General features: G+C 41.0%; 1 protein-coding gene and 3 long non-coding RNA genes across 4 annotated transcripts; 3 read left to right on the plus strand and 1 right to left on the minus strand.

The window, feature by feature from the left end:
• The first annotated feature begins 8,886 nt into the window (after positions 1-8,886).
• On the plus strand, positions 8,887-129,568 carry cenpe (centromere protein E). Its single transcript, XM_072589169.1, has 47 exons — positions 8,887-9,335; positions 14,525-14,628; positions 16,357-16,446; positions 16,840-16,958; positions 23,925-24,041; positions 24,831-24,912; positions 25,746-25,813; positions 29,240-29,290; positions 33,165-33,216; positions 35,227-35,314; positions 35,495-35,624; positions 38,029-38,148; positions 44,063-44,209; positions 46,320-46,428; positions 48,456-48,630; positions 49,832-49,943; positions 53,458-53,529; positions 53,611-53,847; positions 56,146-56,220; positions 58,012-58,119; positions 59,342-59,519; positions 63,742-63,896; positions 64,392-64,595; positions 65,342-65,519; positions 72,597-72,730; positions 75,589-75,831; positions 76,360-76,563; positions 77,907-78,008; positions 81,462-81,719; positions 81,947-82,204; positions 82,411-82,668; positions 82,853-83,113; positions 84,958-85,218; positions 85,394-85,654; positions 86,708-86,968; positions 92,116-92,337; positions 92,652-92,834; positions 96,033-96,254; positions 97,576-97,806; positions 101,330-101,545; positions 105,816-106,034; positions 106,536-106,733; positions 108,174-108,286; positions 108,702-108,799; positions 113,615-113,783; positions 118,975-119,333; positions 127,982-129,568. Exons 1-47 carry the CDS (start codon positions 9,280-9,282, stop codon positions 128,077-128,079), a joined length of 7,656 nt encoding a protein of 2,551 aa, XP_072445270.1. The 5' UTR covers positions 8,887-9,279; the 3' UTR covers positions 128,080-129,568.
• Positions 129,569-131,806: 2,238 nt separating this feature from the next.
• Positions 131,807-151,557, plus strand: LOC140491190 (uncharacterized). The gene is made up of 3 exons (XR_011963233.1): positions 131,807-131,884; positions 142,799-142,914; positions 151,395-151,557. It is a non-coding gene; the product is annotated as an uncharacterized lncRNA (long non-coding RNA).
• Positions 151,558-228,245: 76,688 nt separating this feature from the next.
• LOC140493562 (uncharacterized) lies at positions 228,246-233,978 on the plus strand. The gene is made up of 4 exons (XR_011963712.1): positions 228,246-228,305; positions 230,515-230,739; positions 231,996-232,021; positions 232,673-233,978. It is a non-coding gene; the product is annotated as an uncharacterized lncRNA (long non-coding RNA).
• Positions 233,979-238,352: 4,374 nt separating this feature from the next.
• On the minus strand, positions 238,353-249,718 carry LOC140493565 (uncharacterized). The gene is made up of 3 exons (XR_011963714.1): positions 249,622-249,718; positions 246,748-246,773; positions 238,353-238,442 (listed from the first exon to the last, which is right to left on the minus strand). It is a non-coding gene; the product is annotated as an uncharacterized lncRNA (long non-coding RNA).
• Between the last annotated feature and the right edge of the window lie 38,640 nt (positions 249,719-288,358).

The following is a 288,358-nucleotide window of genomic DNA, read 5'->3' on the forward strand; positions in this document are numbered from 1 at the left end:
TGCACACTCGCTTCTCCAGGAACGGGCCATAACTCGCATTAACAGGATAGTGCAACTCTACACACTCGCATCAACAGAATGGTGCAACTCTACACACTTGCTTCAACAGGATGGTGCAACTCTGCAAACTCGCTTAAACAGGATGCTGCAACTCTACACACTCGCTTAAAAGGACAGTGCCAATCTGCACACCAGCTTGGCAGGCTGATGCTACTCTGCACACTGGCTTGAATAGGGAGGGTGCAACTGAATACTTGTTTAAACAGGGCAGTGCAACTCACTGTGTGGAGTTTGCACGTTCTCCCCGTGTCTGCGTGGGTTTCCTCCGGGTGCTCCGGTTTCCTCCCACAGTCCAAAGATGTGCAAGCCAGGTGAATTGGCCATGCTAAATTGCCCATAGTGTTAGGTAAGGGGTAAATGTAGATGTAGGGGTATGGGTGGGTTACGCTTCGGCGGGGCGGTGTGGACTTGTTGGGCCGAAGGGCCTGTTTCCACACTGTAAGTAATCTAATCTAATCTATACTCTCACAGTGCCACTCTGCATACTCGCTTAAACAGAACGGTGCAAGTCTGCACACCCACTGAAACAGGATGGTGCAAATCTACACTTACTTAAACGGGACTGTGCAACTCTACAGATATGCACTCACTTAAACGAGACGGTCCAACGGTACAGACACACACTTACTGAAACAGGACGGTACAACTCTACACTCACTTAAACAGGATGGTGTAACTATGCAGACATACACACACTTAAACAAGACAGTGCAACTCCTGATATAGAGACAAACACTGAATTAAAGTAATTTAAAGTATCTGAATAAAATAGATAAACTGACAGCACAAATCAAGATATATTAATATGATCCCATACCATTATCGAAATGTGCTTACAAGGAGATCAAAACATTCAGATATATTTGATCTTTTTAGAGTATGGAAAAGGTGGTGGGATAGCACTGTTGATAAAAAACGAAATGAGGACAGTTGTGAGATAAGGTCTGATCTCGGATGATGCAGCAGAGTTCATTTGGGTGGAGGTTAAAAAAAAGTAAGGGAAAGAAAACATTGGAAGGAGTAATGCAGAGACCAGTAAACAACAGCCACCCCGTGGGAAAAGTCATAAATTAACAAATAATAGGAGTATTTTTTCAAAAATAGAGCAATAATTATGGGAATCTTTATGTTGATTGGTTTAATCAAATTGGAAAGGGTAGCTTTGACAACAAATCCTTAGAGTGCATTAGGGATACCTTCCCAGAGCAATATGTCATGGATCCAACTAGGGGGCAGATGATCTTGCATGTGTTAATGGGTAACAAGACAGCTTTAATAAATGACTTTGAGTAAATGATCCCCAAAGAAGCAGTGAAAATTACTTGATAGAATTCAGAAACTTGGATCAGAAATGACTGTGCTTTACTTAAAAATTGCAAATTATAATGAAGTGAGGAGAGAGTTAGCTAAAATGAACTGGGTGGACAGATTCACAGGAATGACAGTAACCATTTAAGGAGGTAGTTCATGACTCTCGGTAAAACTAAATCCCAGTACAGAAGAAAGATCCCAAGGGTAGGATACAAATATGAATAACCAAGGAAGTTGAGAGTATACAAGGATGCTAAAATTACTGATAGCCCCAAAGACTGGGATAAATTCAGAATCTGGAAGAGAAAGTCAGACTAAAAACTGAGAAAATAAATTACAAGAGCAAACAAGTGAGGAATATAAAACTGACAATAAGAGCGTCATTAAATATATTAAAAGGAAGAGAGAGGTGAAAATGAACTTCGGCCCATTTAAAAATGAATCTTGGGAGACAGTTTTGAGGACCAAGGAAATAGCAGAAGAGTATACAGATATTTTGCATTAGTCTATACAGTGAAAGATTCATCAGAGGAAGTGGTGGAGGATGGTACAATTGCAACATTTAAAAGGCATCTGGATGGGTATATGAATGATGGCGGCACAGTGGCTCAGTGGTCAGCACTGCTGCCTCACAGCACCAGGGTCCCAGGTTTGATTCTAGCCTCGGGCGATTGTCTGTGTGGAGTTTGCACATTCTCCCCGCATCTGCATGGGTTTCCTCCGGGTACTCCGGTTTCCTCCCACAATCCGAAGATGTGTAGATCAGGTGAATTGGCCATGCTAAATTGCCCATAGTGTTAGGTGCATTAGACAGAGGGAAATGGGTCTGGGTGGTTTCTCTTCGGAGGGTCGGTGTGGACTAGTTGGGCCGAAGGGCCTGTTTTCACACTGTAGGGAATCTAATCTAATAAAAAAAAGGAAGGGTTTGGAGGGATATGGGCCGGGTGCTGGCAGGTGAGATAGATTGGATATCTGGTCAGCATGAACAAGTTGGACCGAAGGGTCTGTTTTCATGCTGTACATCTCTATGATTCTATGACTCTATTAATACTAAATATGGGGGAGGAATTAAGTACCATCATCATAGATAAGATAATGGGGCTAAAGGCAAATAAGTCCTTTGGAGCTGATGTGTTGCATCCTATGATCCTAATACAGGTAGCTCCAGAGATAGTGAATGCATTAATTATAATTATCCAAAACTGTTGGCTTCTGGAGAAGTACCAGAGCATCGGAAAACTGCTAATGTGACACCCCTTTCAAAAAGGGATGGTGGTAAAAAGCAGGTAATGATAGGTCAATTAACCTAATACATTTTGTTGGACAAGTATTGAAATCAGTTATTAAGGAAGTATTAGAACATTTGGAAAAATCGTAACAAAGTAGTCAGCATAGTTTCATGACAGGGAAATCGCGTCTGACTAATTTATTAAAGCTTTTTGAGGATGTCTCAATCAGTGTGGATAGAGGGGACCCAGTAGATATGTAGTATTTGAATTTCCAAAGTGTTCAACAAGGAACCTCGTAAAAGGTTAAGTCATAATCCTCTTTCAACATCTATCCTGTCAAACCCCTTAAATCTTACATGTTTCAATAAGATCACCTCTCACTCTTCTGAACTGCAGTGAGTATAGGCCTACACAAAAATAGAAATTACTGGTGAAATTCAGCAGTCCTAGCATCACTTGTGAAAAGAAAAGAGAGTTAATGTTTTGAGTACAATGATCTTTCTTCATAAGTATATAGACTTAGCCAACTCAACCTTTTGCCATAAGCCATTCAACACAGGAATCAACAACTGATTGTTTTCATTATACTCTTCATGTGATCTCACCAACGTTTTGCAATGTTATTACAAGGCTTCCCTACTTTTATAATCCAATCCCCTTGCAGTAAAGGCCAATAGTCAATTTATCTTCATCATGTCTTCTTGTCACTGCATGTTAAACTTTTGTGATTCTTGCTTTCCTCAAGATTCCATGTCATTATTTACCAATTCTGTCCTCCTGGTAAATATGAAGGAAAATAATAGTTTAACATTTCTACTATCTCTCCTATGTTACCTGTAGTATTATCCAGTCTCGTGCTTAATAATCCTATTCTTATTCCGGCCTCCCATTTTTTAAAAAATTGAGGTGCCTGCAAAGTATTTCACTATTTTTGTTTTATCCTTCTTGATAATTTAATTGCATAGTTTCCTTTACCTTTGTAATAAATTCTTGCCTTCTGTCTTAATCTCTTCATATTGTCTCTGTTGCACTCTTCTGTAGTCTTTGTACTTAATGTATGTTTCTTTTCTAGACCTCAATTGGTGCCTTGTGTCTTTATTCATTCACAGAATCTCACAATTGTTTTTTTTTGTTCCTTATTTTTAGCAGAATATATTTTTCCTGTACTCTATTGACCATTGATTAAATATTTCCCATTGTTTTCCTACATTGTTTGTCAATATTGTTGCCCAATTCATTTTCTCAGTTCTATTCTCAGTCTTTCAAAATCAACCTTTCCCCAATCTATCAATTTCTTTATAATACAATTATGTCCTTCATTTCTGTGATCCTAAATTGTATTATGTTGCAGTCATTATCGACAAAACCTTCTCTCATTGGCTTTGGTTCATTCCCTAGTCTCTCGACTAATAATGAATCCTCCTTTGTTGGATTTCTTAAATGTCGAAGTAGAAAAGGCTCAACTGTTTTCCTTACCTCTTCATTTCACTTAATATAGTGGTTAGAATTATCATGTTTATTTTTCTTTTATTTATTCAGTTCCCTGTTTGTAAATTTCTTCCTCTACCTCCCTTCACTTTCATGTGATCTGTAGACTACATCAGTTATTGCAATTGAATCTTTACTATCTTTTATCGCTATTATTTGGCATCGACTTTTGTTTTGCTGAAATAACAGTTTTATTTCTACTACCATTATGTTATGCCTCATATGCACAGCTACTTATTCTTTTCTATCTTTCCTCATGTTATATACTGTGCAATTTTCAGTTCACAGTTCTAATTTTTCTAGAGCCACATTTCTAGTGCCCATGATATCTTGTCAATGCATGATTGCCTTCATCTCCCATGTTTAATCATGGATAATGGGTGGAGTCATCTGCATTTGCCGATGATAAATGTGGTGGCAGGAAGGGCATTTAATAAGATGGTATGATGAAACCCATTCGCACTTGAATTAGGTTCTGATCAGGAATGCCCATGGTCGATCTTTCCATCTGACCAACTGAGGTCTTTGCATGGTTAGCTAATTCTTAGAAATAAGACAAATATCACCTGTTTAGGATACCTTCCACAGACTCTGAGGTAGAAAATTCCAAAACTTAGGAATTTTCTAAGTCCTCCCCATATCAATGCTAAGAGGCATATCCCTTATTCTGAAACTCTGTTCCCTGGTTCCAACTCACCCCCACCCCACATCCTCTTTAAACATCCTTTCCGAACCACATGGTCTATCCTTTTAAGGGATTTTAAAGTTCAGTCTTCGGGTTCTTTTAAACTCTTGAGAATACAGGTTCAGTCACCACAAAGGGCGGCACGGTGGCTCAGTGGTTAGCACTGCTGCCTCACTGCACCAGGGTCCCAGGTTCAATTCCAGCCTCGGGCGTCTGTCTGTGTGGAGTTTGCTCATTCTCCCCATGTCTGCGTGGATTTCCTCCAGTTTCCTCCCACAGTCCAAAGATGTGCAGATTAGGTGAATTGGCCATGCTAAAGTGACCATAGTGCTAGGTGCATTAGACAGAGGGAAATGGGTCTGGGTGGGTTCTCTCCGGAGGGTCAGTGTGGACTGGTTGGGCCACTGGTTCTCCACTGTAGGTAATCTAAACATTCCCCACACAAGACACCCCCACTAGTCCAAGAATTAATCTGGTAAACATCCACTTCATTCCCTGTATGGCAATCTTTCTTTAGGTACATGGACCAAAATACTGTATTCCAAGTGCAGTCTCACCAAGATTCTATACAATTAAAGCAAGACATCTTCACTTGCATACACAAATCCTCTTATAATAAAGGCCAACAAAACATTTGCCTTCCTAATTACTTGCTACCTGTGCATATTAGCTGACTAATGTGCAAGGACATCAAGTTTCTTTTGGATGTCAACACTTTCCAATCTCTGACCACTTAAGTTAATGTCTGCATCTTTATTTTTCCTATCAGTGGATCACCTCACACTTATCCACCTTATATTCCATCTGTTATTTTCTTTAGATTTACCTATCTAAATTTTGAAACCTCTTCACATTTCTTCACAACTCACATTCCCACTAGATTTGTGTCATCTACAAATGTGGAAATATTACATTTGGTGCCTCACATCTAAATTATTGATAGGGATTGTGAACAGTTTGAGCCCCCAAGTACTGAGCTTGGCAGTACTCCATTATTCACTGCTTGCCAAGCTGAGAATGACCTACTTATTCATACTCACTGTGCTTTTTTCCATTAACTAATTCCTGTAACTTGGTGTACTGTGATTTTTAACTTTGTCCACCCCAGTCCAACACCGGCACCTCCAAATCAATTTATACCAATATATTACCCCCATCACGTGATCTATTTGTTTACAAATGTGTGGGATCTTATCAAAAGTTTAATGATAATTTAATTGCACCAAATCCACTGGTCACTTCTTACTGACTCTGCTATTGACATCCATAAAAATATCCAACAAGTCTGTGAAACATAACTTCCCTGTTTTGTTGATGCAGCCTAATCATATCACTAGTTTTTAATTGTTCAGTGATTACATCCTTTATAATTGATTTCCCTCCAACTGACATCAGGCAAACAGATCTGTAATGCTTCATTTTCTCTCTGCCTCTTTAAATAGTTTGGTTACACCTGCAACCTTCCGATTTACTGGAAGTATTGCAGAGTGTATAGACTTTTGAAGGATGATTACCAATGCCCCCTTTATCCCTATGGCCATCTTCTTCAGTACTTCAAAATGTATATCATGAGGTTGTGGGGACCTGTCAACTTTCAGACCTATTAATTTGTCCAGCATTACCGTTTTATAACTACATTTTCACTAGTCCCTTGATACTATATTCCAACTGGGAGATTTCTTGAGTCATTGTCAATGAACACTAACTCAAAATAATGATTCAGCTTCTCTATCATTTCCTATTACAAATTCTATAATGCGGTTGATATGGCCTCCTCTCCTGCACAGAATCACAGTACTGACATGGTGCAGAAGGAGGCCATTCAACCCATGATGCCTGCACCTATGTCAATTCCTGATTGTCAATCTTCTGCCTTTTCCCCGTACCCTGCACATCATTTCTCTCCAAATAATCATCCAACAACCTCCTAAATGCCCCAGTTGAATTTGCCTTCACCACTTTGTCAAGCAACGTCTTCCATACCCTTACTACCCGCTGTGTGGAAAATATTTTTTCTCATATCACCCTAGTTCTGTTTGCGCAACACTTTAAACCTGTGCGCACTTGTTCTTTATTTTCTGCGTGGAATTTGTATGGGTTTGAGACTTCTGATAAAGTGCCTCTTAACAGGTCTGCCAGGAAACTTGAAAGCTGTGGAACATGGATACATGATTGACTGAGTGACAGGAAACAAACAGGAAGGATATGAAGGTTTTATGGAAATAGTTACACAAATGGACTTTGATTATGTGACTAGATTAAAGAATCTGGAGTTGTTTTCTTTGAGAAGGGAAGCCTACAACAAAGTAAAAGGCCCTTTAGCCAATTGAATCTGTGCTGGTCAAAAACAACCATCCAACTATTCTAAACCCCTTTTACAACACTTAGCTCATAGCCTTGTGTCATTGACATCATAAGTGTATATTTAAACACTTTTTGAATGTTATGTGGGTTTCTGTCTCTATCACAAGCAGTGAGTTCCAGATTGCTATAATCTTTAGGTGAAAAAAATTTTCTTTACATCCCCTCTAACTCTCTTTCCCCATACCTTAAATCTAAATCCTCGGCTATTGATTCCCACCGCCAAGGGGAACGTTTGTTCCAAATATCCTATCAATATCCCTCATAATTTTATGCATCTCATTCATGTCCACCCTCAGTTTCCTGTGTTCCAAGGAAAGCAATCCCAGTCTATTCAAATCCCTCTTCAGTCTCCAGCTCAGACAATATCCTGGAAAATCTCATTTGCACCCCTTCCAGTGCAATCACATCCTGTTCATAATGAAATTGCAGAGCTATCCACAATACTTCAGATATGGCCTAACCAATGTTTTATACTGTTACAGCATCACTTGCCTGCTCTTAAACTCTACATTTCAGCTATTAAAGGCCAGTTATCTGGGTGAACTTAGTGAGAGCATTGTTACTAAGTTTGCAGATAACACAAAGGTAAGTGGAAGGACAGCTAGTGTTGGGGAAGCAGGGTGAATGCAGAGAGATTTGTCAAGCCAGGAGAGCAGGCAAAAATGTGGCAGATGGAATATAACATGGGACATGGCCTTTTTCAAAACTGAAAGAGGTTGGAAAATTGTATTTTTATGCAACTAAGAACCACAATTTTCCAACACCTTCTAGTTCTGACGAAATTCATATCGGATTAACTGTTTCTCTCCACAAATACTGCCAAACCTGCTGAATTTCTCCAGCAATTTCTATTCTTATTTCAGTTTTCCAGCATCCTAGTAAAAATAAGGAACTGAAATAAATCAGTATTCATAAAATGGTAATGCTGGACAAATTAATGGGTCTGAAAGTTGTCAGGTCCCCACAATCTCACGATGTACATTTGAAGAAGATGGCCATAAGGATAAAGGGGGCATTGGTGAGCATCTTTCAAAAGTCTATGATTCTGCAATACTTCCAGTAGATTTGAAGTTTGCAGATGTAACCCAACTATTTAAAGAGGGAGAGAGAAAATGACGCATTACAGATCTGTTTGCCTGATGTCAATTGGAGGGAAATCAATTATAAAGGATGTAATCACTGAACAACTAAAAACTATGTAAAAACAATGACTGCAGATGCTGAAAATCAAATACTGGATTAGTGGTGCTGGAAGAGCACAGCAGTTCAGGCAGCATCCTGCTGCCTGAACTGCTGTGCTCTTCCAGCACCACTAATCCAGTAACTAAAAACTATGATTAGGCTGCATCAACAAAAAAAAGGAAATTATGTTTGACAGGCCTGCTGGACATTTTTATGGATGTTAATAGTAGAGTCAGTAAGAGGTGACCAGTGGATTTGGTGTAAGTAAATTGTTTTTGTTTTGAGGTGACAACATTGGTGCTGCTTACATCCGAAAGGTCGACTTCTCCATCTCCTGATACTGCCTGGCTTGCTGTGTTCTTCCAGCCTCCTGCCTGTCTACTTTGGATTCCAACATCTGCAGGATTTGGTTTTGCCTCCTCCCCCCCCATCCACCAGCTGTGGATGAGTCTAAATTATTCATACCTCCCTCCCCCCCACACGAGTGGAAGAGTCCAGGCTAACCGAAAATCTGGAGTGTCAACCAATCAGATTGGGGCCGCGAAATTTGAACCGTGAGGGGAGGGGAGAGAGAGGAGAGGAGTTAGAACGAGAGACTGCAGCACCAGCCCCGGGAGGGAGAGGGGAAAAAAGCGGCTCCGACGCCAGCCCCGGGAGGGAGAGGGAGAAAGCGGCCCTGACGCCAACACAAGCCCCGGAGAGGGAGAAAGCGAAAGCGGCCCTGACGCCAACACAAGCCCCGGGGAGGGAGAGGGAGAAAGCGGCCCTGACGCCAACACAAGCCCCGGGAGGGAGAGGGAGAAAGCGGCCCTGACGCTAACACAAGCCCCCGGGAGGGAGAGGGAGAAAGCGGCCCTGACGCTAACACAAGCCCCGGGGAGGGAACGCGGCTCCGGGTGGAAGGGGGAGGGCGGGCGGCGATCTGAGTTGCGTTTGGCTTGAATCGGGGTCGGGCCCAGGATGTCGGAGGAGGGCGCGGTACAAGTGTGTGTCCGGATGAGACCACCCAACGACAGGTCAGTGGACCGTCCGTATTGATCGGAACTGACTCTGATTAATTCCTGTGAAGCTCGAGAGCGAGGTTCTCTTTAAGGACACTGCAGCAAATTGGATCCTTGGGTTTTGCTATTCGAGGCATTGAGTATAAAAAGTGAAGAGGTTTACACTAGTATTCTTTGTATTATAAGCCTCTCTTAATTGAATATAATTTTTAATCTCCCTAGAAAGCCATGGATGGATCTTTCTTGCTTGCCTTTTTCATTTTTGGAAGAATGTATTTTTGTTAAACCTGTTTGAATTGTTTCTTTAAATGTTTCTCACTTTATTTACTGTCGTCTTGTTATTTATTAATTAGTCTAGTCAGTTGTCTCCTCATACCTAGGTGATTTGCTTTGTTTACATTTAAAATTCTTGTTTATGATTGCAGTTGGTCATTTTCATACTTTAATGTGCATTTAGAGTCAGAGATGTACAGCACGAAAAGAGACCCTCCAACCCGTTTGTGCCGATCAGATATCCCAACCCAATCTAGTCCCACTTGGCCCATATCCCTCCAAACCCTTCGTTTTCATATATCCATCCAAATGCCTTTTAAAGGTTGCAATTGTATCAGCATCCTGCCCTTCCTCTGGCAGCTCATTCCATACATGTACCACCCTGTGCGTGAAAAAGTTGCCCCTCAGGTGTCTTTTATATCTTTCCCCACCCCCCCCCTCGCCCTAAACTTAAGCCCTGTGGTTCTGGACACCCCCACCCCAGGGAAAAGACTTTGCCTATTTACGCCATCTATTCCCATTATGATTTTGTAAACCTCTGCAACGTCACCCCTCAGCGACTCTCCAGGGAAAGCAGCCCCAGGCTGTTCAGCCTCTCCCTATAGCTCAAATCCTCCAACCCTGGCAACATCCTTGTAAATCTTTTCTGAACCCTTTCAAGTTTTACAATTCCTTTCTGACAGGAAGGAGACCAGAATTGCACGCAATATTTTGACAGTGGTGTAACCAATATCCTGTACAGCCGCAAGATGACCTTCCAACTCCTGTACTTAATACTCTGACCGATAAAGGAAAGCATTCCAAAGGCAGCCATCACTATCCTATTGAACTTTTTTTTTCTAAATTCTTTCATGGGATGTGGGCATGGCTGACAATAGATGTGGGAGTAGGCCATTCTGCCCTTCAAGCCTGCACCTCCATTCAATATGATCATGGCTGATCATCCTTAATCAGTATCCTGTTCCTGCCTTATCTCCATAACCCTTGATTCCACTATCCTTGAGAGCTCTATCCAACTCTTTCTTAAATGAATCCAGAGACTGGGCCTCCACTGCCTTCTGGGGCAGAGCATTCCACACAGCCACCACACTCTGGGTGAAGAAGTTTCTCCTCATCTCTGTCCTAAATGGTCTACCCCGTATTTTTAAGCTGTGTCCTCTGGTTCGGCACTCACCCATCAGCGGAAACATGTTTACTGCCTCCAGAGTGTCCAATCCTTTAATAACCTTATATGTCTCAATCAGATCCCCTCTGTCTTCTAAACTCAAGGGTATACAAGCCCAGTCGCTCCAGTCTTTCAGCGTAAGGTCGTCCCGCCATTCCAGGAATTGACCTTGTGAATCTACGCTGCACTCCCTCAATAGCCAGAATGTCTTTCCTCAAATTTGGGGACCAGAACTGCACACAGTACTCCAGGTGTGGTCTCACCAGGGCCCTGTACAGCTGCAGAAAAACCTCTTTGCTTCTATACTCAATCCCTCTTGTTATGAAGGCCAGCATGCTATGAGCCTTCTTCACTACCTGCTGTACCTGCATGCTTACCTTCATTGACTTGGTGTGCAAGAACACCCAGATCTATTTGTACTGCCCCTTTACCTAAATTGATTCCATTTAGGTAGTAATCTGCCTTCCTGTTCTTGCCACCAAAGTGGATAACCATACATTTATCCACATTAAACTGCATCTGCCATGCATCTGACCACTCGCCTAACTTGTCCAGGTCACCCTGTAATCTCCGAACATCCTCCTCACATTTCACCCTGTTACCTGGCTTAGTATCGTCAGCAAATTTGCTAATGTTATTACTAATACCATCTTCTATATCATTAATATATATTGTAAAAAGCAGCGGTCCCAGCACTGATCCCTGCGGTTCCCCACTGGTCACTGCCTGCCATTCTGAAATGGAGCCGTTAATCACTACCCTTTGTTTCCTGTCAGCCAACCAATTTTCAATCCAAGTTAGTACTTTGCCCCCAATACCGTGCGCCCTAATTTTGCTCACTAACCTCCGATGTGGGACTTTATCAAAAGCTTTCTGAAAGTCCAGGTACATTACATCTGGATCTCCCTCATCCATCTTCAAAAAAATTCCAGAAGATTAGTCAAGCATAATTTCCCCTTCATAAATCCATGCTGACTCTGACCTATCCTGTTACTACTATCCAGATGTGTCGTAATTTCATTCTTTATAATGGACTCCAGGATCTTTCCCACCACTGAGGTCTATAATTTCCTGCTTTCTCTCTCCCACCTTTCTTAAAAAGTGGTACAACACTAGCCACCCTCCAATCTGCAGGAACTGATCCTGAATCTAACAAACTCATCCACGATTTCTCAAGCCACCTCCTTCAGTACCCTGGGATGTAGACAAGGCCAGCATCTATTGCTTGTCCCTAATTGCATTTGAACTGAGTGGTTTGCTAGGCCATTTCAGAGGGGATTTAAGAGTCAATCACGTTGCTGTGTATCCGAAGTTGCATGTAGGTCAAACCAGGTAGGATTGTAGTTATCCTTTACTAAGGGTCATTTGTAAACTAGGTGGATTTTGGCAACAATTAAATGATTTTGTCAACAATTAAATGATTTTGTCATCATTAGCTTCAAGTTTCATATGTTTATAGAATCATAGAGTTGAACAGATCATTCAGTCCAACTCATCCACACCAATCAGATATCCCAAATTAATCTCGTCCCATTCGCTAGCATATCCCTCTAAACGCTTCCTTTTCATGTACTTCATTCAGATGGCCTTTTAAATTGTATCTGTACCCACCTCTATATTTCCTCTGGTAACTCATTCTATATACCCACACCACCTTGTGTGTGAAAAAGCTTCCCCTTTGGTCCATTTTTAAATCTTTTCCCCCCTCCCGTTAAAATTTTTGGATTATATAGAATCTAATCTAATCGAAAGAACTTTTTCAGAAGGAGATTCAACCTCTCAACTTTTACCCTGTGAAGTCCCATGTGAATCCTGTGTTTCAATAAGGTCTCCTCTTGTTTTTCTAAATTCCAATGAGTACAAATCCAACCGATTCAACTTTTCCTCATGCAAAACTTAATCTTTACCTAGAAGCAAAGTAGTGAACCTTCTCTGGATATCGTTCAAGGCATATATACCTTTCCTTCAATGTGGTGACCAAAACTCTTCACTGTATTCCAGGAGTACTGCGACTTGTACAATTTTAGCAATGCTTCCCTAATTTTATACTGCATTCACTTTTGAATTAAAACCAATTATTTCCCTTCCCCTTTCCAGACTGACCTTTTGATACAAGCTTTTTGTGGTTTATTTGCTAGGATCCCAAAGTTCCTTTCTGCTTCAGCTTTCTGCCATCTGAGCAATTAAATGATATTCAGCTCCTCTTCTTCCTGGCAAAGAGTATAACCTGAAAAATGTGTTGCTGGAAAAGTGCAGCAGGTCAGGCAGCATCCAAGGAGCAGGAGTATCGATGTTTCGGGGCATAAGCCCTTCAGGACTTTGTATTATAAGCCTCTCTTAATTGAATATAATTTTTAATCTCCTGAGAAAGCCATGGATGGATCTTTCTTGCTTCTCTTTTCATTTTTAAAATAATGTATTTTTGTTAAACCTGTTTGAATTGTTTCTTTAAATGTTTCTCACTTTATTTACTGTTGTCTTGGGTGCAGGGATAAAATGTACGGTAACCAAATTTGCAGATGATACCAATAAGTGATAAATTTCTCGACTGCAACTTAATTTAGAAATGGCTACGAATAGGTTAGGTGAATGGACCAGTTTGATTTGGAAGAATCAAAGGGCAACCTACTATCTAAATGGAGAAAAACTTCAAAATGTTTCAGTGCAGAAGGATCTAGTTATCCTTGTGCATGAGTACCAAAAAGCTAACATGTCTTAGAGCAGGTAATAAGGAGTGCAAATGGAGTTTTGGCATTTTTTGGCTGAAGGAATAGTATAAAAGTGGGCAACTTTACAAAGCATTGGTAAAACTGCATCTGGAGTATTACATACCATCTTTACTTGAGGGATGTAATTGCATCAGAGACGGTTCAAAGAAGGTTCACTAGATTTAATTCCAGAAGTGAAAACTTGTTTTACAAAGAGAAACTGAACAGTTTAGGTTGACAGTTTAGAAACATGAGAGGACATCTAATTGAGATTTATAAAATGCGAAAGGGATTAGACCAAATAGACACCGAGCACATGTTTCCCTTGACAGGGCAACCTAGAAGGAGAGGTTGTGTTTTTGGCTAAAGGGTGTCAGATTTGAAACAAGAGAGGAGTAATTGCTTTTCTCAGGATTGTCAATCTGTGAAATTCATTTCTGTAGAGCATTATGGATGTCAGGGCATTTAAATAAATTTGAGGAGGTGGACAGATTTTTAATTGGTAATAGCTTAAAGGGAGGAGTGAGAGGGAAAGTGGACCTGAAGCCAAGATATGATCAGTTGTAATTATATTAAATAATGCCGCAGACTTGAGGGACTGAATTGACTCCTCCTAGTTGTCGCATTCTAAAGATATTCAATACAACAAGGAGTTGGCTACCTGTGCTGGTGCTACTGCGAACATCAGGAGAGGCATCAATTTCCTCTTTCTGGTTTTTCTTCGGCTTCCTGTAAATATTGAAGTTTAGCATTGTAGTGACTGTTGGAAGGTGTTTTAACCGGTCTTGCATAGAGTTTTTCTTCCCGGTCTCTATCAGACTTGATGATAGAATCAAATTTGATTGTTGGATGGTGTAGAATGCAAGTGATAGAACTCAAAAATGGAAAAGAGATAGATAAACAGGGTGAAATGAAAACAGCAATAGAGTGAGATGGGAAATCTTAAGAATGGAATTGAAAATCTGTTATGAAGGAGTTATAAATATTTTCACTTGGTTAGTACAGCAGATCAGGTCTTTAAAAATTTGAAAATGAGTAAAAGCTGTTGTTTTTACCAGAGAGAAATCTTTACAAGGCGGGTCAGCTGAAGCTCTTCAGATTCATTGGAAAGCCGACAAACAAACTGTTTCCCAGATATCTGGATCAAGGTCTTTCAGTTTTGGTGAGTTTCTGAAGAGTTTGTGTTGCAGATTACTTTTAGTAAACTTATTAGATTACAGTCATACAACACAGAAACAGGCCCTTTGCTCCAGTCAGTCTGCACTGAACATAAGGCCAAATTAAACTAGTCCCACCTACCTGCTCCTGGCCAAAATCTGTCCAGTCCTTTTGTATTCATTTCATTTATCGAAATGTGTTTTAAATGTTGTAATTTTACTCGAATCCACCATTATCCAGAGAAAAAGGTTGCACAAAAATGTAATAAAAAGGCAAAAGGGAGCAAGTAACCAGTAGTAGCAGGTACTAGGGAAATAACTTATAATTTTAGACAGTACTGCCCATTAAAATGTTAAATAACAGGTCAACTGACTCACTATATTAGCAGATTGTATTACATAACAACTTTCAAGTAACAGTTAATCTGACTACACACCCAAAATAAAATTGGACAATTGCTCTATCTAAATTCATTCAGAAAATTATAGTAGTAAGCTAAAACTAAGAATTGCAAGTGCTAGAAATCTGAAACCAAATCAGAATTTTCTGGAGAAACTCAACAGATCTGGCAGCATATGTGGAAAGAAAACAAAGTTAAAGATCCAGGTCCAGTGATTCTTCAAAACTGACAAGTAACCTGTCCGAAGGCTTTAAAGGAACTGCTTTCAATATTTTGTCAATTGATTCCTGCAATACAGTGTAATTCAGTTATCATATATGCCGCATTCATATTAAAACAGATCATTTCCAGGAATTAATATAGTCTTGCTCACTTTGAGATCAACTGAAAATGATCCTTTGACAACTTGTAGTCCTAGTCTAAGATAAAGAGCAGTACTGACAACAAACAACCAGTTGGCCCAAAGACACTCCTTTTACAAAAATGTATAATGTACTTTAAGTTATGACTGCTGATGACATAATTGTGGTAATTGACGAGAATGGTTCAGAAGACCAAAGATACGACAAACATTCTCAGGGTTTCCAACTAAGGTGGCTATTTAGTGATTTGTTGACCATCAGTCAATACTGAAGTAATAGAATAAAGACTGTTGACATGTTTTTCAGAATAGCACATGTCATTACCAGAACCAACCTCAATTATCCATGTTTGGGAATTGTGATAATAAGACAACTTGGGCTAATAGATAGACCAGGCACTCTATCGCTGAACCAAAGAATTGCATTCTCTCAAAATTTGGAGATGCTGGTGTTGGACTGGGGTGGTCAAAGTTAAATCACACAACACCAGGTTGTAGTCCAACAGGTTTAGTTGGAAGCACACTAGCTTTTGGAGCGTCACTCCTTCATCAGGTGATAGTGGAGGGCTCAATCCTAACACACAGAATTTATAGCAAAAATTTAGTGTGATGTAACTGAAATTATACATTGAAATTATACATCAATTTTTCAACCTATAATTTCAGTTACATCACATTGTGAGAATTTATACCAAAAATTTACTGGGCACATTTGCTTATAGCATTACCACTTGCATTCCTAAATAATTACTCATCGTTACAAGGTTCAGGGCTATTGTCAATAAGGTCTGACTAAACTAATACCATTGTATTGAATCTTTGTAATTCCATTTCGAGAATGACACTTCAAAACATGTAAACCAGCAGCTGTATCTTGTGTTTGAGTTCCTTTATTGGTTGTTTTCATTCAACTTGCGTTATAGAAGAAGCAAGTGTTGGTTGACTATCTTCTCTACTGAATTTTATTTTAGACCGTGTATTCCATCCTGAAGAGTCAACAGCCACAGTTTACAATGAGGTTGCACACTCCATTGTGCACTCTATTACCAAGGGCTACAATGGTGAGTATACTTGACAACGCATCGATGGTACGATGAAATTACATAGTTTTTCCTTCGTTATCTGGCTCTTGATTTTATTTTTTAAGGTTTTAAATCCGATATGAATTTCATTTGCTTTAAGTTCTGGATAATATACCATCTATTGTTACTTCAAGCTTGGTTGTAGCCATATGCTTGTTGGAGTTCTCTTAAAGGGATTTTTAATAATCATTTATAGTCTATATGTTGTACACCACTGTTTTTGTCTTTGTCCTGCAATAGGTGGGACAAAAAAGTAAGACTTTTTTTATTTTAGAGATTCAGGCATATAAGATTCAAAACAGTAATTTAGCATGAAGAGAGTGGTTTTGATGTTGTTTAGTGTTGATGTTAAATTGACATTTTGTTTAACAGGGACCATATTTGCATATGGGCAGACTTCTTCAGGAAAGACTTACACAATGATGGGAAATGCAGTTTCTTCTGGTCTTATTCCTCTGGCAATCTGCAATTTGTTCAATGTTATTAATAATGTAAGTAAAATTTCATTGCATTGAATATTCTGGTTTGAAATTCTGCATGAACGTTATAACCTGGAATTATTGTTTGTACTTGGACTTGTGGCAACAATTTATACAATGGAGAAAGCCTTGAATGAAAAGGGCTTCCCACTTCCTGCCTTGGTACAATCATCATGATTCTCCAGAACCATTTTGTATTATTTCCTTCAGTATTCTTCTGTGGTGCATTGTAACATTAACCTGTGATATTGGAAGTTGTTGGAATTGCCTGAACTTGTTATTTGCTTCTAATTCTCGCATGCTTGAGTCTAGTTTTTATTTCAACTGTTCTGTCTGATCAATTTTTGATCAACATTATCAATCCCCTTCCATTAAGTTACCTTGAAATCGCTCCATGGTTAGTGGAAGTATTCACTGAATGTAAGGTTATCAGCAAATGGTTGAGCTCTTCTGCTGGTCATTGATAGAATCAGCTTTAGGCTGTTATGGACAATTCTCCTTCAAAGCAAGCTGTTGTAAAGGTCATCAGAATAAAACAGTAAGAATAATTTGAATCTAGTATGAGGAAATGCTAACAACTTGACATCCTGAAAAAAAGTAGGGTGAGGATTGACATTTGCATGGACAATGCAGATACAAGTAGACTGTAATGTATTAATTGCAGTTCCTGGGTACTTGGTATAGCATTCCCAAGTTTAATCTCAAAATAAACTTTCTCTTTGATATTTGATAATTATGTGGCGATATTTGTCAAAAGTAGGTATTTGAAATGTATGAAACACTACTTAATGCTATGTGAAACTAGCTGTTATATCTTTTACAATAGTGATTTTATAGATCAAAAGGTAGACAAGCAGATATTGACTTGTGCTTGGTACACAGGACACAATTTCAAAGTTTGCAGATTAGTCAGCAATTAATATAATAAACTGAGAGGAGGATGGCAGTAGATTACAGGAGACTGATGGAAAGGGTGAACAATATTAACTAAGGATTACATTTCTGTTCCTGCAGCCCTTATAGAAATGAGGGAGTATATGTAAACAAATTGTTGATGTTAAGGCAGTATGCAAAAGTGGATTTTTTTTCTTTTTAAATGACACTGATCTGCTCTCAAATGGAGAGTTGTGTCCAATTCTGAGCACCACACGTGGGGAGCGGTTAGAAAACATTAGAGAATGCAGGGAATAGTTGCAGTGATGAGCGACTTCAATTTTGTGGGTGGCTGAAGGGCTACCATTAATTTGCTTTGAGAAGGGAAAGGTGAGAGGAGGTTTGATAAAGGTATTTGAAGTCTTGAGTCCAGACAGTAGATAAACCATTTCCATTGGCTAAAGGTTCGAGAACCACAGGACGCAATTTCAAGTGGTTGCAAAAATATTTCATGCAGCCAGTGTTTATGACCTGGAGTGCACTGCATGAATTGTACTGCAGAAGGTGGTTACTTGGCCAACTGGGTCTGGACATGAACTGTGCTGGGTTTGGTGATACTTTTTGCAAGAACACTAGAAAAGAGGCTTGAAACTAAACAATAGGAGTAGAGGGGGGACGAGTAGTGAAGGATCAAGCTTTGATAGATGAGTCAGGAATTGTAGGAAGGGACAGAGGACAAAGAAACCTAAAAATACACAAGCAGTCAAGACTAACTCTTATAAAGGTAACAAAATAATACTGATACTATAGGCTACCAATCTGAATGCTCATAACATTCATTACAAATGAATTGAATTGATGCTGCTCACTAAAGTAAATAAGTGATCTGACAACCATTATGGAAATGTAGCTTAATGAACAATATTATGAGTTATGTGACATTCAATATTTGGAAACTGGGTGGACAGATAACCAGGAAGCCATGAATGTGAGAGTTAGAAATGACATTGGTTGAAGTGATTAGGATGTAGAATTGATTTGCGTAGAAATAAGGAGTAATAGGGAAATAAATCGCATTTGGGAATGGTCTATAGGCCCCAGCCACCCCAACAATAAACGTACATGAGCACTAAGTATGCAAAAAAAATTGAATGCTTGTAATACACAGATGGAAATAATAGTTGATTTTTCCACTTGTGTACTTGACAATCAGATTGCCAATGGTAGCCTAGATGCTTTTCAGAGATTCCTTTGGAGCCACATGTTCTGGAATCAACTAGACAGTAGGTGCCTATATACTAGACTTAATATTGTATTGTGGCGGGATGAATTAATGATCTCTGAACAAGGAAATAGCTAGATAGCAGTGACCACAAAATAATTGAACTTTTATATTCAGTTTGAAAGTTTCAGATTGGATTTAAGATTAATGTTTTCAACTTAAATGAAAGCAACTTTGCGGGCATGAAAGCTGAGTCTGCTGAAGTGAGTTAGGATTCTAGAATAGGGGACAGATCATCGGAGAAGGAGCAGCAATCATTTCAGTGGCTATTCCCATGATAAAGAAAAATTCTAAGAGGACCACCCAACACCTATGGCTTTTTTTAAAAGAAAAGTGAAGGAAGCATCAAACTTAGGGGGGAAAGGTATATAATTGCACAAAGATGTGTGGAAGATCAGATGATATTCGGCACTGCAGATGCTGGAGATCAGAGTCAAGATTAGAGTGGTGCTGGAAAAGCACAACAGGTCAAGCAGGAAAATCAACATTTCAGGCAAAAGCCTTTCATCAGGAATGAGGCAGGGAGCCTTGGGTGGAGAGATAAATGAGAGGGGGGTGGGGCTGGGGAGAAGGTAGCCAAGAGTTGAGTCTGTTTCAGGACATGGTTGAAGAGCTTAAGGGCAGAGGAGATGACCTGGGGGTTGCAGTGAGATAGAGACTTACTGAAATCCTTGGAGAGGAGGAGAACTTCTTCAAGGTAGGCAAATGTGAAGTACGGCAGAATGACTAAAAGATGAGTTTGAGAAGTTAACTAGAAATGTAAACAGGGATTGCAAGAGTTTCTCTGGCCATTTTAAAAAGGAAGTAAAGGAAGTGCCTATTGATCCTCCACAGAATGAGCATGAGGAGTTAATGGATAAAGAGGTTGATACAGTTTTTTAAAAAAATTAAGAATAAAAAGTAGATTTTTTTTCCTTTCAAACAAAAAGCTTATTTTTGCATTCTCTGTAGAGTACATGAAAAACATCCAGTAATAGCTGTAAAGCAGGAGACAGAAAGAAAGGAACTTGGGGAAATTATCATTAGAGAAAGAGCTATTGGCTGACAAGTGGAACCTGATGAACTTTTTTTTTTCACTGGGTTTTAAATGAGTTGTTTAATAAGATGTGTTATTAATTTTTCAAAGTTGTCTTGATTCTGCAATGATTTCATCAGACTCGAAGATAGCAAATAGAAGTAGGGAGGGAGGCAGAAACCAAACTATAGGCCAGTTAGCTTGACGTCTGTCATGAGGAAGATTATTAGGGAGGTTATAGCTGTGCACTTTAAAAGCTTCAAGTTAATCAGGAAGCGTCAGCATTGAAATGTTTTGGAGGAGGAACAAGCTTTGTAGATGAAGGGGATAGACATCCTGCACTTGGATTTCCAGACAGCATTTGACAAGATGCCACATAAAACTTTGTTGCACAAAATAGGAGCTCATGGTGCATGGGTAGATATTTGGCTGGCTTGTAGGCAGAAAACAGTAGGCATGAATGGCTCTTTTTGTGGTCTCACATCTGAAATACGTGCAGTTATGGTATCCTTATTTAAGGAAGGAAGGAAATAGGTTGGAGGAGGTTCAATTGGAGGTTCATTCAATTGATAGCTTCAATGCGTGGGTTGTCTTGCAAGAATTAAGAGTAATAGTGATCATGAATCTGCTGATTTTTAGAAAAAACCATCTGGTTCACTAGCGTCTTTTAGGGGCGGAAACTATCATCCTTGCCTAGCCTGGCCTACATTTGACTCTAAACCTATGGCAGTGTTGTTGACTCTTATTTCCCTCTGGGCAATAAGGAATGGGCAATAAATGATTGAAAAGGCTATACAGGCTAGGCTTGTTTTCACTGAAGTTTAGAAGAACGAAGGGTGATTTGATTCAAGGATGCAAGATTCTGAAAGGTCTTGGCAAGGTGGACATGGAGAGAACATTTTCTCTTGAGTGGGAGTTCAGAACTTGAGCTGTTTTAAAATTTAGATGTCACCTTTTTAGAACAGAGATGAGGAGAAATGTTGTGTTGTGCGACTTAGGAACATGACCTCAGAAGCAATGGAGGTGTGACTATTGCATATTTCTAAGGTGAAAGTGGATAGATATTGTTAGACAAGGTAATCAAAAATTGAGGTAGACAGGAATGTGAAATTGATTGATCTGTTCGCATTTTCAATCATGATCATCTTGAATGTTAGGCTGGAGGTGCCACATGGCCCACTCATGTCTCTAATTCATGTTTGTATGTATGTTCATTTTTACACTGGGTTGAACATTGGCTTCTTGAAACCCTATATGTTCTTCCTTTTCAAATAAACATCAAATTTCCTTTGAATGTCTCTGTTGAACATGCCTCCACCACACACTCAAGATTTGCATTCCAAACTGTAACTATTTGCTGCGTGAAAAAGGTTTTCTTCCTGTCACATTTGCAGCTTTTGCAAAACACTTGAGCTGTGCCCAGTCATTTTCGATCCTATCATAATTGGGAACATTTTCTCCCAGTTTGCTCTGTCCAGGCCTCATGATTTGAATACTTCAATCCAATCTCTTCTCCGCCATCTCCATGGAAAGTAGTTCTCATCAACCTCTTCTGTACTCTGTCCAATGTCTTCGATTCTTTCTGAAAGAACTCCAGCTGAAGCAGTGCTCATGACTATGAAAGTGCAACAAACCTCCTCGTTGAGTGTGTGGTGCTGGAAAAGCACAGCAGGTCAGGCAGCATCCGAAGAGCAGGAAAATCAATAAGGGCTCCTTCCTGATGAAGGGCTTTTGCCTGAAATGTCAATTTTTCTGCTCCTCGGATGCTGCCTGACCTGCTGTGCTTTTCCAGCACCACACTCTCGACTCTGATCTCCAGCATCTGCAGTCCTAGCTTTCTCTAACAAACCTCCTTGCTCTTGTAATCTATGTCTCTATTAATAAAGTCTAGATTACTTTATGCTTGATTCACTTCTGTTAATGCCCAGCCACCTTTGAATGATTTACACATATGTAAACTGTTATGATACTGAGGTGAAGCGCTCTGCTAATTAAACCAATCATCCAGAAAACCTCGCCTTGCAATCTGTTAAAATGAGTGACAGACAACTCCCAGATTCCACTATTTAAAGAAAATAACATATTTTTTTTAACTCTAAAAGTGAACATTAAATAAGAACTATTCACAACTTTAAACCCCCATTTCTCTTAACTGCTTATCTGCCTCCACCTCTATAACAATATACTGTTCCAATAAGATACTTATTAAGTTGCATCAACTTAATTTCAAAACCACACCAAGCTGTCGTCTTCTGTGTCTTTCTTTTTCCAGCTGATCATCTCTCTGGGCCATCGTCTGTCATTTTACTGCAAGTATATTTCATATGAAAAGATACCTTTTTGATAGAGGATATTTTCTAATTTTTTGAAGAGCAAGATGTTAGCTCCCCATGCTTTTCTGTCTCAACAGTAGTTGCTCTCTCTCCAATTTTCAAAATGTCCACATTTTTATACCTCTAACATCAGATCGTCTCATTGGGTTTGATGTTGGCAAAATAATAAATTCAAACTTGATTGGGTTTTAGTATCCTGGGGCATAATTTAAACTGGTTAAATTGGAATTGTTGTCAAAACGACAACCAAAACTCGTGTATCCATTTCACAGCCGAATGTTTTATATTTTCAATTTTCCACTACACTCTGGGACTGCCGTTTAGTCATATACACAGATGTTGGTAAATCGCTCAGTTCTGAACAGCATTCACTCACTCTTAAAGGTACAGTACACTCCTTCAACTTCATAACAACACCTACATCTTTATGCTCCTTAGAACCCCTTTCAGGATTGTACCTTTTATCTTGTATTGTCCCTCAGTGATGTTCTTACTAAAATATATCACCTTGTGTGCCTCTACATTGAAATTGGTTTGCCAATTGTTTGCCCACTGCATCTTGTCAGTACCTTTTTTAGATTAGATTAGATTACTTAGTGAGGAAGCAGGCCCTACGGCCCAACATGTCCACACCAACCCACCGAAGCGCAATTCACCTAACCTGCACATTTTTGGACTGTGGGAGGAAACCAGAGCACCCGGAGGAAACCCATGCAGACACTGGGAGAATGTGCAAACTCCACACAGTCACCCGAGGCTGGAATCGAACCTGGGACCTTGGTGCTGTGAGGCAGCAGTGCTTGCCACCGTGCTGCCCCTCTGAAGTTCCACATTGTTTACAATGGTTTCAACTTAGATACCATTAGCACGTGTTGAAATTACATACAAACTTTTGAATTATATGCAGAAGTGGGCCATTTGGCACCTCAAGCCTGCCATTCAGTTGATCATGAGTGATGTTTGTGTTTACAATTTCACATTCCTGTCAATCTGTAATTTTTTGATTCCCTTCTCAATGACCAAGTTCTAGGTTATTATTAAATATCAGGTGAAGTGAGTGTCCCAATATTGGAGTCTGGGGAATTCCACTACACTCCTTGCTGCAGTCTGAAAAGTGTTTGCTGATCATTATTCTGTTTCTACTCGCTGAGCCAACTCTGCATCCACGTTGCTCCTGTTGCTTTGATTCCATAAGCCAACTTGAATCTGTCTTCACCATTGTGACCAATTGTGACATACAAATTGACAAAGTACTTGAAGGGAAAATGTTTGCTTTGAGTATTGGAATAGGCTGAACTGCTTGATGATGATTTGAGTGTATTACTTCTAAAGAATGAAAGATCATTAATTGGGTTTGGTGCTCTTTGGGATACCCTGAAAGCTTGGTGAATTTGGATTGGCTATTTGAATCCTCCTGTAATTGAACGACTGGAATGTTCTTTGTCCTACTTACATTTGGTTTTTGTTCTACGCAGACGCCAAACAGAGAATTTTTATTGCGGGTTTCTTACATGGAAATTTACAATGAGTCAGTATCTGATTTGCTTGTTGGTCCAAAAAGAAGACCCCTAGAAGTTAGAGAAGATATGGAAGTAAGTGCTTCTAACCATGCAGACAAACGTCTGTACTTTATTTTGAATGTAGCTGATTTTATTCTTCTGGCGCTCTTGCATGTTAATAAGTGAAGATTTATATCTCAAATATTTTCTTTATAAGTTAGGTTTGTTGATTGGATCTGATTATAAGAACTGTTGGCTATTCATTGGTTGCAATCCAAGTTGATCATAAGTATTATGGATGATGGAGAAACTCAGCAGGTCTGGTAGCATCTATGGAGAGAACAGTTAATATTTTGAGTGCACTATGACGATTCTTCAGAATATAAAGAAAATTCATACTGGACTCCATATTCCCTTTCTCAGTCCAAAGATGTCACCAATGTTTCTCCAGAGTTCTGTTTCAGATTTATTTCAGGGTTCCATAGTAATTTGCTTCTGTTTGAGGTTAAGAGTAAAATTTCTTTTGCAGTCCTCATTTTCTCCAGATGCTGGAGATCAGAGTTGAGTGGTGCTGGAAAAACGCAGCAGGTCAGGCAGCATTCAAAGAGCAGGACAATTGATGTTTTGGGCATAAGCCCTTCATCAGGATTTCCTGATGAAGGGTTTATGCCCGAAACGTCAATTCACCTACACCTTGGATGCTGCCTGATCTGTTGTGCTTTTCCAGCACCGCATTGTCGAATAAAATTCCTTTATCCAGTTTAACACTGAGAACATTCGACTGTTTTGCTGTCCTGAATTTAATTTGAGGATTGTATTCTAAAGATGAATGCAAGTAATATTTTAAATGACTTCTAATAACGTTATCTACTTTTTTTCCAGCGGACAGTTTATGTTGCCAATCTGACAGAAGAGTTGGCTGTAACCTATGAGGATGTCATGAAATTGGTCCATAAAGGAGAAAGTAAGATGAAAGCCCTGTTGACTGCAAAATTTGCTATTAGTATTGGGGTTCCATGTGAAGTAAAAATAAAATTCTTTGCTTGTCTTTTCTTTGTCCCACATACACCCATTTCCTATTCACCAAGTTTTGAATAATTGTGAATTTAATTAGGGCTCCGATTCTGAGCATTCCCTGAATATTTCTAATATTTGGTTCTGTTTATTTGATGTGTCTCAAGTCTACTTGTCATTTCCATTAAGTATGTTTGGAGCATTTCTGAAATTAAAACTAACAAGAATCCCTAGAAAATGCAATGCACCAGCTTAACACTTTTCACCTCATGAATTGTGGTTTCAAATGCAGCTTAGATGAAAGATTTTCACAAGTAATTGGCTTAGTACTTTAGAAAAGTACTTTAGTCCATATTGAACTCAAAGTGGGTCTAGGTTCACAACACGGAATTGATCTTATTTAATTAATGAATTGTAAGTCACTGATTGTGATTTTTAATTGCATTTTCATCATCAAATAAGGCTTTATGTCTGGCTTTTACTTCTTTAAAATAATTTAGCCTTTGGCGGTTGTGTGAATAACTTCTCTGATCAAATTTCCCTCATTTGGGAGAGATGAGAATGTTCAAGTAAGTGCTTTTGTTTCCCAGTACAAATATCCGTAACTGAGAGGAACATAAAGCAAAAGCTAAAGTAATTTGTGCAAGATCAGGAAGCTAATGTCCCAAAACACGTGGGAAAAGCAACAATAACTTCCATGTGCTTTGTATTCCCTTGTTATTTCCTATGAAAACCTAATGCTTTATTCTAAAATGAAGCTACTCTGACTTTTTTCCTCTTCAGAAAACCGGCATTATGGAGAAACCAAGATGAATGAGCACAGTAGTCGGTCGCATACAATTTTTAGAGTGGTAAGGATATGGTTGTCCATGAATTAATTCTCTTTGAGCAATCAATTGCATGTATTTGCATAGCTACGTTTAATAATCTAAGGATGTCTCAACTGTTTGCAGCCACATATTTTTGAAATTTGGTTTTCTAAAAGGCACCTAGTTTCTGCACAGCAAGTCTTTGTGAATAGCAATTGAGATAATTGGAGTAATGCTTTTTAAAAAGTGGTGCTGGTTGATAGGAAACTATTGGGGAGGGAACTTTGAAAATTCTCCTACTATTATTCATATTGTACTGTAGAATCTTATGTTCACCTGAGAAGAACATAAGATTCTAGGTGTCATCCATATTTTTCAAATGTCATCTGACAGTCTTATCCTAAGCTTTTTTTGTACAGGTGATGGAGGTCACATGGGGAGGGCTTGACATAAAACCTCTGCCACATTCAAGTACTACACCATCTTGTTTGATATTAGTAGTCTTTCATAGTTGATAAGTAAAATTTTGGAACCATCCACTAAATGCCACAGTAAGTGTAGCTTGACCACATAGATTACAGCAGTTTGAGAAGCCTTGCCGTTCTTTGAGGAAAGCTGGGGTTAGATAAATAAAAGCTGCAAGTTTATTAAATCATCAATGCTGGTAATGATTTAAATTCAAAGTTTGTGAGAAGATTTGTAGCTCGGGTGCTCGTTGTTGTGGTTCTGTTCGCCGAGCTGGGAATTTGTGTTGCAGACATTTTGTCCCCTGTCTAGGTGACATCCTCAGTGCTTGGGAGCCTCCTGTGAAGCACTTCTGTGATGTTTCCTCCAGTATTTATAGTGGTTTGTCTCTGCCGCTTCCGGTTGTCAGTTCCAGCTGTCCGTTGCAGTAGCCGGTATGTTGGGCCCAGATCAATGTGTTTGTTGATAGAATCTGTGGATGAGTGCCATGCCTTTAGGAATTCCCTGGTTGTTCTCTGTTTGGCTTGTCCTATAATAGTAGTGTTGTCTCAGTCAAATTAATGTTGCTTGTCATCTGCGTGTGTAACTACTAAGAATAGCTGGTCATGTCGTTTCGTGGCTAGTTGGTGTTCATGGATACGGATCGTTAGCTGTCTTCCTGTTTGTCCTATGTATTGTTTTGTGCAGTCCTTGCATGGGATTTTGCACCCAAAGGACTAACCATGTTACCATACATTAAGAACATTCTGAACTGACAGCCAGACTACTACAACCACTAGGACTCATAACAGCACACAAACCAGCTGCCACTCTCCGACAACAACTCACCAGAATGAAGGACCCAATACCGAGCATGAGCAAAACCAATGTAGTGTACAAAATCCCATGCAAGGACTGCACAAAACACTACATAGGACAAACAGGAAGACAGCAAACGATCCGCATCCATGAACACCAACTAGCCACGAAATGACACAACCAGCTATCCTCAGTAGCCACACACGCAGATGACAAGCAACATGAGTTTGACTGGGACAACACTACTATTATAGGACAAGCCAAACAGAGAACAGCCAGGGAATTCCTAGAGGCATGGCACTCATCCACAGATTCAATCAACAAACACATTGATCTGGGCCCAATATACCGGCCACTGCAGCGGACAGCTGGAACTGACAACCGGAAGCGGCAGAGACAAACCACTATAAATGCCGGAGGAAACATCACGAAGCGCTTCACAGGAGGCTCCCAAGCACTGAGGATGTCACCTAGACAGGGGACGAAATGTCTGCAACACAAATTCCCAGCTCAGCGAACAGAACCACAACAATGTTCGCATATTGTAGAATTTAAATCAATGTATTTGATAGGCTTATCCACACTGTTTAGCAAGAGTGAAAACATTTTATTAAGGGAAAGCAAATATTAGTCAATGCTATTTAATACTTGCTGTTTGAAGATCCTGTCCTGTCCAATGTAATAATGTGAATTTGGTGTGCCTTCCCCATTCCTTCATCCTCCCGAGGATAGGCCTTTCTAAATGATTGAAGGTTTGACGGACTGCAGTCTTAATGATGAAAATATTTTTACAAAGGGGTGTTTGAAGAAAACCAAATTTAGTTTCTGAATTTCTCGCAATAGTAGTTTTCACAAGTCAGTGAAAGCATGAAGTAAAATCAGGAGTGATTTAAATTGATATGACTTAGTTCTTTATTAAAGTAATTCATTGGGAGAGTAAAAGTTTCACCCTGTGACATTGCAATGTGCCCATGTTTCCTGTGCTATGCTGCAACATTAAAACATCATTAGTTTAACTACAAGCTATGGAGTAAGTTGCTTACCATAGTTAGAATTGTTCCTCCACACAGACTGAACTTTTTTCCCCCTCATTGCCCTTCATATAATCTCTTTCTCTGGTGGGCTTGCTGGTGGTATTCCAATCCCATAGGCTTTCTGCTGGATCATTTTTACTGAATGTTTTTCTTCTCTGAATAAAATTTAGGATACTGTGGTAAAACCCGTATATTGTATGACTGTTGTCGGTTAGACAGCTTGATCCATAATTGATTCATGAAAGGAGTAGTAGAGATTAGTATGTTCTAAAACTTTTATTTTCATAATTATTCCTTTGAGGAAAAGTGAAGGGCCCCGTCGTGACAATAACAGCAAATGTTTTATTAACTGGTGCCTGTGGGGCCAGGAGTGTACTAGTTGATCAAGAAATCCACAAAGTCAATATAAAAACATACACTATGTAATAGAAACATAATGGAGGGGGTATATGCATCACTGTTATACTTACAATAGAAATGCTTAATAACAAATAAAAAATAAAACTTACTGGCAGAGAACCTTCTCACTTGTACCCTCAACTGAATACGTGAATATCATGGAGATTGCAATAATACAGTAAACATCTGGTATTTTAGATACGTAACTTTTTTGCCAGTTTATCAAGAGTGCCAGTTCATTAGGTGCAGTTCAAATAAAGGTTAAAAAAACTTTCATTTCTATTAATATATATTTAAATATCCAATACTGAATGAGGAGGTATAAATTACAGTACTGTGAAAAGATTTTCATAGCCTCTGATCTATCGTAGGATGTACCTCATGGTTTTTCACTTTGTGAATCGAGGTGCTAATATGACAGAGCAAGATTTTGACATTAATGTGAATGTTCATTTATAAAAGTACAAATGTACTCTATCAACTGACTTGTGCAAATGATAGCAGGTCCTGAGTTGTCTCTGGCTTGTTTTGTGTTTTAAGTACTTCATAATGAATGTGGTGACAAATGATCATTTCTAGTTTAAAGAAGAAGCTATTGAAATGAATATTTGTTTCCGGTGATTGAAATCTCTCTAATTCAAACACTTTGCTATGCTTTAAGATGTCTTATAATATTTGACTTGATTGGTGCACTCCTGTGGTTCAAGTTTCAAAATAGGATTGATATTTTTTTAAAAATTGTGTTCTGATTTGAGTTACCTTTCTATTTCAGATTGTGGAAAGCAGGGATAAAAATAATGAAGCGGTTATTGTTGCACACCTGGTAAGTTGTATTCTGTGGAAGAATACAAATCGATGGAAGGTCTGCATCTTGCTGTTTTTAATCCTAGTGTCCTGGCTTAACCAGGAATGAGAATTCCTTTGGCTGCCCAGGGTGATTAGTTCCCCCTTAACTACGTACAACATTTGAATGACTAATTTACTTACATCAGGCTGTTTTTGGTATCAAATGCTGATGTTTGAGTTGTGCACCAATGATAATACTGCAAGGGAAGTAAATGCAAATACATCTGAAATGCTGAGGCTGAGAATACACACTGGTAATCTAGTTGCAGTATCTGGCAAGGCTCTTGATCACAACCCAGTAGTCATGGTGTATCATTTTCTGAAGGCCTTGAATTTATTTTGTCATTATCTATCTTCGATAATTCTTTCACTTTAACAAATGCATTCAAACAACATATATGTATGATGCAAATTTATTTCTTTTAGTGTAATTTTGTATTGTCAATTTATGAATTGGCAGAGCAAGAATGAACTATGTTATCATATTTTGATGCAAGATCTGTGCTTGCTTTGTTTCAGTCACTGAAAGTTCCATTTGCTAACAGTCCTGTCTTATTAAAATAAAATTATTTATAATTACTGGGACTGTCTTCATTGCACATTAGCAAGACTGAGATAGTTATTTACTGAAGCTAGGTGGAGGTTGAACTTTTCAAGTTTGTGCCTCTAGTATTAAAAATTCTAGCAAACTTTTTTTTTAATTTGATTACCCTGTTGAACAAGAGTAAGCATTTTGCCTCCTGACTCAGGAGTTAGTAATTGAGACGTGGGATCGTACTTGTGCTAGACAATTTTTTTGCTCCTTGTGCTGGATTCAAAATCCACTTCAAAAACATCCCTCCTTGCTATTAGAATCTGTGACCTTTATTTCAGCAGCCAGTAGGTTATTTTTCTTTGAATTATTTTACAATGTGCTGATTTTTAAAACTCTTTCTCTCCACTCGCCTGAGCATAACGTTTTAAAGAAAAGAGCAAGTGTTGACTGTAGATGTCTTTTATTGTGTGAAAGCAGTCAGTGATCCTGCTCAAGCTCCACTTTCCTAGTTACCCATGTTTCTTTTTTAAATCCTTCATGGAGTATGAATGTTGTTGGCTGACCAGCATTTAATATCCTTCCTAGTTACACTTGAATGTGGTGGTGAGTTGCTGTTTTAAGCAGCTCCATCCATGTGCTGTAGGTAGACCCCTGATACCATTACGAAGGAATTCCAGTTTGGCTCTGTGAAAATGAAGGAACAGCCTATATGTTCCCAAATCAGGATGGTGAGTGGCTTGAGCGTGTGAAATTTCCAGGTGGTGGTGTTCCCATGTCTCTGCTGCCTTTATCCTTCTGGATGGAAGTGGTTGCGGGTTTATCTCCACCTGATGTCGATGACGGTGGTGTAAGGCTACTGAGCTGGGTCTCACTTGCTCCGATCACTTTTCTTTTCCTTCTGGTTTTTCTTTCTTCTTTCGTTTACTTTACCTCTTGTCACCCATCAGTGGTGGGAAGTGGGCCCAGTACAGACCTTGCAGCAACGAGTGAGCCCCTACTTGCTTTTCCAGGGCGTGCATGGGAATTGGCAGAGGTGATTTTAGTGAGATAGATCCAGTGGTGAAATAGAGCACCTAAAGGATTGGTGACTTTGGTATTGGTTGGGCCCGGTGCTGGTGGCAGCGGAAAAGCATCACAGCGACATCGAGGTGTGCCCAGGATGCGATTCTGATGGGGGGCAGTGGAGAATTGGCCCAGCAGCAGAAGATGGTGCCTGGAGAGTGACACCTTCCAACTTTGTAGGCGGCAATGAGGCTGTGGAGGCGGGATGGTGTCATTGAGCTGGCTCTGGACTTATCAAACTCCTTTTTTTTAAGCTATATCTTTCTTTTTCTTTCTTCTTCTTGGCTATTCAAAATGGTGCTGGATTGTGGTGACAGTGGAAAAGCGTCTCACTGTATTTCACTGTTTCTGTCCAAAATATGTGATAGTAAAATCATTTGTTACCTGAAGATGGATCATCCAAAGCCCTTTGGGATAGAGAATACAAAAAAATTCATCCATTGAGTGAAAAGGTTATTTCTCATAGTCTTCAGTAATCATTCTGTTATCCTGTGTCTGTGCCCATGTTTGAGATTTGCCAAAAGGGTAAATAGTTTTTGTGTCTATCCTATTAAGCCCATTCAGAATCTTGTGATATCACACCTCATTGCTCTTAACTCCAGTTTTGATAAGTGTCTAATCATAAGACAGCCCTCTCACCCCAGGGACCAGCCTAACAAATCTTTATGGTACTGCCACCAGTGCAAATTTGTACTTTTTAAATATGGAGGTCAAAACTGAATGTAGTGCTCTGGGTGTGATCTCACCGTATCGCTGCACAAAATTTCCTTGGTTTTGCCACCGAGTGCAAAAAAAATTGCACATTGGGTTTTGTAAAGTGGTTCAGAAAGCAGATGTGGTGTTGGTTACTACTTTAACCATACAAAAATGTTGTCTTTATCTGGAAACTGTAGTCAATTAAGCCCATAGAACATGATAACAATCATTGTATTTGGTGCCCTAGTATTAAGTAGAGAGTGGTAAATAGATAAAATGGTAAAGTGATACATTTAGAAGATTTATTGATTATTTTTTTGATCTTGCGTATGATGTTTAGCAATGCATGGTAAAGGCCGCATTCCTGATTTTTGTTAGTTCATGGTTAAATTGAATGTCTGAATTAGAAAATGTTGTATCTGTCACAACTGAGTGCATCACCCTGCTTGACCCAACTGCAGGTTTTGTTGGATTTTGTGGAAATAATTCTGATTTACTCTTGTCAATTGCTAATGTGTAATCCACCAGCAAGCTTCTGGTAAATTGTGAACAGGTGGACGCAGCAGTGATTCATGTGGGAGCTCACTTTTCACCTTCTACATTCTGACTGCAGTTGCTGCATTTTACCTCTTGCCCTTTTTTATTTTGTGGGTCAAATTTCATTTTAAGTCTATGAACTATTAATCTGGACTTTCACTTGGAATTAAATGTAATTCATGTTTATACACTTTACAAGAGAATGGGGCGGGGGGGGTATTCTTTAAACATAATGTCAGAACAAATCACTCGAATCTAAAAGTGAATCCAAGCCAATGCATGTTCTTCTGTGTTGATAAACGTGGGTCCTATTAATATGTGGGCCTAATCTGTTAGCAGATGACTTGCAAGTTTTGATTTGCAAATTGTTTGAAGACGCAAGTCAACTGAGCGTACTTAGAAAGTGACTTCAGGTGTAATCTTTTCCCAAACTTTTTATTTTGGGCTTATGGCTATGAGTAGCTAGTTGTCAGCACCATGCATTTATGTCTTGGATGGTTTGTGGCAAGTTCCTCCTTGAAACCAAAGCACTCTTTGCACTTCAAATAGTGGGGTATTGTTGACAGCTGATTTTCTGTAGTTGAATGAAGCAGGGTCATAATTTTGGGAGAGCTGTTTTGTAATTTATTTGGAGCAGTGCTTTCCAATTTTTTTTTTTTTTTTGCTGACTGTGCCCCATTTTGAGACTTAACTGATATAACCCTTCAATGAGATCTGATTGTGGGTTGCAGTTGACCTGAGACCAGGAAAGGATAGGCAGGAGCTGGGGCTGAATGCTGGTTTCTGTCACCGCATGACTGCAACTTTATAACTTAGAGTTCCACAGCATCCATTTGGCAACAGGATTTGTGTCCTGGTACCCATTTGAGGACCCCTGACTTGGGGGATATGTTGAATGATTGTGAAATAATATACCCAATTTTGAGTGTGGTAGAGTAACTGTTTTTCCTTTCTGAAGTGCTAATAAGCTTGCTATTTTTCTCCGTACAGACTTTAACCTGTACTTGCTATTCTTTTACAGAATTTGGTTGATCTGGCAGGCAGTGAACGAGCCAGCCAAACAGGAACTGAAGGTGAGTTGTTTTTTTTGTTTGACCAGTGTCTAATGGTTGTAACTGATTTATGCATATGCTTTAAGCTCTTCCAATTTAACTATATAACAACCTAATTACATGCAATTATTTCATTTTTCTCTGGAAAGTACAGTCTGTTGAAAACTGTCAAATCTGAACTCTCCTTGAAAAGGAATAAGCCCAAAAGTATTCCGATCTTCACTGTGGCTGATCAGTGTTGATTGTACCATATATATCATAAAAATGTCTCTTATATTGTGCTTTTATGACCACCTGTGTTTCAAGGCATTTTGCAAACATATAAGTGATTTTTTTTTAGGTTAATCAATATCGTAACTTGGGAAAAGCCTAACCTGATTTGTGCTCAGCAAAGTCTCAGAAACAGCATTGTGATCATGATGAGATTGTCTGTGATGTTGACTGAGGAGTAAATATTGGTCAGGATACCAAAGATAACTGCCCTCCTTTTAAAGTATCACATTAGGATATGTTTAGATCCATTCAAGCAGGGAGGTGGGCCTTGGTTTAAAGTTTCATTCAGCACCTCAAAAATTACAATGTTCCTCAAGACTGCATTAGGGTGTCAGCCTTGATATTTTGGCTTAAGCCTGGAGAGTGTTTTGATTATGGTAGCACACATGGCTCTGAATTCCAGCTGAGCAATGGCTGACATGTTGCACCTTCTGCCCATGTCATATACCATACTAGTCTTGGTTTGGGCACCCTGAGGAAGGAAACTCCTCTGGTTTGTATTTATAAGTATTCTGTCATATGCTCAGCAAGTCCTGCAAATTTTGCTTTCCGCTTCCATCCTAGGATATGTTACTAGAGCAACCTCACCCATTTTATTTTCTCAGTCTAATGGCTCTGTAACCTTAGTTTTAAACTCCGCCTGAGAGATTAATGGTGTAAAATTTAACAATTAACTTCTTATTGTGCTCAAAACCCATGCAATTCAATGATTTATAATTGTGCTTCTAAGATTATCCTAGAGTATAAATCTCTGGAGCATAGAATGACTGTGATAACATTTTGAAATATGTTTTGCTATGCAAGTGCAGATTCAAAGTTGGTTTCAGGTGGAGCAATGATGGTGAACAATGAAAACCTTTGTCACCTCTTTGATATGAGCATGTGATGCTGACATTTGGTTGCGTAGTTAGCTGTCACAATCCTCCGCATCAAAGTTTGTAGGACCTACTTGGCCTAAAGTGGTTCAGGAAAGCCACTGGGTGGTATAAAGAGGCCTTAAACTGATTGGTTTACTGCACGATAAAAATCATGTACAGGTTGTATCAGCAGGATGAGCACTTAGGCTGCTGGAAGGCTAAGAAGGATTTATACCCTTCAAGATGTAAAGATGTTTTTCTTTTACCTGATCAAGTTTTCATGATCTCATAAAGTGGAATTTAATGCTGTCTGCAGCGTACTAACCTTTCCAGAACTATTACCAAATACAACAATGGTTGCTGCCAAATTCCAACTGTGTGTCTCAGTGCTTTGCTTTTAAACTCCTTGTTGCTATTGGGCAATTCTTCAATGTCACATTGCCCTACTTGACAAAACTTTTGAGATGTCTAGGTTTCACTGCTTTAGTGCTACATTCAAATTAATATTTGCAAAAGAAATTGTGATCACAATTAACATCTATATTTTGGTGTAACTTTTTTCAAAGTTGGCAGTGAATAATCATTTTGTCATTAAAGCAAAATCCATAATATTTTAGCCAATGCTCCAATGAATCACTCAGCAGTGGTTACTAACCTCCTTTAACAGTTAAATATCTACAATGGTAAAGGTTTTTGGATTCATCCTAAAGAATAATCAAACCCCTGGCACCATGTGTTGAAGTATCTTTTTTCAAAAGCTTTAAAGTTGAAAGCTTACCTACTATTAGTATTTTACCTTACTTAGCATCTTAAAAATAAAATTCTACATCAGAAATGCTTTCAACTGTCATGCCTTTCTGTGTAAAAGGATATTGATTTTTTTTTTCTCTAATGATTTCAGGTGTCCGCCTAAAAGAAGGATGTTTTATCAACCGTAGTTTGTTTGTACTCGGTCAAGTTATAAAAAAGCTCAGTGATGGGCAAGCAGGGTAGGAAACTATTCTGTTTACAATTCCTGATTAGTGATTTCTTTTTTTTTTGTTTTAATTTTGGAATGTAAAGTAGTTAATGCTAATCTACAACTGGAAGCTATTTTTTAAATTTATAGGAATAGATAAGGATGTTGATGCTTTTGCATTTCTGATAGTTATTTTTTTTCTTCTGTGTAGTGGTTTTTTAAATTATAGGGACAGTAAGCTGACACGGATTCTGCAGAATTCACTTGGGGGCAATGCAAAAACTTTGATCATTTGCACAATCACTCCAGTTAGTTTTGAGGAAACCCTCAGTACTTTACAGGTAAGATAATCTTTTTGTTGTATTCTTCATTCTTCATTCCCCGACCCAACATTTCCCTTCTGACCCCCTTCCCATAAGTCCCTCCCTATAAATTTCAAGTGTTGTCAGCTAATATTCTGCTGAAAACCGGCTCAAACATAGAGCATTTAGCGCTAGAGAAAAAAGTATTTGCAGACGTAGATTTCCCAAGTCAATGCTTTTCAACCCTGTCCTGAAACTTCCAAATCCTAAATATCCTTTTTAAACGGGAATACTTGATTGCATGTAATTCTAATGACTTGAAGTGAAATAAGGTTTAGTGATAAAAGAGAGCCTGAATGTTCCTCCTTCATGGTGATCTAACTGAAACCTTTTTTTAAGAAAAGACTAGAATGCGATAAAACCTTGGTCCTTCAAGATGAACCATGACCCCTCAAATAGAAACTAGAGCAATAGATGGATGGAAACCTGCAAATTCTCCAAGTCGCAAACCATCCGAAATTTAAAATATTTGGCTAACACTTGGTCAAAATCCTAAAATTTACTTTTATCATGTGGATGTACCTAAACCACATGAACTGCAGTGGTTCATGTGCTGGTATTGCACATGATGCCTAAGAGCATGAACAATAGAATGGGCCTCTTTTGATCAGTTTGTTGACAGTCAGAGTTTTGTGCATTGCCATTTTAATATGCAGTGAGATTTTTTTGGAAGGGTTATATGATGGATTCAGTTTAAAGTTTCACATGTTTGTTGTTCCCTACTTTCAGTTGATATAATGAACTGCAGGCAACAAACTTGCAAGCAATCATGACATGAACACCACGGTTGTGCCCTCTAGCCGTGGAGGCAGGGATGACTTTGCAAGAAGAAGCACTTTATTTTTATCAAATAATATATGCCTGTTCAGTTAGGAGGCATTCCCTTAATGCTGTTGGTTGTTGTAAGTTGACTGATGTTTCAGTTTTGGTACATGACGCCAAAGCTTAAACAACTGGATGTCTTATTTTGTAATGCACTTTGCAGTTCATGCGCACTAACCATACATATAACTTTAATAATTGTAAAGAAGTATATTAAGGAGTCTTCAAATAAGGATGTTTTATAGGAGTTGCGTCAATAACCGAAATTGGAGAAAAGCATGTAATAGAGATACTCATTCATTTTATGCTCACCTTTCCTTGATAAATAATTTTGATACCCTAAGCATTATTGAAGACAAACATTCTGCTGATCCAGGTGTGGTCTCCTCTATATTGAAGAGATCAAATTCTGGAATAATGAATACAGAATAAGTAGTTGAAAGAAGTCCAAGTGAATTGCTGCTTCACTTTGAAGGTCTATTTTAGGGCCTTGCATTTGGAGAAGAAGGGAGCTTAAAAAAAAAGTTAGCTCTTTGGTGTTTGCATGGACGAAAGGAGGGGTCAGAGAGTAAAGGACGAGTGAAAAACTGTGTTGAGTGAGGGAACATTCCCTTCACGTTCGTCTCTAGTTGTAAGGCAATGCTTTTAACTCTAACACCAGATAGACAATGCAAGCTTCAAATCTCCAAGTCATAACTGCAGATGGTAGTGTGTATTCCTTTGGCCGTGGAATGTTCTATACTTGTATTGCTGTCTCTTTTTCTCTCCCTCTTGCTGCATGCTAACAGTTCTCTTCAGAGGTGATAACTAGTCCATGTTTGCCTAATTTTCTAGGAGGTGCTGGGATGTAAACAGTGATGGTGTCGCAGGTTTAAGGAGCCATGTAAAAATATGTGTAAAACATTGAAACAAAAATGGAAATTTTGTCCACTAGGCCTCCTGTGAAGTCCAGTTTCTGAAACACCTTAGCATTAGATTTTTGTGATTGAATTAGATTATGTGGATTGTTGATGATTTCTAACTATATGGTATCATATTAACAATTTATGCATATTTAAAGTTTTTTTAAATTCCTTCTGGGAATAAGGTCCTATGAATCACAAATAATTCAACTATCTGATTTGTGTTGATTTTTGGAGAGAATCTTTTTTGAAACGGGAGTGCTTTTGGTGATTGCAGTCCTGCTTCTGAGGTGGAAAGCCTTGGTTTGGTTTAGACTTAGATGTTATTGTCATGATGAAGTCCCATTCCAGACCTGTTGGCTAAGAATGAACCCAGTGACTGGCACTGGTAAGCCGAATGCTTTGGTCCTGCTCCCCAACCTGGATAAATGGGTGAGGTTAGCAACAGCAAGAGATGTTTCTAAAAGTAAAAGATGGTTAATATGAAAGTGTGATTAGCTGGCATTGTGGTGATCTCATTTAATATGGGAAAAGCTAAAAGAAAGTACTGGATAGAGTAAGTTCTGTCATAGAAGAAGGTTAATGTGCACACCTGGCACCCCACCACCGTAACACACACACTAACCAAATCCTAGCACGTGATATATTTTTCTTATTAGTTTGCAAGTACTGCCAAATTCATGAAGAATACACCTCATGTGAATGAAGTGATGGATGAGCAAGCAATGTTAAAACGATGTCGGAAGGAAATAATGGATTTGAAAAACCAACTGGAAGAAGTAAGTTAATACTAATTGCGAAATGTTGTCCATGTTTGCTTTTTTCAACTTGGTATCGGAAGTAACAAAGATTTTCAATGTTCGTGGAGTTCTGTTGGAAGTGAAGTTTTCCAAAGATTTGGATGAACAAAGAATCATTGATAAGAAAGCAAAATTGCTCATAAGTGGTTTACCCAACCCAGTAAATCTAGCTGTCATTGTTGCACATGATTATATTTTTAGTTGCCATTCAGTTGCATCTTTGAATTCTTTGATAGATGTTTACAGTTGTTAAATAATATTATTTAAATTTATCTTGCCACAGACTTCCATTTGTTAAATTTGTTAGCTGAGTTTAGTTGCTGTGTTCTCAGCTGACTTTGAAGGTCAAGGGTTCAAGAACCATACCTGAGGTTTTCTGCGATCAAGACTAATGTTCTGAGACAGTAAAGAGGGAATGTTAGCTTGAAAGGTTTTTTGGCTAAGATATCAATCTGTGGCCAAATCTGACCTCACACCCAATGTTAATAGTCCTTTTGGTTTCCTAGCCACTGGTTATCCTTCTGGAAATATTAAAACGTCGGGTAATCTACTTGATTGCTATTTCCGATCTTGCTGTGAGTAAATTTAACTGCACCACGTTCCAAACATAACATTACTCGGCATGTCAGCTCAGAGCGTAGTATCTGTTCTCATCTGTTTACGTTCTGATATGCCCTTTACCTGGGGACCATCTATTAAGTTGATTTTAGGGCTCTTATGATGTTCTGAGAGCATCCCTGCCTCTGTTATGTGGCCTATGTTCAAATATCATCTGCTCCTCAGCTGTACCATAATGCTTCTGAGCAGGTTGCTGAAAACAGTTGATTCCAGTAAGGCTGTTTGATGGTCGTGGATTACTGTTAATTTAATTGCTTATAAACTCAGTTGCAGATTTCCTTGTTCTCTGTTCTCCTTTTCTGTCTCCACCATCTCAATCTAGTTCACCATCCATCATCCTGGTAGTCCACTGAACAAAAATAGTGGACCTATCAACTTCTGATTTGTTAGTCTACAGTAGACCAGGTGAGGGAACAAAACCCTGTTTTGAGGGAAGTATAGATCTATCAAGGCTATGCTTGCCACATGTCAGTTATCATCCATTATGATCCAAATTTGTATCTTTTTGAAAGAAGTTGCTCTTGAATGAACCTTCCTGATTGCACTGTGTCCACATGAGCCTTGTTTCTTTGATTTATCTCATTGTGAATTTACTTCACCTTAGTCACTTTTATACAAGCATTTTAACTCGAAGGAGCACTGAACCTGTCTTTTAAATGGCTTAATGTTATCAGAATATCCCAAAATGCTGTCAAAATGGAGTCATTGTTGTAGATCAGGTACATTCAAGGATACTGACTGATGTTAGGGTGGCAGAATTTTATATGATAACTAATATTCAGATGATAAGTTACCCAACACTGCAATGGGATGTATGACTGCTAGTTTTGGTGTGAAAGTTAAGGGGTTAGGATATGTGGGACTTTAGTTTAATATCTGTCCTCCTCCACTCAAACGAAGAATGTGGGACTTGCTATCAGAGTGATTTGAAGTAAACCATATAAGATGCATTTTAAGGTGAAATTAGTTAAAAATGCATGAAGGAAACAATATATTTAGATGAAAAAGACAGCAAGAGGCTCAATTTGATAGGTCCATAGATTATAAAGAAGAAACTAGAGTAGGCCATCTGGCCCCTTGAGACTGCTCCATCATTGAATAATATTATGGTTGATCTGATTGTAAGCTCAAATCCACATAGCTATCTATGCCTGATAATCTTTCACCTACTTAGCAAGAATCTATCCAACTCTGAATATCCTCTTTGGATGTTGTTAATGTTGAAATTCACTGCTTCCAGTACCTTTTTCAAGAAAAGTTTAGAAAGAGAATTGCATTGTCTGTTTTTAAATTGATAAAAACTCATTTTTAAACAGTGACTTCTAGCTCTAGATTCTCCCATAAGAAGTAGTATCCTCTCCACATTCGTGTCAAGACTCCCTCAGGATCTTGGTTTTGCAAGACAGCAACCAATTGCTCTTGTAAACTCTAGAAGATGTACAGACACTGAATTGCAATCTTTCCTGTGAAGGCACCTCATTCATTTCATGTATTGTGTTAACCTTCTCTGTACTGCTTCCAACACACAGATCCTTCCTATTTAAAAAAAAGACCATTACTATACGGTCATCTTTAGATGTATTCTCACCAAGGTCCTGTATAACTGAAGCAAAACTTCTAACTTTTTAGTGTATTGTTCCCTACATGAGTGAAAACATTCCATTTGCACTTTGAATTACTTGTATACTAATATTCCACGTATTGTGCAGTAGGTCCTTCTGTATTGCATAGTGTGAAATCACACTCCATTTGGATATTTCTTTTTTTTCTTTTTCTGTTAGAATGGACAAATCATATTTTCCTATAGGTTAAGTAAATGAGCAAATGAAATATAGTATCAACATCTTTGTACCTTCCTTATGCCCTTCTCAGAAATTATTTTCCTACCTATCTTCATATTACAGAGGAACCTCTATTATCTGAACAAGGTGGGCGGCACTATTTCATTCAGATAATTGATTATTCGGTTAATCGATTCAATGCCTTTCTTTTGGGGCAAGGAGTTTTCAATTCAATCTGCTCCCCATTCAGGAGACAAGCAGCAGCACAGCCCCAAACATCAAACAACGCCCCCCCAAACCCCATCCAACACCGCTGCCCCGTCCAACACCAGCCCGCCCACAACACCAACCACTGCCCAGCCCCAAACCCTGTCCAACACTGCCCCTCACCGCCCCCACCCTCCCGGCCCCAAACCCTGTCCAACCCCATTTCTCCCACTCCTCCTTCCCCTTCCCCACCCCCCCAACCCAATGCTGTCAACCACCCGCCCCATCCAACACCGTACCCCCGCCTGTCCCCAAACCCCATCCAATGCTGCCCCCAACGCCGTCCACCGCCCACCCACAAACCCTATCCAACACTGCCCCGCCTGCCCCCAACACCATCCACCACCCATTTCCCCCCCCCCCCCCCCACCTCATCCAACACCGCCCCCCCCACCCACCCCCCAAATCCCATCTAACTACACCCCCCAGGGCGACCCCTGTCAACCCCCTCGCTGGGCAGCCGGACTGGACACCAGCGACAAGGTGGCCGCTGCTGCTGCTACTACTGTTTTTTAGGGGGTGAGTCTACAAATAACACGCGCACACACACGTTTTACTGCAACCTTTTGACAGGTTCCACTCTACTCTGTGCAGGACAATATGGGAGGGATTATCTGGAGAAGTGGGGTTTAGGGTACATGCCTGTGTAGAACTTCAGGGAAAGTGTGGGAAGAGAGAGAGAGAGGGTGTGGGAGGTCAGTCATTTGGAGACAGTGCCTGTGCTCCCATCAGTCCAGGATTGTTCATGGCAGCAATTTTAATCACTGTAAACAAAAAATGCGATCAGTGTTGGACGCACGTATTTGTAAAGTTTCTGTCTATCCAAAGATCTCCTTTGGAAAATCCAATATTCGGATAATCGAGGCTCCTCTATAAGCAAATTCAGCAACCATATCGTTGGAACTCTACATTGAAATCACTTGCATAAATCATCAACGTGGGGGCCCTTTCACTGGTTCCTGTGGAACACGAGTCATAACATCTCGACTTGAAAGAGACCCATTCATACTTACGGTATTGTTTCTTGTTAGCCAGCAAATATTCAATCTATGCTAATACGTTGGCCTTTATACCAAACGTTCATTTTCCTTGTGGCATCTTATGTCTTTTAGAAATCTAAGTACAATACATCCACAAGCTCCTTTGGTCCATGGTGCATTTTACATCCTTAAATAAGTGAGCTTGGATATAATCCCGTATCTAAGAATCATCAAAAGTGTTCACAATATTCCAAATGCCATCTGACCAGAGCCTTATACAGCTTCAGCAGTGCATATCTGTTCTTGTATTCTAGCCCTCTTGATAATGCCTTCCTAACTGCCAACTGAAACTGCATGTTAACTTTTAAGACAATTGTGAACTAGGACTCTCAAGCCCCCTTGTGCTTCAGATTTCCAAAGCCTTTCACCATTATAAAATAGTTTTACTTTTATTCTTCCTACTAAAATGCATAAGCTCTCGCTTTCCCACATGTTTTTCTTTCCTATCACTTCTTCGCCCACTCTCCTAGTCTGTCAAATTAATCCAGTAATTCAGATCAGTCATGACATAACTCTGAAGCAGATAGGACTTGAGCCCAAGCCTTCTGGCCCAGATTTCAGGACACTACCTCTGAAGCATAAGAACCCACCTTGTACTTGTATCTTGGTAGTCATCATTTCCACATTGATTGTAACAATGTTCTGAGCTCCCTAGGTTGACTGCTTCTTTGGTGTATATGTTCAGTCGCTCTCCATTCATAACACACTGAGGAGGTACAAAAGTTCAGTTATCTGCATCTTGTGGCAATTTCCTATTTAAAGTCACTTTATCTCGCTGTGATTTCTTCAAATTTATCGAAAGATAAAGGACTCCATTTACTGGGTGGTTTAGTGTTTTGAATCACAGTTGTTTGAGTGACATGAGAATAGAAGTCTGTAAAAGTGAATAGCTTTCACCTAGAGAAGCTGGTAAGACATTGGAAAGGCCAGTGTGTTTGCATAACCTCTGAGGTAATAGCCAAAATAAATTTTGATTGGGGTTTGATATTGTAGCATGCTCAAAATATCATCAATCCTATTTTATTGAGCATTAAATGTGGACCTTTACATGACATGTTATGATGGCATAATTCCCCTAAAGTTATTGATTTCAAGTTAAATACTCATCTTGACCTTTTTTAATATTTTTGATGCTTTTATCATTTTCGGGGCAGTGTCTAACTTGCAGAAGAAGATGACACCTGCTACCAACTGCATTATTGCCAAATTTGATACTGAATGAGTGAAACAGCAAGGTATGGGGAAGATACAAAGAGACTATAAAGGGATATTGATAGATTAAGTGAGTGGGCAAAAAAACTAGCCGAATATAACATGATAAAATGTGTACTTTGGCAGGAATAATAACTGAAGAGATACCAAAATGCTGTAGCACTTAGATGAGAGCATACTTAAAATACTGTTGCAATTTTGTCTTAAAATGGGTTGCACTTACTGTGGAAGCAGGTCAAAGAAGGTCCGTTAGACTGTTTCCTTGGTTGAAGTAGCTGAAGAAGGAAAGTTGAGTTTGTTGGACTTATTAGACTTTAGGCAATAATAGATTTTTAGGGGAATTGACAGTGTTGATGCAAGAATTTTCACCGTTAGAGGGAACCATTTTCAAAATAAGGCCTCTCTCCAATCCTGAGATTTAGAAGGAGGAATTTCTCCTCTCTGATCTGGGTCTGGAATTCTCTTCCCTGAGAGCAGTGTGAGCTGTGTCATATCCTAAAATGTTGATTTGGGGGGTGGGGGGAGGAGAGAGGAGAGGGGAGGGGGAGAGGAGAGAGAGGGAAGAGGTGGGGAGAAAGTGAAGACTGTAGATGCTAGAGATCAGAGTTGAAAAGTGTGGTGCTGGAAAAGCACAGCTGGTCAAGCAGCATCCAAGGAGCAGTACAGTCAATGTTTCGAGCATCAGGAACCAACATCGTTCCTGATGAACAGCTCATGCTCAACATCGACTGTCCTGCACCTCGGGTGCTGCTTGACCAGCTGTGCTTTTCCAGCACCACACTTTTTTCCACTTTCTAACTCCATCTTATCTGTCAAAAATCTGAACAGAGACAAGAGAAGGGAGGCTCCAAACAGGAAGGTGGAGTTAAGGTGGTGATATTTTTGAATGGGAGAGAAGGTTTAATGAGCTCAATAGCTTATTGGTCTTATGATCATTTGTGTAAAGTCCTGAATACTTTTTTTTTTGTTGTGCAGCTCACCTCAGAGACTCGTGTTCAAGCAATGGAGAAAGCTCAACTATTGTCAGAAAAGCATATCCTTCAAATGGATCATGAACAGAAAATAAAGAACTTGACAAGAATGCTTGTCAGAGTTTCAACTGATGATGACCAAGAAACAAAGGTAAGTATCTTTTTTGAACCACTGTCTTGCTTAGTCGATTGTCTAAATGATTTCTGGGGATTAAACTTCAAAAGTCAAATTCAAGAGCAAATTGTTATTTGAGGAAATGGTGCAAGTTCTGTCTGTAGCATTAACATTGAAGAAACCCAAGCACTTAGTAATAGAGATCCCATGAGCACTGAAATTCCACATCCCTATTCAAGTTCAGAGATATCCTCCCATGATGTGCTAGTCCAGCTTGTATGATACTTACATGTAAATTATGATGGTGTGATGAGGTAGTTGTTCAAACTCCAATAGGTCTTGGCTGGAGAGCAATGTTCAAAATGTTTTAAGTATAAATAACGAAAGGTGCTAAGGTACATTTTGAGCATGTGTTTTAAGAATGCCAAAAAAAAACTTGAGGCTGATGGATAAGAAAAATGGGTGAAATAAATTAAGGGAATAATGTATTTCTAACAATAACTAACTATCTGTAGAAATTAGATTCCACAATTTAATTATTCCCTTCTGGGCCAGGAAGGTTAAGTAATATGGTGGAAATACCAAACTTGCCAACAGAAAGATGATGAGCTCCTGCACAAAAGTCCCAACTTTGCTGTACAAAACTCTAGTGTGGCCACGCTTGGAGTATTGTGTACAGTTCTGGTCACCACATTATAAGAAAGATGTGGAAGCTTTGGAAAGGGTGCAGAGGAGATTTACTAGGATGTTGCCTGGTATGGAGGGAAGGTCTTACGAGGAAAGGCTGAGGGACTTGAGGCTGTTTTTGTTGGAGAGAAGAAGGTTGAGAGGTGACTTAATAGAGACATACAAGATAATCAGAGGGTTAGATAGGGTGGACAGGAAGAGCCTTTTTCCAAGTATGGTGACAACGAGCATGAGGGGGCATAGCTTTAAGTTGAGGGGTGGTAGATATAGGACAGATGTCAGATATGGTTTCTTTACTCAGAGTATTAAGGGTATGGAATGCTTTGCCTGCAACGGTAGTAGATTTGCCAACTTTAAATACATTTAACTCGTCATTGGACAAGCATATGGACGTACATGGAATAAGTGTAGGTTAGATGGACTTCAGGTTGGCGCAACATCGAGGGCCAAAGGGCCTATACTGCACTACACTGTAATGTTCTATGTTAGTTCAGTAAGCTGAATTGGCAATTATGTGCAAAACGTGAAGGTTTTTCAAACTCAAGGAAGAGTGAATTATCATTTTTTTTGGCTAATAGTGAAGTATTATAAATTGTACTGTAACCTGCAGTTGAATCTCTGCATAAGATATCACAAGTTGCTGAATAATTTATATTGGTGAAACTGGGTGGCTAAAAATGATGTATTTGATTTTGCTGACTCAGTTTTGACTCCAGCTTATAAAAAATCGATAATGTAGGCACAAACTTAGAAACAGTGCTGGTGGAGAAGCAAAAGTGCATTGAGCAACTTGTTTTTGCTTACGAAGGCCACAGAGCAGGAATGCAAAAGTGATGAGCATCGAGGAGTGTGTGGAGTCACAAATCACAAATATGAACAATGTTTAGAGTAATTGTGTGTAGTTGAGCTAAGGGCAAAGAATACAATCGTATCCAGAGCTGGACAATTCAGGAATGAAGTCCGGAAAGGATACTGAAGTTCGGAATACTGGATTAGTCTCAAAATTTGTGAATGCAGGATAACTTAAAATTTTCAAACCTTTACCTTTTGTTAATTATGACATGAGACTGAACGAGCAATCAGTATCTCTGCTTACACCTTTCAAATGACTTGGTGATCCATCTGACTCCTAAAACGTCAACCTATTGGTGCCATTGTCTGAACTTGCTGAGTCATTTCTGTTTGACTTGGAGCCACTTCTTAAAATCTCGTATGTATGCAACAGAATTATGTCAATGTTATGGTATAAGGTGAACTAGCATTTATTTTGTCATGTTGACTTTATGGAGTCATGAGGTCAGTGTTGTGTGAAGTAATATCCAAAATGCTCTATTGGAAGTTAATTAGGGAGGACTGATGGGAGCGTAAGAAATGAGTTATATATGCTGCCAGGCCTGGATAGGAAGAAAGTATGTATGTTTTAACACTTCCTATGATAGCTCTCCATATTTCTTTTTAGGCCAGAAGAAAGAGGAGGGTTACCTGGGCTCCTGGAAAATTGCGAGCTAGTTTTGACTCCTCTGCCAAAATGATCAAGTTGGATAAAGTCAATCAAGAGTTTGATGAAGGCAAGTTTGATAACCAGTAATGAGATACGAACTTTGTCAACCAATTTGATTTTGAAAGAATAAATTCTAGACCGGCATGTTTTCATAAGACAAAACTTATCGCTCATTGATATTTATTGCTTAAATCTGATATAGTGTGTAAGCTTAGATGGAAGGAGGAATCGTGGTTGCTGGATCTTGCAAGATTCTCTTGAATTATTGGACCAAGAGCAGTTTCTGTTCAAAAGTTATTGTTGAAAGTAATCCTTCAGTGTCATACTCTGAGTAGTACGCATTTGCATATTTCTTGGCGCTCAATGTTGAAGTTTTCTGACGAAACTTGACAATGAGGACAGTGGATAAAAGGAAAAACTGACTGACTGACTGGGTTAAAATGAGAAAATAACTTTTATGAAAGCAGGGAACCAGTACTTACCCAAATGTTTTGTTTCAATTCCTGTGAAACCAAGAAACACAAGACATGGGTGTAAGAGTAGGCTATTTGGCCATTTGAATTTAGTCCACAATTCAGTAAGGTTATAGTTCATCCTGTTTTGAATTCAGCTCCACTTTCTTGTTTGTTTACATCCTTGATTCCCTTGTTTATCAAAAATCTATCTGACTGAGCCTCAATAAGTTTAAAGATCCAGTCTTCGCTACCTTTTGGAAAAGTGAATTGTACGTACTTGTAGCCCTTGCAAAAAAAAAACTTCCTCCACTGTCTTAACGTGGAATTCTCTTATTGAAACATCTTCATGGTATCATATATCTCTCACTACCATATCACCTCCATCCCCCAAGTACAAACCTTTCATCCTTAAAATGTGTTGTGCAAATCTTTTCTAAATTGCTTCTAAAGAACGCTTAACATTTTTTCCAATGGGATGATCAAACCCGTACACAGTTTTCCAATGCGATCTCTCAAATTTCCCACAGAGTTTCAGAAAAATCTGCCTATTTGTATATTTAATTCTTGTTGTGTTAAATATCAACATCTCATTTGTCTCCCCCAATACCAACTCTCTTGCTGATTCACATGCCAATGCACCCAAATCTCTCTGCTTAACCAAGATTGTTTATAAAATCTGCCTCATTGCACATTACCAGACGCAATAGCTTGATCCTCGATCTAGGTAACTTCTGAATAAACATCATGAATTGTTCCACCTTCTTCATACCTTTTTGCCAATTTGACCTTTTAAAGGTATTTTCTAATCAAATCATCCAGATATAACTACAAATCTCTGGAGCAGGTGGACCTTGATCCCAGGCCTCCGTATCCAAAGCAGCAAGATCTATACTGAGCTAAAGCAAAGACCCTGGCAATGAATCGTTTGGGAGGCACCTACTGCATGTCTTTCCTCAAAAAGCATCCATTTATTACGCACACTTTCTCTAATTCCGATCTTTTAGTTAATCACAGAATGACATACTGTCTCTTGTTTAAATCTTTTTTATGTGGTACTTTATCAAATGTCTTTAGCATCCCCATATATGCAGGGATTATTCTCTCAGCTACTGCTGTCTCCACCTTACCTTCTACAGCATCCTAAAGTGGATCCTATCCAAACTGGGTAATTATTTATCCCTGATCATTTTGTTGCCATAATTGTTTGAATTTGATTCCCTCATGCTTCCATTGTTTAAGTATTAAGTTCCAATCTAATCATTATATTTGGTGATTCCTAAACTGTTATGTTTTCTCCACCTTTATTTTGCTTCTCAGTGCTTTTGGCTTAGTTTTGTGTTTACCACTTCTGCGTGCAACATAATCTCATAAGGAAAGCTTCAGGTTATTCATTGTGTTCCCTATTTAACAACATATATCCATGTAAATCAATCCACTCAAACTATTTAATATGCCACAATGCTCCCCTCGTTCCTTCTTACTGTCTTTATCCTTTGCCCCATCCTGCATTAATCTAGCTTATAGCTCTGAGAGCAATTCTGTAGAATTATTTCTGTTAGGAAGTCTGAATTTACCCAGATGTTCCAATGAACACTAAAAAAAATTTGTTTCTGAGATGTATTTTTTTGTTTGGAACCAGATGACGATGAAGATGACCCTTTTGATGTGGACAGTACTTGGACATCTAAAATTATCTCAGAGTGTAATAGTTCAATCACAACAAAAAGAGGTGGAAGTTGTGGTTTCCAGATACCTCCATTTGAAGATTCTCTTTACTTTAATGAACAAAGCAGAGTAAACACGAACTGTAGTAGGTAAGGCATGTTTGTGTTGTGGACAGTAAGGCGGTTGTTTTCTAGATTGGTGATCATTATGTTGACAAATGTGCTTTTTATGTTCTTCATGGTTTTCAGCATTTCAGTAGGGACTCGAAATTTATAGGCCAAAATTTGCAAGAACTGCATTACTTCCATGTTGATGCCAGGTTTTATACATACATGTCAAACTTTCAGTCTGATCTACTGCTGAGCTGCCCATTAGCAATGTGGTTTAGGCCAGTGTTTCTCAAATTTATTTTTCTTTGAATGGACTTTTTAAAAATAGATTATTATCACCAATTCCTACGACACAAAGTAAAATATAATAAGCCACTTGCCTATTTATATTTGAATGCACAGTTCATTGGCTGAAAGTTTGCAAGGACTGTCCAATTATAGTGATTGCTTGTATGACTGGAGGCATGAACAATTTAATCTTCCCTTCAGCAGATGGTAAGATGGAAACAGTTCACTCCATAATATTGTCTGCTTGTGGAGTGATGCTCAGGTGTGCAGCTCCTATTAGGAACAGTGGCATCTTTTCAAGCATGACCTTGCCTAACTGCAGCATGTTTCAGAGCTCTTTCTTCCATTATTATTTATTGATTTGAGTACTTGAATTTTGTTGACAAACTATTCAGTGTTCTGACATGGGGATGCCACCAGGAAAAGCTCTGGTTTATCATCAGTACGAACCACTTGACAAGATTGAGATGGGCTCATTCCTTCCTTTTTTTTTTAATGAACCTACCCCAGTGAATCTATTCCTATACCTTTTTTGAGGCTTTTTTTGTCTTCATGTTCCCAATCAGACAGATGCCTTGCTTGTTCCTGAACTATTTTTGCCACAGGACCAGTTCAACAATGGCTTCCCATTATCTTGCTGTGGACCTGAAAATATCTATGATTCTTTTAGAATGGCAGAAGACGTCTGAGTTTCATTACTAGTTATCTTTTTATTTTTGAGAAAAAAAGTTACTTTGGTTGAATTAACCTTTAAATTCCAAAATTTGGAGACACATAATGTAAATGAAATGAATCTTCAAAATGTAATGAAAAAAATGCATTTGGGTTTTTAACTTGGAATTAACTTGCAAGTTAAGTGTGGTAAACTATGGTTTCACTAATTCTCCATCAGCTTTCATTGATACCTGACATAAAGTGCCATTATTTCAGAGATATTCAATTTATTACGCAGTTTGCTGTATGATGTATCTTCAAAGGATGAATTGGAACAAAGGATTTCTGAACTGGAAAAAGAACTTGAAACCCTAACAGAAGAGAGAGAAAAAGAAATAAAAAAGGAAAAGGTTAGTGACTGTAAAGCCTATTGAGACCTTCAGTAAATTCCCCATTGATTCTGTGAAAACAGGGATTTTTTTAATCCCATGCATCTTCTATCAAGTGAGGAAAGCTATTTGATGCTGATTTGAGGAAAGATGTTAACCATCTGTTTTGATTACTAGACCACCATGAACAAAATTTTACATATTATACAGGCAAACTGTGCAAAATGAGTTCTACATACACCATACAAATTCTTACAGTTATAAGCAGTTTTTTTGCGTTGTCTGCCCATTGAAATGAAACTGAAGCTGTAAGGATAGATTTATGTGGGAAAAAGAATTAAGGGTGCAACCACAGTTACGACTTCATGGCTGGAGTTAATGGCATGCTTTTGGGATAGCATAGAAGGATTGAAAATTGTTGGTTACATTATCCACAATCTGAAAATGACCATTCCTCTCACTTGATGCCTGCAGCCAAGATGTGTTATGCTCTTCAAAACTAATATTGTCTCTACTGACAAATATAAAAAAAGGCACTTTTTTTATATTCTAAAAGTTAGCACAGTGTTTGTTCATTTGCATTCATTGTGCCTAAGGGTTGTACTCAGTACTATATTTCCTCCTCCACTTCTACTATCTCCTGCAATCCCTTCAGCTGCATTCACAGTTCTGTTTGTACCTCTGTTACTTTTTGTATCACTTCTGTGGTGTTTGGTGCCTGTTCAAGATAGCTAAGAATACTGCAAGTCATTGGTGCTCGGTGTAAATACTGTTCCATTCTCTGATCTCTCCAGTTCAATAAGACTCTGCACCATTGGCATCTTGCTGTTCAGGCGAAGTGTATATTTTTGATAAAGCTAGAATAAAATTAAAATTGAAGAAAAAGCTTAAGTGTACTTTGCAAAGGAGATGAGGTTAAAGAGAACATGAGTTAAAGTTTTTAGAAAATGTAGTTAGGAAGGCAAGAACTAGAAAACTAATTTATCTGTTAATAAAATGCAAGTATTGTATAGGCAAATAGCAAAATAAAGATCAAGGTAGTGTCACAAATAGGTATATTGGCTCAGACGAGCAGGAAATGACATTTAATTTGCCATGGTGTTCAACAGGTTTGTTCCCAGTATGAATGTGATGTTACAAGATTAGATAAAAAGACATTTAAGAGAGAAAAGGGGGAGGTGTTTGATTAACGTCAAACCTGGGGCCAAATGTTATATCTGTATGGATTGTATCCACACTCTGAAAATAATGCTAAAGATTTGAAAGCTACTGTTTCCACAATTAATGAGTGAAGTGGGGCAAGTTGAGGGAACCAGAATTGGCTTTATGTCAGTATTAGAAATAAATAGCGGAATTTCATTCAGAGATGTATAGAGAAATATAGAAACCTGAAACAGAACAATTGTTGAGTTGAATCTTCAAAGGCAAAGCTATGGTTTCCTAACTTGGTGAACTTTTTAAGAAATAGTATCTACAATTAATTCTGTGAATGTAACATAACTGGATTTTTAAAAGGCATTTCATAGGTGACATGTAGTAAAATCAAGTGAAATTTGGAGAAGTAGCAAAATGGATATATAAGTTGGCCACAAAACAAAACAGAGGTTAAGTGTCTTTAATTTATTTGGTAGAAGAGTGAAAAACGGTGCACAGAGATTGCAAACAGTGACCTACAGTGGTCATTGTGTCAATGTGGAGGTGCTGGTGTTGGATTGAGGTGGACAAAATTTAAAAATCTCTCAATACCAGGTTATAGTCCAACAGTTTTAAGTGGAAGTACCAGCTTTCAGAGCTCTGCTCCTTTGTCAGGTAGCTAGTGGAGCAGGATCATAGGACATAATTTATAGCTATAAATTCTGTGTGCTATGATCCTGTTCCACTAGCTATCTGATGAAGGAGCAACACCCCAAAAGCTTGTACTTCCAAATAAACCTGTTGGACTATAACCTGGTGTTGTGATTTTTAACATTGTACCAAAAATAAGTTAGACAGGAGTCCCAAGTACAAGCAATGCACTTTGGAAGAAGTAACAAGACAAGGGAATACTCTATGGTTGGACATGAAGAGGCTCAGAGGGACAATGAATCGTGGGGTGCTTGTCCACAGATCTCTGAAGGTGACAGGACAGGCTAATAGAGAGAATGTGTGCAGAATGCTTGCCTTTAAAAATTGTGGTATAGATTATGAGAGCAGGGAGGTTATTTTGAAACTCTACAGATTTTGGTTAGGCCACAGCTGTAGTACAGTATGCCGTTCTGGTCACTGCACTAGAGAGGACCCAGAAGAGATTCACTATAATGTTGCCTAGGATGGCAACTTTCTTAATATAGAGATACTAGGTAAACTGTGATTGTTTTCTTTGGAGACTGGAAGGCTAAAAGATGGAACGTGATTAAGGTGTATAACTATTTTTCTAATCAACCGAGATGTTCCTACCCACCTCTGGAACAGGTGGGATTTGAACCTGGGTCTCCTGGTCCAACACCTCTGCACCACAGAACACCCTGATTTCAGATGTATAATATCGACAGCGTGAAAAGGAAGCAGCTGTACACTTCAGCTGAAGGGTCACTAACAAATGGGCATAATTTTAAGGTGAATAGCAGGGGTTTGAGGAATGTTTGTTTCGCACAGAAATCTGGATTGCATTACCTGGAGGTTGGTTGAAGGAGGGAACCTTGCAACCTTTCAAGTATTCATCCAAGTCATTTTTGAACTGTTATAAAATTCAAGACTATGGGCTAAGTGGTGGAGAGTGATTTCTTGATGGGGAAAAGGGGCCCTTCTCTACTGTATGATTCTAAGTTAACAAATTTAGAAACTCAACAGTTCTGGCAGCATCTCTGGAGAGAGGAAAAACCATAAATGTTTTGAGTCTTGTGTGGTGTTGAACTTCTTGTGTTATGGAGTTCCATTCGTCCAAGCAACCGGAGAGAATTTCATCATGCTGTTACTGGAATTTGCTGAATCATGATTTGCTGAATCCTGATTTGTTTCTGTCAGAATGAGACATAGCTGAAATGTGTGAAGTGTTACATGTAATAGAATTTAAGACTGTCCCTCCTGGTTAATGTTTGGTCTTTTACTAGCTAAAGGTTAGGAAGAAAATGAGAAGTATTCTTCTCAGGTGGTTAAGCATTTAAGTGTTTTTGTCAGTAGTATAGTTTAGTTTGTAAGCTGCCTTCAAGCTTTGAAGATCCATTTTCTTAGTTTTTGTTGAGTTTTAAAAACTTACATTTTTTGAAAAAAAAAGAATTTCTCCTACTCAGATGGTGAAAAGTTCTCCATCTTTTCCAATGTCTCCTATTTTCCTGACCTTGGAACCCCTCTATTTCCACCTCATGCTATGATGAAGGGATGACGTTTTGTTCCATACCCTCAGTCTATAATCTGATTAGCTGCTTGAAATGGGCAAGGACACTTGAAGCTCGAGGATTCTATCTCTTTTTTTTAAAAGCCTTTCTGGTTTCAGTTGTGAAAGTGCATACTTTTCTTTTACTGTTAATCATTTTAATTGTTTACCCTGATGTTTCAGGAATATGCAAGCCACATTGAGAAACAACTACAGGATAGTATTGAGATTTGTGAGCTACTTTATTCAAAACAGGTATGTAAGATTTATTCTGTCAACTCATTGCAAAACTGTCATTTTTTTTTTCCTAAAAGAATGTTTATGTCTGCTTTCCAGTTTGATGCAGAAAGCTTAAAAATGGAGAATGATAAACAGAAAGAAGAAATTGAAGAATTGAAAGAACTCCTAAAAGAAAGACTGGAGAAAGCAAAGTTCTTCCAAATGGAGAATGAGAAACAAAAAAAGGAAATCAAAGAACTAGAAAAACTGAGAGAAGGCATTGAAGAATTGAAAGAGAGACGAGAAATTGAGGAATTTGAGTTTTTGGAAAAAGAAGCAGAAAAAGAAGGAAAGGTACATTAAATAGCTGAAATGAATTTTAGAAATATTTAGCTTGCATTAGCATATGAGTTCTTGTAAGAGGTAATTAGCAAACCCCAGTCAAGAAGGCTAGCTTAATTATCCATTTTTTAAAAAAATTGCAACAGTTCAATTTCAGTTTTGGTTAAACTTTCCTTTAGCTTTGAATTTTTTAGCCAGGGTCGAATGTACATTGCTGCATCGCATACTGAATACTCCACCCAATACCTAAAATGGTGGAACAGTTGAAAATCTCCAGAGTGTGAAAGTGCCATCCTTTTAACTCTGTGCTTCACCTGGGTGGTGATTTTCATCTGATTAATGTTTTGATTTGTTTATTTTCCTCCTTCATTTTTAAAACATTCCTGCAAAGTTCACATGCATATTTGGAAACAAAATATGATACTAAACCACAGCATGTGATATTAGGGCAGGTGACCAATGGCTTCATTTAAGTTTTAAGGAGTGATTTCATAAAGGAGCGGTTTTGACTCTGAGTGCAGCTTCTCTGAATGAAGGAGAGAGGCCATGAAAGAACTTTGAAAGCAAAGATGAGAATATTAAGTTGGCAAACACTGGTGTTGTGTGAATTGGACTTGGTGTAATGTAGAATGTTGGCAGCAAGGATCTGATATTTTCAAGCTTATGCAGCGCAAAAGATGAGCTTTTGGCCAGGAGAGCATAGGAATAGTCAAGACTAGAATTATCAGTGCTGGGAATAATGGTTTCTGAAAAAGATTGTCCAGTCGGTTTCTGTTTTAGCTAATGTTAGACCAGAAGTGACTCACCTTGGCATCTCCAGATGAATATCATGCCAATATTGTAAATGACCAGTTTGTAATTCATCTGTTGAAGATGGAATGATGTTTGTGATTTTGGAGAAGATTTGTATCTCAGGTTATAAGGTTGTTTGCTCATGTTTCATCACCATGCTAGGTAACATCATCAGATCGGCAAACAAATCAATGGGATGTCTATGGGATCACCAATATCAGGACCCTTAGCAGAAGCAGTTATGCAAAGATTAAAATGAACAGCCCTTCCCCTAACCCAACCCAAACTTCAGGTCCGTAATGTGGATGACAGCTTTCTCATCGTGAAACGCAACAAATTAGAAGAAACCCACAACACTTAAATATTGTCCTTACTAGTATAAAATCCCCTTCCCAGACATCACAGTAGAATGAAAAGCCAATGGAGAGCTGCAGACTAGCGTCTACTGGAAAGCCACACACAGACCAGATACTCAACTACAGGAGCAATCATCCCAATATCCACAAACCGAGCTGCATCCAGGCATTATTCAAACAAGCCACAACACGCTGCAGCACCCAGGAACTACGAGAAGCCAGGAAAACAGCTATACAACATATTTAGGAACAGCAGGTACTCAATAAATGCAGACCTAAACCAGAAGACACAGCACGCTCAGACTCTAGCCACCCTGCCATACGTTAAAGACATCTCAGAAATGATAACCAGACTACTCTAGCCCTAGGCATCATGGTAGCCCACAAACGACCAGTGAACTGAAACAACAACTGATGAATTTAAAGGACCCTGTGCCAACAACCATTAGAATGAATGTCATATACAAAATACCCTGCGAGGGCTGCAACAAGCATTGTGTTGGACAGACTGAAAGGAATGTAGCCACCAGGATACTTAAGCACCAACTAGCCACCAAAAGACATGACCAACTATCGCTAGTATCCATATACATAGATGAGGAGGGACACCAGTTCAACTAGGACAATACATCCATCCTGGGGCAGGATAAACAAAGACCTGCAAGGGAATTCCTAGAGGCCTGGCATTCAAACCAGAGCTTCATTAACAAACACGTCAATTTGGACCCCATTTACCAACCTCTGAGAAAAAGAACTTGAAGTGATACCACCGACCAGAACAGACCAAGCACGTAAGTAGCAAGCGGGACAGAACACCACCGCTTCATCGGAGGCTCACTCATGATGTTACCTAGCATGGTGATGAACAAATCTACCAGCTCAGTGAGCAACCTTACAACCTGAGAGAATTATGTTAGGGAACAAAGTTTATGGTGAGGATTGAAAGCAATGACTTTGATCTTGCCAATATTTAATTGGAGCATACATCTAGCGTCCACACAGTGGAGGATTTGAGAGAGTGGTGGTGATGTAGATCTAGATACCATCAGGGTGCATATCGATGCTGCCATGTTTTCAGATTTCATGTCCATGCCAAGTGCCAGTTCAATAAAGGCTAGGTACAGCAACCATTTTTAATATAATCTGTCTTGGCCATTTGCAGGAACAGGAACAGCATGAAAATGAGATGTTCAAGATGCTGGTTCGCAATTCTGAAAGTATTGACCAGGAGCTTGAGGTAAGTGAGTTTGTATTTAAATGTTCTACTTTAAATGGGCATTAGAGTCAAGTGTGTTTGATTAATACCAGAACATTCTTTTTTAGAAATTTCAATGACATAATCTGAGCAAAGCAGGCATGGGTATTCAGGAAAAAAAACCCAAAAGAACTTGTCAGATGGAGTTTAATTCAGATAAATGCGAGGTGCTGCATTTTGGGAAAGCAAATCTTAGCAGGTCTTATACACTTAATGGTAAGGCCCTAGGGAGTGTTGCTGAACAAAGAGACCTTGGAGTGCAGGTTCATAGCTCCTTGAAAGTGGAGTCGCAGGTAGATAGGATAGTGAAGGCGGTGTTTGGTATGCTTTCCTTTATTGGTCAGAGTATTGAGTACAGGAGTTGGGAGGTCATGTTGCGGCTGTACAGGACATTGGTTAGGCCACTGTTGGAATATTGCGTGCAATTCTGGTCTCCTTCCTATCGGAAAGATGTTGTGAAACTTGAAAGGGTTCAGAAAAGATTTACAAGGATGTTGCCAGGGATGAAGGATCTGAGCTACAGGGAGGGGCTGAACAGGCTGGGGTTTGTTTCGCTGGAGCATTGGAAGCTGAGGGATGACCTTAGAGGTTTACAAAATTGAGGGGCATAGATAGGTAAAGTCTTTTCCCTGGGGTCGGGGAGTCCAGAACTAGAGGGCATAGGTTTAAGGTGAGGGGAAAGATATAAAAGAGACCCAAGGGGCAAATCTTTCATGCAGAGGGTGGTATGTGTATGGAATGAGCTGCCAGAGGATGTGATGGAGGCTGGTACAATTGCAATATTTAAGAGACACTTGGATTGGTATATGAATAGGAAGGGTTTGGAGAGATATGGGCCGGATGCTGGCAGGTGGGGCGAGATTGGGTTGGGATATCGAGTCGGCATGGACGGGTTGGACCGAAGGGTCTGTTTCCATGCTGTACATCTCTATGACCCTATAACTGCAGATGCTGGAAATCAGAAATAAAAACAAACTGCTGGAAAATCTCAGTTGGTCTGTAGAGAAATCAGAGTTATCGTTTCGGGTTGAGTGACCCTCCTTCAGAGTTCCGAGTTCTGACGCATTACTGAAGAACAGGAGCAGAATGTCCTTGTTTCACAGTTGAAACAAGTTAAACAACTAGTGCGAGTCCTGAGATGTTCGGGTTGGAGTTTATTGACTTGTAATATAAATTTAACATGATTTTTCTGTGATTTTATTAACATTTTTGTTAGGCAAGGAAAGCATAAAAAATTTGTTTCACATTTGGCCTCTGCCTTTATAAAATCATACAGTGGACATGTCTGTTTTTTTAAATGTAGTTTTTTTAATTCACTGGATGAGGGCATCTCTGGCAAAACCAGCATTCGTTGCCCAGAGGGCTGTAAGAGTCAACCACATTGCTGTGGGACTGGAGTTACATGTAAGCCAGACCAGATGGCAGTTTCCTTCCATAAAAGTCCTAAATAAACCAGATGGGTTTTTCCAACAATTAACAATGGATTCATGGTTGTCATCAGATGATAATGAAGAGTCCTCACTCGGCTCTTAATTCTAGATTTGTATTCTTATTGAATTCAAATTCCATCATCTGCTGTAGTCGGATTAAAACCCGAATCCCCAGAACATTTCTTGGCTCTCTGGAATAACAGTCCAGTGATAATACCACTAGGCCATTGCTGCCTCCATTTGAATGTGTAAAGGTAACCATTTGCATGTGTTTTATAGGGTTAAATAGGAAATGGATGATTTCTTTTTTCTTCCATTGTGTTTTCTAATTTTTACATTCCAGGTCAAGCAGTTGCAACAATCACTGAAAGATGCAGAGGTTGTAACTCGTGATGCAAAGAAAGAGTCTTCCCTTCTCAGAAGTGAAAATCTGGAGCTTAAGGAAGAAATGGTAATGATAGTTTTGAATACAGAATCTTAACTTCGTTAATTGCTGGTATAGGAATTGATGCTATTCATTTCCATTGCACATGTTCCACAACATACCTCTCTGGGACAGTTCCAAAATTTTACAGTAGCCAAGGGAGAAAGTAGACAGACTACGTCGGAGAGATATTGTTTGGGTGTTATTTTATCCTAGTTGCCTCATGCACTCTGAACTCCATCACAATTTAAATATCTGAGGAAAGTGAAAGGACAAAGGGAGTTGGAAAAGGATGGTTATGATGATGTAGGCTAATGGTTTTTAACCTTTTTAGTAACATGGCATGTTTCAAGAAGACAGGCATGCCCCTTTCTTATCTTAATTGATTGCTCATAAATATTGCATTTACTATAATCGTACAAGAGAGGCACACAAGAAGTTTAAAAAATGATCAAATGCATTAATGTTTTACATTTCATAATGGCGCAATTTTAAAATCTACTCCGCTCAGTTATTTCTAACTATTCTTGGCCCTCAATCTGTTCCACGCACTGCATTGAACTGAAACATAATTGAAATTCAATGGATCAGACTAAAACACAATTTACCTAGTTAGTGGGAAACCTGGGCCCATTGGCATTCATTACCTAGAAAGGAACTGAACAAGTTGGTGGCAGTAGAGCCAGAACTCTGCTTTACTGACTTTTTAGTTACTTTCCCCAGTGTGGCACATTCCTGCAGAGTCTTGTTTATCTTTGCATAAAGGTCAATAATTTAAATTGCTGATTTTAAACTATTTGAGGTTTTTAATGGCTACCATTTTTGTTGAATTTGTGGAGTGCCCAATGTAGAGGTTCACACATCACCAACATATCCTCAGACCTGTTCCAGATATAATGTGAGCAGAATACATCCATTAAAATTATGCTCCCGTGTTACTTTAGTTTATAGCTATGCATCAAGAGAAAAGACCATGCAGCAATTTTATCAATACTTGTATTGGCGACTAATGATGGGCTTGATGCAAAACCTTTTCTACTAACACACAAAAAATACATTTAGAAAGGATTCAGTAATGTTTTGTTGAGTAAAATACACAATGGTAATTAATCTTTACATTTTGCAGTTGGTTGCTAAAGGACTAAAATTTGAATTTTTTGACATTTTGATACTTTGAAACTGTAATATTGATCTAATAGAAGTACAGTATTATAGTGATCTTTTTTTAACTTTCCTGTATGAACTGGAGAATAAAATGAGAGTGGACTATCAAAGAATGGAAAACGATGTCCAATCATACAGCAGCCAGCTAGATGCTGAACGGTCACGCTACAAAGAAATGCAATCTGATTTACAGAAAGAATTAAATTTTGCTTTCAATGAAAATACCAAGCTAATGTCGCTTCTGGATGGAAAAGTCCCAAAAGGTACATTCCTATAATATTATAGTTCACACTTAAGGGATCGTATTATGTCCTCACATTAAGCATTTCATCTTTTAAACTGGATGAGAATCAAGGTCTGATTTCCTGGATACAATATTTTTGTTTTTTTAAAAAGCAGAATGTAATTTTCTATATTTTTGTTCCCTAGTTCCCACCTCTTGCCTTTATTGGTCAGTGCATTGAATATAGGAGTTAGCAAATCATACTGTAGCTGTACAGGATATTTGTGAGGCCACTTGCAGAATATAGTGTTCAGTTTCGGTCTCCCTGCTATCGGAAAGATGTTGTTAAACTTGAAAGCATTCAGAAAAGATTTAAAAGGATGTTGCTAGGATTGGAGTATTGAGCTAGGAGGACACGCTGAATAGACTGGAGCTATTCTCCCTGGAGGGTCGGAGGCTGAGAGAATTTTCTTTTAGAGATTTATAAAATCATAAGGGGCACGGATAGGGTGAATAGCCAAGATCTTTTTCCCAGGTTAGGGGGTTCAAAACTGGAGGGCATAGGTTTACAGTGAGAGGGGAAAGATTTAAGAAGGACCTGAGGGTCAATTTTTTTCATGCAGTGGGTGATGCGTGTATGGCACAAGCAGCATGAGGTGGTGGTAGAGGTTGGTACAATTACAACATTTAAAAGGCATCTGGATGGATGGATGAATAGGAAGGGCTTAGTGATTTGGCCGAATGCTGGCAAATGGGACTAGATCACTTTAGGATATCTGGTCGGCACGGATGGGTTGGACCAAGGGGTTTGTTTCTGTGCTGCATAACTCTATGACACTGAGAACATTGCATGACTTTAGCACTCATAGTTATTTTTCCCTTCTTTAATTATTGTCCCAAAGCTAAATGTAATGAGGATATTTTAGTATCTGGTTCTTCCACTTTGTATTGCAACTTTTTTCTTGATGACAAAAAGGTTTGTTTACTTGTATTTTTCTGAATAAGACAAAGTAAAATTGCTTTCTTGTATATAATAAGACTTTTTAAATGATTGACTAATACTGTTAATCTTAATATGTCTGGCATAGAAAATGAAGGATGCTTTGCACCTCCAAGACTTCAGCTGTGTGAGATTCCGTAGTAACTTGAGTTTTCTTGGGCCATCATTCCTGCTTGAAGCAAGCCTGAGCCTTGTTTCAATATTTAAATCAAAGTTCTATGCCAATCGTAAGACCCTAACTCAATTTTTATGGTCTAGTAAACAAGTGCTCCCACACTTGACTCCTTTTGATTACTAACATGATGGATAGTTTTTGAAGCCTTTTTATTGTAATAAAAATCTGATTGTTCTTTTGCATGTCTACCTACACCATACTCTTGGCCTATCTCTTCTGTGGAGTGCCTTGACAATGCACATGTGTTGCATGGTATTTGATAGGTGTCTTTGGCTATAAACTAGAGTATACTCTTCTGTTGCTATTTTGCTGAGGGAGTAGCAATTTGACAGCTAATGCAGCAGGAATGCTTTCCTTTTAGCTCTTCACACTTGTTCTCTTCATTGAAAACTGATGGAGCGCTTTTGGTGATCGGTATCAATAAGGCAATCTCATTTACTTGGGGAAATGTTGTCAAACCTTTTCAGGGTAGTGCTGGACAAATGGCAAAAGTAATAAGTCACAAAAGCTGTAATGAATGCGTTAAGAAAATACTTTGCAATGAAAGAATGAAGCCTATATTATTTTGTACTGAAACTACTAATTTCATAGCAAATTTATTTTTAGAATTTAGCATCCTCATGTTTGAGCCCCTTTTTATGGAGTTACATTTTACCTCCACTTAACACAAAAATTGTGTGTTCATATCCTGGATTATTTTTAAAGTTTCCAAATATTCATTTAGGATATCAGGTCTTAATGCAAGAGTGTATGCCATGTCCTGTAGAATCTGCAGACTTTCAGAGTGTAGATAGAGGAAGCCTGCATCCAGTGGAAAATAGAAGAATTGTGCTTGTCGTGCTGAACCAATCCTATCTGAATATGTAGATTTTTGTCAGTAAAGGTGAGAATTCCCAAAAAAAACCCTGAAACCAGATAATTTCAAATATATTATGGCCTATCAGGCAAGGAGAAAGTAATATTTATAGGCTAATCTTCCTGCATTTGAATAACTGGAGGGGATGGGCGCAATTTAAATGTGGACCTTTATGCAAGGAACAGCTTCTGCATGTCCTTGATAAGTGTGTATCTGTCAGGCAGGGCAGAAGTGGTCAAGCGAGGGAGCCGTGGTTTACGAAAGAAGTTGAATCTCTTGTCGAGAGGAAGAGGAAGACTGATGTTAGGATAAGACATGAAGGCTCAGTTAGGGCGCTTGAGAGTTACAAGTTAACCAGGAAAGACCTAAAGAAAGAACTAAGAAGAGTCAGGCGGGGACACAAGAAGTCGTTGGCAGGTAGAATCAAGGACAACCCTAAAGCGCTTTATAGGTATATCGAATTAAAGAATGGCCCTAATCTTGCTCTGGTCAATCAAGGATAGTAGTGGAAAGTTGTGCGTGGAGCCCGAGGAGATAAGGGGAGTACTAATTGAGTATTTTTCATCAGTATTTACACTGGAAAAACACAATGTTGTCAAGACGAATACTGAGATACAGGCTACTAAACTAGATGGGATTGATGTTCACCAGGAGAAGGTGTTAGCAATTCTGGAAAGTGTGAAAATAGATAGGTCCACCCTGGGCCAGATGGAATTTATCCTTAGATTCTCTGGGAAGCCAGCAAGGAGATTGCAGAGCCTCTGACTTTGATCTTTATGTCATCATTGTCTACAGGAATAGTGCCAGAAGACTGGAGAATAGCAAATGTTGTCCCCTTTTTCAAGAAGGGGAGTAGGGACAACCCTGGGAATTATAGACCTGGTGAGCTTTACTTCAGTTGTGGGTAAAATGTTGGAAAAGAGAGAGGATTTATAATCATCTAGAGAGAAATAAGTTGATTAAGGATAGTCAACACAACTTTGTGATGGGAAGGTCGTGCCTCACAAACCTTTTATTGAGTTCTTTTGAGATGGTGACCAAATAGGTGGAAGAGGATAAAGCAGTTGATTTGGTGTATGTCAATTTCAGTAAGGTGTTCCCTATGGTAGGCTTTTGCACAAAATACAGAGGCATGGAATTGAGGGTGATTTAGCAGTTTGGATCAGAAATTAGCTAGCTGAAAGAAGACAGAGGGTGGTGGTTGATGGGAAATATTCATCCTGGAGTTCAGTTACTAGCGGTGTATTGCAGGATTTGTTTTGGGGCCACTGTATATCATTTTTATAAATGACCTAGATGAGGGTGTAGAAGCATGGGTTAGTAAATTTGCGGATGACACTAAGGTTGGTGGAGTTGTGGATAGTGCTGAAGGATGTTGCAGGTTACAGAGGGACATAAATAAGCTGCAGTGCTGAGAGGTGGCAAATGCACTTTAATGCTGAAAATTGAGAGGTGATTCAGTTTGGAGTAAGCAATTGGAATGCAGAGTACTGGGCAAATGATAAGATTCTTGGTAGTGTAGATGAGCAAAGAAATCTGTGCCCATATACGTAGATCCCTGAAATTTGCTACCCAAGTTGATAGGGTTGTTAAGAAGGCATAAGGTGTGTTAGCTTTTATTGGTAAAGGGATTGAGTTTCGGAGCCGTGAGGTCATGCTGCAGCTGTGCAAAATTCCTGAGGCTCCATTTGGAGTATTGCATACAGTTCTGGTCACCGCATTATAGGAAAGATGTGGAAGCTGTGGAAAGGTTTCAGAGGAGATTTACTAGGATGTTGCCTGGTATAGTGGGAAGGTCTTACAAGGAAAGGCTGAGGGACTTTAGGCTGTTTTTCTTTGAGAGAGGTGGTTGAGAGGTGACTTGAGATATAGAAGACAGAGGGTTAGGTAGGGTGGACAGTGAAAGCCTTTTTCCTCTGGCCAGCACAAGAGGACATAGCTTTAAATTTGAGGGGTGATAGATATAAGGTAGATATTTAGTGGTTCTTTTTTCACTCCGTAGTAGGGGCGTAGAATGCTCTGTCTGAACAATAGTAGACTCTACTAGTGGAGGAGGGATGGGTATCAGATTGGTTCCACAGGTCAGCGCAACATCGGGGGTCGAAGGGCCTGTAATGTTGTTGTAATGTTCTCCATGATTAATGTTGATGTTCATGTATATAAGGTTTTGACTATTTTTACTACTGTACTTTTGAAACTGACAATCATTTTACCACCACTCTTAAACCTAGATTTATTGGATCGTTTTCATTTGGAAAAGAGCATGGCTGATCTTAAACAACGGTTGGATAAATCAGAAAAAGAAAAGAATAGTCTTCAGGAAGAAGTATCTCTATTATCCCAATATAAATCATTGCCTGAAAAAGTAGATGAATTAGCAAAACAGGTAATGAAGGTGCAATAACTATATAAAAGAATACATGGAATTTATGCCATTATTTGCATTATGAACATCTAATGCTTGTTTATCACCTGTCACATCATCAGAACATCCAAGAGACCACTGAAGTGTAATTAGTGTTGATTAGGCAAATTTTAAATAGCTTTCAATTGTGCCATTTCCATTGTTTTCTTGCCAATATACTGTGTTAACAGGAACTGGGAGAAACTTCTTTGAACAAATATCTTGTATCTGTTTTCACATTGGAAAGCACTAAATTGTCCAAATAATTTTAGAAACTCTAGAGTAAAAGGAAGAGAAATACAAAAAACAATCACAAATACTCAAAAGATGCTGATGAAAACAATGGAACTAAAGGTTGACTAGCCTCTTGGTATGGTAGTCTACACTGTAGAGTTTTTGTGGAACTGAAGTTAGTGAAGTGTTGGTGAATTATTGTACAGTAAAAGCTAATAGTTATTTCTTCAAAATTAAATCTAGGTTCAACAGCTGACCGAAGAACTTAATGGTGTTACTTCCGAAAGGGATACTTTGTCGGAGTGCAGAGAAGATGATGTTAAACAACTTGAGAACTTGCGTGAAGAGTTGTCATCCATTGTCCAGGATAGGAACAAACTCCAGGAAGTTCTTGCTAGTGTCCAGTCAGAACAGGATCATCGGGCGAAGATCAAAACTTTACAACAGGTAGAAAAAATGATTATTAGTTTGCTTATTAATGGTCAACGTTTAATCCGGAGGTATTTTAATGTTTGCTCATTGGCAGGAAATCTACAGTTTTTCTAGAGTCCTTTTAGTTGTTTGAACAAGCATATTCTGATGCTGAGGAAATGGCCTTAAATGAAGACATACCCATTACAGAGGAACCTCTATTATCCAGCATTCGATTATCTGAATTTTGGATAATCTGGGTAAGATCGCAACTGTTATCTGGCATTCGATTATCCGAACAAAACACTCTCCACCCATGTTGTTTGGATAATTACCTAACTTGTTATCCCCTCTTTTTGTGAACTCCATTGTTAAATGGTATAGCTCCATTTTTGGCTATTGTTTTTGAGCTTTCTTAAGTTGAGTTGATGCTTCAATTTTCTTCCTTCTGCTGGTCATGCAAGCCAAGGTATTAAAATTTCTTCTAGTTAGCAGCATTTTGACCATAGGACTCCAGGAATGAGATTCAAGGTTCCAGTATACGGTAAATATTATTCAAATTCACTTATATGGCCAATCATTCATAAATCAAAGGTCAGTCAACACTGATTATAAAAGATCAGTGCTAAATTCATATTGATAGGGTAATATAAATGCCATTCGTGTCACATTACAAACTGTCAGTGTAAGAGAACCATCACAAACAGCTATTCATTCCACAGCATTTTCTTCAGAAGTGAATTTCTTAAATCATTAGTTGTTGGTTTCTGTGTTTTCCACAGGATGAAATGAAGTGTAGTTTGGAGAATCTCAAAAACGAATTAGATCTGTACTCCGTAAGGCTTGAAGAAGAGAAGGCTAAATGTGCACAGTTTCAGCAAGGTATTGAAGACAAAGAAAGACAAATTAAAGAGCAGGAACAACAATTGAAGCAGGAGCTTATAAAACAGAAGGAAATTGGTGAGATGGGGACATTTTTCTTGAACTCTAGGCTGTTATGAATGCTACTTTTTAAAATTGTGTTTTCTTTTAAACTAAGTCATGATCAGAATTATTTTCGTTAAAACTAATAGCTTAATTCTTTTTAGTTAACACATTGAAGTTTATGAACTTAATAAATCAGGAATTGGCTGAATCCAGGAAGGTCACTCGTTTTGAGTGGCTAGTGAAAGACATTGAGTTTGTTGCTGAGTGATTGATTGACTTTTCTGATCTGCACAGTACTTGGTTCTGAGTCAGTGTTGTCAGGTCAATGTTTCTGCTTCTTTTGACACAGGTCCACACTGCAAATAGCAGATAGTTACAGTTTAAGTGCCTTCACTTGAGTGTATACTTGATTGTGAGCCTTCAGGGAACAGGTGTTATAAACCTACAGCAATACTAACTGACTCAATCTTAAATTAGATTTGTTAGATAGAGCCTGATGGGAATGGTTATGACTACACCATGGTTATCATAATTTATTTTAAGCAACTTGAGTTACAATTTACACTGCAAATTAGATCAAAATAAACAGGGAAATGATTAATAGGATGTTAAGCAAACAATGTTGAATTAAAATTAGACTTCAGTTCTCCATTCCTGCATTACAGGTGCATCTAAGTTTCATCATTTTGGTATTTCCTAGAGGATTGGAACCATTTGAATAGGCCTAGATCAATACACTTCCGTTGTTTAATGCAGAGTTAAATTTAAGTCTCAGAATCTCAAATGTCACATTCCAGAGGGGGAACCATTTACAGTCAGATGTACAGCATGGAAACAGACCCTTTGGTCCAACCCGTCCATGCCAACCAGATATCCCAACCCAATCTAGTCCCACCTGCCAGCATCTGGCCCATATCCCTCCAAACCCTTCCTATTCATATACCCATCCAAATGCCTCTTAAATGTTGCAATTGTACCAGCCTCCTCCACTTCCTCTGGCAGCTCATTCCATACTCGTACCACATTCTGCATGAAAAGGTTGCCCCTTAGGTCTCTTTCATATCTTTCGCCTCTCATCCTAAACCTATGCCCCCTAATTCTGGACTCCCCGACCCCTGGGAAAAGACTTTTGCCTATTCACCCTATCCATGCCCCTCATAATTTTGTAAACCTCTATAAGATCACCCGTTAGCCTCCGACGCTCCAGAGAAAACGGCCCCAACCTGTTCAGCCTCTCCCTAGAGCTCAAATCCTCCAACCCTGGCAACATGTTTGTAAATCTTTTCTGAACCCTTTCAAGTTTTACAACATCTTTCCAACAGGAAGGAGACCAGAATTGCACGCAATATTCCAACAGCGGTCGAATCAATGTCTGGTACAGCCGCAACATGACCTCCCAACTCCTGCACTCAATACTCTGACTAATAAAGGAAAGCATACCAAATACCTCCTTCATTATCCTATCTACCTGCGACTCCACTTTCAAGGAGCTATGAACCTGCACTCCAAGGTCTTTGTTTAGCAATACTCCCTAGGACCTTACCATTAAGTGTATAAGTCCTGCTAAGATTTGGTTTACCAAAATGCAGCACCTCTCATTTATCTGAATTAAACTCCATCTGCCACTTCTCAGCCCATTGGCCCATCTGGTCCAGATCTATTGTAATCTGAGGTAACCCTCTTCACTGTCCACTACACCTCCAATTTTGGTGTCATCTGCACTTACTAACTGTACCTCTTATGCTTGCATCCAAATCATTTATGTAAATGACAAAAAGTAGGGGGCCCAGCACCGATCCTTGTGGCACTCCACTGGTCACAGGCCTCCAGTCTGAAAAACAACCTTCCACCCCCACCCTCTGTCTTCTACCTTTTGAGCCAGTTCTGTATCCAAATGGCTAGTTCTCCCTGTATTCCATGAGATCTAAGCTTACTAATCAGTCTCCCATGGGGAACCTTTTCAAATGCCTTACTGAAGTCCATATAGATCACACCTACCACTCTGCCCTCATCAATCCTCTTTGTTGCTTCTTCAAAAAACTCAATCAAGTTTGTGAGACGTGGTTTCCCACGCACAAAGCCATGTTGACCAACCCAAATCAGTCCTTGCCATTCCAGATACACGTACATCCTGTTCCTCAGGATTCCCTCCAATAATTTGCCCACCACAGAGGTCAGGCTCACTGGTCTCTAGTTCACTGGCTTGTCCTTACCACCCTTCTTAAACAGTGGCACAATGTTTGCCAACCTCCAGTCTTCCAACACCTCACCTGTGACTAGCAATGATACAAATATCTCAGCAAGAGGCCTAGCAATCATTTCTCTAGCTTCCCACAGAGTTCTCAGGTACTCCTGATCAGGTCCTGGGAATTTATCCACTTTTATGCGTTTCAAGACATCCAGCACTTCCTCCTCTGTAATCTGGACATTTTGCAAGATGTCACCATCTATTTCCCTACAGTCTATATCTTCCATATCCTTTTCCACAGTAAATACTGATGCAAAATACTCCTTTAGTATCTCCCCCATTTTCTGCGGCTCCACATAAAGGCTGCCTTGCTGATCTTTGAGTGGCCCTATTCTCTCCCTAGTTACCCTTTTGTCCTTAATATATTTGTAAAACCCCTTAGAATTAAGGAGAATCCAATTTGCCAAAGCTATCTCCTGTCCCCTTTTTTGCCCTCCTGATTTCCCTCTTAAGTGTATACTCCTACTTCCTTTTATATATACTCTAAGGATTCACTGGATCTATCCTGTCTATACCTTACATATGCTTCCTTTTTCTTCACCAAACCCTCAATTTCTTTCGTCATCCAGCATTCCCTATACCTACCAGCCTTTCCTTTATTCCTAACTGGGATATACTTTCTCTGGATACTCATCATCTCATTTCTGAAGGCTTCCCATTTTCCAGCCGTCCCTTTTTACCTGCGAACATCTGCCCCCAATCAGATTTTCAAAGTTCGTGCCTAATACCGTCAAAACTGGCCTTTCTCCAATTTAGAACTTCAACTTTTAGATCTGGTTTATCCTTTTCCATCACTATTTTAAAACAAATAGAATTATGGTCGCTGGCTCCAAAGTGCTCCCCCACTGACACCTCAGTCACCTGCCTTGCCTTATTTCCCAAGAGTAGGTCAAGTTTTGCACTTTCTCTAGTAGGTACATTCACATACTGAATCAGAAAATTTTCTTGTACACACACTATCTAAACCCTTAACACTATGGCAGTCCCAGTCGATGTTTGGAAAGTTAACATAACCATCTTATTAATCTTACAGATAGCTGAGATGTCCTTACAAGTTTGTTTCTCAATTTCCCTCTGACTATTAGGGGGTCTATAATACAATCCCAATAAGATTGTCATCCCTTTCTTATTTCTCAATTCCACCCAAATAACTTCCCTGGATGTATTTCTGGGAATATCCTTCCTCAGCTCAGCTGTAATGTTGTCCCTGATCAAAAATGTCACCCCCCCCCACCCTCCTATCTTGCCTCCCTTTCTATCCTTCCTGTAGCATTTGTGTCCTGGAACATTAAGCTGCCAGTCCTGCCCATCGCTGAGCCATGTTTCTGTAATTGCTATGATATCCCAGTCCCATGTTCCGAACCATGTCCTGAGTTCATCTGTCTTTCCTTTTAGGCCCCTTGCATTGCAATAAATGCAGTTTAATTTATTAGTCCTACCTTGTTCCTGCCTCGTCTGTCTGTCTGTCGTTCTCAACTGTGTACCAGTCTCCGATTGATCTCTTTCATCACTATCTCTCTGGGTCCCACCCACCTTACCAGTTTAAATCCTCCCGAGCAGCTCTAGCAAATATCCCTGCCAGTATATTCGACCCCTTCCAATCTAAGTGCAATCCATCCTTCTTATACAGGTCACTTCTATCCCAAAGGAAATTCCAATGATCCAGAAATGTGAATCCATCCCCCATACACCAGCTCCTCAGCCATGCATTCATCTGCTCTATCCTCCTATTCCTGCCCTCACTAGCTCGTAGCACTGGGAGTAATCCAGATATTACTACTCTCGAGGACCTCCTTTTTAAATTTCTGCCTAACTCTCTAATCCCCCTTCAGAATCTCAACCTTTTCCCTTCCTATGTCATTGGTTCCAATGTGGACAATGACCTCTTGCTCGCCCCTCTTTCCCCCATGAGAACATTCTGCACGCTCTCTGAGACATCCTTGATCCTGACACCAGGGAAGCAATACACCATTCTGCTTTTTCGCTGCTGGCCACAGAAACGTCTGTCTGTAACTCGAACTAAGAATCCCCTAACACAATTGATCTCTTGGAACCCGACGTACCCCTCGTTGCATTAGAGCCAGTCACCATATCAGAAACTTGACTGTTCATGCTACGTTCCCCTGAGAATCCATCACCCCCTACGTTTTCCAAAACAGCATACCTGTTTGAAATGGGTATATCCACAAAAGACTCCTGCACTAGCTGCCACCTCTTACCTTTCCTGGAATTAACCCATCTATGTGACTGTATCTGAGACTTTCCCTCCTTCCTTTAGCTGCCATACATAGCACATTGTTGCTGTTGCAAATTCTTCATCGCTTCTAACTGTCTCTCCAACCAATCCATTCGATCTGATAAGATTCGCAGCTAGCAGCATTTATGGCAGATATAATCCGCAGTAACCCTTAAACTCTCTTTAAGCTCCCATATCTGATAAGTACATATCACACTATTAAAGGCCATTTTTGCTCCTTCACAATTTATCCCATCTTGTTTGCAGTAGTTCTCTAAATGAGTGTTATGACTAACATTTTCTTTTCCTTGTGACCCTGCACACTCTTTCTTTTCAAGCAATCATATGCTGCCTTCTTGAATATCTTGATTGAAACTATTGTTAACGCACTTCCAAGCAGTATATTCCTTTTCTTAGAAACATGTTCTCCATATAAGCATTGTACAGTTCAAAAATATTAGGACTGTGAAAAACTTTTGACTAAGGATTGTTCAAATCAAAATTAACACTCTGGACCCATTCCAGTTTCTGTTTTCCTTTTTTCTACCTGACAACAAAAACACAAATTCAACTCATTGCACGTTAAATTCTGTTATTTACATAACAGCTGCGTGCACTGTTTTTTTTAATGTTCTTTCATTCACGTTTAAGTGGAAGTAGGCTTCCTGTGGATGAAATGAGAGCCATGGAAACATTAATTAGGTGCAGATATAGCCCATTCTGCCCCTCCAGTCACCTTCACCATTCAATAGGGTCATTGATCTGAATAACCAGTGTTCCCACTTAAAGCAAGGGGATGAAAAGTTATCAGGGTTAAGTATTTACCTATCTGTGCATTAAAAATATTCCAGGACTCTGTTTCCCCTAGAGAAAGAGTTCCAAAGATTCATGACCTGCTGAGAGGAGATTTCTTCTCCCAAGTTTTAGATCCTCTGAAGAGGGAGCATTTATTTCTGCATCCACCCTGTAAAGATGTCTCAGGATCTTGTATGTTTCAGTCAAGTCACTTCTTGTAAATGCTAGCAGATATGTGGAATGTTTGGACAGGCTAAGAATGTAAGTCAACCTGCTTAATCCAGGTATTAGGAGAAAGTGAGGACTGCAGATGCTGGAGATCAGAGTCAAAAAGTGTGGCACTGGAAAAGCACATCCGGTCAGGCAGCATCCGAAAAGCAGGAGAGTTGACATTTTGCGCATAAGCTCTTGAAGAGATTATGTTCAAAATTTTGACTGTCCTGCTCCTCAGACGCTGCCTGACCGGATGTGCTTTTCCACTGCCACACTTTTCAATCCAGGTATTAGTCTATAGTATTCACAGTTTGAACTGTTTATTTGACATTGATATCAGGCCTTTAAATAAAGTGACCAATACTCAATATTCCAGATGTCTCACCAATGTTCTGTATAACTGAAGCAGAGCCTTCAACTTGTGCATTCAGTTTCCCTTGCAAGAAGTGTTAACATTCTATTAGTCTTCCTAACTGCCTGCTGTAGCTACTTGCTAACCTGTTGGGATTAATGTACTAGAAAACCCAGATCCATTTGCAATCTCTCTGACCACTTTTTCTACAATATGCTTTTTCTTTTATTCTTCCTGTCAAAGTGGACAGTTTCACGTTCTCCCACTGACAATACCTTTACCCAATTGTTTAACCTATCCATATCCCTTTGTAACCTCCCTACGTTGTCATCACAGCTCCCAGTGATCTTTTTGTCATTGGGAAATTCAGCAACCATATGTTTGGTCCTTTTTGTTCAAGTCCTTTTTATATATATTGCAATCAGCATTGATAGCTATGGTATTTCACTCATTAAATGGGAGGCAGTGGCATGGTGGTATTGTTCTGGAATGTCGATTGTAATGCAGAAACCCAGACTAATATCCTTCTATGATAGCTGGTGAAATTTGAATTCCATTAATTAATCTGGAGTTTAAAGTGTAATCAAGACCATGAAACCATTTGTCAACTCATCAGGTTCACTAATATACTTCATGGAAGAAACATCTATAATCTTCACTTGATCTGGCATGTGTAATAGTTGACACTTAACTGGCTTCTGAAATGAAATGGCTCATCTTTTACAAGTAATTGGTGATGGACAAAAAATACTGGCCTTGCCAGTGATGTCCACATCACATGAGACAATAGTAGAAAAAATTTTGCCACCATGAAAATGAATCATCCATTGCTTATTCTATTTCCTGCTTGCCAGCCAATATTCCATGCTTGTCAATATATTAGCACCATACAGTGACCTTTTATTTTCCACAATACTCTTTGATGCAGCACCATGTCAAATGTCTTCTGGAAAACAAAATCTAAATCCAACTTCTAGTTCCCCTTTTATCCACAGCAAGCACTACTTCATCCAGGAATGTTGTCATAGATTTGTGAATTGGTATAACTTAGCTTCCAAGGACCAACCTGAACTCCTAATTCTGTTGTCTTCAGATTAATATTGTCACTTTTGTTTTGCAACATGACCTTGCCTCTGTTCAAAACCAGGTTAACTGTTCTTTGCTTAACTTTGTGCAATTGTTATAATTGAGTGTGTGTGTGCATGGTATAGGTATTTATGTTTTATTTGGTCATGTAGTTTGCTATAACCTTTCTCCTTTCTATAGATGATAAATATTCTAAATCTTCAGAAGAGATTAAACTACTTAAAGAGGAAAAAGAAGAGCTAACGATTAAATTGGAGGGTTTAATGAAAACCAATGAAGAACTGACAGTGTCACAATCCAACTCTCATCAAAAGGTTAGTTTATTTGAACAACTTCACTATAAATTTTCCTAATGTGTTTCACAATACAAATACTCAAAGGTTGAGGTGTGGCTATTTAGTCTTCTGTTTGGATGGCCAGGATGCATAAAGGTCATGTTGATATCACTTTTGGGAAGTGTTTAAAGCTTTAGATCAGTTAATGAAGTATTTGATTTTTTTAACAAAATCAAAAATGTGCATTTGGTGTTTTTTTTTAGCAGAATTAAAATGCATAGACATTTTGAGCAAAGAGGATTTTCAGATTATTGAATCTGTGGTACTGGTTTGACATCCAGATATTCTTCAGGGAGTGTCCTTGACCCAATCATCAGCTGCTTTATTAATGTCCTTCCCTCCAACATCAAATCAGGCATGGGGATGTTCTCTACGCAATGTTCAGCATTAGTCATGACTCCTCCGATACAGCGCATGCACAAAGGCAGCAAGACCTGGACAATATCAGGTTTGGGTTGGCAAATTCCATGTAACACCTGTGCCAGGCAACGACTACCTTCAAAGAGAGAATGTAACCACCAGTGCTTAACATCAATGGCATTGCCATCACTGAACCCCTTACTGTCAACAGCCTCGAGGTTACCATTGACCAGAAATTTAACTGAGCTGGCCATGTAACTGCAGTGGTTACAAGAGCAGGTCAGAGGCCTGGAATCCTGCTATGAGTAACTCACTTCCTGCCTCCCGAAAAGTCTGTCCACTGTCCACCAGGCACAAATCAGGAATGCGATTTAACTACTCCCACTTGCCTGGATGTGTGCAGCTTCAACAACAGTCAAGAAATGTGACACCATCCAGAAGAAGCAGCCCACTTAATTGGCATCGCAACCACAAACACACTGCCTTCACGACTGACTGACAGTAGCAGCAGTGTATTGTATTTGAGATGTACTGCAGAAATTCAACAAGGACCTTTCTGCAGTCCTTTCCAAACCTGTGATCCTTCCACCTAGAAGGGCAAGGGCAGCAGATAACGGAAACACTACCACCTGAAAGATCCCCCTCCAATCCACTCACCATCCAGAAATATACTGTTGGTCCTTTAGGGTCGCTAAGACAAAATCCTGGAATACCCCTTCTAAAGGAATTCTGAGTCTACCTACAGCAAATGGATTCAGTTCATGAAAGCATCTCACCACCTAAAGGACAGTTAGAGATGGGCAACAAGTACTTGCCCATCCAGCAATGTCCACATTCCATGAATGAATAGAAACGAATGCTAGACTGCAATAATGGATGAGCAAATTAAAGCAACACAAAGCACTTCACAGAAGCATTATATAACAAAATAAGACGCCAACCCATGAGATGTTGGGTCATTTTAAGGATTGACTTAAAGGATACAAGGTGGGGAGAGGGAGGGAATTCTTAACCATAGAGCCAAGGCAACTGGAAACACAGCCACCAGTGGTAGAAGGATCAAAATTGGGGTAGGAGGTGCACCAAATGTCAGCATTGAAGTGTTTAGACTGGAGGGAAATAGAAATGGAGAAGGACCACCGGGAATTTTAGGACGAATAAGAAATTTTATGTCTTGAATTTTGCTGGACTGGAATCCAATGTAAGTCATTTGGCACAAAACTGATAAGTGAACAAGACTCAGTGCAAGACAAATTGTGGGAGGCAAAGTTTTGACTGACCTCCGGTTTAGAGTGTAGTTGGGGAAGACTAACCAGGACTCCATTGAATCGGTAGATTGGGACTTAGTGATTTTTATATTTAAGTGTAGGGGCAGATGTTTTAAGGGGTGGTGAACTCCCCACATCCACCATCTAAAACCTTTTCAAATCAGTAATGAATTAGGTGCTTAAGTGCTCTCTAGCACACTTCACTGGTGAGGCCCTTGATTAGATGAGAAGCTCCACTTCACCTGGAACTGCTGGCCAGTTTTTGGGGTGAGATGAGGTAACCACAGGGCAAAGATGAGGTGAGGGGAAGGGAAGGGCATGAAAGTAACTATCCATCTGAGCGGGTCAAGTGGAGGCCTTGCCAAAACTTGGCAGACACATAGCCTTGGTTTCCCCTCCTCAGGCCATCTTGCCTACCAGGAAAGCAGATAATCGAGCCAGCAGCAGGTTGAGGCCCTTAAATGGCTGACAGTTTTATTTTTTCAAGGGCTTTAGCAAATTAAGATTTTCATCCTTGGGCATTTGTGCCTAGAATTTGATAGCTGAGGTGGCAAGAAGGAGGCAAGTTTTTCAGCTGTGCCCGACTATTTATCCTTCCTGCCACTGCCAAAGAGGGAATAATTGGTTGCCTTTGAACTTTATGGGCTCAATGCTTGAAAGAGTTCCAGCTACAGGTTAGCCAAGACTGGCAAAGTCGGGTATTGTTCTGAGGGTGGCCATGGAGAAGGTATAAATATGTCTGGAAGTACAAACCTGGATATATTCCACAGAAGCTATTGGTAATTATTGCGTTTTGAATTTTGTATAAAGAGAATAGTTGATAGAGAAACAGTTACCTCTACAGATCCTATTAATTGGTTCAACTTATTATGAAAAACGCACAGTTCAATCTTCTGTGTTGCAGGTTGATACCCAAATGCTGTTTTCAACTGCAGCTTAGATTACATAAGTAATTGAATTAGTGTGTGCAGAAAAGATTTATACTGTAATTTTAAGTCATACAGTTTGACCTTAAAATCAAGGTCTTTAAGCAATTTAGAAGTTGTATAAGTCGCTGCATAGGCATGTTTCCTGAATTTTAAACACAGGAGCTGTGCGATGCAAATTAAGATGTATAGTATTACCATTGAGGTGGGCTGTTACATAAACAAGTGATAACTTCATGAAAAAGAGTACCTATCCCAGATTAAATTTACATGCTTTCAACAGGTACAAGCACTAACTGAAGAACTCCAAATGATAGCCTCTCAACATGATATTAAGAGTGAGAACCAAGAACTTGGGGTTCAAGACACAGAATTGCAAGAACAATTATTCAGCCAGCGTCTCCAACAGCTCGAGGATGAGAAATCTGCCTTAATGAAGGAGAATGAAGATCTCCAGGCCATTCTGGAAACTGTCAAAATAGAAAAGGATGCAGTGAAGAGCACCCTGCAAGGAAAAACTGAAATGGTGAGTTAATGTTTTTGAGTGCGCTGTATCACTCCCATTAGGGGGAGGCAATGGCCTAGTGGTATTATCACTGGACTGTTTGTCCAGAGACCCAGATAATCTGGGATCCAGGTTCAAATTCCACCACAGCAGATGGTGAATTTCAATTCAGTAAAACATATGGAAGTAAGAGTCTAATGATGACCATTGTCGTTTATTGTAAAAATTCATCTGGTTCACTAATGTCCTTTAGGGGAGGAAACTGCTATTCTTACCTAGTCTGGCCTACATGTGACCCTAGACCAACACTCAACTGCCCTCTGGGCAATTAGGGGCGGGCAATAAATGCTGGCCTATATAGCAACGACCTCCTTCTGAATGAATTTTTTTTTAAAAAAAGGTGCAGTTTATTTTCTGGTTACAAATTGGTTTGTATCAAGCTAATGCTCCCGAGTGAATCTATAAATGCCTAACACCAGTACTAAATTATTTCTGTTGTCAAATGTTTTGAAAATGGAGTGTGAATTTGGATATGCCTTTTGTGACCAGGAAGAAGAACCTTTGAATGCGACAATTATGCCTGAAACAGATAGCCAAGGTTTTGAGAAAGAGGATTTAACTGAACAGTTGCTCCTACTTCAGAAGAATTGTGGGTCCCTCAACAGTGAAAAGGAGGCACTGTATCAAGAACTGACAGCTCTTAAAGCTGAGAGAGAGCAGTTGAAGTGTGATCTTCAAGATAATATTGAAATGGTAACTTAAAAGGTTTCTTTTGTACCATTCAGTTAATTACCATAGGCTTTTGCTTGGGATTTAATATGTGTTATCACAATTAGCTGCTGAACTTAATTTTGTATCTTCCACATATTTTCTATCATTTGAAGTAAGTAAATGACCCATCCAGGGTACTTGGTAGAAAAGGTTTTTAAAAAATTACACTATTAAAATTCTTTATTGCATTTCCAACATTATAATGTCTCAATCTTCTGATAAGTTACATAATGTAGCTCTGTCAAAACTGAGGACCAAATCTGATTTGCTGGGTGGTTTTCTAGAGTTTACCTGACAACTGAGAATTGATGTCGACTGAGAAATTGTATTTCTTGGGATATGCATTAGGTAATGGTCAAAATGACACTCTTTTAATGAGATGTGAATTATTTAGTCTCCATTTCATATGAAAGAGTTAACACCAAGAGAACAGTTTTGAAAAAATGATGTTTTGTTAAAATACAAGGAATGAGAAACGACATAACTTTACTGTTCTGAAAAAGCCCTGTCTTGTCAGTCTTCTACTTCTGTGGCTGCTCATGTTAAATGGAACTCGAATTATGACACAGCTGCTTTCTGTTAATGCAGCTGCGGGAGGGACACTTGCTGAAAAAGCAAGCTCAGCCATTAAAAGCAATGTTTTTAAATCAAAACATGCTTTGTCCCAATTTTGATTAATCTCTAGGATTAAGATAAAAAAGCATTATATAGTAATTCAAATGCATGGGAACTCCATCGCATGAAGGGAGTGGAGAATGGAGATGTCAGGGAGAAGTAGCCACAAGGGCCCACTATTCCTCCTCGTTCCCATGTAACGTGGGTTCACAATGGTAAAATCAGTAGTTTTGATTTTCTGTTCAAGTGCATTGACAGGAGAGCCGTGGTTATTAACTTCCACTGTGCGTCCTTTTTGAAACAAGCTGTTGTCACGATACTATGGCTTTAAAAGTATTTTGTCCGTTTTATTTATGAAGAAAAGTTGAGACAAAGATGAACAGTAGTCTCCTCTAAGTCATTAAACAGCTTATAAGGCCATGGGGATTTTTTTCAAGTTGGAACAATGGAAGCATCTTGAATGGGTGGGGTCCAGCTCCCACAAAACCAGGAGTTTTAGTTGTCACTCTCTGCAGTTGTTGGGGTTTTGAAGCTTATTCCTCTCTGTTACAGCTAAAACCTCTGTTACAGCTAGAATTGCATGTGAGACAATCTATTTTACTAAATCTGCCTTTGCCAAATGTGTGTTTATGGGATGTTATTATATTGGACCAGTTAATTAGTATCTTGTTGAGTTATTTGGTTCCTGTGCTTTGTTTTTTTTTGTATAGTGTATAGAAAACCAGGCAGAACTGAGAAGTCTACATGACCAGCTAAAATTGAAGAAGAGTCTGACTGAAATGGAGTACTTGTTAAATGAAGAGAAGGAAAAGGTTGGACAAGTTTTTTGTGCATTTTTTTGGTTTTGTTACATTTACTTGAAAATATAAATTACATTTTACGAAAATTGACATTTTGAAGGTTTTTTTCACTTGTCGGGCATAGGTAAGTCCCTGGCTTAGCCAGCATTTGTTACCTGTCCCTAGTTGGCCTTGAGGTGGTGTTGAACCACTGCAGTCTGTGTCATCTGATCTTGTTTCTTTTTTGAGATCTTGTTATGACTAATGCAACTCAATATTTGCCAGTCATTTCAGAGAGCACTTCAGAGTTAACCACATTATCATGAGTCTGGAGCCTTACCTAAGCCAGACTGGGTAAGGATGGCAGATTTCCTTCCTTGAAGGACATTATTGAACCATTTTGGTTTTTCCAACAATCAGCAATGGCTTTGTTGTCATTAGCAAAACTATTTATTGAAGATAAGCTGAAGTAAGCCATTCACCTTCTCAAGCCTGCTCCGCCATTCACTAAGATCATGACTCAACTGATTGTGGCTCGCCTACTTTTCCCTCCCTATACCTCACCCAACAATCCTCGACTCCCTTTTCAACAAGAAAGCAATCTGTCTTGGCCTTGAAAATATTCAATAATCCAGCCTCCGTTCGTCTCTAGAATTCCATAAAAAAAAGCTCTCAATAAACACTTGTCCTAATTTCAGTGCTAAATAGAGAGCCCTTACCCCGTCTTTAAACTGTCACCTTGATCCAGATTGTCCCACAAGGAGAAATGTGCTTTCAGCATCCACCCTCATGACACCAATCTTACTCCCCAATCAGCTTTTCCTCCACTTGTCATGCTACACTTTTTGAGGCCATTCTGCTAACCTTGATCCACACCCTTCTCTGCCCTCCCACTTAACTTGCATTCATGAGAATTTACTACTTGCAGTAAGCCTTAGTTAAAGTTCCACCACTCCTCCACCACCACCTCCACCTCCACCTCCACCACCACCACCTCCCCACTCTTAATTCCCACTTGGAATCAAATTTTCTTTTGTATCATCAGTTCCATTTGTTCCATTCTGCTGAGGTCTTCTCACACTGATCATGCTCCTTATTGACTGCAGTGAATGCCTCCCCTTTTCGAAACGAGGTCTGTTCAGAAAAACATGTTCAGCCACAATAATCAACACCCCTTGAATTCTAGCAGGGTCAGGCAACTGCCTTCTTAATTTTTAGATTTAAGTTTTTTAGATTTTTATAAAGTTGTGCTTTATTTAACATCAAATTAGGACAGTAGCTTTTTAACTCTTAAAGTTGAACTTGAAAAGGGTATTAGCTGAATTTCCACTTTGAACAGCATTTCCAACAGTATAGTTAGTGTCTCACTCTGTGGTTTCATGCACACTGATTTGCTCTTTACATTTGCACCAGTTCCCAAAATCCAAACAGGATCTTGTTTGATTTATATCTCACTGAGGCTTTGTACAGCTGAAGCAGCACTTGCCTACTTTTATACACTCGTAAAAGTGTATGCCTGCAAACCTGCATTTTGTGATTCACAAGTGAGGACAACCAGTTTTTCTCTACAAAAATAGCATACCACTTAAGTATTCTTTTAGTCCAAGGACAACTTCACATTTTTGCCATGTAATAGTCATTCTGTCATATTTTTAACCTATCTAAATTCCTTTTATACCCTGTGTATCATCTTGACAGCTTGATGTTCTACCTAATGTTTGTACCATCTGCAAGTTTTAGCCAGCTTGCATTTGAGTCCTTCATCCAATTGATTTAAAATAGTTTGTAAATAATTGAGGCCCTAGCACTGATTTTTCTTTTAGTACAGTAGTTACAACTTGTCAATTTGAAAATGACTGTTTCCTGTACAAATCCTCTGTACCAATCCTCTATTCGTGTTAATGCTACAGCCAACATATTGACCACTTATTTTATGAAGTAATCTTTGGTTTGGCACCCTGTCAAAAGGATTCACATGTGTAGGTTCCCCTTTGTCCACCTTGCTTGTTACTTCCTCAAAGAACTGAAATAAATTAGGAACACCACTATTTTCCTGTTATAAACCAAGTTGACTATCCTTAATATTATTATTTTCTGAATGTTCTACTATTAACTCCTTCATAATGATATCTGGAATTTCCCAATTAGATTTTAGTCAAACTGTCCTGTAATTTCCTCCTTTCTTTTATCTTCCTTTGTTGAATCAGTGTCACATGCAATTTCCAATTAGCTAGGACTTCAGGAATCTATGGAATTTGGTGCATCTATTATCTCGGCTGCCATTTTTGTTTAATAATACAGGACATATCAGACTTGTTTCCAATGTGTTACTTCCTGCCTTTGTATCTCTTGATTTTCTTTTATTACTGGGATGTTTTTGGTCTTCTGCAATGAAGATGAGTGCACAAATCTGTCTTGCACTTCTGCGGTTTCCTCCTCATTATTGATTTCCCCAGTACTGTATTCTGATTGCAGCTGATTTGTAATTCTCGGCAAGTCTGATCCCAGAGTGAAATCTGGCCTGATGGATCAGGAGTTTAATTATTGCAGCTGATTACCATGGCTAGTCACAAAAACATATTCATACAGGCTGTAAAATGCACTTTAATAACTGAACATCAGTTTATTACAAAATGTAAATGTAAAGATCAGTTTCAAAAGATCTCAAAACAAACAGCAAAGTAGTATTTCGACCTGTATCCTAGCACTATCCCTTTTTAAAAAAAATTGGATCCCTGGGAAACATCCCTCCCATCTCAGCTCTTTAGTTTCTGACTTAACTGATGTTTCTGCTCCCTGATCTGTTGAAACAGTTTTAAGACTTTTTCCAAGATTGCAGAATGACGCCACCAAGGTGGATTCAATTTCCAGTCCGAGTCGAAAAGTGTGGCACTGGATAAGCAGAATAGGTCAGGCAGCATCCGAGAGCAGGACAGTCGACATTTTGGGCGTAAATCCTTTATCAGGAATGTGGGAAGGGGGAAACTGAGAGATAAATGGTAGTGTGTGTGGGGCACTGGGGCGGAAGATAGCTGGGAAGGTGCTGGATAGATGCAGGTGGAGGTGATTGTGATAGATCGGTGGGGAGGATGGAGCAGATAAATGGGAAGGAAGATGGACAGGTCCTGAGGGTGGTGCCAAGTTGGAGGATTGGATCTGAGTTGAGGTAGGGGGAGATTTGGAAACTAGTGAAGTTGATGATGTCGTATGGTTGGTCACCATAAAGGTCTCCCTTCTCAACTTTACCTTTTGCCTTAGAAGTTGTAACCTTCAGGTTAAAACACCCCCAGTCATCTCTAACCAGAGAGAAGCTCTATTCTCTGTTAGGACTATGGCAACTTGACCTTTAATGGACCATTCAAGAATACAAATTCAAAGGGTTAATCAATATTCCTACTGCATGAGAGGTGTGCTGTTACATAAACAATTAGTAACTTCATGAAAAAAGGATACCTATCCCAGATTAAATTTAAATGCTTTCAACAGGTACAAGCACTAACTAAAGAACTCCAAATATTAGCCTCTCAACATGATATTAAGAGTGAGAACCAAGAACTTGAGGTTCATGATTCCAGTAAGCAAGACACAGAATTGCAAGAACAATTATTCAGCCAGCGTCTCCAACAGCTCGAGGATGAGAAATTCTCCTTAATGAAGGAGAAGGAAGATCTCCAGGCCATTCTAGAAACTGTCAAAATAGAAAAGGATGCAATGAAGAGAGCCCTGCAAGAAAAAACTGAAATGGTAAGTTAATGTTTTTAAGAACTTGAAGTAAATATGGTTGGCCAGATTTTGCTGAGAAAGTAAAATCATCTGAATTTTGCCAGCACAAGAGTACAAATTGACCAGCCTGTACAGAAATATAACATTTGCTTTGTACAGTACTGCCCTATGAATATATCTAAAAATACATTCTTAAATTATGCTCTTAATAGTGCAGTTACACTTGTAATTTTTAAACGTTTTATTAGATACAAGAGGGAGGCGAGAAACTGCACTGTATGATACCTCAACATGATGTGCTGCCTGCTGAAAGTGAAGAACTTAGAGATCTGGTTTCCAAAGAGTCAAGTGCAGACATACAAGAGAAACTCAACTGGCAGCTCCAACAACTGAAGGATGAAAATTCTTCAGTAATAAAGGAGAAGGATGATCTCCAGGTGATGCTGGAGAATGTCATTGTACAAAGGGACAAAATGGAGAGTGCACTACAAGAAAAATCTGAGTGGGTCAGTTTATTCATTTTTAATATCCTAGATTATTAAATTGTAATACTAATCCAATTACCTTGTATTTTTGTATGCTCAGCTTTTTAAATGCAGGGTTTTTTTTTGTAGAACATCTATTGTGAACAGTATAACCTCATATGTGGAGGAACATCTTGAGGTATGCATCTTTGTAATATAGTTATGTCTGTAATTGATGCTTCTACCAGATGCAGGAACAAACTGAAGATCTTCAAAGTGTCATGTCTCAACGTGATAAGTTGCTTAGTGAAATTGAAGAACTGAGAGCTTCTATTTCCAAAGAACAAGGAGCAAAAATCGAGAATGAATTCAATCAAAGGCTCCAGCAAATTGAGGCTGAGTATTCATTGATCCTAAAGGAAAAGGATAATCTCCAAGAGACAGTACAGTGTGTCAAAGAAGAACGAAATGAAATGAAGAGCACACTACAGGAAATTACAGAGAAAGTGAGTTATTAATTATTCAAGTGACAAATATGCTATTTATTATGAAAGGCTTCTTGAATGTTCTATGAATTTTAGTCCTGTTAGTTTTCAAAATCTTCTAGTGTATTGTATCTAACTTCCTGAAAATATACAGACACTTAGAAATGTATGCATCTGTCAATGCAGCTCTGTCTGTTTCTATTAGATACAAAAACAAACTGAGGAACTACACCATGTAGTATCTCAGCGAGATGTGCTGTTTGGTGTAATTCAAGAGCTGAGAGCTTCTATTTCCAAAGAACAGAAAGCTGAAATTCAGGAGAAGGAATTCAGCGAGAGGCTTCAGCAACTCAAAAATGAAAAAGCAGCCATTGCAAAGCAGAATGATGATCTTCAAGCAATGCTGGAGAGTATTAAGTTGCAAAGGGATGAAATTAAGAACACCCTACAAGAAAACACTGAAAAGGTGAGTTCATTTTTATTAAAATCACTTTGGATAAATATAATGAGTTGAGATTTTTCTGAAAAGATAATGTCATCTGCTGGGTGTACTGCTTTTTGTCATTTTATATGAGGGATCTGGATGTGAACATAGGTATAGTCAGTAAGTTTGCAGGTGATAATAAAATTGGAGGCGTAATGGACAGCGGAAAAAGATTACCTCAGTAAAACGGAATCTTGATCAGAGGGACAGTGGGCTAATTGAGATAAATGTGAGGTGCTGCATTTTGGAAAGGAAAATCGGGGCTGGACTTATACACTTAATGGTAAGGTCCTGGGGAGTGTTGCTGATCAAAGAGACCTTGGAGTGCAGGTTCATAGTTCCATGAAAGTGGAGTCTCAGGGAGATAGGATAGTGAAGAAGGTGTTGGGTATACTTTTCCTTCAGAGCATTGACGAAAGGAGTTGGGAGGTCATGTTGCAACTGTACACGACATTGGTTAGGCCATTTTTGGAATATTGTGTGCAATTCTGGTGTCCCTCCTACAGAAAAGAATTAAAAGGATGTTGTCGGGTTTGGAGGATTTGAGCTATAGGGCGAGCCTGAATAGGCTGGGGCTGTTTTCCCTGGAGCGTCAGAGTCTGAGGGGTGACCTTCTAGAGGTTAACAAAATTATAAGGGGCATGGAAAAGGTAAATAGACAAGGTATTTTCCCTTGATTGGGGGTAAGTCCAGATCTAGAGGGCATCGGTTTAGGGTGAGAGGGGAAAAATTTAAAAGGGACTTAAGGGGCAACTTTTTCACACAAAGGATAGTCCATTGTATGGAATGAGCTGCTAGAGGCAGTGGTGGAGGCTGGTACAATTGTAATGTTTAAAAGGCATCTATATAGGCACGTGAATAGGAAGGGTTTAGAGGGATATAGGTTAAATGCTAGCAAATGGCACTAGAATAATTTAAGATATCTGTTGGCATGAACGAGTTAGACCGAAGGGTCTGTTTCTGTGCTGTACACTTCTGATTCTATCTGAATGGCATATGTGACTATTAATGAACAAATTAATTTGTAACCTTCAGTGAGTAGGAGATGATCTATGAATAGCAAATCACCAGAAGTCAGCATCTCAAAATGTAACTTCACCTTTTGCTTTTGATTTATGACAATTTGCAATTAATCTTCCTGTGATTTTCATTTGAGTTGCAGCAATTTACTTGCCTTTTCTTCCAGTAATTAGCAGCACAAGACTTTTATAGATTATTATTATTATTATTATTATTTGATGTCTCCTTGCTCAGAAAATGAGCCTTTGCTTTGTCCAATTAATTCAGTTAATCATTGGATTTAAAATATTTAAATTATTTTGTTTTCTTTTTGTTCTTTGTTTTACATTGATCCATTCTTTTCTCTTGATTTAAACCCGATTGAAAATGAGAATGAATTAAATGTCAGTCTCTTGATTCTGAAATTCTGTTGGTTCCAGAAATTTTAATTATTTGAGCTGACCTTCATCGAGGTGTCAGAAACCTGTTTCTCTTGCTTTTGCCATAATCTATTCATAATCCAAACGAAGCATTTTATAATCTAAATACATACAAGCGTGTTTAACAGGCCATTCCATGTAACCTTGCTCCAGCAAATTCTGGACAAAAGTTTCTTCATATTTGTGCATATTCTATCTTGTTGGAGTACATCTTCTATGTGTAGATTGCAATCTTGTGAAAATGTGGAGGAAGACATGGTGGAATGCATCTGGCAGTAATGGTTTTATAACTTTTACAGTTTGTTAGATTCAGGAGCAAACTAAACAATGCATTGCACACCTGGAAATGCAGTATGGTTTCATGTGTATTTTTGATACTTTTCTTAGATGCGAGAGCAAAGTGAGAAACTGCACTGTGTGGTGGCTGGGCGTGATGCACTGCTTCGTGAAATTGATCAGCTGAGAGCTCAAGTTTCCAAAGGGCAGTCTCCAGAAAATCTGGGAGAGAAATTTAACCAATGGTTCCAACAATTTGAGGATGAAAAATTACAAGTAATAAAGGAGAAGGAGGACCTCCAGGGGTTACTGGAGCGTGTCAAAACACAGAGCAATGAAATGATGAGTACTTTACAAGGAAACACTGAGGCAGTGAGTTCTAAATTTACACCTATGGAGGAAATATGATCATGAAGGGGATCTTTTATATTCAATAAATGTATTAACCAATTTTACAGCAACACATTTCCTTACCTTGAAAACCAGGGGGAGAACATTACAATGGTATGCATCTAGTAATATGGATTTCATTTTTAATGTTTGTTAGATTCATGAGCAAACAAAAGAACTGCGTCGTGTGGTATCTCACAGAGACGAACTGCTTGGTGAGATTGAACAGTTGAGAACGTGTGTTTCTAAGGAACAAGCAGTTAAAATTGAGGAGAAGAAGTTGTATGAAAGGCTTCAGCAATGTGAGGATGAAAAATCAATCCTAGCGAAGGAAAAGTGTGATCTTGAAGAGACATTAGAAAGTGTCAAAGTACAGAGGGATAAAATGAAGAGGACCTTGGAAGAAAACAATCAGGTGGTGAGTAACTAAACAAAAAGAAACTCAGAATTGCAAATGTTTTCCGTTGTCACAAAATTGCCATTTTGATTCTTTCAAGAGGGGACTTGCCGGAAAGGCGAGCATTTGTTGCCTGTTCAGAATTGCCCTGAAATTGATCCATTGCCTTAAACCAGTGTGGTCCTTCTAGTGCACGTATACCCACAGTGCTATTACAAAACGAGATTCAGAATTCTAATCCAGCACAAGTCAGGATGTTAAGTGACTTGGAGGAGAACTTCACAGGTGGTGGTGTTCCCATGCATCTGCCTTTATCCTTCAGACATTAGAAGTCACAGAGGAATACCTGCAATGTCACCCACCATCCAGGTTGTGAACTATATTGTTGATCATTCACATTTGCTGTGCTAAAATTCTGGAGCCCTCTTCCTCGCAGTACTGTGGGCTGACATAATATAGATTTCAGAGGTTCAAGGTACAGCTCACCACCAACTTCTGGAGTGCAACTAAGATGGGCAGTAAATGCTGGCCATGTCTGACCCTCACATTCCAAGTAAGATCGAAAATAAACACAACCATCTCCCTTTGTGCTTGGGGTGACTCCAGTAAGTGCAGTGAATTCCCGCGGCTTACTGCTGACTTCAATTTTGTCGGAGTTACTTTATGCCACACGAGGTTAAGTGCTGCCTTTAGTTTGAGGGTGATCACTGTTGCCTCACCTCTGGAACTGAGGTGGACAGTGTTTGGGGACCGAGGAGTCAGTTGCTATAAAATGGTTCCAACAGCTTGCGGATGAAAAATTACAAGTAATAGAGGAGGAGGACATCCAAGGGTTACTGGAGCATGTCAAAACAGAGCAATGAAATGATGAGTACTCTACAAGGAAACACCTGAGGCAGTGAGTTCTAAGTTTACACCTACGGAGGAAATATGATCATGAAGGGGATCTTTTATATTCAATAAATATATTAGCCAATTTTACAGCAACCCGTTTCCTTAATCTTGAAAACTAGGGGGAGAACATTACAGTGGTATGCATCTAGTAATATGGATTTCATTTTTAATGTTTGTTAGATTCATGAGCAAACAAAAGAACTGCGTCGTGTGGTATCTCACCGAGACGAACTGCTTGGTGAGATTGAACAGTTGAGAACGTGTGTTTCTAAGGAACAAACAGTTAGAATTGAGGAGAAGAAGTTGTATGAAAGGCTTCAGCAATGTGAGGATGAAAAATCAATCCTAGCGAAGGAAAAGTGTGATCTTGAAGAGACATTAGAAAGTGTCAAGGTACAGAGGGATGAAATGAAGGGGACCTTGGAAGAAAACAATCAGGTGGTGAGTACCAAAATGGAAACAAACTCAGAATTGCCAACTATTATATCATTTTCCATTGTCACAAAATTACCATTTTTATTCTTTCATATGAAGGGACCATTGCTGGAAAGGCTAACATTTGCTGCCCATTCAAATTTACCCTGCGAAATGGGATATTGATCCATTGCCTAAACCAGTGCAGTCCTTCTAGTACAAGTATACCCACAGTGCTATCAGAAAAGGAGATTCAGAATTCTAATCCAGCAGTAATGAAGGAACAGTGATAGAGTTACAAGTGATCGTGTTCCCATGCATCTGCCTTTATCCTTCAGACATTAGAAGTCACAGAAGAATACCTGCAATGTCACCCACCATCCAGGTTTTGAACTACATTGTTGATCATTCACTGTTGCTGTGCTAAAATCCTGGAGCCCTCTTCCTTGCAGCACTCAGTGAACTGATGTAATATAGATTTCAGAGGTTCAAGGTACAGCTCACCACCAACTTCTGGAGTGCACCTAAGATGGGTAGTAAATGCTGGCCATGTCTGACACCCACATTCCAAGTAAGATCGAAAATAAACACAGCCATCTCCCTTGGGTTGACTCCAGTTAGTGCAGTGAATTCCTTCTACTTACTGCTGACTTCAATTTTGTCGGAGTTACTTTATGCCACACTAGGTTAAGTGCTGCCTTTAGTTTGAGGGTGATCACTGTTGCCTCACCTCTGGAACTGAGGTGGACAGTGTTTGGAGACCAAGGAGGTGAGTTGCTATAAAATTCCCACCCTCCGACCCATTTTTGTAGCACCTCGTTATATAGCATATTGATTATAAATCTCTGGTCAATTGTAATCCTCCAGTTATTGATGATGGTAGAAAGTCAGTGACGGTGATGTTTTTTTGAATGTCATGGCAGATTGTATCAAGCTACGTTAATAGAGAGAATTGTTGCCCAATGCTTGAGTGATATTCCCTTGTCAGCCGCAACCTTAATGTAATCTACTGATGCCAGTGTCACAGCTGTACCGGAACAATTTGATGAGGGAGTGTGGCTAATTCTGGAAGATAAGTCTTAAGTACTGCCAGGATGTTGTCAGGGTGCAAAGCACTGCATTCAGCTGCTCTTGATTTCACATGAAATGAATTGTTTGAAGTCTAGTATCCATAATGCCTGGAGGAGGCAAAGATATATCATTTATCCAACACACATGAAGCAGGTTTTGCAGATGTTCAGCTTTGTCTTTTAAATTGACAAGTTGGGTATATTCCTGGAATTGCAACCTCCCATTTGATGATTAATTGTACATGGCCATTGAAAATGGATGTAGTGGAACTGAAGCACTTTGATCTGATCCAGGGGAGTGAACTGCACTTTTTCAGCAAATCCCCCTCCAGCCTAAGAAGATACCCTTCTCCAATGGAACAGTATCTATTTTCCTTTCTATACTATATTTCCATTTCTCTTGATCTACACACTTGAACAGCTGTATGCACCACGGTGTCATACTCTGTCCATTTGCTTCGGCTGGTTCGGTGCATAAGATCTTATATTGTAGTTTCAGAAGGTTTGCATTTGTTTTCATTTGCGTAAGGTGCTATTTCTTTCTATCGACTCTGTTGTGATGGCAGTTAGTAATGTTCTGGGTACTGAGGTTACAGCCTGAGATTGAATAAGACTCTCTTACCAATGACCTGCAATGTTAAACTTTTAGGTATGTTCTGAATTTATCCCATTAACTAGAGTTTTTGCCATAGATTTGTGTGATGCATTCAAACCTGCAGTGGTGATACTGTTTCAAGCAGATACATCTGCTGTAAGGATGAGATTATATAGGTTTTATCCTTGGTTTGCGCACTCACAATCTGGCACAGAACATTCTCGCAGATCTTTTCTTCAAAACCTGGTCAACTTAATGAGTAGTGGTATTACTGAACCACAATTAGTGAAGTTCTTAACTGAGAATAAATTTCTTGCTTCCTTCAATACTGATTCATTAGCTGTAGAAGACGGTACATGATGATCAACAGTAGTTTTCTTTGCCCACATTTTATTAAATGTCATGAGATTCCTGCTTTTGGCATCCATGTTAACAACTCCCATGTATGCTCTCTTTTGACTGTATTGCACTCGTCTACCACTTCTGGTGTCCATGTGCCATCTTAATGACTGGATACACCAGGGGATGGTGATGTGGAAGCTAGGACTTGGCTGCATGGTATAATTTAGTAAGTACAATTACTTGGCTGTTGCTTGATTAGCCTTTGTTAAGGATTAGCTCTTCAAACTGGCACATGTTCTCACACATTGATGATGAGGACTTTGAGTCAACTGGTCAGGCTGTGCCATTGTCATTTCCTGTCACACTTTCTTTGCCAAGCTGCCTATTCTTTGACTTTTTTGCAGCAGTTAGCTACAGCTAAATTTCAAAAAGCAGCTCTGAGTCAATTTTATTTCTGTAGGTTTAGAATTGCGTGAAGACCAAACTTGGTAAGAATGACAACTGATTTTCCCCCTTGAAAGGACGGTAGTGAGCTAGATTTATTTTTACAACAAATTTGTACTTCTGTTAATGGTTTCTCCCCCAGATTTATTAATTCATGAAGTTTAAATTCCACAGCTGTCTTGATAAAGTTTAGACTAAGGTTTCTGGATTACTAGTAAAATACCATTATGCTATTACACTACTGAGCCAATCTGCTGATCCTCACCTTTGAACTAATTTGTACATCATGTTGAATAATTTGTATGTCATGTTGAAATTTTGTTGTAAACTTTGAGGACAGCACAAGCCTCAGTAAAAGTACCTCAGTAGAATGGCCCAGCATATAAATACAAATACAGGTCATGTGTGTTATGTGGAAGAGTATATTTGCTGTTCCTGAGGTGCTCATCATTGTTCATGTCCATGTCCTTTTAAATCCTTCCAATTTATACCAAGTATATGGATACAGCATAAGTTTTACCTCTTAACTGCGTGCAAAGACTTGTGTACTGGAACCAGTCATTTCCTAAATCCTCCATCCCAATGCAGATTTGACACCGTCAGCTCCAAGTCAATGTGGAGAATTGGCTCTTGCCAATATGACTTTAGCCATATAAATCAAAATAATTTTAGGTATTTCTTTACAAAGTTTTTGGGTAATGGTGCTTGCAGTTGTGTGTACTAGTTGAACTATTGATGCATTTAAGGGGGAGCTTAATGCTTATATGAGGGAGAAAGGATGGGATGGGGAGGTTGGTGGAAAGAGATTTAAAGTAGGAAAGGCTTATTTGGAGTGTGAACAAATTCAATTGAGCTGAGTGACCTATTTTCATGCATTTAGCTTCCATATTGATTTTATCCTATTTGGCTGCCTAACAAAGTCATCAAGTGTTTTATTCTTTCAAGAAACCTGTTCAGCAACGCGTGGTTTGTATTCTGCTACTTGGCTGCAGATGACCTTGTAACCTTCATCCAGATATAGTAGTTAATGCCTGAAGAAAGGCAAGAGACAGTGCCCTCATTGTGATAGAAACATTGGGCTGAATAACTGTTTCTGACATATGTATCAAGACAATACTAAACAGCAAAAACAAACCAGGATTCATAAAGAAAATGAAAATTTGCAGAGAAGGAATTAAATCTGAGATGAAGGAAAATGGTTCTGAACCTCTGAGCTCAACCACTGTCAACCTAGGCCAATGCTTTCAAACTTTCTCAACTTTTACTCTATTGCCTCATTAGTGACCTTCCCTGCTATTCAGGTCAAGAATGAGCCTCTTCAGCAGGGGCATTCTGTGCTGGAACTATAACCCAGACCCAAAAAAAAACCTCAGTAGAATGGCCCAGCATATAAATACAAATACAGGTCATGTGTGTTATGTGGAAGAGTATATTTGCTGTATACTCTTTATATTTGCAAAAAAAACTATTTTTGCAGTCTTTTTCCTGGATTTGTTTTAATGTTATTGAGGGTTTTGGAATCCCTGATATCATAGAATCCCTACAGTGTGGAAACAGGCCCTTCGGCCCCACAAGCCACTACAGAACCTCTGAAGAATATCCCACCCAAACCTATTCCCCATTACTCTACATTTACCCCTGACTTAATGCACCTAACCTACACATCCCTGAGTACTATGGACAATTTAGCTTGGCCAATTCACCTAACCCCCACATCTTCGGATTGTGGGGGGGAAACCAGAACGTGTGGAGGAAACCCACACAGACACTGGGGGAATGTGCAAACGCCACATAGTCAGTCACCCAAGGCTGGAATCGAATCCGGGTCCCTGGTGCTGTGAGGCAGCAGTGCTAACTACTGAGCCACCGTGCCACCCCAAATATTTTCAGTAGTCCTGAGTGCCACCACCAAATGCTGAAAAGGACAACACCTTTACTAGATGCTGTCTTTTATATGGATGTGGCAGATTGCCCGACTGCTTGATTGTAAGGCCACTAAGCATAGTCTTTGGAACTGTTTTGGGAAACGGCAGAAACGCATACTCCTAGTCATTTGTTGTTTTCACTCTGGTATTCCTGCAAATTTTGATCCAATATTGTTGCCAGTTTTGAGAGTTGGAAGAAGTGAAGGGTTTGCTGCAGTGCAACATGAAAATTTTGAGGTTAACATTGTACCCTCGTATTTTGGTTAGGGTGAATTGAGGAGACGAAAGGGGTTGGGAAAAGCAGTGTTTTTGCTATGTCATCTAATCCTGTTGATAAAAATCTGGAATCTGTCATTTACCCACAGAAGTATAATTGGAATTAAATTAACACCAAACGGTCAGTTACAAGTGAGTGAGATGTCTCAATTGAGGAAAGGTGCTGATCATACTTCAGCAACATAAATCTGTGTTTGTTAATAATTGGCTCCTGAGATTATGGTCTATTTCAAAATAACCATTAAGGGCAAATAGTTGCAATGCTGCATTAAGATGTAGACGCAATCTTCATTTACAGTACAAATAACTTCATCTGAGTGTTGAAACAATTTGGTTACTAAGAGTAACAGCTTCCTGCTTCTAATTCTGAATGAGGCATCTGGGAGCCTGGAAAACCCTTGTGCTTTCTCATTTCAATATGAAGATTATTCAAATCTAAGAGAAATTGGAGTAATGTTTAAGTTTCACTCGTCATTTTGCAACATTTTGTGTATGTCTGACATCATGGAATCTTTCCAACAGTTGCTCAAGTGGACAAACGAACTTAACGGTGTAAGAAGTCACCGTGACCAGCTGCTAGTTGAAATTGAGCAGTTGAAGGATGAAGTGAAGAAAGTGGAACTCTTGCGACGAGAATCTAATGATCAATTTGAGAGAGAAACACAATCCATAACGATGCAGAAAGATGAGCTGCAGTTGCAGATGGATAAAATCCAGAAAGATCTTTGTGAAAAGGCTGAAATGGTGAGCAATGGGATTTTGAATTCCACTAACTTTCAAAGTCTAAAAATCTTGTTTCTCATAAAATACTCTTGGTTTTCTGTAATGCATGAGCAGTTTGGTGTGTTGAATCAGGATGATGACTGCAGCTTTAATAGTTTTCCTAATTTTTGTGACTTTCTTTTGAGTTCACAGTGGTCTGAACACACTGTCAAGAAATGTAGTTAGAGTAAACAAGCCAGAAACAGTGGACAATTGCGTATGAAATCCTTGGGTATCTGTGCATTAGACTTGTTTATTTTTGATCATGTTTTTAATTCTTGAATAATTGCAAACAGCTTATGATCGAGGAAAGAAGAAATGAAGAGCTCAAAACACTTGTCACAACCTTGGAGAAACAAATTGTCACGTGGAAAGAGGAGAAAATACAAATTGTATCCACTAAATCAGAAGCTGATCCAGTTGAAGCAGAAATTAATAAACTTAGCAATTATCTCCAGGAAAAAGATCATCTATTACAAGTATGGTTTTTACAATATTACTGTACTGGTAATACTCTGTTGTAAGGCATAATCTTATTGATATGCAAGTGAGGAATGAAGTAAGATGGTCTGGAACCCTATCTGAATTAATGTAGATATCAGCTTTTCTCCTTGTGGCTGTTTGTTCAGACATTGTCTGAATGAGCTGATGCAATTTGCCCTAGCAACTGGCTAGTTATTGTGAATTGTGAGGAAATATATTTTTTCATTGTTGTTCATCCACATCACTAACTTCGAGCTTTATCCAAAATGGGAGAGGTACTGCCATTGAGTTCAATTCAATATGCAGCATGTTTACAGAATGCTGCCTTTTTGCAACAGTTTCCTTAAAGCATAATTTACGCATCATTGCAGATCATTTTCAAAGGTGGAAGATGTCTGTTTAAGATTGCTGTATGTAAAGTGTGATTTTTGCCATGTTCCTCTTAATTTATATGTGGGAATGTCTGCAAGTCTTTCTGAACAAGCAAGGCACTAGTGATCTAAGCTGATAAAATGCAAGCTTCAGAGGGGAAAAAAAACATGAACCCTCTGAAGCATCAGTTAAAAGAAGCTTTTGCAGATTAGATCTTAACGTGATTCCTTTCACATGACTATTCAATACACTTGTGTGAAACCCAATTATATTATGTAACAGTAACACAGGAGAGAACTGGTCAATGTATTAACAAAGTTTGCTTGCTCTGAACAGTCAGTTCAAAACAATATTTCTTCTTCTTTTAAAAAGTAAACTCCACTGTTCTAACAGTGGTAGAATAGATGACCACTTAATATTTTGCAACCAGTTAAAATCAGTATGATCTATTCATTTTTAAAATATTAGTGACAAAATTATGTATAAAAATGGTTTACGAGAATGGATCCGGGGATAAGGAACTTCAGTTATGAGGACTGGAGAGGTTGAGCCTGTTAACACTGGAGAGGAGAAGGCTAAGAGGAGATATGATGATTTCCAAAGTCATGGGTCTGAACAGTAGATGGGAAAGAATTGTTCCCATTCAAAGGATTGAGAATCATGGAATAGATTTAATGTTTTGCAAAAGAAACAAATTTGAGATGAGAGAGCTTTTCTCATCATGACTAGTTAGGATCTAGAGTTCATGATCTGGACGTATGTGGAGGCAAGTTTGATGCAGGCAATTCATACAGCACTAAGCCAAAATACTCAGCTGGTGCTAATGTAAGTAAGCAAGTCAGTAGATCACTTTTCATGAATTGATATGCTGCAGGATTAAAACAGTGGTGTTGAATTGTAGTAGCCTTTTGACATTAAAATTTTGAATACTGGAGGAAAATGGCTGTTTAATAGTTTCCAATTTTTAAAAAGCCATCTCTAAATAAACATAGAATTGATGTGAATTAAACCAAGTGACTGCCAATTTTAGTCCACCCTTGAATATGGGCAATCTCCCCTGAGATGCTACAGTGAGCAATAAGCTGAAGATATTTCTGCCTCTGGCTGTTAGTCAGTGGTTCTTGAGAAAGTAAGCAAAGGTAGACAACATCATTTTCTAACTCAGCTGCTAAATTTCTTAAGACCAGTTTGCCTAGTATACCCAGTCTGGGACGGTGTGAAATATGGCCATTTAGACATAATATTCTTGGGACCTTAATAGTCAAAGGTTTGCAGAATTTTGGAGGATTTTTCTTGCATTTAATATTGAATTGGATAGTTAATCTTCCAGGCATTAGTATTGTAACTCAAGGCCTGGTATAAGCATGTGCTTGATGATATGTCACATAGAAGGTGGGAGCAGGAGGAGGCCATCCAACCTTTTTAAGCCTGCCCCACCAATCAATATGATTGATTAATGTTATGAGGTGTAGGTGTGTACTGTACCTTTTTAAAAGAGTTGAAAAACTAGCAAGGACTGACCGAAAACATAGTCCTGAACAAAGTAAAAATGTTGGTTGAAACAAATAGCTGGTTGTGGTGTTATGGAACAAAAACAAATCCCAATTCAGCCAATCAGTTTAAATTATGCCCAAAAAAAACCAAAATCCAAACAAATTTGAAATATAATGGTTTTGATATTAAAAGCAATTAAATGATCTGATGTTTAGGTGTATAAAACTAGACATTTGAATAGTTAGGGAAAGAACTGCCAAGAAAACCAATAAGTACAGACTGCTAGTAGAAGAGCTCTCTGAAAGGTACCTGTCCATATGGAAGACCTGTGAAGCAGAACACTGAAGGAAAGGTGACAGAGGAAAATCTGCAGAGGAAGATACAAAGAAAATTCGACAGCTGGCTGGTTTTGAAAGTTGAATTTTTTTTTGTAAATCTTAATTGGGGTTTTTTATCGGACCAGTACTGTAGAGTGGTAGGTAAAAGATAGGTTTAAGAGAAAGGAGTAGTAGATTGAAACACCAGCAATGCTCTTTGTTGGACTTAAAGAATAAAATTGTTAATTTTTACTTCGTGAAATCTGGGATTGTTTTATGCCTCTTGAAACTTAACTGATTACAGCATAAGGTGAGCTTCTCTTTGTATCGCGTTTAAATTAGCAGATGGGTTTACCCCATGTCCTAACATTGAACATCGAACTTAATACCCTAACTTGCCCTCCCTCCCTCCCTCCATATCCCTTGATCTTTTTATCCACAAGACCTAAATTCGCTACCTCTTTGAAAACATTTGATATGTAGGCCTCAACCACTTTGTGGTAGTGAGTTCTACAAACTCACCAGTCTGGGTGAAAAAATTCCTCCTCATCTCAATCCTAAAAGGTTTACCCTTCTCCTTTAAAATATGGTTCCTGGCTCTTGGACCCCTTCCACCTCACCCCTCCCCTCCCCTCCCCTCCCCTCCACCCTCCCCCCACTCACACACTCGGACGCACATGCGCACTTACCCCCCACCCCCCCCTTTTTTTTTTCTCTCACACGTGTGTACGCACACTTCGTCCCTCCACCCTCGCACACACCAAACTCTAGGTGTGTATTACAATGTGGTGGTGTTATCATTTGATTGGCATGTCACTTTCGCATTCCATTCTGTTTCAGCTGAAGTGTGTCCTTGATCTGTTATAACTCATGACTGCTAGCAGTATTGAACCTGATGTGTGATTTTTGTCAGTTAAAATTATTTTATAGTCAACTGACCTCCATATAACATTGATATTCACTACCTCTGTACTTGACTGAATTAATTTACTATTTTTTTTTGTTATTCAGACTGCATTTCAGAGTTTATTTGAATTGGAAAATGAGTACAAGATTGGACTAGCTAAAACTGATCAGGAATTCTCGAGAGAGATGGAGGCTTGGAAAGAGCTACTGCTCAGAATTTGTTCTGAAGTGCCTGAAGGATCAGCAGAATCAATACACATTGTAAAACTACGGGAAGAAAATGCAAAACTATATGAAAAACTTATGTTGTGGAGAAGTAATTTTATGGTACTTGATGAATTAAATTTTATTCAATGGTAGAGATTGTAGGTTTGGTTTGATGTTCCGTTAACTTATTCCAACAGTAATGGAGATCTTATCAATTTTATATACAGTTCGATATTAATCCGTCACACTCTAATCCAACTTCTCCTCCTTGAGAGTAGAGTCACAGGTAAATAGGATAGTGAAGACTGCATTCGGTATACTTTCCTTTATTGGTCAGAGCTTTGAGTATAGAAGTTGGGAGGTCATGTTGCAACTGTACAGGACATTGGTTAGGCCACTGTTGGAATATTGCGTGCAGTTCTGCTCTCCTTATCGGAAAGATGTTGTGAAACTTGAAAGGGTTCAGAAAAGATTTGCAAGGATGTTGCCAGGTTTGGAGAGTTTAAGCTACAGGGAGAGGCTGAATAGGCTGGGTCTGTTTTCCCTGGAGTGCTGAGGGGTGATCTTTATCGAGGTTTGTAAAATCATGAGGGGAATGGATAGGATAAACCGACAAGGTCTTTTTCCTGGGGTGGGGGGAGTCCAGAACCAGACGTTTAGGGTGAGAGGGGAAAGATATAAAAGAGACCTAAGGGGCACAGGGTGGTGCATGTATGGAACGAGCTGCCAGAGGAAGTGGTGGAGGCTGGTAGAATTACAGCATTTAAAAGGCATCTGGCTGGGCATATAAAAAAGAGGGGTTTAAAGAGATATGAGCCAAGTGCTGACAAATGGGACTAGTTTAAGTTAGGATATCTGGTCGGCATGGATGAGTTAGACCGAAGGGTCTGTTTCCATGCTGTACATCTCTGACTCTAACACTCTAATTGTAGAGTTTCGGTGATGATCAGCACCAAAATGATTGTTTGCACACTAAGAATTATGTGGCAGTTGCCCGAATGTGACATTTCGTAACGTGGAAAGAATCGCAGTCTTGCGATGGCTTACATCAAATGCTTGGTTGTGAACTGAGCCTAATTTTAACTTGTAAATAGTTTCTAGTCAAAGTTGATTACCTGTGCTATCAGGGAGGAAGTGAGGATTGCTGATGCTGGAGATCGGAGTCTCCATTGTGAAGAGCTCATGCTCGAAACGTCAACTCTCCTGTTCTCGGATGCTGCCTGACCAGCTGAGCTTTTACAGCGCCATAAGTTTCCACTACCTTTTTCCATCAGTATGCAATATTATTGTAGGCATTTCTGGTGTTAGATTTTCACTTTTATTGGTGTTTAATTGAAAAAAGTAATAAATTTTAGGATCTAATCTAACTTTTAAGATAAAAATATTTCCATAAAGCTGTGTTTATTTCACAACTGAGCCTTTTTCTGTGCTTCTGCAACAGAGAGTGATGAGCACTGTGCCACCTCGTGTGAAGAACTATCAGAAACCTATTAGGAAATGTGATGTGAGTCTAGCAGATGAGAAAAAGAAGAATGAAGAATTGCTCTTGCAGTTGCAGGCTCTGAGAAAGCAAGTATCTGATCCATCAGAATCGCAATTAGTATCAGTCGAGAAGAACGCTGAAATAAGAAGAATTTCGGCCTTAATTGCAAATAAAGAACACCACTTAGAGGTTTGTATTGTTCTCTTGATAATTGTTAATTATCAGGGAGCTAGAACATTGCAATTCCAAGATTTTGTTTAAACTTTGAAGATTTAAGTGTTTAGGTGCAAATATTATTCATGTGACTGCTGACCTGACTCCAGAATGTTATATTCACCTTCCTGGTGTAAGGATACAGAATGTCACTGGTTACAGAGCCCTCTGAAAGGAGAGGGTGATTATTAGTGGCTATAATCCATATTAGTAGAAAACTAAAATTCTGCATTTAGATTTTAAAGAGCTAAGGAAATAGCAAGACCTCTCAAATCATAATTTGGCAAGTTGCACTTACTAATAAGTAATGAACCAAGTCCGTGCAGATGAATCTGTGACTGGAGAAAACCTGAGCATAGATTCACTAGTGAAGCTGGAAACATAAGACAGAAAATTAGTCAATGAATTTGGAAAGCAGAGGATTCAAAGGTTAGAAATAGACCAGAGAATCAGTTTTTCCTACCTAGTTTCTCACTCGTATTCTCAATCTCATTCATACTGTCCGTATCTATGTTTTTAAACGGAATTAAGCCATTGATGTTGATGGGTGGCACGAAACTCTCAACTGCTTACTGTATAAAACAGTATTGAACAGGCTTCCTTGTGGCACAATGGTAGCATTCCTACTCCTGACCGGGTTCATGTCCCATCTGCTCCAGCTGTGTGTAATAGCGCTGAACAGCTATTGATTAGAAAAATGGGTATAAAGATACTGATTCAAGATATTGATAAAAATTGTATAACTGCTCTTTTAATAAGCTTAGAATCAGTAATTAAGTTAATTAAACTGTCATTCCTACAATATCTATTGATGATGTTGATTTCTTGGGAAACTACTTACCTGTAGTTTCGGGGAAGCTTGCTAAGGCTTTTTAAAACACCGATGCTTTTTCAGGTACTGTTCAGCTCTTTTGTTCTCTGTATATTAAGACCATAAGACCTAGGAGTGAAAATAAGGCCATTGGGCCTATCGAGTCCACTCTGCCATTCAATCTTGGCTGATGGGCATTTCAATGCCACTTACCCGCACTCTCTGCGTAGCTCTCATTTTCCTTGCAAGATAAAGAATTTATCAATCTCTGCCTTGAAGAGATTTAATGTCCCGGCCTCCACTGCGATCCATGGCAATGAATTTCACAGGCCCACCACTCTCTGGCTGAAGAAATGTCTCCTTGGTTCCGTTTTAAATTGACCCCCTCTAATTCTAAGGCTGTGCTCATGAGTCCTGGTATCCCTGTCTGAGCGAAACAAATTCCCAGCGTCCACCCTTTCTAAGCCATGCATTATCTTGTATGTTTCTATTCAATCGCCCCTAAATCTTCTAAACTCTAATGAATACAATCTTAGGATCCTCAGCTGTTCATTGTATGCTAGGCCTACTATTCCAGGGATCATCCGTGTGAATCTCTGCTGGTCAAGCTCCAGTGCCAGTATATCCTTCCTGAGGCATGGGGCCCAAAATTGGACACAGTATTCTCAATCAGGGCAAGTATCTTTTGGTGGGCAAGCGTCTTTAAAAGTATCTTTTTAGAGTGTTTTCCAGTTTGATTGTAATGATCAAAAACTTCATGGAGTTCAAAAGCAGGTAATTTTGCAGAAAAAGATTACTTGGCACTTGAGAATATTAATCAAAGGAGACTAACTAGGTAAGTAAGCTAAATGGCAATTATTCACACAAGTCTTATCTCAGTTTTTTCATGAATATGTAGAAAAGGTTTTCACTGCTTGGTGAATCCCAAACAAGGTTGTAGTATTTTTGATTTTGCACATTATCATGGATGTTGTAACACAAGTCTTGAATATGTTATCCCAACAGGTTTTGGCTGCTGAGTCAAATAAAACATTTAATAGTAAAACAAATAGATTTTTATTAGATAAGGAATAGGTAAATAGAGTTGCTGTATAGATCAGCTGTGATCCAATTGAAGGACCAGACAGGCCAGAAGAGTGAAATTGTCCATTGCTATTCTTATAAGAAGTCTTAACTTTATCTGAGAATGCTCAATAGTTTATACAAGACATTTCAGCTCTTTTGTTGGCTGGAGGACCATCTTTCTTGCGCGTTGCTCCATGATTTGGAGCATTTGAATAATGTATAGCTAATTTCTCTAATTTTCTCTAATTGTTGGAATGTATGCATAAATTCATTGCTGTTAGTTCTCTCTGTCGAAGTTACTAGTTATTCAGATAATGGCTTGAATATTCTTTTACAGGGAAAGAAAATTGTTTAGCCAGGTTTTCCAATTTTATTTCAAATTAATACTGAGGGAAAAGGTGTAATAAATAAGAACCAAAATGAAATATCCGTTTTTGTTTGGAACATCACTAAATCCCCGGAAAAGAGAATGATGACTAGTTACTGTTAAGTCAAATACAATAATTATTTAGACCGTTTCTGCCATTGATTCTTCTGAAAGCTCCAAAAATGATATAGTCGCTTTCTGCAACGGGACGATTAAACTCTTCTGGAGTAGATGTGATTATAACATTGATAATGGACTTGGATCATGATACTTTATATGTGATGCTAAAATATGTTTTTAAAGTAGCACACTAGTGCTGTGGTTCTGAAGCTAAAGTTTAATTCTGTGCCATCTATTGTAAATATTGTAATGATTGACTCACTCAGATATTCTGGTCAGTAACAATGTTTGATGTATTGCTGCTGCCTGTGAAATGTTCTGTCCTCCAGAAGAACTTCTTGGTTTTTGACTAGGACTAGGCTGAAGCAGAAGTGGATCAGTGCAGCAACAACAGGATATGAGAATGGAAGGGTGGAGAGGGTCACTTAGACCTTGCATGTCACTAGCTGCAATATTCAGAAGTTTTTAAAAGTCTGTTAAAAAGTGATCAAGTGCATGGGGATGGTGAGGAAGAGAGGCCGTTGTTGTGGTACTTTGTTGTGTGTCGCTAGCTAATCAGAGTTTGGTCAGGTATTAAACTGTGCAACTTTTCTGGAACTATCTGGCATAAGTCTTCAGGCCAGAGCTCAGTATCAAAGACTTTTGCAAAGGTTCCAAGGTAGTGAAAAATTGGCCCATCAGAACTTCCCAGGCAATTTCTGTCCACATCTATCTGTATTTCATGGAAGTATACATATCTTACCACTTGCATCCCATTCCTTGTGATCTGGATAGCAGAAGACTTGGCCTATCAAATGTAACATTTCCATTTCATTAGCATCACAGTAACAATTAAATCTCTTCAGTTTACCACCACTATTCAAGTACATCTTCAGCACTGTTTTAAGAAAGAATGAAATGCATTCTTTTGTTTTGTGAAAGTTTTTTTTTAATAAATCCATTGCCCAAAAATTGTGAAAATGAGTAAATCGTCTTAAAAGGCATGTTGACATTTTACTTACAATACTGAGGTAAAATTTTTATCAGTTCTACCATCAGAAGTAGTTCATCTGACTATTTTTAATAATATAAAGTTAAATCCTTCAACTTGTGACTGCCCTTTTTTGTGTAAGTTGAATGTGTTTTCTCTCATTCAGAATGCCCAGCAGAATTTGTTGGAATTAAAGTCAAAATATCAAAAGTACCTGACCTGCTCCGAAAATGGAATACTGTCCAGAGCAAAAGCCCGAAACAATCTTCAGGAAAAAATTGCCAAACAGTCGGAGAGAAATATTTTGAAGATATTTGAAGAAATTGAGAATGAAAATCAAATATTAGATCAGGAATGTCAGCTTCAATTGAAATCTGTTCAGGTATATTTATTCGCTTCAAGATTGGAGCTTGCAGCTAACATTATTCCTGTGTTCAGTTGAATTTACATTTTTAATGAAACTGAATTTATAAACGTTCAACTTGAAATCAGCAGCAGTGTTTCCATCTGATTTATTCTGATAACTTCTTGTTTGAACTTAAACTGCAACAAAGTTCTTTCCATTTGCTTTGATTCAAGTTCAATGCTTTTACTTTCTCAAGCCTAAAATGATGTAGACTCAACTTGTAAGTTTCCAAATCTTAGTCGTGAATGTTGTTTAAACTGTACACTGCAAAGCCTTTGCAATTTCAAGACTGCATTTTCCTTAATTGTAAGGGAAAGCACCAAAGCGCTGAGAAATTTGGGATTAGTTTCTATTCATTTTCTATTCTCAATATATTCCACTTGATTGACTGTCCTTTAGGAAAGGATCTACTATGCTTGCTTGGACTGATTACAGTCCAGACTCTCGGTAATATGGTTGACCCTTAACCGGCATCCGAAATGGCTGACCAAGCCATTCAGTTGCCTCGGATAATCAGGGATAAGCAACAAATGCTGACCTTGTCAGCCATGCCACATCACATGAAAGAAAAATGTTTCCAAAATTGTTGGAGTTGAGCTGACTGATGATTTGGTCAAATATTAGCTTGACAAATTTTATGTATCCACAATGGCTATTTTCTCTGTTTCAACCTCAAGCTCACATGAAGTATCAAGCACCTTTACTGTCTAGTAAATAGTTAAATAAAAATCCACCTTGTGCTTTGAGGAGCAAGGTAAAATACACTTGTGCAAAAACCAATTTGTAAACATTGTTATGCAACAGGAACATAGCAGTCTCAGCAGCTGCAAGTTCCCCTCAAACACCTTACTTGAAAATATACAACCTCTCTTCCCTCCCTAAAAGCACCAAGTACTGGCACCAAACCAATTGTGTAGTGGTTTGAAAAGGCTACTTGCCACCAACAGGGGCCAGTGCAAATGCGCTATAAATACTGGTTTTTGCAGTGACCGCTACAACCCAAGAAGAATTTTTTAAAATGTTGGTGGCATCTTGTATTGACGTAGGTAATTGATAAAGGTTAATTCCTTTGTTTAATCAACTACTTCATTTTTGTTGCATTGTGATTAAAAGAATAGTAGTAAGGAAGTGAAATAACTCCAATTAGCATGACATCTGACTGTGTTCTTTTGAGCTGATTTTCAAAGCTAAGTCTTTTGATGTGTCAATTGAAATTTCTTTCTAGAATGAGGACAACCCAGCACCATTTGAAAGGATTTCAGAGAATTACACTCTCTCCTTTTAGTTTCTGTTGCACCCTACCCTCCCCTGCCTCACCCTTCCTTCCAGTTGGATGTATTGAATTAAAACAATTATAATCTGTATCTGGAAAGACACTGCTTGATTAGGGACAGCCAGCACGGATTTGTGAAGGGTAGGTCTTGCCTTACAAGTCTTATTGAATTCTTCGAGGAGGTGACCAAGCATGTGGATGAGGGTAGAGCAGTGGATGTGGTGTACATGGATTTTAGTAAGGCATTTGATAAGGTTCCCCATGGTAGGCTTATGCGGAAAGTCAGGAGGCATGGAATAGAGGGAAATTTGGCCAATTGGATAGAAAACTGGCTAACCGGTCGAAGTCAGAGTGTGGTGGTAGATGGTAAACATTCAGCCTGGAGCCCAGTTACAAGTGGAGTTCCGCAGGGATCAGTTCTGGGTCCTCTGCTGTTTGTAATTTTTATTAATGACTTAGATGAGGGAGTCGAAGGGTGGGTCAGTAAATTTGCAGATGATACGAAGATAGGTGGAGTTGTGGACAGTGAGGAGGGCTGTTGTCGGCTGCAGAAGGACTTAGATATGATGCAGAGCTGGGCTGAGGAGTGGCAGATGGAGTTCAACCCTGCCAAGTGTGAGGTTGTCCATTTTGGAAGAACAAATCAGAATGCGGAATACAGGGTTAATGGTAGGGTTCTTAGTCAGGTGGAGGAACAGAGGGATCTTGGGGTTTATGTACATAGATCTTTGAAGGTTGCCACTCAGGTGGATAGAGTTTGTAAGAAGGCCTATGGAGAATTATCGTTCATTAGCAGAGGGATTGAATTCAAGAGTCGTGAAGTGATGTTGCAGCTGTACAGGACTTTGGTTAGGCCACAGTTGGAGTACTGTGTGCAGTTCTGGTCGCCTCACTTTAGGAAAGATGTGGAAGCTTTGGAGAGGGTGCAGAGAAGATTTACCAGGATGTTGCCTGGAATGGAGAATAGGTCGTACGAGGATAGGTTGAGAGTTCTCGGCCTTTTCTCGTTGGAACGGCGAAGGATGAGGGGTGACTTGATAGAGGTTTATAAGATGATCAGAGGAATAGATAGAGTAGACAGTCAGAAACTTTTTCCCCGGGTACAACAGAGTGTTACCAGGGGACATAAATTTAAGGTGAAGGGTGGAAGGTATAGGGGAGATGTCAGGAGTGGGTTCTTTACCCAGAGAGTGGTGGGGGCATGGAATGCGCTGCCCGTGGGAGTGGTAGAGTTAGAATCACTGGCGACCTTTTAAGCGGCATTTGGATAGGTACATGGATGGGTGCTTAATCTAGGTTAGAAGTTCGGCACAACATCGTGGGCCGAAGGGCCTGTTCTGTGCTGTATTGTTCTATGTTCTAATGTTAAAGATTGCTCTGGGATATGTCCCATGATTTGCCATTGTTTGAATTCTGCTTTATCTAAATTAACATTTTAGGCATTTTATATAAGTTAGGAAGTTAACCTTTTGGTGAACTGAATCATACTTCAGAACAAAACTAAAATTCCCTTCAAGTCAAATAGATATTTATTAGTGAAGTTACTTCCCTTTAAAAGATTTTTAGTCTGGTCATCTGATTTCACTAATATTACCAATGAAATGTCAGCATGGACAATGGAATAGATGTTTGTTTCTTCTCAATCTTGCCACACAATCTCTCACACCGTTCAGTTTGATTTTTACTGAGAGCCCCCGATACCCCTATGTTAATTATTATTCTAATTTTTGGTGTATTGCTCCAAACAACACTACACCTAGTTCTGTTTAGAGGTACCAATTAACAAAACTGACTTTAAAATGACTTCCCATGACACTGCAGAGGTTTAATGGGAAACAGGAGTGCTAATCTAAAGAATTAGATACTAGAGCTAACCAAGCTTTTGGTCAGCTCTGGTATCTAGGGAGTGGTGTGGTGTGGTAGGTTTTACAGAACGATTTTGAGAATGGGGTTGAGACAACTGAAGTTGTCTCGCCAGTTTTGATCATGGGTATGGTTTCATAAACGTCTGCGCAGAGTTACAGGGAATTGGGGGAAATACATTACTAAAGGCTAGAGGTTGGAAGATGCAACACCATGAGGAATATAAACAGGAGATGGGTGTTTTAAATAAAACCTGTGTTGGGGTTGACCTGAGTGAAGATGGTTGAAGTAAGTGGCCTTGTGATAGGGAGTTTGAAACAAGAATTCAGTTTTGACATGAATAGGATACTGAAGTTGTAAATAGTGGAATATGGAGTCCGTGGCAAGGGTACAGCTTTTAGTGATATGCACCAGCTTCAATCTTTCCAATGTTTAATTGAACAAAGATATAGCTCACCCAAAATTGGTTTGCAGGCAAGTTTGATGGCACTTGGGAAGGGGGAAGAGGTTGCTGAGTCTCTTCAGCCAATAGATGGAAGTTGATCTATGTTTGCAGACAATGCTACCAACTGACAGCACATTGAAGATGCTATATTGGAGTATGGGTTCTTGAGAGATTCCTTTAGTAATGGTATGGTTGCAGGAAGAGTTTTGTTTGATTGAGTCTATACCAGCTGAAAAATAAACCATCCAGCAGCATATCACTTTTGAGTATTCCACACATACCTCTGCAGTTAACAGCACTTGAAGTGTTTATTCAGACACCTTTTCAAATTATTTGAGAGTTTCTGCTTTACTGGCTTTTCAGGCAGTGTGAGCTGAGTCACTGCCATCCTTTGGGTGAAAAAACATATGCTCATCTCATCTTTAATTGCTTCGCATCTATGCAGCCTAGTCACTGACCTCTCTGCTAAGGGAAATTGATAATAAAACTTAATTTAAAAAATTAAATAGTGAACGGTACAGGGCACTGTTCAATGTCTAAAAGAAAGCTATGTATTTTGACTTTAGCTTAATATAATTTGATTTATTAATGTGAAAAATTCATATTGCATCACTGAGCAATAGAATGCAGTACTAAAAGTTAATTTCATTCTACTACATCCTCAGAGTGAAGCTGCATATTCTGAATCTCTGCGAAATGGATATATAAAGTATATCAGGAATTCTTGTGATGAATTGGAAAATGAGAAGAAAAAGAATGAAGAACTGCTTTTACAAATTGAAGCTGTCAAGCAGGAATCATTGAACAAAAATGGTTGTGATTCATTGACTCTGGAAAACCAGAAGCTATCCAAAAAGTTGAAAGAAGCTGAGCTATTACTGCAGGTAATCAAACAGCTTAATACTTAAAATTACATTTTTAAGTAAGTGGAAATAGTCACTGAAAAAATTTGAAATTTGCAATGGGAAATGATCCATCATTATAATTACTCAAATTCCTTTTGTTGTATGATGAGGTTTACTAATTGAAAAATCATCTCTAGTTGCTATTTCATAAATTTGAGAAGGCAAAGTGAACTTTTATTTGCTATAATTAATATTGTGTGATTGGTTGTACTGTTACTTCACAATAATTCAGTGCAAGTTCCAAATCTGACAACTGCGTAACAATACAGGAGCACATTCTGAAGTAAATACATAAGTGTACCTACTACTTTACTATTCCAATTGACAGTCTTTAAAGTTTGAACAATATCATTTATATTTGGCTGGCTAATGTATTATGGTGTGTCTACCAGTTTATGCTGGAATGGAAACACACTGATGTTGAAATGCAGTGTTGTCAAGTGACTTATGTATATTTTTATCCTTGTTTTTCAATTTCAGAATGAGAGAATAAAAATTAATGAGCTTGAAGCAACCCTGACAGCAAGCCAAGAAGCCTACAAGCAACAGGAAGAAAAGCTCTCAGAACTACAAACAGAAATAGGCTCCAAAGCATTAGAGAAAAATCTTGATGTTCTTCAGTCAAAACTGTTGAAGAAGGACAGCCAAATTAAAAATTTAGAAGAAAGTTTGGAACAGGTGTGGAATTAAAAATAAAGTCATTGACTGAATTTCAAGAATGCTGAAAATAATGTTTTGAAATATTTGATGTTATAAGTTGTGTTGCTTTAACCTTGTATTGTGAGCAATTAATTCAGAAGACCAATTTCTCCAATCTGTACCTAAACATTTTCATTTGAATAATTTTGCAGGACTAAAGTCAAGATTAAGTCACAATACAGAAGGAAATTTAATCAGTTACCCTGTCCTAGTCTGAACTGATGTGATTGAAATGTAACTAGGACATGCAGAAAAAACAAGTGTACTGTGACTTTTAACATTATGTATATGCAGCACTTTTGAAACTATCTAGCAATTATTTAAATTCACAAACCTCCAAGTTGTTGAGGATAATATTTGTCTGGTGTTATTCTAGAACCAGCAAGATGATCTGATTTTTGAATATAACTTATGTCAGCCTAAATAGCTCCTGGAGTTGGTAGGATAGTAAGAAGTCAACTTTGCGCATGTAAATAATTTTTGGAAAATTAAGAATTTTAAACATAGGGAAAATTCTATGCTTTCCAATTTAAAGAGTTACCATTGTCTGGTATCCACTGCAAATGTATATCTTTAAAAACGAAAAGAGAATCCAAGGTTTTAAAAATTGTCCTTGTTGATCAAAAGAAAATTGAGAACAAGTTGGTCAACTTCCAAATTCCACATCTATGTAAATTTGTCATCTTTCAGTTACAGTACCATCTAGTGACCAGATTGTGTATCATTTTTCCCACTTTCTATTCCTGTGTTTTATGTATGTTACAGCCCAGTCGTTATCATTTGTGTGGTGTTGAATTTAAATGTAAACTTTTTAATCACTACTTACTTAGACAGTAATGGTAGCGCACCTGATGTCTTACCACCTCATTATGGAATTTTTACAAATAGACAAAGTGGATGAATTTTTCAAGTCACCGAATTTCTATAACGTAGGACTAACTGCACTTTGCCCTCCATTTTCCTACATTCTTAGCTTTAGTATGATAACGGAAAACATGCAATATTATACAGTTGAATAATTGGCTTTTTGAAATAATTGTGATGTGTATCATATTGTAAACCTAGGAACATTTTCAAAGTAAAATTACCACGTATGACACTGAAGAGTCAGATGTTAATCAAAACTTAAGGCAGTTTCTAAAACAAGTTTATTCATAAATTCTATGTTCAAAAAGGTGTGTCCAAGGGTTCCTTTTGATTAGTTTCTAATTTGATGGTAATATTTCAAATTACCATTATGTACCCCTGAATTGATGAATTATGTTAGTGGCATTTCTGATACAAAATTACATTTATGCTGAAAACTGGAAGGGAGTAGTGTGCTCCGTTTTTTTAAAAAAAATTGAAATAACCATGTTGGAGGGTTTTGAGAAAATTGTGAAGGTATAGAACCTCTCTTATTCCTTTTATATCACACAGGCTAAGCTAGACATGGGAGCTCAACCTTTCAAAGAAGAGATGACTGATCTGAAAAATCGATTGTTTGCATTACAGATGGAAAAAGTTAAAGAGACTAAGCATCTTGAAAATCAGTAAGAGTCACTATTGTTTACAAAGTATTAACAATTTTTCTTCAAATTGTTTTCAACGAGGGATTGTCGAAACAAGGGTGGCATGATGATGGCTCAGTGGTTAGCACTGATGCCTCACCGAGCTAGGGACCTGGGTTCAATTCCCACCCTGGGTGACTGTACAAACTCCACACAGACGTTCTCCCTGTGTGTCTGCGTGGGTTTTCTCCGGGTGCTCCTGGTTTCCTCCCACAACACAAAAGATGTGCAGGTCGGGTGAATTGCCCATGCTAAATTGCTCTTAGTGTTAGGTATATTAGTCAGGGGTACATGTAGGGAAATGAGTGTGGGTGGGTTACCATTTGGAGGGTCGGTGTGGACCTGTTGGGCTATAGGGAATCTAATCTAATCTAAGTATAACAATATTTATTTGCAGAATTAGTTCTCTCAAAGCCAGCTTAGAGCATAAAGAAGAGTCATTGAGACAACTGAAGGAAACACTCCGAAGAAACCAGCAAGAACAGGATACCAGCAGTGAGTACTTTTTTTTAAACTCATTGCTGAGAGGGACAAAATTGCTGAATGTGGTTTGTTAGTTCAGAAAGTCCTCCAAAAAAGTTCTTCAGAATCCCAAAGTTCAGAAGAAGAATCAAGTTGCACTCAAAACATTAACATACTTTTTCACTTTCTATAGCTGCTGCTGAGGTTCTTTGTGTTTTTAGTTTATTTGGTGATCAGAAGCATTCAACTCCATAATGTGGTGAATATGTTGATAACACTTTCTTTAAAAAAAGATTCCATTGATGCGAGAACAGGCTCCATTTGCTAAAATTATACACATATTGAACCACGGTTAGAATATTATTCTGTTTTAAATGTCTACTTTAGAATAACAATGCAAGAGTAAAGTAAAGGGCCTCTAAGGTTATATTAGGATTTGGCTCAAAGGAAAATCGAAACAAGTTCTCTTCATAAAACATTTGAGCAAAAAGGTTCTGCAGAAAGCTTCCACAGTATGCTCAAAATAGAGGAATTGAAATGTAAATGCCAGAAAATTTAGGTATCACTAAATTGTTTACCACAAAGCATTAATGTAAGATTATTACTGAGGGGGAGAAAATATAATTATAAAAAGATAGCTATTGGGAACAATACTTCTTAAACAGAGTATTTCTAGAGTACCACGTATCTTTCCAGTGTGTTGAAAAACCTTTCCCCCTCTGATCCTGTTTGGGGAATTGAAAGTTGCTGGGAGCCAAGTCCACTGTAGGGGGTGGATGTCTGTTTTCTGAACGGGTGTTGGCATGACATAATATACACCTGAGTCATTAGTTTGTTCTGTCTCTCTCACATGCATTATTAACTCTCACTCACTGTCAAGATGCATACTTCCCCACACACACTGTCATGTATTCAGTTGCTTTCACTTGCTCACTTAGTCACTTTCTCATTGGTTATTAGCTAACAAAAAAAATTCAGTTCACTAATGTACTTCAAGGAAGGAAGCTGTTGTCCTTACCTTGCGTGACTCCGGATCCACAGTGATGTAGTTGATGCTTAACTGCTCTCTGGACAATTAGGGATGAGTAATAATGTTGACCTGATCAGTAACATCCATATCCCCTCAAAGAATGTTTTTAAAAAATTCCTCCTTGCTCTGTCCCTTTGTCTGTCACAGATACTCTTATACCTGTGCTCTCTCACACCCATTAACACTCTCTGGCAAATACTCACTCCTTCAATCATGGGGGAAGCCTGATTGCATTGGGGAGCAGACATCAGGCATCAAGGGCGAAGGGAGTAAAGAAACTGCTTGCAGTCAGCCTGCATCAGGGAATGGGCATAGAGCAAAAGATTTATTTTGAATTTGAGAAAGCTGTAATTATTCTTTTGCCATTTCTGGTAGGAGAGGTCTTCCCAAACTGTGTCACAATCCCCAGAAATATGAGCTGATGAATTTAGGATTGTGACTGCCAAACTTCTAATGGCTGCCATGGATTGCAGCAGAACCCAGGAGAGTGGCCCCAGAAGTGCTAAACATCTGGGGAGCAGAGAGGTGGAGAGGTCATTTGCAGCTATGTTGAAATCACTGGGTTAACAAGCAACAATACACCCTGACAGAACTGTCCAGGACATTAGGCAGACAGGAAAGAAAAGATGAGCATTATGGATTCTGGACATCCCAACTGGCCACTTACTGTTGTCTTTCTGGCTAACGGCAATCATTGGATAGTTTAGTCTGTCAATGGGGATGATCTGCATCAGATTGGCTGGCTGCTTTGGATACTGACTACTTTGATTGACAGAATACTTGGCCAATGTGCCTGATTTAGCACTTTTGCAACCACTGTGCTGCACTCCATAGCTGCCATTACAAGTTTGAGTCAAATTTCATTAGCCTACCACACTAGATGTCATGACCTACAGTTTGGAAAGCCTTTCCTAAAGAAATGGTGAAAGAATCCGAATACATTATAGCTTATTTCCAAGTCAGAATAATGGGGAGTTTGGATAGAATGTACAAGGATGGTGATGCTATCTTTGCATTTTTAGCGTTGTCTAAGGACAACTACATCTTGTAGATTGTATATACTCTTCCAGCTATGTGTTGATGGTAAAGAAAGTGGATGTTCGGGTTTTTTCTGACAGTCAAGCAGGTAGTTTTATCTTGGATGGTGTCAAGCTTCTTGAGTGTTGAAGCTGCACTCAAGCAGGTATGCAGGGAATATTCTATCACACTCCTGACTTGGGCCTTGGGATGTCAGGAGATGACTATTTGCTATACGATTACTAGCCTCCTAGTTCTAGCTGCACTATTCACATGGCTAGTACAATTAAATTCAATATTTAGTCAATGGCAAACCAGCATGTTGTTAGAGAGTCAGTTATGGTAATGCCAGTGACCATCAAGGGGCAATGGTTAGATTCTCTCTTGCTGCAGATAATCGTTACCTGGTACTTTTCAGCACAAAGCGAGATATTGTTCAGATCTTTCTGCATTTGGACATGGATTGCTTCAGTATCTGAAGAGTTTCAAATTGTGCAAGCATCTGCAAATGTCGACTCGTCTGTACTAACCACACATCACAATCTGGCTTAGTCCCATTGGTCAGCATTTGGCCCATATCCCCCTAAACCCTTCCTATAGGTTATTTGAAGCAGCTGAAGATGGTTGGGCCGAGAACACTCCCCTGAGAACTCCTGCAGAGATGTCCTAGGGCTGAAATGACTGATCTCCAAGAGCCAAAACCATTATCATTTATACTAGGTATGATTCAATCCAACACATCGTTCCCAATGACTGGTTTTTCTAGGCTTCTTGATGTCATGGACTGTCACTTTCACTTGCCCTCTGAAATTCAGCTTTTCTGTCCATGTTTAAACCAAGGCTATAAGGAATCAAGAGCTCAGTAGCTCTGGCAAAATCCAAATTGAATGTCAATGAACAGGATATTGTTAAACAAGTGCTGCTTGTTAGTACAATTGTTAGCCATTTCCACAGAATCCCTACAGTGTGGAAATAGGCCATTTGGCCCAACAAGTTCACATCGACACTCCGAAGAGTAACCCACCCAAACCCATTCCCCTGACTAATGTACCTAACCTACACATCCCTGAACACAATGGGCAATTTAGCTTGGCCAGTTTACCTAACCTGCACATCTTTTGACTGTGGGAGAAAACCAGAGCACCCGAAGAAAACCCCCACAGACACACAGAGAATGTGCAAACTCCATGCAGATAATCACCTGAGGCTGGAATCAAACCCGGGTCCCTGGTGCTGTGAGGCAGCGGTCTAACCACAGAGCCACTGCTGATGTTTGGAGGGTAGATGTATGGGCCAGTAACTGACCAGTTTAGACTTGCCTTGCTTTTTGTGTACAGGATATACCTGGGTAATTTTTCATCTCTGATAGATGAGCAGCTATATCTGGGATAGATTGGCTAGCAAGTGACAATTTCTAGAACACATGTATTCAGTACTATTGCTGAAATGTTATCAGGGTCCATTGACTTTGTGGTATCCAATGCCTTTAGCCATTTCTTAACATTATGTGAAGTTAATTAGTTTAACTGAAGACTGACATCTGTGATGGAGGGGATATCTGGAGGAGGCTGAGATGGATCTTCTGCTTGACACTTAGTCATAGAGTCATACAGCACAGAAACAGACCCTTCGGTTCGACTCGTCTGTACTAACCACACATCACAATCTGGCTTAGTCCCATTGGTCAGCATTTGGCCCATATCCCCCTAAACCCTTCCTATTCATATACCCAACCAGATGATTTTAAATGTACCTTTACCCACCTCCACCACTTCCTCTGGATTCAGTCTTGTGTTGCTAGATCTGTTCAAAGTCTACCCCATTTAGAATGGTAATAGTGCCACAAAACTCAGTGGCAGGAATTCTCACTGTGAAGATGGGACTTCATCTGTGCAAGGGCTCTGATCACCCTCTTACTGCTACTTTCATGGACGGATTCATCTGCAACAGATCAGTGAGGATGCAGTCAAGTATGTTTCTTCCCCTTGGTTCTCTCATCACTTGTCGCAGACTCAATCTAGCGGTTATGTCCTTTAGGGCTTGACCAGTTTAGTCAATAATGATGCTATCAAGTCCCTCTTGGTGATAGATGTTGAAGTCCCCTAAAATACATTGTGTCCTTGCCACCTTCAGTAATTCCTTCAAGTTGAACATCGAGGAGTACTGATTGATTAGCCAAGGAGGGTGGGATGATGGTAGACTTTCTTGTCCATGTTTGACTAGGTGCCATGAGGTTTCAAGGGATCCAGAGTCTGTTGGGGACTCTCAGGGTCATTCTGTTGGCTGTATGCCACTCTCCCATTATCTCTGCTAATCTGGCCTGGCAGTGGAATACGACAGTGCTATAGATGGTGGTGTTGTTGTCTGGAACGTTGTTTAAGGTATGATTCCATAAGTATGACTGTCAGACTGCTGCTTTCAATTTCAGCACTAACCCCAGGTGTTGGTAGGTAGGACTGAATGGCTTGCAAGGTTGTTTGAGGGCATTTGAGTCAACCACATTGCTGTGGGTCTGGAGTCACATGTGGGTCAAACCAGATAGAGATGGCAGTTTTTCTTCTTAAAAACACTTCAAGTCCTGATTTTCATGAATTAAAATTTCACCATCCGCGGTGGCAGGATTCAAATCAAATTCCCCAGAATATTTCCTGGATTTTCGGTCCAATCTTTCTTGTCCAGCCAAAATACAAATACACATCTTCTGTTAGTAGCTTCCTAATGTATTCAGATCTAATTTTAGAAAGATAGTTAATTAATGACTGAGTATAATACCCTATTGATTAATTTCTAATTTCTTTTAGTTACAGTTGAAAAAAGTAAAGATAAAACGTGTTCCACTGACGTATCTCTCACGTGTAGTGCTGGAAGTGGTATAGTTCAGAATGCAGTGGTACTTGTTCTAAATGCTGAGAAAGCTAAACTTACTCGAGATCTAAATCAGTTTAAGAAGGAAAATGAACATCTTGCAAGGTAATTTTTCAAATTCAAATATCCCTTTTCTGCTTACTTAATATAAGACACTGGCTTCTCAATGTAGCATCCAAGGGCTTTCTGCAAGTACATAACCCAAGTTAAAAAATCTATTCAAAAATTTTTCAGAGGGCATCAGTAACCATAAGGATGAGAGTTGCATATTGTGATCCTTTCACATTTGTATCGCCAACTAAATTTGTTTTGCTGTTCCCCCGAGCCCCATTGCCCATTGTCAATTATTGAATCATATAGTACAGAAGAGGTCCTTTGGCCTCTTGAAATGTGTTATAATAAGTATTAATGGATGTTGTAAGGTTTCTCACTTCAACTACCCTCGCAAGTAGTGCTTTCCAGATTCCCAACACCACCTGGATGAATTTTCTTTCCTCAAATCCCCTCTAAATCTGACTTTCACCTAACAAAAACTATATCTCTTTGTCAATTACCTTTCAGTGTATGGGAACATTTCTGCTTCCTATCCACCCTGTCCATGCTCCTTAGTCTTACATAACTCGGTCAGGGCTTTTTTCATTCTTCTGTGCCCTAAAGAAAACAACCCAAGCTTCTCTAGCCCCTCTTCACAGCTAAAATGCTCCATCAAATGGAACATTCTGATGTAACTCCTCCACGCCCCCACCAGTGTAATCAAATCCTTTCTATAATGTGGTGACCAGAACTGCCCGCAGTATTCCAGCTTGTGGCCTAACTGAAGTTCCAGACAACTTCAACATGATATCCCTGCTCTTCTAACTACTGTTAGATAAATGATAAAGACAAGTGTTCCAAATGTCTTCCCAAACCAACCTGCCACCATCGAGTTTTTGTGTACAAGCACCCCAGGATTCCTCTGTTTGAGTATACTAGGGACCTGCCATTCATTGAATACTCCCTTGGCTTGTTACGTCTTCCAAAGCGCACCATTTATTTCAGGTTAAATTACATCTGCCACCAATCAGTCCATTTGACCAACCCGTCTTTATCCTCCTGTTACCCAAGACTTTCCTCCTCACTGGCCAGTCTTCATGGTATCTGCAAAGATCGTTTATAGATGATCAAAGCACTGGCAAATAATCAACATCGTCGTTCAATTCTGAGACCTATATGATGTCCTCCTTATCAAGGCAAGGACCGGTGCAGGTGACTGCTGAACAGACCACCAACTAATTTGCTTCTCAATGTCCATCAAATGCCACCAGAAACAGTTCAGAAAAAGACTTAATGTCCAGCTGTTTCAGTAGCCAAGCACACTAGTGAACATCCAACAAGGTCTCTACCGAAATCTCCAAAAAGTTCATTTTAACAGAGTGGGGGATGTCTGGGAAGAGCTGAAGACAGGAATCGTGTCATGCTGTGAAGAAACCATCAGCTGCAAGACATGGAAACACACAAAGGCAGGTTCAACCTGAGTGACCACATCATCCAAGACTACTTCAACAAGAAGCAGACAGCTGTCCATGCTTGCCACACCAACATCACCAGTGAGGCAAAGAGGAAAACTCAAACAGCAAAGGGAGAACAAAGGAAACCAAAAACTAGTGTGGTCTGAGAAAGCTAAAGGTCTGAACTCCTTGCTGACAAGCACAATACCCAGGATTTCTTCAGCGCCACCAAAATAATATGCGGACTCAAGTTTAGCCTCAACTGGTAGAGTAAGAATAGCACTCTCTTGAGAGACCAAAAATATTATTCTCTGATGAAGCAAATGCTTCAAAGAACTCCTAAACTGCAACACAATTGTCAATGAGGGCGTAGGTGAGGAAATTCCTCAACTCACCATCAAAAATGATCTTGGACTGTCATTTAGTGTAGCAGAATTTTGAAGCTGCCATTAGATGCATGAAGAGTTGAAAAGCTTCAGAAGAAGATGGCGTTTCAGCTGAGATTTTCAAACTGGGAAGAGCAGCGCTTACCTATTATCTTTTCCTGAAAATCTGGGACAAAGAAGAAATCCAGACTGATCTCAGGGATACTATCAACACCACATTCCTTCAAAAAAAAAGAGACATAGTGGATGGGATCTAACTTGGTAGTTTTCTCCCTTCCTTGGGAGATCATAATCCAAATCCTCACTAGGTGCCTTCTCCCAATCCTGAAGATATCCTTCCTGAAAGTCAGTGTGGCTTCCGGTCAAATCATGATTTTCACTGCATGGCAACTGCAAGAGGAATGCCAAAAACAACACCAACCACTCTATCCTGTTCTTATTGATCTGACCAAGGTTTTTGACTTCGGATCTGTCAGAGCACTTCTCGATTGACTGTCAACAGCCAGCTGTCCAGTGAAATTCATCAACATTCTTCATCTCCTCCATGACAAAATGTCAATGACAGTCCTCACCACCAGTAATATGACAGAGTCCTTTTGAGGTGAAAACAAGGATTGAGCAGGGATGTGTCATTGCCCCCCCCCACTTCTCCTCAACTTTATCATCATCGTTCTTGTCAAGAATAAGCTTCCTCAATCAGTTGAAATCCAAGAAGAAAATTACACCGATCTTGTGGTACTTCGGTATGTGGGTGACAATGGAAGCATGCTTAAGAATTGGTCTTGGACTCAACCTTAAGAAGTCTGAAATCCTCTAGCAACCTGTTCCAGGTCAAGTTCTGGTCTATCCCTCCATTAAGATCAAAAGAGAAATCGTGGAATGTGGAATAACTCCCTTGCCTTGTTTGAGACTGATTCCCTGCATCATCTAGGAGGGCAGGCAAACTAGTATTGATGTCATTGAAGCATTTAACAGCACCTTCATTAAAGGCTACAGTCATCCAAAACCAACTGTGCTGGGCTGGCCATGTGTTGAGGATATCAAGAGTTCCGACTGCCAAAGCAATTTGTTTTCCCCCAGCTCAGGAAGGCACTTGAATGAGAGGAGGACAAAGGAAGTGTTCCACAGACTCCCTGAAGGCTTTCCTCAAGAAATCCAAAATGGATGTCAATACATGAGTCTCATTTGGGAGGAAACCCCTTTTTATAATTCTTTTGAAAATACCTTTCAGCAAGCGGAAGCACAAAAAATTTTCTCGAGGCTGAGAACTACTTCCATCTCCCCCAAAACAATGTGTGGGCAGAGATGCTGCTCTAGGATTGGGCTCATTAGCCACACAAGATTTAGATTAGATTCCCTACAGTGTGGAAACAGGCCCTTCAGCCCAACCAGTCTACACCGACCCTCCAATGAATAACCCACCCACACCCATTTCCCTCTGACTAATGCACCTAACGCTTTGGGCAATTTAGCATGACCAATTCACCTGGCCTGCACATCTTTGGGCTGTGGAGGAAACCGGAGCACCCGGAGGAAACCCACACAGACATGGGGAGAATGTGCAAACTCCACACATTCAGTTGCCTGAGGCTGGAATCGAACCTGGGACTTTGGTGCTGTGCAGCAGCAGTGCTAACCACTGAGCCACCATGCTGCCCACTGAAGGACCCTCTGAAGCCACGACTAGTGACACGAGATTTCCTAGGTGGAAGTGTATGTATATATATCTAAATTATACTTATTAACAAATAAGTACCGATGATGAATTTCTTCCCTAGTCTCCTACAACAGCCTGGGTGGCAATTCATCCAGACCATTTTTAAACCTGCCAAAACCCCCAATGCATCTTTACTCCTTATGACAAACTGCTCAAGAACCTCACAGTCCTCTTCCCAAATTTCTGTATCTACACCCTCCTTAGAAATGAAGATATGAAAAGTATCTGTTAAGGATCATTCTTTGTTCCCTCATGGTTATTCAGTCTCTTTGATTATACTTATTCGGGAGAAGTCAGAGATATGCTACTTTACACACCATTATTTTATGCACCCTCTTTACTCATGTTGCTTTCTTAAATTGCCCCCTCTGAACTTTCTATATTTCGCTCGTGCTTCTGTTAATTTGTTCCCTTTGTACCAGTTAAAGCCCCTGTTTTCCTTCCTATCCAGTCTCCATATTCCTAGATATCTAGGGTTCTCTGGGTTTGTTGCTCCTACGTTTCACTCTAAAGAGGACATGTTGGCCCTGTATTCTCACCAGTTCCATTTTGACATTCCCCAACTGCTCTGCTGTAGACTTACCCAGAAGTAACCTTCTATTCGATTTTGGCCAGGTCCTGTCTTATTTTAATAAAATCTACATCTCACACATTTCTTACCTCTTATCCCTGCCAAAACCCCTCTTTCTTCAGACCATCTTTTCCCTATTCCATAACAAACTTAAAATGTATGGTGTTGTGATCCCTGTCTCACTCCTACTGCTGCCTTGAACATCCGTCCAGCTTTGTTTTCCCAAATTTGCACCATTTTTTGTTGGACCTTCTGCCTATTGATATAAAAAAAGCTTCCCTGAATATATTTCAAAACTTCTACCCCCCCCCTCTAAGCCCTTTACACTGATTATCCCAATTAATGTTGGGGATGTTGAAATCCCTAATATAATCACCCTAACCCGTTTCCCTGAATTGTCTACATGTCTGTTCCTCTGGTCACTGGCTGTCCATGGATCTAGAAGTACACCCTCAACAGTGTGACTGTGCTCCCATTTTATTCCTGAACCCTAACCACGCAGCTTCATTTGAAGACCCTTCCAAGATATTATCCCTCTGTACTGCAATAAGTAAATCCTTAATTAATATTGTGACACCACTTCCTCCTTTACACCCTCCCCTGTCCTGCCTGAAGATTCAATACCCCAAATCGCTGGTTTGCCAGTCTTGTCCTTCCCTCAACCATGTCTGTGATGGCAACAGCATCTCAATTCTTTGTTAAATGTTCTTCATTGCCAAATATTAAGCTATTCCATCTTGACTATCAAATAATATGAGCGTATTCAGCTGTTATTTAACCCAGAACAATGTGCTTTACTGTTGGATGTGCTGCATTGTTTTTCCATCTTGCTGTCTAAATAGGAGGTTATTCTAAAAATTTACCCCATTGCAATTCTGAGAGAAAACTAAATACTGGTACAAAAATAGAAATTGCTGGTGAAACTCAGGTCTGGCATTATCTGTGGAGAAAAATGTTTTGAGTCCAATGATCTTCCTTCAGAACTGGATTCAAACTATTTCTCTCCACAGATGCTGCCAGACATGAGTTTCTCCAGAAATGTCTGTTTTTGTTTGATTTCCAGCATTGGCAGTTTTTTGCTCATTATACCAGTATTTACCTTGAAATAAAACAATGGTATTTCAATTGATTTTAGAATGGTGTCGGAGCTAAAATTTGAAAAAAACATATGGAAAGAAAGAGCAACAAAGCATGAAGAGAAAGACAGAACACTCTTCAAGCAGGAAAATATTCAACATACTTTAACACAATGTCCAGATGACAGTCTCCCTTCGCAGTCACAGAAGGAATGTTCACTACCGGTGTCACAAAATGTTGAGGTTTCAAAAGAATTGTTTACTCATGGAAGTAAAGCTGCTGCCACTGAGGATAAAGCTTTGGAAAACGAGCTACCCACCGATTCTTCTAAGGCATCATCGTTTGGTATGGAATCACAGCCATGGTCACTTCCTCGGACCAAAATCTTTGATAATTCTAGGCTGAGTTTTCCTGGAGGTAAAAACCTTTGGTATTTTTCTGTTAAAACATTAAGAGATGGAGATTTCTAATTAAGCCGTTGAAAATAACTCTAATTTTTTTTTTGCTATGGGTGGGAAGGCAGATATGACATGACGGCAAACAGGAGAAATTTTATTTGTCAAGGAGTGAACATGGAGTTTGCATGATGAAAGGATAGGTTTTACATAAACTGCCTTTAATTTGCCTCAAACCTAAAACAGGCTCAGCAGATCAGCAGTCCGGGGAGAGAAAACAGTTAACATTTAGAGTCCAGTGACTCTTTTTTCTTCCGACCTGGACTTTGAAGTGTTAACTTTGTTTTCTCTGCGCAAATGTTGTCAGACCCACTGAGTTTCTCTAACCATTTTGGTTTTTGTTTCAGATTTCTGACATTCGTAGTTCTTTCCCCATTACCAGCATTTTCATCAAAATAAAACAATGTTATCTCAAATGATTTGAGAATGGTGTCAGGTGGTATTGTTTAAGATGTTTTTATAATGAATGTACAATAACTTAAGGATATAAAGTTCTGAGTAGTTTCTTTTAAAATCATTAGTTTGTATCTTGTAATTGGAATTTGGGATAGACTGTGGTCTAAAACCTTTTTTGGTAGCCTTGACTGTGATAAATTGGTTATATCTGCTGTAGCTAGAGCATAAAATTATTGTTATTGCCAATACAGAGAAAGAAATCAAAAACAATCAGTATTTTTAGTCTGCTTTTAATGACTTGAATTATCCCCAGGCACTTTGCAGAGGCATTTATTGAAAGAAATGATACTGAGCCACATAGGGATCAGACGATCAAAAGCTACAGTCAAGGAGGTAAATTAAGAAGAGCAAAGAAAAATAGAGGCAGAGATTTAGGAAGAAAGTTTATAGTGAGGATTTGAAATAGAGATATTCCTTAACCAGGATGGGGGTTAGTAAATGAATGAGTGACAGGGATAGCAGTATTTTGGATTTATTAGTTCAAATTTACGAAGGGTAGAATGTAGGAGACTAAAAAAGGTTATGTTAGAGTACTTAGATGTGGGAAACAAAACAAAAAAATGAGAATTGCCTAAAAATGTCCAGAAAATGTGGGCGGCACGGTGGCACAGTGGTTAGCACTGCTGCCTCACAGCGCCGGAGACCCGGTTCAATTCCCGCCTCAGGTGACTGACTGTGTGGAGTTTGCACGTTCTCCCCGTGTCTGTGTGGGTTTCCTCCGGGTGCTCCGGTTTCCTCCCACACTCCAAAGATGTGCAGGTCAGGTGAATTGGCCATGCTAAATTGCCCGTCGTGTTAGGTAAGGGGTAGATGTAGATGTAGGGCTACGGGTGGGTTACACTTCGGCGGGGCGGTGTGGACTTGTTGGGCCGAAGGGTCTGTTTCCACACTGTAAGTAATCTAATCTAATCTAATCTAAAAAAACCCTCCCTTCTCATTTTAAAAGCAATCAAGAAAATTTATTTGTCTTTCAAAATCAAATTATATAGAGCTGGAAGTCTACACACAGGTTCTGAATCTAAAATATACTAAACCCTGTGTAGTAACATACACAGGGATTGCTGTTCTCAATAATATAGACTCTGACGGCAGCGCTCTATATTTATACAAAGGAAGTGCTGCTCACTGTAACATATACATGGACTGCTGTTCTCTATAATATACACAAGGGCCTGCTGAACTCTATAAAATACACAGGCACTTCTATTCTCTATAAAATACACAAGGACTGCTGTTCTCTATAATATACACAGTGATTGCTGTTTTCTGTAATAAATAGCAGGACTGCTGTTTTCACGATTATGAAGTTGGGATGATTGTTCTCTATACAATTGTACGGGCACTGCCATTCTCTCTCATAGAGACAGGGACTGTTGATCTCTATAATATACAGAAGCACTGCCATTCTCTACAATATACACATGGATTGCTCGTCTCTCTGTAGACAGAGACTCATCTTCTCTATAAGAGACACTGGGACTACTCTTCTCTATTCTCTAGGCAGGGACTGCAGATCTCCATGATGTAGACAGGGTTTTCCAGGGATTTGGAGGAGAGGATTGGTAAAACGATTCTGGGTAGGAGTGAAAGGAACAGTGTGGTCATTATGGGAGACTTCGCTTTCCCAACATTGACTGGAAATGCTACAACTCCAGTATGTCGGATAGACCAGTTTTTGTCCAATGTGTGCAAGAGGGTTTCCTGACACAGTATGTCGAAGGGCCAACAAGAGGGGAGGCCACACTGGATCTGGTACTTGGTAATGAACCAGGTCAGGTGTTTGATTTAGTGGTAGCTGAGCATTTTGGAGGGAGTGACCATAATTTGGTTACGTTTAGTTTAGCAATGGAAAGGGATAGGTATATGCTACAGGGCAAGAGTTGTAGATGGGGCAAGGGCAATTATAATGTGATTAGGCAAGACTTGAGAGGCAAAGAATGGGGTAGCAAAATGCAGGGGATGGGGTTAATCGAAATGTGGACTGGTTTAAGCATGTCCTTGATAGGTATGTCCTGGTCAGGCAGGGAGGAAGTGATAAGGTAAGGGAACCAGAGTTCACTAACGAAAGTGTAACTCTTGTTAAGTGGAAGAAGGAGGCTTATATGACAATGAGACGAGATGGTTCAGATGAGGCAATGGAGAGTTACAGATTAGCTAGGAAGGGTTTAAGAGTTAAGAGCAAAGAGAGGACGTGAGCAGTCTTCAGCAGGTAAAATAAAGGAGAACCGCACAGCTTTCTATAGGTATGTGTGGAATAAAAGGATGACTAGGATAGGAATAGGGCCAGTCAAAGACAGAAGAGGGAAGTTGAGTGTGGACCCTGAAGATTGAAGCTATGTGAAACAAATATTTCTCATGTGTTTTCACTCAGGAAAAGGAGAATATTGTAAAGGAGAAGACTGAGATATGGGCTATTAGACTAGAAAGGATTAGTGAGGAGGAGGAGGTGTTATCAATCCTAGAAGGTGTGAAAGTAGATAAGTCCCTTGGACTGGATGGGATTTATCTGAGGATTCTCTGGGAAGCTAGGGAGGAGATGACAGAGTCTTTGGCCTTGATCTTTGAGTCGTCATTGTATACAGGTTTAGTACCAGAGGACTGGAGGATTGCAGACGTTGTGCCCTTGTTCAAGAAGGGTAGTAGAGATGACCCAGGTAATTACAGACCAATGAGCCTTATCTGTTGGAGGAAAAGCTTTGGAAAGGATTATAAGTGAGGATTTATAATCCATCTAGCAAGCAAGCAACAATTTGATTGGAGATAGTCAACATGGTTTCGTCAAGGGCAGGTCATGTCTCTCAAACCTCAGGGTTTTTTGAGAAGGTAACCAAGCATGTGGATGAGGGTAGGGCACTTGATGTGGTGTAAAGCTTTTGATAAAGTTCCATATGGTAGGCATTTGGAGAAAATGCAGAGGCATGGGATTGAAGGTGATTTAGCAGTTTGGATTAGAACTGGTTTTCTGTAAAACGGCAGCGAGTGGTGGTTGATGGAAAATATTCAGCCTGGAGTCTGGTTACTAGTGGTGTGCCACAAAGATCTGTTTTGGGACCAGTGCTGTTTGTCATTTATAAAAATGACTTTGACACAGGCATAGCTGGATGGGTTAGTAAGTTTGCAGATGACACTGAAGTCGGTGGAGTGGCGGCAAGTGTGGAAACATGTTGCAGGGGACTTGGATAAACTGCAGAATTGCGCTGAGAGGTGGCAAATGGAGTTCAATGCAGCTAAATATGAGGAGATTCACTTTGGGAGGAATAACAGGAAGGCAGAATACTGGGTCAATGGAAAGATTCTTGGTAGTGTGGATGTGCAGAGGGATCTTGATGTCCATGCACATAGATCCCTGAAAGTTGCCAGCCAGGTTGATAGTGCTGTTAAGGCGGCATACAGTGTGTTAGATTTCATTCGTAGAGAGATTGAGTTCCGGAGCCGTGATGTCCTGCTGCAACTGTACAAAACACTAGTGCCATCGCACTTGGAATATTGTGTGCAGTTCTGGTCACCCCATTACAGGAAGGATGTGGAAGCATTGGAAAAGGTGCAGAGGAGATTTACTAGGATCTTGCGTGGTCTGGAGGGAAGGACTTATGAGGAAAGGCTGAGGGACTTGGATCTCTTCTCATTGGAAAGAAGAAGGCTAAGAGGGGATTTGATAGAGACATACAAGATGATCAGAGAATTAGATAGGGTAGACAGTGAAAGTCTTTTTCCTTGGATAATGACGTTAGCTTGTACGAGGGGGCGTAGCTGCAAATTGAGGGATGATAGATTTAAGATAGATGCCAGAGGCAGGGTCTTTACTCAGAGGGTGGTGGGGATATGGAATGCTCTGCCTGCCAATGTAGTTAACTTTAGGGGCATTTAAACAATCCTTGGCTAAGCATATGGATGATGGGATTGTGGGGGGGGTGGGGGGGGCTTAGATTAGTCCACAGCTCAGCGTAACATCGAGAGCCGAAGGACCTGTTCTGCACTGTTGTTCTATGTAGTATCAAAATGTGCTTTTGTTTGCAATTATTGCACAGATTAATTAATTATTAAGCTTTAAAACCATCTTCACTACTGTAAGGGTTTGGGTCATGACCCCTTACTCAATAATAACATTCAGTTTTTACATTGTAGATTTTTTTCTATATTGGAACAACAGCAAACATCCTTGTTTCAAAAGCTTGTCAATAGTATTAATTACTTAGTAAAGCCTGATTTACACTCCCATTGAACACCTGCAGGCTTCCAGTGTTTGCACTGTGGTAAAAGTGAGAGAACACTGCCCATGTTGAGTTATATGAGAGGTGCTACATAAGGAAAATGTCCCAAGGTGTTTTGCAGTAGTATTATGAACAAGATTTCTAACCAGGCCATCTAAGGCATTAGGCAGTGATTTGCTTCACCAATGAAAAAGTCCCTTTGCTAAAATGATGGATGACCCCTTAAAGGGAATGAAGCAACCAAGCAAGCTTCCTCTTCCCAGAGTCTGGAGACAGTTTAAATTTTAATTATTTCAGCACCATTTGAAAAAGTAACTTAAACCCCTTTCCCCTCACTCAATCATGTCCTCCCTTGCTATTCAACCTGCCAATAGGCCTTTCAACAGCATCAGCTCTCTCTCCCTCTCCCTCTCCCTCTCTCTCTCTCTCTCTCAACACTTCCCACCATTCACTTACCTCCCCTGGGGATAGGAGCTCAGATCCCAGGGCTGCTTTTGTCTCTGGGTAATTGGGTAGTGATGAGGTCATGAGTAGGCCAAGCTAATATCATGTCCAGTCAACGGGCATGGGATTTTGGGAGTAACTTTGGAGCAGAGATCGGAACGAACGCCTGTACTGTAGTACAGTAGAGTCCCTTTGGCCCATTGAGTTTTTGCTGACTATACTAACCCCAATTTCCAGCACTTGGCCCATAGTCTTGAATGTTATGACAATTCAAATGCTGATCAAGTTTGAGAGGATTCCCATCTCTACCATTCTCCCAGACAGTGTATTCCAAATTCCTACGACCCTTTGGCTGAGTGGTTTAGCACTGCTGCCTCTCTGCGCCAGCGACCCGGGCTCAATTCCAGCCTCTGGCGACTGTCTCTGTGGAGTTTGTACGTTCTCCCTATGTCTGCTTGGGTTTCCTCTGGTTTCCCCCCTCAATCCAAAAAATGTCAGATTAGGTGAATTGGGCAGGTTAAGTTGTCCATAATGTTTAGGGATGTGCAGATTAGGTGCATTGGTCAGGTGTAAATATAGGGTAGGGGAATGGGTCTGGTGTGTTACTCTTCGGAGGGTCAGTGTGGACTTTTTGGGCCGAAGGGCCTGTTTCCATACTGTAGGGGTTCTATATGAAATTTATGCCCTCTTCAACTTGGGGAAACAGTTTCCATCCTGTCCATACCTTATTATCCTATATACTTCAATCATTCCTCTCCACTTTCTCTGCTCTAACAAAAGCAGAGCTTTTCTAGCAACATCCTGGTGAATCTCTTCTGCAGCCCCTCCAGTGCAGTCTCATCCTTCCTCTAGTGCAGTGACCAGGTGTGCACGTAGTATTCCAGTTGTAGCCAAACCAAAGTTTTATACAGCTTCAACATAATTTCCCTGACCTCAAATCTTTGTCACCAGTGATAAAGGCAAGTGTCATGTCTGCCGTCTTAAGTATCCTATTGGCCTGTCCTGCTGCTTTCACTGATCTATGAACAAGCACCCCAAGATTCCTCTGAACTTCCTAATGTCCTACCATTCATTTAGTATTCCGTTATCATGGTACATCTTCCAAGTGTATTACCTCACAATTCTACACACGCCACCTTCAAGCTCATTACTGGCAGAGACTCCCTCCTGATCTTTTTCAGATCCTTCTCTGCCTTCCCAAGTATATCAAATGATTGGTAATGGCAGAGCCACAACCTCCTGCATGGTGGCTGTGGGACTGGCCGGAGTAACTGCTCAAGCTTGTATAAATGCAGCTTTCTTACCTCCTGCCTGCCCTTGTCTTAGATTCTATCTCTGGGGGTGCAGCAAGTGCAGGAGGGAGCCTGTGATTGGAAGAACTTGCATATATGACTGGATCTTGCACCCCTCCCACTTACTGCCCCAGTCACAGCTCTGCAGTCAGTTCCTACAATTACATATGCACATGAATATGCAAGAAATGGAGAGGGGCCAAGGGCAGGCAGGAGGGATTAGTTTAATTTGTTCAGCACTGCATTGTGGACCGAAGGGGCCCATTCCTGTGCTGTGCGGTTTGATGTTCCCCAATATAGCAGAGTTGCAAAAGTTTTAACCCCATGCTATATTATCTTTTTAATATTTATACATAATATTGAAAACAGTGGATTTCCAAGACGCTGATATCTGAAATAAAGTCTCAGGAATTTATCATTTGTTTATTCAATTTGCAGGGGTGGAAAAACATTTTTAAAGAAAAATCTAGTGGTGAAAACATAAGTCCTTTTAATACCAGAAATATGTTACATCCCTGATGAAGGCGAAAGCCTGGTAAAGAAGCAGCTTTGATAGAACGCCTTTGAGGAGTGTGATGTGGAGGTGCCAGTGTTGGACTGGGACAGATCAGGTCAGAAGTCACATGACACCAGTTAGAGACCAACAGGTTTATTTGAAATCCCAAGCTTTTCAAGCGCTGCTCCTTCAGGTGAAGTGAAGTACACAGGCTCGAACTTTATAGGCAGAGAGGTCAAATGGTGAGAGTGGAGTGTTGCCAAGCTGCATAATAAGTCTCTGCAGGTGATCAAATGTGTCAGACAGTGAAAGTGAAGTGTCCACAGCTGAATAGCAAGTGAAGGGATGGTAATCGGATCATAGATCATCATGGTTTACAGAGGAATACCACAGCTTAGCGGGGATAGTTCGAGGCAAGGCTATTGATGGCACCTCAGTTAAAATCCCAGGTGTTCAAGGTGCTACGATTAAGTAATTGCAGTTATCTCTGAGGGGGGTCAGACTAGAAATGTTTAGTGATGGGGCAAAGCAATGTAACAGGGATTTGAAACACTAGGATAAGAATTTTTAAAATCAACACAACAGGCCATTTGGCCCACCATGTTTGCAATGATTCTCAAAAGGAGCAATTTACTGAGTACTGCTCGCTGGCCTCCTATTTGTATTCCAGTATATACTTCCCCCTCAGATATTCAATATCCTCTTAAATATCTTCATCATAATCTCAGCCAGATCCCAAACACTTACTGCAGGAAAAAGCTTTTTCTCATATCACTACTACTTATTTTGACAATTTAACTTAAACTTGTACCTACTAATTCTTGATCCTTCCATCATGGGAACAGTCTATCCCTACTGACTCCATCCAGCGTCCTCATGGTTTTGAAAATGACCTTTTAACCTTCTCTTCAATAAAAACAATTCCAATTCTACCAGCCTAACTACATAATTGAAGTACCTCATCCTTGAAAATATTCTCAATCTCTCCTGCACTCTCTCCAAAACCTTTGTGTCTGTCCCTTTTGAGAGTGGACCTCTCTTGGAAATTAGTGTCAACTCCTCTAGTAATTGGAAATAGTGGTTATGATAGATTTGATTTAAGCTAGACTTTTAGATGAGTTCTCACAGTAGGATGACAGGATCCTGAGAGATGGGTGGCACATGGTAATCACTTGACTGGTAATCCAGAATACAAAACCAATGTTCTGGGGGCATAGGTTTGAATCTCACCATGGCAGAAGGTGAAATTTCAATTTGAAAAATTCTGGAATGAACAGTTGGATGCCATGTAAGAACCCATCTAATTCACTGCTGTCCTTTTTATAAAAGGAAACTTGCTCTTGCCTGGTCTGGCCTACATATGATTCCAAATCCACATCAATGTGGTTTGACCTTAATTGCCCTCTGAACAGCAAGGAATGGGCAATAGATGCTAGCCCAAACAGCAGCGCTCACATCCCATGAATGAACTCAAAAGTCCAGAAGAAATATTGGAAGTGGGAGAAGATAAAATGTTAGGCTGACAGTCTGGCTTTGAGGCAGTGAGCTCTAATCACAATGTTATGGAGGAGTTTAAAAGAAACCATTTTAAAGTTCTTCATCCTAGTAGAATTATGTTGGCAAGACTCTACTAGAGTAATGAAATAGGCATTTAAAATAAATACAGCACGCCTTAATCTTTGATTAATTTTGGATTTTTCTTTGTCTTCAGCGACAAGTCCTCAAGCAAAACCCAAATATGAGAAGAATGAACGTGATGATTGGTGGCCCAAGCCCTCTGCTACTGATCCAGAATGTAAAATGCAGTGACTGTTCTTTGGGGCAAAGGAACACGAATAGCTCATTAACTTCATTCACGAAGGCACTATTGAAATTGTCACGGGGACCCATTTAATGATAAAACAGATTGTATACTCTTGCGAGAGCAGAGTCGCATGATTGGTTAATAATATTTTCCTCTAATCTCACTTGCAGAGGTCATAGAACAGCTAGTCTGATTCAAATTGTCACACTGATACACTGGGTGCTGTTCTAATGAGGGTAAAAGGAAATTGGTTCTGAATCTAACTGTGGTAAACCTTTCCAAGCAATGCTGGATGTCCAAATTTGGAAAAAGTTGCACTTCCAACACACACTTCTTAGAGCATCAAAATATTTTTGCAAAAGTGTCTCTCTGTAACAAGAATTAACCATTTAGCAGCAAAGTTTGTGGCAAGTTGTCAAAGGCTTTAGTGGGTTTTTTTGTTAATTACATGAAATATGATCCTGGCTAAGCTAAGCAATGTTTCAAAAACCTGTCACCATAGTGATGGTTTCAGCAACCAGTATGGAAGTTCTGTTATGAATGTATTCACTTTTATACTAAAAGTTTCTACTATTGACATTTTCTTGCAAAAAATAAAGTCATTTTTTCTATTAAATAAGACATTTCTTTGGTTTTGCTAATACATGGTAATATATTGCCATTGCTGAGCACTCAAAGGTTGTTAAAATATCATTTAACCTTCATAGATTGCAAAAACACAGTATTTGAGGGGAAGGTCAGTTGCCCTGTTTTTTCATTCATTCGTGGGATGTGTGCAGGAGTAACATTTATTGCCTATCCCATTGTGCCTCATGTTCTGCTGAGCCATGCTCTGCGGTGAATTTTGTGAGGGTATGCCCACAGTGCTGTTGGGTTAGTGTTAAAATCACCCAGCTAGACCACCCTCTTCCCACCCCCCCCCCCCCCCCCTTCTCTTTTTCTCTCACCCAACCTCCCAGTTGGTGTCTTATCACTCAGTGCACCTCCTCACCCCGCCCCCTTCCTCTCAGTCAGTCAGTCAGTCATTCCTGCAGTGACTCTCTCAGTAAAAGGACAGCTGCTTTTAGAGCAACAGAAGGAGAAATAAAAATCTTCCAGTGTGCAGGAATAAAGCAGCTGCTGCTGTGGGGAAGCAGGAGTCTTGCTTTCTGTGCAAAAGGAAGGGAACTGAACAAATAAGATTTTTGGAGATTTGTGGAACAAGGAGTCACCAAGTGGGCTTTCCTGGTGGAATCCAATTTGGTAACTCTGGCTGAATGGACCAGCTTTTGAAAAACTTCTAATAGAAGTGAGCCAGTTGGAGAATCAGGAGCAACTCTGGGCTTGTCCTCATAACACTACAGGTAAGCTAGAGGTGCGGTGCAGAGTGGAAAAAGTTGTAAAGATGTATCACTTAATGCATAAGTGCCTTTTTAATTCAATGTATTAGTTGCCAATCAAGTAATATTTTGATATTGTTTTTAGATTGGATACAATAAAAGCCTTAATCTGAAATCTTGTCGTTTGATTATTTTTGGTCATTTGGGAGATTCCTTTTTATTAGTTTCAACAAGGAAAGAAAAGCAAAAGCTGAGAATGGTTTTGTTCTCCAGTAGCAGACATTTGCTGATGAGAAATTGCCTGTTTATAAATCATACATTGTAAAAGTGTGTAAGAGGAATTTAAGAATAAGGGACAGAATTTCAAAATTAGGTCATTTAGGAAGGGAAAATGTTAGTAGAAATCTGGAGTTCTACCCTGACAACTGAGAATTTTGAGTTTTCAAGACTGGCATCGACACATTTTTGTTGGGAAAAGCTGCCAAGAGGTATAATAAGATTCCTGAAGAAGGACTCATGCCCGAAACGTCGATTCTCCTGCTCCTTGGATGCTGCCTGACCTGCTGCGCTTTTCCAGCAACACATTTTCATCTCTGATCTCCAGCATCTGCAGTCCTCACTTTCTCCAAGCGGTATAATAAGGCAGGTAGTTGAAGGTGAGGTATAGATCAACAGTGATCTAATTGAATAGCAATTGAGTTTAAGGGAGTGAGAACTCAACCAAGAGTCGGCCAATTTAGTCCCTCAAACATTTTCTCTCAATTATGTCATGGTTGTGACCTACGGCCTAATTCCATTTGCCCTTACCCTATGACTACTGAAAATATTTGGGGCTGCACAGTGGCTCAGTGGTTAACACTGCTGCCTCACAGCACCAGGGACCCGGGTTCAATTCCTGTCTGTGGAGTTTGCACATTCTCCCCATGTCGGCGTGGGTTTCCTCTGGTTTCTTCCCACAGTCCAAAGAGGTGTAGGTTAGGTGAATTGACCATGCTAAATTGCCCACAGTGTAGATGCATTAGGCAGGGGTAAATACAGCGTAGGGGAATGGATGTGGGTGGGTTACTCTTCAGAGGGTCGGTGTGGACTTGTTAGGCCGAAGGGCCTGTTTCCATACTGTAGGGAATCCAATCTAATCAAACCTAGCATATTCTTAATGCCTTTGGTTAACAAATCTATCAATCATCAATTGCCATTTGTGGAAGAGAATTCTAAAATTCTTTACAAATAGAAATTTTCCTCCTGATGGTCCAAACTAAAGGGTCCGATCTATGCTCTTCCCATCCTAGAATCCCCAATTAGTGAAAACAATTTCTCTAAATCTATGTTCCACTTTAAAATACTCTAAAAACATTGATCAAATCACATTTTAAACTTCTAAATACTGGAGAACACATGACGTGCTATTTCTTCTCCATTTAATCCTCTGACGTCCTGGATTAACTAATAGATCTGCTCCCTCCCTCTCGGACAAAACTATGCATCTTAAGGTGGTGCCCAGAAGTGTTCTGGGTGTGATCTAACTAGGGTTTTATATTGTTGACGCAAGAATACTGAGCCTTTGTCGTATATCCTTCTTTTTAAAAAAAAAAGCTGATATTGTGACACCTTTTGCATTTTCTTTGTCTGTTTAACATTTTTAAACCAACGAATCTGAATGCCACCTTCCTGCCCCTCATCCATAGAGCCAGTCTTGGCAATTTGTTCAGCATTGCCCTTTAAACCCTTACTACGATTTTCAAAATGGGACCTGGTACTCCAGTTAAGCCATTCTTTTTGTAAAGGTTCTTAATATATTCCTTGCTTTTGTACTTCATAAATAAAGGCCAGGATCCCGTGTGCCTTTTTAAAACACTTTCTCAATCCTCCCTGCAATCATTCAATGTCGACTTCTTAAAATTCTGACCTTTGTGTTACCCTCATTGTTCTTCCTAGCAACATGTAACACTTTACTGAATGTCTTTTAGAAATTCATGTGCACACCATCGATTGCACTACACTCGTCAACTCTGTTCCCTCATCAAAGAACTCTGAATAGTTAAACAGTCTTTTTTTAAAATAAATCCATGCTGACTTTCCTTAACTAATTCATACTTGTTAAAGTAACTGTTAGTTTTGTCTTATATTATCAGTTCTGTCGGTTTTCCAGCCACCAAGATTAAACAATTGAATCAGTTTTCAACCTCAACAATACTATGACATTTGAAATTTTAAAGTGCTGGAGCAACTCAATAGGTCTGGCAGTATCTGTGGAGAGAGAGAAGTAAAGTTAATGTTTTGAAGAGTCATACAGGACTCAAGACATTAACTCTCTTTCACTCTCCACAGGTGCTGCCAGGCTTGAGTTTCTTAAGCAATTGTTTTTAATTCACATTTTCACCACACTGTATTTTGTTTGTCTATTAATATATTTCAGAGCTTAAAGAGCCTGGACAAAGACTGTTTTAGGCTTTTGACAAAAGGAGAGGAAGAGAAGCAAGTGGAGAAAATGGTGAGGGTATCCAGAACAAAAGACAGTTGAGAATTATAGATGCTTGGTGTACTTGATTAAAAATTGGTTGGCTTTCCTGATGAAGGGCTTTTGCCCGAAACGTTGATTTCGCTGCTCGTTGGATGCTGCCTGAACTGCTGTGCTCTTCCAGCACCACTAATCCAGTATTTGCTTTCCAGCATCTACAGTCATTGTTTTTACCTTGCTGAGAGAAAACCAATGTAAGTAAGACACTAGGGGGCAGTGTAGGGGAGGAACTGGCTGTAAACAAAATGAAAGATAATGTTGATGCTGTGAAGCTGTTGCAATCAATGTTAAGTCATGAAAGCTATAATGTGCTGATGCAGAAAATGAGGCACCTTTCCTCCAGATTGGATTGAGCTTCACTGGAGCGGGCCTAAGACAAAAAATGTTAACATGAGAGTAAGAACTGGAAAGCCATGGTCACTCTTACAATGGAAGAATTCTGCAAAGCAGTCACCCAGTCTACATTTGGTTTTGCCATTGTAGAAGAGATTGCATAGTGTGTAGCAGCAAGTGAAATGCTGCTTTACCTGCAGGGTGTATTTGAGGCTTGAGGCAAGGTGGGGGGGGGGGGGTGGGTAAAAACGCAGGTATTGTAACCTTTCTGATTGGATAGTAACGTTCCCTGGGGACTGTCTGGAGCGGCCCTTGTGGAATTCCGAGGGTGGGGAGGAAAAGATGTGTTTGGTGGTGGCGTACCTGATATTTAAAAACTAAAATGCATCCAAGTTTTGAATTCAGTATTTCAAACCAAACACACATTCAGATACTGATTGCAGTCTGTCACCTTTAATATATTTCCCCAGATGTGTCCAGCTGTTTATCTGATGGCACTCAGTTAAAACACAGCTTCACGTGAGAATGTAAATGGACTTTTACTTTTCTAATAACTGCAGTTAGTAGGTTAGTTTCTCTCAGCAAGGTTCTTTTCAGTTAGGCTAACAAGATCAATGCATTTCCCCAATTTTGTTAACTTATACAATTAATTTTGTGCATGTTGCTATTCCACTATGAAATCTTTAATTATGAGTATGGTTTTAATTCTGTGCTAATTCTCTCTTCTACAGAAAGGATAGCATTTAGCCAGATATTCTTTCAGAACTGTCTTTTGTCTGTAGATCTATGATCAGTGATTATAAATCCTTGAAACTCAAGACCAATATACAATAGTTTGTCCTTAGTGACATTCCTTCATTATGCAGGTGATAACCTCATATTAAGACCAGTGAGAGCTGTGGGGTTAATCTCAGTTTAAAAGTTAAGTGATCACTTCTTGAAAACTGAATCATATTTCTCTCTTTAAAAACTAAAAACTCAAGTCATGTGCAATAGGAAGAAAAATCAATAGCTGTATTATTTTGGCGTGACTAATTAATCTGATCAGCTTGTTCTTTACACTCAAACTCAATAAAAAAACTTCATTTATAAATGTACAGTTAACATTTTACATTAACATAAGATCATTCTAGTACCAATTCTGTAACTGCTGTTTTCCCTGAGTACACAGAGTGAAGTGGAGAGGTGGGAGAGCTGCTTCAAACTTTTAAACAAGAACAGACTAGTTGAGATTGTGTTACTTTCAGCTTCAGGGTCGAGTGGAATGAGATAAAGTGTTCTCTGTGTACATCAGTGAAAGGATAGCAATTCTGGGTGATTGTATCCTTGTAAAATCTTGCTGTGCCTGGACCTGTAGCACTGTAGTATTTGTTTCAGTTTAGTACGATTGAATGTTGCCCCTCAAATGTACTCATCAGTCTATATTTACCTTCTGTGTGTTTTACATTGCTTAATCACTAAGCAACTTTCCCTTTTATATAAACTAACTCCATCCTACGCAGTATAACATTGAGAGACAAATGTCAATACAAGAAGGTGATTACACATTACTGACCGTGCGTCTGCTGCAGGAGAATGAGGCCATCCTCTGCTTTAACTGTTCTCTCCTTGTTCTTACTTTGTATTTTGGGTAAGTTCCTCTAACTAGTACTTGCTATTGATTTCCATTTCTTCATCCCATTTTAGATCTTACCAATTTATAGTTTTGCTAAAATAGCAGTTGCTTTCACTATTCATGAACCAAAGACAGTTAATTTTGACCATTTATACTTTCTGACCTGGAGTTGATTAGAATGAAAGCGAACGACCTTGCCCTTTTCTGTCTTTAATTTCCTTGACTTTTACCACCCTTTGCGCTCCTCTGATTCTGGCAACCTGCACATTTCACAAGCCACCAATTGGTGGCTCTTACAGCAAGTTTTCAGTTCAATACTATATTTCCTTACATGCCTCAGTGTCACATTTCATTTGATAGTCTTACAAAACACATTTGGCAGTGTTACTTCATTAAAGGCATTACATGACCACAACCAGTTTTCATTGTATTAGTTTTTCAACAATAGTGAATCTCTTGCTTGTGCTAACTTGAATGGATCTGGACTTTGCCCAAGCAACAGAACTTGTGACCCCCAAGGCATTTTTTCTCCAACTACTCTCTATTTCAACTTGGATAGATGAACCTCTTTTCTTTGGGACTTGCTTAGTTGCTGAAAGATGTTCAGTTGGACAAGCCGCCAAAGACAGAAGTTTTGAAATAATCACCATCGGGGCAAAAAAAAAGTGTTGAAGATGCTATATCTTTTGTTTACAGATTTAATAGAGGAAATAATTTTCATAGACATAACATGACATGAACTTGCTGGGAAACTTCATTACAATTGCTAAACCCAATAGAATGGCAACAAGACCTGGTCAATCGCACTCTCACCTTAATTGTTTGCTGTAGATGGTGGGAAGGCTTTGGAAGGTCAGGAGATCAGTGCAGAATTCTCAGCCACCGACCAACTCCTGTAGCTATGACTAGTTTGGTTATGTTTATGATCAACAGTGACTTCCAGGATGGAAACTGATTTGACTATGATGATTCTTTGAATGTCATTGGATAATTTCTTATCAAAGACAGTTATTTCCAACTTAAAATTCTCATGTGTCAGTCTTAACCTGAATGTTGTCTATATGCTTGCTGCATGTGCACATGAACTGGATCATTTGGCAGCCCGGTGGCTCAGTGGTTAGCACTGTGCCAGGGACCCAGGCTCGATTCCAGCCTCAGCCACTGTCTGTGTGGATTTTGCATATTTTCCCTGTCACTGCACAGCTTTCCTCCCTCGATCCAAAGATTTGCAGGTTAGATGAATTGGCCCTGCTAAATTGCCCAGTGTTCAGGAATGTGTAGGTGCATTAGTCAGGGATAAATCTGGAACAGAGTCAAAACATGTTGCCAGACCTGCTGATCTTTTCCAGCAATTTATTTTTGATACCAATTTCCAGCTTCTCCACCTGCTCACTTTCAGTAACTGGTGTACAAGGATACCCAGCTCTTGTTGCATATGCACCTACACATCTATTGCCATTCCTTTGCTAGCAAAATGAGTAACTTCATATTTATCCATATTCTACTTCATCTGCCATGCATTTTCCCACTCCATAACGTTGTCCAAATCTCACAGAAACAACCCGGAGATTTACCGTCCCATCTACCTCGTCTGCAAGCCTGGCGGTATTCACTTAGTTGCCTAATCTAAACAATTAAATAGCTGTGGTCCAAGCACAGATCCTTATAATACTCCACCAGTCACTACCAGCCACTCGGGGGAACAAGACCCAATTTATTCCTACTGTTTCTTGTTTGCCAGTCATTTCTCCATCCATGTCAATGCACCGCCCCAATTCCACACCATTTAAATTTCCATGTTAATTTCTTATGTAGGAATTTAATGAAAGTCTTCTGAAAGTCCAGTAAACCATATCTACTGGCTCCCCTTTATCAACTACTAGTTACACCCACAAAGAATTCCAATAGATTGTCAAGCACGACTTCCTTTTCATAAACCCACAATGACTCTGTCCAATCCTATCACTGTTCTCCAAGTGTTCTTCTATTAGTTTTTCTATAATGGACTCTAGCATTTTACCTGCCACCAATATCAAGCTAACAGGTCTGTAATTCCCCATTATCTCTTTTTTTTTTTTTCTCCCCTGCCCCTTTTTTTTGTAAATTGTGGTGTTCCATTAGCTATCCTCCAATCCATAGGAACTGTTCAAGGGTCTATAGAATTGTCAAGATAACCAACATACTTTTCCTTAATTACTCTAGGGCTTAGACTATTGGGCTCTGTGGATTTTCGGCCTTCAATCCCAAAACTGATTTTTCCCTCAGTTCCTTACTCTCACTTGGTCCTGTCTCCTCTAATGTTTTTGGGGCATTATTGGTGTTCTTCCATGTGAAGGTAACCAAAATATGTATTTAATTGGTCGACCATCTCTTTGATAGAGTCATAGAGCTGTACAGCATGGAAACAGACCCTTCAGTCCAACGCATCCATGCTGACCAGATATCCTAACCTAATCTAGTCCCATTTGCCAGCATTTGGCCCATATCTCTCTAAATCCTTCCTGTTCATATACCCATCCAGGTGCCTTTTAATATTTTTCTCTAAACAAACATGTGGAAGCTTTTACAATCAGTCTGTGTGTTTCCAGCTAGCTCACTCTAGTCCTCTATTCTACTCCCCTTAATCAATCCCTTTGTCCTCTTTTGCTGAATTTTAAACTGCGCTCAATCCTACTTTTATTTTAATTTCACTAATTTCTATGCACCTTCCTTGGATCCACTACCATACCTAATTTGGTTGGCTGACCATGGCCAGGCCATCATTCCCAATTTATTGTATTTGATGAATTCTCAATGCAACTGGATACCGAAGATAGCGGATGAAATCGCTGAACGTTTGTGGGTCTTGGATGCTGCCCTGCAACAATGTCACTTCTCCCTTGGAATTCAATCCTTCCATTCACGTTTGACAAGCCAGAACCAACTTTCAGTCAAATGGATCCAGAGAAGCACAAACAAATCAATAGTGAGTAGGTTATCAGTTACAAAATGCTGCTTGGTAATATGGTGAAGGATTCTTTCCATCATCACGCTGATTATTAGGACTAAGCTGTTGGGGCCGTCATGCAGCAGACTTTATTTCTGTTGATTTTTCTTTGTGACAGGATAAATCAGGGTTACTTTCCACATAAACAAGTGTCTAAGATGCATAGAGATGTACAGCGCAGAAACAGATTCTTTGGTACAATTCATCCGTGCCAACTAAATTAATCTAGCCCTGTTTGCCAGCATTTGGCCCGTATCCCTCTAAACCATTCATATTCATATAGCCATACAGATGCCTTTAAAATGTACCAGCCTTCTCCACTTCCTCTGGCAGCTCATTCCATACACTAGCCACCCTTTGTGTGAAAACGTTGCCCCTCAGACCTCCCTCAAATCTGTCCTCTCACCTTAAACCTATGCCCTCCCCAGGGAAAATACCTTGTCTATTTATCCTATCCATGTCCCTCATGACTTTATAAACCTCTATAAGGTCACCCCTCGGCCTCCGACGCCCCAACCTATTCAGCTTCTCCCTATAGCTGAAACCCACCTGCCCTGGCATCATGCTTGTAAATCTTTTCTGAACCCTTTCAAGTTTCACAACATCCTTCGTATTAGCAAGGAGACCAGCATTACACGCAATATTCTAAAAGTGGCCTAACCGATGTCCTGTGCAGCTGCTGCATTACCTCCTAACTCATACTCAATGCACTGACCAAGAAAGGCAAGCATAGGGACTGTGAACCTACAGTCCAAGGTCTGTTTGTTCAGCAAAACTCGCCAGGACCTTACCAGTAAGTGTATAAGCCCAGCCCTGATTTCTTACCTAGAGGCACAGTTAATTATGAAATGCCAGTCTTTAGCATAATAGTCATATCATCAGGATCCATTACTGTGACTAGTAATGCAGCTTGTGGTCTTTTATATGCTAGTCCACACAACGTATCTCGGGCAACTATCTATGTGGAGTTTGCACATTCTCCCCGTAGTGTTAGGTGCATCATTCAGGGGTGAATATAGTGGAATGGGTCTGGGTGGGTTGCTCTTCGGAGGGTTGGTGTGGACTTGTTGTGTCGAAGGGCCTGTTCCAAACTGTAGGGAATCTAATCTAATCTAATGCATTCTCTTCAGGCATAGAAAATTGAGGCTTGAACACTATTGACCTTGATTCTAATCTTAACTTTGGTTTGATGTGGCAGTTGGGGAAGGTGCCAGGAGGGAAGGATGGGTTGTTGGGGGGCATGGACCTGACTAGGTAGCAGCGGAGGGAACGGTCTTTGGGGCGGCACGGTAGCCCAGTGGTTAGCACTGCTGCCTCACAGCGCCAGAGACCTGGGTTCAATTCCCGCCTCTGTGTGGAGTTTGTACATTCTCCCTGTGTCTGCATGGGTTTTCTCCGGGTGCTCTGGTTTCCTCCCACAGTCCAAAAATGTGCAGGTTAGGTGAATTGGCCATGCTAAATTGCCCGTCGTGTTAGATGAAGGGGGTAAATGTAGGGGGAATGGGTCTGGGTGGTTGTGCTTCGGCGGGGTCGGTATGGACTTGTTGGGCCGAAGAGCCTGTTTCCACATTGTATGTAATCTAATCTAAAAATATCTGTTATCAAGTGGAGGTTGCCCCCCTTTCCCCGCCCCCCACCACCGCCATGAAGGCTAAAACTTAAATACCCAAAGAGGAGCACCACGCCTTATAATCTGTAAAAGGAGTGTGAAAAGTGGCATGGCCTGCTTTTCAGAAACTTCTAGCAGTTAAATAAAATAAATCCCTGATGCTTCAAAATCTACAAGAAACAATTTATTTATCTAACTCTAACAGTGAACAAATTAAATTATTAACAAGCAGAATAAATCCTTTCTAATTACTGACTATTTCCTAAAAAGCAAGATTCTAATGGTATGCTGTTCCAATTAGTGCAAGTCCAACTCTATAAATAACAGATAGAATTACAGCCACGTTATGGGAGCCTTCTCCCTCAAATCTTCTGTCAGGAATATTAACTAGTTGTACCTTTGGTACTGTTTTTATTTCAGATGGTGCTTTCTCTAAGACATATGGCAGCTAGCTCTGCGGCTTTGTTCAACTGCCCTCTTCTTTTATATTCTTGATGACATCAATATTTCTCCAATTGGATTGGTCCTATGTTGTCAAAACCATCAGATTTAAATTTAATACGTGTTCGGTATCTAAGTACCTAGTTCAAATTGACTGGCTAAACTCAAAAACCTGTTGTCTTGGTTAAAAACTGCAGCTTGACCTGCTAACTCTATGATCTTTCAATATAAATGCTTCAATTCAGGTGCTTTCTGTAAACTAGCAAACTTTCAGGCTGATTTCACAGACATCATTTTAAACTTGAAGCACAGAAAAAGCATATGATCTTTTAAAGGGACCATGCAATGCTTTATTCCTGTACCCCCCCCCCCCCCCAGCATTTTACAAACATCCAATTTTAACTTTCTGCCTCCCAATCTCCGCACACATTCTACCCAACTTTGCAACATATAGTACAGGGAGTTGGGTTCTTATCGAAACAGAGGTCATGAAACTTATTGCCAATACAATTTAAATAACAATGAAATCACAAATTTACACAAAGTCTGGGTTTTGTACTTAAAGAGACTATTTACTAATAGTTACTATAGTAAATTATGCACATAATTGACTATTTACACTGACTCCATCACAGAGACAGAGAGACTGACTGAAGGCAGATCTTCTTATACTGGAACATCATATGCCATGTAATTGTCTGAAAGGTGCACATCTGTCTGGCCTAGAATCTATATTGCATTACAACACAGATTCTTTTTCCCTTTTAAAGAATAGGAACCCTTTTATTCCAATAAACATCCTGCAGATGTAGATAAACTGTTGTCTCTATATATAGTGGGAATTGAGGGTTTTAGTTATAAGAATGGTTTGGGTCGACTGAGACTTTTTTCACAGGAGTAGAGGTGGTTGAGGGGTGACCTTATAGAGGTTTATAAAATCATGAGAGGCATAGACAAGGTGAATAGCAGGTGTCTTTTACCGACGGTGGGGGATTTCAAGACCGGGGGCATATTTTTACGGTGAGAGGAGAAAGATTTAAAAGGGCATGAGGGGCAATTTTTTTTTTACACAGTATTTTAAATGTACAATGAACTTCCAAAGGAAGAGGTGGATATGGGTGCAGTCACAAGATTTAAAATATATTTGGGTAAGTACATGAATAGGAATTGATTGGAAGGATGTGGGCCAAGCACAAGCAGGTTAGGCTGGTTTAGTTTGGGATTATGGTCGGCATGGACTTGTTGGACCAAAGGGTCTGTTTCTGTGCTGTATGACTCTATACAGATAAACTATGGGTGGTGTAACATGATCAGATCTGGTCCTTATACAGTTGTCATGACTTGGCGGTGTCACTTCACCTGTGGTGCCCAACGTCATCACGAAGCAGTGTATGTAATTTTATCACAGATGGGTGATTGTTGTCCATCATGATCGTTTTAGTATCCAAGTTGTTATCCTGTGTGACGATTGACTAATGATGTCTAGTTCAGATATATTGTTTATTTCTTCAGGACTTGACAATTAAAAAAAGCTAACTTCTGGATGTTAACAAATTAGATCCTGATGGAAAATGTCATCATGGACAGTGACTGAACTAGAGGACTAGCACATACCTTTAACAAAGCTTTCTGAAAATCTTAGCAAATTGCTTTACATTTAATGATCGTGGATTTCATAATAAAAATAATGTATTCTGTGGAACCATTCAACTGAAGTACTGAAAAGGAGAATTGATATGTTGAATCCCCACTTTCTGTGCATGCCTTGGAAGGGTTACAGTGCTGTTGAACACAATTTGTTGAGGTAGAAACAGCATACAGAATATGATGGTCAGTGTGTCAGTTGCCTTAATAGTATATTTGATTTGTAATACAAAATGGAATTTGGTGAAGTAGTCAGTCACCAGAATGCAATTGTAGCCATTGACATGGAGAGTATCAGTTGGAAACTTGCAACACGGCTCAGAGAGAATCTTGTGTGGAAGGAGAAGTTCTCATGTTGAAATTGATGGAATTGACATTGTACCCATGATTTGATTAGATGATCAATACTGGACCAATATATAAATTCATGTGCTATTGTCTTGGATTTTTAATGCACCCATTTGACCCAGATGTGCATTCTCTAGCACGCCTTGGTGTAGAGCTCATGGAGTAACCACTTGTTTGCCTTTTGAAGATTACATTATTGTAGGATCCTAGTTTACATTGAAATAACTAGAACAATGCAGACCTTTCTCGGGGCGTGCTGGGTGTGTTTAGGCCCCTCGCTGATGGTGATTGTTTTGAGCTGGTGCAGCTGATTATCATCTCCATGAGGTAAATTGCTGAATTTGCTCTGTTTGGCTCTGATTGATCAATGTTACAGGCTGAAATCTTTGATGTTGTAATTTTCTTTTCTTAATTCATTAATGGGAAGTGGGCACTGCTGGCCAGGCCAGCATTTATCCTCGCCTATGCCTGGTTGACCTTTGGATGGATTTGTTACTTTGTGGATGGTAATAATGTATAGAATTGTGCATACTAGTAAACTAATGATAGAAGGTCCAACTGGTTCAACAATACAAAAGGATTTGGGTATCCACCTGAAAATCTATATCAATATTTAAGACAGAGGATGCCAATGCAAGTGTGCCAGTTTCCTGAGTGCATCTCAAAGGCAGTACAGGTAGACCTCCTATTACGCCATAGTTGTAATCCAGCAAAACCTCACTTAGTAGAAAACCTCTTCATAAACATAATGGGACCTAAATAGGCGCAGATCAACAAATAGAATGACTCGTGATCACTCAAAAATCACCCAAAAGTTCAACACAAAGTGTAGCACAGCCTGAATGAAAGTTGAAACCATATTTATTAATGAAATAAAATTTAAATTTAACGCAGTACATTTAAAAAATGTAAGGAAGCTGCTGTCTATACAGTACCTCTAACGGAGCTGCTGTGTCAGCAACTGACATTGGCACATGTGCAGAATGGCGTGAAGATTTCGGGGCATGCTCAGAACGAAGCGTGTGATCCAATCCCCGCTGGAATTGCGCTATTGCACACACAGGTAAGTGTTCTCAAAAAAAAGGTCACTAATTCTTCAGCGACGTTATAGCCAAATCACATTATCCCAGAACTACCAGTACGTCAATATTATCAGAGTGCCTTTTACATTCTGGGATCAGATATGCTAACATGAAGAATTTGCACAGAAATTTTTTTTTCTGGAGGGCATGGTATTTTGCATTTTGCTGTTAGTGTCCCTATATATGTGTGGTATATACTCACAAATAAAAACTTGACTGAATGGTCCATTGGTTCTACCTGTTGCTGTTTAGCTCCACGCTGGATGGGTAACAGAAGTCTGGGTAATATGCTCATATTAAGTCCAGTCCCAATCTCCCCTGTGAACATAAAAGATCCCGTGGTTTTGTTTTTGAGAAGAGCAGGGAAGTTCTCCCCAGACCAATACTGGACAATCAGATCTCATCATTTAAAAACGCTGGTTACCTGGTGGTTCTTATATTTCTGTTCATGGGACCTTGCTGTAGGTAAATTGGTTACTTTCCCACATTAGAGCAGCAACTACAATTCAAAAATACCCATGGATTAAAAAGTATTTCAGGTATTCTATTAGTTCAAATTGTTTCTAAAATCTTTAGCGGGAAATACCAGCTTATGTAATATTGCTTCAGAGTGTCTTGAACATGCTAAATATCTTTAAAAGTTCAAGTGAAAAGTTTGAACAATCTTTTATAAATAACAAATGCAATTTTGTGTATTTATTCAGCAGCAGAAGTATTCTCCTATTAAGGAGAGAGAAAGATAAGACTCCTATGTTTCACTTTCCACTACATGTTGATTATGTGTAACTTGGCTTTAAACAGACATTAGTGATTACCTTCTCCATTCCAGCCAGACTGCATGAAACACATTGAGATACTTCCTGAATGTAAAGCCCCATCCCAGCCAGTGTGTGGAACAAATGGCAAGACATACAAGAATGAGTGTCAGCTCTGCGTCGTCAACTGGTACAAATCAAATTTTTTTTTGTTTATTACACATAACCTTGAGTCAGAAATATAAACCTTTGCACTAATGAAGTGTAAACAGCGGCCTGTATTTACCAGTCTATTGTCCATTGTCAGGCCACAAAGCAAATATAGTTTTAAAACAAAGAGTCTTAGACAGAAATACAAAACATCCATGTCTCCTTGATTTTTTTAATGATTGTCTATTGATCATGAAATGATTCACTGCTGAACAGAATCTAACTTTTAAAACATTATGCACAAGCTTCATACAGTTCACTAACTAAGAATTTCTCTTTGAATTATGGCAATTGTTTTAAACACAACAGAAAACAAAGGCCAGTTTTCTAGGTTTTAGGGCAATTTTGTTTTTAAAATACCACATGTATAGAACATAGAACATAGAACATAGAACAATACAGCACAGAACAGGCCCTTCGGCCCACGATGTTGTGCCGAACTTCTATCCTAGATTAAGCACCCATCCATGTACCTATCCAAATGCCGCTTAAAGGTCGCCAATGAATCTGACTCTACCACTCCCTCGGGCAGCGCATTCCATGCCCCCACCACTCTCTGGGTAAAGAACCCACCCCTGACATCTCCCCTATACCTTCCACCCTTCACCTTAAATTTATGTCCCCTTGTAACACTCTGTTGTACCCGGGGAAAAAGTTTCTGACTGTCTACTCTATCTATTCCTCTGATCATCTTATAAACCTCGATCAAGTCACCCCTCATCCTTCGCCGTTCCAACGAGAAAAGGCCGAGAACTCTCAACCTATCCTCGTACGACCTACTCTCCATTCCAGGCAACATCCTGGTAAATCTTCTCTGCACCCTCTCCAAAGCTTCCACATCTTTCCTAAAGTGAGGCGACCAGAACTGCACACAGTACTCCAAATGTGGCCTAACCAAAGTCCTGTACAGCTGCAACATCACCTCACGACTCTTGAATTCAATCCCTCTGCTAATGAACGATAATACTCCATAGGCCTTCTTACAAACTCTATCCACCTGAGTGGCAACCTTCAAAGATCTATGTACATAGACCCCAAGATCCCTCTGTTCCTCCACCTGACCAAGAACCCTACCATTAACCCTGTATTCCGCATTCTGATTTGTTCTTCCAAAATGGACAACCTCACACTTGGCAGGGTTGAACTCCATCTGCCACTCCTCAGCCCAGCTCTGCATCCTAGCTAAGTCCCTCTGCAGCCGACAACAGCCCTCCTCACTGTCCACAACTCCACCTATCTTTGTATCATCTGCAAATTTACTGACCCACCCTTCGACTCCCTCCTCTAAGTCATTAATAAAAATTACAAACAGCAGAGGACCCAGAACTGATCCCTGCGGAACTCCACTTGTAACTGGACTCCATGCTGAATATTTACCATCTACCACCACTCTCTGACTTCTACCGGTTAGCCAGTTTTCTATCCAATTGGCCAAATTTCCCTCTATCCCATGCCTCCTGACTTTCCGCATAACCCTACCATGGGGAACCTTATCAAATGCCTTACTAAAATCCATGTACACTACATCCACTGCTCTACCCTCATCCACATGCTTGGTCACCTCCTCGAAGAATTCAATAAGACTTGTAAGGCAAGACCTACCCTTCACAAATCCGTGCTGGCTGTCCCTAATCAAGCAGTGTCTTTCCAGATACTCGTAAATCCTATCCCTCAGTACCCTTTCCATTACTTTGCCTGCCACAGAAGTAAGACTAACTGGCCTGTAATTCCCGGGGTTATCCCTATTCCCTTTTTTGAACAGGGGCACAACATTCGCTACTCTCCAGTCCCCTGGTACCACCCCAGTTGCCAGTGAAGACGAGAAGATCATTGCCAACGGTACTGCAATTTCCTCTCTTGCTTCCCACATAATCCTAGGATATATCCCGTCAGGCCCGGGGAACTTGTCTATATTGAGTTCTACTTTGCATTTTCAAATTGTTTGAATATATTTTTATGGAATCAACTTAAGGCACATTGCAATTTGAATAATTTACCAATTACAAGTTGCCAAACATGCCTGATGTTTGAATGGTTAAAACTTTATCTTCATTCTTGATTTCATTTTTAAAGATTAAAATAGATGTGTCACTCATTTTTGTTATCCATTGATGGGATTTGGGCAATGCTGCCTAGGGCAATATTTATTGCTAAGAGGGCATCTAATGACCATCGCATTGCTGTGGGTTTGGAGTCACGTACAGGCCAGTTCACCATATCAAATTTCCTTCTGTAAAAGACAATAATGAACCAGATGAGTTTTTTTTCTGACAATCAGCAGCAGTTTCATGGATTAGATTAGATTAGATCACTTACAGTGTGGAAACAGGCCCTTCGGCCAAACAAGTCCACACCGCCCCGCCGAAGCGCAACCCACCCATACCCCTACATCTACCCCTACCTAACACTACGGGTAATTTAGCATGGCCAATTCACCTGACCTGCACATCTTTGGACTGTGGGAGGAAACCAGAGCACCCGGAGGAAACCCACGCAGACACGGGGAGAATGTGCAAACTCCACACAGTCAGTCGCCTGAGGCGGGAATTGAACCCGGGTCACCGTTAAGTTAGCTTTTTATCAAATTAAGCTTTCAGTATCTGTCATGGTGGGATTTTTACCCATGTTCCCAGATCATTAACCAGGCATTCTACATTCCTAGTTCTGTGACTTTACTACAACACCAGAGCATGACCCAGTCCAGAGACTTGAGCACATCATCCAGATTGACACTTCAGTGCAGTAGACTCATAGAATCACACAGCGCAGAAACAGACCTTCAGTCCAAGCAGACTATAATCCCAAACTAACCTGGTCCCACCTGCCTTTGCTTGGTCCATATCCATCCAAACATTTCTTATTCATGTACTTATCCAATTGTCTTTTAAACATCATAACTGTACACACATCACCACTTCTTCTGCAAGCTATTACACACACGAATCTCTCTGTGTTTAAAAAAAAGTTGTCCTTCCTGTCTTGTTTAAATCTTTCTCCTCTCACCTTAAAAAATGCCTCCTAGCCTTGAAATTCCCCACCTAAGGAAAAGACACTTGCCGTTCACCTTATCCATGCCCCTCATGACTTTATAAACCTCTGTAAGGTCACCCTTCCAGCCTCCCCAGTCTCAAGAAAGTACAATCCTATTGGAGATATCACCTTTAGATTGGAACAAAGGGCTTTGATCATTCAATTTTTAAAATCTGCGTCTGACATTTTGCTCGAAACTTGGATATAACTTGACATCAGCAGAATGAACAAAGTTTAGGCCGAATATTGCGGTGGGAGGGGTTACACATACTCTAATAAAGTAACTGACATTGTATTGTTATAAAAATGAAGTGTGAAATTATTATCTATGTACCGCATATATCTACACACATTATTCCAATCTCCCATGCCCAATAAAGTCACCACAGGTCCGGAAGGTACCACAGAACTGCTCTCCCATTAGAGAGAGGTTAAAAAAAAAGGGGAAAAAGTGAGGACTGCAGATGCTGGAGACCAGAGTTGAAAAATGTAGTGCTGGAAAAACACAGCAGGCCAGGCAGCATCTGAGGAGCAGGAGAATCGACGTTTCGGGCATAAGTCCTCCTTCAGGAATGAGGCTGGTGTGCCAAGCGGGCTGAGATAAAGGGTAAGGGGGAGGGAATTTGGGGGAGGGGCGCTGGGAATGCGATAGGTGGAAGGAGGTGAGGGTGAGGGTGATAGGCCGGAGAGGGGGTGGGGCGGAGAGATCGGGAAGAATATTGCAGGTCAAGAGGGCGGTGCTGAATCCGGGGGGTTGGAACTGAGTTAAGGTGGGGAGAGGGGAATTGAGGAAGCTGGGAAAATCTATGTTCATCCCATGTGGTTGGAGGGTTCCTAGGTGGAAGATGAGGCGCTCTTCCTCCGACCCATTGTCTCAGCCTGCTCCTGCCCCACCGAACTCATCTCTGCATACCTCAACGCTGTCCTGTCCCCCTTAGTCCAAGAACTCCCCACCTACGTTCGGGACACCACCCACTCCCTCCACCTCCTCCATGATTTTCACTTCCCCGGGCCCCAACCCCTTATCTTCACCATGGACATCCAATCCCTATACACTCCATCCCCCATCACGAAGGCCTCCAAGCCCACCGCTTCTTCCTCTCCTGCCGACCCAACCAGTACCCTTCCACTGACACCCTCCTCCAACTGACTGAACTGGTCCTCACTCTTAACAACTTCTCCTTCCATTCCTCCCACTTCCTCCAAACCAAAGGAGTAGCCATGGGCACTCGCATGGACCCCAGCTATGCCTGCCTGTTCGTCGGATATGTGGAACAGTCCATCTTCCGCAGCTACAATGGCACCACCCCCACCTTTTCCTCCGCTACATCGATGATTGTATTGGCGCTACCTCGTGCTCCCACGAGGAGGTTAAACAGTTCATCCACTTTACTAACACCTTCCACCCCGACCTCAAATTTACCTGGACCGTCTCAGACGCCTCCCTCCCCTTCCTAGACCTCTCCATTTCTATCTCAGGCGACCGACTCAACACAGACTTTTACTACAAACCGACCAACTCCCACAGCTACCTAGATTACACCTCCTCCCATCCTGTCTCCTGTAAAAACGCCATCCCATATTCCCAATTCCTTTGCCTCCGCTGCATCTGCTCCCAGGAGGACCAATTCCAATACCGAGCAACCCTCCTTCTTCAAAGATCGCAATTTCCCCTCGGACATTGTCGATGATGCTTTCCACCGCATTTCCTCCACTTCCCGCACCTCTACCCTTGAACCCCGCCCCTCCAATCGCCACCAGGACAGAACCCCACTGGTCCTCACCTACCACCCCACCAACCTCCGGATACATCGTATCATCCTCCGTCATTTCCGCCAACTCCAAACAGACCCCACCACCAGGGATATATTTCCCTCCCCACCCCTATCAGCATTCCGGAGAGACCACTCCCTCCACGACTCGCTCGTCAGGTCCACACCCCCCACCAACCCAACCTCCACTCCTGGCACCTTCCCCTGCAACCTCAAGAAGTGCAAAACTTGCGCCCACACCTCCCCCCTCACCTCCCTCCAAGGCCCCAGTGGATCCTTCCATATCCGTTGCAAATTCACCTGCACCTCCACACACATCATTTACTGTATCCGCTGCACCCGATGTGGTCTCCTCTACATTGGGGAGACAGGCCACCTACTTGCCGAACGTTTCAGGGAACACCTTTGGGACACTTGCACCAACCAAACCAAGTGCCCCGTGGCTGAACACTTTAACTCCTCTTCCCTCTCGGCCAAGGACATATAGGTCCTTGGCCTCCTCCATCGCCAGATCCTGACCACATGACGCCCGGACGAAGAGCGTCTCATTTTCCGCCTAGGAACCGTCCAACCACACAGGATGAATGTAGATTTCTCCAGCTTCCTCAATTCACCTCTCCCCAACTTAACTCAGTTCCAACCCCCCGGATTCAGCACCGCCCTCTTGACCTGCAATATTCTTCCGACCTCTCCACCCCCACCCCCTCCCCGGCCTATCACCCTCACCCTCACCACCTCCCACCTATCGCATTTCCAGCGCCCCTCCCCCAAATTCCCTTCCCCCTACCCTTTATCTCAGCCCGCTCGGCACACCAGCCTCATTCCTGAAGAAGGGCTTATGCCCGAAACGTCGATTCTCCTGCTCCTCGGATACTGCCCGGCCTGCTGTGTTTTTCCAGCACCACATTTTTCAACATTGGAGAGAGGTAACTGGTAACCTGGGGGTCACCACACCTTGGGCCTAGAGCTTAAGTAGCAGTGTCATTGTCAGAGGGGTCCTGAATTTGCACCTGTCTCTAAATTCCTGCCATTGCTGCAGCAGGAAAATGGCAATCCATTGTAGGGCCACTTTTTAAATAGCTATTAATTATCCTTTCACAGCCAGAATTGGGTGTTTTGCTGAGTCATTTTGTCGGGAAGAGTCAGCCATATTAATTTGCAAGTGGTGTTAAATATAGGCCACACTGGGGGTATGGACCAGGCCAAAGTCCCTGAAAAAATCCAGAAGGTAGTGTAGACCCTCACCTTTTCTTACTGTGAGGGTGAGCGTCAGGCACTGCTTTCCAGATATAATTCAATTAGTCAAACTCCCAGTCTTGAAGCAAAGCAAACTTTATAGTCACCAAGTCATAGAGATGTATAGCACGGAAACAGACCCTTCGGTCCAACTCGTCCATGCTGACCAGATATATTAATACATTATAGTTAAAATACAACAAAGAAGAAATTGGAATCATTAACTCGATTGGAAAACTTCACAGAATAATAGATTATTTAATGACTCAACAGTAATTGTTCCAACATTGTAACATCCCATAAATACACCCTTGACAAAGGAAAATTCAATAAAACAGATAGTCCCACATGCAACTCACACAGCAGGAAGAAAATATCAAGAGATAACTCTGTGTGAGAGAGAGAGAGATAGATAGAGAGCGCGAATACTAGGAAGAGATGTACTGCAGCTTCCAAACTCTGCTGAGACCCCAGCAACAACTGCTGCTCCTGAAAAAGTAAAACTAAAAATCCTGGTTCTGTGGGAATTTGTGACACCCATTCAGGTTGCTTCTATTGTTACAACTTTTAAAAATAAAACAAGGCCTCACAAACTGTTTACTTTAAGGGCCACCAACCCCCCAATATACACCTCCTAAAGCCATAGTATCATCACACTGGGTATGGCAGATTATTTCTTTTGGTGGCAATTATTAGTGAGTAATTTAATACATGATAAATATCCCATATTTAAGCAGACAACTATGAGTTTTGTTCTGGTTGTTCCCACAGCTGGCTTCCTTGGATCTGCTGTAGAACTAATTGATATAGATTAATGTTGTGATTAGTTAATATCATGCAACCAGCGTGTCGAAGCTCAGCTTAACAGACCTCAGCACTTTTTCTCCCCATCGAGCAACTCAATTACAATTACAACATTTAAAAAGTGTCTGGACGGAGATATGAGTAGGAAGTATTTAGAGGGATATGGGCCAAATGTTGGCAAGTAAATCTAAATTAATTCAGGATATCTCGTCAGCATGGGTGAATTGGACCAAAGGGTCTGTTTCTGTGCTGTACATCTCTATGACTCTTTTACTCTGTACGTTACTATGAATTGTTAGAGTTTTATAATATTATATCAACTTCACAATCACTTTCATTGGTACCAGCATTTTATTTAAGCAAAATAAAAGTTCCATCATGAGATTGTAACTCGCATCAGTCCAGGCATTTGAATTACGAGTTCATTAACAATTACACCGTGTTTGATCACCATACTAGTTATTTAAAAGGAGATTGGATGCTCAGGATTAAGATGCTCTCTTTTTGTCTGGTTCAGAATTGCAGAATGTTGTAACTATCTGCAGCCTAAAGAGATCCAGCAGCATATAACTCAGGGAGTACTTTGTAGGATTAAATAAACTAGTAACTCAAACAGATGCTTCTTGCCTTTGTCTAAATGGTAACAGATGTGGAACTGAGAGATGGAGTGGAAGGAACTGACTACCTGAACATTGTAGATATCACATACTGCTGCAACTGTGCAATGGTGAGGGCTGAACAAATCTGTGGTCATCGTGATGTTAGTTTCTGAGCCTAAAACTTTCTGCTTTGAGATGTTAACTACACTGAGTGCATTCTCTCCAGCAAAGGGTAGATCCCAGCTTCTCTACAGTTCTCAACAGCTCCAAAGGTGGCAATGGTCATCTCCAATTAGTCACTTCTGGTGAGCACAGCATTTCAAGGGAGTGCTGAACAGGAAATAGTCAATTAAGTTTGCACATTCTCCCTGTGTCTACGTGGGTTTCCTCCCACAGTTCAAAAATGTGCAGGTTAGGTGAATTGGCCATGCTAAATTGCCCGTAGTGTTAGGTGAAGGGGTGTTTGTAGGGGGGATGGGTCTGGGTTGGTTGCTCTTTAGAGGGTCGGTGTGGACTTGTTGGGCCAAAGGGCTTGTTTCCATGCTGTAAGTAATATAATTATAATTTAAAAAGCCATTGCACAGTTTTCTCCAACAGTGCCATTCTTCAGGCAAATCGACACGATTCAGTTTTCTTGATCTTGAAACTTTGACAGATTGAGATTTTTTTTTTATACAAAATACTTCTTAGCTGCAGAACCTCCCAAAGAGTTTCATAGATAATTAACTACTCTTGAATCTTATTTCTATTAGGAATTGGTTTTCCCATCCTTCATTGCAGAGTTCATTATGGATCTGAGGTTTGTTTCATTATCTTCCACACTCAGAAGCAATTTGCTAAGACAAACATATTTCTTTTATGTTTTTGTAATTTTATTGGAAAGTCTGATGAGGTTTGATGTCAAGGTGACAACTCGTTTGGAGACTAACTTTTACATATTTTCAATGGATTGAGTTCTCCAGAGGTCACTGCTCTCAATTGTTGACTGTCCAATTTTACTGAATCTTTTTGTCCTTCAGGATATTTATGCTGAACACCAAGAATTTTCACAATGGTGAATGTTGAATTCATCATTACAAGAATTGTCATTTCTGTCAATCAAGCTTAGCTACCCGTTCTGGGAGGACTGTCTGTTCTTCAATTATAAGTTGTATCATCCTTTTGAAAGTTGGAAATGCTGAATAAAATGTTTTGTCTAATTTTGATGTGGATCCTTGAATCCAGCTAACCATGATAAAATGATTGAAAAGTAATGCAGTATACTTGCCTTTATTAGTCAAAGCACTGAATACAGGACCAAAGACAATAATATGGAGCTGAATGTAATGTTATGATATGGAGGTGCCGATGTTGGATTGGGGTGTGCAAAATTAAAAATCACATAACACCAGGTTATAGTCCAATAGGTTTGATTGGAAGCACTAGCTTTCAGAGCACTGCTCCTTCATCAGGTGGTTGTGGAGAATAAGTATATTGTGGAGTATACTCCGCAACCATGTGATGAAGGAGCAATGCTCCGAAAGCTAGTGCTTCCAATTAAACCAGTTGGACTATAACCAAATATAATGTTAGCTGAGTTACACTTGGAGTACTGTCAATATTTCCGGTCACCACAGTATAAGAAGGATGCAACTGCGTGCAAGAGGTTGCAGAAGAGTCTCACTGGGATTTAATTTGGGTTGGGGCAATTCAGCTTTGACAAGAGACTTGATAGACTATAGGAATTGTTTTCCTTAGAGCAGAGAAGGCTGAGGATGGATTGAGGTGTACAAAGTTATGAATAGGGAAGTTAGGGAGAATCTTTTCCACTTTGTAGAAGTGCAGTTTTAAGGTAAGGAGCAGGAATTGGGGAATTCTTCCTCAACCAGAGTGTTGTGGGAATCTGAAACTCACAGCCTGAAAGGAGTGGTCAAGGTAGGAACCCGCAAGGTATTTAAGAAGGATTTAGATGAGCACTTGAAACACCAGAGGAGACAAGACTACAGGCCAAGTTCTGGGAAATGGGATTAGATAGATGCTTGATGACCAGCACAGATCTGTTGGGCTCAATAGGCCTTTCTCCATGCTGTAAAACTCTGATGTTATGACTGTATAACATCCCTGTCTCCTTGCCCTTACAAGAGAATGTAAGAAGCCATTTGGCCCCTCAAACCCACTCTGTTATTTCACTAAGATTGTGGCTGATCTCACTGTGACCTTAACTCAACTTTCCTGCAAGGCCCCATAATGCTTGATCCCCTCGTCAATCAAAAATATCTCGACCTCAACCTTGAAGATATTCAATGACCCAACCCCTATTATTTGCTGGGGAAGAGAATTCCATAAACTAATGACCTACTGAAGGAAGAAATTGCTCATCTTCATTTTGAATGAGATTTCTGAAACCGTACCCAATAGCTTCAGGGAACACCTTTCCTGAGGGGAAATGTCCTGTCAGCATCTCCTCTGTCAAGACCCTCAGATTCTTACATGTTTCAATAAGGTCACCTCTCATTCTTCTAAATTTCAATGAATACAAGTCCCAACCTGCTCAACCCTTTGACATTAGGCAAATCTCTCCGTGCACCTTCTCAACTGTTTCTGATACAAGTGTATCCCCATCAGTAATGTATCTAAACCTGCATGCTGAACACATCAGGTCATCCCCTGACCCTAGGCTGTTCCCCGCAGCCATGTGGCAATCAATATTTAAGAAAAGGATCCTGCTATTATTCAGCTCTTCATTAAGATACTGACTAATTTAAATGAAAACAACTCTTTGTCTCAAAGTTGGAAGCAGGGGAAAATTAACATTGCAGTTTTCTCTTGCATTTTGTCCCAATGTTCCAGTTGGTTGTATTGAGAATATATCCTTTGTTTTACCATATAGAGACCGACCTGGGATTAGAGTTCATGCTTCACTTTATTGCTTCTGCCTCAGATGATGACTATTCCTGATTCACGAAACTCCTCATTCGAGTGAAATAAAAAAAAGTAGGATTGAGAGCAGTTTAAAATTCAGCAAAAGAGGACAAAGGGATTGATTTAAGGGGAGTAGAATAGAGGACTAGAGTGAGCTAGCTGTTCTCCCTGTCGTTGAAACTTTCTTCAGCTACAGTTTGGGAACTCCCTGTTCCATTGACTGTGGATCCTCTTTCCCATCACTTGATCACTGGCACCAGTACATTCAGCTATCTCTGTCCCATCATTTGGGATTCTTGCTCTATTGACATCCACCTTACCTTCTCCCTCTCCTTTTCATGGCTTAACTTTCTGACCAAGCTTTTAGTCATCCCTAAATTGACTTTTGGTTCTGCATCCATGTTTTTTTTTGATTGAGAGATAATTCCAACATTGGCTTGTTTCCGAACCATGGGGACCTCCTCTGCGTTCTGACTATCTTAGTGTGCTCCTGGGTATCCTTTCCTTTGACTGTGTGAAAGATGAGGCATGACACCATGTTTTTGATTGAAGGATTTTTAATTATACACTTGATTTATGATTGAGGCAAGTTTCTGATCCCACATTCCCTCCATCAGTAAGCCCACCTCCTTCTGCCTCCATTATATAAGCCATTTCTGCTCCTATCTGGCTATTGAAACTCTCATCCATACTTTTCTTCTTCCTGACTGACTATATTCCAAAGTTTTCCTGGTTATCTCCTATTTTTTATTATTCTGTCCATTCACATTTCTGCTGCCCTTATGTTAATTTGCACGAATTCCATACACCCATTGTGCCTGTGCTTATGCATCTATATTGGCTCATATTTCATTGACGGCTTGAAATTAAAAATTCGTATGTCATGTTAAAACTTTCAGGAACTCTGTGCTCCTGCAACTCCACCCTTATCCCTCATTTTCCTCAATCCTTTATTATTGGCAATGCTTTTGCCACTAACTGTCTAATATTCTCCTCGAATCTCTCTGCATTTCCATTTCACACCTTCCTTTAAGATGTTCTTTATCTCTTTCACCAAAGTTTTCATTCAACTCATGTCTCAACTTCAGTTTAACTGTCAGTTTAATTGCCTGGTCAGCATGCTTCTGAATAAAACATCTCAATGTGTTTCAAAGTTAAAATGCCATATAAATACATATTGTTGACAAAATATCTTAGTGCCATAATAAATAGTTCACTGCGATTTGGTTTACATACAAAAAAAAAGCTTTTGATGGATTTAATAATCTTAAAGAGAGCACTCCTAACAGTCAAATGATATGATTGCTTCTACTTTCAGGAATAGAAATTTCTTAATTACAACTGAGAATAATGGTTTTCAGTTTGACTGACATTGATGAGCCTCACTAGTCTTCACGACTTTGATATTCACACGGCCCAAACTTCTGAATCATGATATCAGATCGACCTTTTCTGAAATATAGAAACCACCAGTTAGACTAATTTCAAACATCAAAGCAAGAATATTGTTGGTAATATAAAGTGCTAGAGTCTGCAAATAATATCATGGAATAAGATAACTGCCTGTATTCTAATTTGAATCTCATCCCTTGCCCCTCATTGCCCCTCTACCCAACAACCTCCATTAGCTCCAAGTCCAGCAAAACTGCAATTTTAAAATTTTCACCCTCACATTCAAATCCTACTGTGGCCTTACCCTTCTTTGTCTCTGCAAACTCCAACAGATCTATAATCCTCCAAGAATTTTGAACCTCACACGTATTCTCCACTCCCGTCACCTAACTTTCAGTAATATATAAACTAAAATGTCCAGTCTTTTCTGCTGTCTCTTCTCATTTAATGTCATCCTCAAACTGGATACAGATAGTTGACAGGAAAATCCAGGTACTGCTGTAACACCTCTAATAGCATGGGGAGGTTTCAGCGCATCTTCCTTGAGCCCCAATCTTACTATCTCCTTTAGTTAAGAGCTAATGACTGTCTGATTTTACAATGCCTTGGAATGCTTTAGTACTTTAAAGACACGGCATAAAATTTTGCCTTGAAAGGGCTGGAGCATTGGCTCTCACACATTGGCCATGCTCCTGTTGTTGGCATTATCACTTTCTGTCAGAAGGTCATAGGTTCATGTCATACTCCAGAAAGTTGAGCTCATCTTCTAAGTTGATACCTTGAGAACAATGTTATGAGAACGTTGTATTGTCTTTCTGATGATACTTCAAACCACGATCTTGCCTGTTTGATACCGACAAAAGACCCTGATACTACTGATTGAAGAGGAAATGAGTTGATCTGGTCCAAATTTATCACAGTCTGCAAATAAAGCCATATTACCAATCCTGATATATTGTATACTGTATCCTTTCTAGTGCCCATTGTGACAATCTCTGCCACCTAGGGTTGACTTTTCCAGATCTTCTTCCTTCAAGATTTGAGTTGGATGTCAGACCATCATCCCCACCCAAGCTTGTTAGACATCCATGGCAGTATTCTGACTGGATACAGATAGTTGACAGGAAAATCCAGGTACTGCTGTAACACCTCTAATAGCATGGGGAGGTTTCAGCGCATCTTCCAGTCAATGGATTGAAATGGCACAAGCCACAAATCCCCTGACCAAGAATCCAACTGGGTTGTTATGATATTTAAGGAAGTCAAGCCTTTGAGATGAATGACCCTTTGCAACAACTGACGCAGCATAAATTCTCCAACAAAAGTATTTGGGGGCAAGTTTATTCTCTCCTTTTATTAGAAATAAGTCAGCATTTGACCAAACTGCCTCACCAGGGCAACAGATCTGTTTAGAAACAGATAGAAAGTTCTGTCATCAGAAGGAGATCAAGATATTTAATCGCAGTCAGGTTGTCATTACATACAGCCTCACATTCTGAAGTAGTGCATGAGAAGATCTGCAGGTTTCTCTGTTACATAGAAAATAATAAACTAAACTTTGTTCCAGAAAATCGTACTCATTCCAACTCATGCCCAAAACGTCGATTCTCCTGCTCCTTGGATGCTGCCTGACCTGCTGCGCTTTTCCAGCAACACATTTTCAGCTCTGATCTCCAGCATCTGCAGTCCTCACTTTCTCCCAATGTGTTCAGTAAGCAATACTTCCCCATTAACTGACAACTTGCCATTGTCGACTGAGAAAGTTCCCACACCGCTTAGTAAAAACATAAAAGTTGGAGTAAGTTGCTCCTGATGTTGAGATGGACCTCATGGACATCCCATCTAATTCTGCCTCAAACCTCACCATCGTTCACATTATTCAGACCCCAATGCGATTCTGCTCAATATTGCAAAAGACCAGAATCAGAGGGATAATCAATCTGTTTGCAGACTTTAGTATAGCAATGTAGTTTTAGTGTTCAGTTTGAAATTAACTGCAATTTGATTTTTTAAAACTTCATTTACAAGATAAGGATGTCACTGACTAAGCCATCATTTATTGCCCAGAGGGAAGTTAAGAGTCAATTGTATTGCTGTAGGTCTGGAGTCACATGTTGACCACACATGTAGACAGCAGTATCCTTCCCTGAAGGACATTAATGAACCAGATGGGTATTTCCATCAATGGCAATGGATTGATGGCCATCATTAAACCCTTAATTCCCAATTTTCATCAAATTCAACTTTCACTATCTGCCAAGGCAAGATTCAAACCCAATTCCCCAGGCCATTACCTTACTCTCTGGATTAACTGTCTCGTGATAATACCACTAGGTCATCACCTTCCCCAGGTTTACGGACATTCAGCTTCTTCACAGCCAGAGGAGTAAAGGAACTCTTCAGCCTTACTAAATGTTCAGTGAAAGCATTGAATTTATAAGCAATAACAAAACTGTATTTGTCCACCACCTTTTCACCTTTCACCACCTCAACATGTCCCAAAGTTCTTCATGTCCAAGGAAGTCATTTTGAAGTGTAGTCACCATTTCTGTTTTCAAGGGCAGAGAGCCAGGCAAAAGCTGTGAGGAGGCAATTTCAGAAAGTGGGATCCTGGTAGCAAAGAAATGACTGCTGATGGTCGGGTGAAGACAGAGAAATGAGGAAGCACAAGAAACCAGGATTGGAAGCTGCTTCTCTTTACAGAGTGTTTGATCATCAATTGTTTCACTGTAGTTTATAACAGTTGAAAGTTGTTGGTCAAAACTGTTGGTGAATCAGATACAATAAAATGGAAATATGTCTTTATGAAGGTAAAATGGATTAAACTGATTATCATAGAACCCCTACAGTGTGGAAGGCAGCTATTTGGCCCATTGAGTCCACACCGACCCGCTAAAGAGCATCCCACCCAGACCTATGCCCCCATCTTATCCCTGTATTTCCCATGGCTAATCCACCCTGACCTGCACATCTTTGGACTGTGGGAGGATGCCAGAGCATCGAGTGGAAATCCACACAGACATAGGAAGAACATGCAAACTCCACAAGACAGTCACCTGAGGCTGGAATTCAACCTGGGTCCTTGGCGCTGTGAGGCAGCAATGCTAACCATTTTTACATCACGCCAATTGACGCCATCAACTTATCTGCTTTATTTGTCAGACTCTTTGACAACCTTGCCAAACTCCCTTATGCCTTCACTGACCTATAATATCTACACCTTCCAGACTCATTTATGCGATGAGGATACAGCATGGATTGAGGATATACAGAAAGATTGCATTTAATTGGGAGGCCAGGCAAGTGCAGAAGAAACAGAGCAATGGATCTGGCAGCTCAGATACAGCTGCTTTCCTAAGGATTGCCATAATATTGTATTCACTACCTTGTCACTTTGTGTATGTAAAAAATAAACTGATCGATATTGTATTCATTGTTCATTGAATTATTTTATGAGGTAGCAAAGATGATGCACATACAAAGATATGTACGTACAGAGCGCAGACTAGCCCTGAAATGTTCTTACCCAGAATAAAGCAACAAGCTACATTCCCAACCAATAAGATGTAACTTACTGAACGGCATTGCAAAGGTGGCATTCATTGTCATAGGTGACACCATCGGTCCCACATACAGGTATGTAGCTTTTCGGGCAGATTTGGAACAGCTCTCTTAGCTGATCACAAATGGGCTGAAACAGAGAACACATTCACTTATAGTCATTCAACGACTGGAAGCAAATGTAGATAAAAAGAAGCTGCATATACGTACGAGAAAGCAAATTAGTCACAACTCGCCTCAGTGGCTTCATCAGAAAAGGTGAATTCTGTGGCTGCAAGACAAAAGGTGAAGGTAAGGTAATCATTATGTTTGAGCATAACATTGGCTGAAAATTCAACTCCCAACTCTGGAAATTCCACGGGAGGTTATTTTAGGGCATGGATTGGAACATTAGGTCTATCGACATCTGGATTAATTTTTCATTTTTAGAATTCATTTCCCCAAAAGAAGTGAATGCAAGGATAATTTAAGTTTTTGAAATTGAAATTGATGGACATTGTTATTCAAGGGTATTAAGGAATATGAAGAAAACATAGGTAAATAGAACTAAAATTGAAATATTACCCAGTCCTATTATTCATCAGTTTCTCGCCAACAAGTAAGTGCCAGAATTAAAATCAAGTCTAAACACCCTTCCCCCTTGATTCACCAGCAGTCCCAACAGCACCACAGCTCAGTCACTGGGGCTAATGGGACTGTAACCAGTCCCAAGAAGAAAAGGTAATGGAACCCCAGACTTGGTAAGTAAGGGGCTTTGGGTCAGAGCAGGTTCAGTCACCTAAGGGAAGGCTGGTGGGGGACAAGTTTTTAAGTGTGGCCACAGATGGAGTCGGGGGATCCTAATTTCTGAAGTGGTGCCTCTGATGGGTACAGGGCAATGTCCAAAAATATTATCTCTTTCTTCCTGAAGGACTTAAGAAACTTTAAAAAGCACTGTGTACCCATGTGGTGTGAGCAGGACATTACTTCAGCCAACTTTGAGTATGTAACAAGCTCAATTCTGACCCTTAGTTATTAGAGATGGTGGCCTCCAGATTATCAGGGTAAGTTTGGGGGGTAGGTGGGTAAAAGCTGGGCTGGACATCCTTCACACATTTTGAAGGCCCCACCACTGAAATGATATCTGAGGAAGAGCATGTACAATCCACTCCGTTAAATCTCGTTCTGTTTTCACAGATACAACTGAACCTGTTGATTATTTCCAGCATTTTCTGTTCTGATTAGATTAAAAGGTAGAAGACAGAGGGTGGTGGGGGAGGGTTGTTTTTCAGACTGGAGGCCTGTGACCAGTGGAGTGCCACAAGGATCGGTGCTGAGCCCTCTACTTTTTGTCATTGACATAAATGATTTGGATGCGAGCATAAAAGGTACAGTTAGTAAGTTTGCAGACAGTCTATAAAGACAGTTTACTGTTTTGGCTGACATTGTCCAGTATGCATGATTTCCTTTTATAAAACTTGCGCCACTGCCGGCTTTTCATTTGGATTTGACTAATGTACACTGCAAAAGGATGACTGTTAACCAGATGTCATCACTGATGCAAAGCTATCTGCAACACAATGCACAATTCAGGATGATCTTAAGCAGTTTGAGATCTTTACAATTTGACTTCGCTTTTGTTATGAAGTAAAAAGACACGGACAAAAATGGTCTTTGTTTGGTACAGTGCAGATAGCTGCCTATCAAGGCTGACAGTCAAAAGGCCTTTGAGTCATTGTATCAATGAATCTGTTCTGCACACACTGGTAAACGACAGAATGTCAATCCATCCCAACATTGTCATTCATCAATTTTAAATCAATTGTCTCCTGGAAAGGATAACCCCATAGATTGTATCAGATCTTTGAATTCAAGCTGATCTGCAAGTGATCAAAACCCTTTCCTTACAAAGAATCAATGTCGTGCTTTTAGGGGGAGTTAACGTGTTGCCTAACTTTGACCTTCACAGCTTGAGGGCAGAGAACAACTCGGTCTGTGTGATTTTTCCAGCACCATGAAAGTCCTGAGAGACTAGTGAACACAGCCTGTGTCTCTGTCTCACAGGTTAGTAACTGGGGTCTGGCTGCAATTTCAGATCAAGCAGATGCTGTCAAAACCCATGAACTCTAACTGGTAAACACAACACCCTGGAAACCCTCAAACCCCTGTACTAAAGGAGGTCCTTCTACCTAGGAGTGGATGTAAGGGAAGCCATATTTTGCTAAACATTTTTAAAAAGCAAGTCTCATGAAATTGAAGAGTCCGTGGCAATTTGAAACAAAGGTTTTACCATCCATTGGTTTCATAAGAACTATGAGACTAAGCAGAGGTCTGCTGAACATATTCTAAGGTATGTGTGTTATATCAATGGACAATGTATCAATTGTGTCCACATTAGCTGACCAGGAGCCATCCAATCCCAATCTCACTTTCTATATCTTACAGGTCAGGGTTAGGGTTAGGATTCACCTTGCATGTTAATGGCACTTCAAGTGCAGAACGATATTTTTTAAATGTTCCTGCCTCTAGCATCCTTTGAGCCAGTGATTTTCAGACACCCACCACACTGCAGGCGAGAAGATTCCCCACAAATACTCTCAAAATCTTTGACATCTTATAATAAATCTATACCCAATGGTTACAGACCCCTCAACCGAGGGGAATAAGGATTTCCCATCCCCTTTTTCTAGACTCCACATAATTTTTACACATTTTAATTGAATCATCCCCAGCCCTTTCTGTTTTAAAATAAAACAATTTGTGGAGAGGGAATAACCTAGTTCAAAGTTTGGGAGAAGATTTGTAGCTCGGGTGCTCGTTGTTGTGGATCTGTTCGCTGAGCTGGGAACAGAACCACAACAACGAGCACCCGAGCTACAAATCTTCTCCCAAACTTTGAACACCTACGGGCGAGAGACGCTAAGACAAGCCAGGAAATGGGAATCCTGTGCCAACCACCTAAGCGCCACATACGAACAACTCCGGTTCCTGCATGAATGCCGAAAGAATCAAATCCTTCCACCATGTGTCAGATACAGACCACCAGTCAACAATCCACAAGCCAGGGACACAGCCAGACAGAACGGATTCAGGATGATCCAGGTAATGATTACAGTCGCTCACAACAGACTACACAAATACAGACAAGAAATTGCGCGCCAAAAATCGTTACTTTCAAAAACCACCAATCAGGAATGGACCCGGACCATAGAACAGGCCGTCACCATAGGACAGAACAGGACCACACACCGCAAAAAAACGGCACTACAAGAAAAAATGGCCAAACTAACACACAACAGAGAGGACACCACAACACACACCTGGGTTAGAAACCTCTCCCACAGACAGCTCACAGACACGGAAAGAACAATACTGGCCAAGGGACTCAACTACAACCACAGAGATGCCAAGACAGCAGACTTCCTAGCAGCACTAGAATGCACACTCAGAAACAATGGACTGATAGAAGAGACACAACAAACAGTGAGACAAAGTATCGTACCTCCGATAACAAGGAAAAGACAAACACATAACCTCAACACCAAGCAGAGGGAAGCACTAAAATCACTAAGAAACGATAAGGACAAAATGCAACACAAATTTCCAGCTCGGCGAACAGAACCACAGTAATAACCTAGTGGTATTATCACCAGATTATTCATCCAGAAACTCAGCTCTTGTACTAGTGACATGGCAGATTGAATTTGAATTCAATCCAATAACCTGGAATTAAGAGTCTACTGATGACCATTGCTGATTGTCAGGAAAACCTGTCTGGTTCATTAATGTCGTTTCGGGAAGGAAGCTGTCATCCTTATCTGGTCTGGCCTGCATGTGTCTCCAGTAATGTGGTTGACTCTTAAATTGCCCTCTGGGCAATTAGTGCTGGCCTAGCCAATGACACCCATATACCATGAACAAAGTTTTAAAAACCCTAGTCTATCCAATCTTTCCCCAACACTAATATTCACCAGTCATGGTGCCACCATCCCAATTTCCTCTACACTCTCTATAATACACACACTTCTTCCTATTGTGCAGTGATCAAACTTGCACAGAGTGCTCCACCTATCCAGTGTTTTATGCAGTTTCAGGATAAACTCCCAATTCTTGTTGTTTACACTTTCAATAGTGAAAACAAGGAAGACAAAGGCTAAGATTGCCCTCTGAGAAGGAGATGCCTATCTTACATATGAACATACAAACTGAGAGCAGGAGTAGGCTATACAGCCTATTGAGCATGCTTTGCTATTCAGTAAGGTCATGGCTGTTCTGATTATAGCCTCAAACTACCTTCCCACTTACTCCTCACAAACCTTGGCTCCCTTGCTGTCCATGAACCTACCTCTGCCTTAAATGGCCCATCTCTACCTCCTTTAGGGAAGAGAGTTCCAAAAACTGACAGCCTTCTGAGAGAAAAGAAAATTCTTTTCACCTCCATCTTAAACAGGAGGCCCCTAATTCTTACACTGTGTCCCTTAGTTCTAGAATGCCGACAAGGGAAAGCATAATTTCAGCATCCACACTGTCAAATCCCATCAGGTTCTTCTATGCTTCAATTATGTAATCTCTTATTCTTCTAAATCCAATGGATACAAGACCAGCCTGTCCAAACTTTCTACATAATGTAAACCCCTTGTCCCAGGCATTAGATAAGTGAGTCTTCTCTGAACGTCTTCTGATGCATTTACATATTTTCTTGAATAAAAGGACTATGACTATACGCAGTACTCCAGGTGTGATCTCACTAATGCTCAATACAACTGCTGTAAAACAGTCCTACTTTTATATCCAACTCCCTCACAAGAAACACCAACATTCTATTTGCCTTTTAAAGCACTTGCTATGCCTGCGTACTAACTTCTGTGATTCATGTACTAGCATAACCCAGATCCCTCTGTACCATAGAGTTCTGAAATCTCACTCCATTTAAATAATAAGCTGTTTTTCTATTCCTCCTGCCAAAATGGACAGCTACACATTTCCACACATTATACACCATCAGCCAAATTTTCGCCCACTCACGTAACCCAGCAAAATCCCTTTGCACATTCCTTACATCCCTTTCAAAACTTACCTTCCTACATATCTTTGAATCAGCAGCAAATTTATCATCCAGACATTCAAACCCTTCATCCAAGACATCTTGTAAACAACTGAGGGTAAAAAACTAATCCCTTTGACACTCCCCTCGTCACGCCCTGTAAATATTAAAATTACCCATTTTATTCCCATTCACTGCTTCCTATTAGCTAACCAACACATTTATCCATGTTAATATGTTACCTTGTTCACCATGAACTCTTATTTTGATTCTTAACATTTGATGGATTACCTTTTCAAATGTCTTCTTGAGATCTATGTGCAATACACCCATCGGTTCCACTTTATTCATGTTGCTTTTAACTTCCTCAAAAAAACTATAATCGAGTCATAGAGTCATATAGTGCAGAAACAAATCCTTTGACCCAACCAGTCCATGATAACCATAGTCCCAAACTAAACTAGTCCCACCTGCATGCGCTTGGCCTATGTCCCTCCAAACATTTCTTATTCATGTACCTATCCAAATATCTTTCAAATATTATACCATACCTGCATCCATCACTTCCTCATAAAGTTCATTCCACACACAAACCACTCTCTACATAAAAAAGTTGCCCCTATATTTTTTTAAATCTTTCTCTTCTCACCTTAAAGAAACTCCTTGTCTCGAACCCCCCCCCCCCCCCCCCCCCCCCCACTCTAGGGGAAAGACACCTGCCATTTGCCTTACCTGTACCCCACTTATGATCTTATAAATCTCTATAAGATCACCCCTCAACCTCCTATGTTATAATGAAAAATGTCCCAGCCTCTTGTTATAACTCAAACCCTTCATTCCTGGCAACATCATGGTAAATCTCTTCTGAACCCTCTCCAGCTTAATAATATCCTTTCTATTAAAAGGTGACCAGAACTGGACACAGTATTCCAGAATAGGCCTCACCAATGTCCTGTATAACCTCAACAAAACTTCCCAACTTCTATGCTCAAAGGTCTAAGCAATGAAGGCAAGTACCAAATGTCTTTTGAAGTATGGATGTAAATCCCTACTTCTCTCTGTTCTACAACACTATCCATGGCCCTATTTTTAATTGTATAAGTCCTTCCCTTGTTTGTTGGATCAAAATGCAATTCCTCACATTTGTCCAAATTAAACTCTATCTGTCACTCCTCAACCTATTGACCTCATTGATCAAGATCTCTTTTTAATCTTAGATATCCTTCCCCACCATCCACTATACCACCGATTCTGGTGTCATCCACAAACTTACTAACCATGCCTTCTGTATTCTCATCTAAGTCAGTTATATTAACAACAAACAAAAGTGGACCCAACACCAGTGGATCACTGTTGGTCTTAGGCCTTCAGTCCGAAAAAACAACTCCCCATCATCACCCTCTGTCTCCTCCATTGAGCCAATTTTGTATCCACGTAGCAAACTCACCCTGAATCACATGTGATCTAACCTTACTAATTAGTCGACCATGTGGAACCTTGTCAAAGGCTTTACCAAAATCCAAGTAAATAATGTCTACCGTTCTGCCCTCATCAGTCTACTTGGTTGTTTCCTCAAGAAACTCAATCAAGTTTGTGAGGCAGGATTTCCCTTGCATACAACCATGCTGACTATCTCTAATCATTCCTTGCCTCTCCAAATGCTTTCTTGTAGAATCACTTATATAATTTAACTAATAAATTGGTTAAACATGATTTCCCTTTCACAAAACCGTGTTGACTCTGTCTGATTTATTTAAGATGTTTAAGTGCTATGCTACAATCTTCTTCATAATAGATTCCAGCATTTTCCCTATGACAGATGTTAGGCTAACCATCCTATAACTCCTGCTTTCTGTCTCTGTCTCTTGTGAATATAGAAGCATCATTTTCCATTTTCCAACCTTCCTTAGAATCTTGGGGATTTTGAAAATTTAAACTACTGACTGAGCAGGTCAAGTCCAGAAGGACATGTCTCCTGGACTAGTTGGAATCATACCCCGCACAAAGGAAGATGGTTGTATCTGTTGGAGGCCAATCATCTCAATCCCAAGACATCCCAGCAGGAATTCCTCAAGGTATTATCTTAGGCTGTACATTCTTCAACGGCTACACAAATGACATCCTCTCCATTATAACTTCAGAAATAACAATGTTCGCTGATGATTGCACATTGTTCAGTACCATCTTCACCTCCTCATTTACTGAAGCAGTTCATGTCCCATGATAGATTGGTTAGTAAAGTTTGATCACATGGGATTCACAGGGAGCTAGCCAATTGGATGCAAAATTGGCTTGAAGTTAGGAGACAGAGGGAGGTTGTGGATGGATATTTTTTCAGACTAGAGGTCAGTGGTGTGTCACAAGGACCAGTGCTGGGTCCACTGCTTTTTGTCATTTATAAACATGATTTAGATGTGAATACAGGAGGTTTAGTTAGTAAGTTTGCAGCTGTCGCCAGAATAGGTGAAGAAGATTATCTCAGATTACAGTCAGACCTTGATCAGATGGGCCAATGGGCTAAGGAATGGCAGATGGGGTTTAAATCAGATAAATGTAAGGCAAAAGTAAGGCAAACCAGGGCAGGACTTATACACTTAATGGTAGGGACTTGGGAAATGTTGCCCAAACAAAGAGACCTAGAGGTATGGGTGTATAATTCCTTAAAAGTGGAGTTGCACGTACACAGGGTGATGAAAAAGGTATTTGGCATGGTTGCCTTCATTTGTCCTAACATTGGGTATAGGAGTTGGAATGAGCCCTTCTTCAGGAAAGAAGAAGGGCTCAGGCCCGAAACGTCAATTCTCCTGCTCCTTGGATGCTGCCTGACCTGCTGCACTTTTCCAGCAACACATTTTCAGCTCTGATCTCCAGCATCTGCAGTCCTCACTTTCTCCTATAGGAGTTGGAATGTCATGTTGTCGCTATACAAGACATTAGTGAGGCCAACATTGGAATATTGTGTTTAGTTCTGGTCATGGAAAGATATTGTTAAACTTGAGAGGCCAGAAATTATTTAGGAGGATAATGCCAGATTTGGAGGGTTTGAGTTATAGGGAGAGGCTCAATAGGCTGAAGCTTTTTTCCATTGAGTTAGAAGCTGAGAGGTGACTTTAACAAGGTTTATAAAATCATGAGGGGTCTGGACAGAGTGAATAGCCAAGGTCTTTTCCCCAGGGTGGGGAGTCCATAACTGGAAGGCATGGTTTAAGGTGAGGGGGAAAGGTTTAAAAATGACTTTTTCACACAGAGGGTGGCGCATGCATAGAATGAGTTGCTACAGGAAGTGGTGAAGGCTGATACAATTACAACACTGAAAAGCATCTGGATAGGTATACGAATAGGAAGGAATACAGGCCAAATGCTGGCAAATGGGATGAGGTCAAATGGGATGTCTGGTTTGCACATGTGAGTTGGACTGAAGAGTCTGTTTTCATGATGTAAGACTTTATGACTCAATGACTCTATATCCAAGTGCAGCAAGATCTGGAGAACATTCAGTCTTGGGGATAAACCTCAAGAATGACTATCTCTGACAAGGGAGAATCTATCCATCTCCTCTTCTATTCAATGGTGTTACTATTGCTATAAATTGTACTATCTTGAGGTTACCATTGACCAGAAACTGAACTGAACCAACCGTACATAAATGTCGCTATGAGAACAGTTTAGAGATTCTGTGGCAAGTAAATCACTTTTGTAATTCCCCAAAGCCAGTCAATTGTCTCTGAGACACAAGTCAAGAGTCTGATAGAATACTCTCTATTTGCCTGAATGAGTGCAGCGCCAACAACACTCAAGAAGCTCAACTCCTCCTAGAAGAAAGTAGCCCGCTTGTTTGATATCAATCCATCAATTTAAACTTTCAATTCCACCACCACAGATGTACTGTAGCAGCAGAGTGTACCATACATTTCAGCAACTGACCAAGGTTCCTTTAATAGCACCTTCCAACAATGCAACCTCTATTACCTAGAGGAACAGATATAGCACCCTGCAATTCCCCTCCAAGCCTCTCATAGTCTTGGCTTACATTTATATTGCCATTCCTACCTTATTGCTGAATGAATATCCAGAAATCCTTTCCTAATGCACTGGGGTATACCTGCACCAAATGGTGCAGCAGTTCAAGACAGCAGCTCACTGCCACCTTCTTATTGACATTTAGGGATGGATAACAAATACTGGGCTTGCTAGTAACACTCACATCCCATGAAAGAATTATTTTCAAAGAGTTTCCTGCAATTCATTGTTACCACTTTATCTACCTGTCAGTCACCAGCAGGAATCTGTGGATATGCATTCTCAGGTCTGAAGATCCCTCTGTTCCTCCACACTTTTCAATATGGTGCCACTGTCCAGATCACTGAATTTTGCAAGGCATTTATATTTTGAGTGTCCTTTGAATCTGAGGGGAAACTGTGTTGGCTTCTGGGAGATTAAAGTCAGAGTGTGGTGATGGAAAAACACAGCCGGTCAGGCAGCATCCGAGGAGCAAGAGAGTTGACGTTTTGAGCATAAGTCCTTCATCAAGAAAGGGCTTATGCCCGAAATATGAATTCTCCTGCCCCTCGGATACTGCCTGACCTGCTGTGCTTTTCCTGCGCCACACTCTTCAACTCTGATCTCCAACATCTGCAGTCCTCACTGGGAGACTGAGTTAATGTCATTCCTGGTAATGACACCATATGCCTGGAAGTTTACATATGACTAGGGTTGCTATGAAAATGAAAGTGAGCTTATGCAAAAGCAGACACCTAATCTGTGTTTCCAACTTTTGTGCAGAAAACATTCTGACAGAGAAAAACACACAGAGAAATAAAACCCTCTCTGGAAAAGGTCTTTAATATTCAATAGGAAGATGGATGTGAAGAATAAGAAAATTTCTTTGCGGAAAAGAAGTTTTACCCAAGCTGACTTGGGTTTATTTAAGGGGTTGGATAAGATGTCTTTGGGAATCTGTGTTGTCAGGACTGAGGTACCCAGAGGGAGGGGATGTTCAACAAAGTGTGTCTTACTAGTGAAAGCTGTCTCTGGAAAGACTGGGCACAGTGGAACGGGTGGCAAAGGTCTTTGTAAGATTTGCCTCAACATGGCAAAGGGGTGAAACTCTGTCAGAGATCTGGGAAGATTCCTGATATCACAAATGTTCAGAAATGATCATAGCATCAGTTTAAGACAAGTTTACTTGTCTGTTAATTAATACTTGAATAATGTTGGTTTGGTTTGATTGTTACAGTTAAATTATAAGTAAAATAATGTCTAGTAGTATCTTTCATTAGATTAGATTCATAGAGTTGTAGAGATGTACAGCATGGAAACAGATCCGTCGGTCCAAACTTTTCTATGCCGACCAGATATCCTAAATAAATCCAGTCCCATTTGCCAGTATTTGGCCTATAGCCCTCTAATTGTTTAGGAAAGACTGAATCGGCTGAGCAGAACAATGGCTGACTACATTTAATCCAGAGCCTCACAACACCAGGGTCCCAGGTTTGATTCCAGCCTCAGGTGACTGTCTGTGTGGAGTTTGCACATTCTCCCTGTGTCTGCGTGGGTTTCCTCCCACAGTCCAAAGATGTGCAGGTCAGGTGAATTCGCTATGCTAAATTTCCCATAATGTTAGGTGCATTCGTCAGAGGGAAATGGGTCTGGGTGTGTCACTCTTTGGAGGGCCGGTGTGGACTTGTTGGGCCAATGGGCCTGTTTCCACACTGTAGAGAATCTAATCTTCCTGCAGTCTACAGCTTTTTTCTTCATTATCAAACACAGTCACTTTTATATTTTCTGCAAGCATTTAATCATTCTCCCTACATTCAAGTCGAATTAAAGCATTGCAACATACCACAAAAAACAAGGGAGCTAATTCTGAGCGTGTGGAAAGCCTTCTAAGAACTGCCTTTCTATAGCAACAACAACCATTATCCTTCGTCTGCAGCCACTGGATTAATTTTGGATCTAACTTGTCACTTGTCCTCAATTGCATGACCTACTGCTTTTGGCTATCTTACTATGAACCTTGCTGAAATCCACACAGACAACATGAAATACCCTAACCTTAATGACCTTCCTTATTACCATCTCAAAAACTTTGATCCTCTTCAACAGGTGCAACTTCCTGTTAACAATTCCATGCTGATTGTCATTGATTATTCCATATCTTATTCAAGTTTTATCCTGCCCCATTAGAATTTATACCAACAGTTTTCCCAGCACCGGGGTGAGATTCATTTGTTAATAATTACTTGGAATTCCAGGCATTCTACCTGTTCACAGAATGGTACACGATGAGCTGTCCTTCATACCTTTGGACACAGAGGATTGAAAAATGGTGACCAGAGACTCTATTATTTATTCTCTTGTTTCCCTCAACAGCCTGGGATGCATTTCAGCTGAACATGGGGGTTTCTCCTCTTCCAAAGGATGTTCAGCTCCTTAATAGTTCACCCTTTTATGTATTGACATCATTGAATTATATGAATAGATTGCATAAATTGAACTGGCATTCCTTTGAATATAGAAAACTACTTAAGGTACTTATAAGGTTAAATGATTACTTTGAGTAAATGCAGTGAAATGATTTTCCCTGACACAGGAATCAAGGACAAGGAGATATCATTTTCAAATTGGAGTTGAGTTATTCAGGAATCACATATGGCCCAGGGAAAGGCCACTTGCTCCATAGCTCTTGCTGATATTTATGCTCCTCTCAAGCATCCTCCTATCCTTCCTCATTGAATTCAATTAGCATGACCCTCCACTCTCTTCCCCCTCATACTTCGATATAGTTTCATTTTAAAGTATTTATACTGTTCACTGCAACTACTCCCAACGGCAGAAAATTGCACATTCTTGCCACTCTGGATAAAGCAGTTGCTTCTGTACTATTGGATTCCTTAGATTTATCTTACATTGATGATCCCTACTTATGCTACTCCCTACAAAATAAAACACCTTACCTACATCTACTCTGTTAAAACCTTTCCAAATTTTAAAGACTTCTAATACGTCATCCTTTAGCCTATCATTTCTCAACGAAAACACAGCCTGTCAATTGTCTACTAACATGTATACCCAGCCATTTCTGTTACAATCATGGTCAACTTTCTGTGCACCCTTTCCAATACTTCTATGTCCTTTCTATAATATGGTACTCTACTCGTGGTCTAATTAAAGTTGGATACTACACCTGGCATATTTTCCTGACTTTCCAGTTATATCCATCGAGAAATAAATCCGAGAGTTTGGTTTGCTTTTATGGGCCTTATTACTTTAAGTAACCTGTATATTTACACTCATATATCCCTTTGTTCCTCTTTTCAATATTCTCCAAGCTATAAGGGATCTTCTTATTTTTCCAATACCCCATAATTATCTGTGTTGAAATCAGGATGCACTTTCACTCGATGAACAGTGGAAATAAGAACTTAAGAAAGTAAGAACTCGGAACAGAAATTGACCATGACCCCTTGATGCTGGTCTACCATTCAGTGTGATCATGGCTCAGCCTTTATAAGTCTGACATTTCCCCACCCTCTCGTCAGATCCCTCGTACCCAAGAACATCATTTGTCTCATACTTCAACATAATTAATGATTGTTTGTTGACTTTTGCACCTGTTCTATCCAAGGTATCACAGGATCCAATTTGAAGCATCAATCTCCAATCAAATCTGAGTCGAGATCAGAAGTGTAAGGCCCACAGAATGATCAGAGTCCAGCTCATCAGTTGCACAGAAGTTATTTAACTCAAAATGGTAATAAATAAAAAGAGAAATTGGGAGAAAGGAAAGCCCATGACTGTAAACAGCTATATTAAGCAGAACTTACCATCAGCGTAGAGAAAATGCATGAAAAGAAGAACAAAAGCTGAGAATGGTTTCATTCTCAAACAGCACAGTGGTGTGTAGTTGTCAACCAGTATTGACACGCCTTGAAATATTACACTGCACTCAATGGAGTTGGTTTATATAAAGGGAATACTGATCATGACTCATTGAGCAATGCTAATTGTGCAGGGGGTAAATATAAACTAAGGATGGCTGAGTATGTGTGTGAGGCAACAGATAAAAGTAATAAGCTGGGACAAGTGGTACAGTTTTTAGCAACACAAGTCCAGGCACAAGATGAACCTGCAAGGACACACTTTATTGAGGGCCATCCAGAGAAACCATCTTTTCATTGGAGTACAGTGAGCTCTTTGTCATGTCCCAGCTCTCCCCAAAGTAGCAAATAATGGTGACTGACTTGTCTTTATGTATTAACCAGAATTGTCAAACTTGTTAGCAGTAACCACATGTGGACAATTGGGAATCCAGATGTAGCTATTTGCAGCTTTTGTTATTAAGTAGCACCATAGAATTATTAAAAGACACAGTACATGAGGAAGACCAGTTAAACCATAATGCCCATATTGACTCTTTGATAAAGCTATCCAATTAGCTCTGTCCGTACCCTTTCTCCATAGCCTGTGAATTTCCTCCTTTCAGAAAGCTATTCTTAAAACTGCTTCCACCTCCCTGTTAAGCAGTGCATTCCAGGTTATAGTAACTCACTTTAGTTCCTTTCCATGCACCTTAAATCTTGTTCGTTTGCCCTGTTTCTGCTTACTAAGACATGGGAAAACATTTCCCCTGACTTACTCTATCATAAAGCATTATGACATTAACACTTCTGTTAAATTGTCCAATAACTTCCTCTGCTCTAAGAACAGCTCCGGTTTCTGAAATTCTCCATGTAACTGGTGTTCCTCACCCAATTTTGTTGAATCTCTGGAACCTAATCAGTAATTTGGAAAAGCTTAGTACAGAGGAATCTCGATTATCCAAACGTCAATTATCTGAATTTTGGATTATCCGAACAAGATCGTAAGGTTCCACCGCTTGGCTAAACTGCGTTATCCGCACATTCAATTATCCAAACAAAATACTCCCCGCCTGTGTCATTCAGATAATCAAGATTCCTTCGTATGTCTTCTTTGTTTTGTGCACTATGGGCTGATTTTTTTTTGGGCTCCCATCAGAGGCAGGAATGGGGTCAGGAAACTTGAAATTTCTTTGGCCGGAAGAACAAATTTCCTTAACTTTTCCAATGCCAGATCAATTTCATGCAATCAATTTGCAGGTCACATCCCCAAAGATACATCATCTGAAGTTGGGGTTGCCATAGTAAGCTCAATATGTTCTATCGTCCACACCACCTCCGTCACCACCATCATCACCACTGCTATACTTGTAGATTGGTGGGCTTTGTAAGCCCTGAAATAACCCACCTCAAAAAATAATTCAGAACCGCTGGGGAGGATCACTCTGGCAAAGAAGTGTTCTACGTTTTAGTAACCGCGTCATGATTAGATACTTCATCCTAAGGTTTTGTTGGAAATGTAAGTTGACCACTATGCTGACCAGCATTCCTTAATTATTAAGATGCTGTACAATCGATTTTACATTGGGAAAGGCGTTCTTATACATTCAAAAGTAAATTAAATCGTTCTCTAGTTTTGTGTTTTGGACTGTAATTTAAATGTCAAACGATCTTTAGTTTTGGAAATTAACTTGCCCCTATTGTTAAAAATTTAGAAAATCCAAAAACGTGTTGCATTCCACTGATTGATAGGCAATCTGCATTGAAATGGAAATGAAACACCATATGAGACTGTCTTGTTAAATTCCTAAGGATTCTTAATACAGCTGAATTTATTATAAATGTTTGTCTGAGTTTGGATAGCTAGTGAATCATTTATGTCAGCAGGGGACTGTGTTCAAATTTTGAATGGCAATTTTTAAGCAGTTATGAAAAGATTATCTGTCTGTGGTATAGCATTGGATGTTTTGTTTTATACCATTGAATACAAGAAGGGATTTATATTTTTTGACTGAACTTTATGAATAAGAGACATTTTTTTAATATCACATTGTGCTGAATGATTCATCTATTAGTCTTTAAGAAGTTTATTTTTATGTTATGATTTGGAGATGCCGGTGTTGGACTGGGTGTACAAAGTTAAAAATCACACAACACTCAGGTTCGGAGTGCTGCTCCTTCATCAGGAGCAGTGCTCCGAAAGCTAGTGCTTCCAATTAAACCTGTTGAACTATAACCTGGTGTTGTGTGATTTTTATTTTTTTGTTAATTTCAAAGACATCCTGATTCCGTCTATAGTGAACAAATGGCTATGGAAGATAAATTGTGTGTGTGAATGGGGGCAGATGCTATAGGAATGGGGTATGTGAGGGGACATAGGGGTATTCAAAGGCATGATGAAAAGGCACAAGCATCAGGATATAGAAGCAAGAAGGCCATGGCAAGAGATGGGAAAATGAAGGTGGGTGAGGGGATCAATGTTAAGTTTGTTGCTATAAGAACAATGTTGGGAGATGGACTGTTTTTCCTACGTACGCCCATATTCATACTGAACTCACACTCCTCTTGCATTCCATTGCAATGCTCAAACCCAAATCCAAGCTCACTCTACCCATGTACCTCAGAGATAAAGATGTGGGAGGATGGGGTTAGGAGGTCACTCGAATTTCTGAATTTGGGAATAGGCCTGATTCGTATTTCCCTATCCTGGAACAAAATATGTGACCAGTTTTCTGTATATGAAGAAAAGGATCCAATAAAAAAGTTAATGGCTTCTTATCTTGACTTACCACCTCCATGTGAAACAGCAGGATTTTCTGTAACTGCATTCATCTTAAGAGTATAATTTCTTCTAATTCATTCTATCAAAATGTACCACTTCACACTTCTCTGAATTAAATTTTACCTGCCTGCGTCTGTCATTTTAACAGGCAATGATCTTATTAAATTTGCTCACTGTTTATTACATTTCCAAGTTTCATACCATCCATGACCCTTGAAATAATACCTAAATTTACTGGTCATGTATTTGTATCAAAATGAATTATCCAACCACCAAACCCAAGGGGCATCAGCGTATACTTCCCTCCAGTCTGAAAAAGAAAAGCTGACCCCTGGGAAAAGAGAAATAGGAGGACACTTAAAGTCATAGAGTCACAGAGATGTACAGTATGGAAACAGACCCTTCTGTCCAACCTGTCCATGCCAACCAGATATCCCAACCCAATCTAGTCCCACCTGCCAGCACCTGGCCCATATCCCTCCAAACCCTTCCTATTCATATACCCATCCAAATGCCTCTTAAATGTTGCAATTGTACCAGCCTCTACCACATCCTCTGGCAACATATTCCATACACGTACCACCCTTTGCATGAAAAAGTTGCTCCATGGGCAACACGGTGGCACAGTGGTTAGCACTGCTGCCTCACAGTGCCAGAGACCCGGGTTCAATTCCCGACTCAGGCGACTGACTGTGTGGAGTTTGCACATTCTCCCCGTGTCTGCGTGGGTTTCCTTCGGGTGCTCCGGTTTCCTCCCACAGTCCAAAGATGTGCAGGTCAGGTGAATTGGCCATGCTAAATTGCCTATAGTGTTAGGTAAAGGGATAAATGTAGGGGAATGGGTGGGTTGGGCTTCGGCAGGTCGGTGTGGACTTGTTGGGCTGAAGGGCCTGTTTCCACACTGTAAGTAATCTAATCTTAGGTCTCTTTTATATCTTTCCCCTCTTAATCTAAACCTATGCCCACCAGTTCTGAACTCCCGGACACCAGGGAAAAGACTTTGTCTATTTATCCTATCCATGTCCCTCATAATTTTGTAAACCTCTATAAGGTCACCCCTCAGCCTCCGATGCTCCAGAGAAACCAGCCCCAGCCTGTTCAGCCTCTCCCTGTAGCTCAGATCCTCCAAACCTGGAAACATCCTTGTAAATCTTTTCTGAACCTTTTCAAGTTTCACAGCTTGAGACCAGAATTGCATGCAATTTTCCAACAGCGGCCTAACCAATGTCCTGTACAGCCGTAACATGACCTCCCAACTCCTGTGCTCAATACTCTGACGAATAAAGGAAAGCATACCAAATGCCGCCTTCACTATCCTATCTACCTGCGACTCCACTTTCAAGGAGCTATGAACCTGCACTCCAAGGTCTCTTTGTTCAGCAACACTCCCTAGGACCTTGCCATTAAGTGTATAAGTCCTGCTAAGACTTGCTTTCCCAAAATGCAGCACCTTGCATTTATCTGAATTAAACTCCATCTGCTACTTCTCAGCCCATTTGGTCAAAATCCTGTTGTAATCTGAGGTAACCCTCTTTGCTCTCCACTACACCTCCAATTTTGGTGTCATCTGCAAACTTACTGACTGCACCTCTTATGCTCACATCCAAATCATTTATGTAAATGACAAAAAGTAGAGGGCCCAATACCGATCCTTGTGGCACTCCACTGGTCACAGGCCTCCAGTCTGAAAAACAACCATCCACTACCACCCTCTATCTTCTACCTTTGAGCCAGTTCTGTATCCAAATGGCTATTTCTGCCTGTATTCCATGAGATCTAACCTTGCTAATCAGTCTCTCATGGGGAATCTTGTCGAATGCCTTACTGAAATCCATATAGATCACATCTCCTGCTCTGCCCTCATCAATCTTCTTTGTTACTTCTTCAAAAAAGTCAATCAAGTTTGTGAGACATGATTTCCCATGCACATAGCCATGTTGACTATCCCTAATCAGTCCTTGCCTTTCCAAATACATGTACATCCTGTCCCTCAGGATTCCCTCCAACAACTCGCCCACCACCGAGGTCAGGCTCACCGGTCTATAGTTCCCTGGCTTGTCTTTACCACCCTTCTTAAACAGTGGCACCACATTTGCCAACCTCCAGTCTTCTGACACCTCACCTGTGACTATCGATGATACAAATATCTCAGCAAGAGACCTAGCAATCACTTCTCTAGCTTCCCAAAGAGTTCTCAGGTGCACCTGATCAGGTCCTGGGGATTAATCCGCCTTTAACTGTTTCAAGACATCCAGCACTTCCTCCTCTGTAATATGGACATTTTGCAAGATGTCGCCATCTATTTCCCTACAGTCTATATCTTCCATGTCCTTTTCCACAGTAAATACTGATGCAAAATATTCATTTAGTATCTCCCTCATTTTCTGTGGCTCCACACAATGGCCGCCTTGCTGATCTTTGAGGGGCCCTATTCTCTCCCTAGTTACCCTTTTGTCCTTAATATATTTATAAAAACCCTTTGGATTCTCCTTAATTCTATTTGCCAAAGCTATCTCATGTCCCCGTTTTGCCCTCCTGATTTCCCTCTTAAATATACTCCTACTTCCTTTATACTCTTCTAAGCTTTCACTCGATCTATCCTGTCTATACCTGACTTATGCTTCCTTCTTTGTCTTAGCCAAACCCTCAATTTCCTTAGTCATCCAGCATTCCCTATACCTACCAGCCTTCCCTTTCACCCTGACAGGAATATATTTTCTCTGGATTCTTGTTATCTCATTTCTGAAGGCTTCCCATTTTCCAGCCATCCCTTTACCTGCGAACATTTGCCTCCAATCAGCTTTTGAAAGTTCTTGCCTACTACTGTCAAAATTGGCCTTTCTCCAATTTAGGACTTCAACTTTTAGATCTCGTCTATCCTTTTCCATCATTATTTTAAAATGAATAGAATTATGGTCGCTGGCTCCAAAGTGCTCCCCCACTGACACCTCAGTCACCTGCCCTGCCTTATTTCCCAAGAGTAGGTCAAGTTTTGCACCTTCTCGGTTAGGTACATCCATATACTGAATCAGCAAATTGTCTTGTACACACTTAACAAATTCCTCTCCATCTAAACCTTTAACACTATGGCAGTACCAGTCGATGTTTGGAAAGTTAAAATCCCCTACCATAACCACCCTATTATTCTTACAGATAGCTGATATCTCCTCACAAGTTTGTTTCTCAATTTCCTTCTGACTATTGGGGGGTCTATAATACAATCCCAATAAGGTGATCATCACTTTCTTATTACTCAGTTCCACTCAAATAACTTCCCTGGATGTATTTCCAGGAATATCCTCCCTCAGCACAGCTGTAATGCTATCCCTTATCAAAAATGCCATTCCCCCTCCTCTCTTGCCTCTCTTTCTATCCTTCCTGTAGCATTTGTATCCGGGAACATTAAGCTGCCAGTCCTGCCCATCCCTGAGCCATGTTTCCGTAATTGTTATGACAACCCAGTCCCATGTTCCTAACCATGCCCTGAGTTCATCTGCCTTCCCTATTAGGCCCCTTGCATTGAAATAAATGCAGTTTAATTTACTAGTCCTACCTTGTCCCTGCCTGTCCTGACTGTTTGACTCACTTCTGTTCTCAGCTGTACCCGTCTCAGATCAATCTCTTTCCTCACTATCTCCCTGGGTCCCATCTCCCCATGTTACTAGTTTAAATCCTCCCAAGCAGTTCTAGCAAATTTCCCTGCCAGTATATTAGTCCCCTTCCAATTTAGGTACAATCCGTTCTAGTAGAGTTTGGACACCTGCATGGAGGGTCAAGGTGGAGAGTGGGGGATGGTCATGGTGGAGAGCCACAGGAACCCTTGTGTAAAATAAATGATGTGAAATGTTTTAAAGCTAAGGCCATACTGTGTGAAACATGAACAACCAATGATTTGGACTGCATTACTCCATAAAGCATTAGAAATATTCTAACCAAAGAACAATGGTAGGAAAATCCAATTCATTCATCAGTGGAGGTGACTACAATTTTGTCATTTAAGAAACATTTGAATAGGTATGTGGATAGGAAAGCTATGGAAGAATTGGGCCACATGCAGGCAAATGGAACGAGACTAATTGTGAAAACCAAGCGGTATGGACAGGTTGGGCCAAAGGGCCTGTTTCCATGCTGTAAACCTCTATGATTCTATGAGATTGTCCAAAACCTGGCATGCTGTAAATACGGAAGCTGTGCTAATCCAATATTGAATCTTGGTTAGGTCAGGTTTAGAATACTCTGGGCAGTTCTGCATAGTATGGATGTATTTCAGGGAAACTAAACAACCATATGAGGTAGAAGGGACGAGAGGGTTGCAATATTGATTTGGAAAAGGAGAAATAGGATGAGACTCTAGTGGAGTATAAACTCTTATATGCACTATTTGGGCTGTCTCTGTACTTTGTATTCAATGTAATCCTATGTAAAACTGCCTCAGTTCCCACAGCATCAGAACCAAAACAGAAATTGCTGGAAAAGCTCAGCAAGTCTGGCAATAGGTGTGGAGAGAAATCAGACTCATATGAGGAAGGGTCAATCAACCCCAAACATTAACTCTGATTTCTCTCCACAGATGCTGCCAAGATTTGCTGAGCTTTTTCAACAATTTCTGTTTTGTTTCTGATTAGCAGCATCCCTAGTTCTTTTGATTTTTATTTAGCATCAGGCAATCTCCTGAGAGGGTCAAAAGGTCATGAAAACACATAAGGCCAATTTCCGCTCATACCTCCATTTATGAACGTGATATTCGTCTCTTGAGTGTGCAGTAAATGACTAGTTTATATACAGTCGACGCAAGAAGATTCACAGAGATGAGGCAATTTCAAAGCTCCAGTTCCATAGTGTTGCTGCTTTCCCTGAGTACACAGAATAAAGTTGGGAGGTGGGAGAGCTTCATCAAATTGTAACACAAGGACAGACAAGTTGTCATTGTGTTACTTTCAGCTTCAGGGTCGAATGGGGTGAAATGAGGAGCTCTCTATGTACATCAGTAAAAGGCTAGCAACTCTGGGTGGCCTTCCAGTGATTGTATCCTTGTATGTAGTCTCTTGTTGTGCCTTGGCCTGTACATTGACTAATGCTGTTACATTTGTTCTAGTTTAGTATGATTGACTGTTGTCTTGTGCATAAACACGCAGCCATCCTTATATTTCTGTTCTGTGCGTTCACATTGCTCAATGAGTCACAAGTCAGCCTTCCCTTTATATAAACCAGCTCCATCTTGTGCAATATTACACTGAGACAAGTGTTAACACAAGAAGACATCTGCACACTGCTGACCCAGTACTGCTGCTGCAAGAGAATGAAATCATCCTCAGCTTTTACTTTTCTCTCCCTGTTCTTACTGGGCACTGTGGGTAAGTTCCTCGGTATGGCATTGTTATTGACCGTTGAATACAATTTATCCCAATGTCACTTATTATTTGTGACCATTTTGCTTCCTTGGTTAAATAATGTCTGTGCTATAATGAACTAGAATCCACTTATTGTAATAGCGCCTTATACACATCCTCAGGATGCCCTGACACATGTCATGACCAATGACTGCATCACTATGCTGTGTTGCTACATACAGGCATGTGCAGTGACTAATATACCCACTGCAAAGACTCACAAAGAGCTAATGCACAAACGAGAAGTTAAACCACCATTTACAAAGTTTTCGAGAATCCAGACGTCCATATGACCACTTTGTACAGACATGCTGGTTTCTGCCCAAAGTTACGAGTGTCAACCTGGGAGGAGATTTAAAAAGTTAATTCATGAGATGAAGATTGCATTTTTGGCAGCATTTTTATTTCTGTTGGTCTTAATTGCACTGTCTGAAATTGCAAGCTGATTTTTCTGGTCCCAACCTACTTTCAATTATGTACCAAGGTACTGACTGAACATTCAGTAATTGGATCTGAATGGCTGTTGAGAATACGCAATGTATCCAATTGTCATATTCAAAAGGAAGGAAATACAGCCATTCTTCATCTGCTAAATGGCTTTGTATATCTCCAGTGTGGTAGCCAGTATGCACTCACCCATTACAAATCAGAAGTGTGCGACGACCAAGTTGATATAAGCCAAAACGAAATGTTGTATCCATGCCTGAAACAAATGTTTGACTCTTTATAAGTAAAGACCTGAAGCCTTATTGAGACTCCCTGCAAAAACCATTTGTCCTGAAACAAACAGCTCTGATTCCTTCAGGAAAACAAGGCCCATCATAGTCTAATAGACTCCCCTTTATGGGAGTGCTGCAGGCCGCAATCAAACCAATAATATTTTATGTTCATTGCCTGAATATGTGTCTGCCCAATATTTATTCCTCAAACAACAAAGGGTCACTGAACCTGAAATGTTAACTCTGCTTTTCCACTTCAAATGCTACCTGAGTTTCTGCAACAATATCTATCTTTGTTTCAGATTTTCAGCATCTGCAGTTCTTTGTTTTATTCTGGTCACTTTTGCTGTTTGTGGGTGCTTCCTGTAAATAAATTGTGCATGAATTGACTGTCATTATAATACTGATTATCCTTCGAGTATTTCAATGACAGTGAAGGGTTTTAAGAAATCCTTGCTTATGTGTACCTGCTGTGCAGACATAAGTATGTCTAAGTACCCTATGATCTGGATGCCCTTGTTTGCTGTGATCTGCCTGTACTGCTTGCAAAACAAAACTTTTCCACTGTACATAGGTACACATGACAACAATAAATCAAGGCAAATCAAAATTAAGTTCTGAAATGTACTACACTCTGATTTCCAGTCTTCCTTTATCTTCAAATGTGTATATACATGTTTGATTTTACCTGCAATGTATCACTGAATAAGTGCCTGATTCTCTTCCCACATCTGCAGCTGTAGAAACTGCTGAAAATCCCATCGAGGTAAATTAAAACTCTTTTCAATTTCTATTTCTGCAATGTCTTTATATAGTTTTATTTCTAGAGTTAAGAGTCCGTGCAAGTGATTCTCTCCTTTGTTCCAGCCACTCTGTGGGAGGATCCAGTCAAATTTGAAATGTCCTGCTAAATTTGAGCCAGTATGTGGAACTGACGGGGTCACGTATAACAATGAATGTTTCCTCTGTCTCAAAATCAGGTAAATACAAGCCCTTGGATCAATTAATGTTATGTTCGAAAGTCTATCATCTAAGTGGATAAAATATAAGTCAAAATAGATATATATTGAGCTGGATCCTGAGACCTTATTGGATCAACACTTCCTGCTGGGAACTGGGAGACCAAATTACGATGGCATACGAGGAAATGCATAAGTCATTGGGGAATAAGTTAAACATTGCTAAAAGGAGACAAGAAGTCAAGGCTTTTTGTTTTGCACTTTCAGGGTGAGGATGCAAGAAAACAGACTAGAAAAACAAAGAGCAATTTAGACTGCATGAGAATAGGCTGCTAATTTGTTGAGCCATTATCAGCAGTCAGCATCCTAGCAACTGTACTTGTCCAGCCTATGTCTGCAAGGCTTAGAACATCAGGTCCAACATTAAATATGGTTCTGCTATTGGTCAACAATTATTAAGTATCCCAGATTGTGCTAAGAATTCCACTGGAAGCCAGTTTAAGATTTCAGTCAGACTTGCAATGTGATGCATTTACACATGCTAGAAGCTCCAAATATTACCACACAGAACTGTGGTTTATGTATGGCAATGGAATTCATACGTGCCTTGCACCTTTTCCATTGGTTAATAAAAAAGGTCATGGAAACTGCCGACCTTTGCTCCATTCCCATGGCAACACCCAGAACATTCAGAGTGGACCTGCCTGGTTTGAGAGCTAAGATAGACAGTAATTGTTCCTGCCACCTCTCCACAGAAATGATGCCTCAGTCAATTGGCACCTTCTATTCATGCCATATAGAACATAGAACATAGGACATAGAACAATACAGCACAGAACAGGCCCTTTGGCCCACGATGTTGTGCAGATTTAATCTTCCTTTACAAATCTGGTTTTGCCTGCCCAGTCCTGCTGAGTGCAAGATGAAAAGCCTTGACTCCTCAAGTCCTTTCAGCGATGGTAAAGGAAGACCATTTTGAGTAGGAACTGAGCTGGAATGAAAGAGTTCTCTTGACTTTGGATGCTATGTTACATTGTGGATATTGTAATTATTATAATTTAATCCTTATAAATGAAACAAGGTAGGTACGTTATGTCTTTCAACCCTTTCAGATAATGGAAGAATAATTTTATCAGACTGTGTGAAGTAAGTTGTAAACATATGAAGAATAGAAATGAAACATTATCAACAAACTCACACTGCAGATTTGCACGTTTCTAATCTGATTTACAAAGATGTACAAACTATAAACTAAGATATATACTAAAAGCCTCAGCTTTAACACAGGATTTTATATTTGATTGGAAGCCATTCTCAGATTGCCCTTGAGTCAAGAAGTTATGAGGTTCAGGTTTCACTGCAAAGGCATCAGAACAAAAGCTTTAATGACTCTTGACTGAGGGATTGCTGCCCATTCAGAGACATTAGGCAGAACCCAAGAATATTAAACCCTTCCCCAACCCCCCTTGTAACAACTTCTGAAACTATCCTGCCCCCCCCCCCCCATTGAGTTTCAATTAGAAGGAACAGCCAATAAAACATGTGAAGGTCCACCTTGATTTATTTACCACAAGAGGATGTTGTACCACAGAGGACCACAATGACCAGCACTTTCTCTTCCAAGTATTGCTGTGGCTCCTGCTGCAATGATAGTGTCCCTACCTTTGAGTCAGGAGGGCTGAGTTCAAGTCCCACTTGTTCTAAAGATGTGTAATAACATCTGTAAACAGGTTGAAGAGTTGTTAGATTTTTGTTTTCACTGGTCTTTCCTCCCAGAGGGTGTACAGCTGGGGAAACTTGCATTCAGTTCCATCAAGACCACTCCCATTGACTTTCCTGTCTCACCGTCCTTAAAGACGGTTAAGTTGGGGGGCAGCTTTTTAGTCAGCAACTTCCTGTAATATTGTAAAACCACGCAGTTTGCAAAACCCAGCAATTTTGGAAAAATGCAGCCTGCTGGCAAACAGTTAAAGCATTAAAAACATTATTTGCCCTCTCAAGCAGAGCTTAAAGATCCAATGGAATGTGGAATAGTCACAACTGGGCTAATTGTTGAAAAAGATATTGGCTCACTTAAGGAATGTCAGTTGCTGGATTGGTGAGTCAGAGTTTACAGTTAAGAGATGAACCTCGAGAAATTCTCAGCCATTTTGTTTGTAAATCAGTTGTGTAATACCCTCATTATGGCTAGAAAAGACACTGAGAGAAAAGGACAGATGTAAATCTGTGCCTCTCTTTGAAAGAAGCATGTTTATCTCTCTGGGAAATCCATGCAAGTTTGAGGGTGGCTTTCCCTCTAGACCTTGATTGCTTCCCTCCATCCTCAATCATACTTTCTCTCTCTGTTCAGCTCAGCAGTATGACTGAGTCCAATGTAACAGACTGATTTGCATTTCAGGACAACCAAAAGTGAAATCAAGATTCAGAAGTTTGAAAAGTGTTGAACTCAATTTTACCACGAACTCCAAAGAATCACAGTGGACAGACACTATCTTTCTGGCCAGTTTTAAGTCAGAACTGTTCACTAAAATGAATTATTTGAACATTGTCTATTTCTGAATAAATGTTTTGCAAATGTATTCTGTAAAGAAAAATTCCTGAATGTTGGTCTGAATCTTGACAGTCAAAACCAGGTGGGCAGGAATTGTGTCACAGACTGCAACAAGTCTGGACCAAGAACTATTTTTGCCTTGAAACTCCCTCCGACATAGACGATGCTGTTACAAAAGGTGCGAATTTGTCATCTTGTGGAAAGTGGATTGACCATTTTCAATTTTCATTCGACCGGACATTATCATTTTAACTGATGGTTTTCAGGAAATACAGCTTCTCAACAAGATGTTGCCAAAGCATGGAGACTCTTTGCAAGCTGTCTAAAGCAGATCCTATTCTTACATATCTTACAATGTTCTGCTCTTTTGAAACTCATTTCCAAGTCTGTTAAAATCACCACCTCGTTCTTTGAGCACCTTCTCTGCAGCCATAGCATTGAATTCTTTGTTCTATTCTATGACACTAATGCACTTTGTATGGTATGATCTGCCTGTATTGCACACAAAACAAAACTTTTCACTGTTCCTAGGTATATGTGACAATAATAAATCAAATCAAATCAAAATAAAAGTGGTGAAAAAAAGCCAGAATCATAAAATAAATGTAATTGCTACACCCTTTGTGGGTCAAGAGGAGTGGACCAGATCCAACAGGTTCCTTGGTAAACACTTCCAAAGCAGCAATCTATCTGATTGCGCCACAACTGCTGGCCAACCCCATCTCCTACCTAACCCATGACCATTATGCAATCCTCTCTGACAACCAGAAGCAATATCCCGCCCTCTCCAGACCACTTCGGAATTCACCCTCCAATCTTCAAATTTATCAGCAATCCAGAATCTCCCCTCCCCTTCCTTACTCCAATCTCCCTCAACAAAGGGAGACAACAAACTGACATCAACAAGTGAAGTGGTTTTGGATAGGAGCCATGATGTTGTTTGAAATCATCAGTAATATAAAGAACATTTTTTGCCTTTTCATTATGAAACAGTAAATGTGTATGGTATACTTGCCACACCACCTGATCCTGAATGAGATATGTACTATGTCAAAGGTAAGAAAACCTCACAGGTTGAGTGCCAACAGGTTGCTCACAAGATCAGTCCTAAAAATGCTCTCAACTCTGCCCGAGGATGGTCTTAGACTATGAAACTCTGCTGTTAAAACTGAGTGCCAGAAAGTGTGCAATGAATATAGGCTTTTAATTATTAAGTTATATTTGGAGATGCATGCTTTAATATTGATTCAGCACAAGTTCATAACATTCTTCAATGCTATTCTTGACACAAAAAGGACTAAGCATTTCGGAAAAGTGAGTAAGCAAGAAACAGAATTTTCTTTGTCTTTCCAAGTCACTCTCCGCTGATTAGAAGATGACTTTTGTTTTTGCCTTTCTTCTCTCAAAATATTTATCTAGCAGGTGTAAGGGATGGAAGACCAGTTTGAAATAACTGCAGAGGCTGGTATCCCATCACCAAGTCACCCTTTATTTACACATGCATAATACATGGACTCTGCCCTGCTAGCTCTGAGCCAGTCCCTAAAGTGAGTACATTTCTGAGACTCCTGTTTATTTTTTTTCTTTGTTTTTGTTTTTTTTTATTTAACCCCCCCCCACACTACCGCCTAACTACGGTAGTGCTTATTTTTTTCCCCAGCACCCATGGTGTGTGTGTGCAGGTATGAGACACAGTGGAAGACACAAAGTGCACGAATCTTTATTCAATTTCCACCACCAGGAAGATAGGAAAACACCCGAGTGGCCAGTGACAAGCACTGCCCTTCACACCAAAGGGCAATGCTGTGTGATCAAAACAGTGAAGGGGAGGGTAGGGACTTAATCAAAATAGAGTTGGAGAGGGAAATAATGCACCCCACTCCCTGCGGCACCCACCTCTTCCTGAACAACTCCAGGGTGTTGGTGGACACCACATGCTCCTTCTCCAAGGACATCCGGGCCCTAACGTAACCGCGAAAGAGGGGCAGGCAGTCGGCCCTAACGACCCCCTCTACGGCCCGCTGCTTCGACCTGTTGATGAGACTCCTGTTTATATCTGTCAGCCAGGAGTCTCTGATTGGCCCGGGTTAAGAACCCCAATCGGGGATCTCATATTTGCTGAGATCCACCTGGTCAACCTTCTTCCAATCACTACACAGTTCAATGGAGCTTTTAAGAGCCTAGTCACAGATTTCAGAAGTACACCAATTGATGCATACAGCAAAAAGTGTCATGCGTAGTGAGTGATATCAGTATTCAAAAGCTGAGATGAAAGCCAGTTTAAAGTAAATTAAAAACAGACAAGGATGTAAGTTAGAAAAACAACTCCAACTGCTAAGTGATCTATTGCCTCAATTCTCCATAACCTCAGGAAAAGAAGATCATTAGACTATAAGATAGAAGGGCAGAATTTTGCCATTTGGTCCATTGGGTCCAGTCTGCCATTTGACTATGGTTGACATGTCCCTTAATCCCATTCTCCTGCCTTTTCCCCATAATCCTTGATTGACTCAAACCTGCCACTTTTGTGAATAAAGTGTTATACTCTGTTCATCATGCACATCGGCGTTAAAATATTTGGAAGGCTGGCTATTGAACTTTAAATGTGTCAGCTGTCCAAGAAAATAATCTAAGTACTCTCTTTAATTTAAAACTTCAGAATCTTGATCATTGTTACTAATAGTTACTTTGTTTTAGTCCTTGTTTACAATGATACATTACATTCTCTCTATAACATTGGGTGGCACAGTCACTCAGTGATTAGCATTGCTGCCTCACAGCACCAGGGACCTTGGTTCGATTCCACCCTCAAGTGACTGTCTGTGTCTGCGTGGGTTTCCTCTGGGTGCTCCAGATCCCTCCCACAGTCCAAAGATGTGAAGGTTAAGTAGATTGGCCATGCTAAATGACCTGTAATGTCCAGGGATGTATAAGTTAGGTTGATTAGCCATGGGAAATGTAGGGTTACAGGGACAGAAAAGAGTGAGTCTTTGTAGGATGCTCTTCAAAGGGTCAGTGTGGACTCATTGGGCCAAATGGCTGCAGGGATTCCATGGATTTATAACTTATTATGCCTTATAATTATCCATCAATGATCAGCTGCTTAATTACAATGTGACTTAGCTCACACTCACGCCTGTCTATGAAGCATTTGAACATCTAATGTAAGATTGTGTTCTAAAAAACAACGCTTAGCACATGGTGTGTGGTCTGACAACTTGTCAGGAAAATTCAATCACAGGATTATACCGTGATAGAGATGTACAGCACTGTAACAGATACTTCGGTCCACAATTCATCCATGCCGACCAGATTTCCTAAATTAATCTAGTCCCACTTGCCAGCATTTGGCCTTACCTCCTGTAAATCCTTCCTGTGCATGTCCCCATCCAGATGCCTTTTGAATGTTATTGTACCAGCCTCCAACAGTGGTTAGCACTGCTGCCTCACAGCGCCAGAAACCTGGGTTCAATTCCCGCCTCAGGCGACTGACTGTGTGGAGTTTGCACGTTCTCCCCGTGTCTGCGTGGGTTTCCTCCGGGTGCTCCGGTTTCCTCCCACAGTCCAAAGATGTGCAGGTCAGGTGAATTGGCCATGCTAAGTTGCCCGTAGTGTTAGGTAAGGGGTAGATGTAGGGGTATGGGTGAGTTGCGCTTCGGCGGGGCGGTGTGGACTTGTTGGGCCGAAGGGCCTGTTTCCACACTGTAAGTAATCTAATCTAATTTAATCCCTCTGGCAGCTCATTCCACCCTCTGTGTGAAAAAGTTGTCCCTTAGGCCCCTTTAAATCTTTCACCTCTCACCTTAAATCTATGACCTCTAGTTATGGACTCCCCCACTCTTGGGGAAAAGACCTTGGTTACTCACCCTATCCATGTCCTCATGATTTCATAAACTTCTACAGGATCAACTCTCAGCCTTTGATGCTCTATGGAAAACAAAGCCAGCCTATGCAGCCTCTCTCTATAACTCAAACCCTCCAACTCTGGCAACATCCTTGTGAATCTTTTCTGGACTCTTTCAAGTTTAACAACGTCCTCCCAATAACAGGCAGACCCGAACCAAACCCAGGATTCCAAAAGGGGCCTAATCAGTGTCCTGTACAACCACAACATGACCCCCCCCCCAACTCCTATACTCAATGCTCTGACAAATAAAGGCAAGCGTACCAAACGCTTTCTACATTACCCTGCTGATTTGCGACTCCACTTTCAGGGAACTATGAACCTGCACTTCAAGGTCTCTTTGTTCAGCAACACTCACCAGGATCCTATCATTAAGTGTATGAGTCCTGCCCTGGTTTGCCTTTCCAAATTGCAGCATCTCACATTTGTCTAAATTATACTCCATCTGCCACTCCTCGGCTCATTGTACTATGAGGTAACCTTCTTGGCTATCCACTACACCTCCACTTTTGGTCTCATTGGCAACCTTACTAACCATGCCTCCTATGTTCACATTCAAGTCATTTATATAGATGACAAAAAGCAATGGACCCAGCACCAATCCTTGTGGCATACCACTGGTCACAGGCCTCCACCACCAGCCTCTGTACCCTGCCTTCAGCATCTTAAGGGTGGTCTGGGTGAAGATTAGTAAATAAGGTTAATTTCAAATCAGTTGAAATGTAAACAGTTAGGAAAGCTGACCCGGGAATATGTCATTCTGAGTACTATGTTCGGAAATACAACCCCAGATCATTCTCCATCAGTTAGTGACCCAAGTCACTAAGCTGGTGAGCTGATCAGACACTGAGGATTGTGTGAGACAAAATCTACAATCTCTTGGATAGAAAAGCACAGAACATTAAACAGGCAATTCATGCTCAAAAGGTAGCAGCTTCCAAAAAAGATATTGTTCCTCCAATATGCAATGCCGTCTCAGCACGAATGCTGGAGAAATGAAGATTAGAGGGCCATGAGAGAAATTACACGTGCAGGAAGCCAGGAAAATTACTGACAATGGCCTTTTCATGCACAAAAACATTGGGAAATTTAAAGAAACACGTGATTCTACTCCGATACAGAATTTGTTTGGGAAGCAGGGAGTATTCAACAAGAATCATTGTGCGGCTTTGTGGGAAAGTCTTCATTATAGCCATGAGGCACAAGCAAATCCAAAGGAAATGCAGGAAAATCAATATTACTGCAGATTAAGCATCTTTAAGGAACATAAAATATTAACTACATCAGGAAGCTGTGGCAACAGAAACAGCGTTGCTTGGAAGGCTTCATATCAGAGATGGACCAAATAAAGCTCAAAATTAGACATTCTGCAGGCGACCATTTTCAAGGTATCTAGAATAGTTCCAAAACTGGATTGTAAGGCACAAGTTGAACAAATAATATTTTTTATTAGTGTTATATATTTTTTCTATCTAAAAATCATGCAATACCCTCTTAAATGCCTCAGTTGAACCTGTTGTCAACACAATTCCTAGCAATGCATTCCATACCCTAACTACTCAATGTATGAAATAGGTTTATTTTCTCACATCTCATTCACTTCCTTTGCACATCACCGTAAATCTATGCATTTGTTTCTTGAAACTTTAACAAGCAATGAACAGTTTACAAGGGAATGATTACTTACGATCTACACGCTCATTAATGAATTTAAAAACCTCTCCTTCCCAACTTCTCCAATCTGCACAAATCTGTTGAACAAATACTTTGAATCTGTCTTCACTAAGGATGACACAAATAACTTTCAGGAAATGATAGGGGTCAGAGGGTCAAGCATGAAACAGGGAACGAAGGAAACCCTTATTAGTCAGGAAGTGTTATTGGGAAAATTGATGGGATGAAAACCCGTTAAGTCCCCAGCGCTTGATGCGCTGCATCCCAAAGTACTTAAGGAAGTGGCTCTAGAAATAGCAGATGCATTGGCGATCATTTTCCAACATTCTGCAGACTCTGATGAGTTTCAATGACCTGGAAGATAACCAGTGTAACCCCAGTCTTTAAAATAAGAGGGAGAGAGAAAATGGGAAATTAAAGGCTGTTAGCCTGACATCGGTGATGAGGAAAATGTTGTAGTCAATTATTAAGGAGGTAATAACTGAGCATTTGGAAAGCAATGACAGAATTGGTCCAAGTCAGCATGGATTCACTAAAGAGGAATCATGGTTGACAAATCTTCTGAAAGTTTTTGAAGATGTGACCAGTAGAATGGACAAGGGTGAATCAGTAGGTGTTGTGTATCTGAACTTCCAAAAGGCTTTTGACAGGTTCCACACAAGAGGTTAGTAAGGAAAATTAAAGCTAATGGTATCGGAGGTAGTGTATTGACATGGATAGAAAATTGGTTGGCAGACAGGATGCAGAGAGTTGGAATAAATGGATCCTTTTCAGAGTAGCAGGCAGTGATGAGTGGGGTGCCACAGGGTTCAGTGCTGGGACCTCACTGTTCACAATATACATTAACAATTTGGATGAAAGAATTGGATGCAATATCTCCAACTATGCAGATGGCACTGAGCTGAGTGGCAGTGTGTACTAAGAGGCTGCAGGGTGACTTGGACAGGCTAGGTGAGTGGGCAAATACATGGCAAGTTCAATATAATGGGGATAAGTGTGAGGTTATACACTTTTGATGCAAAACAGGGAGGGAGATTATTGTTTGAATGGTGGCAGTTTAGAAAAAGATGATGTGCAAAGAGACCTGGGTGTCATACTGGCCTTCGTAGTGAGAAGATTTGTGTATTGGTGTAAGGATGTCTTGCTGGATTTGTGGACCCATTCTATTTTTGTTCAAAAAGGACACAACTTACAGACACTCAATGCAGGCAGTCAATCCATATAACATTTTATAAAATCCTGGTTTGGAAATGGAACCAGTCTGATTCAAGAGTGAAATAGAGACAGACACACCTCACACCTTTAATACATTGTCTGAGCTGAGATGTCACCTTTTTTTATAAAACTTTAAGTTATCTCAAGAATGTGACTTAAAAGAAGTTCTGGCATTAACATTAACGAACCGAAACCTGCAACCCATTCTAAAAGATGAAAGACTTAACAACAATCTGTTTGTTCAATATATCATTTTAATTACATGATCTTTTGCTATAAATTCTCTGGTTTATGAACCTGCCACACTAGGTACCCGATGAAGGAGCAGCACTCTGAAAGCTAGTACTTCCAAATAAACCTGTTGGACTTTAACCTGGTGCTGTGTGACTTTTAATTTTGTCCACCCCAGTCCTACATTGGCACTTCCACTTCAAGATATATTCAAGAGGCAGCTGCACATAACAGCGAAAGGGATCAAGGGGTATGGAGAGAAAGTGGGAGTGAGATACTTCAATTACACGATCAGCCACGATCATATTGAATGGTGGTTCTGGCTTGAAGGGCAGAATGGCCTACTCCTGCACCCACTTTCTATGTATCTATGGACTCATTACAGACACTTCTGATCTCTGCAATCACTCTTAGAAATCATTACTGCACACTTCCCAATACATTCATATGCTTCATATAATGTGACATCCACAACTTTTCACAATACTCCAGCTAAGGTCTAACATAGGTTCAGCATAACCTCCTTGTTCTTGTACTCTATGCCCCTCTTATCAAAGGCAATGATACTGTATTTAATTGCTTTTTCACTCTGCCCTGTTCAATTATCTTTACACACATGTACACACAGGTCCCGCTGTTCCGACAGCAGATCTTGAATCTTTTGTTGCACGTGTTCAACCTTCTGTATCTTCTGCCTGACTGAAGGAGAGCATTACCGGGGTGGGGTTGGGGGAGGGTGTTATTGATGATGTTGGCAGCATTTCCACAGCAACGTGAAGTGTAAATGGAGTCCATGGATGGGAGGTTGGCTTCCATGATGATCTGGGCTGTGCACACTACTTTCCGTAGTTATATAAATGAGTCTATGACAGCATGATAACCATGAAGGGGAACATCCTGGGCCTGGAAGGAGTTATACTTGATGGAGTGCATTTAGCACTATCCATAGAAACAACCTCACAGGGACCTGGTCAGAACAAAGAAGGAGGTTGTAGGTGTCAGACCAGGTGCCAATGTAAGGAGGTTAGAAAGCCTAAAAGGGATCAGTTCTATTTTTCATTTGTTTTCATGGCATACAGGGGACTCAAGGATTAAACATTCCACTGCTAAAAGGACTGTCTGTAGTATTAATTGCATGCCTGTCCTCTTACAGAATGAGACATGACATCTCAGCCAGGGGGCTGGGTGACTCTGAGAGAACTGATTTCTCTGGAGCCATGCATATGAATTCCACTTTCAGCCTCAGACAAAGGTATGTGTCCTCCCTGGACAAGGCTGATAGCCTATTAATTGCTTCCTGCTCCTATTGTCATGCTTCCCCTTCCTATTAACCTAGGTATGTGAATCCCAATTTGAGAGCAAGCAAAGCCCTTCGGTTTAAATCTTTTCCCCTCAACACTTGGTTATGAAGAATACGATAACCAGTTCCTGCAATCCATCCACGAGTTATCACAGCACATCAACAATCACTGGGGTTTGTAAAATTATAATTGCCCATCTTAAACAATGTCATGACAATCAGTCATGCATCATAGAGTCATAGAGTCACAGAGATGTACAGCATGGAATCAGACCCTTCGGTCCAACTCGTCTATGCTGCCCAGATATCCCTACCTAATCTAGTCCCATTTGCCAGCACCCAGCCCATATCCCTCCAAACCCTTCCTATTCATACACCCATCTAAATGCTTTTTAAATGTTGCAATTGTACCGGCCTCCACCACTTCCTCTGGCAGCTCATTCCATACACGTACCACCCTCTGTGTGAAAAAGTTGCCCCTTAGGCCTCTTTTATATGTTTCCCCTCTCACCCTAAATCTATGCCCTCTAGTTCTGGAGTTCCTATTCCCAGGGAAAAGACTTTGTCTATTTACCCTATCCATGGCCCTCATGATTTTCTAAACTTCTATGAGGTCATCCCTCAGCCTCCAACGCTCCAGGGAAAAAAGCCCCAACCGGTTCAACCTATCCCTATAGCTCAAGTCCTCCAACCCTGGCAACACCCTTGTAAATCTTTTCTGAACCTTTTCAAGTTTCACAACATCTTTCCAATAGAAAGGAGACCAGAATTGCACGCAATATTCCAACAGTGGCCTAACCAATGTCCTGTACAGCCGCAACATGACCTCCCAAGTCCTTCACTCAAGACTCTGACCAGTAAAGGAAAACATACCAAATGTCTTCTTCACTATCCTATCTACCTGCGACTCCACGTCCAAGGAACTATGAACCTGCACTCCAAGGTCTCTTTGTTCAGCAACACTCCCGAGGACCTTTCCATGAAGTGTATAAGTCCTGCTAAGATTTGCTTTCCCAAAACATAGCATCTTGCATTTATCTGAATTAAACTCCATCTGCCACTTCTCAGCCCATTGGCCCATCTGATCAAGATCCTGTTGTAATCTGAGGTAACCTCCAATTTTGGTGTCATCTGCATACTTACTAACTGTACCTCTTATGCTCACATCCAAATAAGTTATATAAATGACTAAAAAGAAGTGGACCCAGCACGATTCCTTGTGGCACTCCACTGGTCACAGGCCTCCAGTCTAAAAAACAACTCCCCCACCACCTCTTCTACCTTTGAGCCAGTTCTGTATCCAAAAGGCTGATTCTCTCTGTATTCTGTGAGATCTAACCTTACTCACCAGTCTCCCATGGGAGAACCTTGTTGAATGCCTTACTGAGGTCCATATAGATCACCTTAGCGTTCTGCCCTCATCAATCCTCTTTGTTATTTCTTCAAAAAACTCAGTCAAGTTTATGAGACATGATTTCCCATGCACAAAGTCATCTTGACTATCCGTAATCAGTCCTTGCCTTTCCAAATACATGTACATCCTGTCCTTCAGAATTCCCTCCAACAACTTGCCAACGACTGCCGTCAGGCTCACCGGTCTATAGTTCACTAGTTTGTCTTTACCACCTTTCTTGAACAGTGGCACCACGTTAGCCAACCCCCAGTCTTCCGGCACCTCACCTGTGACTATCGATGATACGCTAGAAAATGGGAAGCCTTCAGAAATGAGATAACAAGAATCCAGAGAAAGTATATTTCTATCAGGGTAAAAGGGAAGGCTGGTAGGTATAGGGAATGCTGGATGACTAAAGAAATTGAGGATTTGGTTAAGAAAAAGAAGGAAGCATATGTGAGGTATAGATCGAGTGAATCCTTAGAAGAGTATAAAGAAAGTAGGAGTATACGTAAGAGGGAAATCAGGAAGGCAAAATGGGGACATGAGATAACTTTGGTAAATAGAATTAAGGAGAATCCAAAGGGTTTTTACAAATATATTAAGGACAAAAGGTTAACTAGGGAGAGAATAGGGCCCCTCAAAGATCAGCAAGGCGGCCTTTGTGTGGAGCCACAGAAAATGGGGGAGATGCTAAATGAATATTTTGCATCAGTATTTACTGTGGAAAAGGATATGGAAGATATAGACTGTAATGAAATGGATGGTGACATCTTGCAAAATGTCCAGATTACAGAGGAGGAAGTGCTGGATGTCTTGAAATGGTTAAAGGTGGATAAATCCCCAGGACCTGATCAGGTGTACCCGAGAACTCTGTGAGAAGCTAGAGAAGTGATTGCTGGGCCTCTTGCTGAGATATTTGTATCATCGATAGTCACAGGTGAGGTGTCGGAAGACTGGAGGTTGGCTAACGTTGTGCCACTGTTTAAGAAGGGTGGTAAGGACAAGCCAGGGAACTATAGACCGGTGAGCCTGACCAAGGTGGTGGGCAAGTTGTTGGAGGGAATCCTGAGGGACAGGATGTACATGTATTTGGAAAGGCAAGGACTGATTCGGGATAGTCAACATGGCTTTGTGCATGGGAAATCGTGTCTTACAAACTTGATTGACTTTTTTTGAAGAAGTAACAAAGAAGATTGATGAGGGCAGAGCAGTAGATGTGATCTATATGGATTTCAGTAAGGCGTTCGACAAGGTTCCCCATGAGAGACTGATTAGCAAGGTTAGATCTCATGGAATACTAGATCTCAGGGAGATCTCAGGGAGAACTAGCCATTTGGATACTGGCTCAAAGGTAGAAGACAGAGGGTAGTGGTGGATGGTTGTTTTTCAGACTGGAGGCCTGTGACCAGTGGAGTGCCACAAGGATCGGAGCTGGGCCCTTTACTTTTTGTCATTTACATAAATGATTTGGATGCGAGCATAAGAGGTACAGTTAGTAAGTTTGCAGATGATACCAAAATTGGAGATGTGGTGGACAGCGAAGAGGGTTACCTCAGATTACAACAGGATCTTGACCAGATGGGCCAATGGGCTGAGAAGTGGCAGATGGAGTTTAATTCAGATTAATGCGAGGTGCTGCATTTGGGAAAGCAAGTCTTAGCAGGACTTATACACTTAATGGTAAGGTCCTTGGGAGTGTTGCTGAACAAACAGACCTTGGAGTGCAGGTTCATAGCTCCTTGAAAGTGAAGTCGCAGGTCGACACGATAGTAAAGAAGGCGTTTGGTATGCTTTCCTTTATTGGTTAAAGTATGGAGTACAGGAGGTGGGAGGTCATGGTGCGGTTGTACAGGACATTGATTAGGCCACTGTTGGAATATTGCGTGCAATTCTGTTCTCCTTCCTATCAGAAAGATGTTGTGAAACTTGAAAGGGTTCAGAAAAGATTTACAAGGATGTTGCCAGGGTTGGAGGATCTGAGCTACAGGGAGAGGCTGAACAGGCTGGGGCTGTTTTCCCTGGAGCGTCGGAGGCTGAGGGGTGACCTTATAGAGGTTTACAAAGTTATGATGGGCATGGATAGGATAAATAGACAAAGTCTTTTCCCTGGGGTCAAGGAGTCCAGAACTAGAGGGCATAGGTTTAGGGTGAGAGGAGAAAGAGACCTAAGGGGCAACTTTTTCACGCAGAGGGTAGTACGTGTCTGGAATGAGCTGCCAGAGGATGTGGTGGAGGCTGGTACAATTGCAACATTTAAGAGACATTTGGATGGGTATATGAATAGGAAGGGTTTGGAGGGATATGGGCCATGTGCCGGCAGGTGGGACTAGATTGGGTTGGCATATCTGCTTGGTATGGGCGGGTTGGACCGAAGGGTCTGTTTCCACACTGTACATCTCTATGACTCTATGACTCTAAGAGGCCCAGCAATCACTTCCTTCGCCTCCCACAGACTTCTAGGGTACACGTGATCAGGTCCTGGGGATTTACCCATCTTTATGCATTTCAAGACATTCAGCACTTCATCCTTTATAATATGGACATTTTTCAAGATGTCACCATCTATTTCCCTACAGTCTATATCTTCCATATCCTTTTCCACAGTAAATACTGATGTAAAATATTTGTTTAGTATCTCCTCCATTTTCTGCAGCTCCGCACAAAGGCCGCTTTGCAAATCATGCCGACTGTTCTGTCCTCATCAATCCTCTTTGTCACTTCTCATGTCTCCTTTTGCCCTCCTGATTTCCCTCTTAAGTATACTCCTACTGCCTTTAAACCCTTCTTAGGATTCACTCGATCTATCCTGTCTATACCTGACATATGTTTCCTTTTTTTCTTCACCAAACTCTCCATTTCTTTCATCATCCAGCATTCCCTCCAGCAGTCAGCCTTCTCTTTCACCCTAATGGGAATATACTTTCTTTGGATTCTCGTTATCTCTTTTCTGAAGGCTTCCCATTTTCCCTGCGAACATTTGCCCTCAATCAGTTTTTGAAAGTTTTTGACTAATACCTTCAAAATAGGCCTTTCTCCAATTTAGAACTTCAACTCTTCTATCCTTTTCCATCACTATTTTAAAACTAATAGAATTATGGTCACTGGCCCCAAAGTGCTCCCCCACTGACACCTCAGTCACCTGCCCTGCCTTATTTCCCAAGAGTAGGTCTTCTCACGTAGGTATATCCACATACTGAATCAGAAAATTTTCTTGTGCACATTTAACAAATTTGTCTCCATCTAAACCATAACACTATGGCAGGCCTAATCTATGTTTGGAAAGTTACAATCGCCTACCATAACCACCTTATTATTCTTACAGATAACTGAGATCTCCTTACAAATTTGTTTCTCAATTTCCCTCTGACTGTTAGGGAGTCTATAATACAATCCCAATAAGGTGATCATCCTTTCTTATTTCTCAGTTCCACCCAAATAACTTCCCTGGATGTATTTCTAGGAATACCCTCCCGCAGTACAGCTGTAATGCTATTCCTTATCAAAAAAGCCACTCCTCCTCCTCTATTGCCTCCCTTTCTATCCTTCCTGTAGCATTTGTATCCTGGAACATTAAGCTGCCAGTCCTGCCCATCCCTGAGCCATGTTTCTGTAATTGCTATGATATCCCAGTCCCATGTTCCTCACCATGCCCTGAGTTCATCTGCCTTCCCTGTTAGGCCCCTTAGATTGAAATACAGTTTAATATATCAGTCCTACCTTGTTCTGTGCTCTGTCCCTGCCTGCCCTGACTGTTTGACTCGCTTCTGTTCTCAATTGTATCAGTCTCAGATTGGTCTCTTTCCTCATTATCTCCGTGGGTCCCACCCCACGCAGCCCCCCCCCCCCCCTCCCCCACCAACCTATGTGACTGTATCTGCGACTTTTCCCCTTTCCTATAACTGCCATCCATCACATCCCCTTGCTCTTGTAAATTCCTCATTGCCTCTAACTGTCTCTCCAACTGATCCATTCAATCTGATATGATTCCCAACCAACAGCATTTATCACAGATATAACCCTCAGTAATCTGTAAACTCTCCCTACACTCCCACTTCCGACAACAAGAGCATATCACTCTTCTAAAGGTCATTTTTTTCTCCTTCACAATTTACAGACCCAGTAAATAGCACTGTCTTATTCCTCTCCAAAACACTGCTCCAGGTTAAATTAATACTTCTGGATTATATTTTAAATGTAATCAAAAGACATATCCCAATAAAACATATAATCAAGAATTAACCCACTCTACGCCCGACTGCAGTCTTACTGTAAGGTCATGCTTAAATATCCACATCAGTTTCTGTGCTGTGAGCTCTCCCAAACAGATTCCTCCAAGATCAGTTGTGAATTTCACTATTTGTTAATTTTTCCAGATGCACTCCGATGTTCAGCGATACATGAATTCAAACAGCAAAGGCAATAACTGTGCAGGTTCACTGCTCTGTTAGTTTCTTTCTCTCTCTCTCCTGCACTGACCTCACCAGTGCTTCCTTTCTCTGTGCCTCTCCCTTTTAAAACTGCTGACTTATAGACCTTTTGTATTATTCCTATAAAAAGTGCTGCCTTTGTGTGCAGAGCAGAGATTGGTGGAGAAGAAGTGTCATCACAGGTAGCATAAGACCACTCTGGGGACATTGAGAATCTCTCGCTGGGTGTCCGATAATAAGGCATCTACCGTTGTACTGAAACTTGTGCCGTCCAGATTTGTAGAACAAAATATATATCAACAAGTCTGCTCCAAGCAGACTCTGTAATGATATGTGCCATATTTACAAATGTGGTATTTTGGGGAACATTTAACATTGCATGATGGGAAAAAATGGCCAACTGTCAAATTCTTGATCAGCAAGTTGAACAGGACTGTGGCAAAAGGTTGGAAACAGCTTTCACAAACAGGCAGAATATAAGTAAATTCGACAAGCTTGATAAAATTTGTGGAACAAAATTTACATCAACAAGTGTGCTCGGAACATGCTCTGTAATGATATGTGCCATATTTACAAATGTGGTATTTTGGGGAACATTTAACATTGCATGATGGGACAAAATGGCCAACTGTCAAATTCTTGATCAGCAAGTTAGACAGGACTGTGGCAAAAGGTTGGAAACAGCTTTCACAAACAGGCAGAATATAAACAAATTCGTCAAGCTTGATAAAACTTCAGTAATCTTCTAAATGGCTCCTACTTTATTCTGAACTGCAGATTTTAGCCGAAACAAAATGTCCATACAACAGAAATAGAGTTAGGAATGACGTCAATAAGTAATGTTTTGATAAAACTAAAAAGGCAAAGGTTCAGTGTTACAGACACTGATAATCTGTAATTTCTCAGCATATTCAAGGTTGTTTATGAATCTTTGTTGAACGTTTTGAGTTTGCTCTCACAGATCCCTGCTCATTAAAATCCGATTCAACAAACACCTGGAAATACTTGTGCTCATGCAAGAAACTTCATTTATTAACTCAGCAAAACTCTTCTGGCAAGATCAGAAATGTGCAGATTTCAATCCACGCTAGATCAGTCCAGCCTTAATGGAACCTACAACATACTCACAATATATCTTAAATCTCCAGGCTATGTGGTCCTGTTCCAGTCAAAAGCAGAAAACAAAGTCTCCATAGTCTGACTAGACCATAGGGCTGCTTTTTCATTACAGACAGATAACTAGTGCTTGTTTAACCTGAGAGTAACCACACCTCAGTCAAGGGGAGAGGTAGAGACAGAGAATCCTTCATGGTAATCTCAGCTGGTGCAGAAATTGAATCCACACTGTTAGTGTCATTCTGTATTGCAGATCAGCCATACAAAATAACTGACCCTGCCACCTATGCAAAGCAGTACATGTGATATGATCGTTCAAAGTATGAATGGGAAGTACCTGCCTGACACAGGCAGCAGCCAGTATGGACAGAGGCTTTGCACAAGCTGCACTGATTGTGCGGCATTAGCTGGCCCCACAGATCCCTTTCCAAGGCAGCTGCAGAGGTAGTTATTTGGTCCTTGCATCAAACTGGATCACTGTCAGTCAAAGGTCAGTGCAAAACACTCTTTCTCAAGGAAAAGCCAGTGTCAAGTCAGGTTAACATGGTCACATGTGATATTTCTGCAATGGGTTGACCATCACACGGTTCCATTGGTGAGAAAATTGCAAATCTTGTCAGTCACTCTGATCCCACAATAGGTCTCTTGCAAAAACACCACAGGACATTTGGTTTCTGGAGGAAGTGAGGTCACCACATACTGTCCTGCAGAAATACCAGTTCATGAGGAAGAGATGACTGTGAAGAAACACAGCCAACTGGACTGAGACAGTCATTTTAACCTGGCAGGTTCACATTGTCTTTCCCCCAGCTCAGGCTTGACTCTGGCCAGGCCCCAAAGACAAAGCAAAGACTAAATCCTGCCAACCAACACTGGCAGGTATAGCATGGCAGATGAGGGCATGAGATTCTCGTATCAGAATACAAATATGAAAATCTCACCCAACAGGATCACCCTGATGAGGAATGAGGATAAGTGATAAGGAACCCTGAATGGCCATCATGTGATTGCATCCTTGAAGCTTTGATCTTGAGCTCATTGTTTCCTATGGAGAGATTTTGGCTCATGGACACATTTCACATACACATTGGGGGTGGTTTACTGAGTTACGGTACAATCCCATATCTGTGTAAACCAGCATCACCCTGTGGCACCTGTGTTAAAAGTGGACAATTGCACAGCACCCAGCCAGTGCTTTCATTGCAGGAGAATGAGACGGTTCTCAGCTTTTGGACTTCTCTTCATGTTTTTGCTCTCTGTTACAGGTTAGTTCCTCCATTACCATTGATCACCATTCTGGGATTTAATTGCTGCCATTTCTTGTACTATTTAAATTATAAGTAGAATAATAGAAGTGGCTGCGTATGAACAAGACTGAATGCTTTCCGTTGGTGCTTTGTATCTATCAGATCGGTAATAGTTTAAGAGTTGAAATGACATTGGGAAATAGTTTGTTCTGTTTACTTCAACATTCAGAGGAGACTGATGGTCTTCAGAAAGATCTTTCCTCAACACCCAAATTTTTAATCTCAGACATTATCCAGTAAGAATTGTAGAAAACAAATTGTTCCCAATTGTCTAACTCCATATATATTTATTAATGCTGAGAGGTTTGGCCAGAACAATCATTTTTAGGCATCTGAACCTTCTAATATGAAGAATAGAAAATACATACTAATTACAAGCTGACTCTGTGCCTCCCACCAAACACTGATGTCAGGTAGGTGAGTTTTTGTCAGGAATTTGTACCCTGATTTGACCAAGACCATAATCTGTTGTTTACATTAGGGTCCAGTGCTACTTTCAGGACCCATTCCCAAAAGTGCTATCCTCTGGCATATTACTAAAAACATACTGAACTCAATACCACATGGTACATCCGTTACAAAATCGTCCTTTCTTCTTCCAGAATTTGACTTTAAAGTTCGGCGTTAGTTTTGAGAAGTGACTCAACAAGTTAATATCCAGACATCTGAACCGTATCACCAACAGTGGGATAAAGTAACGGGAGAATGTACATGAGGCCAGACTTGGAGGAAAATAGAATACTTTGTAGGGTTGTAGAATGGAAGTTGTTATAGAGATAGGGAGGAGTGAGGCAATCAATTATAACTGGATTTTTCAATTGAAATAATTATATAGGCAGGTGCCAATGCAAATCAATGATCACAGGGGGGATGGATGTTCAGGGCTCATTGTGGGATAGGATAATAGTTCAGTTTTGGGTGACCTTGAAAGGACTAAAGGTGCAGGATGGGAGAATAGTGGGCTTTCAAGTGACCAAGGCTTGGATAAGGATGTCATCGGCAGACAGCCATCAGTAGGGTGGAGAGGGGGAATGGTACAGAGATGTAGTAGGCTTTCTGTGTGAGCATCAGGTTGGTCATATTGTTGATTCATAGCTCAGCTTAAGATCTCCCCCAGTGTGTTTATGGAGCTCTACTGTCAAATTGAAGCACATTTAAAACCACATTGTGTTCATCTCAAGGCTGTAGAAGAGTAAGGCCAATGCTTGATTGCCATCATTACCACAATTCAGGTTCCCAGGCAAAAGATGTGTCACAAAAAGGGTTTTCCAACTAAGAACACAGCGGTAATGCCTCAGTTAGGCATTCTCAGCTCAATATGGAAAGGATTCTGCTGTTTGGGAATTCAGTGCTTTGGGATATTGCCATAAATACCATTTGGCATTTGTCATCTGTACCAAGGGGTCATGAAGGACATGGTTATCACCATGATTCATCATTCCAGGCACCAACCAGCTGGTTGAGACTGTCACCGTATGGAGAAAGGGAAGAGTGGACATTCAACCAAGTCAGAGCTGCTCACTCTCCATATCAGAGCAGTTTCCCACACAATGACAGATTGATGAACCTGCCTCCTGGTTTGGCAAAAACCAAGACAAAACTGTCAAAAGTGGAAGAAAACCAGAGGGAGCTCAGGGTTCATGTACAGGATTTTCGGAAGGAGACCAGGCAAGTTGAAACAGTTAGGTATAAGTGAGGACTGCAGATGTTGGAAATCAGAGTCTATATTAGAGTGGTGCTGGCAAAGTACAGCCTGTCAGGCAACATTGGAGGAGCAAGAATATCGATGTTTCCGGCAAAAGCCCTTCATCAGGACTGGTGTATGGTCTGGGAGATGCTGGATTGGTGATGGGGGGGTGGGTCTTGGTCGAGCAAGTGGTAGGAGGAGGTGTCTTCGAGTTGGCGTCTGGCTTCAGCGGTGTAGAGGTCAGTGCGCCAAACTACCACTGTACCTCCTTTATTCACTGGTCTGATTGTGAGGTTGAGATTGGAGCAGAGGGAGTGGAGGGCTGCACATTGTGAGGGTGACAGTTTGGAGTGGAGGAGGGGGGTAGACAGGTTGAGGTGGTTAATGTCTCGGCGGCAGTTTGAAATGTCGAGTTCGAGGGCGGATAATAGGCCAACACAGGGTGTCCAGGTGGATGGAGTGTGCTGGAGGTGGGTGAAGGGGTCCTCAGAAGGTGGGCGGGAGTCCTGACTGAAAAAGTAAGCTTGGAGGTGGAGGCGGCAGAAGAAGTGTTCAATGTCACGATGTGCATTAAATTCATTGATGCGTCGACAGAGGGGGATAAAGAACATAGAACATAGAACAATACAGCACAGAACAGGCCCTTCAGCCCACGATGTTGTGCCGAACATTTGTCCTAGCTTAAGCGCCTATCCATGTACCTTTCCAATTGCCGCTTAAAGGTCACCAATGATTCTGACTCTGCCACTCCCACAGGTAGCCCATTCCATGCCCCCACCACTCTCAGAGTAAAGAACATCCTCCTGACATCCCCCCTATACCTTTCACCCTTCACCTTAAATTTATGTCCCCTTTGTAACCCTCTGTTGTACCCGGGGAAAAAGTTTCTGACTGTCCACTCTATCTATTCCTCTGATCATCTTATAAACCTCGATCAAGTCACCCCTCATCCTTCGCTATTCCAATGAGAAAAGGCCTAGCACTCTCAACCTTACCTCGTATGACCTATTCTCCATTCTAGGCAACATCCTGGTAAATCTTCTCTGCACCCTCTCCAAAGCTTCCACATCTTTCCTAAAGTGATGCGACCAGAACTGCACACAGTACTCCAAATGTGGCCTAACCAAGGTCCTGTACAGCTGCAACATCACTTCACAACTCTTGAATTCAATCCCTCTGCTAATGAACGCTAATACACCATAGGCCTTCTTACAAGCTCTATCCACCTGAATGGCAACTTTCAAAGATCTATGAACATAGACCCCAAGATCCCTCTGCTCCTCCACCTTACTAAGAACCCTACCGTTAACCCTGTAATCCACATTCTTATTTGTCCTTCCAAAATGGACAACCTCACACTTGACAGGGTTGAACTCCATCTGCCACTCCTCAGCTCAGCTCTGCATCATATCTAAGTCTCTTTGCAGCCGACAACAGCCCTCCTCAAAGGTCTGATCGTCCTCAGTGGGGGGGAGGTCTGAGGGGATGGTGAAAGCTAGGCAGGGCTGGGAGCTAGGTCCTGGGAGTGGGGGCAGAGCCTGTAACTGGAATGGGGGTGGAGTTAAGAGTAGGGGTGATGTTCCCCTCAGGATTCTAGGGGCGGGGATGGTGACAGTGGGATCTGTGGAGGGGCGTGCCAGCAGTATGCAGGTGAGTGGCATTGGTGGGGGCAGAAGTGGTGGCGAACACGGCAGTGGGGGGGGGGAGGCGGTAGTTGCTGAGCGTGTGACATCAGCGATGATGTGAGGGCAGAAGTGATATCTATGTTCTATGTTCTATGTTCTATGTTCTATGTTCTATGTTCTATGTTCTATGTTCTATGTTCTATGTTCTATGTACGTGTCATGCATGTGAAATCGTGAGGGGCGGAAGTGACGTCATCGATCACCATGGGGATGGTTGCTGTGGCAGCCGCATGGTTAATGGCTTCCGAGCAGTTCCAGAGGCCAGGGGAACATTCTGGAATGTTTGAAGAGTGCTGATCATGGAGATGGGTATATAAAAGTTTGTTGTACTGACAGTTTTTGATGTTTGAGATGGTGTTGAAATACTGTTTGTTGAGAGTATGAATTCTTCATAGGATATAGTACAGAAGGGGTCCTTTGCAGTTCTGAGAGAATGTGGCCTTCAGTTGAGGCATAGCTGACTGTAGACAGTTTAGGTGCTGGCGCATTGCTGCGAGCGTGGAGTGGAGGATTCTGAAGGAGAACAGTTGCTTGTGATTTTGAATCTGTAGTCTGTACTGGTTGTCCTGTTCGGGTCCAAACTGTGCTGGTCTGAATGTAGTCCAGAGTCCATGTGGGATCAGTTGGCTGTGGAGGCAAACACTGAGGAAGCCGATGTGGCTGTGGTGGCAAGTCGGTTTCAGTACATGGTTGCAGAGCTTCGGGGCAGAGGAGATGACGTGGGAGTTGCAGTGAGAGAGAGACTCACTGAGATTCTTGTGGAGAGAGGAGGAGAACTTCAAGGTAGGCATCCTTGCAAGAGATTTCGCAGTAAGGTTAAAATCAACTCAGTAAAAGTGTGGACACAGATGCTGGAAATCAGAGTCTAGATTAGAGCGGTGCTGGAAAAGCACAGCCTGTCAGGCAACATCCGAGGAGCAGGAAAATCAATGTTTTGGGCAAAAGCCCTTCATCAGGACTGCTGAAACATTTGTTGAGAAGGCTTCTAAGATTCATGAGCTCATAAATACAGGCAGAAAGTATAAAACATGGAAGTGATGCTACACTTCTCCAAATTATCGCTCAGACTGCGTCTGGATTATTGTGTTCCGTTCAGGATACCTTATTTACAGGAGGATGTTAAAACCTTGAATGCTGTCAACATTTTACAATGAGGACATCTCGTGAGCACAATTTGTTGGGTAAGCTTTGAAAATATTTATTAAGAAGGATATTCAAGTGATAGAATGATAATGATAGAATGATAATGGGAAAGAGGGGTTTCAGAGTCAAGGAAAGATGAGTGAAATTGGGCACAGTCTTCTCAGAGACGAGTAGATGAAGAATGCATAAATTTGACAGAGTATAGAAGGATATTGCATTTCTATTAGTTGGTTTGTCAGTAACTGGGGTCATAACTTTCAGATTCTCAGCTCAAGAATTCGGAGAAGCCTAGAGTCAAAAAGAGAGAACTAAGGCTGCAGGCTCCTAGTTTCTTCAAACTGGTGTTGTAGGCAGACAGGTTGGTGTTGGGCACACTTACCTTCTTTGGTCAGAGCATTGAGTATAAGAGGTTGGACATCATGCTGTGGCTTTATAAGACTTTAATGAGGCCTCTTTTGGAATATTGTTTTCAATTCTGGTCACCTTGCTATAGGAAAGGGTGCAGAAAAAACATTTTCAAGGATGTTTCCAGGACTGGAGGCTGAATAGGTCTGGACTTTTTTTTCCTTGGAGCATCAGAGGTTCACAGTGACCTTCTAGAGATTTATAAAACCATGAAGGGTATAGATAAGATGAGATGAGAATAACGTATAAAGGACCAGAGTTAGGAGTGAGATGAGGGTAAACCTCTTTAATCAGAGAGTTGTTCCGATTTGGAATCACTGCTTGGGAGAGTGGTGGAGATGGATGTTTGAAAAGAGAGCTGGAGATCTATTTGAAAATGATGAGTCAAGACAGCTCTACAAATAAGGCGGGAGAGTGGAATCAGTTGCATAGCTGGGTCCAGAGCCAGGACTGACACGGGAAGCTGAATAGCCTCTTGTCCTGTATAACTGTCTCTAATTTAACTATTTATTGCAATGAACGCTAAGATTGAAATATAATGGTTGGAATATCCAAACAACCCATTATCATTCTGACACAGTTGCAGGTTTAACCCTTTAATTGATAGAGCCAATGTATTGCTCCCATATTCTGGAGCGTCTGCATTTCCCCAATGATTCTCCAATGCCTGTATCTCCTGTCTCCTGACTGTTGATGCTGCTCACATTATTGTGGTGACCCTTTCCTTGCTGCATCTCGCTCCCTGCCTGCTCCCTCACCCTACTGCTCACCCCTTCACTCGCTCCTCACACTGGAGGGGCAACTGGGACACTGAGTGGGAGGTGAGAGGGGTGAATGCTGAGGAAAGTGGAAAGTGAGGGTTAGGAGTGGGCAGTGATTGATGAGCATCTTTGTAGGAAGTTACTGCAGTGAGGACTGTTCAGTGAAAAGGATGGCCCTGGCAATTCCAATAGCAAACACAGACTGTTGCAATATCTCTTTTTATTGTCCATTTGAGAACAACTGTTAAGTTAAATAATTCAGTAACAACAAATGATTCTGTTTGGTATTGCAGCCACACTGTCCGCAATCGAGCCACATTCCTGCAATGTGCTTCTCAATGTACCATCCAGTCTGTAGGACTGATGGGGTTACTTATACCAATGAATGCATCCTGTGTTACACAAGGTGGTACAGAAACTTGAACTGTTATAGGAGCATGGAGAAAATTGTTGCTCTTGAATAATGTCAGCTTTTTAAGATGGGGACATTCTCGTCAGTGCCAATTGGAGGATAGCCTTTGAAAAGATTTATTTTTGCTGAGAGAAATGCAAAGTTTACAAGGTCATGTATTAGAATCATATGAGTCACAGAAATGGACAGCAAGGAAACAGACTCCTGGATCGAACTCATCCATGCCAACCAGATATCCTAACTTAATCTAGTCCCATTTTCCAGCACTTGGCCCATATCCCTCTAAATCCTTCCTATTCATCTACCAACCCAGATGCCTTTTAAATGCTGCAATTGTACCAGCCTCCACCAAATAGACAAAGGAATGTGAAACCTGAAACAAAACAAAAATCGTGAGGAAAACTCAGCAGGTCCAGTTACATCTGCAGATAGCCAACAGAATTTACATTTTAAGTCCAGTAATTTTCCTTGGAGGAAAGTTAGGAGTTTAAATTTTCCTAACTCTCCCACTTCAATGTAGCACCTTAAGACCTTTCATAATCAATGGACTACAGCATAATCAATTGATCTATAATCCCTACAATTATGTCAGTTAACTCTCCAAACCAAAAACATACAGCCAACCGCACTTTTCAAAGCCTGTTCCTGGGATATAGGCAAAACCACCTTTATTGACAGTCCTAAATTGCACCAATGTGGTAGAGCTGCTTGAGTGATCATTTACAACTAGTCATACTCAGAGCATAATGTATTATTTACAGCACACAATCACTCCATTTAGACCTATAGATGTAGGTCCATATTTCAGTTTCACCTGAGCATCCTGCGCTGCACTGCACCCAATCAACACAGAGTTGGGAGAAAACTGAGTTGAGCAAATCAGAATACTATTGCACACCTCTTCAGTGAAATGAAATGGAAGGGAAATTGGGAAAGATGTAAAATTAGCATCCTGCAGCCTTCTCCTTAACTTGGTAATAAAAATTAAAATAGCCACCATTATTTTTGTCGTACCAGAGGAGATTAAAACAAGCAAAAGGTACAGGAACACTTCAAAACTGAGCGGCCAAGCTGTACCATAGCTAGATACTGACATATTGTACACTACAAGTAATTTGTTTTAGACATTGTTTTAGACATTGTAATTTGTTTTAGACATTGGTTGTACTGATGCTCTGTTGCTATTCAGGAGAATTGGAAAATACAACCAGATCCAACACGCTGGAAAGTATCAGAGTAACAACAATGGGAAGTGAACTTTCCCCAGTAAACCAGGATTCGTTTGATTCAAATTCACTTCACTCTTTAAGATTCATTCATCACTTGGTGTGCAACTAATTAATTAATGTTAATGTTCATTTCTGTTGGTGGTAAGAATCCAGAAACAATAAACCAATTACAGTGTAATGAAAGAATTTTGTTGCACAACCAATGTATTTACACGTGATATGATAAGGTTCAGGTGACCGATTCCCGGGATGGCCAGACTGACATATGAAGAAAGACTGGATCGACTGGGTTTGTACTCACTGGAATTTAGAAAATGGAGGTGGAGGGGGCCAGGTCTTAAAGATACATGTAGTCCCCTGATGGGACTGGATAAGCTAGATGTGGGAACAATGTTCCTGATGTTGGGGAATTCCAGGACTAGGGTTCACAGTCCAAGAATAAGGGCTAAAAGAATCACACAACACGAAGTTATATTCCAACAGGTTTATGAGAAAGCACTAGCTTTAAGAGCACTGCTCCTTCATCAAGTAACCTCGTAACATTGTCCACCCCAGTCCAACACCAGGATCTCCATAGCATTAAGAATAAGGGGGAAGCCATTCAGGACTGAGATGCGGAAGAATCTCTTCACACAGTGAGTTGTTAACCTGTGGATTTCTCTCCCATTGAATGCTGTTGGGACCAGTTTGTTAAATATATTCAAAGTTAAAAATCGCACAACACCAGGTTATAGTTCAACAGGTTCATTTGGAAGTACCATCTTGAAAAGTGCTGCCCTTTCAGCAGGTAACGAGTGGGGCAGGATCATAAGACACAGAAGTTATCGCAAAAGATCACAGTGTCATGCAATTAAAATGGTACGTTGAACTAACCTAGATTGCTGTTAATCTTCACCTTTTAGAATGGGTTTCAGGTTTCAGTTCATTAATATGCTAATCCCAGAACTCCTTTTAAGTCACATTCTTAATACAATTTAAGTGTTATCAAAAAAAGGTGACTTCTCAGTTTAGATAATGTATTAATGGTGTGAGATTAGAGTCTGTCTTTATCCCAATCTTGAGTCAGACTGGTTCTATTTCCAAAGTATGAATTTATGACATGTTATCTGGATTGACTGCTTCCATTGACTGACTGACTGCTGGTTGTGTGCTTTTTGGACAATAATGCAAATGCACCGTGTGTGTGTGTGTGTGTGTGTTGGTGTGCATGTATGCTTGGTAGATGACACACACAAACACACTCTCTCACACACGCACACACTCACATGTACACACTCACATGTACACATGCACACAGTCTCTCTCTCTCTCTGTTTCACACACACACACCTATGGAGTGCATTTGCATTATTGCACAAAAAGCACACAACCAGCAGTCAGTCAATGCAGGCAGTCAATCCATGTAACACTTGACACATTCATACTTTGGAAATAGAACTGTCTGAGTCAAGACTGGGATACAGACAGTCTAACCTTACACTTCTAATGCATTGTCTGACCTGAGATGTCACCTTCTTTTATAAAACCTTAAGTTGTCTCAAGAAAGTGACCTAAAAGAACTTCTGGGATTACCATATTAATGAACCAAAACCTGCAACCCATTCAAAAAGATGAAAGACTGAACAACAGCCTAATATATCATTTTAATTTTAATTGCATGACACTGAGCTTTTGCTATAAATTCTCTGTTTTATGATCCTGCCCCACTAGTTACCAGATGAAGGTGCAGCGCACTGAAATTTGGTACTTCCAAATAAACCTTTTGGACTGTAACCTGATGATTTGTGATTTTTAACTTTGTCCACCCTAGTCCTACACCAGCACTTCCACTCCAAGATATATTCAAGAGGGAGCTGCACATAGCAACGAAAGGGATCAAGGGTATGGAGAGAAAGCAGGAGTGGGATACTGAAATTACATGACCAACCATGATCACACTGAATGTTGGTGCTGGAAGGATTTATACTTGATTGAGTGCATTAAGCTATTCCACAGAAACAACCTCATGGGGACCTGGTCAGAGTAAAGAAGGAATTTGTAGGAGACAGACCAGGCGCTAGTGTGCTCCAAACAGGCTCTGTAATGATATAGGTCATATTTACAAATGTGGTATTGTGGGGAACATTTAACATTGCATGATGGGAATAAGAGGCCAACTCTCGAATTCTTGATCAGCAAGTTGAACAGGACTACAGCAAAAGGTCAGAAACAGCTTTCACAAACAGGCTGATTGTAAACAAACTCTACAAGCTTGATAAAACTTCAGTAGTCGTCTTAATGGCTCCTTGCATATTATCCAAAACAAAGTGTCTGTGCAACAGAAATACAGTTATGGAATGATGCAAATGATTAGCGTTTTGAAAAATCAATAAGGCAAACATTCAGTGCAACAGGTGACCTACATTTCATGATGATCTGTAATTTTTGTGCATATTCTAAAGTATATAATGGTACTGATTTATTTGTAAAGGCACAAAATACTTGGAGAGTGCTGGAATCCTTTAGTTTCTTCCTCTCATGTTTTTAAGCAGCATGTGCTGCTTCTGTTAATAAAGGCTGAACATTTTTCAGTTCAAGGTTGTTTATAAATCTTTGTCAAAAGTTTTGAGTTTGCTCTCACAGATCCCTGCTCATTAAAATCCGATTCAATTTTAATTTCAACAATAAGTTGAATAAGGAGCTGAAATTAGCCAATCGCAAAGATATTACTACAGTTGTAATGGGGGATTTCAACATGCAGGTAGACTGGGAGAATCAGGATGGAGTTTGTGGAGTGCCTCTGAGATGGATTTTTAGAACAGCTGGTGCTGGAGCCTACCAGGGAGAAGGCAATTCTGGATCTGGTGCTGTGCAATGAACTGGATTTGATCAGAGACCTCGAAGTAAAGGAGGTAGTGACCACAATACAATAAGCTTTAATCTGCAGTTTGAAAAGAAGAGGGTAGAATCAGAAGTGACAATATTTCAGTTGAATAAGGGGAACTATGGAGCTATGAGGGAGGATCTGGCCAAAGTTCAATGGTGCAACACCCTAGCAGGGATGGCAGTGGAACAACAATGGCAGGTATTTCTGGGTATAATGCAGAAGATGCAGGATCAGCTCATTCCAAAAAGGAAGAAAGATCCTAAGGGAGGCAGGGGTGGCTGTGGCTGATGAGGGAAGTTAAGGACCATATAAAGACAAAAGGGAAAAAATATAACATAGCAAAGATGAGACAGGCTGGGTGAGTGGACGGATGCATGGCAGTTGCAGTTTAATGTGGATACATTTTTTGCAAGGTTTGTGAAGGTTATCCACTTTGGTGGCAAGAACTGGAAGGCAGATTAGCATCTAAATGGAGTCAAGTTAGGTAAAGGGGCAGTACAACGAGATCTAGGTGTTCTTGTACATCAGTCAATGAAGGTAAGCATGCAGGTACAGCAGCCAGTGAAGAAAGCTAATAGCATGCTGGCCTTCATAACAAGAGGGATTGAGTATCGAAACAAAGAGGTCTTTCTGCAGCTGTACAGGGCCCTTGTGAGACCGCACCTGGAATATTGTGTACAGTTTTGGTCTCCATTCTGGCTATTGAGGGATGGCAGCGTAGGTTCACGAGATCAATTCCCGGGTTGGAGGGACTATCTTACACTGAAAGATTGGAGCGACTGGGCTTGTATATGTTTGAGTTTAGAAGACTGAGAGGGGATCTGATTGAGACGTATAAGATTATTAAAGGATTGGACACTCTGGAGGCAGGAAGCATGTTTCCGCTGATGGGTGAGTGCCGAACCAGAGGACACAGTTTAAAAATAAGGGGTAGGCCATTTAGGACAGAGATGAGGAGAAATTTCTTCACCCAGAGAGTAGTGGTTGTGTGGAATGCTCGGCCCCAGAAGGCTGTGGAGGCCAAGTCTCTGGATACTTTCAAGAAAGAGTTGGACAGTGCTCTTAAGGATAGTGGAATCAAGGGTTATGCGGATAAGGCAGGAACAGGATACTGAATGAGGATGATCAGCTCGAAGGGCAGAATGGCCTACTCCTGCACCTATTGTCTATTGTCTAAACACCAGGAAATCCTTGTGCACAAGCAAGAAACTTCATCTACTAACTCAACAAAACTCTTCTGGCAAGATCAGAAATGTGCATATTCCAATCCACGCTAGATCAATCCAGCCTTGGAGGAACCTACAACATATTTTTTATTGGAAGGATGTTGTGAAACTTGAAAAGGTTCAGAAAAGATTTACAAGGATGTTGCCGAGGTTAGAGGATTTGAGCTATAGGGAGAGGCTGAATAAGCTGGGGCTGTTTTCCCTGGAGCGTCAGAGGCTGAGGGATGACCTTATAGAGGTTTACAAAATTATGAGGGGCATGGATAGGGTAAATAGACGAAGTCTTTTCCCTGGGGTGGGGGTGTCCAGAACTAGCAGGTATAGGTTTAAGGTGAGAGAGGAAAGATATAAAAGAGACCTAAGGGGCAGCTTTTTCACGCAGAGGTTAGTACATGTATAGAATGAGCTGCCAGAGGAAATAGTGGAGGCTAGTACAATTGCAACATTTAAGAGGCATTTGGATGGGTTTATGAATAGGAAGCATTTGGAGAGATATGGGCTGGGTGCTGGCAAATGGGATTAGATTGGGTTGGGATATCTGGTAGAATTGGACAAGTTGGACCGAGGGGTCTGTGTCCGTGCTGTACATCTCCATGATTCTATGACTCACAATATATCTTAAATCTCCAGGCTATGTGATCCTGTCCCATTCAAAAGCAAAAAATAAAATCTCCGTAATCTGACCAGACCATAGGACTGCTTTTCCGTAACAGACAGATACCAAGTGATGGTTTAACCTGAGAGTAACCACACCTCAGTCAGGGGTGGGAGGTAGAGACAGAGAATCCTTCATGGTAATCTCAGCTGGTGTCTATTCTCTATTGTAGATCAGCTATCCAAAATAACTGACCCTGTCACCTGTGCAAAGCACTACATCGACATGATCATTCAAAGTATACCATCCATCTGGCCCAGGGATCAAGTTCCATGTCAGTTAAACCCCCTGAACACATACCGTGAACAGGAAGTACCTGCCTGACACAGGCAGCAGCCAGTATGGACAGAAGCTTTGCACAAGCTGCACTGATCGTGCGGCATTAGCTGGCCCCACAGATCTCTTTCCAAGGCAGCTGCAGAGGTAGTTATTTGGTCCCTGCATCAAACTGGATCACTGTCAGTCAAAGGTCAGTGCAAGACACTCTTTCTCAAGTAAAAGCCAGTGTCAAGTCAGGTTAACATGGTCACATGTGATATTTCTGCAATGGGTTGACCATCACACAGTTCCATTGGTGAGACAATTGCAAATCTTGTCAGTCACCCTGATCCAACAATAGGTCTCTTGCAAAATCATCACATGACATGTGGTTTCTGGAGGAAGTGAGGTCACCTCATACTGTCCTGCAGAAATACCAGGGTTTTTTTAGATTAGATTATTTACAGTGTGGAAACAGGCCCTTCGGCCCAACAAGTCCACACGGACCCGCCGAAGCACAACCGTCCCATACCCCTAACCTAACACTACGGGCAATTTAGCATGGCCAAGTCACCTGACCCACACATCTTTGGACTGTGGGAGGAAACCGGAGCAAACCCACGCAGACACGGGAAGAATGTGCAAACTCCACCCAGGAATTGAACCCGGGTCTCTGGTGCTGTGAGGCAGCAGTGCTAACCACTGTACCACCGTGCCACCCACCTCAGTTCATGAGGAAGAGATGACTGTGAAGAAACACACCAACTGGACTCAGACAGGCATTTTAACAAAGACTAAATCCTGCCAACCAACACTGGTAGTTATAGCATGGCAGATGAGAGCATGAGACTGTCAAATCAGAATGCAAATATGAAAAACTCACCCAACAGGATCACCCAGATGATGAAGCTTTGATCTTGAGCTCATTGTTTATCACAGAGAGATTTTGGCTCATGGACACACATTTTACATAAACATTGAGTATGGTTTACTTAGTCACGGTACAATCCCATATCTGTGTAAACCAGCTTCATCCTGTGGCACCTGTGTTAAAAGTGGACAATTGCACAGCACCCACCCAGTGCTTCCATTGCAGGAGATTGAGATGGTTCTCAGCTTTTGGTCTTTTCTTCATGGTTTTGTTCTCTGTTACAGATTTGTTCCTCTCATTACCATTGGTCACCATTCTGGAATTTAATTGCTGCTATCTCTTGTATTATTTAAATGTTAAGTTACCCCACCAACCTCCAGATACATCATATCATCTTCCGTCATTTCCGCCACCTCCAGTCAGACCCCACCACCAAGGATATATTTCCCTCCCCACACCTATTAGCGTTCCGGAGAGACCACTCCCTCCGCGACTCCCTCATTAGGTCCACACCCCCCACCAACCCAACCTCCACTCCCAGCACCTTCCCCTGCAACCGCAAGAAGTTCAAAACTTGTGCCCAAACCTCCCCCCTCACCTCCCTCCAAGGCCCCAGTGGATCCTTCCATATCCGTCACAAATTCACCTGCACCTCCACACACATCATTTATTGTATCCATTGCACCCGATGTGGTCTCCTCTACATTGGGGAGACTTGCGGAATGTTTCAGGGAACACCTCTGGGACACCCGCACCAACCAACCCAACCGTCCCATGGCTGAACACTAACTCCCCTTCCCACTCCGCCAAGGACATGCAGGTCCTTGGCTTCCTCCATCGCCAGACCCTGAGCACATGACGCCTGGAGGAAGAGCGCCTCATCTTCCGCCTAGGAATCCTCCAACCACCAAGGGATGAATGTAGATTTCTCCAGCTTCCTCATTTCCCCTCCCCCCACCTTATCTCAATCCCAACCCCTGGATTCAGCACCGCCCTCTTGACCTGCAATCTTCTTCCCGACCTCTCCGACCCCACCCCCTCTCCGGCCTATCACCTTCACCCTCACCTCCTTCCACCTATCACATTCCCAGCGCCCCTCCCCCAAATTCCCTCCCCCCTACCTTTTTATCTCAGTCCACCTGGCACACCAGCCTCATTCCTGAAGAAGGGCTTATGCCCGAAACATCGATTCTCCTGCTCCTCGGATGCTGCCTGGCCTGCTGTGTTTTTCCAGCACCACATTTTTCAACTCTCCAGCATCTGCAGTCCTCACCTTCTCCTAAATAATAGAAAGGCCAGGTATGAACAAGACTGACTGTTTTCCATTGGTGCTTTATATCTATTTGATTGGCAAGAGTTTAAGAGTGAAATGACATTGGGATATAATTTGTTTTGTTTGTTTCACTATTCAGAGAAAATTAATTAACCTTGTCACTTCAGAAACTGACTTTACTAACACATAACTTTTAGTAAAACATACTGATGATCTCCCGATATTTTCTCAAGGTATTGTTTCTTGCAAACGTTTGGTGGAGTATCTGACTCCAACTCACTTCAACTGATGGTCTTGAGAAAGATGCTAATCTTTCCTAAACACCCCTACGCCCTCCAACAAGGGATAACACATCAGTCCAAAGACTTCTTCAAATGGTAATGAAATGTTTTCACAACATCCCCATATTTTTTGGTTCTGATCTAAATGAGGCAAGTTCCAACAAGTAGTCTTGCAGTCATGCAGGCATTTTCCAGGTGCACTGTTTTGAAATTCTCACCTTGAATATTATCAAGAAGGAATTGCAATAAAGTAATTGTACTCAATTGTATAACTCCATATATATGTATCAATACTGAGAGAGTTGGCCATTCAGAGCAATCATTTTCAGGCATCTGAACCATCCAATATGAAGAGTAAGAAGTACATACCATTTACAAGCTGAAACTGTGCCTCCCACCAGACACTGATGTCCGGTAGATGAGTTTATGTCAGGAATTTGTACCCTGATTGGTCCAATAACATAATCTGTTGTTTACATTAGGGTCTAGTGCTACTTTAAGGACCCATTTCCAAAAGTGCACTCCTCTGGCATATCACTAAAAAAGCACTGAATTCAATACTACATGATACAACTGTTCTAAAATCATCCTTTCTTGTTGCAGAATTTGATTTTAAAGTCTGGCGTTAGGCTTGAGAGGTGACTCTGGATGTTAACATCCAGACATCTGAACCATGTCACCAACAGTGGGATAAAGGAACGGGAGAATGTACATGAAGCCAGACTTGGAGGAGCACGGAATATTTTGTAGGGTTGGTGTTATGGAAACAGGAGGAGTGAGGCCAGAGTGAGGACGATACAGAGATGTAGTTGGCATTCTCTGTGAGTTTCACATTAGTCATATTGTTGATGCATAGTTAAGTTTAAGATCTTCCCCAATGTGTTTATAGAGCTGTCAAATTGAAGCACTTTTAAAACCACATTGTGGTCATTTCAAAGCTGCAGAAGACTAAAGCCAATGCTTGATTGCCATCATTACCACAATTCAGGTTCCCAGGCAAAAGGCGTAAAGAGTGTTTTCCAAGTAAGAACACAGCGGTAATGCCTCAGTCAGGCATTCTCAGCTCGATATGGAATGGTTTCTGCTGTTTTGGAATTGCGTGCTTTGAGATATTGTCATTAACTCCATTTGGCATTTGCAGTCTGTCCCAAGGGGTCACGAAGGACATGGTTATCACCACGATTTCTCATTCCAGGTACAAACCAGCTGGCTGAGACTTTCACCACATGCAGAAAGGGAAGAGTGGACATTCAATTCATGTCAGACCTGCTCACTCTCCATATGATTGAGACATATAAGGTTATTAAAGGATTGGATACTCTGGAGGCAGGAAACATGTTTCCGCTGATGGGTGAGTGCCAAACCAGAGGACACAGCTTAAAAATACGGGGTAGACCATTTAGGACAGAGATGAGGAGAAACCTCTTCACCCAGAGAGTGGTGGCTGTGTGGAATGCTCTGCTCCAGAGGGCAGTGGAGGCCCAGTCTCTGGATTCATTGAACAAAGAGTGGGATAGAGCTCTCAAGGATTGTGGAATCAAGGGTTATGGAGATAAGGCAGGAACAGGATACTGATTAAGGATGATCAGCCATGATCATATTGAATGGTGGTGCAGGCTCAAAGGGCTGAATGGCCTACTCCTGCACCTATTGTATATTGTCTATTGTCTATATCAGATATGTTTCTCACACAATGACAGATTGATGAACCTGCCTCCTGGTTTGGCAATAATCAAGACAAAGCAATCAAAAGTGGGAGAAAACCAGAGGGAGCTCAGGGTTCATGTATATGATTCTCTGAAGGTGACCAGGCAATGTGTAACAGTTGTTGAGAAGGCTGTAAGATTCATGAGCTCATAAATACAGGCAGAGAGTATACAAACATGGAAGTGATGCTACACTTTTCCAAGTCATCGCTAAGACTGCATCTGGATTATAGTGTTCAGTTCAGGATACCCTATTTGTAGGAGGATGTTAAAGTCTTGATTACTGTCAACATTTTAAGACGAGGATGTCTCATCAGCATAATTTGCTGGGTAATCTTTGAAAGTAGTTCCAAGGGTGTTTCCGGGACTGGAAGCTGAATAATGGAATATTAGAATCTCGTGGTGACCTTCCAGATGTTTGTAAAACCATGAAGGGGCTTAGATAAGCTGAGAAGTGAATGATTTATAAAGGACCAGAGTTAGGAGTGAGATGAGGTTAAACCTCTTTAATCAGGGAGTTGTTCCGATTTGGAATCATTGCTTGGGAGACTGGTGGAGATGGATGTTTGAAAAGAGAGCTGGAGATCTATTTGAAAGTGATGTATCGAGAGAGCTCCACAAATAAGGCTGGAGAGTGGGATCAGTTGCATAGCTGGGTCCAGAGCTAGGACTGACACAGGAAGCTGAATGGCCTCTTGTCCTGTATAACTGTCTCTAATTTAACTATTTGTTGCAATGATTGATGTAAAACTGAACACTTAGATTGAATTATAATGGTTGGAATATCCAAATAACCCATTATCATTCTGACACAGTTGCAGGTTTTAAAAACTCTGTTGTTTTTATAAACTATGTAATGAACTAGTGCCGTGACTATTTTTCCAACTGTCATTTGATTTTGCAGAATCATACTCTGACCCAGGAACTGAGGTAGAAAGAATATGATTATCTTTCACCTTTCAAGCTTTCATGTTTTAGACTATACCTGTTTATACTTACTGACTTGGATTCTGTGCAAATACTCTGAAAACTCACTTGCCATTCTAAATCTCCTGTGTTTCATTCGCTGAAATAGAGCACTTGTGTTTAACCCTTTAATTGATCAATCCAATGTATTGTTCCCACATTCTGGAGCATCTACATTTCCCCAATGATTCTCCAATGCCTGTATCTCCCATCTCCCGACTGAAACAGGAGGTTGGTGCTGCTCACATTATTGTGGTGACCCTTTCCTTGCTGCCTCTCGCTCCCTGCCTGCTCCCTCACCCTACTGCTCACCCCTTCACTCCCTCCTCACACTGGAGGGGCAACTGGGACAGTGAGTGGAAGGTGAGTGGGGTGAAAGCCGAGGAATGTAGCAAGTGAGGGTTAGTAGTGGGCAGTGATTGATGAGCATCTTTGTAAGAAGTTACTGCCAGTGATGTTGCAGACAGTGAGGACTGTTCAGTGAGAAGGACGGGCCTGGCAATTCCAGCAGCAAACACAGACTGTTGCAATATCTCTTTTTATTGTCCATTTGAGAACAACTGTTAAGTCAAACAATTCAGTAACGACAAATGATTCTGTTTGTTATTGCAGCCACACTGTCTGCAATCAAGCCAGGATCCACCACTGTGCCTCTTAAACTATGACCCAGTCTGTGGAACTGATGGGGTTACTTTCACCAATGAATGCATGCTGTGTGAAGCAAGGTGGTACAGAAACCTGAACTGTTACAGAAAACTGAGAAAATTGTTGCTCTTGAACTTTGTCAGCTTTTTAAAATGGGAACATCCTCATCAGCACCAATTGGAGGATAAACTTTGAAAATATTTATTTTTGCTGATAGAAATATAAAGTTGACAAGATCGTGTATTAGAATCATAGAGTCACAGAGACGAACAACACGGAAACAGACCCTTCGGTCCAACTCACCATGCCAACCATATCTGCTAACCTAATCTAGTCCCATTACCCAGCACTAGGCCCATATCCCCCTCAATCCTTCCTATTCACATACCCTTCCAGATGCCTTTGAAATGCTGCAATTGTACTAGCCTCCACCAAGTAAACAAGGCAATGTGGATACTGGAAACCTGAAGCAAACCAAAAATCGCTAGAAAAGCTCAGCAGGTCCAGCTACATCTGTGCATCGACAACAGAATTTACATTTTGAGTCCAGTAAATTTTCCTTAGAGGAAATTTAGCAGTTTGCATTTTCCTAACTCTCCCACTTCAATGTATCACCCCAAGACCTTTCAAAATCAATGGACTACTTCTGATCTGTAATCCCTACAATTATGTCAGTTAACTCTCCAAACAAAAACATACAGCCAACAGCACTTTTCAAACCCTGTTCCTGGGATATAGGCAAAACCACCTTTATTGACGGTCCTAAATTGCATCAACATGGTAGAGCTGCTTGAGTGATCATTTACAATTAGTCATACACAGAGTATAATGTATTATTTACAGCACACAATCACTCCACCTCGACCAATAGATGTAGGTCCATATTTCAGTTTCACCTGAGCATCCTGTGCTGCACCTTACCCAATCAACGCAGGGTAGGGAGAAAACTGAGGTTAGCGAATCAGACCACCATTGTATGCCTGTTTAGTTGAAATAAAATGGAAGCGAAGTTGGGCAAAATGCGAAATTAGCATCCTGCAGCCTTCTCCTTAACTTGACAATAAAGATCAAAAAGGTCCCCATTGTCATACCAGAGGAGATTAAAACAAGCAAGAGGTACAGGAACCCTTCAAAACTGAGCAGCCAAGCTGTGCCCATAGCTAGATACTTACAATTGTACACTACAAGTAAATGCCTTTGTTTTAGACATTGGTTGTATTAATGCTCTGTTGTTATTCCAGGAGAATTGGAAGAAATGTCTGGATCCAACACACTGGACAGTGTCAGAGTAACAACAATGGGAAGCGACATTTCCCCAGGAAACCAGGATTCGTTTGATTCAAATTCACTTCACTCTTTAAGATTCATTCTTCATTTGGTCTGCAACTAATTAATTAATTTTAATGTCATTTCTGTTGGTGGTAAGTAATCAGAAGTAATAAACCAATTACAGTGTAATGAAAGAAATTTGTTGCATAATCAATATACTTACATGTGATATGACAAGGTTCAGGCGACCGATTCCCGGGATGGCCGGACTGACATATGAAGAAAGACTGGATCGACTGGGCTTGTACTCACTGGAATTTAGAAAATGGAGGGGCGGGATCTCAAAGAAAAATATCAAACTCTGATGGGTCTGGACAGGCTAGAAGTGGGAAGAATGTTCCTGATGATGGGGAATTCCAAGACTAGGGTTCACAGACTAAGAAGAAAGGTTAAAAAAATCACACAATGTTTGTTGTAACCAACAGGCTTATGTGGAAGCACTAGCTTTCGGAGCACTTCTCCTTCATCAGGTAACCTAGTAACTTTGTCCACCCCAGTCTAACACCAGGATCTCCATAGCATTAAGAATAAGGGGGAAGACATTCAGGACTGAGATGTGGAAGAATCTCTTCACACAGTGAGTTGTGAACCTGTGGATTTCTCTCCCATTGAATGCTGTTGGGACCAGTTTGTTAGATATATTCAAAGTTAAAAATCACACACCAGGTTATAGTTCAACAGGTTCATTTGGAAGTACCAGCTTGAAAAGTGCTGCCCTTTCAGCAGGTAACGAGTGGGGCAGGATCGTAAGACACAGAATTTATAGAAAAAGATCACAGTGTCATGCAATTAAAACAATACATTGAACAAACCTAGTTTGTTGATAAGTCTTTCATCTTTTAGAATGAGTTTCAGGTTCCAGCTCATTGATATGTTAATCCCAGAACTCCTTTTAAATCACATTCTCGGCACAATTTAAGGTTTTATAAAAAAAGGTGACACTTCATCTAAGACAATGTATTAAAGGTGTGAGATTAAGGTCTGTCTGTACCCCAATTTTGAGGCAGACGGGTTCTAATTCCAAACTATGAATTTATAAAATGTTATCTGGATTGACTGCCTGCATTGACTGACTGCTGGTTGCATGATTTTTGAACAAAAATAGCATGGGTCCGCAAAAACAATTCTGCAGATGCATGTTCACCACATAGACTTATATATATGTGTGTGTGTGTGTGCGCACACACGTGAGGGAGAAAGCAAGAGAGAGAGTGTACATGTGTGCATGTGAGTTTGTGTGCACATGTGAGTGTTGGTGTATATGTATGCTTAGTAGACCACCCACACAAACACACATTCTCTCATGCTCACATTCACATGCACACACACACACACACACATGTATACACACACACACACACACACACACACACACATAAGTCTATGGAGTGAATCACATTTGCAGCATTATCTTTGCGGAAACGTGGTATTTTTGTGCAAAAAGCACACAACCTGCAGTCAGTCAATGCAGGCAGTCAATCCATGTAACACTTTACACATTCATACTTTGGTAGTAAAACCAGTCTGACTCAAATTTGGGATACAGACAGACACTAACCTCACACTTTTAATACATTGTCTAAGCTGAGATGTCACCCTTCTTTATAAAACATTCAGTTGTCTTGAGAATGTGACTTAAAAGAGGTTCTGTGATTAACGTATTAATGAACTGAAACCTGCAACCCATTCTAAAAGATGAGTGACTGAACAACAATCTAGGTTTGTTCAATATATCATTTTAATTGCATAACACTGTGATCTTTTGCTTTAAATTCTCTGTTTTACGATCCTGCCCCATTAGTTACGCATTAAAGGAGCAGCACTCTGAAAGCTAATACTTCCAAATCAACCTTTTTGTCAATAACCTGGTCTTGTGTGATTTTTAACTTTTTCCACCACGGTCCTGCACGGGCACTTCCACTTCAAGATATATTCAAGAGGCAGCTACACATAACAGCCAAAGGGATCAAGGGGTATGGAGAGAAAGCAAGAGTGGGATACTGCAATTACATGCTCAGCCATGATCATGTTGAATGGTGGTGCTGGTTCGAAGGGCTGAATGGCCTACTCCTGCATCCATTTTCTATGTTTCTATGGACTTATTACAGAAATTTCTGATCTCTGGAATCACTCTTGGAAATCATTACTGCACATTTTCCAATACAGTCACATGCTTCATATCATGTGACATCCACAATTTTTCACAATACTCCATGTGAGAGGCCCTTGTGAAGTTTGTTGTTTCTGCAAAAGTCACAAGGCTGAGTCATGGGGGGTGGGAGGGGGGTGTTGTATGTTAAGCAAGATACAAGTAACTGTATCTTGCTTCTGCAAAAATTGCAAGGCGCAATCATGAGAGTATATACCAAGAAATAACTAACCGAAAAGGGAGGTGGGCGGCTGATGGAAACAGATGTATTGACATGACAGTTGCAATTGTCACGCACATAGGGAGTTAGTATGAACAAGATAACCAAATAAGACCCTGTGTTGAGTCAGCAAAAGTAATGAGACCCAGCTATCAAGGCGGGGAGGTTGGGCGGAGGGAGGTTGCATACCGCAGACAGATGTGGTAAGCTGATTAGATTACCAAAGTAAGAGGGGAGTACCAAGAGACTCAACTGAACTGTATAAATTGTAATGTAACCTCCTGATCCAGTATGCCTCCTCTATGGTCACCTGGCTTGCAAGACCGTATGAATAAAGACTGCTTCAAAATTTGACTCAGACTGAAAGCTTTGTTTCTCACACTCCAGCTAAGGTCCAAACAGCGTCGAACATAGTTTCAGCATAACCTCCTTGTTCTTGTAATCTGTGCCCCTCTTATTAAAGGCAATGATACTGTACTCTATTGCTTTTTCACTCTGCCCTGTTCAATTCTCTTTACACACATGTACGCACAGGCCTGCTGTTCCGACATGTTTGTTGCATGTGTTCAGGCTTCTGTATCTTCTGCCAGACTGAAGAGGTAGTAGGAAAGCATTACCAGGGTGGGGGCGGGGGGAGGGTGTCATTGATGATGTTGGCAGCATTTCCACAGCAATACATGGATTCCATGGATGGGAAGTTAGCTTCCATAGTGGTCTGGCCTGTGCACACTACTTTCCGTAGTTATATAAATGAGTCTATGACAGCATGATAAACATGAAGGGGAACATCCTGGGCCTGGAAGGATTTATACTTGATGGAGTGCATTTAGCACTATCCACAGAAACAACCTCACGGGGAACCGGTCAGAGTAAACAAGGAGTTTGTAGGAGACAGATCAGGATCTAGTGTGCTCCAAACAGGCTCTGTAATGATATTAGTCATGTTCATAAATGTGGTATTGTGGGGAATACTTAACATTGCATGATGGGAAAAAATGGCGCACTCTCGAATCCTTGTTCAGCAAGTTGAACACGACTGTGGCAAAAGGTCAGAAGCAGCTTTCACGATCAGGCTGACTGTAAACAAATTCTACAAGCTTCGTAAAACTCCAGCAATTGTCTTAATGGCTCCTTGTAAATTTTGAATTGCAGATTTTAGCCAAAACAAAATGTCCGTACAACAGAAATAGAGTTATGGAATGACACAAATGATTAATGTTTTGAATAAGGCAAATTTCAGTGCTACAGGTGACCTACAATTCATGATAATCTGTAATTTCTCAGCATATTCTAATGTATATAATGTTACTGATTTCTTTGTAAAGGTGCAAAATACTTGGAGAGTGCTGGAATCCTTTCGTTTCTCCCTCTCATGTGTTTTTTAGCCAAAAAGAAAATGCACATGCTGTTTCTTTTAATACAGGCTGACCATTTTTCAGTTCAAGGTTGTTTATAAATCTTTGTCGAACATTTTGAGTTTGCACTTACAGATCCCTGCTAATTAAACTCCAATTCAACAAACACCTGGAAGGACTTGTGTTCAGGCAAGAAACTTCATTTATTAACTGAGCAAAACTCTTCTGGCAAGATCAGAAATGTGCAGATTCCAATCCATGCTAGGTCAGTCCAGCCTTGAAGAAACCTACAACAGTCTCACAATATAACTTAAATGTAATCCAGGCCCATTCAAAAGCAAAAGATAAAGTTTCCATAGTCTGACCAGACCATAGGACTGCTTTCTCATTACAGACAGATAACTAATGATGATTTAACCTGAGAGTAACTAACCCCAGTCAAGGGGAGAGGTAGAGAAGGAGAATCATTCATGGTAATCTCAGTTGGTGCTTGCTTCACAGAGATGACTGTGAAGAAACACAGCCAATTGGACTGAGACAGTCATTTTAACCTGGCAGGTTCACGTTGTCTTTCCCCCAGCTCAGGCCTGACTCTGGCCAAGCCCCAAAGACAAAACAGAGACTAAATCCTGTCATACAACACTGGCAGGTATAGTGTGGGAGATAAGGACATCAGATTCTCATATCAGAATGCAAATATGAAAATCTCCACCCAACAGGATCACCCTGATGAGGAATGAGGATAAGTGATGGCCATCATGTGATTGCATCCTTGAAGGTTTGATCTTGAGCTCATTGTTTACCACAGATAGATTTTCACTCATTGACACTCATTTTACAGAAACATTGGGTGTGGTTTACTGAGATTTTGGCTCATGGACATACATTATAAAACCTTATACTATCGCGAGAATGTGACTTAAAGGAAGTTCTTGGATTAACATCTTAGTGAACCAAAACCTGCAAAACATTATAAAAGATGAAAGACTAAACAACAATCTGAGTTTGTTCAATATATCATTCTAATTGCTTGATCTTTTGCTATACATTCTCTGTTTTATGAACCTGCCACACGAGTTACCCGATGAAGGAGCAGCACCCTGAAAGCTAGTACTTTCAAATAAACCTATTGGACTCTAAACTGTTGTTGCGTGACTTTTAACTTTGGCCACCCCAGTCCTACATTGCCACTTCCATAGAGTCATAGAGATGTACAGCATGGAAACAGACCCTTCGGTCCAACCCATCCATGTCGACCAGATATCCCAACCCAATCTAGTCCCACCTGCTAGCACCCGGCCCATATACCCTCCTTCCTATTCATATACCCATCCAAATGCCTCTTAAACGTTGCAATTGTACCAGCCTTCACCATATCCTCTGGCAGCTCATTCCGTACACATACCACCCTCTGCGTGAAAAAGTTGCCCCTTAGGTCTCTTTTATATCTTTCCCCTCTCACTCTAAACCTATGCCCTCTAATTCTGGACTCCCCAACCCCAGGGAAAAGACTTTGTCTATTTATCCTATCCATGCCCCTCATAATTTTGTAAACCTCTATAAGGTCACCCCTCAGCCTCCAACGCTCCAGGGAAAACAGCCCCAGCCTGTTCAGTCTCCCCCTGTAGCTCAGATCCTCCAACCCTGGCAACATCCTTGTAAATCTTTTCTGAACCCTTTCAAGATTCAGAACATCTTTCTGATAGGAAGGAGAGCAGAATTGCACACAATATTCTAACAATGGACTAACCAATGTCCTACACAGCCGTAACATGACCTCCCAATTCCTGTACTCAATACTCTGACCAAGAAAGGAAAGCATACCAAATGCCGCCTTCACTATCCTACCTACCCACGACTCCACTTTTAAGGAACTATGAACCTGCACTCCAAGGTCTCTTTGTTCAGCAACACTCTCTAGGACCTTACCATTAAGTGTATAAGTCCTGCTAAGATTTGCTTTCCCAAAATGCAGCTCCTTGCACTTATCTGAATTAAACTCCACCTGCCACTTCTCAGCCCATTGGCCCATCTGGTCTAGATCCTGTTGTAATCTGAGGTAACCCTCTTCGCTGTCCACTACACCTCCAATTTTGGTGTCATCTGCAAACTTACGAACTGTACTTCTTATTCTCACATCCAAATCATTTATGTAAATGACCAAAAGTAGAGGGACCAGCACCGATCCACAGGCCTCCAGTCTGAAAAACAACCCTCCACCATCACCCTCAGTCTTCTACCTTTGAGCCAGTTCTGTATCCAAATGGCTAGTTCTCCCTGTATTCCATGAGATCTAACCTTGCTAACCAGTCTCCCATGGGGAACCTTGTCGAACACCTTACTGAAATCCATATAGATCACATCTACTGCTCTGCCCTCATCAATCTTCTTTGTTACTTCTTCAAAATACTCAAGCAAGTTCATGAGACATGATTTCCCATGCACAAAGCCATGTTGACTATCCCGAATCAGTCCTTGCCTTTCCAAATACATGTACATGCTGTCCCTCAGGATTCCCTCCAACAACTTGCCCACCACCTTGGTCAGGCTCACCAGTCTATAGTTCCCTGGCTTGTCCTTACTGCCCTTCTTAAACAGTGACACCATGTTTGCCAACCTCCAGTCTTCCCGCACTTCACCTGTGACTATCGATGATACAAATATCTCAGCAAGGGGCCCAGCAATCACTTCTCTAGCTTCCCACAGAGTTCTCGGGTACACCTGATCAGGTCCTAGGGATTTATCCACCTTTAACCGTTTCAAGACATCCAGCACTTCCTCCTTTGTAATCTGGACATTTTGCAAGATGTCACCATCTATTTTACCACAGTCTATATCATCCATATCCTTTTCCACAAAATATTCATTTAGTATCTCCCCCATTTTCTGTGGTTTCACACAAAGGCCACCTTGCTGATCTTTGAGGGGCCCTATTCTCTCCCTAGTTAGCCTTTTGTCCTTAATATATTTGTAAAAACTCTTTGGATTCTCCTTAATTCTATTTGCCAAAGCTATCTCATGTCCCCGTTTTGCCCTCCTGATTTCCCACTTAAGTATACTTCTACTTTCTTTATACTTTTCTCAGGACTCACTCAATCTATCCTGTCTATACCTGACATATGCTTCTTTCTTTTTCTTAACCAAACCCTCAATTTCTTTAGTCATCCAGCATTCCCTATACCTACCAGCCTTCCCTTTCACCCTGACAGGAATATACTTTCTCTGGATTCTTGTTATCTCATTTTTGAAGGCTTCCCATTTTCTCATAAAGCCGTCCCTTTACCTGCGAACATCTGCCTCCAATCAGCTTTTGAAAGTTCTTGCCTAATACCGTCAAAATTGGTCTTTCACCAATTTAGAACTTCAACTTTTAGATCTGGTCTATCCTTTTCCATCACTATTTTAAAACGAATAGAATTATGGTCACTGTCCCCAAAGTGCTCCCCCACTGACACCTCAGTCACCTGCCCTGCCTTATTTCCCAAGAGTAGGTCAAGTTTTGCACCTTCTCTATTAGGTACATCCACATACTGAATCAGAAAATTGTCTTGTAGACACTTGAGAAATTCCTCTCCATCTAAACCTTTAACACTATGGCAGTCCCAGTTGATGTTTGGAAAGTTAAAATCCCCGAACATAACTACCCTATTATTCTTACAGATAGCTGAGATCTCCTTACAAGTTTGTTTCTCAATTTCCCTCTGACTATTGGGGGGAACAAGATATAATCAAGAAGGACCTGCACATAGCAGCGAAAGGGATCAAAGACTATGGAGTGAAAGCAGGAGTGGGATACTGAAATTATATCATCAGCCATGATCACATTGATTGAGGGTGCTGACTCAAAGGGCTGAATGGCCTACTCCTGCACCCATTTTCTATGTATCTATGGACTCATTACAGACATTTCTGATCTCTGCAAACACTCTTATAAATCATTACTGCACACTTTCCAATACATTCACATGCTTCATATCATGTGACATCCACAACTTTTCACAATACTCCAGCTAAGGTCCAAACAGTGTCTAACGTAGGTTCAGCATAACCTCCTTGTTCTTGTAATCTGTGCCCCTCTTATTAAAGACAATGATACTGTACTCTTTATTGCTTTTTCACTCTGCCCTGTTCAATTCTCTTTACACACATGTACACACAGGCCTGCTGTTCCGACATGTTTGTTGCATGTGTTCAGGCTTCTGTATCTTCTGCCTGACTGAAGAAGTAGTAGGAGAGCATTACCAGGGTGGGGGCGGGGGGAGGGTGTCATTGATGATGTTGGCAGCATTTCCACAGCAATACATGGATTCCATGGATGGGAAGTTAGCTTCCATAGTGGTCTGGCCTGTGCACACTACTTTCCGTAGTTATATAAATGAGTCTATGACAGCATGATAAACATGAAGGGGAACATCCTGGGCCTGGAAGGATTTATACTTGATGGAGTGCATTTAGCACTATCCACAGAAACAACCTCACGGGGAACCGGTCAGAGTAAACAAGGAGTTTGTAGGAGACAGATCAGGATCTAGTGTGCTCCAAACAGGCTCTGTAATGATATTGGTCATGTTCACAAATGTGGTATTGTGGGGAATATTTAACATTGCATGATGGGAAAAAATGGCGCACTCTCGAATCCTTGATCAGCAAGTTGAACACGACTGTGGCAAAAGGTCAGAAGCAGCTTTCACGATCAGGCTGACTGTAAACAAATTCTACAAGCTTGATATATGTTGAACTGCAGATTTTAGCCGAAACCAAATGTAAATATGAAAATCTCACCCAACAGGATCACCCTGATGAGGATATGTGATAAGGAAATCTGCGTGGCCCTCATGTGGTGGCATCGTTGAAGCTTTGATCTTAAGCTCATTGTTTACCACGGAGAGGTTTTGGTTCATGGACACACATTTTACATAAACATTGAGTGTGGTTTACTGAGTCACGGTACAATCCCATATCTGTGTAAACCAGCTTCATCCTGTGGCACCTGTGTTAAAAGTGGACGATTGCACAGCACCCAGCCAGTGTTTCCATTGCAGGAGAATGAGACAGTTCTCAGTTTTTGATCTTCTCTTCATGTTTTTGTTCTCTGTTACAGGTTAGTTCCTCCATTACCATTGGTCACCGTTCTAGGATTTAATTGCTGCCATCTCTTGTATTATTTAAATTATAAGTTATAAATACTAGAAAGGCTACGTATGAACAAAACTGAATGTTTTCTGTTGGTGCTTTATGTCTATCAGATCGGCAATAGTTGAAGAATTGAAATGACATTGGGATTTAATTTGTTCTGTTTGCTTCAACATTCAGAGTAAATAATGAACTCTGTCACTTCAGAAACGGAATTTATCAACAATTGGCTTTTTAAAAAACATACTGCGAATTTTCCTACATTTTCTCACTGCATTATTTCATGCCAACGATTGGTGGAGTATCTGACTCCAACTCACTTTAACTGATGGTTTTGAGGAAGATGCTAATCTTTCCTAAACACCCATATACCCTACAAGAAAGGATAACACATCAGTGCAAAGAATACTTCAATTGCTATCAATGTTTGTATTATATAAATAATAAGTTAAATAATAAGAAGGCTACATATGAACAAGACAGAATGTTTTCTGTTGGTGCTTTACGTCTATCTGATCGGCGATAGTTTAAGAGTTGAAAAAACATTGGGATATGATTTGTTCTGTTTGCTTCAACATTCAGAGAAAATGAATTAACCTTGTCACTTCAGAAACTGACTTTATTAACACTATAGCTTTTTTAAAACTATACTGATGATTTTCCTACATTTTCTCACTGCACTATTTCATGTTAACGATTGGTGGAGTATCTGACTCCAACTCACTTCAACTGATAGTCTTGAGAAAGATGCTAATCTGTCCTAAACACCCATATACCCTACAAGAAGGGATAACACATCTGTCCAAAGAATTCTTCAAATGATAAGGAAATGTTTTCACAACATCCCCATATTTGTTTGTTATGATCTAAATGAGGCAAGTTGCAACAAGTAGTCTTGAAGTCATGCAGACATTTTCCAGGTGCACTGTTTTGAAATTCTCATCCTGGACATTATCAGGAAGGAATTATCGAAAAGTAATTGTACCCGATTGTCTAACTCCATATGTACATATTAATGCTGAGAGATTTGGCTACTCAGAGCAATCATTCTCAGGTATCTGAATCTTCCAATATGAAGAGTAGAAAATACATACTAATTACAAACTGAAACTGTGCTTCCCACCGTACACTGATGTCAGGTAGATGAGACTAGGTCAGGAATTTGCATCCTGATTGGTCCAATAACATAATCTGTTGTTTACATTAGGGTCCAATGCTACATTCAGGATCCATATCCAATCCTGCTTTCCTCTAGCTTATTACTCAAAACACACTGAACTCAATACTACATGGTACAGCCGTTACAAAATCATTCTTTCTTGTTGCAGAATTTGATTTTAAAGTTCAGCGTTAGTTTTGAGAGGTGACTCCAGAAGTTAATATCCAGACATCTGAACCATGACACCAACAGTGGGATATAAGAACGGGAGGATGAACATGAGGCCAGACTTGGAGGAACTTGCAATATTTTGTAGGGTTGTAGCATGGAAAGTGTTATTGAGTAAGGGAAGAGTGAGGCCATCAATGCAGCAGATATTAGAAATAGATATTTCAATTGAAATAATTATTTGGGCAGGAGCTAATGCAAATCAATGAGCATAGGGGTGATGGATGTTCAAGGCTCCTTGTGGGATAGGATAATAGTACAGTTTTGGATGACCTTGAAAGGATTAAAGGTGCAGGATGGGAGAATAGTGGACTTGCAAGTGACCATGGCTTGGATAAGGATGTCATCGCCACATAGCCATCAGTGGAGTGGAGAGTGGGAATGGTACAGTGATGCAGTAGGTTTTCTCTGTGAGCTTCAGATTGGTCATACTGTTGATTCATAGTTCAGTCAGATCTTACCACTGTGTTTATGGAGCTCTACTCTCAAATTGAAGCACTTTTAAAACCACATTGTGTTCATCTCAAGGCTGTAGAAGACTAAGGCCAATGCTTGATTGCCATCATTACACAACTCAGGTTCCCATGCAAAAGGTGGGGCACAAAAAGTGTTTTCCAAGTAAGAACACAGCGGTAATGCCTCAGTCAGGCATTCTCAGCTCAATATGGAAAGGTGTCTGCTGTTTTGGAATTGAGTGCTTTGAGATATTGTCATTAACTCCATTTGGCATTTGTGGTCTGTATCAAGGGGTCATGAAGGACATGGTTATCACCACGATTTCTCATTCCAGGCACCAACCAGCTGGCTGAGACTGTCACCACATGGAGAAAGGGAAGAGTGGACATTCAATCCACATCAGAGCTGCTCACTCTCCATATCAGAGCAGTTTCCCACACAATGACAGATTGATGAACCTGCCTCCTGGTTTGGCAATAACCAAGACAAAACTATCAAAAGTGGAAGAAAACCAAAGGGAGCTCAGGGTTCATGTACAGGATTCTCTGAAGGAGACCAGGCAAGTTGAAACAGTTGTTGAGAAGGCTTCTAGGATTCATGAGCTCATAAATACAGGCAGGGAGTATAAAAACATGGAAGTGACACTACAACTCTCCAAATAATCGTTGAAGGCTGCCAACGTTTTAGGATGAGGACATCCCATGAGCACAATTTGGAATGTAACTTTGAAAATATTTATTAAGAAGGATATTCAAGGGGTATTTGATAGAATGATACTTAGGAATGAGGGACTTTAGAGATAAGGAAAGATGAGTGAAATTGGGCACATTCTTCTCAGTGATGAGAAGATTAAGAGGTAATCTTATAAAGATGTTCAACATCACATTATGCATAACTTTGACAAGGTATAGAAAGATATTCCACTTCGATTAGTTAGTATGTCAGTAACTAGGGGTCACAATTTCCAGATTCTCAGCTTGACAGTTAAGAGAAACCTAGAGTCAAGCAGAGAGACCTGAGGCTGCAGGTACACAGTTTCTTGAAAATGGTGTTGTAGGCAGACAGGTTGACATTGGACACACTTACCTTCTTTGGTCAGAGCACTGAGTATAAGAGGTTGGATATATTGCTGTGGCTTTATCAGATTTTGATGAGGCCACATGTAGAATATTGCTTTCAATCCTGGACGCCCTGCCCTCGGAAAGATGTTGCTAAACTGGAAAGGGTGCAGAAAAACATTTCCAAGGGTGGTTCCAGGACTGGAGGCTGACTAGGCATGGACTTTCTTCCCCTGGAGCATCAGAGGCCCATGGTGGCCTTCCAGAGGTTTATAAAACCATGAAGGGGCATAGATAACCTGAGAAGAGAAGGATTTATAAAGGACCAGAGTTAGGAGTGAGATGAGGGTAAATCTCTTTAATCAGGGAGTTGTTCCAATTTGGAATCACTGCTTGGGAGAGTGGTGGAGATGGATGTTTGAAAAGAGAGCTGGAGATCTATTTGAAAGTGATGTATCGAGAGAGCTCCACAAATAAGGCGAGAGAGTGGAATCAGTTGCATAGCTGGGTCCAGAGCTAGGACTGACACAGGAAGCTGAATGGCCTCTTGTCCTGTATAACTGTCTCTAATTTAACTATTTGTTGCAATGATTGATGTAAAACTGAACGCTTAGATTGAATTATAATGGTTGGAATATCCGAACAACCCATTATCATTCTGACACAGTTACAGGTATTTTTAAAAATGTTGTTTTTTATAAGCTATGTGATAAACTAGTACCTTGACTAATTTTCCAACTGTCATTTGATTTTGCAGATGTTTACTCTGACCCAGGAACTGAGGTAGGAAGAATATGATTACCCTTCACCTTTCAAGCTTTTATGTTTTTGACTATATCTGTTTATACTTAATGACTTAGATTCTCTACAAGTACTCTCTACAAACTCACTCGCCATTCTAAAACTCCTTGTGTTTCACTCGCCGACATAGAACACTTGTGTTTTACTCTTTAATCGATAGAGCCAATGTATTGCTCCCACATTCTGGAGAATCTACATTTCCCCAATGATTTTCCAATGCCTGTATCTCCCATCTCCCAACTGGAACAGGAAGTTGGTGCTGCTCACATTATTGTGGTGACCCTTTCCTTGCTGCCTCTCGCTCCCTGCCTGCTCCCTCACCCTACTGCTCACCCCTTCACTCGCTCCTCACACTGGAGGGGCAACTGGGACAGTGAGTGGGAGGTGAGTGGGGTGAATATCTTGGAATGTAGCAAGTGAGGGATAGGAGTGGGCAGTGATTGATGAGTATCATTGTAGGAAGTTACTCCATTGACGTTGCAGGCAGTGAGGACTATTCAGTGAGAAGGACGGCCCTGGCAATTCCAGTCAGCAAACACAGACTGTTGCAATATCTCTTTTTATTGTCCATTTGAGAACAATTGTTAAGTCAAATGATTCAGTAACGACAAATGATTCTGTTTGGTATTGCAGCCGAATTGTCCGCAATCAAGCTACCGTCCTGCAAGCTCCTGCATAATACACCACCCAGTCTGTGGAACTGATGGGGTTACTTACGCCAATGAATGCATCCTGTATTACACAAGGTGGTACAGAAACTTGAACTGTTATAGGAACACGGAGAAAATTGTTACTCTTGAACAATGTCAGATTTTTAAGATGGGGATCTTCTCATCAGCACAAATTGGAGGATAAACTTGGAAAATATTTATTTTTGCTGATAGACATACAATGTTTGTAAGATTGTGTATTAGAGTCATAGAGTCACAGAGATGAACAGCATGGAAACAGGCTCTTCAATCTCACTCATCCATGCCAGCCAGATATCCTAACTCAATCTAATCCCAATTTCCAGCACTTGGCCCATATCCCTCTAAACCTTTCCTATTCATCTACCCATCCAGATGCCTTAGAAATGCTGCAATCGTACCAGCCTCCACCAAATAAACAAAGGAATGTGAATACTGGAAACCTGAAACACAAACAGAAATTGCTAGAAAAACTCAGCAGGTCCAGCAACATCTGAGGATAGACAACAGATTTTCCATTTTGAGTCCAGTAACTGTTCCTTAGAGGAAAATTAGGAGTTTGCATTTTCCTAACTCTCCCACTTCAATGTAGCACCTCAAGACTTTTCAAAATCAATGGACTACTTCTGATCTATAATCCCTATAATTATGTCAGTTCACTCTCCAAACCAAAAAGTGCCAACAGCACTTTTCAAAAACCTGTTCTTAGGATCTAGGCAAAGCCACTCATATAAGTCCATGGGGTGAATTTGCATTTGCAGAATTGTATTTGCAGATACATCCTACTTTTGCTCAAAAGACACCCAAACTGTGGTCAGTCAATGCAGGCAGTCAATCCAGATAACCCTTTATGATTCCTTACTTTGGAATTAGAACCAGGCTGACTCAAGATTGGGATACAGACAGACTCTGAACTCACACTTTATTACATTGTCTAAACTGTGTTGTCACCTTTTTTGTATAAAACCTTAAATTGTCTCAAGAATGTGACTTAAAAGAAATGTTGGGATTAACATATTAATACAAGTAGACATTGATGTATAATAAAATGAAAGTTGAATGACCACACAAAGTTCATGCAAAGAGTGAACAACCACATAGAATGTATTTCTGAATAGATTAAGAAACAATTCGGTGTTGAAATGAGATGTGGGACGGACATGCAGAAGGAGAGAAGAATGGCCTTCCCAAATGATTAATTCCATTGATCTTATGAAATATTCAGAGTATTTTCAGTCAATAAAGCTCACAAAATGTCTATTCGGTGGATTTGTGTTTAACAAATTGCTCATCACCAATTTTGTCAACGTAGTAACAACAAAAACTGGCTGCTTGATTACAAACCAAAATGCTTTAATGACATTACTGTGTATATAATTTAATCAGTTTTAACACCAACAATACATTACAATTGATTTAGTTAAAAATCACACAACACCAGGTTATAGTCCAACAGGTTTAATTGGAAGCACACTAGCTTTCGAAGCGACGCTCCTTCATCAGGTGGTAGTGGAGGGCTCGATCGTAACACAGAATTTATAGCAAACATTTGCAGTGTGATGTACAATTGATTAATTATTTGCACATCAAGGCTGAATGATTGTTCTTTAACAACGTCAAGTATCATCGCAGAAATCCTGGTTTGCTGGAAGCCTTTAATTGTCCTCATTTTCACATTTTCCAAACCATTGGATCCGAATGTTATTCCCGGTTTTCCTGGAATAGCAGCACAGCATCAGTAAACTCAAAGTCTGAAATGAAGTCAATTTTTTCCAATGCAGTGTACGCTCAGTTTTGGAGCAGCCCTGCAGGTCTTGCCTATTTTAGTCTGCTCTAATAGTTACAGAAGGCAAAGGGAGTTATGTTAACATTTATTGCTCCAATAAAGAAGGGACTGTAGGAAATGGTTCCAATTTCAGATCTTCCTGAATTTTCTTTTCATTTTCTTTCAGGAAAGAAATGTACAATGGAGCTCTGATTTTCTATTGCCCATTTCTCTCCCTAGTCAATGTTGATAGGGTAAGGTGAAGCACTATGTGATGAGGTTTGTGTGAAACAGAAACACCCGCATGGATCTGTTGGTCTGAATGGGTTAATTCTGTGATCTAGATAGTACATTATGCTGTGTTAATAAACAGTTGTAAATGATCACTCAAAGGAAGAAGACAGAAGGTGGTGGTGGAGGGTTGTTTTTCAGACTGGAGGCCTGTGACCAGTGGAGTGCCACAAGGATCGGTGCTCGGTCCACTACTTTTTGTCATTTACATAAATGATTTGGATGTGAGCATAAGAGGTACAGTTAGTAAGTTTGCAGATGATGCCAAAATTGGAGGTGTAGTGGACAGTGACGAAGGTTACCTCAGATTACAACAGGATCTTGATCAGATGGGCCAATGGGCTGCGAAGTAGCAGATGGAGTTTAATTCAGATAAATGCGAGGTGCTGCATTTTGGGAAAGCAAATCTTAGCAGGACTTATACACTTAATGGTAAGGTCCTAGGGAGTGTTGCTGAACAAAGAGACCTTGGAGTGCAGGTTCATTGCTCCTTGAAAGTGGAGTCACAGGTAGATAGGATAGTGAAGAAGGCGTTGGTATGCTTTCCTTTATTGGTCAGAGTATTGAGTACAGGAGTTGGGAGGTCATGTTGCAGCTGTACAGGACATTGGTTAGGCCACTGTTGGAATTTTGCGTGCAATTCTGATCTCCTTCCTATCGGAAAGATGTTGTAAAACTTGAATGGGTTCAGAAAAGATTTACAAAGATGTTGCCAGAGTTGACAAATTTGAGCTATAGGGAGAGGCTGAGCAGGCTGGGGCTGTTTTCCCTGGAGCATCGAAGGTTGAGGGGTGACATTATAGAAGTTTACAAAATTATGAGGGGCATGGATAGGATAAATCAACAAAGTCTTTTCTCTGGGGTCGGGGAGTCCAGAACTAGAGGGCATAGGTTTAGGGTGAGAGGAGAAAGATATAAAAGAGACCTACAGGGCAACGTTTTCACACAGAGAATGGTACGTGTATGGAATGAGCTGCCAGAGGATGTGGTGGAGTCTGGTTCAATTGCAACATTTAAAAGGCATTTAGATCGGTATATGAATCGGAAGGGTTTGGAGGGATATGGGCTGGTTGCTGGCAGGTGGGACGAGATTGGGTTGGGATATCTGGTTGGCAAGGACGGGTTGGACCGAAGGATCTATTTCCATGCTGTACATCTCTATGACTCTATGACTCTAAGTAGGTCCACAACCAACTTCATGGGGCAATTTGGAAGGTTGACATAGTCTTGCCTATATCTTCAGAGCAGTTCTTCTTTAAATGATGTTTGGTGAAGTTTCTACAGGGTGGCATGGCAGCCCAGTGGTTAGCACTCAGTGATCTCGCAGCATCAGGGGCCCAGGTTCGATTCTAACCTTGGGTGTCTGTGTACAGTTTGTGCACTCTCTGTTTGGCTTTCTACCGGGTGCTCTGGGTTCCTCTCACAATCCAAAGCTGTGTAGGATTTGATGGATTGATCAAGCTAAATTGCCCAATAGTATCCAGGAATGTGTAGGTGAGTTGGATTAGCCATTGTAAATGTGGGATTATGAGAATAAGCATAATAGGTCTGGGTAGGATGCTCTTCGGAGGGCGGGTGCAGACTCATTGGGTCAAATGGCCTCTATCTGTACTGTAGGGATTTTATGACAATTGGGCTATTGAGTTTACTGATATAATGTTAGGGACTGCACACCAAAAGTTACTCAGTGATAATGGAACACCTTAGAATATCACATTGAAGATGCTATATGCTTATTAACTGGCCTCATCAAAATAGCAAATTTCCCCTAAAGTAGATTTCCCCACTATCTTCTAACCTGGACTATCAGATTGAAATAACTTCCTCTGAACTCTCTTTCTCCCTCCCTTCAAAGTTACTGTCAACACACCTTTTGAAATAAAAATGTTCTTGATCCATCTGTCATTGTAAAATACCCACTCATTGCCCCCTTTCTCTCCAAAATTATTGAACATGTTAGCAGTTCCAATGTCTGTCTTCAAAAATATTCCTGCAACTCTAAGTTGAGAAGTCTAAAATCAGATTTCTGCCCTTGGCTCTGCACTAAAATGGACTTTATTCTGATCACAAATAGCAGCTTCTGGAACTGTGATGGTAAACCAATCCCTGCTTATCTTTCTCAAACTGTCTACAGCTTTTCACATCATTGACTACTCCAGCTTCCTCCATTATCTCTTCCTGTTTCTCCATCTGGCTGGGACAGGTCTCACCAAGTTCCACCCAGCAGTGACCACAGAATGTGCTGCATAATTTTTCACCACACTTCCTTATGCTTCTATCTCTTGTTCTTCAAGGAGTTTGATCCTCCTCTATTTCTTGTCTAGAGGTTGGTCCTCAGCAACTCACCCGAAATCACACCGCATTCTATTTGTGGAGATTACAGCCATGAGTACCTCATCGCTATCTCTCTAAACACCACACCCCAACACTGTCTTTGATTTATTACACAGTTTTTATGAGATCCAGTGTGTTTTGAGCAGAGCTTTCATTCAGTTAAATATTTGGGAGCTTTAAACCACTGTCTTCAGTTTCCTTCACCAACTCAAACTCCTAACCATTCCATCCCCTGCACAATTTCAAATTGCAGTAATGCTACTGTAAAGAACTTATAAAGAATAGCTTACTATGTCCAGATCAATAAAGGTGTTTCCCTTTTGGCATTCATTGTAGGGAATACCTTTAAAATATAGTGCAAACCTGATGGATGGGCATTGGTAAAAGTACAACTTATTAAATTGTAAAGCACCTGGCATAATAAGGAAAAGGAAAACACATTTGATTACCCTGCGGTTAGATTTACTACAGTGTGGAATCAGGCCCTTCAACCCAACCAGTCCACACCAACCGTCCGAAGAGTAACCCACCCACCCCTATTGCACCTAACACTATGGACAATTTAGCATGACCAATTTACCTGACCCACACATCTTCAGATTGTGGGAGGAAACCGGAGCACCCAGAGGAAACCCACGCACGCACGAGAAGAATGTGCAAACTCCACACAAGCAGTCACCTGAGGCTGGAATTGAACCTGGCACCCTGGGATAGCAGTGCTAACCACTGAGTCACCGAGCCACTACTCATACTATTTACTATTAAAGTGCTAGACTAGACTATACAACTTTGAATCTGCTACTTTCAAATTCAGAAATTTCTGAACATCTGACTGACCCCCGTTCATAAATTATTTTTATTTCTATTCACAACTGAGTTCCACTCAAGACACAATTCACACAGCTGTTTAATTTAGTTATTGGAAATGTTATTTATCACATTTCAGAAGAATCAGGTATAGATATTCTAATAGGTTTTTTTAAGAATGTACAGTCTACCTGACTGAGTAAATACTACGCAGGCTGGAGGCACCTCTTGGGATACATAGAGAATAATATATGTATATTCTCCAGTTTGTTTGTACTGATAAGAATGTTACATGTTTTCAAAACCCAAAGAACTTGAGGACACTAAGTTTTTATTTTTCTAAAAGGACCGTGCTGTACATCTATGACTCTATGACTATGACATTAAGAGTGTGGTTGTACCGTCTTGAAGCACAGAGAGTACATTCGTTGCTATACGTAATCGCATCAGTTCCACAGACTGGGTCATAGATTCGGGAACACACTCCAGTGATATGTCTTGTTATTTTACAGTTTGGCTGTAAAATCAAACAGAATAATTTGTGGATCATTGAATATGTTGACATAAGTATTATTCTCAAATGAACAGTAAAATCAGGTGTTCTACAATTTAATGCTTTGGTATTTTTAGTTAAAATACAACACCAGGTTAGAGTTCAACAGGAGGTTTATTTGGAAAAACTAGCTTTCGGAGAACTGCTCCTTCATCAGGTAGTTTTGGAGCAGAACCATAAGACATAGAATTTAAAGCAAAAGATTACAATGTCATGCAACTGAAATGATATATTGAACAAACCTGGATTATTGTTAAGTCTTTCATTTTTTAGAATGGGTTGCAGGTTTCGGCTCGTTAATAAGTAAATCCCAGTAGTTCTTTCAAGTTACCTTCTTGAGATAACCTTAGTTATCAACAATCCAGGTTTTGTTTAATATATCATTTCAGTTGCATGACACTGTAAGCTTTTGCTATAAATTCTGTGTCTTATGCTCCACAATGAGTTGTTGAAGGAACAGCGCTTTGAAAGCTAGAGCTTTCAAATAAACCTGGTGTTGTGTGATTTTTAACTTTGTCCCAATCTTGAGTTAGACTGGTTCTATTTCCAAAGTAGGAAATTATAAAATGTATAAATCTGGATTGACTGCCTGCATTGACTGACTGCAGGTTGTGTGCTTTTTGAGCAAAAATAGAATGTATCTGCAAATACAATTCTGCAAATGCAAATTCATCCCTAGATTTGCATGTGAGGGAGAGACTGAGAGAGAGAGAGAGAAAGAGTGTGTGTGCATGTGAGTGTATCCGTGTGAGTGCGTGTCAGAGAGTGTGTTTGTGTGTGTGCATGTGAGTGTATCCGTGTGAGTGCGTGTCAGAGAGTGTGTTTGTGTGTGTGCATGCTTGGTAGAGTGCGTGCGTAAGTGTGATGGAGTACAAGCCTGTGAGAGGGTTTGTGCATGGGTGTGAGTGTGGGGGTTGTATGTGTGTATGGCTGAGAGAGAGCATGTGCATGAGAGAGGGTTTGTGTGAGTATGTAAGAGTGTGTGTGCATGCGTGTGAGAGACTGTATAGTGTAATGGTGTCACCTGCAGTGTGACATTAACCCAAAGTCCCGGTTGAGGCCATCCTCATGGGTACTGAACCTGGCTATTAGCCTCTGCTCGGCCACTGTGCATTGTTGCATATCCCGAAGTCCACCTTGAAGGACTTCAGGATATGCAACAACACAAAGTGGCCGAGCAGAGGCTAATAGCCAAGTTCCGTACTCATGAGGGTGGTCTCAACCGGGACCTTGGGTTAATGTCACACTGCAGGTGACCCACTACACTATACATTCACACACACATACACACGGACACATGCACATACAACCTCCACGCACACACACACTCACAGGCTTACACTCCGTCACACTCACGCGCACACTCTACCAAGCATGCACGCACGTAAACACACATTCTCTCACGCGCATTCACACTCACACATTCTCTCTCATATGCACACACACACACTTATAAGTCTATGGGATGAATTTGCATTTGCAGAATTGTATTTGCAGATACATTATATTTTTGCTCAAAAAGCACACAACCTGCAGGCAATCAATCCATATAACATTTTATAAATTCTTACTTTGAAAATGGAAACAGTCTGACTCAAGATTGGAATACAAACTCTAATCTCACATCCTTAATACATTGTCTGAGCTGAGATGTCACCTTTTTTCATAAAACCTTAAATTATCTCGAGAAGGTGACTTAAAAGAAGTTCTGGGATTTACATATTAATGAACTGAAACCTGCAACCCATTCTAAAAGATGAAAGATTTAACAGCAGTCTAGGTTTGTTCAGTATATCATTTTAATTGCATGACACTGTGATCTTTTGCTATAAATTCTTTGTTTTATGATCCTGTCCACTAGTTACCTGATGAAGGAGCAGCAGTCTGAAAGCTAGTATTTCCAAATAAACCTGTTGGACTACAACCTGGTGTTACATAATTTTTAACTTTGTCCACCCCAGTCCAATACCAGCACCTTCACATCATTGATATTTTTAACCAACGCATTCAGTGATGTTAGTACAGACCTCTGGAGTAGGTGGGATGTGAACCTGGGTCTCCCAACTCAGAGATGGGACACTACCACTGCACTCCATTTGGTCACCTGATGTAGTTTCTACTCAACCTGTTCAGTGATGTTATTACACACCTCTGGTTGGAGTTGGAGGGACTTGAGCCCAGGAGTCTTGGTTCAGAGGTATGGACATTACCATTGCACCACAGGGCCCCCAGTTTGGATGCTTTATTCTTTGTCAGAAAGGGAAGCACGGGTGTTGTCAAAAGGTGTCTATATCATGGTGGATGTCTATGTAGAAGCATCCATTAACAGCTTCTGAAGTTCTGTTTTGGAAGTTCTTGCGGTTTCCTTCCTGAGAATTTTACAGTTGCAATGAGGATAGTGAAAATATGGAAAATTGCTTTGGAAGGTGTTTGTCTACTTACTGGAGACATATTTAATTGGGAAATTTGTGGAACATGTTGGAACTTAAGGCTGTTAACAAACACACAAACACAGGCAGTGCTTCAGTTTGAGATTAGCAACTGAGAGACCTGCACAGAGTCCAAAATAGAGAGGTCTTCTATAAAAACAATGCTATCCCAGCTCCTTGCCAAGCATTATCATTCATGGTTCTGCAAAATGCCACTACTCTTAATTGATCACAGTTTGATGTGCTCTCCAAGCTAACATCTCCATTTGCATGGTGGCTATAACTTTTCAAAGGCAACAATGGCAGCTTTTGCAGGCAGAAATGCTAAGGGCAGAAAGGCCTTAACACAGGACTCAAATAAGAAGATAGGAAAGGCAGCTAACATCACCAAAGATCCCTCCCAACCCAGTTATGACCTCTTCCAACTTCTTCTGTCAAGCAAAAGATACAAAATGTTGAGAGTGTGGTGCTGCAAAGCACCGCAGGTCAGACAGCATCCGAGGAGCAGGAGAATCAACGTTTCAGACATAAGCCCTTCATACACCCAAAATGTTAATTCTCCTGCTCCTCGGATGCTGCCTGACCTGCTGTGCTTTTCCAGCACCACACTCTCCTCTCTGATCTCCAGCAGCTGCAGTCTTCACTTCCTCCTGGAAAATACAAAAACTTAAACACACGTACTTACAGTTTCAAGAACAGCTTCGTTCCCCCAAGACCTCTGAATGAACCTCTCAAATTTCAAATCAATTGTTGACCTTGCATTTCGTGCATCTTCTTTGCAGTCGTAACTTTGTATTCTCAGTCTGTTCTATTACCCTATGTTCTTTATATGGCATGATCTGCCTATATTGCATGCAAATCAAAACTTTTCACTGTACTTAGGTACATGTGACAATAATAAATCAAAATTTTTGAGACATTTCTGAGCAAAATGACAACAGCACAAATAAAAATACACCAACAACCTGCATCAGTTTCAGGAAAAACACCAAATATGACATAAATGTCTTTCAATACACTCAGCAAGAAGAAAGTGTGACAACAAATCAATATTGTATGCAGGCCGCCAGGAACCAAGTGTAAAATGGAGTGATGTTGAACATGTCAAAGGAGAAATCAAAACAATCTAAGATTGCTTCATCAGTTAATGATGTGAAAGAACGCACTTGAATAATTTAGCCAACCCTGTCTGTGTGGGTAGAAAGATATAAACTCTCTCTACTGAAAATAAGTCAACAAATACTGTTGAAGGAAACTGAGCAAACTCCATTCAGCTATCTACAGAACCAAGAATCTCCAAAAAACTAGACTGTCAAAATCAGTGCGACTAAAGCCACCCACTTTAATGACAAAAATCTCTGTTTATAACAGACAAGTCAAAGAGTGAATGGTGTACATTTTTTAACCTTTAGCTTTTGGACTCACCTCTCATTTCTATGTATATGTGTCCATTTTGCTATCTTTTATCATGTTTTAGTAGGTAATAACTTACTGTTTCTTTAAATCGTGGTTAAAATAACTCCATTTACAGCAATAACCACTTTTGGAAAAAGGTTATAAATGATGGAAGGGATCGTTTCTAAATTAACTTTGTTGCAACCAGCTGAGGCTGGAATTGAGCCAGTTTATCCTTTCTCACAAGGGAACATAACCAGTTAGGGATACCCATTTAGAATTGTAACAAATTGGGAACTTGCCTGGGAATGGTTATAAAAACCCTGGGAATGGAGACTGCCTCACAGGCGGTCTGGAATGAGAGTGAGTCACTGGCACTCTAGAACGAGAGTGATTATCAGGAACTCTGGAATGACAGAGGGGACATGGAGTCCCCAGAAAGAGAAGGGACAAGGAACCAGAAGCAGAAGGGCATAGGGAATGACAAGGAGGGTCCAGGAACTGGGAATGGGGTGGTGCAAGAATGGTCCAAGAGCTGGAAGGTCCTCTCCCTGGCACCCAACCCTGACTCCCATTCTTTGCGCCTCCCCCCCAATAACATCCTCCCACATCTTACCCTGCATTCTTTCCCAGATCCTGATCTCTCTTCTTCTCAGGTCCTCCCCACCTCGCCCTCTGCTTCCTGGTCCCAATCTTCCCCTTTCACCCCCAAATCTTCTCCCATGCTGCATACCCCTGAAATCTGCACACACACAATTTAAAGCAGTGCATAGTGCATGCATCAGTGTCAGCAAGGAGAACCGAACAAAAATCTTTCAGTCCAAGGTTTAAAATAAACAACTGAATAGGAACGGTTTAGAGGGATATGGGCCAAATGCAGGCAAATGGGATTAGTTCAGTTTAGGAAACCTGGTTGGGTTGGGCCGAAGGGCCTGTTTCCGTGCTGCACAACTCTATGATCATTGATCTGTCTATTAGAGTGAGTCACAGGCGCTCTGGAATGGAGAGAGAGTCAGAGTCACAGGCGCTGTGGAATGGAGAGTGAGTCACAGGCGCTCTGGAATGAGAGTGAGTCACAGGTGCTCTGAAATGAGAGTGAGTCACAGGCGCTCTGGAATGGAGAGTGAGTCACAGGCGCTCTGGAATGGAGAGTGAGGCACAGGCCTCTGGAATGAGAGTGAGTCACAGGCGCTCTGGAATGGAGAGTGAGTCACAGGCGCTCTGGAATGGAGAGTGAGGCACAGGCGCTCTGGAATGGAGAGTGAGGCACAGGCCTCTGGAATGAGCATGAGTCACAGGTGCTCTGGAATGAGAGTGAGTCACAGGCGCTCTGGAATGGAGAGTGAGACACAGGCGCTCTGGAATGAGAGTGAGTCACAGGCGCTCTGAAATGAGAGTGAGTCACAGGCGCTCTGGAATGGAGAGTGATTCACAGGTGCTCTGAAATGGAGAGTGATTCACAGGCGCTCTGGAATGGAGAGTGAGTCACAGGCGCTCTGGAATGGAGAGTGATTCACAGGCGCTCTGGAATGGAGAGTGAGTCACAGGCGCTCTGGAATGGAGAGTGAGGCACAGGCGCTCTGGAATGGAGAGTGAGGCACAGGTGCTCTGGAATGAGAATGAGTCACATGCGCTCTGGAATGAGAGTGAGTCACAGGCGCTCTGGAATGGAGAGTGAGTCACAGGAGCTCTCGAATGTGAGTGAGTCACAGGCGCTCTGGAATGAGAGTGAGTCACAGGAGCTCTCGAATGAGAGTGAGTCACAGGAGCTCTCGAATGGAGAGTGATTCACAGGCGCTGTGGAATGGAGAGTGATTCACAGGCGCTCTGGAATGGAGAGTGATTCACAGGCATCTGGAATGGAGAGTGAGTCACAGACGCTGTGGAATGAGAGTGAGTCACAGGCGCTCTGGCATGAGAGTGAGTCACAGGCGCTCTGGAATGGAGAGTGAGTCACAGGCGCTCTGGAATGGAGAGTGAGTCACAGACGCTCTGGAATGAGAGTGAGTCACAGGCGCTCTGGAATGAGAGTGAGTCACAGGCGCTCTGGAATGGAGAGTGAGTCACAGGCGCTCTGGAATGGAGAGTGAGTCACAGACGCTCTGGAATGTGAGTGAGTCACAGACGCTCTGGAATGAGAGTGAGTCACAGGTGCTCTGGAATGAGAGTGAGTCACAGGCGCTCTGGAATGAGAGTGAGTCACAGGCGCTCTGGAATGGAGAGTGAGACACAGGCGCTCTGGAATGGAGAGTGAGTCACAGGCGCTCTGAAATGAGAGTGAGTCACAGGCGCTCTGGAATGGAGAGTGAGTCACATGCGCTCTGGAATGGAGAGTGAGTCACAGCCGCTCTGGAATGGAGAGTGAGTCACAGGCGCTCTGGAATGGAGAGTGAGTCACAGGTGCTCTGGAATGGAGAGTGACTCACAGGCGCTCTGGAATGAGAGTGAGTCACAGGCGCTCTGGAATGAGAGTGAGTCACAGGCGCTCTGGAATGAGAGTGAGTCACAGGCGCTCTGGAATGGAGAGTGAGTCACAGGCGCTCTGGAATGGAGAGTGACTCACAGGCGCTCTGGAATGAGCGTGAGTCACAGGTGCTCTGGAATGAGAGTGAGTCACAGGAGCTCTGGAATGGAGAGTGAGTCACAGGAGCTCTCGAATGTGAGTGAGTCACAGGCGCTCTGGAATGAGAGTGATTCACAGGAGCTCTCGAATGAGAGTGAGTCACAGGACCTCTCGAATGAGAGTGAGTCACAGGAGCTCTGGAATGGAGAGTGAGACACAGGAGCTCTCGAATAAGAGTGAGTCACAGGTGCTCTGGAATGGAGAGTGAGTCACAGGCGCTCTGGAATGGAGAGTGAGGCACAGGCGCTCTGGAATGAGAGTGAGTCACAGGCACTCTGGAATGGAGAGTGAGTCACAGGCGCTCTGGAATGAGAGTGAGTCACAGGCGCTCTGGAATGAGAGTGAGTCACAGGCGCTCTGGAATGAGAGTGAGTCACAGGCGCTCTGGAATGAGAGTGAGTCACAGGCACTCTGGAATGGAGAGTGAGTCACAGGCACTCTGGAATGGAGAGTGAGTCACAGGCGCTCTGAAATGAGAGTGAGTCACAGGCGCTCTGGAATGAGAGTGAGTCACAGGCACTCTGGAATGGAGAGTGAGTCACAGGCGCTCTGAAATGAGAGTGAGTCACAGGCGCTCTCGAATGAGAGTGAGTCACAGGCGCTCTGGAATGAGAGTGAGTCACAGGCGCTCTGGAATGAGAGTGAGTCACAGGCGCTCTGGAATGGAGAGTGAGTCACAGGAGCTCTCGAATGAGAGTGAGTCACAGGCGCTCTGAAATGAGAGTGAGTCACAGGCGCTCTGGAATGGAGAGTGAGTCACAGGAGCTCTCGAATGAGAGAGTGAGTCACAGGCGCTCTGGAATGGAGAGTGAGTCACAGGTGCTCTCGAATGAGAGTGAGTCACAGGCGCTCTGAAATGAGAGTGAGTCACAGGCGCTCTGGAATGGAGAGTGTGTCACAGGCGCTCTGAAATGAGAGTGAGTCACAGGCGCTCTGGAATGGAGACTGTTTCACAGGCGCGCTGAAATGGAGAGTGATTCACAGGCGCTCTGGAATGGAGAGTGAGTCACAGGCGCTCTGGAATGGAGAGTGATTCACAGGCGCTCTGGAATGGAGAGTGATTCACAGGCGCTCTGGAATGGAGAGTGAGTCACAGGCGCTCTGGAATGGAGAGTGAGTCACAGGAGCTCTCGAATGAGAGTGAGTCACAGGCGCTCTGGAATGAGAGTGAGTCACAGGAGCTCTCGAATGAGAGTGAGTCACAGGAGCTCTCGAATGAGAGTGAGTCACAGGAGCTCTGGAATGAGAGTGAGTCACAGGCGCTGTGGAATGGAGAGTGATTCACAGGCGCTCTGGAATGGAGAGTGATTCACAGGCCTCTGGAATGGAGAGTGAGTCACAGACGCTGTGGAATGGAGAGTGAGTCACAGGCCTCTGGAATGGAGAGTGAGTCACAGACGCTGTGGAATGGAGAGTGAGTCACAGGAGCTCTGGAATGAGAGTGAGTCACAGGCGCTGTGGAATGGAAAGTGATTCACAGGCGCTCTGGAATGGAGAGTGAGTCACAGACGCTCTGGAATGGAGAGTGAGTCACAGACGCTCTGGAATGGAGAGTGAGTCACAGGCCTCTGGAATGAGAGTGAGTCACAGGCGCTCTGGAATGGAGAGTGAGTCACAGGCGCTCTGGAATGGAGAGTGACTCACAGGCGCTCTGGAATGAGAGTGAGTCACAGGCGCTCTGGAATGAGAGTGAGTCACAGGCGCTTTGTCATGTGAGTGATTTTTCAGACATAATTGCATGAAATCTAGATCACAAAGTGAAAATAGTTGCGTTCTAAATCACAACAGCTTTAACATTGAAGGGTAAAAATGGACTGCTTACCTCCATTCCTGTTTCAAAGTTTACAGCTATAAAAATTAAAATAACAGGATCAAAAATAGTTTCTGAATTATGAGCCTTACGAAAACAACACATTTTGCATGCTTTGGTTAGATTATACATTGACAAGCAAAACCATCCTATAAAGACTCATTGAAAGGACAAAACTAAATAATATTCTGAGGCATTCACTAAACCCATGGTTTGTATAAATAGTGCAACTTTCTTTTGCTTTCTCCAGTAGTTTTTCATGATGTGCAGTCCCTCCTTGTCAATCTTCTAGGAATAGATCCAGTATTTCCATTTTGTTGAACACGATGTTTAATTCAAGGCTCAGCCTTCATAATTATACAATCGTATTTGTCGCTGGATTGTAATCGTTTTCATCTCTGATCTTGGTATGGTCAGCAAGTTTAATTTTTAAGGATTCCCAAATACAGGCAATTTCCCAACACTTGGACTGTGTACTTACTTTATTTCTGGTGGTCTGTGCTGAGCACTCATTTGATAATTGTTGCTAATCACAAGAGAGGGGAAAATAATAAAAAGCTTCAAGACAAGAAATGTTAGAAACAAAATCATGAAAATCAATTAGAATCAAAATATATTAAAAATGGAGAAATTATGAGTTAAAAACGAGAGACAATGGAATAAAAGTGAATCAACAAGATAAAAGAGTGGCATGAGAGAAAAATCATATTCACGATGAAGCAAAAACAGTTCAGGATCTTGTATAGTTGACTTAAAATAGAGAACACGATCAACACTTATCTCAAAAGCAGCAAGGATTTAACCAAGAAGCTTGTGTCAACTGTTCGCTTCCTTATTTCAACAATTAACTTACATCGCTTGCAATGCAGAGTAATGCCAACAGCGTAGGTTCGATTCTGACTAAGGTTACCATGAAGGACTTTCCTTCTCAACTCTCTCCCCTTGTCTGAGTTGTGGTGCCCCTCAGGTTAAACCACCACTAGTCGTCTCTCTCGAATGAGAGAGTAGTCTGTTAAGAAAATGGTGACTTCACCTTTACCTATAGATGAGCCTCATATCATGGAAATCAAACAGGAAAAAGAATTCTATCTAGAGAACGTGTGAGGATATTCCTTCATATAAGACACTGGTTACATACCTGTTGAGCATGATACAGATAGTTGTTCTAGAAATTTGGGCACAGATCACAGACACTGAGCTTGACCAATGAAGGCCCCTATTAATCCATAGGCCTCATTGAATGAAGATGGAATCATTAAAGACACTTAAGTTGTTGCTGGAATCACTTTGACCCCCAAGTAAATGAGGAAGTATGTGTAATTGGGATTTGAGGTGGCCCATGGGCAATTAGTGGTTTGTGAGTGTAGGTAGCAGTGATTGAGGGAGGGACAATTTATGTCTGGCAGATCACTGCCTGCATTATTGTCATATAGGGCTAGGACATGCAGTTTTGCACATCTCAGCTCCAGATTCATTTTTGAGGGCCTTCCTCACAATTTGTGCCACATTACACCATGTGAGTTCAGCGTGTGTAGTGTGCTCGAGGATAGTGCCATTGAAAATGGGTCCTGAAAGAGGTGCAGGATCCCAATGTAATTGGCAAGTTTTCTTCATGTGCACTGCTGATGCAAACACATCCACATTCCAGTTCGAGGTGTGGCACACTTCTGGCTGTAAGAGCTAAAATTATGCCCATCAATATGAGAAGGTTAAGAGGCCTGAAAAACCAGGCACTATATGGCTTAGTTTCTCAGTATTAGTATGCTATATGGAGTTAAAAGCATCACCATCAATACCTTCACTTAATAGCAACCTGATATTATTCTAAATTGCAATTCAACAAGAGTGAGGCTGAGAAATTTTTTTTAATATTACAAGAATGCATTGGACTTCATTTGGAGCATATTAATGAAGGTAGAAATGATTTGAAACTACTTATTTTACACAGTTGTGAATTCTTTATACTGGAGGGATGGGGTACAGTGGGTATTTAGGAAAGTTAACACCATTCCCAAAACCATCACATCATTAAGAGTAAGTTCCATTCAAAGTTTGAAGTCAAACTCTTCTCCGACCTATAGCAGGACATAAAACTCTCTAGTGAACAAGTGAGGCAGCATCGCAAGTGCGTTGTGGATGAAATTGCTCTCGAGAACAACCAGGCAATTCACCCTTCATTGTCACTTTAGGCTTAACCAATTACAGTGGAAAGTATAAGGTGCTTACAGAATTAAGTTCAAAATCACACAATGCCAGGTTATAGTCCAACAGGTTTATTTTAAAGCACTAGCTTTCAGAACACTGTTCCTTCATCAGGTAACCAGTGGGACAGGTCTGCCTGTGTCCCGTTCTTGGGTCAGATTGGTTCGGTTTCAAAGGAGGAATTTGTAGAGTGTTGCATGGATTTGGCTACCTGCATTGGCTGCTTTGGGTTGTGTGCTTTTTGAGCAAGAATGGAATGCATTTGCAAATACACTTCTGCAAAGAAATTCTGGGATTTATCTATTAATGAACCAAAACCTGCAACCCATTCTAAAAGATGAAAGACTTAACAGTAATCTAGGCTTATTCAATATATCGTTTTAATTGCATGACACTGTGATCCTTAGTTATAAATTCTGCGTTTTATGATCCAGCCCCACTAGTTACCTGATGAAGAAACCGCACTCTGAAAGCTAGTCCTTCCAAATAAACCTGTTGGACTATAACCTAGTGTTGTGTGATTTTTAACTTTGTCCACCCCAGTCCAACACCGGCTCCTCCACAAACAGAATTAAGTTCATTAGTGGTAAGTCTATTACTTAGTTCAGAAACAAAATAACAAGAAAGAGTGCCGGGAGTGATTAAAGTCCATAATGGCAAACAATGGAATGAGGAGTAACTTACCCATGACATAGAATAACAACGAGGAGAAAAGAACAAAACCGGAAAATAGTCTCATTGTCCTGCAGTGGTTGGGTCAGTACTGTGCAGTTGTTTACTTGGAACGCATAATGAAGGTTTATATAAAGAGATGGATGCTCAGTGACATATTGAGCAATGTTAAACATGCAGTGGGTTAATGATTACCGAAAATGTCAGACTGCGTGTTTCTGAGTCAAAATGTATCAATATTGTAAAATGCGTCAAAGACACAGGTAAAGATCAAATGTACAAAGACCCAGTCACAAATGGGCCATCTAGATTGTCTATACTTTCATTGTGGAGTACACAGTGAACTCTTTCTCTCATTGCACTCCTCTTGAAAACTGAGAGAAACAAATAACGATGATTAGAAATGTTCAAACTTATAAAGTTTTAATGAGAGATTCCTAACTCCTTATCTCACTTGTCTTTGTAAATGACAAATTAAGTGTTGCGTCAAGTGATACAATCACTATGTAATCTTTGTTTCAAGGAAATAAAACCTTGTTCCCATTTGAACACTGGGATGGACATGCTACTTTGCTGCATTCATCTAACTTAGATTGAAGACTGGTTGCTGGCTTTTGCCTTGGTTGCAGCAGAAATGGGGAAATCAGTGACCCACTGTGCAGACAGGGAGCTGGAGGAGGATGGTGCAGAGGTAAGATTTCCTCAGGATCCGCAGTATAGATTCCTGACCAAGCCAGCCTGGTCTGGGTTTTTTTAAACAGATTAAAGCAGTCTCTGCCAACTGGAAGAATGCTCAGTGCTATAGGAAGAAGGTCAAAGACCTTTTGTACTTTGCTAGCATAAGTACCGCCACCTTCTGTTTAACACCTCACTCTATCTCTGCTGCTGTTCTCACCTCCCACCAAGACTCATGCTGCATCATTCTCACTATTACCTGCAACATCTACCCTTACTCATTGTGATCCTACAACCCCGACATTACTAACCCTATGTGCCCTCTGCATTGCCCACTCAATAGCTCGGAACATCTCACCAGCTGTAAAAGCTGTGCCACTTGCTCTCATGTTCCATAATTCCAGGACAAAAACCCATGATAAGGCAGAAAGAACCAAAACAGATGATGGACATCCCAACATTCAGCTCCTTACCTGTCACCTGGACAGAATTCTGACAATGACCACCTCGAGTGGCTGACTAAGCAGGTTCAAGCCACTGGGCTGCTATCAGAGGATGCCCTTGCTTTGCTATCCTCGGACGCCTTGAGCGAAGGGCTATACCCTCTGATTGAAGCCTGGTGTTCACCAGGACAGGCTTCCAGGCTTTGTGTCTGCACTAAACTGCACAGCAGTAATGTTAGCTTGGTATCTCTCACTGGAGGACCACTGTAAGGGAAGGTATGGATGCTGTGAGCATCCAGGTAGGCTCAGAGTCAGCGAGCGCTAGGCCAACAAGTGAAGAGTCTAGAGACGCAGTAGGTCCAATCCAAACTGGATGTGTGTCCCTGAGCACACAGTATCCTTACAGCAACATTACAATGAGAGTTATTGGAGCAGTCCAAAGTGCTGCATTAAATTACAGAAGTGCCCTGCAAGTGGATCAAAGATGCACCATGAGGTTTCCTAAAGGCTGGCACATATCAGATGCTAATGCATTGTGAGGTCCATGTGACCTCTTGAAACATGCCCTGAAATGTTGATGCCTTCCAACACAGAAGCAAGTGGTGAGCTAAAGTTACCTCTGATTTCATGCTGAGTTTAATCTATATCTAGTTTGTCTGGTGAGATTTGTAAGGTGGGAAGCTGAATATTAATGAGGTGAGTTGAGCTGTCAACAAGGCATTTAACAAGCAACAATCCCCCTTAACTAATAACTTGCCACTGCAATCCGCTCCCCGTGCTCCTTGTCACTCTTATAAAACATGGAGCGATATAATCTCAATGTCGAGATTGGCCTCAGGGATATCTTGTCCAATTCTGTCACAATTCTCACCTTAGCCCACATCACTCAGATCCCAAAAGGTTTCTGCTGTGTACCTCCATCATGGCAACCAAGTCATACCCATTTGCCTCTGTTTGATTCTTCAGATAATCTACTTTTTTGTGAATGCTACATGTATTCAGATGGAGTGTTCTCAGTTTGTTCTTTTTGATGTAATTCTGCATTCTGATCCTAACATTTGCCTTCGTTTCATCTGTTTTCTAAATTCACCCACTACCTCTCTAGCTCACGTAGCCAGTTTGCATCTCTCAAACCTATGCTCCCACTTTGGTTCCCATCCCACTACCAATTTAGTTTAAACTTCCTCAACAGCACTAATAGATCTCCCAACGAAGATGTTAGTTCCAATCTTCCTAAGGTACAATCTGTCTGTTTTGTACAGGTCATAGCTGCCCCAGAATTGGTCCCTATGCCACAGAAATCTGGTGGCCTCTCTCCTTCACCAGTTCTTCAGTCATGTGTTCACTATCATCTGGCACTAGAAGTATTTCTGTGATTACTGATTTTGAGGTCCTGCTTTGCAATATGTTTTCAGACTCCTGAGTGGCAGGTGGACTTTGATTTAGATAAATGTGAGGTACAGCAGTTATACACTTAATGGTAAGGCCCTGTGGAGTCTTGCTGAAGTAAGAGACGTTAGAATTCAGGTTCACAGTTCCTTGAAAGTGGAGTCGCATGTAGACAGGATAATGAAGGCAGCATTTGGTATGCTTTCCTTTATTGGTCAGAGTATTGAGTACAGGAGTTGGGAGGTCATGTTGCGGCTGTACAAGACATTGGTTAGGGCACTTTTGGAATACTGCATTCAATTCTAGTTTCTGCTATAGGAAGGATGTTATGGAGCTTGAAAGGGCTCAGAAAAAATTTACAAGGATGATGCCAGGGTTGGAGGGTTTGAGCTATAGAGAGAACCTGAATAGGGTGGGGCTATTTTCCTGGAGCATCGGAGACTGAGGGGTGACCTTATAGAAATGTATAAAATCATGAGGGGCTTGTATAGGGTGAATAGCCAAGATATTTTTTTCCTGAGATATGGGAGTCCAAAACTAGAAGGCACAGATTAAAGGTGAGGGGGAAAGATTTAAAAGGGACCTAGAGGGCAACATTTTCACACAGAGGATAATGTGTGTATGGAATGAGATGTCAGAGGAAGTGGTAGAGGCTGGTACAATTGCAACATTTAAAAGGCATCTGAATGGGTACACGAATAGGAAGATTTTGGAGGGATTTGGGCCAAATGCTGGCAAATGGGACCAGATTAATTTTAGGATATCTGATCGGCATGGACGAGTTGGACCATAAGGTCTGTATCTTTGCTGTATATCTCTATGACTCTCTAAAATCTGCCTCTGGATATCATCCCTCTTCCTGTGTTTGTTGTTGGTATCAATGAAGGCCACATCCTCTGAATGTGTTCCTTCCCCCAGAAGAATGTCCTGTGATCGTTCTATGATATCCTACATCCAGACAGCCAGGAAGCAACATACAATCCTGAAGTCATGTCTACAACCACAGGAATGATTGAATCCCTGATCATTTTTGCCCCTTCACTCTTTTTCCTCCCTTCCTGTACAGCAGGGCCACCGCTGGATCTATAGTCTTGGTGTTTGCTCAAACTCTCTCAGGAACCATCACCTTCACCAGTATCCAAAATGGAAGACTGGTTAGAAAATGAGGCTAGTCCTCTTATATTGTATGATGGTTACTCACTCCTTCTTCCTAACCTGTAGTGTGACCATCTCTCTAAGTATGTTAGCCACATAGTTCTCTGCCTCATAGATGCACTATAGTCTGTCCAGCCATTGGTTCAAGTCTGGGGAACAGGGGTCAAGCTTCTGCAACAGGTGACATGACTAAAGCTTGGGTACATTGAGCACAAATATAACCATTTGAATGTAGCATTAAATGATATTCAAGTTAGCATCTGAAGAAACTGTCTCCAGAAAGTGTTAACCAAAACCTAATTATGGCTTTGAAAGAAATTAGATGAAAGTTAAGCTTAAAGAGCCCCAAGATTACTCCTGTGTGTCACAGAGAGTGATTAGTAGGAAGATTTGTGAAGAATTGATACTCATTACCGGGGAAATCATTCAATACTGGGCAGTAGCAATAGATTGGAAACAGGCTCATCTGATTTCCATGTTGAAAAGGTGGTGGCATCATAAATATAGAGAAACACAGGTCCAAAGGATCCTTCTATTTCATGGCCTCCACAAGGATTAATGTGCTTTGCAAAGACCATAAAAGTATTAGAATTTAAGTTTCTTTTTCCTTGTTAATTTTATAGTTAGGACTTTTTACTAGGTCTGTCCCTTTATAGAACAGATAGGCACATATAAAAAGAGAGAGATGGTTGTCAGAGCACAATTTATCATAGAAACACTTCTTGATTGCCTGACTTCAATTCAACTGAATGCAATGATTGAGATTATTATCAAAAGTGGTCATAAGAATCAAGACATTAATTTATTAATATCATTCAGTATACATTCAGGAGGTGAGGATTCTTCTGACCAGATTATTTTTTCCAGTGAGTAAGGAATTTGCTGAAGGGTAATCAGTGGTTACCGGTTGGATGGATTATTATGGTGTGAAGTCATGATTTGGAGATGCCAATGTAGGACTGGGGTGTATAAAGTTAAAAATCACACAACACCAGGTTATAGTCCAACAGGTTTAATTGGAAGCACACTAACTTTCGGAGATCACCTGACAATCACCTGATGAAGGAGCGTCGCTCCGAAAGCTAGTGTGCTTCCAATTAAACCTGTTGGACTATAACCTGGTGTTGTGTGATTTTTAACGACTGAGAAAAGTTGACATCTTTGATGGTAAATTAAGAATAATACTTCAAAGAATGAGAGCATGACAAGGAAACATAGATGCATAATAAAATGCAAATTTTATTACCACACAATATAACACAGAGCGTTACGTTAGAGCCCGGGTGTCCTTGGAGAAGGAGCACGCGGTGTCCACCAACACCCTGGAGTCGTTCAGGGAGAGGTGGGCGCCGCAGGGAGTGGAGTGCGTTATTTCTCCCTCCAACTCTATTTTGATTTAATCCCTGCCCTCCCCTTCACTGTTTTGATCACACAGCATTGCCCTTTGATGTGAAGGGCAGTGTTTGTCACTGGCCACTCGGGTGTTTTTCATATCTTCCTGGTGGTGGAAATTGAATAAAGATTCGTGCACTTTGTGTCTCTCACTGTGTCTCATACCTGCACACACACACCATGGGTGCTGGGGAAAAAATAAGCACTACCGCAGTTAGGCGGTAGTGTGGGGGTTAAATTTTTTTTTAAAAGCAAAAAAAAATAATATAACACAGAGCGAATATTACCTGTAATCCATTGCATAATAAAATAATGTAAGAATCAATTAAATGCTGAGATGGGATATGGGAGAGATGGGTGAAGATGGCCTTTCTCACTCGCAGATTTTCTGTTCTTATATCTAACTTGGTAATACAGAGCTACTAGGGATGGACAATAAACATCTACAAGCCATTAATGTATTTTTTTATTATTCTAAAAGGAGACACAGAGTTGATGCTTTTTCCTTTGCACTCACCGGGACTGGGAATTAAGAATGACATCAATGGATAATTAATGGACACCAGTGCTTCATAAATCTTCTGATTAATTGCTCTCAGTCTCCTGAGACACATATAAATTATCTTTTTTTTGGTGGGACGTGGGCAAGACTTAAGTTCGCATCTTCTGTCAGGAGTACGTGAGGGGGTCGACAAAGAGGCGGAAATCCAGGATCGTGGAGTTGGAGAGGGAGATGCTCAACCTGGAGTCACGCCTCGGTCAGCCCGACGCGGACCCGGCCCTGCGCGGGGTGTACGAAGAGAAGAAGGCCGCGCTCCGGGACCTGCAGCTCGTCGGGGCTCGGGGCGCGTACGTGCGGTCGCGGATCCAGCTCCTCCAGGACCTGGACCGCGGCTCCCCCTTCTTCTACTCGCTGGAAAAAAGGCGTGGCACCCGTCAGCAGCTCCTTGTGCTGCTGGCCGACGACGGGTCCCTCGTCTCGGATCCGGAGGGCATCAGGGCCCACGTCCAAAACTATTACATGGCTCTGTTCTCTCCGGATCCGTCCAGCGAGGATGCTCGCAGAGTTCTGTGGGAGGACCTGCCGCAGCTCAGCCCGGAGGACGCCGGAAGGCTCGACGCTCCCGTCACTTTAGAGGAGCTGACCGGTGCCCTCGACCGGCTCTCGAGGGGCAAAACCCCGGGGCTGGACGGGCTGACTGTGGAGTTCTTCAGGGCGTTCTGGGACGTCCTGGGGAGCGACTACGCACAGGTCCTGGGGGAGTGTCTAAATGCCGGACAGCTGCCCCTTTCTTGACGCAGGGTGGTCATCGTCCTGCTGCCAAAGAAGGGGGACCTTCGTTCTTTGAAGAACTGGTGTCCAGTCTCCCTCCTCAGCATGGACTACAAAATCTTCGCCAGGGTGTTATCTTCTCGCCTGGCTTCCGTGCTGGCCCACATGATTCACCCGGACCAGTCCTACAGAGTCCCGGGCCGGAGGATACATGACAACGTCCACCTGGTCCGGGACCTGATCCATTTCTGTTGACGGGCTGGTCTGCCGAGCGCCTTCCTGTCTCTCAACCAGGAGAAGGCGTTCGACAGGGTCGATCACGAGTAACTGCTTGGGACTCTGCGGGCATTCAGGTTCGTCGCCCAGATTCGACTTTTGTACGCCGCCGCAGAGTGTCTGGTTAAAGTTAACGGGTCCCTGACAGCACCCCTTCACTTCGGGAGAGGAGTCAAGGCTGCCCCCTGTCCGGCCAGCTGTATTCCCTGTGCATGGAGCCTTTCCTGCGCCTCTTGCGGAGGAGGTTGTCGGGGCTGGTTCTGCGCGGCGCGGGCACGGGGGTGGTCCTCTCGGCCTACGCCGACGACGTGCTCCTCACTTTCACCGACCCGGCTGACCTGGGGAGGATGCGCGAGTGCCAGGCCGTGTACTCGGCAGCGTCTTCCGCCAGGATCAACTGGGCCAAATGTTCCGGACTACTGGTCGGTCCGTGGCGGGTGGACTCTCTGCCGGAGGAGTTACGGGGGTTCAGCTGGAGTACCACCCATCTCCTCTACCTGGGGGTCTACCTCAGCCCGGCTGAGGAATCCTGGCCGGCCAACTGGCAGGAGCTGGAGGCCAAAGTTTCGGCTCACCTAGGCCGCTGGACAGGACTGCTCCGAGTGCTATCTTACAGGAGTCGAGTGCTGGTCATAAACCAGCTGGTGGCCGCCATGCTGTGGTACCGGCTGGTCACTTTGGTCCCTCCTCCTGGCTTTGTCGCTGACATCCAGAGAACGTTGGTCGACTTCTTCTGGGACAAAAAGATGCACTGGGTCGCCGCGCAGGTTCTGAGTCTCCCTATTGAGGAGGGCGGTCAGTCACTGGTGTGTGTCCGCACCCAGGTCGCGACGTTCCGCCTTCAGACCTCACGGCGATACCTTTACGTCGAGCCTCCTCCTAGGTGATGCGCCCTGGCGACGCATTTTTTCCGCCAGGTGCGTAACCTCAACTACGACACGCAGCTCTTGTTCGTCGACCGTGACGGTTTGGAGGTCGCCCTCAAGACGCTGCCTGTCTTTTACCAGGACCTGATCACTGTTTGGAACATGGTCGAATCGCGTCGCACCTACCCTCCGGCTGGAGTAGCGGCTGTCGTCAGGGAGCAAAAGCTCAGGAATCCGCATCTCCATACTCGCGGGTTCGAGTGGCTGTCGGAGGGGAGGGCCATGGCGGCGAGGGTGACTAGGGTCGGGCACGTGCTGGATGCTGGGGGCCTGGGCTGGACGCTGCCGCAGGACATAGCGAGCAGGGCAGCGGTAGACGTCCGGTACGTGGCCACCGCCATCCGACGCCTTAAAACGGCGGTGCTCAGAACCGACGTAGTGCACCAGTTGGAGGACGCTCAGGTGTGCAGTGGGATCCCGTCCGCGCTCACCGCAGCCCGGACAGAATTTCACATTGGCCCCAAGGTCCCATACTTCCCGCGTGAGCCTGTGTCCCACAACCTGAGCCGCCTTCGGAATTTTAATTTTGTCCCTTTTAAGGTTGTAAAAAGGCGGCTCCTATATCGACTGCTGCTGCACACCGTCCACCTCTTCTCCCTCATCCACCGTCCAGACACGCCTTGGCGTGCCCATTTGCCACCGGGCGGTGGAGATCCCCAGTGGAGGGCTCTCTACGCAGGAATCCTCCCCCTTTCTATCGGGGATCTGGGGTGGAGGGTGCTGCACGCAGCAGTGTATATTGGGTGTGGGCGTTTGCACTCCCTTTTTGATTTTCTTAAAAACCTTCTCCTCTGCTTTTGGTTGCATTTCAGTCCCACGCTCCTGATCTTCGGGCACCCGGTACGGAGGTGGGAGGGCAGGTCCGAAGACCTCCTCGTGGGTCTGCTCCTGGGCCTGGCCAAACTGCCCATCAACAGGTCCAGGCAGTGGGCCATGGAGGGGGTCGTTAGGGCCGACTGCCTGCCCCTCTTCCGCGGTTACGTTAGGGCCCGGGTGTCCTTGGAGAAGGAACACGCGGTGTCCACCAACACCCTGGAGTTGTTCAGGGAGAGGTGGGCGCCGCAGGGAGTGGAGTGCATTATTTCCCCCTCCAACTCTATTTTGATTTAGCCCCTACCCTCCCCTTCACTGTTTGATCACACAGCATTGCCCTTTGATGTGAAGGGCAGTGCTTGTCACTGGCCACTCGGGTGTTTTCCTATCATCCTGGTGGTGAGAACTGAATAAAGATTTGTGCACCATGTGTCTCTCACTGTGTCTCACACCTGCACAAAAAAGAAAATAAAAAATAAATTATCTTTTTAACCCTGCCTTTCTGATTGACATGTTTCTCAATGAAAACCATACAGCATTCGTCTTTGCAACATGATGCATTTGTGCACACTAGAAGTGACATATATTAAAGCAGTGTGCCCTGTTTCTGATGAGGTCTTGGAGACAGCCAATCTCTGCTGAATTCCCACAACAACACTTGGCTAATCTGAATCTACCTGCTTGGTCTGACAGTGCAGCTTCACAGTTAAAGTATTGAGGGTACTTAAGACAGACACAGATAGGCTCTTGATTGGTAAGGGGACCAAGTGGTTATGGGGACAAGGCAGGAGAATGGGGTTGAGAACCACATTGGCCATGATCAAATGACTGAGCAGATATGATGGGCCGAATGTTCTATTCCTGTTTGTATATCAAATGGTCTGATGGTCTTATGATCTCAACTGCATATCCATGAGAACATTGGTCAAATCAATCAGCACTCAATTCTCATGCTATATAAATGATTATTTCTTGTCTAAATCTAGTTTCTTGTATACTCGTCCTGATTCATGCCAGACAAGACATTTGCCTCTTCTTTTTCCAGTGTATATGATCTCATATTACAGATGTGTTTACTTTGCATACATTTAAAAACAATCCAAACCAACAGAAATTACATTAAAATTAATAAAGTGGTTGCACACCAAATGAAGAAAGAACCTTAAAGAGTTAAGTCAATCTGAATCAAACAAATCCTCGTTTTCTGGAAACTTTCACTTGCCGTTGTTTGTTACTTCAACAAGTTCCACAGTGTTTGATCTGGATGTTTTTTCCATTTCTCCTGGAATACCAACAGAGCATTAGTACAATCAAAGTCTAAAACAAAGGCACTTATTTGTTGTGTTCAGTATGTAAGGATCTTGCTTATGGAGAAGCTTGGCTGCTCAGTTTTGGAGTGTTCCTGTACCTCTTGTTTGTTTTAGTCTCCTCTGGTATGACAAAAATATGGGGGCTATTTTAACCTTTATTGCCAAATTAAGGAGAAGATTGTAGGATGCTAATTTCACATCTTGCCCAATTTCCTTTCCATTTTGTTTCATTGAAGAGGTGCACAATGGCATTCTGACCTATTAACCTCAGTTTTCTCCCTACCGTGTGTTGATTGGGTGAGGTGCAGAACAGGATGCTCAGGTGAAACTGAAATATGGACCTAAATCTATTGGCCTAAGTGGAGTAATTGCGTGCTGTAAATAATACATTATACTCTGTGTATGATTAGTTGTAAATGATCACTCAAGCAGGTCTGCCTTGTTGGTTCAATTTACGTTAGGAGAAAGTGAGGACTGCAGATGCTCGAGACCAGAGCTGAAGAAGGGCTTATGCCTGAAACGTCGATTCTCCTGCTCCTTGGATGCTGCCTGACCTGCTGTGCTTTTCCAGCAATACATTTTTCAGCTCAATTTAGGATAGTCAATAAAGGTGGTTTTGCCTACATCCCAAGAACAGGTTTTGAAAAGTGCTGTTGGCTATACGTTTTTGGTTCAGAGACTTAACTGACATAATTGTAGGGATTACAGATCAGAAGTAGTCCATTGATTTTGAAAGGTCTTAGGGTGCTACGTTGAAGTGAGAGAGTTAGGAAAATGCAAACTCCTAACATTCCTCTAAGGTTACTGCACTCAAAATGTAAATTCTATTGTCTATCCACAGATGTTGCTGGACCTGCTAAGTTTTCTGAGCAATTTTTGTTTTTCTAGATGTAGGTTTGCTCGCTGAGCTGGAAGGTTCATTTTCAGATGTTTCATCACCATACTAGGTAACATCTTCAGTGAGCGTCCGAATGAAGCAACAATGGTATAGTCCACTTTCTATTTATATGTTTGGGTTTCCTTGGGTTGGTGATGTCATTTCCTGCAGTGAAATTGTTTCCTGTGGTGATGTCATTTCCTGTTCTTTTTCTCAGGGTTGGTAAATGTGTATGTTGATAGAGTTCTGATTGGAATTTCAAACTTCTAGGATTCTTGTGCATGTCTCTGTTTGGCTTGTCCTCTGATGGATGTGTTGTCCCAGTTGAAGGGGTGTCCTTCCTCATCTGTATGTAAGGATATGAGTGAGAGTAGGTCATGTTGTTTCATGGCCAGTTAATGTTCATGTATCCTGATGGCTAGTTTTCTGCCTGTTTGCCCAATGTAGTGTTAGTTACAGTTCTTGCAAGGTATATTGTAAATGACATTAGTTTTGCTTGTTGTCTGTATGGGGTCTTACAAGTTCATTTACCACCCCTGAGAAAAAGAACAGAAAATGACATCAGCATAGGAAATTATGTCATCACAGGAAATGACATAACCAACCCAAGGAAACTCAAATATATAAATAGAAAGCGAGCTGCACTACTGGTGCTTCATTCGGAGGCTCACTGAAGATGTACCTAGTACGGTCACGAAACATCTGAAAACGAACCTTGCAGCTCAGCGAGCAAACCTACAACCAGAACCTCAACCTGAGCTACAAAGCTTCTCAAAACTTGCCAATTTTTGTTTTTGTTTCAGATTTCCAGTGTCCACATTCCTTTGTTCATTTGGTGGAGGCTGGTACAATTGCAGCATTTCAACGGCATCTGGATGGGTATCTGATTAGGATAGGTTTAGAGGCTTATGGGCTAAGTGCTGGTAAATGGAACTAGGTCAGGTTAGGATATCTACTCGGCGTGGACGAGTTTTCTGAAGGGTCAGTTTCCTCTGATTCTATTACTCTACTACATGATCTTATACAATCAGCAAAAATAAATATTTTCAAAGTTTAGCCTCCAACTGGTGTTGATGAGAATGTCTCCATCTTAAAGAGCTGAAAACATCCAAGAGCAACACTTTTCTCTGTGTTCCTATAACAGTTCAAATTCACATACTGCCTTTCATAACACAGAGTGCATTCATTGCTGTAAGTTTTCCCATCAGTTCCACAGACTGGATCGTAGATTAAAGGGCATTGTGTAGGGTTCCGGCTTGATTGCGGAGAGCTTGGCTGTAATTCCAAACAGATTAATTTGTCACTTCTGAATCATTTGACTTAACAGTTGTTCTCAAATGGACAATAAAAAAGAGATATTGCAAGAGTCTGTGTTTGCCGCTGAAATTGCCAGGGCTGTCCTCACTGAACAGTCCTCACTGCCTGCAACATCACTGGAGTAACTTCCTACAAAGATGCTCATCAATCACTGCCCACTCCTAACCCTCACTTGCTACATTCCAAGATAATAACCCCACTCACCTTCCACTCACTGTCCCAGTTGCCCCTCCAGTGTGAGGAGCGAGTGAAGGGGTGAGCAGTAGGGTGAGGGAGCAGGCAGGGAGCGAGAGGCAGCAAGGAAAGGGTCACCACAATAATGTGAGCAGCACCAACCTCCTGTTTCAGTCAGGAGACAGGAGATACAGGCATTGGAGAATCATTGGGGAAATGTAGATGCTCCAGAATGTGGGAGCAATACATTGGCTCTATCGATTAAAAAGTTAAACCTGCAACTGTGTCAGAATGATAATGGGTTGTTTGGATATTCCAATCAATATACTTCAATCTTAGCGTTCAGTTTTACATCAATCATTGCAACACATAGTTAAATTAGAGACAGTTATACAGGACGAGAGGCCATTCAGCTTCTCGTGTCAGTCCTGGCTCTGGACCCAGCTATGCAACTGATCCCACTCTCTCACCTTATTTGTGGAGCTCTCTCGATACATCATTTTCAAATAGATCTCCAGCTCTCTTTTCAAACATCCATCTCCATCACTCTCCCAAGCAGAGATTCCAAATCGGAACATCTCTGATTAAAAAGGTTTCCCCTCACCTCTCCCCTTTTTAAATCATTCTCTTCGCAGCCTATTTATGCCCCTTCATAATTGTATAAAGTTCTGGAAGTTCACCATGGATTTCTGTTGCTCCAGGAAAAACAGGGTCCACACCTACTCAGCCTCCAGTCCCAGAAACACTCTTGTGTACGTTTTTCGGCACCCTTTCCAGTTTAACAACATCTTTCCTAAAGCAGGACGACCAGATTTGAAAACAATATTCTAAAAGTAGTCTCATCAAAGTCTAATAAAGCCACAGCATGATGTCCAAATGTCTATCCTCAATGCTCTGACCAATGAAGGTAAGTAGTCCCATAACCAGCCTGTCTACCTGCTACACCATTTTCAAAAAACTATGTACCTGCAGCCTCAGGTCTCTGTGTTTGACACTCAGTTTCTCCTAATTCTCGAGCTGACAATCTGGAAATTGTGACCCCTAGTTATTGACATACCAACAAATAGGAATGGAATATCCATCTATACCCCGTCAACCCAATGCATAATGATGAATATCTCAATAAGGTCACCTCTTAATCTTCTGAGAAGAATGTGTCCAATTTCAGTCATCTTTCCTTGTCTCTAAAGTCCCTCCCTCCCATTATCATTCTCTCAAATCTCCCTTGAATACCCTTCTTAATAAATATTTTCAAAGCTTACACTCGAAATTGTGCTCATGAGATGTCCTCATTGTAAAACGTTGTTGGCGCTGAAGGCTTTAACATCCTCCTATAAATAAGGTATCCTGAATGGAATGCAATAATTCAGATGCAGTCTTAGCGATGATTTGGAGAAGTGTAGCATCACTTCCATGTTTGTATACTCTCTGTCTGTATTTATGAGCTCATGAATCCTAGAAGCCTTCTCAACAACTGTTTCACCTTGCCTGGTCTCCTTCAAAGAATTACATACATGAACTCTGCTCTCCCTCTGGTTTTCTTCCACTTTTGATTGTTTTGTCTTGGTTATGGAGGCAGGTTCATCAATCTGTCATTGTGTGAGAAACTGCTCTGATATGGAGAGTGAGCAGCTCTGACTTGGTTGAATGTCTACTCTTCCCTTTCTCCACATGGTGACAGTCTCAGCCAGCTGATCAGTGCCTGGAATGAGGAATCGTAGTGATAACCATGTCCTTCATGACCCCTCAGTACAGACCACAAATGCCAAATGGAGTTAATGGCAATACCCCAAAGCACTCAGTTCTCAAACAGCAGAAACCTTTCCATATCGAGCTGAGAATGCCTGACTGCTGTGTTCTTAGTTGGAAAACCCTTTTTGTGACACATCCTTTGCCTGGGAACCTGAATTGTGGTAATGATGGCAATCAAGCATTGGCCTTACTCTTCTACAGCCTTGAGATGAACACAATGTGGTTTTAAATGTGCTTCAATTTGACAATAGAGCTTCCTAAACACATTGGGGGAGATTTTAGGCTGAACTATCAATCAACAATATGACCAACCTGATGCTCACACAGAAAGCCTACTACATCTCTGTACCATGCCCCCTCTCCACCCTACTGATGGCTGTATGCTGATGACATCCTTATCCAAGCCTTGATCACTTGAAAGTCCACTATTCTCCCATCCTGCACCTATAGTCCTTTCAAGGTCACCCAAAACTGTACTATTATCCTATTCCACAATGAGCCCTGAACATCCATTCCCCCTGTGATCATTGATTTACATTAGCACCTGCCAACATAATTATTTCAGTTGAAAAATCTAATGATAATATCTGCTGCATTGATGGCCTCACTCCTCCCTATCTCTAAAACACCTTCCATTCTACACCTCGGCAAACTATTTTGTTTTCCTCCAAGTCTGGCCTCATTTATATTCTCCAGTTCCTTTATCCCACTGTTGGTGACATGGTTCAGATATGTGGATATTAACTTCCTGAGTCACCTCTCAAATCTAACGCTGAACCTTAAGATCAAATTCAGCAATACGAAAGGATGATTTTGTAACAGTTGTACCATGTAGTGTTGAGTTCAGTACATTTTTAGTGATATGGGAAAAAAGTAAACATTATTTGCCTGGAAGCCATTTTCCTGATTCGGCTGAGAGTTTCATTTTGTGTCCCTAGCCAGAACTTTGCTGGCTATGCATTCCATAGTTTGAGGTAATGTGAACGGTTGTCCTTATTTTCCTTCTCAAGATAGTGACTCCTTACTTTGCTGAATGATCAGCGCAGGCTGTAGAACCAGTCAAGCTGACATAGATTTTCCAATTAGTCCCCCTTCCTTCTCTAGTTATTGCCTCTTCACGGTCATTCAGCCAATTAGGGATATCTCTGCTTAGTATTAGCAATCTGTGTAACTAAAGCAGGTGGTGATACCACATGATCTGTCCACTTGTAGAATGCATAACAGTGCTTTAGTTTTGAACTTAATGACTAACCTCTAATTTAGTACCAACTTGTAAGCATGCCACACTGTGTAATTAATGGTCAGCTCCTCGCTGTTTTCTCTATATAATCCTGTAGTATCCTGATGTACTTTGGAATAAAACTGAGCCACACTTAGGACGGTGTATCATGTAATAAACTAATCAGTTCACAAAGTCAGAGTCTGAGAGCTTTATTCAACAATAGCACTTTTGGAACTGCATCCTGAAATTAGCACTGGATCATAACGTAAGCAACAGATTATGTTATTGGTCCAATCAGGATGCAAATTCCTGACATAAACTCATCTACCTGACATCAGTGTACAGTGGGAGGCACAGTTTCAGCTTGTAATTAGTATGTATTTACTACTCTTCATATTGGAAGGTTCTGATGCCTGAAAATGATTGCTCTGAATGGCCAAATCTGCCAGTGTTAATACATATATAGGGTTGTATTCCTTTATCCGAAATGCTCTGGAACAGCTGCTTTGCGGAAATCGGAATTTTGCTGTTTTCGGAACTAATGTAGTGTGCAGGGCAGCAACCCATAATCAAACATTAATACTGTACCGCAGCGAAAATGTATGAATACTGACACTAAGTGGGATAAATAAAGATTAGAAGTACGAGCACGCTTTATTTATAGAGTAGTATATTGATAAATGAAATACATCGACCATAAATATTCAACCCAACATTTTATTTCCATAAAAAAACTTACAAGAAAAACATTCTGGAAAACAAATGTACAAAGCTTATTTGTAGAGTAACATGTACAAATTCATGAAATACATCGACTATAAATATTCAACAACATTTTATTTTCATAAAACACATTAAAAGAAAAACATTCGGTAAAACTCAAACATACACAGCTTCAGCACTATAGCAGGCGACGGTTTTAAAGACTTCTTCAAGTGTCATCTGTCACATTAACATAGGTTTCTGTCTAAGTAATCTCTCTTTAATTGTGTAAATTGGCATAATCTCTTACTCACTGATAAATTAACGTTGTTCAAGGCCAGCAATTAACTGATCACACATTTTCACCACATCGTCAGTGGGGACTTTTTCAACTGTGTTCACTAACTCATCATCGCCATCATCATCACTACTATCCTCACACTGATCTGTACAGGAACCCGTATTTAAAACCATTTCAGCAATGTTCCCATCGCTCAAGGAATGCATGACAGGCACATCATTGTCAATGTTCAGCATTTCTTCGATGTCAGCTTCATGTAATTTATTTACACTTCCGTCCGATAAATGTTTGTGCGTAAGTAACAAGGCTTGCTCTCATCTTTTCTCTTCGGTGCCATGAAATCCTTCAAACTCTTCCTCTGCAAGTTCATTTACAAGAAACATCGTTGTAGGCCAGAGTCTGGGCCAAGTATTTATTAATGTTGTTTTATCAACATCATTCCAAGCATTAGCAATTGTGTAAATGGCATTCTTAAGACTAAACTCTTTCAGGAAGTCTTGAATTCCTACCTCTCTGTTGACTGCAGCAAGCCCTACTGTTTAATAAATAATCTTTATACTTGCTCTTCATGGAGCGTAACATTCCTTGGCCACAAGGCTGTAATACCAACATCACATTCGGGGGCAAGTAAATGCCAAAAGCATGACTTTTCACAAGGTGTTCAGCAGGGAATGTACGGAGAAGTTGTCTAGGAACAATAAAATTTTACACTTTTCTTCCAGTCCAGCTCATCTGCAATGAGCTTGTGCCGCTGGTAGAAGGGTCTACTGAACCAGTCAGAAAAAAATTCTCTGGTTACCTCTGCTTTCTTGTTTGCATAATAATGCACAGGCAAATTGCGTACACCTTTAAGACATCTTGGATGTTTGTTTTTCCCAGTCACTGTCAATTTCACCTTGTATGTGCCTGCAGCATTGACACACTCAAGAATAGTTCATCTGTCCTTAGTTTCCTTAAAACCTGTTGGTGCTCTCTCATTAGCTGTTGCGCATGTTTTTTCTCAGGACATTGCGCCAGTAGAGAGCTGTTTCATCAACATTGTAAATTTGTTCAGGACTAAGGCTTTCATCAGATATCAGCTTGGCAAATTCACCAACATGATTATCGGCTGCTTCATGGTCAGCAGACGCCTTTCTGCTACAGATTTTCAGGTATTTCACACCATTACGCTTCTTGAATTTCTGCAGCCAACCTTCTGAATATTGACATTCACCTTTAAGGTTCAATTCTTTATGATGTTTTCTAGCTTGTTTCATGACCATCCAACCAGTCAGTGGCATACGTTCACATCTTCATGGTCTAATCCACTAATTCAACATATGGTTAAGATCTTCAATTTTTGCCCAATGCAGTGTTTTCCTATTTTTCATTAGTTAATGGTCATCACAGTCATCATAAAACTTCAATAACTTGTCTCTCTGTTTCTTCAAATCATAGACAGTGGTAGTTCCGACACCATATTCTTCAGTAAGATGCCGCAAAGCCACACCACGAGCAATAACTCTACTTTGTGCATTATTGATAATGACAGATGCTTCCTTTTCTTTATATTATTGTTAGCCATAGATGTACCTGCACCTCTTTTTGACATTTTCATTCTAAAATTAAACAATTTAGCTACGTGAAACATTACACAACTGACGCCTCCGAGTGCTGGGCGACGCCACCACGTGGGTTGAGTGGGCACGGCCTTCGCCCGCCAAGAAAACCCTGTGATGTTATGCAGATGTGACTGACACTGCACGCTCCGTGAAAACCTTCAGTTTTCGGAGCTTTTCAGTTTTTGGATGCTTGGATAAAGGGATACGTATCTGTATATGGAATTAGACAATCGGGAACAATTACTTTTCTACAATTCCTCCTTGATAATGTCCGAGATTAGAATCTCGGATGTTTAGGAAAGATCAGCATCTTTCTCAAGACCATCACTTAAAGCGAGTTGGTGTCAGATACTCCACCAATCGTTGACATGAAATAAAATCAGCTGTATATTGTTTAAAAAGCTAGGTGTTGATAAAGTCTGTTTCTGAAGTGTCAAAGTTCATTAATTTTCTCTGAATGTTGAAGCAAACAGAACAAATTATATCCCAATGTTATTTCAACTCTAAGTATTGCCAATTTGATAGATATAAAGCATCGATGGAAAGCATTCAGTCTTGTTCATATGTAGCTTTTCTAGTATTTAACATATAATTTAAATAATACAAGAGATGGCAGCAATTAAATCCCAGAACGGTGACCAATGGTAATGAGAGGAACTAACCTGTAACAGAGAACAAAAACATGAAGAGAAGATCAAAAACTGACAACTGTCTCATTCTCCTGCAATGGAACCACTGGGTGGGTGCTGTGCAATTGTCCACTTTTAACACAGGTGCCACAGGATGAAGCTGGTTTACACAGATATGGGATTGTACCATGACTCAGTAAACCACACCCAATGTTTATGTGAGTCCATGAGCCAAAATCTCTCCATGATAACCAATGAGCTCAAGATCAATTCTTCAAGGATGCCATCACATGATGGCCGTTTCGGGTTCCTTATCACTTATCCTGATTCTTCATCTGGGTGATCCTGTTGGGCGAGACTTTCATATTTAGAGTCATAGAGTCATAGAGATGTACAGCATGGAAACAGACCCTTCGGTCCAGCCCGTCCATGCCAACCAGATATCTCAACCCAATCTAGTCCCACCTGCCAGCACCCGGCCCATATCCCTCTAAACCCTTCCTATTCATATACTCATCCAAATGCCTCTTAAATGTTGCAATTGTACCAGCCTCCACCACATCCTCTGGCAGCTCATTCCAAACATGTACCACTCGCTGTGTGAAAAAGTTGCCCCTTAGGTCTCTTTAATATCTTTCCCCACTCACCCTAAACCTATGCCCTCTAGTTCTGGACTCCCTGACCCCAGGGAAAAGACTTCGTCTATTTATCCTATCCATGCCCCTCATAATTTTATAAACCTCTATAAGGTCACCCCTCAGCCTTTGACACTTCAAGGAAAACAGCCCCAGCCTGTTCAGTCTCTCCCTGTAGCTCAGATCCTCCAACCCTGGCAACATCCTTGTAAATATTTTCTGAACCCTTTCAACTTTCACAGCATCTTTCCAATAGGAAGGAGACCAGAATTACACACAATATTCCAACAGTGGCCTAACCAATGTCCTGTACAGCCGCAACATGACCTCCCAACTCCTGTACTCAATACCCTGACCAATAAAGGAAAGCAAACCAAACGCCTTCTTCACTATCCTATCTACCTGCAACTCTACTTTCGAGGAGCTATGAACCTGCACTCCAAGGTCTCTTTGTTCAGCAACACTCCCTAGGACATTATCATTAAGTGTATAAGTCCTGCTAAGATTTGCTTTCCCAAAATGCAGCACTTTGCATTAATCTGAATTAAACTCCATCTGCCACTTCTCAGCCCATTGGCCCATCTGGTCCAGATCCTGTTGTAGTCTGAGGTAACCCTCTTCGCTGTCCACTACACCTCCAATTTTGGTGTAATCTGCAAACTTACTAACTGTACCTCTTATGCTCACATCCAAATCATTTATGTAAATGACAAAAAGTAGTGGACCCAGCACCGATCCTTGTGGCACTCCACTGGTCACAGGCCTCCAGTCTGAAAAACAACCCTCCACCACCACCCTCTGTCTCCTACCTTTAAGCCAGTTCTGTATCCAAATGGCTATTTCTCCCTGTATTCCATGAGATCTAACCTTGCTCATCAGTTCCCTGGCTTGTCTTTACCATTCTTCTTAAACAGTGGCGCCACGTTTGCCAACGTCCAGTCTTCTGACACCTCACCTGTGACTATCGATGATACAAATATCTCAGCAAGAGGCCCAGCAATCACTTCTCTAGCTTCCCACAGAGTTCTCGGATACACCTGATCAGGTCCTGGGGATTTATCCACCTTTAACCGTTTCAAGACATCCAGCACTTCCTCCTCTGTAATATGGACATTTTACAAGGTGTCGCCATCTATTTCCCTACAGTCTATATCTTCCATATCCTTTTCCACAGTAAATACTGATGTAAAATATTCATTTAGTATCTCCCCCATTTTCTGTGGCTCCACACAAAGGCCACCTTGCTGATCTTTGAGGGGCCCTATTCTCTCCCTAGTTAGCCTTTTGTCCTTAATATATTTGTAAAAACTCTTTGGATTCTCCTTAATTCTATTTGCCAAAGCTATCTCATGTCCCCGTTTTGCCCTCCTGATTTCCCTCTTAAGTATACTCCTACTTTCTTTATACTTTCCTAAGGATTCACTCGATCTATCCTGTCTATACCTGACATATGCTTCCTTCTTTTTTCTTAACCAAACCCTCAATTTCTTTAGTCATCCAGCATTCCCTATACCTACCAGCCTTCCCTTTTACCCTGATAGGAATATACTTTCTCTGGATTCTTGTTATCTCATTTCTGAAGGCTTCCCATTTTCCAGCCGTCCCTTTACCTGCGAACATCTGCCTCCAATCAGCTTTTGAAAGTTCTTGCCTAATATTGTCAAAATTGGCCTTTCTCCAATTTAGGACTTCAACTTTTAGATCTCATCTATCCTTTTCCATCACTATTTTAAAACAAATAGAATTATGGTCGCTGGCTCCAAAGTGCTCCCCCACTGACACCTCAGTCACCTGCCCTGCCTTATTTCCCAAGAGTAGGTCAAGTTTTGCACCTTCTCTATTAGGTACAACCACATACTGAATCAGAAAATTGTCTTGTACACACTTAACAAATTCCTCTCCATCTAAACCTTTAACACTATGGCAGTGCCAGTCGATGTTTGGAAAGTTAAAATCCCCTACCATAACTACCCTATTATTCTTACAGATAGCTGAGATCTCCTCACAAGTTTGTTTCTCAATTTCCCTCTGAATATTGGGGGGTCTATAATACAATCCCAATAAGGTGATCATCCTTTTCTTATTTCTCAGTTCCACCCAAATAACTTCCCTGGATGTATTTCCGGGAATATTCTCCCTCAGCACAGCTGTAATGCTATCCCTTATCAAAAACGCCATTCCCCCTCATCTCTTGCCTCCCTTTCGATCCTTCCTGTAGCATTTGTATCCTGGAACATTAAGCTGCCAGTCCTGCCTATCCCTGAGTCATGTTTCCATAATTGCTATGATATCCCAGTCCCATGTTCCTAACCATGCCCTGAGTTCATCTGCCTTCCCTGTTAGGCCCCGTGCATTGAAATAAATGCGGTTTAATTTATTAGTCCTACCTTGTCCCTGCCTGCCCTGACTGTTTGGCTCACTTCTGTTCTCAGCTGTACCCATCTCAGATTGATCTCTTTCCTCACTATCTCCCTGGGTCCCACCCCCCCCCCCCCCCCCCCCCCCCCCACCTTACTAGTTTAAATCCTCCCAAGCAGTTCTAGCAAATTTCCCTGCCAGTATATTAGTCCCCTTCCAATTTAGGTGCAATCTGTCCTTCTTGTACAGGTCACTTCTACCCCAAAAGAGATTCCAATGATCCAAAATGTGAGTCATTTTCCCATACACCAGCTATTCAGCCATGCATTCATGAGCTCCAACCCCCCAATCCTGCCCTCACTAGCTCGTAGCACTGGGAGTAATCCAGATATTACTATCCTTGAGTACCTCCTTTTTAAATTTCTGCCTAACTCTCTGTAATCTCCCTTCAGAGTCTCAACCAATGCAGTTGGTTCCAATGTGGACAATGACCTCCTGCTGTCCCCTCTCCCCCGTGAGAACATTCTGCACCCTCTCTGAGACATCCTTGATCCTGGCACCAGGGAAACAACACACTATTTTGCTTTTTCTCTGCTGGCCACAGAAACGTCTGTCTGTACCTCTGACTACAGAATCCCCTAACACAATTGATCTCTTGGAAGCCGACGTACCCCTCGTTGCATTAGAGCCAGTCTCAATGCCAGAAACTTGGCTGTTCATGCTACGTTCCCCTGAGAATCCATCACCCTCTACGTTTTCCAAAACAGCACACCTGTTTGAAATGGATATATCCGCAAAAGACTCCTGCCCTAGGTGCCGACCTCTCTCACCCTTCCTGGAGTTAACCCATCTATGTGACTGTAGCTGAGACATTCCCCCCCCCCTTCCGATAACTGTCATCCATCACATACTGTTGCTGTTGCAAATTCCTCATCGCTTCTATCTGTCTCTCCAACCGATCTACTCAATCTGATAAGATTCGCATCCAACAGCATTTATGGCAGATATAATCCGCAGTAACCCTTAAACTCTCTTTAAACTCCCACATCTGACAAGAAGTACATATCACTGCAAAGGCCACTTTTGCTCCTTCACAATCTACAGACCCAGAAAATAACATCGTCTTATTCCTCTACAAACACTGCCTCAGGTTAAATTAATAGCTATGGCTTATATTTTAAGTTTAATCAAAAGACTTATCTCCAAAACCATATAATCAAGAAAGAATCCACTGTACTCACTACTGCAGCCTTTCTCTTGGACAGACTTAAAACAATAATTAACTTATCTGATTCTGTGCTGTGAACTTCGCCCAACAGTTCCTGCAAGATTAGTTGTGAATTTCACTGTTTGTTAATTTTCCCAGATGCACTCCGATGTCCAGCGATACACGAATTCAAACTGCAAAGGCAGTAACTGTGCAGGTTCTCTATCTCTCTCTCTTTCTCCTGCACTGTCCTCACCAGGTATCGTATTGTGATATAAGAGTCTCCTGCCCAAAATCCACAAACCTGACTGCCCCGGCCGACCCATTGTCTCAGCCTGCTCCTGCCCCACCGAACTCATCTCTGCATACCTCGACACGGTCCTGTCCCCCTTAGTCCAAGAACTTTCCACCTACGTTCGGGACACCACCCACGCCCTCCACCTCCTCCATGATTTTCGCTTCCCCGGTCCCCAACGCCTTATCTTCACCATGGACATCCAGTCCCTGTACACCTCCATCCCCCATCACGATGGACTCAAAGCCCTCCGCTTCTTCCTTTCCCGCCGACCCAACCAGTACCCTTCCACTGACACCCTCCTTCGACTGACTGAACTGGTCCTCACCCTGAACAACTTCTCTTTCCAATCCTCCCACTTCCTCCAAACCAAAGGAGTAGCCATGGGCACCCGCATGGGCCCCAGCTATGCCTGCCTCTTCGTCGGATATGTGGAACAGTCCATCTTCCACAGCTACACTGGCACCACCCCCCACCTTTTCCTCCGCTACATCGATGACTGTATCGGCACTGCCTCGTGCTCCCACGAGGAGGTTGAACAGTTTCATCCACTTTACTAACACCTTCCACCCTGACCTCAAATTTACCTGGACCATCTCAGACTCCTCCCTCCTCTTCCTAGACCTTTCCATTTCTATCTCGGGCGACCAAATCAACACGGACATTTACTATAAACCGACCGACTCCCACAGCTACCTGGATTACACCTCCTCCCACCCTGCCCCCTGTAAAAACGCCATCCCATATTCCCAATTCCTTCGTCTCTGCCACATCTGCTCCCAGGAGGACCAGTTCCAAAATCGTACCACCCAGATGGCCTCCTTCTTCAAGGACCACAATTTCCCCCAGACGTAGTCGACGATGCCCTCGACCGCATCTCCTCCACTTCCTGCTCCTCTGCCCTTGAACCCCACCCCTCCAATCACCATCAGGACAGAACCCCACTGGTCCTCACCTACCACCCCACCAACGTCCAGATACATTGTATCATCCTTCGTCATTTCCGCCACCTCCAAGCGGACCCCACCACCAGGGATACATTTCCCTCCCCTCCCCTATCAGCGTTCCGAAAAGACCACTCCCTCCGTGACTCCCTCGTCAGGTCCACACCCCCCACCAACCCAACCTCCACTCCCGGCACCTTCCCCTGCAACCGCAAGAAATGCAAAACTTGCGCCCACACCTCCCCCCTTACTTCCCTCCAAGGCCCCAAGGGATTCTTCCATATCTGCCACAAATTCACCTGCACCTCCACACACATCATTTGCTGCATCCACTACACCTGAGGTGACCTCCTCTATATTGGGGAGACAGGCTACCTACTTGCGGAACGTTTCAGAGAACACCTCTGGGACACCCAGGCCAACCAACCCAACCGCCCCATGGCTCAACACTTCAACTCCCCCTCCCACTCCACCAAGGACATGCAGGTCCTTGGACTCCTCCATCACCATACCATAGCAACACGATGCCTGGAGGAAGAGCACCTCATCTTCCGCCTAGGAACCCTCCAACCACAAGGGATGAACTCAGATTTCTCCAGTTTCCTCATTTCCCCTCCCCCCACCTTGTCTCAGTCCCAACCCTTGAACTCAACACCACCTTCCTAACCTGCAATCTTCTTCCTGACCTCTCCGCCCCCACCCCCACTCCGGCCTATCACCCTCACCTTAACTTCCTTCCACCTATCGCATTTCCAATGCCCCTCCCCCAAGTCTCTCTTCCCTACCTTTTATCTTAGCCTGCTGGACACACTTCCCTCATTCCTGAAGGGCTTATGCCAGAAACGTCGATTCTCCTGCTCCTTGGATGCTGCCTGACCTGCTGCGCTTTTCCAGCAACACATTTTCTGCCCTCATCTGCCATGCAATAGCTGTCAGTATTGGTTGGCAGGATTTAGTCTTTGTTTTGTCTTTGGGGCCTGGCCAGAGTCAGGCCTGAGCTAATGGAAAGACAATGTGAACCTGCCAGGTTAAAATGCCTGTCTCAGTCCAGTTGGCTGTGTTTCTTCACAGTCATCTCTTCCTCATGAACTGGTATTTCTGCAGGACAGTATGTGGTGACCTCACTTCCTCCAGAAACCATATGTCATGTGATGTTTTTGCAAGGGACCTATTGTGGGATCAGAGTTACTGAAAAGATTTGCAATTTTCTCACCAATGGAACCATGTGATGGTCAACCCATTGCAGAAATATCACATGTGACCATGTTAACCTGACTTGACACTGGCTTTTACTTGAGAAAGAGTGTCTTGCACTGACCTTTGACTGACAGTGATCCAGTTTGATGCAGGGACCAAATAACTACCTCTGCAGCTGCCTTGGAAAGGGATCTGTGGGGCCAGCTATTGCCGCACGATCAGTGCAGCTTGTGCAAAGCTTCTGTCCATACTGGCTGCTGCCTGTGTCAGGCAGGTACTTCCTATTCACAGTATGTGTTCAGGGGGTTTAACTGGCATTCAGTTTGATACCTGTGCCAGATGGATAGTATACTTTGAATGATCATGTCGTATGCAGTGGTTTGCACATGTGGCAGGGTCAGTTATTTTGGATGGCTAGGCTGCAATACAGAATGACACTAACAGTGTGGGTTCAATCCCTGCACCAGCTGAGATTACAATGAAGGATTCTCTACCTTTCCCCCTGACTGAGGTGTGGTTACTCTCAGGTTAAACAATCACTAATCATCTATCTGTAATGAGAAAGCAGTCCTATGGTCTGGTCAGAGAATGGAGGCTTTGTTTTTTGCTTTTGAATGGGACAGGATCACATAGCCTGGAGATTTAAAATATATTGTGAGTATGTTGTAGGTCTATTCAAGGCTGGATTGATCAAGTGTGGATTGGAATCTGCACATTTCTGATCTTGCCAGAAGGGTTTTGCTGAGTTAATAAATGAAGTTTCTTGCATGAGCACAACTCATGCAAGTTACAGGTTTTTGTTGAATCGGATTTTAATGAGCAGGGATCAATGAGAGCAAACTCAAAACATTCGACAAAGACTCGAAAACAAGTATCTTGTAGGTTCCTCCAAGGCTGGATTGATCAAGTGTGGATTGGAATCTGCACATTTCTGATCTTGCCATAAGAGTTTTGCTGAGTTAATAAATGAAGTTTCTTGCATGAGCACAAGTATTTCCAGGTGTTTGTTGAATTGGATTTTAATGAGCAGGGATCTGTGAGAGCAAACTCAAAATGTTTGACAAGGATTCAAAAACAACCTTGAACTGAAAAATGTTCAGCCTTTATTAAAAGAAGCAGCACATGCAGTCTTTTTTAATGATAAAACATAAGAGAGGGAGAACCCTATGGATTCCAGCACTCTCCAAGTATTTTGCACCTTTACAAAAAAAAGTAACATTATATACTTTAGATTATGCTGAGAAATTATAGATTATCATGAAATGTAGGTCACCTATAGCACTGAACCGTTCCCTTATTGGTTTTTCAAAACATTAATAATTTGCATCATTCCATAGCTATATTTCTGTTGTACAGACATTTTGTTTTGACTAAAATCTGCAGTTCAAAATATATAAGGAGCCATTAAGAAGATTACTGAGGTTTTATCAAGTTTGTAGAATTTGTTTACTATCAGCTTGGTCATGAAAGCTGTTTCTGACCTTTTGCCACAGTCCTGTTCAACTTGCTAATCAAGAGTTTGAAAGTTGGCCACTTTTTCCCATCATGCAATATTAAATGTTCTCCACAATATCGTTACAGAGCCTGTTTGGAGCACACTAGCACTTGGTCTGACTCCTTCAAACTCCTTGTTTACTCTGACCAAGTCCTGTGAGGTTGTTTCTGCAGATAGTGCTTAATGTACTCAATCAAGTATAAATCCTTTCAGGCCCAGGATTTTCATATTCATGTTTATCATACCGTCATATACTCACTTATATAACGATGGAAGATAGTGTGCACAGCTCAGGCCATCATGGAAGCCAACCTCCCATCCATGGACTCTATTTACACTTCATGTTGCTGTGGAAATGCTGCCAACATCATCAGTGACTACCCACTCCACCCCTACCCCAGTAATGTTCTCCTTCAACCTCAGTCAGGCAGAAGATAGAGAAGCTTGAACACATGCAACAAAAGGTTCAAGAACAGCTGTCGGAACAGCAGGACCTGTGTGTACATGTGTGTAAAGATAATTGAACAGGGCAGAGTGAAAAAGCAATAAATATCATTGCATTTAATAAGAGGGGCACAGAGTACATGAACAAGGAGGTTATTCTGAACCTACATTAGACACTGTTTGGACCTTAACTGGAGTATTGCGAAAAGGTGGATGTCACATGATATGAAGCATGTGAATGTATTGGAAAGTGTGCAGTAATGATTTCTAAGAGTAATTGCAGAGATCAGAAATGTCTGTAATGAGTCCATAGAAATATAGAAAATGGGTGCAGGAGTAGGCCATTCAGCCCTTCAAGCCAGCACCACCATTCAATATGATCATGGCTGATCGTGCAATTGCAGTATCCCACTCCCACTTTCTCTCCACACCCCTTGATCCCTTTTGCTGCTATGTGCAGCTCCTTCTTGAATAGATCTTGAAGTGGAAGTGCCGGTGTAGGACTGGGGTAGACAAAGTTAAGAATCACACAGCACCAGGTTATAATACAACAGGTTTATTTGGAAGCACTAATTTTCAGAGCGCTGCTCCTTCATCAGATAGTTACTGGGGCAGGATCATAATTTATCACAAAAGATCACAGTGTCAAGCAATTCAAATGATACATTCAACAAACCCAAATTGTTGTTAAGTCTTTCATTTTTTAGGATGCATTGCAGGTTTTGATTCATTAATGTGTTAATCCCAGAACTTCTTTTAAGACACATTCTTGAGACTTCCTAAGGTTTTATAAAAAAAAGGTGACATCTCAGCTTAGACAATGTATTAATGGTGTGAGGTTAGAGTCTGTCTGTATCCCAAACTTGACTCAGACTGTTTCTATTTCCAAAGTAGGAAATTATAAAATATTATGAGGATTGACTGCCTGCATTGACTGACGGTAGGTTGTGTCCTTTTTGTGCAAAAATAGCCTATTTCCGCAAAGACAATGCTGCAAATGTGGTTCACTCCACCGCCATGTGTGTGTGTGTGCGCGCGGTGAGGGAGAGAGAGTGTGTGAACGTGTGTGTGAGTGTGAGCGAACGTGAGAGAGTGTGAAACAGAAATTAGAAACAGATTAGTCCCAGTACTGAACCCTGGACAGTCTGCTCACTCCACTCCAAAATAATCCATCCAACTAGTAACCATTGGTTACCCTTTAGAGAATTGCTTACTCACTGGAATAAATAATCTGCAATCACCACAACTCTGGTTTTAACTATTAGTGTTTCATGTGGAACCTACACAATGCCTTTTGGAAGTCCAAGTAAATCATTTAACAGCACTTATAGAGTATAGCTGATATTGTCTTGTTGGAAAGACTCCAAGAAGTTGTTTAGAAGAATATTTCCCTCCTGAACCCATACTGAACGATCTTAACCAATTATTTTTGATTCTTGTGTTTACTCTTTACAACTATTTCTAATTATTTGCATGGAATTAAAATGAAACATGTAGCAATTCATGAGAACTCATTAGATTGCTGCATCATCATGAACATGTAAGTGTCCCATTTGATTCTTTTGTGAGAAAACAAGGTAATAAGCTCAACCACAAAATCAACTGATCATAAAGAAACTGGCAAAGTCAAATTCTAATAATTGCCTGGTGTTGGCAAACCTTGAAGAGGCCATAGACATAGAAGGGCTCATTGGATCTAAATTTCTCTATGTTTTGAATGTGGAAATCAGATGAGCCTGTTTCCAGACTATTGCTATTGCCCAGTGTCGAATGATTCCTTTGTAATGAGTATCAATGTTTCACAAATCCTCTTACAGGTCGCCGTCAGCTCTTGAAGATAATTGTCAATTGTGCCTGGGTAGATGTTTCTTTTGAGTTATTTAGCCTGTCTAGAAATTCCATCTCGGTTTTGGAAGCCTTTAATTTTAGTGTGGTTAACTGTGTTGTGGGATGGCAACTACAAATGGACTCTGAGAATTATTTTATGTTATTTATCAATATGTACATTTGTACTCAATGTATTCAAATTCTGTTTACTCAATAACATTTTTAAAAATGGGAGCAGGAGTAGCTCTTCAAATGGTGATTTGATATCATCTTAACTCCACATTCCCACCTGTCTCCCATAACCCTTGACTTCTTGTCAGCCAAAAATCTGTCTAACTCAGTCTTGAATACATAGGATTACCCAGCTTCACCACTCACTGGATGAGAGAATTCCAAACAGCACTTTTGGAACCCTACCTAGCACAAATGAAAATGGCTGTGGTTGTTGCAGGTCAGTCATCTCAGCTCATAGAGATGTACAGACCCTTCAGTCCAATCCGTCCATGCTGACCAGATATCGCAACCCAATGTAGTCCCAACTGCCAGCACCCATCCCATATCCCTCTAAACCCTTCCTATTCAGATAACATCCAGATGCCTTTTAAATGTTGCAATTGTACCAGCCTCCACCACTTCTTCTGACAGCTTATTCCATATACGTAACAACCTCTGAGTGAAAAAGTTGCCCCTTTGGTCTCTTTTATATCTTTCTCCTCTCATCATAAATCTATGCCCTCTAGTTCTGGACTCCCCCACCCCAGGAAAAAGAATTTGTCTATTTATCCTATCCATGCCCCTCATAATTTTGTAAACCTCTATAAGGTCACCCTCAGCCTCCGATGCTCCAGGGAAAACAGCCCCAGCCTATTCAATCTCTCCCTATACCTCAAATCCTCCAACCTTGCAACATTCTTGTAAATCTTTTCTGAACCCTTTCAAGTTTCACAACATCTTTCCGATAGGAAGGAGACCAGAATTGCATGCAACATTCGAACAGTGGCCTAACCAATGTCCTGTACAGCCACACATGACCTCCCAACTCCTGTACTCAATACTCTGACCAATAAAGGAAAGCATACCAAACATCTTCACTATCCTATCTACCTGTGACTCCACTCTCAAGGAGCTATGAACCTGCACTCCAAGGTCTCTGTTCAGCAACACCCGGTAAGTGTACAAGTCCTGCTAAGATTTGCTTTCCCAAAATGCAGCACCTTGCATTTATCTGAATTAAACTCCATCTGCCACTTCTCAGCCCATTGGCCCGTCTGATCAAGATCCTGTTGTAAGCTGAGGTAACCTTCTTCGCTGTCCACTACACCTCCAATTTTGGTGTCATCTGCAAACTTACTAAGTATACCTCACATCCAAATCATTTATATAAATGACGAAAAGTAGTGGACCCAGTACCGATCCTTGTGGCACTCCACTGGTCATAGGCCTCCAGTCTGAAAAACAACCCTCCACCACCACCCTCTGTCTTCTACCTTTGAGCCAATTCTGTACCTAAATGTCTAGTTCTCCCTGTATTCTGTGAGACATCTCTGCAGGAGTTCCTCAGGTAGTGTCCTAGGCCCAACCATCCTTCACTGCTTCATCAATGACCTTTCCTCCACCATAATGTCACAAGGGGGCATTCATTGATGATTGCACAATGTTCAGCACCATTCATGACTCCTCAGAGACTGAAACAGTCCACGCTCAAATGCAAGAAGTACCGGATAATGTCCAGGCTTAGACTAATAAGTGGCTAAACACATACCTGGTAATGACCATCTCTAACAATCGAGAATCTAACCATCATTCTTTAACATTCAGTGATGTTACCATCACAGAATTCTCCACTCTCAATGTCTTCCATTGACCAGAACCTGAAGTGGACTAGTCACATAAATATGTGTTTACAAGAATATATCAGAAGCAAGGAGTCCTGCAATGAATATCTCCTGATGCCCTAAAACCTGTCCAAGTCTACAAGCTGCATGTCAGGACTGTGAAGGAAAACAGCCCATTTGTCTGGATGAGATAAGTGCAGGTCCTACAGGACTAAAGTAGCTTGATAATGACCAGCACAAAGCAGCCTATTTGACTGGCACCATAATCACAACCATTTACATCCTACACCACTGACACACGTGTCCTAGGCAACATTTCATCACCAAAACACAGATCAAACAGTCATTCAGCTCATTTGTTATTTTTATGACTGTGGTGCATAGCACAAACTGTAGTTCATCATGTACGAAACAACATTGGATCTTTCTGAAAGATGTGCTAAGGAACTATTTAAATGCAGATGTATTCATCCACTTCTTCCCAAGAAGCAGAAACAGCTACTTTTTTGAATGTTTGTTCAAAACGCTTTTCAAACTGGAAAACGCTACTGAATAATTAGAGGTCCAAGTATGTATACATATTTTTAAACTAACGCAAAACCCTTCTCTGAGAAATAATTGGAAGAATTGTCATGGAACTAATTTTTGTTTGAACAAGTTCATTTCTAAACAGAACAACAATCGAATAGTATTATTTGAGGTGTATAAGGTTATGAGGGGTATGGATAGGGTGAATAGGGAGCAGCTCTGCTTCTTGGTTGAGCAGTCAATCACGGGGGGGGGGGCATAGTTTTAGTGTAAAAGATGAGAGATTCAGAGGGTAGTGGAATGAATTGCCAGAGAAAGTGGTAGAGGCGAGTACAATTACAAGACATTTAGACAGGTACATGGATAGGAAAGGTTTAGAGAGATATAGATCAACTGGAAATAGTTCATTTTAGGAAATCTGGTTCCCATGGATGAGTTGGGCCAAAGGATTTATTTCAGTGCTGTATGATTCCATGACTCTAAGGCAGTGGGAATCTGGAATACACATTCTGGGAAGGTAGTGGAAGCTAGTAACCTTACAACCTTTAAAAAATATTTGGATGAGCACTTAATTTCATTGACAAAATGTTTGGCACTGGAAAAGCATAGCAGGGCAGGCAGCATCTGAGGAGCAGGAGAGTCAATGTTTCGAGCATAAGCCCATAAGCCCTTCATCAGGATTGTGAGGGGGGGAGGGGCGCCCAAGGGGACTGAGATAAATAGGAGTGGGAGTGGGCTGGGCTGAGGTAGCTTGGAAGGCGATAGGTAGATGAAGGTGGGGGTAATAGTGATAGGTTGGAGCGATAGGTGGGAAAGAAGATTGACAGGTAGGACAGTTCAAGAGGGCAGTGCTGAGTTAGAGACTTGGATCTGAGATAAGGTGGGGGGAGGGAAGATGAGGAAACTGGTGAAATCGACATTGATGCCACGTGGTAGGAGGGTTCCAAAGTGGAAGATGAGATGGTCTTCCCCCAGGCGTTGGGTGGTTAGGATTTGGTGATGGAGGAGGTCCAGGACTTGGTAGCATGGGAGAAGGAGTTCATGTGTTCAGCGACAAGGTGGTGGGTTGTTTGGTGCATGTGTCCCAGAGATGTTCTCTGAAACTTTGCCAAGTTGGCGTCCTGTCTCCCCAATGTAGAGGAGACCACATTAAGAGTAACAGGCACAGCAGATGAGGTGCTTGGATGTGCAGAAAAATCTATCGCTTATGGAAGGATCCTTTGGGGCCTTGGATGGAAGTGAGGAGGGAGGTATGCGCACAGGTTTTACACTTCTTGTGGTGGAAAGGGAAGATGCCAGGAGTGGAGAGTGGGTTGGTGGGGGGCATGAACCTAACGAGGGAGTTGCAGAGGGAGCGTTTTCTGTGGAATGCTGAAAGCGGTGGGAATGGAAACATATGTCTGCTAGAGGAATCTGACTGAAGATGTTAGAAATGGCGTAGGACGATGCATTGTATCCAGAGGTTGAAGAGTTGGAAAGTGAGGACGCGGGGGTGGGGTGGGGTTCTATCCTTGTTGTTGTTATGGAGAGGTGAGGTTTAAGGGCAGAGGCCTTGAAGTTCTTCAGCCACATGCTGAAGCAGAAAAACCCCCAAGTCGTCTCCTCTGCCTTGAGGCTCTTCAGCCATGTCATGAAGTAGAAAAACTCCAGTGCATCTCCTCCACTTCCCACAGCTGCACCCTTGAACTCCATCCCTCCAACAGTGACTTACATCTATCAGGAGAAAGCTGGGATGGATCAGCCACTCATTAACACTTCATTTTTAGGCATGTCTGGTGCTGCTCCTGTACTCTCTATGTACCAGCATTGATATCCTGGCTTGATGGTAATGGTTGAGTGGAAAATGGGCCATGTGTTACAGATTATGCTGGTGTTCAATTCTACACCTGTTAATAGCTCATATGGCCTCATGAATGTCCAGTCTTGAGTTGCTCAATCAGTCCCACTTACTATGGTTGTAGTGCCACACAACATGATGGAAGATATTCTCAGTATGAAGGTGGGACGTAATCTCCCCAAGGACTGTCCATGGTCACAGATACTGTCATGAACACTTACATCTGCAGCTGGCTGATTGGTCAGGCTGAGGTCACATATGGGTTTTCTTTGTTGGTTCCCTCTCCACCTGCTGCAGGCCCAGTCTAGCAGCTATGTCCTTTAGGACCCAAACAGCTTGATCAAGTAGTACTGGTGCCAAGCCACTCTTGGTGGTGGACATTGAAATCTCTCACTCGGAGTACAGTTGTGCCTTTGCTACCTTCAGTGCTTCTTCCAAATGTTGTTCAACATGGAGAAGCACTGATTCAAAAACCAAAAGAGGACAATACATGGTAACCAGCAGCAGGCTTTTTTGCCTGTGTTTAATCTGATACCAAAGACTTCATGGAGTCCAGAGTATATATGTTAAGGACTCTGAGGGCAACTTCCTCCCAATTATATTTCACTGTGCCAGCATCTCTGCTGGGTCAGATCTGCCACTGGGACAGAACATATCCAGGAAAGGTGATGGTGGTATCTAGGACATTGTCTGTCAGGTATGATTCTATGAGTATAACCATGTTAGACTGCAGCTTGACTAGCCTGTGAGACTGCTCCCCAACCACCCCCTCCCCAACAGCATCCCCCCCACCCCCCACCCCCCACCCCCCAAGACATCTCTGATCTTGATGGCAATACTTCCAGCATATCTGCATTTTTTTCTTATAACCCACCGCACTGCTGCTTATCGGTGGTAGTGCTTATTTTTTCCCCAGCACCCATATGGTGTGTGTGTGCAGGTGTGAGACACTGTGAAAGACAACAGCTGTATAAATCTTTATTCTTTTTCCACCACCAGGAGGAAAGGAAACACCAAAGTGGTCAGTGACAAGCAGTGCCCTTCTCAAAAGGCTGTGCAGATCTGCATTTGTGCACTATTCCAATAAAATGCCTTCAGAACCTAAATCTACTAAATCGGGCAGAGTTAACCCATTAGAGTAAAAAAAACCACAAGCCCAGATGAATAAAGTCATTCAATCTCTTCTAGAATATGTTTGGGATTATCAGTTGAGTAAGGAAATATCTTCTCATTTTAGTCCTAAATGGCTGAACTTCTTTTTTTCACAATGGAATATTCTTTATTTTTCCAATCAGAGAATTGATATGTTATTCATTCATGAGGTACAGGCATCTCTGGTTGGGACAACACCTGTTGCCTGTCCCTAATTGCCCTGACAAAGATGGTATGAGCTACCTTTTTGAACCACTGCTGTCCTTGGGCTGCCCAATGTGGGAGCGTGTGTGTAGTTGAATGTGAGACATTGTGTAGGCATTCAATTACAAGAGTGTGTGGTGTGTATTGAAATATAACATTCAAGATGTGGGACAAGTGCAGCAAATTGGGATTAACACGCCTCTTAGTGGTAATTATTGTCAATGCAGACTCAATTGGCCAAAGGACCTTTTCTGCACTGTATGACTCTACGATTCTAATGCTATGTTAAATAATGAATGACTATCAACTGGATTGACCAAAGGATTATGTCAGTTTTATTAAGAAAAGTGGTGGTTAGCTGGGAACCTTTGCTAACCTGTGTGAAGGTGAATTCAGCATTTTTCTAACTTCCGGTAGTTCTGAGAAACAAAAAGTAATTTGTGATCAAAGGTGTGTGCGACAGGGCAGGTAGTTGCTTGGTTATTATGGTCTAATCAGTCAAACTACTCCAAAGATTAATTTCTGCAATCATGTCAAACTTTAGGTCAGTTATCATTTAAGGAATGTTGAGTACAATGGAGGCAGCCTAGGATCCTAACTTTGGAAGCAAGACAAATTATCTCACGGAGAAAAGTTAGTTACAATTAATGTTGACAATACAATAAAGGAAATTTCTGGCATCACTGAAGGGGATCATTTCCAATGTTTAGACTTTTATTTGCACAGTACCCTCCAGGCACACAGCGTAATGAGAATTTTGATTAAATCAACCTGCTCCATCTCAAAAAATACTAAAGCAAAATAATTCTTTCATATTTCTTACATTTCACCGTTCTGTTTGGGATTTTAATCCTGTCTATGATTTAGTGGATTAATTCCAAACCCAGCAAGCCTCTTTATATAACTGCCTGTAGAGTATGTCATTATATTTCTTTACGTACCTTTGTCATTTTATTTCAAGATTCCTCATTGTATTCCCAGTTGTTTTCCTGACTTCCCTCCTTGTCCATATTCTTTCATGTCATTCTTTCAGCTATTGCCCATGTATTTATGTCTCTTTTACTACTCCCAAAGTTTGCATTTTGTCTTACTTCACATGTTATTTTGTCAGTATTTTGCTTGTCTTTGTATTTTAATAGAACATTTTTTTCTGGTTTCTGTTGAATATTAAATATTTTCCATAACTGTTCTAAATCGTTGCTTGCCATTTTGTTGGTAATTTTATTTTCCCAAGTTCTATTTTCAGCCCCATAAAATCAGATTCTCTCCAATCCACTCCCCTGGTTTTTGCCATGCTGATATCCTTCAAATGTAGGTTTAACTAGGTTTAACAATTACCATTCACTAGGAACACTCAAGAGTACAAATCATTAGGTTAAATATGATCAGAATATTGCCAAAGGAATTAAAATGATTTTGGTAATGGTCTTTCATGTTTTGAGAGACTAAACACAAACTATTGCTCATGTTGGAAATGTGAAATAAAGTTAGAAAATGTTCGAAAGGCCCAAAACAATCATGCAATTTCTGCAAGAAAGATCATCACCCTGAAACAGGATAGCATCTATACAGTGCAGATATAGAAGTCATTTGGCTAACTGAGCCTGTACCAATCCTCCAAAGAGCTTCCCACCCAGACCTGTCCCCCAGCCTATCCCCATAACCTCACATTTACCACGGCCAATCCACTTAACCAGCACATCTTTAGACTCTGGGAGGAAACTGAAGTGCCCGGTGGAAACTCATGCAGACACAGGGAGAATGGTCAAATTTCACAAAGTCACCCAAGACTGGAATCAAACCTGGATCCCTGGCACTGTGAGGCAGAAGTGCTAACCATGCTATCTTTCTCTCTTCACAGATGCTGTTGGACCTGCTTAATGTTTCCAGCAATATGTAATTTTTGCTACTTATATTGTCATGATAAGGTACAACTTAGAAGGGCAACTTCAGCAAGGTTACACTATTAGAAGAGAGTATGAAGGGCTGGAGGAGTAACACTGGAGTAGCAATTGTCTTGCCTGTACTCCCACCTGGTGACTGTCTGTGCTCAGAATGCAGTCTTGCTGAGTGTGTTCCTGTTGGAAATGAATTGTGTCCTGGGCAGCAGTGTAAAATAATGATCACTCTTCCATAAGGGTGAGCCTGTTACTCTTTGCCCAAGTTCTATTTCTCATCATGCTTTGTTACTGGCCAAGGGTAAATTCAACTCATTTATTGTTCCTATCCTCTGTCTTCCATCCCTGGGCTAGGTGCTCAACTGGATAAAATTCAACTCAGGAGTCTGTTTCAAAGAACGCAAAAGATATCATTTTACCATACTCCAACTCAGAATCAGCATTCATTGCCTTAGGTCATGTCATTTGTCCCACAGACTGGTGCGTAGTTTTGATCACATATTGAGATATCCTCACTTATTTCTTTACAATATGGTGTGGTCTGAGGACAGAAGCAAATACAGAAATCCAAGATTTGAGTCTAAAAATTTGAGCATTTAGTAAAGAGATGTAAATTTGCATTATTTTACCACTATCTGCAGTTCGCTCACTTCATTGAGAAAAGAAGGGAAAAAAGTAATTATTGCCCATTGAGGGGTCACTGACCATTAAAAAAATTACCAGAAGGTTTTGAACATTTCACACTGTACTGTATCATTTAGACAAAAAAACTTTTCCCAATTAAATGTAGTTATAGGTATTCAACCAAGAATTCAAATAACACATTTTGAGCTAACTAAAGTTTTGGAATGACAAGAAACATCTGGACATTTAAATAGTTTGTATGAATTCTACTTTGAATGGAGACAATATCCAACAAAGTGTTGTTCCTTGGCAAGATCATGCAAAAGTACAGGACCAAATCTTATAGGCCATAAATGACATAAGCTATGGTGAGAAATCCATGGGATCTAGCAAGGCCTTTCTCAATGTCAGGTAGATAAAAAAATTGACTGCAGATGCTGGAAACCAGAGTCTAGATTAGAATGGTACTGGAAAAGCACAGCAGGTCAGACAGCATCCGAGGAGCTCCTTGGATGCTGCCTGAACTTCTCTTTCTCAATGTCAGCAGCAACATTCAGGACAAGATGAAATTCTTGCTGGGAGCAGTCAGATACTGATTAATGGGAATTGTTGCTCATTATCATAACATTAACTCGTATCTTGCCTCATTGATTTGCAAGTTTTTATTCTGTCATATGCCAGACAGAAACTAGATGCTGAGAATTCCCACGTGGAAATCCAAGTAGTTAAGTAATTTGATTTGATTTAGTATTGTCACATGTACCAAGATACAGTGAAAAGTGTTGTTTTGTGCACTATATCGGCAGATCATACCATGCAAAGCGCGTTAGGGTAATAGAACAGAGTGCAGAACTCAGTATTACAGCCGCAGAGAAGGTGCAGAGACATAGATATCAACATTAACGTTTGAGAGGTTTGTTCCAAAGTCTGATAACAGTGGGGAAGAAGCTATTCTTGAATATATTGATCCATGTATTCAAACTTCTGTATCTTTTACCTGATGGGAGAGGGTGAAAGAGAATATAACATGGATAGAAGGCATTTTTGATTATGTTGGTAGATTTCCCAAGGCAGTGGCAAGGAGATAAAGTCAATGGATGGAAGGCTGGTTTCCATAATGGACTGGGCTGTGTTCACAACTCTTAGTAATTTCTTGCCACCTTGGGCAGAGCGGTTGCTATACCAAGCTGTGATGCATCTAGATAGGATGCTTTTTATGGTACATCCATAAAAATTGGTAAGAGTCTTTATGGACATGCTGAATTTCCTTAGCCTCCTGACAATGCAGAGGCATTGTTGTGCTTTCTTGACTGCAGTGTTGGTTTGGGTGGATCAGAACAGATTGTTGGTGATCATCACTACCACGAACCTGACACTTTCAACTATCACCAGCTCAGTACCATTGATCCAGACTGGGGCATGGCCTTCACTTTGCTTCCTCAAGTCAATGTCCAGTTCCTTCATTTTGCTGACAGTGATGGAGAGATTTACCTTGCACCATGCCACAAAGCTCTCATTCTCAATGACAGTAAGATAATGCAAATTTACATCTCTTAACTAAATGCTCATATAGTAAGTCTGGGATCAGACTGCTGTATTTGCTTCTGTCCTCAGATCAAAGATGGAGGACAGGAAAAATTTCTGGCTGAAACAGGCTGCTCTTCTTTTGAGGTATTTTAGGTGTTGGTGGTGATTTCCTTGATTTCCAGGAGCAGCAATTACTGTTTTATATGCTGTTGCACTGTTTTGGAACTTTGGAGGGAAAAATGTCAAAACAATGATGCTTTTAAAAGGGGAGAGGAACAGACAAAGGCAACACATGGTGAGGTCAGTGCAGGACAGAGAGAAAGAAACCCACACTGCTAACTGACACAGCAGTGGACCTGCTCAGTTACTGCCTTTGCTGTTTGAATTCATGTATCGCTGGACATCGGAGTGCGTCTGGGAAAATTAACAAATGGTGAAATTCACAACCAATTTTGGAGGAACCTGTTTTGGAGAGATCATAGCACAGAGATAGATAAGTGAATAGTTTTAAGTGT

Source organism: Chiloscyllium punctatum, chromosome 2, assembly GCF_047496795.1.
Source record: "Chiloscyllium punctatum isolate Juve2018m chromosome 2, sChiPun1.3, whole genome shotgun sequence".
NCBI lineage: Eukaryota > Metazoa > Chordata > Chondrichthyes > Orectolobiformes > Hemiscylliidae > Chiloscyllium > Chiloscyllium punctatum.

Excerpts from the sequence above, each read along its gene's own strand:
- cenpe (XM_072589169.1), top strand. The coding sequence starts at position 9,280 with ATGTCGGAGGAGGGCGCGGTACAAGTGTGTGTCCGGATGAGACCACCC. Across the intron at positions 46,429-48,455 it reads CAATCAAGAGTTTGATGAAG|ATGACGATGAAGATGACCCT; the intron begins GCAAGTTTGATA and ends GTTTGGAACCAG. Across the intron at positions 101,546-105,815 it reads TTCAATTGAAATCTGTTCAG|AGTGAAGCTGCATATTCTGA; the intron begins GTATATTTATTC and ends CTACATCCTCAG.